The 288,358-nt window shown below is 42.2% G+C and overlaps 1 protein-coding gene and 1 non-coding gene across 2 annotated transcripts; one reads left to right on the top strand and one right to left on the bottom strand.

Moving 5' to 3' along the window:
• Positions 1-81,593: 81,593 nt before the first annotated feature.
• Positions 81,594-81,667, bottom strand: trnat-agu (transfer RNA threonine (anticodon AGU)). Its single transcript has one exon. It is a non-coding gene; the product is annotated as a tRNA-Thr (tRNA).
• A 45,949-nt stretch (positions 81,668-127,616) lies between these two features.
• Positions 127,617-130,200, top strand: LOC148142477 (putative G protein-coupled receptor 139). Its single transcript, XM_087976600.1, has 2 exons — positions 127,617-127,677; positions 129,299-130,200. Exons 1-2 carry the CDS (start codon positions 127,623-127,625, stop codon positions 130,198-130,200), a joined length of 957 nt encoding a protein of 318 aa, XP_087832726.1. The 5' UTR covers positions 127,617-127,622.
• The last annotated feature ends 158,158 nt before the right edge of the window (positions 130,201-288,358 follow it).

The raw sequence follows: 288,358 nt of genomic DNA, 5'->3' as shown, positions 1-288,358 counted from the left end.
AGGATAAACGTGTCCCGTTAAAGGCAAAAGTTAAGAAGTGCAACATTTGTGAACAGTGGATGACAGGGGAAATTGTACGACTAGCCAAGAAGAAAAGGGAACCATACTTAAGGTCTAGGCAGCTAAGAACAGAACGGGCCCTGGAGGAATACCGGAAGAGTAGCACAAGTCTTAAACGATGAATCAAGCGGGCTTAAACGGGTTATGAAATAGCTTTAGCGAGCAGAATGGAGGAGAATCTCAAAGCATTTTATTTTAATATGAAAAGCAAGAGGGTAACTAGAGAAAGGATTGATCTACTAAAGGATAATGAAGGAAGGCTGTGTGTCGAACCTGAGCGAATTGGTGAGACTCTGAATGATTACTTTGCATCAGTGTTTACTGAGGAGAGGAACATGATGAATGTTAAGATTAGAGATAAAACTTTGATTCGTCTGGATCACGTTGACATAAGTAGCAAAGATATGTTGCGGAGGCGAGAGGTTATTAAGTTGGACAAATCCCCAGGATCGGATGAGATCTATCCCAGAGTGCTTAGTGAGGTGAGAGAGGAAATAGCTGGGGCCCTGACAGATATCTTTTTGCAATCCTTGAATACAGGTGAGGTGCCGGAGGACTGGAGGGTAGCTTATGTTGTCCCCCTGTACAGCAAGGGTAGTAGGGATATTCCGGGTAATCAAAGACCAGTGAGCCTGACGTCAGTGTTGGGAAAGTTGCTGGAGAATGTACTGAGGGATAGGATCTAATTATATTTAGAAAAGAATGGGTTTATCAGTGATAGGCAACATGGCTTTGTGCGGGGGAGATCGTGCCTGACCAACTTAATTGAGTTCTTCGAGGAAGTGAGCTAGTTGATAAATGAAGGAAGGGCTGTTGATGTCATATACATGGACTTTAGTAAGGCGTTTGATAAGGTTCACCATGGTCGACTAATGGATAAATTGAAGTCATATGGTGTGCAGGGTGTTCCCTCGAGGTAGCTAAAGAACTGTATGAGAAATAGGAGACAGAGAGTAGTAGTTGAAGGGAGTTTCTCGAAATGGAGAAAGGTCACCAGTGGTGTTCCACAGGGGCCACTGTTGGGGCACTGTTGTTTGTAATACATATAAATGATCTGAAAGAGGGCATTGTTGGTATGATCAGCAAGTTCGCAGATCACACGAAGATTAGTGGAGTAGTAGAAAGCATAAGGGACTGTCACAGAATACTGGAGGATATAAATAGACTGGAGAGTTGGGCGGAAAAGTGGCAGATGGATTTCAATCCAGAAAAATGTGAGGTGATGCTAGTAGGCAAGACTAATTCTAGAGCGAATTACGCAATGAACGGAAGAGCCGTGGGAAAAATTGCTGGGCAGAGAGATCTGGGAGTGTAGGTCCATTGTACTCTGAATGTTGCTGTACAGATGGATAGAGTAGTCAAGAAGGCATATGGTTTGCTTGCCTTCATTGGATGGGGTACTAAATACACGAGCTGGCAAGTCATGTTAACATTGTACAAGACATTGGTTCAGCCGCATTTAGAATACTGTGTACAATTCTGGTCGTCACATTACCAAAAGGATAGGGAGACTTTTTAGAGGGTGCAGAGAAGGTTTGCGACGATGTTGCCTGGTATGGAAGGTGCTAGCTATGAAGAAAGTTTGAGTAGGTTAGGTTTATTTTCATTTGGAAAAAGGAGATTGAGGGGAAATCTGGATGAGGTTTACAAAATCATGAAGGGAATAGACAGGGTGGAGAGAGACAAGCTTTTTCCAAGGGTGAAGGATTCAATAACGAGAGGTCACGCTTCCAAGGTGTGAGATGGAAAGTTTAAGGGGGATACACACGGCAAGTACTTCACACAGAGGGGTGGTGGGCGTTTGGATCGCGTTGCCAGCAAAGATGGTACAGGCAGGCACTGTAGATTAATTTAAGATGCGTCTGGACAGATGCATGAGTAGGTGGGGAGCAGAGAGTTACAAATGCTTAGGAATTGACTGACAGGTACATTTGGATAGGCTCAGGCTTGGAGGGCGGAAGGGCCTGTTCCTGGGCTGTACATATTCTTTGTTCTTTTTATTAACATATACTTTCCTTTTCATGTTGTATTTATTAGAAGGTGCGAGGTTGGGAAGTGCTTTTGGCAAAAAGGACCGGAATTTCCTTGGTCAAGCGTCACAAACAGAATTCATGCATTGCATCCATTAATCAGGACAGGAAATGAAATGCCAGCCTTCATTACAAAATGAGTCATATGTAGTAGTGGAGTGTTGTTGAGGCAGTATTTGGGCTATTGTGGACAGACTTTCTGACCTTTATAACGCGGTGATCTCCTTGTCACAGAGGCAGTGCAAAGCTGTTTTATCAGAATAATCTCTGGGATGATGGTAACATGAAGAGAGTGTGCAGGAAATTGATGTTTAATTTGCAGTACCGTGAGAGAATAAGAGTTGACTGCATTGAATCTTGAAGATTATGGACGAACACACATTACATCCAGAGAAAGACATTGATGGCATGAGAAATTGCATTTTGCCCATGATGCATGCTTCATTTTAGTTTGTGTACCTCTGTGAAGCTCCTAAGTTAGTTGGGAGAGAGCTCCAGGCTCTGAATGGACTCTCATTGCCTCAATGTGCAATTGGTGTGTGACACTGCACTGAAAGTCACATTGTTCACAAATCAGTCAGCAGCTGAAATGCCTAAAATGTTTACTGTTCCCAACAGCTTCCGACCTCCACTGGGAATACCGGTCTGCCTTCTCGGAGATGTTCACCCCCCTCCCCGTCAACGAACCATATTAATGTATCTATTGTGTACCATTACCAATGGAGCCAGGAGGAACGACATAGAGCAGTCTATCCGTGCAGCCTCTGTTTCATTGGTTTGTCTCGTTTGGTCATAGATAACATCCTCTTATTTCTGTACAATGGGCTTGAGTGGCTGAATTGCCACCTCCTGATGTCATTGGAGACGCTCAAGAACCTGACTGGGCAAACCGTGTTTCCTGTTTAGCAGCTCATGTGTTTGACTGGGCTCCTTATCTTCCTGTGTAATAGTCAGGAGAGAATGAATGGGCTATCCCTATTCTTATCCAATAACATTGATGGGCAGAATTGCCTCCTCATATTCCTGTGAAGTGAGCTTGAGGACCTGAATGAGCACCTCTCTTTACTCTGGTAACGCACAGTGTCCAGCAGGACTGTTACATGAATGTTACCGACAGTTCAAATGCACAAGGCTGAATGCAGTCTGGGTCTTCCTGCACATGGACACATGCTGCTTCCGGAGCTGAGGGGGTAACATTATTCTAAACATTGCATGATTTTCAGTCAACAACTCCACTTCAGAGATTCTGTTGGAGGGAAGACACCGTGGCGCAAATGAGGATCCTTGTGCTGTGCATCTCCCGCAGAGATGTCCCGAGACTAAGGTGGGACATGTCGAAGAACTACAAACAGCTCCTTTGTGCTGAATCACTTCAACCTGTGGGGAGGTTACGCTTCATTTCCATTATGTTCAATTTTATTCAGGTTATTTGATACCATCCTCAGTTAAATACTGCCTTGTTGTCAGGGCCAGTCACCTGGTTTTTATATATTTTGTTGATGTCAATAGGTCACGGTGTATAGTTGCGGTGTGTTTCCTTCTCACAAAGGGGAGTGACCGTCTGGACGTCACTATTCCACAGAGGACGGGGAGATAGATCAATGAGGTAGTTGGAAGACAGGGATAGATGGATGTTTGACACGGCAGGCACTCCAGGAGTTGGGGCTTAGAGCAGATCAGCCATGATCCCATTGCCTACTCCTGCTTCTCATGTTCTTGCATTCTGTTAATGGAAGGTTCATCGTTGTTATTTCCCTGGCTGTCCTGTGAAGGAATGTTGTAGTCAAAGAGACCAGAGGATTTTGTGAGCTATTTCTGGGTAGAGTATGTGGTCATTATTCACTATGAATCTGCATCAACAACATGACAAATAAATGGAGACAATGGAACTTCTGTATAGAGAGTAACACCAACTCTTTTTCCCAAGAACGTTTTCCGATCAGCACCAAATCATGTTTGACTGTATTCAGGGGCGGAATTGTCTCCTCAGTTTCTGTGCACCATGTACTAGGAGTAAGTGGTCTCCAACTGCTCGTTCGTAGCACATTGAGGGGCTGAATGGATGGGGCGAATTAGGACTGAGGAACAGGTGTGGATCCCTGCCCCACCAGGCACTAAGGTTGTGGCTGATCAAATTGTGGTCTCAGCCCCACGTTCCTATCGGCAGTTCATTATCCTTGAGTCACTTTCCCGTCAAATATTTAACTAACACACCTTTGAATAAATGAAAACACACAGGTACCACAAACCTGTTGGTAGGAGAAATTCCCACTCAAGTGGCCTTTTGAGAAATTCTCCTTCACCCTGTTCCTACCGACGTTAGAGAATCATTGCTTCTTTTTCTAGTCCCACACCTCCAGACGTTACGGCAAATTATCAGTGTTATTAAGTGTGTGATATGGTAAATGATATCCGTCTCAGACTGGGTCATGTTCAGTGTTAGGAGCAAGTCAGACAGGTTTCTTAAATTTGTAAAAATAACTAATCTAAATCCAAAGCAAAGTTAGTCGAATTACGATGGATACATAAATGATATACAGTTTGAACATCGACAATATATACATCAACATTTATTTTTCTATAAATCGGAGACACAGAAACATGCATACGTAGACACATGCACACGCATGTCTGAAGGCAAACCGAAAATAATGGAACTGTGCAGAATATTAATTCGAAAGAGCTTTGTCCAAATAACAGTTAATTTCAGAATAAAAGCAAGATTGAGAGAGTTTCAATTGTTATTCTGCCTCTGAAGTTATTCTGCCTCACAGATGCTGCTAGCATTGGGGTTTCTTCCTGGAACAGTTAGATTTGGCTGAATTCCCTTTGCTGCATGCAGCGGAGAGATTCCAATGAATCCTCAACAGGAACCCTCAAAGTGTGCTAAAGATGGCTGACTGGTTTTCAGCTCTCTTATTTTGCTGTAGAGAAGTACAATTAGAGACGGAGCAATGGCCATTGCTTCTACGACAGTTTGCATTTGCTCCCTCTCTGATCTGAAACATGCAATAATGTGACCCAAACCCCAACATGGACTAGGTAAGGTCTGGTTGAACATTCTCCTGATTGAATTACTCCATCCCTATTAATTGTTCCATTTATAAATGATTTGTAATTTATAATTTGAAGGTATATTTATATGTGTCTGCATAATTTTTGTACAATAAATTCATGTCTTCATAGTACCTGTGTTAAAATGATTGTGTTGTTTTCTAAAATTAAATCCTTAGTTTTATTCTCTCATCCCTCAGCTCCGCCTCAATACACTCTCCTCAGGGTCTTATATGGTTCAATATGATCAGCTCTCATTCTCAGGTCTGAAGTACTCTGACCTTGTAGAGGCTATGAGGGGCATGGATGCGGGATCAGCCAAGGTTAATTTCCGAGGCTGGAGGCGTCCAAACCCGAGGGCAACGATTTAAAGTGAGAGGGGAAAATTAAACAGATTCCTGAGTGGTAACTTTTTCACACAGAGGGTAGTGCGTGTATGGAGCGAGCTGGCAGCGAAAGTGGTGGAGGCTGGTACAATTACAACATTTAAGAGGCAATGGATGGGTATATAAATAAGAAGGGTTTAGCGAGTCATGGGTTAATTTTGGCAAATGGTTTTAGATCAGATGGAATATCTGGTCGGTGCAAATGAGCTGCAATGAAGGGACTGTTTCCGTGCTGTATGACACTATGATTCTATCAGGCCTTCATTGTCGCAAGGAGTAAAGCGAAGCATCTGTGAAAAGTTTCCAAAACATTTGCATTTTTTTTTCTCTTTCAATTTCAGGGTTCTTTACTACATACAATACATTCGATGTAGTCTCAGCATTGTCATGTACAGATGCAGCAAAACATCCCGATGAGTATACCCGATTGCCTTTGCATGAAACAGCATCATTCAATACACTTCCCTAATCTGCTGACTGGGTTTATATGACTCATGGACCGAGACACACACATCACTCCGTACCAATGTGTTCTGTGATGTTCCCTTCATTTAAGTAGGTTCCTATTATTTTATCTGTGCTGAGCACTGCCAAAGTTTGCTCACTAACTTCCCCTGTCGGTATCCCATTGCGGAGTCTCCATATGCTGTTAAATGACTATCTTGGTAAATGAACTAATTGAGCTCCAATTCAATCAGTCCTCTCATCTAAGTCATTGGTATAGATTATACATTGTTGATAACGTCACACGGATCCCTGAGGCACTCCACCAAGTTACAACTTTACAACCTGAATATAAACATTTATCCTGAATGCTTATTCCCTGATAGTTTACCAGGTTTCCCCTGTTCCTGGGCAGTAAGCGAGAAAGGTTGGATGGCCTCATCCTACACTGTGTAATGTACTTAGCCGACTGAATGACTTCAATCTATTCCTGTGTAAACCCTTAGAGGGCAGAATGGTCTCCGTCTGTCTCATTATAACGATGCTGACTGGCTGAATGGGATCTTTCTTTATCTCTGTAGCATTACTGAGTGGTTCAGAGAACAACATATGGGTTAGGGTCAGCAGCTGGCCATTCAGCCCCTCGCGCCTGCTGCACCATTCAGAATGTGCATTGTTGATGTGATTGTAACGAAACATCACCTTCCTGCCAGTCCCCAATAAACATGGATTCTCTTGTTCACCAAAGATCTATGGAACTGAACCTTGCTACTTCGGCATGAGAACAGCACAGATCATACAAACCTAAAGAGAAAGGAACATCCCTGTCTCTGTCAGAAATGGGAATGTCCTTATTCTCAAAATGTGTTCCCCTCAAATGAATCACCACTCCTTTGATATATAAGGAGTGGACAATTAGGAACATATATCGACCATTCAGCCCATAAAGCCTGTCCACATTCTCATTAACGCTCCTAAATCAAATATTTACCAAATTCAGCCTGCACTGACTTCGTTGAAAGACAATTCCAGGCACCACAAGATCACATGAGCAATGAACCCTGGAAATAGAATTAGGCTATTCAGCCCATCTTGCCTGCCATGACATTTGATCGCTGCTAAAATATTTCTCAACCCCATTCTCCTGCTTTCTAAGATTGATCATTGATAACTGCTTAATAAAAACGTATATATCTCTGTATGAAAGACAGTGTGTGCCTGTATGTGGGGTTATGTTCGTGTGTTTGTGTATAAACGTCCATATCTGTGTGCATATCTCTGTTATGTGTTAGTGTCAGTATCTCAGTTTGTGTGTACCTCTGTCTGCATCTCTGTGCAAAGTTGTTTTTGAAGTAAATAGATTGAAATTGGAATCGAAGTCTCGCTCCTCCTCTCTCTCTGTCTGTTCCTCGAGTTCGCAGAGTTCATAGAGTTCCCACAGTGTGGAAACAGGCCCTTCGACCCACCACATCCACACTGACACTTCGAAGAGTAACCGACCCAGACCAGTTCAAATGCTATCCTACGTTTACTCATGACGAATGCCCCTAACCTACACATCCCTGTGCACTAAGGACAATTTAGCATGGCTAGTTCACCTAACATCCGCACCTTTGGACTGCGGGTGGAAACAGGACAATCTGGTGGAAACCCTCGCAGACACGGAGCGAATGTGAAACTCCACACAGACAATCGCCTGAGGGTCGAATCGAGCCCGGGTGCCTGGCGCTGTGAGGCAGCAGTGCTCGCCTCTGAGATTTGTGATTAGATTCATACAATACTACCCTCTGCTGGCCTCCCCACACCACTGCATCAACGGCAGAGTTTTTTTTTGCTCACTCGGAAGATAACAAATCATTCACTGTGAATCTCTCAAATTGCACGGGCGTTTGATTTTTCCAATAATATCTTTGGAAGCATAGAGTAGTTTTGCTCGATACTGAGCAATGTTGTTCCTGTGTCATTGGCGACACTACTGGGCCTTTTTCGGGACTTCTCAATATTTTCACACACAAGTTTTAAGCATTTCAAATCACAGAATGAGAAATCAATTCATGCCATCTCCTGACAAAATGGTTCACTCAGAGATGAGCATTTCCATTCTGAAAGGCCCAAGTATATTTGCAACATTCCATCTACCACCTTTGCGTGTGCGAGCCTGCTCGTGTGTGTGTGTTGATGGTGCTATCAATTTGGATCGTGCTATGAGCTCTCTCACTCTCTCTCCCTCCCGGACTGAATACTCGAGGGTTGTCACTCTCTGCCGCTGTTACTGCAGTAGGGTGGGGAGGCCAGCTGAGGGAGAGATTGTTTCATTTTCAGCACTACAGAGACGGTCAGACCTGCACGTACATATAGATACTCACAGAGTCAAATACAGACACACAGGTACGGGTGGTGGTGGGGAGAGATGGACATCGGGCACTCCACCACCTGGTTTGTCCCTTTCCGTCCTATTCCAGGCTGTTTCTCTTGGAATGCAAGAAATGAAGGGACGGTGTGAAGGTGGGAGTGGGGGTCCCTGCTGTACGTGCTGTTGTGGGTAGGGGGGGGGAGATGTTGAAGTGTGTCCAGAGGGAGTCAGTCCATAGTGTTGTATGCAAGCATTGTTACGAATGAGGGAGACAGTGTGGAGTGGAAAGAGAGAGAGAAGGAAGGTGCTGCTTGCAGCAGTGAGAATGGTGGAGCATTAGCCTTGTTCGTGTGTTGGTGGTATAACAGATATACAGTGAGTGTGAGGGAGCAGAGAGAATACAATAACACTTATCCTGACAAAGCGGGGAAGGTTATTGATGCTGGTCCTGTATTGCTGAACATTTCTTCAGACCGCAGATACTGCACTGAGCTCAGACAGTGCTCAGTGGGTCTGGTGGTGTGCCCCCCTCCACCCCCCGGGAAGAGAATGGTCCCCCTCTGTACTAGCACATCCACCAGGACCTCCGTGCCTCGTTGATAAACCGTGGTGAAATTGCCCCTTATCTGCCATGCTCGGGGTTAACTGTGCAAGGCAGCTCCTAACTGAGAAAGCTCAACCATGTGCCCATTGGCCCTTTAATAGTGGCACCATTTTCAGGGATCACGGAATATCCAAGGGCATCCGGGCGATGGTGAGTACCTCCAGCCATGATGGATGGGAGAATCGGGCTGGTATTGAATGTGAGGTGGGTGGGTAGTTAATGATTTAAGTTCGATAAGATAGCACCAGGAAACTAGCTCAGCCTCGTGCAGACGATCCCTCAATGAAAATGTCACTGAGATAAATTATTGTTTAGTTCAACCCAATGAGTTGAAGACTCTGCAGACCCCAATCCCAGTGACAAGGCTGCAGCTGCTTGACCAATGGTCTCCATCGCACGGAAGGAGCTAAACGTCACTTATGCTTGGGAAATAAGGCAGTGAGGAGGGGGTGGTTGAGGTGTCAGTGGAAGAGCACATTATGGCAAGTCATCATAATTCTATTAGTTGCAAAATAGAGATGGAAAAAGATGAAACAGGTCTCAAACATAAAGTTCTAAATTGTTGAAAATTCATTTTTGGTGATATTAATCAAGAATTTTCCAAAGTCGATTGGGGCAGATACTCGCAGAGAAGGGGGCCAGTTGAGAAGTGGGAAGCCTTCGAAAATGAAATGTCAGGAGTACAGAGACATTATTTTCCTGTTAGGATGAAGGGTAAGGCTGGTACACGTAAGAAATGCTGAAGGATTGAAGTTATTGAGGTTCTGGTCACAGAGAAGAGGGAAAGATATGTCAGGTATAGACAGCAGGAATTGAGATTTTCTTTCTTAATTCATTCATGGGATGAATGCGTCCCTGGCTAGGCAAGCATCTATTACCCAGAGGGCAATTAACAGTCAACCACATTGTTGTTGATCTGGAGTCACATGTAGGCCAGACCAGGTAAGGATGGCAGTTCGTTTCCTTAAAGGGTTTCCGTGAACCAGATGGATTTTCCAACAATCGGAATGGTCATCATTAGCCTCTTAATTCATGATTTAAAGTGAATCACTAGAAGAGACTGAAGGCAACAAGAAAATACTGAAGAAGGAAACTGGGAGCATAAAAGGGGGACATGTGATAGCTTTGGCAAATAAAGTTAAGAAGAATCCAAAGGAATTCTACAAATACATCAAGGACGAAGAGTAATTATGGAGAGAATAGGACAGCCTTAAAGATCAGCAAGGCTGCCCATGTGCAGAACCACAGGAAATGGGGGAGGTACTGAACGAATATTTTGCATCAGTATTTACTGTGCAGGAGGATATGGAAGCGAGGGAACTTGAGGAATAGGTATTGAAATCGAGGAAACCGTCTGTATTACAGAGGAGCTGCTGGGGATCTTAAATCATGCAAAGGAAGAAAAATGCCTTGGTTTTTATTAGATGTTAGCTATACTCTGTGGGAAGCTAGGAAAATGATTGATGGGCCCCTTGCTATCATCAATAGCCACAGGAAAAGCGCCGGAAGACTGGAGGTTGGCTAACGTGGTGCCATTAGTTAAATGATTTAAGAATGGTAATAAGGAAAATCCAGTGAGCCTGACGTTCGTGGTGGGTACGTTGTTGGAGGGGATTACAAGGCATTGGATTTTCACGCATTTTGAAAGGTAACGACTGATTAGGGATAGTCAACATGGCTTTGTGCAAGCAATATTGTGTCTCACTGACTTGACTGAGATTTTTTGAAGAAGCGACTAAGAAGATGAATTGAGGTAGAGAAGTGTACATTGTCGATAGGGACATCAGTAAGGTGTTGAACAACATTGTACATGGTCATCTGTATAACAAGGTTGGTTCATATGAAATACATGGAGAACTAGCCATTTGGATACAAAATTGGCTCAAAGGCTGGAGACCGAGGGTGGTGGTAGAGGGTTGCAATATCCTGGAAACGTTTGCAATGCTCCCCATGCTGAGCAGATAGTCCGGTTTATGGAGTAGTCCACCAGCACGGTCTGCATAGCTCTCAATCTTTGCAGTCACCTTACCCCAGTTTATGATATCTGGGCTGGTTCTGTGAAGAAGATTCAAACTTTGAAGCAATGGACCATTGCAGCTGATCTGGCAATGTCCGCATTCACAATGTGTGCATTCTTAAGATTGGGCCGACTGTTGTCTCACTTATCCAGTTCTTCCAATCGCCCCATCTCCTTATCCACATTTTCACCAAGTTATCAGTGAATTAATTATTAGTTTTTTTTTCTGTATCTTTCCCTGGCTTTGGCTTTTGACTCTCTCCTGTATCGATTGCTGGCATGGTGAAGCTCAGAAACATAGAAATGGTGTGTGTCAGGCTGTTGTTCACTTCTCGATATGTCCCATGTGGTGCTCCATGGACAGGTGTTCCAGGAGCTTTGAGTCACAAGTTTGAAATTTGGTATGCGCCTGCTCGCAGAACGCCTCTGTTTGTCTCTCTCAGTTGATCGTGCGGTCAGGAACACGAGGAAAACCCTTGAGTATAATTGTAAAGGACCAGGCATCTAAATTGTAGCTGAGAGGCTTGTGGCTGACTCCAGTTATTGAAAGGTTAGTGGAGCTGCTGGGGATGGTTTGCTGGAGGTTGTGATGTGAGTTGCCTCAGACATTCAGGGAGACCCGAGGATTTGGTGACCCAAATCTGGATGGAGCACGGGGACTGTAGTTACAGCATCTGGGTCTGTAACATGAACAACAAATGGAGCAATGGCTACAGAGAGGGAAAGCACTGAAACCACGGAGTGAGTATGTGTGCGGAAAGGGATCAGCCGTATCTGTCTGTATCGTAGCCTGGACAAGCGCATACTCTCACTCTCACCGTTACATACAATGATGCACACTCTCCCTATCAGCCCCTCACACACATTCACACTCCCCGCTCTCACGTTCCACACACGCATTCCACTCTGTCACACACGCATGCACACACAGCCTCTCTTTCTCCCTCCCGCGCTCAGACGCACACTCCACCTCACTCTCTCTCATGTACACACAGTGTCTCTCTTTTCCCTTCAAACAGACACACGCCTCACTCACTCATATGCATACGTGCTACTCCTACTTTGTAAATCAAATCAGTCTGACTCCAGGTCAAGACACAGACAGATTCCAAACAAGGCCTCACGCTTAGAATACATTGTCTGACCGCAAGTGTTACTTCATTTACATTGATAGTACCTGAAGGTATCTCCAGGCAGTGACTTGAAATAAATTCTGCGATTTGCATATTAATCAATCAAACTCGCACCTCCATTCTAAATGATTAAGTACTTAAGAGCCATCTTAGGTTTGTGGACAATTCAGTTACATGAGTTGTGCAACTCTTTGATCTTTCCCTTATAACTTTGTGTTTAATGTCTTCCTCTCTCTTACACCTGATGAAGGAGCAGCGCAATGAAACCTTGTGTTTACAAATAAACCCATTGGACTCTAACCTGGTGTCATTTGATTTTTGACCTTGCGCAACCCAGTCCAAAACCAGCGGCACCATATTATGTCTTACTGGTTAGCCAATCCTCTCTCAAGCAAGTAAATTGTTCCTAATCTCATGTGTTCTTGGCTTGCATATTAATATTTTAAGATGCACGTTACGCACTCATGTCTGGAAGTCCAGATATAATCCATCTATAGGATCCCCATTATCCATCTTGCTTGTTACCCTTTCTTTAAAGAAAGTTAGTCTAATCATTCAAACATGATTTATCCTTCATAAAACTATGTCGACTGTGCTGGATTGTGGCTTGGCTTTGGAAATCTCCAGTTATTAATTCCTCCATAACGTATTTTAACATTTTGTCTTCATTCCCAATAGTTTTTTCACTACTTTTCATTTCCCAGTGAAGCTGGTTATTCGGAATCCTCCCCTTTCTATAACCTCTACGTTCCCTTTCACAATTCCTTTGTAACAAGCAAAAGGCTGTAAAACATCTGTTGCAGTTGCTGTATAAGAGGCATGAGTGACTAAATGGAATCATTGTGTTCTGGCTTTACACACACGATGGGCTGAAAGTCCTCCTGGTGTTGTGACATTAGTCCTGAAGGCCTGAATGTCCTGCACCTGTTTCTGACCAAGCCGCTCAAGACCTCAATGTCCTCCTCCTGTTGCTCAATGACAGATTTGGGGAGTTATGAAATCTCCCTGCCCAAATGTCACTTTTCAAAGACTGAACTGTGCAGACCAGTTGTGTTGACCACATTTGGTAGCATAGTGGTTAGCATTGCTGCCTCACAGCATCAGAGAATCAGATTCAATTTCAGTCTCCAGATTCCTCCCACAGTCCCAAGATGTGCATGTTAGGTGGTTTGGCCACGTTAAATTACCCATAATGTTCGGGGATATGGAGGCCATGTGTATTAGTTATGGAAAATGCCAGGTTACAAGATTGGATGGGGTGGGTGGTGGAATTGGATGGGATGGTCTTCGGAGGATCAGTGTGGAGTCGATGGGTCAAAATGGCTTGGTTTCACACTGCAGAGATTTTATTATTAACACCTTTATTGCAGAAACCAGTTGAGGGAATAATCTCAGTTAATTCCAATATCCTTTCCTCAGGAAGGAGATTAAACCTGTGCACAGTACTCCAGATGTGATCTCACCAGGATCCGTTACAGCAGCAGCAACACTCTACCAGCCTGCTGTAAGGTTCCCACCCAGGTTAGAGCAGGCTCAGCTGTCTCTTCACCAGCATAATGGGAGAGCTGGAGAAAATCTCACAATGACACTTGAGAGGAACAGGTAAGATGTGGTGAGATTATTTAAATAATAATATATGCTTCGCCAAACATCTCGCCTGAATCTACCATTAACCTCCCCAAAACCCACGTCACTCAGATTCCACAGAATCTGGTGAGGTGGATCTTAGGAACAGCAAGGGGAAGCAACGTTCATGGGAGTTATGTATCAAAGTGAAAGCTGCAATAGAAATGTAAATATGTCATAAAACAGGAATTAGACATACGGGTTTGTGGATACTGCAGTAATAATGGATAGCTTGAAATTATATCTAATCAGTGTTTAATCAAGTGAATGTTAATGTTGAGTGTGTCTGAGCTGGGTTGCTTTAGTAGTATGTTGAGCAACGAGCTGTTGATCAGGCAATTTTAGAGTTGGTGTTGTGTGATCAGAAGAGCAAATCGAAGACTTTGCTGTAAAGGAGCCTTTGGGAATAGTGATCTTAATATATTGAATTTTATATGATGTCTGAATACAAACACTTTTTTTCTTATATTTCGGGTATATACCTGAATCATGGCAAGCCATTAAGATATGAGAAGAAATTTGGTGAATCTGAAAAGTATGTTAAATGAATTAATGAAAGACAGGCAATGTCTGTTATTTACAGAAACACTGTAAGGTCTACTGTATATATATATATATATATATATCCCTCCAAGGTATAATTCGCAAAAGCTGGGCGGCACGGTGGCACAGTGGTTAGCACTGCTGCCTCACAGCGCCTGAGACCCGGGTTCAATTCCCGCCTCAGGCGACTGACTGTGTGGAGTTTGCATGTTCTCCCCGTGTCTGCGTGGGTTTCCTCCGGGTGCTCCGGCTTCCTCCCACAGTCCAAAGATGTGCAGGGTCAGGTGAATTGGCCATGCTAAATTGCCCGTAGTGTTAGGTAAGGGGTAAATGTAGGGGTATGGGTGGGTTTCGCTTCGGCGGGTCGGTGTGGACTTGTTGGGCCGAAGGGCCTGTTTCCACACTGTAATGTAATCTGTAATCTGTAAAACGGGACATAATGATGGTGAATAAAAGAAGTTAAAAATTTCATTAGATCGATGAATGTGCCTGAGAAAAGAGTCATATATTGTGGATTCATTGAAATTTTGGACGCAGCGAAGAAAGACTGATAAACTTATAAGTAAATTAGACAGAGAACAAGAATGCAAACTAACCAGAAACAAAAAGACTGATGAAAAACTGCCATCAATATTTGAAAGGAAAATAAGAGCAAGGTCAAATGTGGGACAGTGAATGTATGGACAGGATAATTTATTGTGGAGAACAGAAAAAAAATGATAAGGAAACTAAACAGTTACTTTATGCCTGACTTCAAGGAGAAAGCTCCAGAAAATCTCCCAGAAATACCTAGTGGCCATGGAACTTGTGTAACTGAAGACTAAAATAATTCATATCAGTGACGAGGTAGCTTTTGAAAACATAACTGTATTGATACGTCTAACAGACCAAAATTCATACCAGAATTTCAGAGAAAGCAGGAATAGACATAATAGTTGCATTGTGAATCACTGTATGTTTTCCGTATTCAGCTTGGAAGGTTATAAATGCATTCCAAGGATTTACAAAGTACCGAATTGGGCGAATGGTGAACTACAGACCAGTTAACATATTGTTCACAGTGGAGAATCTGTCGGAATTTATTATAAAGAATGTGATATTGGGCACTTGGAATGTTATAGCAAACGTCTAGAGAACTATGTTAGATTTTTGAAAGGGAAGGCAACATTTAACAAGTTTTTGCTTGAAGATATTCCTTGTCGATATAAACAATGGAGAACAAGTTGATAGAGTATAGTTGGATATCAGGAGGATTTAAAAAAAAAATCATACGATATGTTAGCCTTAAAACAATAAAGCCAAATTGTATTGGAAAGAACATATGCAAACGGGGGAAGGTAAAATTTGAGTTTCATTTTGTTTGAAGGGAATCAGAATATAGACGATGAAGAGCTCTGTCCGCTCTCTCCACTCATGCTGGCTAACTCGCTGTGATCTGTAGCATTGGTTTCAGTTCGGATCCCAGCTTCTGTAGTAATTCGCTCCGAGTAGAAGTGAAGTTCTGCACCAGTGACACATCGTGTTGGTGAGACTGTACCTGGAGTATTGTGTACAGTTTTGATTTTCTGATCTAAGTAAAACATACTGATCCCATATACTGAATGTACATTCTCGAGATTAACCCCTCGGACGGCAAGATTGTCCGATGAGGGAACTCCGCCTGTATTCTGTAGATTTTCAGAGACTGAGACGTGATCGAAATGTAGCTTTAAAAAACTTCACACACAGGGGTATTCCACAAGGACCTCAAGTAGGAGAGAATAACCAGGGAATAATTAGAGCCCATTAGAAACCAAGAGGATAATCAGTGTGCGAAACTGGAGAACATTGATAGATTGTGACATAAGAGATTTACATCTGTTTTACGCAGGAGAAGGAAGAGGCATAGTTCAAGAAGATCGACTGGGAAACCCGTGGGCAGATTGATATGAAATACGAGCAAGGATTGATAGTTTTGGCTGGTATAAAATTGGACAAGTCCACAGGTCTGGCTGTGTTGTATCACAAACTGCTGTCGGAGCAAGGCCCTGACCCGAATGTTTAAGTAAATTCTGGTCACAGGGCAGGGGCCAGAGGAACGCAGAACACCTTTTACAGGAACGGTTGGTGCAGGTAGACCAGGGAACTATAGATCAGTGGGTATCAGATCAGTGTCAGTAAAACTATTGGGGAAAATAGGGTGGGAGAAAATGGATCTTCATTTCGAGAGGGATAGTCATCAGAGGGGAGTCATGCCGAACGAATTTTATTGATCTTTTTTCGAGAAGGTTGATCGTATGTTTTTTTTTTCAGCAAGGCCTTTGACAAAGCCCCACATGGGAGACTGATAAAGAAAGGAAAATCTCATGGTATCAAGGGTAACTTGGTAAGTGACATTCAGAATGTCTTTATGACAGGACAAAGAGGGTGATTCTGGAAACTGTGTGAATCGACATCAGTGTCCAGTGGTGTAGTATACGTGTCAATGGTGTGACCCTTATTATTTGTGATACTCATAAATAATGTAGATATAAAAGTGGAGGGCGTGGGGAAGTGTGGTACGTGAGTTTGCATTTATCACAAAGATTGCACGGGTGGTTGGCAGTGAGCGGGTAGGTCTTATGTTACAGAAAAATACAGATGGAATGGCCAGATAAGCAGATCAATGGCAGATGGAATGTAACCCAGATAAATATGAGGTGGTGCAATTTGGAAGAATGAACTAGATAGGGGAGTACTCAATGAATGGCAGCACACTAGGCAGTTCAGAGCGTGCTTCTCCACACATCCTTAATTGGGACTGGACAGGGTAATAGTGGAGTTAACAAGGCGTTTGGAATAGTAAATATAACCTTTACACATCGAGACATGGATTACAATACTAATACAGGACATTGGTTAGGCCAAGATGTAATACTGTGTGGTGTTCTGGGAGCCACATTACAGGAAGGATGTGACTGTACTGGAGGGGATGCAGAGGAGATTCACCAAGATGTTCTCTGGGATGGAGCATATCAGCTTTGGAGAGAGGCTGGGTAAGCTCGGGTTATTTAAATTGGAGCACAGAATTCTGAGCGGAATGTGATTCAGAAGGATACGATTATGAGGAGCATGGACCGGGTGGATAGACAGTAGCTGTTCCTTTTCGTCAGTGGGCCAAGAACAAGGGAGCACACTTTTAAAGCGAAGGGTTTGAGATGTAGAGAGGATTTGCTGATTGCTTTTCACCCAGAACGTGTTGGCGTCTGGAATGTACTTCCTGAGAGGGGAGTTATCGTGGTAACTTCATAACTGCTAAAAACCTACTTAGGAGAGCTCATAAAGTGTCATAACATTCCCGGCTACAGGCCTGGTGTAGGAGAGTGGAACTAATGTAGATTGTGCTGTATTTCTGACGGTGCAGAGGCTATGCTCCTGTGATTATATGGTGTGGACATGAATTGCTGTGTTTCTGAAGACAACATTAATAAGAGTTATAAGGTGAACAATCAATGGAAAAGATAAGAGAAAACAAGTGCAGCTTCGTTACACTCTGAACCCAGAGAATAGAGAATGAGAGCAGGGAAATGGCAGAACTATTAAGCAACTACTTCTGTTCTGTCTTCACAGAAGGAAACAAATGAAACAAATTAAATCTTCCCAGCAAGACTGGGAAGACTAACTCTCGTCAGAAAAAAAGAATGAAATTAATAAAAAATGTTTTGGGAGAAATTATTGGATTGAAAGTATGGTTTAATTTAGAATACAGGTAAAAGGTGAGAAGGTAAAATCCTATATCGAGGTTGCAGATGGCAATAGGATGAGAGAGGAGTTGGGTAAAGATGGCTGGAAGTGAAGACTTTATAGTCGAACTGTTAATGAACAGTGGAAGGCTTTCAAAGCAATCTTTCAACGTTCTCAGCAACAGCATATAAGAGTGAAATTGAAGGACTGTAGGAAAAGTGTAATCTGCCGGGAATGTCTCAAGAAATAAGGGAGGCTATCAAATTAAAATAAATGGCATAAATAATGGCAAGGTCCAGTGGGAAAATAGAAGATTGGGAAAACTTTAAATGTCAAAATAAAGCAACAAAAAAAGGTATCAAGACCCATCAGATAGGTTATGGGAGTAAACTACCTCAGAATATAAAGACAGATGGCAAGATATTCTATAAATATACTAAACGAAATGAATTGCTAAGGTAAGCAATGGTCCTTTAGAGAAGGGGTATCCAGTAAAGGGATATGAGGAAATGGATGAGGAGTTGAAGAGTTATTTAGTCCGTCTACATAATGAAGGACACTAATAACATATCAGCAATTGTCAGAGAGGAAGGTAAGTGAGTACTTGGAAACAACCATTCCCAAAACAGAGATAGTGTTGGGCAAGCTAATGGAGCCAAAGGTAGATAAGACTCCTGGCCCTGATAGAATGTATCCCAAGGTACTAACAGAGGTGATGAGAGAAATAGCAACTGCACTTGTGGACGTTTTTCTGAATTCACTGGTCTCTGATGCAATTCCAGCAAATTGGAAAACAGGAGTTCACACACCATTGTTTAAAAAAGGAGGTAGACAAAAAGTGGGGAATCATAGACCCGTTAGCATAACAGCTGTAGGTGAATATATTTCAATCTGTAATCAAGGAATAAATGGCAATGCATCTTGATAGAAATTGTCCCGTTGGGCAGACACAGTGATGGTTCATGAAAGGCAGGCCACGTGTAACTAACCTACTGGAATTCTATGAAGATATTACAACTGCAGGGACCCAGTAGGTGTGGTGTACTGAGATTTCCAAAAGACATTCGATACAGTGACGCCAAAAAGGCTGCTGCGTAAGGTGTGCCATTACGAGTAATGTATTAGCATGGATAGAGTCTTGGTTAACGAACATGAAGCAATGAGTGGGAATACATGATTGTTTTTCTGGTTGCTGATCAGTGAATAGTGGAGTGCCTCAGGGATCGGTGCTGGGACCGCAATTCTTCGCAGCTTGCATAAATGATTTGGAATAGCAGGGCACGTGTAGTGTCTCAAAGATTACAGATGATACTAAAATGAGTGGCAGAGTAAAGTGTGCAGAGGAGTGTTAAACTTTACAAAGGGACATAAGTAGTTGAAGTTAGTGGGCCAAGATCTGGTAGATGGAGCTCAATTATAATAAATGTGAAATCGTCCATTTTGGTAGGAAAAATAGGAAAGAGAACTCTTACTTGAATTGTTTTTTAAAAAGCAGCATGCTTTTGTGCAGATGGACCTGGGCGTCCTTGTGCATTAATTACAGAAGTTGGTCTGCTGGGGCAACAGGACATTAACAAGGCAAATTGAATTTTGTCCTTCATTGCGAAAGGGATTGAGTGTAAAAGCAAGGAGATTATGTTGCAGCTGTACAGGGTGCTGGGGAGACCATACCTGTAGTACATGTAGTTTTGGTCTCCCTACGTGAGAAAGGAAAACCTGACACTACAATGGATGCAGAGGAGGCTCGCTAGGTTGGTTCCAGAGGTGAGGGGGATGGTTATGAGAAGAGACTGAATAGATTGGAATTATACATTGATTGGAATTTGAAAGAATGAGGGAGGAAAGAATAGAAACATATATATTTGCGAAGGGAGTAGATAAGATAGAAATATAAAGGAAGTTTCCAGAAGCAAGTGTAACAAGGACAACAGGGCAACGCTTCAACATTAGATGGAGCAGATTTAGGACTGATTGAGAAGGAACGTCTTGACCAAGAAGATTGTGAATCTGTGGAATTCTTCGCCCAGTGAAATAGTTGAGGATTTGTCAACGAATATGTTTGAACTCAGATAATTTTTGAACAGTAAAGGAATTAAGGATTATGATTAGGCGGTTAAGTGGAGCTGAGGCCATGAAATGATCAGCCATTATCTTATTGAATGGTGGCGGAGGCTTGAAGGGCCAGGTGGCCAACTCCTGCTCCTAGTTTGGATGTTCTTCTGTAATGCGTAAACATGAAATGGGAATCATATTTGAGAAATTGACTGGTCAATACATACAGAGAAAAAATGGATGCCATGCATTAAGATTTCCTGAAAGATGTTGATAAAAAAAAACTATGACCTAGTGAGCAAACTCAAATGTTACAGGATTGGGACTAAAATATGAACATGGTTTTAGATGAGGAGAATTGACACGAAGCACTGAACAGCTTTGAAGTGGAAGGATCATGTCAAGCATTTAGTTGAGGGAATCAAATGCAATATTTCTCAGTCTGCTGACAGCATTAAACGATGTTGGATTGTTAGTGGGTGAGGAGGATATAAAAAGCTACAAGGTGACTGAGACAAGTGTGGTTCCAGATAGCTAACCATGTGGAGATGGTACTGTGTTGTGGGAATGTCACTGGATTACCAGTCGAGACGAGACTAATGCTCTGGTAGCTGATGGAAGTTAAAAACAATTAATAAAATATCGAGATCTAAAATCTGGTGTCAGTAACCATGACGCTGAAATCAATTCCTGAAGAAGGGCCTGTGCCCGAAACGTCGAATCTCCTGTTCCCTGGATGCTGTCTGACCTGCTGTGCTGTTCCAGCAAGAAAGTTTCAACGCTGAAATCAATGTCAATTGCAAACTCCAATTTGCTTCACCAATGTACTTTCAAGAAGTGAATTCTGGTCTGGTGAATTCCATGCATTCCTGGTCTGGCCTAAACGTGACTCTAGACACACACACGTGATAAACTTTTAATAGTTCAAAGTTTGTGCGAAGATTTGTAGCTCGGGTGCTCGTTGTTGTGGTTCTGTTCGCCGAGCTGGAAGTTTTTGTTCAAACGTTTCGTCCCCTGGCGAGGCGACATCATCAGTGCTTGGGATCCTCCTGCGAAGCGCTTCTTTGATGTTTCCTCCGGTGTTTATAGTGGTCTGTCCCTGCCGCTTCTGGTTGTCAGTTTCAGCTGTCCACTGTAGTGGTTGGTATATTGGGTCCAGGTCGATGTGTTTGTTGATGGAGTTTGTGGATGAATGCCATGCCTCGAGGAATTCTCTGGCTGTTCTCTGTCTGGCTTGCCCTATGATAGTAGTGTTGTCCCAGTCGAATTCATGTTGCTTGTTGTCTGTGTGTGTGGCTACTAAGGATAGCTGGTCGTGTCGTTTCGTGGCTAGTTGATGTTCATGTATGCGGATTGTTAGCTGTCTTCCTGTTTGTCCTATATAGTGTTTAGTGCAGTCCTTGCATGGTATTTTGTACACTACATTCGTCTTGCTCATGTTGGGTATCGGGTCCTTCGTTCTGGTGAGTTGTTGTCTGAGCGTGGCTGTTGGTTTGTGTGCCTATAGGACACTATATAGGACAAACAGGAAGACAGCTAACAATCCGCATACATGAACATAAACTAGCCACGAAACGACACGACCAGCTATCCTTAGTAGCCACACACACAGACAACAAGCAACATGAATTCGACTAGGACAACACTACTATCATAGGGCAAGCCAGACAGAGAACAGCCAGGGAATTCCTAGAGGCATGACATTCATCCACAAACTCCATAAACAAACACATCGACCTGGACCCAATATACCAACCACGACAGCGGACAGCTGAAACTGACAACCGGAAGCGGCAGGGACAGACCACTATAAACACCGAAGGAAACATCAAAGAAGCGCTTCGCAGGAGGCTCCCAAGCACTGATGATGTCGCCTCGCCAGGGGACGAAACTTTTGCAACAAAAACTTCCAGCTGGGCGAACAGAACCACAACAACTTTTAATAGTCTCTAAAACGGTAAAGCAAGACACTAAATTGTATCAAACTGATCCGAGGTTTGGAAGGATAAAAGTGACAGAACACCCAGCACCAGCCTCGGTATCAGAAAAGGGAACTGGAAACACAGTCTTGTTGACCCTGCAGAGACCTCCTCCCTAACATCTAGAGCTTGTGACAGCTGTATGCCAGTAGCCTCCTGATCGGTTTAGTGACGACAAATCCTTATTTATATTCAGTGCCTTATGTTCCACAGCTTATGTGGGAGAGAAATCCCCAGAGCCACCAGTCACTGACTGCAGACATTTATTCTCATCTCAATGCAGAGTGGCCTGCCTAATCTAATAGTGTGGCGCCTTGTTTTAGATGTCCAAGCCAGGGGAATTATCAACCATGCTTCCAATCAGTTTCACCCTGTCAGAGTTTTATATGTTTCACTGAGATCTCCATTCATTTTTCTAAATCCCATGGAATACAGTCCCAGTCGCCCCAAACGCTGCTCTCACAACAAGCCTGTCATTCCAGAGATCAGTCGGGTCATCATTCACTGCTCTCCCTCAATGTCAGGTTTGTCCTTTATTAGGTTAGGAGAGTAAAACTACACACAATACTGCACAATGTTCAAGATGGCTCTCACCAAGGCCCTGTACAGCTGCAGTAAGACACCCTTACTCCTGTAAATCAAGCCCCTAGAAATGAAGGTTAACACACCATTTATCTTCCTGCCTGCTTTCTGCTCCTGCAATATTGCTATCAGTGACTGGCGTGCAAGGAGATCTATATCCTTTTCAAAATTACACTTCCCCACTTGGGTCTGTGTACACTGGTCAGCGTGCCAATGCCATTCCCAGTATTGACTTCTGGCTTCAGAACTCACTGTCCTGCACTGATCTTGTCTATTCATCCTATCCATGCCTCTCATGAGGAAATAAAGATCACCTCTCAGCCTCCAATGCAAAAGGAACAAAATCCCAGCCTTGTATCTCAAAACCTCCGGTCTCCATCACACCATTTTAAATACTTTTGCCCCCGTCCCAGTTTATAACATCCTTCCTATAGCAGGGCGACAAGATTTGTATTCAGTTCACCAAATGTGGCCTTACTATTCTCTTGTAGAACCACGACATGATGCTCCAATTCCTGCAATCAATGCTCTGACCGATGGAAGTCAGCTTGCATTCTGCCTTATTCACTGCCCTATCAACACGCGACTCCACTTTCACAGAACTATATACCTGGTCCTTGGATCTCTATTTGGCAACACTCCCTATCATGCTACCATTTAGTAAAATAAATACTGCACTCGTTTGCCTAACAAAGTGCAATATCTCACATTTATCTGCATGAAGCTCCATCAGCCAATCCTCAACTCACTTTCCAAGCAGATCAATATATCTTTATTCTCTAAGACAGCCTTCTTCACTGTCCACCGTAACTCCAATTGTGGGGATTTCTTCTCCAAATTAATATCCATGGTTCCAATATTCTCATCCAAATCATTTACAAAAACAATGAGCAACAGCCTGGTCATTGTGGCACAACGCTGGACTCAGGCCTCCAATTGGAACAGCAAATCTCTCCCAACTCCCCCTTTCTCCTACAGTCAAGCCAGTTTTGCATCTAATTGGATAGCTCTCCCTGATCTCATGTGATCTATCCTTATTAACCAGGCTACCATGTGGAACCTTGTTGGGCCTCACTCAGGTGCACGTAAACAACGTATGCTGCTTTACCTTCATCTATCTTCCCAATCACCTCTTCACATACTGCAATCTTGTTTGTGAGATATGGATTCCTAGACATAAAGCTGTGCTGAATATCCGTAATCAGTCCTTGCCTTTCCAAATGCATGTAAATCCTGCCTCGCAGAATCTCCTACAAATACGTAGCCACCCTTGACATCAAACTCACTGGTCTGTAGTTCCCTGGGTTTTCTTTGCAGCCAAATTACAAATAATGTAACAACATTAGTTGTCTTCCTGCCCCCCAGGACCTCAATCGTGGCTGTGAATGATACACATAAGAAAGTCAAGAGAAATGCAGATTTCGTAAACCAGAAACTAAGACAGAAATATGCTGGAAAAGCTTTGCAGGTCTGGCAGCATCTGTGCAGAGAAATCCGAGTTAATATGTTACAACACAACGGAACCCACGCCCTACGCGCCCCCTCCCCCCCTCCCCCCCCCCACCCCCACCACACACCACAACCACCCCGGGCTAATTTAAACTTGCAACACAGAAAAGTTTTAACCCGTGCTGTAATCTGTAAAAATTCGGAAGGCCAATAACCATCCCAAAGGTCACTATTTAAAGTAAAAATTGACAACTTTTTTTTAAAGGCTGACAGAGAATAATAAATTAACAACTATTTGCAACTCCTTTCTGTGACCTATCTTTTACTTTCCCTTCTACAATACTGGTCCTATCACCTTCCCACGCCCCCCCCCCCCCCGGCCCAATTAAGATATACTAAAACATTCAAATTTCAGAACCAGCCAGCTGTCGAATCATCTCTGTGTATTTTCCTCTGTCTTCGCTTCTTCTCCTTAGAGTTTCTGCTTCACAGGTCATTGATAAATAAAGGTTCATCTCGGAGAGCTATTCTCTGGGCAGTCTGCAGATGTTGGTGGCGTCGCAGTTCTCCGCTAACTGGTCAAATGTTTTTTCAGCTTTCTACCCCAAAGCATTGGGTATTTTTTTTATGTATTGCCAAATGCCAAATTTAAACTCGATTGTAGTTTAGCTTCTTGGACATAATTTAAACGGATTGATCAAATTTGATTTTATTTTTTGTCTCATAGCAACCCAGGTACTGCCAGCTGCTGAACCAAATGTTACTTTGTAAATTTTCCAGAACTCACTGTGCTTGTAAATCCTTCAACTCTCTTAAAGGTACAGTACCCTTCACACGTTCATAGCACCTTCTCTCTCAAAAAAGAACCATCATAATGAAAACACGTCTCATTTGTTTTTCTATTCTTCAAACATTACCATAACATACAGAAAACTGAAATCTAAGTTCACCTTAACTCCTACCCATTTACCTATATTTAACATTGGATAAATACAAATCTCATCTAAACTTGATCAATTAAATCGGTGAGAACGCATCTGCGATTACATTCTTACTACAAGCTGCATGTACGATTTTTAAATTAAAAGTCTGTAACATAATACTCCAATGAAATAGTCCATAAAGCGTTCAAGAATGTAAGCAGATTGGGCTCCGTATACACAACCGTCTCCAACACGCTGTTTGTGAATACACATTAAAATGTTATAAGGCTAGTACCAAACTAAATAGTTCTTTCTCAATCGTGGAATATTTTCTCAGGTGGATGTTGAGTTTCTTTGAAAAGTACGATCCCATCTCATTGTCCTGTAGCAGTGCAGCTTCAACTCCTATGTCACTCACGTCGACGGCAACTTTGAAAGGTTTTAAAGCATTTGGTGTCGCTGAAACTGGTTTGGCGGTCAATATTTCTTTTTAATCGTCGAATGCCTCCTGGCATTGTTCTGTCAACCAAAACTTTGTGCTCTTCTTCAGTAAGTCGGATAATGGTGCCACTACACTGCTGAAGTTTGGAACAGACTTCCGATAGAATCCGCTGACTCCTAAGGAGCGAAGCACCTTTTTCTTCGAGGTTGGTTTTGGAGATTCCTAAGTTGCTTCCGTCTTTCCCATAAATTAATACATTCTGGGGTAACTGATCAGAAAGACTACAAATTCATTCATCTCTTACTATTACCGACTGGTTAGTTCATGTACCTCTCAAAATTATAACTTCTTGCCTTTCTACCACTGTTATTTCTGAGTAAACTTTACTCACAGAGGCGAATTCTTGATAGAGATCTGGTACTAACCCCATACCCAGCCCCTGCCGAGGCTGTGCACTTTCCTGCAGCTCTTCGGTTCTTGTTGGGGTTTCGTTTAAAACTTTCACTGATGCCACTGGCTCAGCTTCTTTTACCACATCTTTTCCCACAGTCCCTTTCTTAACAATCAGCACTGTGACCATACATATCCCTCCTTATGGCAGTGAAAACACCGTTTCCCAGTGCCCTTCTGAAACCACCGGCACTGTAATTTTCTGTGTCCCACTCCATTACAGTGAAAGCACCTGAGGCCTTTCATCTCCTTTCCACCCTCATGGGCAGCTTCATTGATCTGTGGTAAGCTCATATGTTCTACTCTATCTTTTATAGTGTAGCATCTCCCCTTCTCCCAAATTCTATCCCTCACAGGATGACATTCTGGCTGGAAAATTGTCTTATGCAGCAACATGTATTCATCTGCTAATTCTCCTGCCCTTCTCAATTTCTGAACTTTCTTTTTCTCCACGTGAATTATTATCATCTCTGGAAGTGAGGTTTTAAACTCCTCCAGCAGAATAATCTGGACATGCATGTTTTTTTTTATAATTAAACGTCTTTAACATAAGACTCCAACGAAATAGTCTCATATTCTCAACTTTAAAACATTCTAAGAATATAAGCGGATTGTGTTCCGCGTACCAATCGTCTCAGAAATATTGTTCATGAAATGCACATTTAAATGTTGTCAGGTCAGTACCAAATTCAATGGTCCATTTTTGATTGTGGAACATTTCCACTGCAAGATGTTTATCTTTTTTCGAAAAGTAACCAGCTGGCAGTTCAATTCCATCTTCACCTTCCTGTAGGAGTACAGCTCCAACTCCAATATCAATTGCATCGATGGCGACTTTAATATTTTTGAAACGTTCGGTGTTGCTAAAACTTGTTTGGTCGTGAATATCGATTTCAAATGGTTGAATGCCTTCTGGCATGGTTCTGTCCACCGAAACGTTGTGGTCTTCTTCAGAACATCTGTTAACGCTGCCAGTACACTGTTAAAGTTTGTAACAAACTTCCGACAGAATTCACTGAGTCCTAAATATTCAAAGCACCTCTTTCTTTGAGGTTGGTCAAGGAAATGTATCGACAGCCATCGTTATGTGTTCCGAGAGAAGGAGGTGATCCTTCCATGACGGATGTTATGTCCAAGATCATCACCTCCGTTTTCATAAATTCCATTTTATTTGCTTTATCTCCAATTTTGCTTCTCGTAGTCATTCAATGAGCTCTGCCAACTGTACCAAGTGATCTTTCCAGAACTCATTAAAGATCACGTCATTGTCCAAATAGACTGCACAGCTTGTTAAACTAACCGAAGAGCTTGTCATGAGTCTTTGGAATGTGGCAGCAGCGTTCTTCATTCCGAAGGGCATCACTTTAAACTAATGTAGCAAGTTTGGTGTTACAATGGGAGAAATTTATTTTGCCGTCTCTACTACAGGTACATCGAGTAACCACGCATTAAGTCCAATTTTGGTAGTGTAACCCCAGCTTGTCCGAAATTCTCGATACAGACCTCCAACCTCGGAATTGGATATGAGTCCGATTTTGTAATGGCGTTGACCTTCCGACAATCCATATAGTATCGTTGCGTCTCGTCGGTTTTGGGCACTAAGACGATCGGCAAACTCCACCTTCTCTGGCTTGCTTCAATGGTGTTCTCATCGACCATGGCCTCCACCTTCATTTGTACCTGCCTGGCTTTCAAAACATTAAGTCGATATGGGTATAATTTAATAGGAACAGTATTCCCTTCATCTACTTCATGTGCAATAGCATTAGTCCTCTTCATCTGATTTTTACTTCGTTCCTTATGTTCGAAGTCTTTCAACACTGCTCTACGCTCCTGAGACAGGTAACTTGGTAATCTATCCCACTCCTCAAGGACTTCCTCATTTTCAATCTATTCTGAGGTATTTCAAAATCCATATCATCTGGATTTGATTCCTCATTTTGCGGGCAGTAACTAGCACCTGTTTCTCCAGTTCTGTTTCTCTGCTATAAGTTTTCAACGTCTTCACATGACATACTTGATAGCTCCTTTTCATTGATAGCATCTTTACTAAATAATTCACGTGACTCAACTTTTTCTCAATTTGATAGGGGCCACTAAACGTGGCTTTGAAGATATCTGCTATCATTAGAAACAGTACTATCAATTTATCCTCTGAGGAAACGTCCAAGTCTCAGAAGTTTTAATCGTCCACCTGCTTCAATCAACACCGTGCCCTCTTTAGCTGCTTACAACTAACTCTACTACTCGATTTAATCTCTCCATCCCGTCCGAAACATAATCGGATTCTGAGATCTCTGACTTTGGTCCGACCAATTATTCTTTCATTTCAAAGGATCTCTCACTTTTTAATCGAATATTAACTCAAACGGAGTGAACTGAGTAGATTAGTTTGTGACATCTAGAATGGCAAACAATACGAATTGGATGCTTTTATCCCAATCATTCGACTAATCCTGACCATATCCTCTTGACATGATAACACTGGATTTAAAGTGCTGTATACCTAAGCTATCCACGGCCTCCTTAAACAGCCTCATATTAAAATTTGACCCTTGGTTCGTCTGAATCTCCCTGGGCAGCCGATACCGTGTGATGAAAGCTGCTAACTCTTCTGCTACCGATTTTGCACATAATACTCTGTAATGGAATTGCTTCCGGAAATCTGGTAGTCACACCCATTACAGTTAACAAGGACTAGTTCCCAGTTTTACTTATTTGGAGGGGACTTACACAATAAATTCTCACCCACGTGAGAGATTCTTCAAATGTGGTCATTGGCAATAGAGCTGCTGGTTTCATTACCGCCTGTGGCTTACCTATTATTTGGCATGCATGACACCTATGGTTTGGGTTTACCACATCGTTGTGCATTCCTGGCCAACAAATATGTTTTGTACCTTAGCCTGAGTCTTTCACAACGCTCAATGTTGGTTCATGTTTTACGCATAAGATTACAAAGATAACGAACCATGGGGAATTGGGGCAAACACACAGACATGGCCAGTTGTTTTGGTCAGAGGATCTTCCAGTGATAGGGACTGCTATCGGGAGTATGCATGGAGTGGGAAGGGTGTAGTTACTGAAGAAGTTTCCACTGACATAGACAGTGTTAGGAATCAGAGAATCTGACAAGATAGCGAAGATTCTATAGATTAGAGGAGATTACAAACTAAGGATTATAGGAATTGGAGGAGATTACAACCAGAGGGAGGTCTGTAGAGTTGGGAAACGTTACGAGGACGGTCAGTGTCAGGATGGGTGGAAGTTACAGTAATATAGTGTTGCGATGGTGACCGAGGAAGTGACAGTCCAAAAGAATGTTTCTTCTATCTCGATCAGTTTACACAGACATGTGAAATGTTCTATGAGTTGCAGGCAGTACCAGAAATTCGGAATGTAATGTAACTTTTTTTTTCATTTCTCTATTCCGTTTGTACGGATTGTGCCGACGTACTCTGTATCTCAGATGAAACTGTGTGTTGATGATATTGTTGCATTGTACCTGATACTGTAACTGAAGAGTGCAAATCAGATGATGCTGCAAGTGTCGAATACATTTGGGTCCATGTGGAAATAAAGCTAATTCATTGATTCATTTATTCGAAAGTTTCAGTAGCAAGAAGAATTCTAACGACAGGAAAAAATATGACAATCATATGGTACTTTGTGATTACTGCAGAAGCTTACATAGGCAACACGTGTACAACAGACTCTACAGATTTAAGGAGAATAGTGGTATCCAGGCAAGTTTCTAAAGATAAGGATGGTCGGCTGAGGGAAGATGCAATGATACAGAGAGTTGCAAAGATTGGCACAGTTCACAAAGTTCACAAGGATTATAGGAACAGGAGGAGGATTCATTCAGGGTATGCTATAGGGACGAGAGGAGGTTATATCGACAGTGTGTATTCAATGGATTGGAGGTGATTTCAGCAGTTGTGAGAGTGGTGGATGATGTAGTCGGTTACAGAGATAAGGACGGTTGTGAAGACTGGATGAAGTTAGAAATACTGAGGGATGCAGAATTTGAAAGGACTGTTCGGACTGGCCAAGGATATAGGGAGAGAGATCTGTCCGCACTACAAGAGTTGACAGTAATCAATTGGATATTACCCATTCACTGATGGTTTCAGTGACTGCAGGAGGTGACAGCCTTAGGAAGGCTAGTAATTATGGTAGGCTGTCACAGAGACAGAGAAGATTTCAAAGATTGGGCAAGTTTACAGGTCAAGGGAAGGTTCAACTGGTTTTATAATTTCACATAAAGGGAGTATTGACTTGAAATGCTGTAGGAGCTGGAGGGATTTAATCAGCCACGGAGATTTACAAGTATAGTAGAAGTTTAAAGGGAGTGAGATGCAATCTGACAGGACAGGGGAATGCCTCAGGGAAAGGAGAAGTTCACAGAAATATCATGGACTGTAGAGTCAGGAGGATTGTACTCAGATCGGGGAAATTGCTAATGGCTGGGGCATGTTACAGAGATAATTTGGGCTGAAGGTACTTGGCAAGATGACCGAGATAAGGATTTGGTAGTTTATTGGGTATAGTGAGCATGGTCTTGTCAGTTTCGAAGTCATTACGGAGAGAGATAAGGATTGTGCAGAAGATAATTGTCTAAATTTAGGTAAGGCCAATTATCATTAGGTATCACGAGACATTCTAACCGTCTTTCGACAGGATGTGACAAATATAGTCTGGGAAGAACTATTTGCAGTTGAGTCAAAAATCGGGAAGAGGTAGTAATGTAAAGTAATACAGTGGGAATTCAGGGACAGTTTGTTCATCAAAAGTGAATGACAAAGGCAGTAATTCCAGTCAATACTGATCATTACTGGTGAGTTTGATAAATAAATTACAGTACAATAAAAACAGCTGAAGGAGACGACAGGGGCGTTCTTAAAAATGAGGAGCAGACAATGGCCATGAACTATCCTTGGCAGGTTCTGTTAAGGAAAAGACAAAAGGTTTTTTACAAGATAGTTAGAGTAATATGATTACCAGGGAAAGAACGGGGCCTTTTAGAAACCAAAGCGATAATCTGTGCATGCAGCCGGATGAAGGAGGTGAGGTCTTAAAATAATATTTCTCATCAGTATTCACACCGGAGAAAGACATTGTAGCCAGAGATTTCAGTTCGAACGTTGAGGTTCCAGAACATGTTAAGATGAATAAGGTTGTGGTATTAAATGTTTCGTGGGCATAAAGGTGAAGAAATCCTAGTGCCCAAGAGAATTTATTCCAGGCTGCTATGGGAGGGAAGCGAGGAGATTGCAGGAGCACTGGCGTATGTATTTAATACTTTGCTGCACACAGGTGAAGTGCTCCAAATGAAGGCTGCTCCAAAAGGGAAGAGCCTATGGAATCCAAGATAAGTTGACAATTTGGATCCAAAATTGGTGGACGGTTCATTTTGTGATTAGAAGACTTTGCCCAGTGGTATTTGACGGTGACATGCGGCGGTACAACATCAGTTTGTTATCTACATTAATAGTTTGGATGTCAAACTAGGGGGTATCAGTAGCAGGTTTGCAGATGACATGAAATGTCAGGGTACTGTCCACAGTGAGGTGGATAGTTTCTGTATACAGTCTGATGTTGATCCGTTGAAAAACAGTGCAGAGTAATGGAAAATGTAGTATGCTCCTGCTCAGTATGATATAATACCTTTTGGGAGGTATGATAAACAGAGCACATACCTGATGAACGATGGATCCTTAGGGAGTATTGAGGAACACACGGACTTCAATGAACAAGTCCATAGATCCCTGAAGTTGTCATCACCGTTAGACAGGGTGGGGAAGGCACCTGAACCGGAAGCGGGAAGTGATTTCATCTCCAGCTGGGGAAATTCTGGAACTACCCGAGAGGATTTAAACTAATCTGGCAGAGATGTTGGAACCTGAACAGTTGTAAGGACAGTAAGAAGTTTGAAGCTGTTGCAGACGTTGAAGTGAGTAATTTCAATGAACAATGCAGACAAATATAAAGCAAGCAACGAGGGAAAACTGATGAATTAAACTGATTTCGTTTACCTGCACGGGGCCTGACAGCTAAGGCAGATGAACTCAGGGTATGGATGGGAACCTGGGACTGGGACTTCACAGGTATTACAGAAACACAACTGAGGGAGAGACAGGACTGTCAGTTCATTATTCCAAGGTACAGATGCTTCATGAGGGATGGAATGGAAAGAAAGAGAGGGGTGGTGTTGGTTTTGATCGGGGAAACCACTGTTATGAAACGGATCAATCCCCAGCCAGTTGCTAATTGGAAGTCCAACCCAGAAACGATTTAACCCGTTTGGTAATCTTGGAAAACTCGAGAAACAAGGAACTATTCCCCCAAATCACTATTTAAAGTAAAAATTGACATTTAAAAGAAAATCTTGCAGAGTAATTGAGTAATAACTATTTACTGTTCCTTTTTCTTCCTTTCCCCGTCTACATCGCCCCACAAAACTCAAATTAAGATTTACCAAAAACTTCAGATTTCAAAACCAGTCAGCTGTCGAATCTTCACTTTACAGCTTCCTCTGTCTTCAGGTTTACAGGTCATTGACAGAAAGAGGTACATTCAAGACAACCATTATACGGGCCGCCTGCACATGCTTGTGGCTTGGCAGTTCTCTCCTCAACTGTTCATTGTTCTTCGATTACATACCCCAAGCTATCGGATCGTTTCAGTGGTGTTAATATTGTCAAAATGCTAACTTCAAACTTGATTGGAGTTTTGTATCTTGAGGGTACAATTTAAACGGATTGACTGATTCGATGTTTTTTGTCTCAGCATACTAGGCACTGCCAACTGTATGGCGAAATGTTACATTGTAAATTTTCTCGTACTCGGTGTGTTTGCTAAGTCCTTCAACTCATTTAGAACTTCACAACACACTCCCCGAAAAAAAAACAAAAGGAGCAATCATAATGAAAATGCGGCTTCACATTTTTGTCTATTTTTCAAACATATTGCCATGACATGCAGATTACTTCAATCTAATTCACCTGAACTTCTTCGTAATAGTTCCGCTGGTGGTTGTTAAGTTTCTTCAAAACGTAACCCAATGACATTTCAACGCCATACTCATCTTACTATAGCAGTATAACTTCTGCTCCTTTGTCAATAGCATCTATAAAAGTTTTTGTGAAGTTTGCTGTAGTTTGGTTTTCAAATACTTGGATATCTCCAGGCATTGCCATGTCCAACAAAACTTTGAGCTCTTCTTCAGTCACTTGATGTGGACTGGAGGTTTTTACGTATATTGATGGGCTGTAATTTTGTCCGCATTGCTTCAGATACTGAAGGATGACCTTGTCAAGTGTTATGAAATCATGATGGGCATTGACAGGATGAGTAGCTAAGGGCTTTTCCCCAGGGTGGGGGTGTCCAAACACAGAGAGGATAGGTTTAAGGTGAGAGGGAAGAAATTCAAAAGAGATGTAAGGGGCAGCTGTTCCACACAGAGTTTGGCGTGTATATGTAGTGAGCTGTCAAAGGATGTCGTATTTGGACTACAATTACGACATTTAAATGACAATTGGATTGGGACATGCAAAGGAATGGTCAGGAGGGTTATTTGCAAAAAGAAGAAAAATAGAACTAGTTCAGTTTGGCAAACCCGGTGAGCATGGATGGTTTGGGCTAGAGGGTCTATTTGCATATTGCATGATGCTGTGAGTCTTTGACTGTATAACTCCTCTTTCATCAATAAATTTGCTTCCTCATTTCCCCTTCCCTCATCTCATCCTAGTTTCAAACTTCCAGTCCCCTTGACTTGTCCGGACTTGTCCGACCTGCCTAGCTCCTTTTCCACCTATCCACTCCACCCTCTCCTCCCTGACCTATCACCTTCATATCCTCCCCCACTCACCCATTGTATTCTATGCTACTCTCTCCCCACCCCCACCCTACCCTAGCTTATCTCTCCACGCTTCAGGCTCTATGCCTTTATTCCTGATGAAGGGCTTTTGCCCGAAACGTCGATTTTGCTCAAGCTCCTTGGATGCTGCCTGAACCGCTGTGCTCTTCCAGCACCATTGATCCAGAATGCTATCACACTTGACTAGTTACATTCCAAACAGCAGAACCAAACTCTCATTTGAGGGCTTAAGGATCCCAACACTCACAGACAAAGAGTCCTGTCACATCCAGTCATAAATGGTGATGGACGGTTGAACAACTCACAGGAGAAATGCCCCACAAATACTCCCATGCTAAATAAAGGAAAATCCCAATATATCAGTACAATAGACAAGGATGTAGCAACTGCACCATCCTCAGCCAGTAGTGTTCAGTCGATGATCAACTTCACCCTCGTCATGATGCCCACAGAATCACAGATGCCAGCCTTCAACCAATCGATTCGCTGCACGTGAGACGAAGAAACAGTTTGTCACAATAGATACGTCAAAGCAATTGGGCCCGACATCATTCCTGCAATAAGAATGAAGACTTGTCTGCGCAACAAGTTGTGTCTGCACGTGTCAATTTTACTCTCGCCTCAACTCTAACATCTCTCCAACAATGTGGAAAATGACTCAACTATGTCCCGTCCCCTATAAGGATGAATACAACCTGATTAATTACTTCCCCCTCAGTCTCATCACCACAGTCAAATTTGTGGGTATTCTTTTTGACAGAGCTGTCAAGCAGCACAGAAATAACATGCTCAGGGTAATTTCCGACAGGTCTCCATGAGGAGGTGATATTGTTGTGGAAGTATCAATGGGTGACTAAGACAGATCAGGCTAATGCACTGGCAACTGGTGGACGTTTAAAACAATTAATAAAACATTGCAATCTAAAATCAATAACAGTGACGTCAAAGCCAACGTCGATTTGTAATCACCATATTATTTCCCCAACGTACTTTCACTGAGGAAATCACCGTTCGTTCCTGGTCTGGCCTAAAGGTGACTCCAGACCCACCAAGCACGTGAAAAGAATCTTCAATGGTCTCTGAAACGGTCAAGCAAGTCTCTCAATTGTATCGAACGGCTCCATGGTTTTAAAGGATAAATCTGGGCAGAACACTCGGCACCAGCCTCCGTTTAAAAAAAAAAGGAGTGGGCACCAGAGTCTTGTCGACCCTGCGGAAACGTCCTTCCAAACATCTGAGAGCTTGTGAAAACATTTCCAGAGATTTCCTGTAGACTGCGCATAAACATCATGAATGGAGTAGATCATCCAATACAATGAACCTTCCCCATTCTAGTTCATTACCGAACGTCTCCTCAATCCACTTTCGCACAGACTGTACACATTTCTTAATGTGATTGACCTTGGGAAATATAAAATAGGAACAACACTAATCTCTTTTGTCTGTCAGGTTTTGGACCCAACCCATTATAAGTATGTCTGATCCGATATCTCCATAGTGAACACCTGCTCTCTCCCTATCCATTTAGAGTCTCAAAATGCCTTGGCTTCCACAACCTTGTGCTGCACAGAATTCCACAGTGTCACCAGTCTCTCAGCGCTGGCATTTATTCTTAACTCAATGCAGGTGGATCTGTTGGTATCTTATTCTGTGACCCCTTGTTTAAGACGTCCCAGCCACAGGAATTATCATCCCTGCTTCAAATCTTTCTCGACCTGTCTCCATGCAATACAGGCCCAAACTCTGCTTCCACATCAAGCCTGTCATAGCAGAGATTAGTGTTGCCATCATTTACTATACATCCTCAATGTCAGGTTTGTCCTTTATTCGGTCAGGAGAACACAACTGCACATAATGCTGCAAAATGCTCGAGATGGGGTCTCACCAAGGTCTGTGCAGCGATAGTAAGACACCATTATTCCTCTACACAAATCCCTTGATATGCAAGTCAACGCACCGTTTATCTTCCTAACTGCTTTCTGCTCCTGAAATATTGCTTTCAGTGACTGGTGTTCAGGGAGATCAAGATCCTTTTCAGTGTAACAGCTATCCAGTTGTTGGGTGCCTGTAGACGAGTCAGCATGCTATTGCCATTCCTATTATTGACTCCTGGCTTCAGATTTCGCCGCCCTCCATGGACCTCGGAGGACTGCGCAGAAGGAAACAACAAAAAGCCCCCTTTTCGAGTAACGCTTTTGTCTATTCACTTTTAAAATTGTAGGTTGCTATTCTATACTCCCAACAACGTGCAGAACGTCAAATCTACTCACATCGGTCTTCATCTGCCACGTGCTTGCACATTCATTTCACTTGTCTCAATCACCTTGGAGATTTATCACCTTCTCCTCACCCACTCAAAATCAGACATTGTTTAGTGCCCTCTGCCGTGTTGGAAATATTGCATTTGATTCCCTCATCCAAATGCTTGATATGTATTGGGAATAGCTGGGGTACAAGTACAGATTCTTGTGACACCCCACGTGCCTTCCACTAAAAGAAAAACATTGCTTCCTTCCCACTCACTCTTTCCTGTCAGTTGTCCCATCCTAAAAGAATCTACAATTAGTAGGCTCAATTCCATAAGATTTGATTTTGTGCACTCAGATTGACACTTTACTGATATTCTTTCAGAAAACCCAAATGCGTTGTATCGATTCATTCTTCATACTTTATCTTCCAGTCAGTTTTTCAAGCATGATTCCTATTTCATAAATCTATATTGCTTTCACTCCCAATAATTTCTTCAAAACCATCTCTTTATAAATTTCATTCTATTATTTTTTCTCACCAGACTTAACATTCCTATTATTACTTGAGAAAATTTTCTTTAAATAGTGTTTTCTGCTGTGAAAATAGAACTGAAATCATTACGTCGAAGTTCTGCCATTTCTCGGTTCTCCATTCTCTCGTTTTAGACCATAAGGAGACTGCTCTTGTTTACCTTTAGCTTTCGCACTGGAATACTTTTAGAAGCTATAACAGTTCAGTCAAAATAACCTTGTTAATATACTTTTCAGTAACCCTGGAAGCCCTGTCTAAAGTTGTTCAATGATTGGCATTTCACAACCATACAATCACAGCACCATAGACTCTGTACCAAACAGAAATACAGCACGGTCTACCTAAATCCCACCTTCTTACACGTGGTCCGTCGCTGGGAATTTTCTGACACTTCAAGGGCTCGTCCAAGTACGTTTTAACGTTCGTATGGGTACCTGTGAAACTCCTCTCTCAGTAAGCATATTCCAGACCCCCAATACACTCTCCGTGAAAAGCTTAGCATCTTCTGTCAATCTTCTCAGGATCTTCCCAGTCTATTTTCTCGAATACTGTACTTGCATCCTCCTTCTCCGAAGTAAAACTGTTGTGAATCTCTCATGTAACAAGTTGGCAATCTTCATCAGCTTCACACAAATGTTCTTCCCTTGGTTTCTAATGTAACGCTTCTGTTCCGCTTGATGTCCTTGTGAAATATCTTGTGATTCTCCTTAAAATTGGCCGCTCACATTTCCCAATTTCTCTGTGATATTGTCTGTGTGAATTATCTAACTTTCACTGAAATCACCCGTCATTTTTCAAGCACTTGGCAATATAGGCCGAGTTACCTGGATTTCCAGAACGTACAGGAAGAAATTACTTTGATTCCCCAATGCAATCATTATGCGTATTACCATCTTATCTGGAATGCTAATATGACGTACTTCTGGTTCGTCATATATACCAATGTTCAATCAGACATGTTTGTATTACAATCTCGTCATTAATTTGAAGAACTTTATTAACAAAGGTATGATGGTGAGACAGTATTTCTGGGAGGTTTCCTGGCTGTTCCTCCATAACGGTCGGCACAAAGGAACGGATTAGGTTCTCGATTCTCTCCTACAAATAAAATCCTGTTTGCACTCTCACCATTCCACAATCGACCTTGCTTGCTTTTTCTTTGAATTATCGGTAGAAGGTTTTCGCCAATATTTGTGATTCCAGTTACTTTACACTCCTGTTCTCTTTCTTCTTGCCTTCCTTGCTTCTTGGTTCTCCATGGTTGGGTCCTCATTTTCCCTGAATCAATGGCGTCTCACAATATTTTCAATTTATCGCAGCTGTTTACTCTGATCTAATGTCATCTTACGTTTTGTTGACCATTATTGAGTCTCCTTTCCCTTTTGATGTTTTCATCTTGAAGGGATAAATGTGAATTGCACATTTGAAAGTGTTTCTTTACGTATCAGATAGTGTCTGTCTTCCAATTCACTTTTCCAATTCACTGAAGCAAACTTGCCCTCACATCTTCTTGACATGCATGATTCAGGTTATTGGACAAAATTTCCAATACAGAAATCATCAATCGTCTTGTATTCAGATATTATTGTGAAAAAAAAATGTATGATCAAACTTCCCAAAAACTCCTTCACCACAAGGTTTGCAATGACGTCTTCTAATCACACAATATCAACTCCAATAAAGCTTGATCTCTCGCTTTATGGTCAACTCACTAATAAACCAAGGCATCTCATACACACTCATGAAATCCATTTTTCTGAGCATTAGCATTCATTTGGATTGTGCTGGTTTAGATGTGTCCAGAGTTTTCCTGTAACTTATATTGTTACTGCAGTACTCATAAACTTCTATATCCAATTTCCTGTTTTCGATCATGCCCGACATTTCTATCACAGTTTTCACTTTGATATATAACTTCTATCAATGCTAGTCTGTTCTTGAATTTTCTAAGCTCTATTTTACCAGGTTCAGTCGAGTTTGGGCGACGTGGGTTCTGCGGTGATGCACGGTGGATTTAACCAGACCTATTTTGACTTCTTTTAAGATCACCCCTCTGCATTTTCTCATGTTCCTCTCAACTGTCATTATGATATTTATACCAGATCTCCTTTTTTTTGGAGTACAGAAGGACAATGATATTTTAGCAATGCTGTGTATTCCGCCATACAACTAAAACTGCTCTAAACTGAGTGAGAACTTTCTAGCAGGCTGGGAAAGTATTGCTGCTGCCGTACAGTATCTTCGTGAGATCACATCTAGATTCGTGTGTACAGATTTAGTTTCCACAGTGAAAAGGGCACGTCAGACTTTGGTAGCTGTGTTGGCGCTCTCAACTGATTCCTACAGTGAAGTTATTAATTTATCCGGAAAAGATGATCAGGTTGATCCCAAGCCCATTGGAGTTTACAAGATTGAAAAATGATCTTATTTTTACATTGAACACTGGAAGGTATCAGAGACAGACGTGAATTGCACAGTAAATGAAGGAATCCATTACACTTCTCCAACCGGTTACATATGAACAACAGAAGGATGTTGAGGCCTTCGACCCTGTTCAACCAGTACAGGAGAATGCTGTCCTGATGAGACCAATCAGTCTCTCGAACCTGTAACACAGGATCCAGAGTCGGCCATGCAACACCAGTATCATGATACACAGCAAGAGGATCAGTCCATTCAGCCTCCTTAAATCTGTAAAGCAGAAAGTGGAAGATGTCACAGGGTGACTGGAGGGTAACACATAGGGTTAACATGAGGCCATTGAGTTGCATCAAGCTTGTTGCACTGGAATTGGAAAAATGATGCAAATTATATGAGACTCCTTCTGTGAAAGAAGGAAGACGTTCACCTCACGTGTCTCTTGTATGGGAACAGGATGAAGCCAAATACTCCCTCAGTCCTATTTCAGAGATGCAGGGAAGGCGATTCACTGTCTCCAGCTTGTTATGTAGAAATATGAGGACGGTCTTCAGTCGCTCAAACTATTATATATCAACAGGAAGATTCCATAAGCCCTTCAGAGTCTTCGGCATCAACAAGAGGAGAACCATTACGACGATTATGTGGAAATACCAGAAAAACATTAGCCAACCGCTTTTGTACACGAGGATGCGAATGAGTCCATTTACCCACTACCGTCTCATGAACAGCAGCGAGAGCAGGCGACTTCACGCGTTGTGCATATTATATAGCATTGCAAGGAATGGTGAGATTATAGAAAGACAAGAAATTTGAATTAAAGAATATAAACTAGCGAGAAACTGTTAAAATTTAAGAAAGATTGTTAAAATCAATTATTCAGTAATTGGTAACTGGCAATTTCAAATGACAAACCACGATCCATCAGAATCAACATGATTTGACAAAGAATTAATCGTATTTCAATTACTCTGTAAATCTCTTTGAAGATGTGAAATGTAAGCTGGATAATGGGGATCCTTCAGATGTAATATTTCGACTTCCACAAGGCATTGAATAAATTATGCACAAACGTTTTTCTCTGTAAAATACGATTGCATATGATTAGAAGTAAGTTATTAGCTTGGAAACCGAATTGGAGAATAAACAAAATGCAGTGAGATGAAATAAATGTATCATTTCCATTTTGGAAAAATGCAACTTCTCGAGTACCATAGGGCTCGGTCCCCATGCCCCAACTGTTTGCAATCTAAACTGTTACTTATTTGAGGGGATAGACATTCTATAACCAAATTATCAGATGACACAAACTCATGTGTGAAATTTAAATGAAGATGTAATAAATTTGTAAATGGATATGAAGGGAATGGGCCAACATTTGGCAGTAGAAAATGAACAACGAAAAGTATGAGTGTATCTATTTTGGTCAGTGTAACAGAAAGAGAACGTCTTATCCAAACAGAGAGAAACTTCAGGATACTAAGATGCAGAATTATTGGGTGTCCTCACACATGTCACGGAAAGTTCAGATGCAGGTGCAGCAGGTAATGAGAAAGGTCAGTGTCATTTTAGCATTTATTTCTAAAACAATCGATTGTAAAGAGGAGATGTTGCTGCAAAAAATGCAATGTATTTGTGAGATCAAATTGAGTATTGTGTGCAGTCCTGACTGCTGGAAGGATGTATTTGCATTTGAGACAGTTCAGAAGAGGTTCACCAAATTGATTCCAGAGTTGTGGAGTTTGTCCTCTGAAGAGATATTGTGTATTTCAGTCCTACACTCTCTGGAAGTTAGAAGAATGAGAGGAGATCTCATTGACGTATGTCGGTTGCTAAAGGTGATTGACAGTGTAGATGTGGAGTGGATATTTCCTCATGTTGACTAACCTAGAACAGGAGATGACAGTTTTAGGATAAGGTGGAACAGACTTTGAACAGGGTTGAGGAGATCTTACTTCTCTCAATTCGTTGTAAATCTGTACGATTTTATTCCCCAGAGTGCAGGGAATGCTGGATCGTGTGTAAGTGAAGTGAATGGAGAGTCGGCAGGAAAGTGCATTTGAGGCCGAGATGACAGAACCATAATTGTGTTAAATGGCGAGGCAGGTTCGAAAAGCTGAGTTGCTGTCTATTGCTCGGCATTCTTACTCAGCCCTTCGAATGTTTTACACAAGAATGGGGGTGGATTGGTTATCAAATAGGCAGCAGGCACCCAGGATAAATCAGATTTAATCTGTTTGACAGACCATAACCATTGGAGCCGTGTAGTGACCGGTGCTCGGTCTTCAGTCATTTACAATCTGCATCAACAATCAGGAGGTTGGAACAGATGTACTGTAACTAAGTTTGGCGATTAAACTAAGATAAACAGGAAATTAAATTATCAAGGGAATTTGGAGATTATGCAAATGGATATCGATAAGTGAAGTCAGTCTGTAATAGTTTAGTAGTTGAATTTAACGTAATATATAACATGTCATTTTGATTTCAGTGAGACTGGTAGGCAATATGTTACTGAAATGTAGAGACAATACTGGACTTAGTGATACAGTGCGCACTGGAGGTTTCACTCCGAACCATTCAGAAATCGGACGTGGTGCTCCACCTCCTTAATAGTTTGCTCCCTGATATTCCAAGTGCCCTATTGGTCTGATAAACGATATACTTCATCCGTCATCAAATGGTGACACTGATGTCGACATACGACGAGATGATCGATATGTCACCGCCCTCCTGCCTGGAAAGTCCGGCTCAAAGAAGTTGAATGGAAGTGTGACCCTAACAACCCGTGGAAGCACGGTCCATCCCCTGGTGTGAAGCTGCAAGTCGTTTTGAAGGAGGTGACACTGCACTGTGACGGATTCATTGTTACATCAGTGCCCCCTCACACTCAACTCCTGAGTTAAGTGCAGCTTGAGAAACTCTTCTTGGAGAACAATGGGTGGATACGGCCAAACTCCTTTCCCCAAACGCACTCACTCCGTGGTTTCAGATCAACTCCACACTGGAGCCTCTGCTCTTTTGTTGGTAATGCTATGCACCCAGTTGCTAGAACTACAGTCCCCATGCTTCATTCAGAGTTGGGTCACTAATCCTCATCACTCCCGGGATATCTGAGGCAGCTCACAGCACAACCTGCAGCAAACCAACCTCTGCACCTTAACTTAAATTTCAAGGACATGCGTCAGTCAGAAGCCTCTCAGTGACAAGTTAGATTCCTGCCTTTCCAAAAATACGTGAGGGGCTTCCTCATGTAACTGACCACACGATCATCTGAGAAGGACAAACATAGATGCTCGATTGACAGGCACTGGCCAGATTTCAAAGATGTGAGAAAAAGCTGCTGAAACTCCCCAGTCCAACATGGAGAACCACATGGGACACACCAGAAGTGAACGCCAGCCCGACAAACCCAGTGTTTCAGTGTTTCTGAGTTTCATAATTCCAGCACTCCATACACTAGGGAGCTAAATGTGACCCACACCCGGGTTGTACAGGAGAGCGTGAGGTATACATTTTGCACATTGGTTCTGAGCTTCATGATGTTGTACCCTGGAATCCAGGGATATGAGCAAGAAAGTCGGGTAAAGGTACAGAAGGACAGACATTTATATTATCATTGGATTAGTACTTGATCGGCAAGTTGCAGAAATCAGCGTCTGCAGTCATTGTTTTTACCAAGTTGCAGAAATGTGGGTCGTCTTAAAGAAATAGGACTGGATTGAGGAATCAAATTTTGATTAGTCCAATATCAGGGATGAGAACATAAAATAAATGTGGCAACAAATCAACTGAAATGGACAGTGATATCAGATAATCAATCTACCTCAGCGAATCAGATACCACAAACCAAATGAGATGTCAGTGCAGTATGGAGCAATGTGCAGACCAGTCGAATGTCCTGCTCAATGCACCGCAACAATCTGTGCAGACCGTGCAGAACACACTAGTCCATTAGCTGCCTGTCCAGCATGGGGATCCTTGCAGCGAATAGCAGTGGATTGATCTGTAAAACAGGAGCTGTTGCCCTCCTGGAAAGTACAGCTGTGTGCAACGCCCCTGTGCATTGCTTGCTAACACTGTGTTCGATCACTGTCGAACAGATGGAATCGTGCAGCCCTTGCTGGAAATGACAGGATGTGCAGTTCCCATTCATTCGGAGCTCCATATCTCAATTGAGCCATGGGACATGGAACATCTCGTCAAGAGAAAGAAGAGAACTAACGTATGTTTGAGGGGGCAAGGATCAGACACGGCTTTAAAGGGTTTCAAGGAAGTCAGGAAGGAACTGAATAATGGACTAAGCGGGAGCTGGAAAGAGGCGTGAAAATATGGGTAGGACTAAGCAAAATCAGAGCGCATTCTACACTAATGTGGGGAACAAGAGGGTGGCCAGAGTGAGGGTAAGGCTGATCAGGGTCGGTGGAGGGTACTTTCACCTGGTATTGGAGGAGCGAGAGTAAGTCTTTAATGAATACTTTGCTTCGGTATTCTGTACTGAGAGAACCCTTGATGTTTCTGAGGACAGCGTGAAACAGACTGATATTCTGGAACAGGTTGATGTGAGGAAGGAGAATTTTCCGAAAATTTTGAAAAACGCACAGATAGATAAATCTTTTGGGTCGGACTCAAGGTTAGTATGAGAGGCTAGGAAAGAGATTGCTTTGGTATTGATCTTTTCGCATTCACTGTCCACTTGAGTAGTGCTTTGTGATTTGAGGGTGGAAATGTTACTTCTTGTTCAAGAAAGGGAATAGGGTTAATCCTGGTAATTACAGACCAGTGGTTAGCAACTTATTGGAGAGGATTCCAAGATGCAGGACTCATTATTACCATTGTTTGGTTAGGTAGACTCAGCATGGCTTTTTGTGGGGCGGTTCATGCCTCACAAGCCTATTTGAAATCATTGACGATGTGACAAAACACGTTGTTGAAGGTAGAACATTGGATGTGTTGTAAATGGATTTTACCAAGGCCTTGATAATTTTCCGCATGGTTGGTTTATTCAGAAAGTAAGGAGACATGGAATGCAGGCTGATCTGGATATCTCGATCCATAATTGGCAGTCCCATAGAACACAGAAGATGAAAAGTATTCACCCTGGAGCTCAGTGAGCAGTGGTGTTCTGCAGAGATCAGTTCTGGGATATCTGCTCTTTGTGATCTTTATGAATGACTTCAATGTGTAATTGGAAGAGTGGATTAGGAATGTTGCTGATCACACGAAGATTGTTCGAGTTGTGGACAGTGTGTAGTCTTATTGTAGGTTTCACCGAGACATTGACAGGATGCAGAACAGCTGATAATTGGCAGATGAAGTGCAATCTGGAAAAGTGTGAATAATACACTTCGGGAGTTCAAATATGAATTTGAATACAACATACAGGGTTAAAGGCACAATTTTTGGTAATGTGAAAGAACAGTGTAATTTGGGGTCTATGTCAATATGCATCAAAGTTGCCACCCAGTTTGTTAGACTTGTTAAGAAGGCATATGGTGCGCTGGCTTGCATTAGCCAGGGACCTGACTTTATGAGCCGCGAGGTTGTGATGCAGCTGTACAAAGCCCGCATTAAGACATTGCTATGAATTTGGATGCGTGCCCTGTAGCTTAAAGAGAGAGTGAATGGTATTCTGGACAGAGTGTTCACAAGCACCTTTGTTATGACTATCTCACAGTCTCAGAGTTTCCAGAAAAACGAAAAATATGTAACATCTCGCTATGAAATAGATAGCTAGGTTTTGGTTGCTATTTTGACAATAATTCGAATTTAACTAAGCAGTTTAAATTATGTCACAGGATACTAAAATTCAATCGATTTTGTATTCATTGTTTGCCAAAATTGAACAAATTGGAGGATCGATATTGGGATGATAAAGAGGCAGTCAGTTTGAATGTTACACAGAGGGTAAACGGCCATCGAGAGAGACTGACATTTAAAACACTCTCTATCAAGGGTACTTTTTTTGTATGAAGCATTTTTACCGGAGACAACCAAGGGAGATGCTCAGCCGAAGAAGTAGGGTATTGAAGACGGCAACCGCTGTCTGGTTCAGACATTAAGTTTATGTATTCTTAATATAAGTTTTGGTTGGAATACTACGTTGTTATAAAGTTGGAAGCGGTTCACAAACAGTTTAGATAATGGTGGGCATGAGCTATGAACAGTTGCTGTTTAATGATCACTTTTAGACAAAGGAATAAATTGTTTTCTTTTGTTTTTTAAAATAGTTGATTTCGTTAATTCTCTTTCACTTGTATATTAATAGCTTACAAGGCAGTTAAAGCTTGCGAACTTTAATTAGCAGAAGGCTTCATTGACGTGTCATAAAACCACACTTGAAATATTATGTTCAATTCTGGTCGACTTATTACACGAAATGTGTGAAGCTCTCGCGAGGGTGCAGAGGACAGCAGAGATACTGACACAGACCACACAGAGCGACTAAAATATTGAGAAAGTCATCACGCAGAAAAGTAAGTACTGCCAGATTTCCGATGTCTGTATTTTGGTCAGTGTGTCAGTGTGTGTACTGTGTGTGTATTGATGACTGTGTATCTTTGTGCGCATGTGCATCGGTGTATCAGTATTTGTCTTTGTATGGCTGCATTAGTATCTGTGTGACTCTATAATATTCATCTTTGTGTGCATCTTTGTGAGTGTATTCGTCTCTGTGTGTCTCTGTGTGTCTCTGTGTGTATCGCTGTGCATGGCACCTTCACCACGAGCACTGACACACGCTGAAAGAGGCAGGAATATTTATTGTACTGAGGCCCCTCAGAGTGCTATATGATCATGTAGAGTAATGTATGTGTTTGCTCTGTAATGTCGAAGCAATTTATGTTTGAAGATTATTCGTAACAGAATGTGCACATTAAAGTGTATTTCCATTGGAATCGTATCCAAGCATCTCCGACAGAACCATTTGTAAGGTTATGTGATGAATTTATTGTATGTTCTTTAATTTTAAATCATTTGTAATGCAATCCTACAAACTATAAGTGAGAATGGATTTAAAAGCTCTGAAACTGGCCCATTGATGATGGCAAAATTTCAAGAACAACATTACTCCGTATCAGCCAAAACTGTTCTGTGCTTCCAAAGACAGTATTTGAAAAAAAAACTAAATAGCCGTGCATCGTGAGAGTTTCACAGTATTTGATGTCATCACAGAGTAAGAAAAAAACATATCTGCCACTTTTGTGGTTGCTTGGAGAAGTCATTGTATGTGTATAAAATTCACAGGGACAGGCAGATGACGTGGGGGCGGCGGGAGTTGATGCCAATTCCAATTGATTTATTGGAAAAACCACAGAGACAGCATTTCACAGAGATACAGATAGAGATGCACACAAATATAACTGCACATATTAAACAGCTGCCACATACACATGTGGATATGCTAACTTACATGCAAACACATTGAAATTTCTTTAGGACAGAAATAGGTTTTCCATTCATACGGTAAACGATGGTCAGTTGGAGAAGGCACGAAAATACGGCTGAGAAGCATTTCAAACGTGATCAATTTGCACAGCAGATCCACTGGGTTAAATGTCCCAATTCTGCTAAAATTACTATTTCCTGAAGTGAGTCATTTTAGAAGGACGAATTTAAATGCAGATTGTAGGTTCAAAGGCAGGATTCTTGGCAATGTTGAAAAACAAAGGGATCTTGAAGTCAATGTCCATAGACCCTTCAAAGTTGCTACCTAATTTGAACATTGTTCCGAACGCATATGGTGTGTTAGCTTTCATTAACAGGACGTTGCTGCTCTATTGAGCCCTGGTTCAATCACACTTAGAATATTGTGTCCAGTTCTGGTCGCCCGATTATAGAAAGAATATGCAAGCTTCAGTGTGAGTGCAGTCGTGATTTACCAGGATGCTGCCTGTACTGGGAGGGGGAGGGGCATGACTGTTGAAGAAAGTTTGTGGGATCTAGGGCTTTTTTTTCATTCGAGTGATGAATGATGAGAGATGACTTGACAGCGGTGTGCAGGATGACGAGATGCATAGATAGGGTGCAAAGCCAGAAATGTATTTCCCAAGGTGGGAATATCGATCACAAAGGGACCAGAATATTAGGGTGATTGGAGGAAGGTTGAAGGGAGAGATCCGACGTGTTTGTAATGAGGTGCCAGCAGGTGTCGTGGAATCAATACATTAGGGACATTTACGCAACTCTTGGATAGTCACATGGATGATGGTAAAATGAAGGTATGTAGTGTAGTTTAATTTTAGAGTAGGATAAAAGGTCGGCGCAGCATTGAGGGCTGAAACGCTGTACTGTACTGTACTCTTTTATGTTCTATGTTCCAATTTCTTATATTCTTGCGAGCTTATGCTATCTGGAATTCCGCTAAACTCAGTGGAGGCAGAATTTGGTGTGTATTTCATTGAAGAGATTTAATGGACTTGTGGACAGTTATCAAGGGCTGAATGGTCAATATCTGTTCCTCGTTGTTGCATCCCTGTGTCTGAAAACACAGGAGATTGTCGAGAGAGAAACACATTTGAGAATAAGGGCATTCACACTTCAAACTGAAGAAGGGATGTTCGTTTCTCTTTCGTGTTGTGTGAGCTGTGGAGTTCTCATCCCCAAAGAGCAGTGAAGAATGGGTTACTGAAAACAATCAAGGTTCAGGTCCATAGATCTTTGATGATCAAAAGAATCCATGCCAACTGGAAACAAACAGGAAAATGTTATGCAGCAATATTCACATCAACATTGCATATTCAAAATGGTGCAGAGGGCTCGAGGGGCGAAATGACCAACTGCTGCTCGCAATCCATGTGGTGTACTCTCACTCAATCCCTTGATGCTGTCAAGAGTGTTGCGCCGGAAATGCACAGCAGGAAATTCGTCGTTTTGGGCAAAAGCCCTTAATCATAAGCATTATTTTCTTATTAAGGGCTTTTGCTCGAAACATCGATTTTCCTGCTTCTCGAATGCTGTCTGACTTGTTGTGCCTTTCGGGTGCCACACACTTGATTCTAATCTCCATCATCTGCAGCATTCACTTTCTCCTCTCGATGCTGTTACTGAAGGAAAGGAAGTTCCCATTCAGCCAGTCAGCATCGATGCAATAAGACAGGAGGATAACATTCTGTTCCCCTATTTTTTTTACAAAGGGTTAGGGTGAAGTCATTCAGCCTTATGAGTACATTACACAGAACAGGAGGAGGTCATTGAACATTTCTAGCCTGCTGCACAGGAACAGGGGAGCACTGGATACTGTCAGACAATCGACATTAGGGTTAGATGTTTCTTTTTAGGTTGGAAAGATTTACATTGGTGGAGTGGCACAGAGTTAATTATTTAGGGCGGCACGGTGGCACAGTGGTTAGCACTGCTGCCTCACAGCGCCAGAGACCCGGGTTCAATGTCCGCCTCAGGCGACTGACTGTGTGGGGTTTGCATGTTCTCCCCGTGTCCGCGTGGGCTTCCTGCGGGTGCTCCGGTTTCCTCCCACAGTCCAAAGATGTGTAGGTCAGGTGAATTGGCCATGCTAAATTGCCCGTTGTGTTAGGTAAGGGGTAAATGTAGGGGTATGGGTGGGGTGCGCTTTGGCGGATCGGTGTGGACTTGTTGGGCCGAAGGGCCTGTTTCCACACTGTAAGATTAGCAACTATTTAGAATCTGTCAATGTTTTAGATGCGTGTACTGATTGGATTGAGCTCAATTAGCTCAGCAAACAAAATAGTAATTTAATCAGATGTCAATTGGTGGTAGAGAGTCTGTAAGGGGCTAGAGACAGTTGGGTTATGTACAAACCTTCAGCAGAAACAGTGTAGACTGGAATAACGAAATTCGTGCTGTGACAGAGTGTAAGACAACAGTAAACCACTTAAATGGAGAGAGATCACAAACTTTAGTGGGAGAAAGCATTTGTGCGGCCTGGTACATAAATCACACAAGGTTAGTATGCAGATGCACCAAGTGATTAGGACCGTATATGGAATGATTGTACTTCATACAAATGCTATCAGAATGATTTACTGCATCTGTACAGAGCATTTCTGAGGCCGCATCTGATGTATTGTATGTAATTATGATTCCCTAAACTGAAAATAAATATGTACCCAATTGTTTTCGAAGCTTTGCAAATATATTTCACTTTACTTGCTCATGGAAGAAGACCATGTTCTGTCATAAACCACGGAAACATACCCTTCCGTCGAACTTGCCCATGCTGACCAGATGTCCTGAATTAATCAAGTCTCATTTGGCAGCATTTGGCCCATTTCCGTCTAAACCTTTCCTATTAATGTATTTATCCAAATGGCTGTTAGATGCTGTTATGGTCGCAGTTTCCAACAGAACTTATGGCAATTAATTTCATGCACTCCATGAAACGGTTACCACTTTTGTCCTTTTCAATATTTCACCTCTCAACTTAAACCTATGTGCTCCAGTTTTGGAGTCCGCCTAAGTAGGAAAATGACGTTGGTGATTTACCATTTCTATGCCCGTCTTGGTTTAATACACATTTAGAAGGCCAAAACACTTCAGAATCGAGAATGAGAGGTGCGTAGCTGATGGACATTTCCCCTGGTATGGTACACTAGAGCTAAGGATTCAAATTTAAGAAAATAATGTATACATTTTAACACAGTTACTATGACAACATGAATTTATTGGACAAAAAACATGAGAACACATTTGAACATATCTTCAAATTTGTTTAGCCACCAAGAGAGTATAATTATAAATTAAAAGTTGCTTCAACATGGAGCAGGGAACAAGGATGGAGTCATACATTCCAGATAATTTTCAATGAGGCCTCACGTAGTCCAGTTTGGTGGTCAGATAACATTATTGTCAATTTCAGTCAGAGACTGTCAAAACGTAATCTATTGGAGAAGCCACGGCTTATTGCTCACTCTCTTTCCTTGTTCCTTCTCACAGTAAAATGTGAGAGGTGAAAATATGCCATTCATCTTTAACAAAAGTGAAAGATTCCTGTTGGTGATTCATTGGAACCTTTCCACTGCCTGAAGCAAAATACAACTTTTCCAGGAAGTAATCCCATTGCCCACAGCTTGGTTGAGCAGAATAAACAGACAGGGAGAATAGCATTTGGGGCAATCTAATTTCGCCTCTTTTCTGGAATTTAACTGTTGCATGGACAAACACTTTCGAGTTAATATTCTGCAGGTTTTTCTTTTCTGTTTGTCTTCAGGTATGTGTATGTATGTGTTTGTGTACACCTGTGTGCGTGACTCTGTGTATGTCACGGTGTGTGCCGGTGTATGTGTATGTCTGTGTGTGCGAACGAAGTGCATCTCTGCATGCATTGAAATAGAAGAATTGATGCACATATTTGCCCAAATTGATTCTCATGTATCATTGATTCATAGCTTGAGTTACGTTGTTTTCGTTTAAGATGAGTTATTTTTGCAAATTTAAGATATATATCTGAATTGTCCCGAACAAAGGATCTGACATACTCTGAGACCTATATCATTGGCCATATCACTAACCTGGTAACATTTAAAATTAGTCATGACCAATGAAGTAGCAGGACCAGTAAATGAAAGAGAGACTATTTTATTAACTGGGCCTGACCACCCAAAGCATTCTTAAGCTGACAGCCCAGACTGTGTATTTGCAATGCGTATTAGTAATGCACAGTGAAAACAACTGGGGTAAACTAGTTAGGTTGACTATCAGGTTGGAAAACAGACAAAAAAAATGTTATTTACAGAATTGCGGAATGAAACACAAAGAACAGAATATAGGATACACACAGCACTCAGAATATCTCGAAACTAGACATAATTATGCTGTCCCGAACATACACAACCCCTTAAACACTGAGCAAAAATGATTCAAAGGTTTATATTTCGAAGTTAGAAGGACAGAAGGAGAGAGAGTCTCGCAGCTAGTTTGCACACAGCCCGCTGTACCACTGACTCAACTAAGAGTTCAGCTTTTTGGACTGACCACTCCACTTTCATTATCCAGGTCACTTCTAAAACATAAGCTTTGGCCTAAAGTCTCGTGTTTACGTATAAAGAAAATGGCCCCTTGATGCACTTTTCTCTCTGTACACAGCCGATTCTGAGTTGGGAGTGTTTAACAGCTTCTCTGAACAAAAAGAAAACAGGATACAGTATCCTTGAGGAAATGGACAGCTTTCAGAAAAAAAGACCAGCTTACTGATACCTCTCCCCTTAAAAAATGAACCATCAATGTCCAAAGATGGCTGATTTTAAAACGCCTCAAAAACAATGGTTTATCAATCTAAAACACGAATGTACAGTACATTATTGACTCACATGGAAACGCGCAAACACATTCAATTTCAGGCCGTGGCACACTCGCCACTGAACGCCTCTGTATCTCATTGGTGTCTTGGCGATGCATCAGCAATCACGTGTTCGCAACTTACCTCATACACAATTGTCACATTGAATAGCTGCAACAACAATCTCCATCTAAACAGTCTGGCGTTTTTGTTTTTAAATTTCTCCACAAGTGTCAGTGGTTATGACCAGTGTATACAATTGTCTGGGATACTTTGCTAATAATTTAAACACTGAAATGATTCAATATGAAGTCCAAGCTCACAATCACTTTCGCCACTGTAGAATATTTCTGTTGATGAACATGCAACTGCCTTGAAAAATACCTGATGTTTCTTTCTACGCTAGCCATCCTCTTGCAGGATCACTGCACCAACACAGACATCATTGGTATTGATATACAATTTGAAAGAATTTGAGTATTTGCTGTGACTAATACCGGGGCAGTAGTTAACACAGTTCTGGGCTGACAAATGCCTTTTAACAGCTCCCTGTTCAATGAAACTCCTTGCCTTTCTTTCATAAGAGTTGGTTTAGTCGTTCAGCTACACTGCTAAACTCCTGCGTCAACCTTTAGTAAATTGCACTCAATCCCAGGAACCTTAGTACCGTTCACTTCGTCGACGGTGTGGGAAATTCCCTAGCTACTTTCTCTTTCGCATTTCTTGGGGCCATTTTTTTCTGTTTCGGATAACATGGCCCGGGAAGCTGACTCTTAGCTAGATTTAGCACCAACCTGCTCTCCAAAATTGATCAAACAAGACTGATGAATGTTGTGAATGTTCCTTCCATGAATGATTAAAAATTACCAGGTCAACAATAAGGACCACACAGTTGGCAGTCACCTTATTAGTCAGTCTCTGCAATATGGTTGGTGCGTTTGTCATACCAAATCGCCTGGCTTTGAACAGTACAGTTCAATAGGTGTAATGAAATCCGAAACTGTTTTGCTTTCTCCATCAGAGATAATTGCTAATAGCCTCTAACCAAGTCCAACTCAGAAATGCATTATTGGCCCAATTTCTCGACACAGGTGACCAGCCACAGAAGTCGAAATACATCAGTGTAATCGCTTATATTTACATCATACACAACTAGATATCTAACCCCCAGTTTATTTCTGCATGTCTCCACATGTGACGGTCATAAAGTTTTCAGGTCGTTTCGATTTTCTTGCTGAACGTAACTTAATAATTTATCTCAAATTTGACAACTTCTCCGTTGTCCAAATTGATTTGACTAATGTCCAATACAGAATACTCTGAACATGGTTCTTTCCTTCCCTGTCAAAATGCTTTTGAGCATGTAGTCATGACACACTTTGTGACAGTTCTCTCTGTCTAGAATCCCTATCAAGTAATTCACCTCACTCAATTTCCTCTCTATTTGAGAAGCGTCACGAAAACTTGCTTTTCAATGTTCACCTGTTACAAACTAACATCCGATTAGCTGACATGTATAGCATGTCAGGCAAAATCCAACTAAATTCTTGCTTAGTCCAGGACAGTAAAAATGTCCTTGTATTATGGTCTGTGTTTTCCTCACTTGTCAATTACCTCCAAGTAGTAGCACATGTGTTTCTCCTAGCACATCCGTTCTATGCCTACTGGCAAACCAATTTGATGTTCCTGTGCCCATTCTCTTCTGTTCCAATATGTGACGGTTTCCATTTCCTCATTAAGACACGACTTGTTACGTAATAACAGAACCAGGGAAGCAAATATACTCCTTGTTCAAATGCTTTTGTTATAAGCGCTTTAAGATCTCATCTTCCTGCTGCAACTCAATAGACTCAGCAGAGGTAAAGGAACTTGCATTTTTACTTATTTTCTCCTGTTCTGTCGCACTTGCCTAATCAAACAAAGTCTCTGAGAAAGCTGATTCAGCTTACTTATCTGTGCCTTTTGATTTCTCCTACTTCAGCTTGTGATTCTGCGATCCGGTTACTACACAATGAGGGAATACTCCTGAATAAATGTTCTGAATTTCTTCAGTTGCTTGCACCTCCGCTGCCATTTCAACTCCAGCAGGCAGCACAACTACCGGTGAATCTAATATATCATTCGCGAGGCGAAACTGTATTCCTCAAGCTGAGAGTTTGTCAAGGACCCCTACCATAAATTCTACATTCTTCTCTTGACATTGTAGCCTCACTTTGCGTAACTGAGCACTTGTACTCTCACCATGAATTCCTGTTACCAATAGCTTTTCCATCAATACTTTTTCAGGAATACAAATCCTGTCATCCTCCAGCGTTGCAGACTGAGATGATCTTCTATCGCCTCATATCATAACTTCTTTGCCTGCTACTCCTGACCTATGTGAATGAGCTTTACGTCTGTTTGTTTTTTTTTAAAACAGATCTGGGACTTTCTCCCTAATCTACCCATGATTCCGCTTTCTATCTTCCATTGGAATTTCTGTCATCATGCCAACAAAACATGCAGTGTTATCTTCTTTTCCTACATCGACCGTTCGATATTATCAGTCCCTTGCATACCTCTTCAGACAGAATCCCGGTATTCTCGAATCCGCAAATGCAGTTCTGCCTCATGTAATTGTGTCTACATTCGGGGATATGAATAAAAAAAACAAGTCGAAAGTGACTGAAGAGAACAGGCTAATTGTGTATCGAGATAAATATTTAACGCATTGCTTATGTATGCATATTTTTAACTACAAAAACAATAAAAAGAATGAAGGAAACAACGCAGAGCCGAATGTACGACACACTAAATGCCGCATTCACACCGCAGGTTTCAACTCATAACTTGTCCATTCAAGGAATCCACCGCCTCATACTTGTCACTCAATAAGACAATACCCCAGCTGATGACTGCGGTGATATGTAAACTTGCTTGCACATTGAGGATTACTCTGTCTTCGACATTGTTCCAGTGTTGTAGTCAGCATATTTGAGCCAGGGGCAAGTCCACACTCGCTGTAAACGGTCAGAAGCTATTACTAATTTTACAATGCATTTGCATAGATACTTCAGAGTATAATTGAGCTCATTTCCGAATTGTTGCTGTGTTACAGTGCAATGGAAAATGTTGGCACATATGCTGATGAGCTGTATCATGGCAGATACACGTTCTGTTATCATTCGGTGATCTGAATCAGAGGGATACAACTCAATGCTTTCAATTCGCACATACATATCATAAACAAGCCGAGTAGCCAATGAAAGCATGAAAGATTCAGATATACTAAAGAGTAAAATAAGGTATCTCCTTCCCTTTACCATTTCTCGGTCTTTGTCATTTTCTCCAGTGGTGCAGTCCTGGTGCCCATGTCATTCTGTAGCAGTCACTAAGTTGCGAATGTAGTGAGCAGCAGAACAAGAGCGGACGGGAGCAATGAAACATGATAAATGCGGGCTATGATGTGTAACCAACAAGTTTGTGTTTCAACCTGCATTTCCAGGGAATAATACCAATCATAAATCGAGCTTCTTGTGTAAAGCTTCGGGGAAGAGGTTCCAAACAACCCAGTACGCTCACTGTTGTTAGAACCAAAATCATTGCTTACTTTTTTTCAGTGCAGAGCTTTGTTTTAAGCTTTTCACAGCAAATGGCCAGAAAAATTAAATCAGAGGGGCAAACCACAGTGAGCCAGTGAAACAACGGTGGCTGCAAACAAAGTGGCCATGAGAGAACAAACAGGTGTGATGAGCAGGGATGAATCTCGGAAATAAATTGCAGCTATCCACCACAATATAACTCCCGTGAGAACGACCAGGCGATTGTAAAGGATGATTTTGAAGAAAGAACAGTTGCTGCGGGGAAAGGAAGACAACTGAAATGTAGTGAACTGAAGGAGACTGAAAAATAATCTCAGAGCTTTCTTATCAGATACAAAGACAACAACGCAATTAACATGTCTAGACGAAATTCTGCACCTTCAATGAGGAAAGTAAAACTTTTTTCTGTATTTCGGTTCAATTTCCTTTGATGGAAATGGGAAAGCACTTCTCACTGATTTACTTAATACCGGAAATGAGGAAGAATAGCACGAGATGTATTTGAATAGCCGAAGTCAGGTGCAGAGAAGTCAGGAAGAGATTAAATGTTTTATAAATCAATAGTATCAACAGTATCAAAGCACACTTTAAGCGGGACAGGAAAAGGATTAAACTGAGGTTAATCGAACGAGAGAAAATATACTTGGATCGTAAGCAGAGTCAAAGTCGCAAATAACATTTCTAGAATGACTTTAAAATCGTTCTTCGCCATTCCTATTAAGGACGATGATATTTTTCTTTCTATTTCTGTCCAATTTGCTTTGATAAAAAAAACTATCATTTATTTACTCAGTGCCGTAATTTAATTTTTAAAAATGCACGGGATCCACTTGAATTGCTGAAGTAAAATGCAGTGAAGTATGCAACTGGCAAAATGTTTTGTCAATCAGATTATCGAATGGTACAAGTTCGGATTGGTGAGATTTTTAACTTTGAAACAAACATTGGGTTTCTCGAGAGAGCAACGGTAATGAAACGCAAGTGAAGACAGCTTGACTGAGTTAGGTAGTTTGAAATACTTGAAGCAAAAATGGAAATATTCTATTAATAGTACATGCATTGAATAGTATAATATGTAGTATTTTATCACTCGCCCACAACTGCATCAGGTCAGTTAACAATGAGGCACATTGCAGGAGTCAGACTTGGTCCATCCTGAACATCACCCTCGCCTGCCTGAACATATCCGTTTCTATCTCGGGTGCAATCGCCAGGCGGATGAGTATAAGAAAACCCACAGACTCTCATCGCTACATAACTGACAAATTTTCCCTGCCAATAACCGTCAAGCAGTCCACACCATTCACGCAATTCTTCAGCCTATACCGCATCTGCGTGGATGAGGATACATTCCACTATCAAGCATCATAGATGTCCACCCATTTTGGTAAACATGTTGTTTTGCCCTGTCATCCAGAGAGCACTCGAGCGCACCTCCTGCGTTCCCCATTGCACTGCTCTCAAAACCCGTTTGCACACAGTAAAGATAATTTCAACCTTGTGCTCACCGGACAGCTGACCAGTCTCTATATTCAACCGATCATCCTTAAACCCTTCTGACAACTCTAATTAGACCACAACACCAAGAACACCTTGCTCTCGTCACCTTTCCTGAGTACGTCAAGTATCGTTCTATTCCTCAAATGTTTGGGGAAATTGCCCTATAAATACTCCTGAACCCAAAGGTACCTTCCCATACGACTGAAAGGCATGCAAAACGTAATGCTGCACCACCACTCAGTCACCTCCATCCCTGGCCACAAACAACCTTTCCAGGTGAAACTGATGTTCACCTGCCCCTTCTGCAAACTAGTTTACTGTATCCAGTGGTCCCGATGACGTCTACTCGTCATCGATGAGAGCAAGTGTCAATCGAGTCCACGTTTCACTCAGCATCTCAGCCTGGCCTGCTGGAGCCGACCTGACCTCCTAGTCGTTGTCTGTTGTAACTCCCCTTCCTACTCATTTTCCAACATGACCATCCTTAGCCTCTTTCTTTGCCACAGCGAATCTGACTGCAGGTTGTGGGAAATGGCACCTCGCCCTCTGCTTGTAGACAATGTAGCCCGGACACGCAGCATTGAGTTCTTGAACTTCAAATAGCTTCCTTTCCTATCCCCCAGCACCATTCTCAGCCCCTCCCCTGTCCCTACCTTCCATTCCTCTAATCAAGCATTTCCTCCAGAAATAAACAAATGTGTTGTTCCAATCAACCAACCAGGCCGTGCCCTCTATTTTATTTCACCTGTCCTGAACACAACACACTGCCATCCTCAACCACTACCCCGCTTAATCTGCGGATCCATTTACACCCAGCCCAACGACTGAAGGAAGGTGACACCCGAAACGTTGATATCTTCACCTTCTGATGCTACCTGACTTCCTTTGTTTTCCAAGCCTCCTGCTTGTCTGCCTTGGATTTCAGCATCTGCAGTTTGTTTGTCTCTTCTGATGTCGCACTTAGGCCGACAGATTTCCTCCACGAAATGAAACAGGGGAGAAAATTTGCCAATTTTCGAGTTTATTTAATCATTAAATTCAAATGTATCTATTACGAATGGATTAGAATCGGTGTCCCTACAGAGACGCTGAGATTACGATATCTGTGGTGCTCCCACAATTCCGCCACATTTGCTTATATTTCAAAGAAATCAAAGCTCAGTGGCCTGATGGCTAAGCTGGGAGCACTGCTACCTCACAATACCAGAACACCACGTTCAGTTGCAGCCTCGGGCGACAGCCTGTCTGGAGTTTGCACGTTCTTCCTACGTGTGAGTGTTTTTCCTCCCACATTCCGAAGACGTGCATGTCAGGTGAATTGGCCAAGCGCAATTGTCCATAGTGTTCAGGGATGTGTAATTCAGGTGCATTCCTGAGGTGAAATGCAGATTAATCGGGCCGGTGGTTAGATCTGAATGGGATACTCTTCGAAGGATCAATGTGGACTTGTTTCCACACTGTAGGGATCCATTTAAAAAAATAAGAAAAAGAAGAATTCTCCCTGTGTATGCGGGTTTCCTCTGGGAGTTCTGTTTTCTCCTTAATCCAACGATATGCTGGAAAGGTGAATTGGAAATGATAAATTGCTCATAGTTTAAGGGTATGTAGGTTAGTTCAAAAGACAGGAGTAAAGCTAGAGTAACAGACTAGGGAACTGGTTACTCTTCGGAGGGTCGGTGTGGAAGTTTTGGCTAAATGGCCTGTTTCCACACTGTCGGCAATCTGTGGAGCATTAAAGTGCAGCAATGCTTCTTTAACTAAACTAACAGTAAATGATTCAAGAGCCGTAAAAATCATTAATCCTTATGGCCTTTGATGTGAGTGACACGTAAGCGAAGGGTGCAAACCACGTTTATTAATTCGACACGGCGGACGTTTATAGAATTAAAGTGCTTTCCAGCCCATCAGACTTGGGCTATTTCCGGTTTCTTTGGGAAAGGCCTTTTTATGTTCAGTTTCAAATCCTGTGTTATGAAAAATTGATTCGACATTGGACACAAATGCGGTTTAGATTTTGGAATGGTAGCAGGTTTATGGAAGACACTGTCATACTGAAAGGAACATAGTTGTAGAAAATAAGGCCAAGTTGCAATATCACTCAATAAGACAGGATTCTGTCAAGAAAAAAACAAAAAAAACCAGCTTCTCCCATGAATTACTGTGCATGGTCTGTTAGTTTCACAGCTTCTTCCATCAATCTCAATACCTTTTCATCTCTTTCTATCCCTGTAATTTACTCTCCATCCCTCGCTGTCACTCTCTGTCAAACACTCCCAATTGCCATTTTGCGCCTGCATCTCAACTCTGCAAAACAGCCTCCTCTCAAACCAGCAGTTGCTTCCTCCTATGTCTTTATTCACTCTGTCTGTGTGATCTCTTCATCCTTTGATCTCTCCTAATCTGTTAAAGATCATGCTCGCTCCACCCAGATCCATACCTGTACTGACGTCTTCCTGATCAATTTCAGTGCCTGCATGTGCTCGACGTTATTTTCTTTCTAACTTACATTAATCTCTCATCGTTTTTTCATCTTACTGGAAATCTTACGTCAATCTGTTTTAGGCTTAGTTATGCACAATATTATACAACATCAGACAGATAGCCAATATTGTTAAACCCTAATACACATAAGCCTCTGATTAGGGTGAGACCATTTCCAGCTTCCTCTGCGTAACTTTGGGACGGGAAAACACAGATTTCTTCCTGGAAGTATATATATTAAACGATTTTTCTTGTCACAGTGTCTCAGTGGTTAACACAGCAGCTTCACTGTGCCAGGCACGTCTGTTTAATTTCATCCTCAGGCGACCACGCGAACATAGAACATAGAAGAATACAGCGCAGTACAGGCCCTTTGGCCCTCGATGTTGCGCCGATCCAAGCCCACCTAACCTATACTAACCCACTATCCTCCATATACCTATCCAATGCCCGCTTAAATGCCCATAAAGAGGGAGAGTCCACCACTGCTACTGGCAGGGCATTCCATGAACTTACGACTCGCTGAGTGAAGAACCTACCCCTAACTTCAGTCCTATATCTACCCCCCCTTAATTTAAAGCTATGCCCCCTTGTAATACCCGACTCCATACGCGGGAAAAGGTGCATTCTCCCTGTGTCTGCATGGATTTCCTTTGTGAGCTCCGATTTCCTCTCACAGTGCAAGGATGTGCACAGAACGTGGGTTACACTTGGTCAATCGCCCATAATATCCAGGGATGTGCAGTGTCAGCCATGTGCAATCTGTGTTACAGATTTTGGGTAGCGAGGTTGGATATTTTTGAAGGATTGGTGTGGATTCTGTAGACCGAATGGCCTGCTTCCACACGAAACGTATTTGATCATTCTTATTCTGATCGCCAGGCTCACAAGGAAAAAGTAGAAAGAATTGATGACTCCCCGCTCCCTGACACTTGACCAGAAGCCATTTCTAAACACAAACACTCAAGGAAAATCACATTTCGTTAACCCTTTGAAGATACAACCAAAAATACATAAGTTGATCATTTTTCCCTTAGAGCCTCCTTTGCTATTCGATAATTTCATAACTCACACACGTTTATCCTCATCGCGACCTTCCTGAATATTTTTGAATATCTCTGCTTTTCTTTCACTTAATTGGTTATCAACAAACTCGCTCTGCCTTCATGATTTCTTCTCATAAAAAAGAATCATTTATTATTTGATGCCCAGAATTGTGAAGACTCACAACCACCCCCGAGAGAACAAGAACTAGCACATTTTTGAAAGCAGTATGCCCCTTTTGTTAAACTAGGACTGAATGCTAGAAACTAACAAAGCAAACTCGTTGCTGATACAACACAATCTAAAGCAATGTAACATTGTGGACAGAGTAACTCACTTTGCTCAATTGTTATGGACAACAAGGAGTTGTGAAATAAATCAATTAGACCTGCGGAGAAGAACATACAAAGCTCACAGCGATGTTCAAGATCAGCAATTAAAAAGGAGCATACCGTGGACCAGAACAGCTGCTAGATTGGAATAGTGAGTGCGTTCTAACTCACCAATTATTGCATGTTCTATTTCTTGAATAAGCAGCTGTTTTAATTAGACTAGAAGTGATAGTTTAGCAAGATCATCTAAACTGATCAATTCAAGTGGGACCTGGAATGCTATTGAAATACATCCTCACTAACATGGCTGTGCATCTCATCAGTGATATTCGCTGCACATACTTGACCAAAAACATTACATCAGCTGCAATGATACTGTTTTAAAAAACATGTTATAACTGATCAAGAAATAAAAACACAAATTGATAACAAAACTTCCCGACCAAAACACTCATAGCGGAGTTCGTTAAGGAGTGATCCCTCAACAATGATGAGTAACTTCATGGTACCAACTTATCTCAATGACGTTTCTGATGAAGAGTCACTGGACTCGATACGTTGCCTCTGCTTTGTCTACACAGATGGTGCCAGAGTTGCCGAGTTTCTCTAACAGATTTTGTTTAATTTTTTATATTTTACAGACAGTACACATCTTTTGTACTTCTTTTAACAATGTTACTGTTGTAGTTGCCAGATGTAGAAAAGTCACTCACAGAGTGAGACCGATTCCATTGTCTTCTTGTATTTTCTCATTCTGATTTTCAACCTTTCCTCTGATGCATATTTGATTAAATTGAAACTTCAGAATCTAGTCTAGTGATAGCTGTGGGAAGTATAACGAACTGGACAAGCCCCGATCAAAACTTATCAAGAAGATACCCTCGATCTTGACCTGTATTGATTTAAAGGCATGCAAAAAGTGTCGTGTTTCAGATGTGTATGTTTTCTTCAAGCTACTTGGCTTTAAGCAAAATACACATTATTCTTTTAAAAAAGTTAACATATAACAAAGAATGTAAAATTGGCATCACTTCCAATCCATTAAAAGGTTGACCAAACGTATATTTTCTTCAACTACAAATCCTCAACTGTTAAAATGCAGCAGCATCACCAAAAACCATGAATTCTGATGAAGTGTAACTGGACACGCAACTTTAACTCTGGTTACTCTCCAGAGATGCTGCCAAACCTGCTGTGTTTTCCAGCATTTGTTGTTTTTGTTCCCATAAGCACAGATTCTTCTTTTTAACCGGTTATCTTCAGTCATGGAGAAAGGATAAGATGCAAAAAAAGAAAAACTCTACAACAGCAGAGAGAGTACGCCGGTTTTTTTTTCAGCAAAACGGACAGATCTGTGGCTATCTGCTTCAATCTTTCACCAATATCTCCGTCGTCGTCCCCCCGTCCCCCCCACCCGCCCCAACTTGAACTGCTGGGACAACTAAATACCTGTGTCCCCGTGAGCCTGAGTCCACCCACATGTGCTGCTTTTGTTTAATTCAACAAAACACAACAATTCCAGGAGCTCAATGCTGTTTAGCCACTGTTTCTGAAGCAGACAATGCAACAACATTTTGACAAAATAATTTTCGCAAGAGAACCAGTACATACTGATTAGATGAGATCCCCGACCGCATGGAAACAGGACCTTCGGTCCAACTTGTCCACACCAATCTTCCAAATAATAACCCACACAGAACCGTTCCTGTACCATACAATTACACCTGACTAACGCACCTAACACGGTGATCAATTTAGCAAGGCCAAGTCAGCTGACCACCACACCTTTGGATTGTCGGAGGAACTGAAATACTCACCGAAACCCCAGCAGAGACGGAGAGAATGTGCTATCTCCACAAAGATAGTTGCCCGAGGATGGAATCCAACTATCAGCAAAGCATAATCAACAAAACTTACTAGTTGGAATGTTTCCTCAATAATGCTCAAGAAGTCTGATGGCATCCCTGGCAAAGTAGCTGTCGTCTTTGGAAACACTTAAAATTCCTCTTCCTTGAACGCCAGCGCACAAGTCGCAGCCGTGTATAAGTTAGAGAATAATCAATATTGTTCACACAGCGTCTTCCAAACTCATACTCTTTATTGTCTATAACAGCAACGACAGTAGACATTTCAGAACATTATCATCATGATCCGCACTAAGCCTTACATCAATCACATTTGCCGAAACAAATCTGATCCATAACCATCACTGAATGGGGCGATGCTATGGCTTTGACAGGTGCATTTTATGCTGTCTTTTTTCTGAAAGAAGTGGAAGTTGAGACAGAGTTGGCGAGATCACGACTAGAAACCTACAAAATCAAAACGTTTATGAAGCCTTGTATTTATTTTGATGCGATAGAAGAAGCCAGATTTATGACGTAACCCACAAAATCACAGTTTTAGTTCCAAATGTCTGTAGCTGTTGTGGTTGTGCAAGCGACAAATCTCTCTCTATTTCTCCCTTTCACTGTCTCGCTCCCTCTGTCTGTCTCTCCCCCCACCCATATCTCTCTCTGTCTTACTGTTTGTTCCACTTAAATGTTGAGTTCCTCTTCCTGCTGCTACAATTGCAAGTGAGGCAATCAATGCAACTGAATTAAGTTTTTTTCCACGTGTGAGGCTTATGACGTATTTCTATGTTTGAATAGCTATTGGTAATTGTTTTGTAGGGATTAAAACAAGGTCAGCCATGTTAACTTCGTAGAGGATGATTTAATATGATTCATACAGAGATTATTGGCTGGCAGGTCCAATTAAAGTGTCGAGATTCTTTCCTCTCTGAGAGCTGGCTCTGAGGAAGACGAACTTATGTCAAGTGTTGCGCACTTATCATGAGGATTGTCTGAGTAATAGGATGCTGGCCTCTATGGAGTAATTTCAGTGGGCGGAAAAGAGAAAAAGAAGTGTGATTGAACCATTGACAAGCAACTGTACACCTTGAGTTGGATTAAACATTTCAGGCATCCTGCCAATATTTGGAAAACTGAATACATTAGGTCCAGAAGTTTAAAAATTGTCCAAGCATGTCTAAAAATAGGTTCGTGTTTCTGCCACAGTTTTGCTAGTTTGAAAGTCATCCTGAGTTTGGAAGACGCTCTGTCATTTTAAATCTTACCTTTCTATATCTGCTCTCAATGGCTCTCAGATATACATTGTCAAACAGTAACATATTTTAAGATGAATACAAGTTTGTCCATTCCACATGGGAAGCACAATGGCTGCTTTTCCAACAGAATGAGTGGCTGTGGGGGTGGGGGAGATCTGAACGCATTTGATGTGATCGTTGTGAATGTAAATTCACGCAGTAACATCTCCCATGAAAATTTTCGCCTTGTCTTCTCGATCTCATTACTGGTTAGAAACTTAATACACTTGCTGAATAAACTTTTGCAAACAGACGACATTACACATGGGTAGGGGTCATAGAAACATCTGTTAGCAATTCTGTTCGACACTTTGCTCAATTTTCTATTCCTCATGCGACTGACTTAACGCTGAGTGAGAGGTTTCTTCCTGCAGTGCCTTCCTAGGCCATTCATGGTGAGTGCTGTTGCATTGCTCATGTACACAGGTGGACCCAAACCACCGCAGCTAACGCCAGCTGCACTGCTCCAGCAAACAGCTCACTCAGAAACAGATTTGCACGCAACGATTCTCGTCGTTTCAGCTCCAGCTCGACTTAGAACAAAGGTAATGGCCTCGATTCCTCCAGATATTCGGACAGACTCTTACCAAACAGCAGTGAACTGCTAAACCCACATTATAAATAGGCACTGTTAATCACAGTCCTCATTAAACCAGAGGATTATAAGTTGGAACTCTTCAGAGCTGCTTCCAGCATTTTATAAAGCGAAATGTCCAGTTTCCTATGTAATCCTGTCTTTTTGCTTTTCCGCGGCCCATTCTTTCCAGGTTTGCTTAAACGGTGCACACTGCCATTCTAGCTAAACAGTCCTTGTATATGCCTGGGTGAATAAACAACACACCGCCCCATGACCCCAATGATCTCAGTCCCTGCCCAGTTGTGATGCCTCCAGTGTGGATTGATTCCTCCACTGCAAGAAATGGTGTCCATGATAAGAACCTCCTCCACTCCACTCCGTCTCCCTCTTGCACCATCTCCTTGGCCATACCTTTGCCCGATATACCTTTCTGTTTCTACACTAATGGGCAGGTGGCACTGCACATCATTCTAAGATCACCCCATTTGAGATCACACTGTTGAGTTTGCTTCACAACACGCTGCTATCTGCCCCCACGTCCTCACCCCTATTTTGCACACCGTGTTAGTGCCAATGTGCCCGACGACTATTGAATATTCGCCCTCCGCTCACCCCTCAATCTGTCAGAATAACATGCAACCACTCTGAGAGATCCTTTCATCAAACGACGAGAAAACCGCACATCCTTTTGCACTGTGGTAGGAAAGTTATGAAACTCATTCTCCTCCCCTTATAATTGGTTCACGACTGACTTTCCCACACAGTTTTTCCATTTCCCCGTGGAGAGGAGCCAAGAGGTTTCAAGCAAATGTCTGTTGCTACCGCCTTCATCCCGAAACCCCACTCGTCACCCATAAAAATATAATTGGTTTCTCTGTTTCTCTGGTGAATGTCCATTGTGGGATAGTGTTCCTGCCGAATCCCCTCACTCTGTCAAGAGGACAACTATCTTCCTTGCTACCCTTGAATTCCTATCCTTCTGTGTGTCCCCATAGCCTCATCCCCAAAACCCAAGCCGGAGCAAGCAGGAGCTGAGGAGAGTCCGAGTGATGCTTGTGAAAGAGGCCACGTATACGAGAGGAATAAATTAGCAGCACATAGCTGAGGGACCTGCAGTGGTGAAACCCTCACTTAAACATGACTGGAAGAAATAACAACAAACTAACACACAGAGTTAAAATATTCATTATTTAACATACGACAGTTTGGACAATGACAAAGATCGCGAGCAGAGCTATGGATGATCATGGATTAACATCTAATGTACCTGAAAATATAACACAGTAATGGGATCAGAGAAACACTTCGGTTTTCGTGCCTTCCACTTTTCTGTAAAATGAGATGATAAAATAAATGTGTTGAGAGACATTCAGAAGAAACATATACATCTCTTCGCTTGAGTTTCAACCATCCAAATGTTAAAAAACCTTCCAAAATCCAGCACTGACAGTTCAGGATGGGAATTTACAAAATGGTTTGAGGAGTCAAGTATTTTAATGATAAGGTTATGTTGGCGAGAGGGTTTTTAGAGATTTGATAGATGCATGCAATTTAACATGTCTTTTCACCAGCCAATTTTGTTTTCCAAAGATCATTTGGAAGCAGAAGCTTGAAATGCAGGAAAGAGAAAATTAGGAATGAATATAATCCACATTCTGTAACAATTGGATTCAATGGCTGGGTAACTACCCGGCATTCCACGCCTTGAGACTGTACTCATCACAGGAGAGGAAGGGGCAGTCGCATGCTGGCTTCACCTCCGTGGTAAATGGGAGAGATGCACTTTTCCAGACGTTAAGGCTGTAGAGCCTGGAGGGAGGGATTCAGGCCGAGAGCGTTTAAAAACGCTTCCAGCGAAAATCGAGCAGCTTGAAAAATAAATAGGGGTAAATATTTTGCAGTTCCAAGGTAAACAGCTACCATTCTGGCTCAGGTTCTGGACGCATGGGTGGTCGGAACGGTGACGTCCTAGTACGGGTTTGTAACTGACTGTCCCTTCAGAGGTGGGAATGTTGGTTGAGGGCTTGACAACATTCAGCATCATTTTCAACTGCTCAGATACTGAAGTCGCGCATATGCATATGTTCAGGTTGTACGTTTGTTAGCTGAGCTGGTAGATGTGTTCTAATTGAGAACAACTTTTCAGCCGGAATCTCAACATGCGCTAAAAAAAACTTCCCAAAAATCGTTTATTAATTCGTAACAACACCTAGATATCATACAAACTCTGCACAAGTGGCAAGTAACAGTCATATCACATATATGCCTGGCGATGCCCATCTTCATCAAGATACAATCTGAGTTTCCCGTTTTGACATTCAACACCAAATTTATTCTTGAATCCTCCATGAACAACATTCTGGGGTGTACTATTGAATAGAAACCTTCCAGATAGATTCCATATATCCTGTCATGGTCCTATCTGCAGCTCAACAACTCTCAGACATGTGGATCCGACTCCCACCCCACTGCCAAACTAGTTGAAACCCATCCGAATCGCACGAGCAAATCTCCCACCCATGACATTTTTACCCCTACAGTTCAGATGCAACCCGTCCTTCATGTACAAGTCCCACCTTCCCCAGAAGATATCCCAATGGTCCAGGTATCTGAAGCCGTCCCTCCTGCACCAGCCTCGTAGCCACGTGTTAAGTTCCATTCGCTGACTGTTCCTCATCTCACTATCTCGTGGCAGGAGTAGGAAACCTAAGAACACTACTCTCCTCCTCCTGCTCTTTGGCTTCCAACCTAACTCTCTGTAGTCACTTTTAAGATCCTCAGTCCCTTTCCTGTCGATATCATTGGTGCCAATATGTACCATGATTTCTGGATGCTCACCCTCCAACTTCAGAATCTTGCAAACTCGATTGGTGACATCCCAGACCGTGGCACCATGGAGTGAACATACCTTCCAGGATTCCCTTTCCTGACCACAATATCTCCTGTCAATCCGCCAAATTATTGAATTCCCTACCTCCAGCGCTTTTCTATTCCCCCGCTTCCCTTCTGAGCCACAGTGCCAGAGACCTGACAACTATGGCTTTCCTCTGGCTTTTCCCACCAGCAGTATACAAAACGATGTACTTATTTCTGAGGGGATTGAGCACAGGTGATCCCTGCTTTGTCCGTCGGTTCCCTTTACTCCCCCGGACAGTAACCCAGCTGTCCTTATCCTGTGTCTGGGGAGTGACCACCTCCCTGAACATCTTCTCAATTCCCCCCTCAGTCTCCCGGATGATCCGTAGTTCATCCACCTCCAGCTCCAGTTCCCTAATTCGGTTTTCAAGGAGCGAAAGTTGGCTGCATCTCCCGCAGATGTAGTCGACGGGAACATGTGGAGAGTCTCTCACCTGCCACATTCTGCAGGAGGAACATGCAACTCCCCTGACATCCATATCCCGCTAGTATGAAAATCTGCACAGATCTAAATAAAGGAAGAGAAGAGGAAAAAAAAACAGAAACCTGAAAACTTACCTCGTTTACAGAATCTTCGTAAGGTTCGAGGAGGTAGGTAGGAGGGCGGCCTGACGGTGAAAGACCTCGGGTTTAGATGTCACACACTTAAATACTCCCCAGAATTCCTTCGCTCCTCCCTCACACCTCTCGGCAAATTGAGGCCCCGATGCCTGAACTCAGGTTGTTAAAATGTTAGACTCACCTTCCCAAAGTCCTTCGCTGTCCCGACGCCTGGTCTATGGTTTTTAAACCAGTAGATTGAACTTCCCAAAAGTCCTTCGCTCCTCTGTCATACCTCTCGGCAAATGGAGGCCCCGGCGCCTGATCTAAGGTTTTAAACCGTTAAACTCACCTTCACAAAATTCCTTCACTCCTCCCTCGCACATCTCGGCAAATGGAGACCCGACGCCCGAACTAAAGTTTTTAAACCGTTAGACTCACCTTCACAGAAGTCTTTCGCTCCTCCCTCGCACCTCTCGGCAAATGGAGGTCGCAACTCCTGAACTAAGGTTTCTAAAACCTTAGTTCAGGAGTGTGGATGAGCAGAGGGATCTTGGTGTCCATGTACACAGATCTCTGAAAGTTGCCACCCAGGTAAATAGTGCGGTGAGGAAGGCATATGGCGTACTGGCTTTTATTGGTAGAGGAATTGAGTTCCGGAGTCCTGAGGTCATGATGCAGTTGTATAAGACTCTGGTACGGCCGCATCTGGAATATTGTGTGCAGTTTTGGTCGCCATACTATAGGAAGGATGTGGAGGCATTGGAACGGGTGCAGAGGAGGTTTACCAGGATGTTGCCTGGTATGGAAGGAAAATCGTATGAGGAAAGACTGAGGCACTTGGGGCTGTTTTCACTAGAGAAAAGAAGGTTTAGGGGTGACTTGATTGAGGTGTACAAGATGATTAGGGGGTTAGATAGGGTCGACAGTATGAACCTTTTCCCGCGTATTGAGTCGGGTATTACAAGGGGGCATAGCTTTAAATTAAGGGGGGGTAGATATAGGACTGATGTTAGGGGTAGGTTCTTCACTCAGCGAGTCGTTAGTTCATGGAATGCCCTGCCAGTAACAGTGGTGGACTCTCCCTCTTTATGGGCATTTAAGAGGGCATTGGATAGGTATATGGAGGATAGTGGGTTAGTGTAGTTTAGGTGGGCTTGGATCGGCGCAACATCGAGGGCCCAAGGGCCTGTACTGCGCTGTATTCTTCTATGTTCTATGTTCTATAAAAGATCAGGATCACCGGCCCAGCAGTCCTTCACTCCTGCCTCACACCTCTGGTCAAATGGAGGCCCCGACGCCTGATCTAAGGAATTTTAACCGTTAAACTCACCTTCCCAGAAGTCCTTCGCTCCTCCCTCGCACCTCTTGGCAAATACCGAGATTGAAAGAAATGAAGTTGAGTGAGTCAAATCAAGCATGATATACTGATCCACGATCCAACTGATCAATAAATTCAGCAGGCCATGAAGGCTATATATTTATCTGGTATGTCTGTGGGAAAAGATTTCAAATGACAGTGTGATTATAAAACGCCAACACACACACACACGCACACACACACATGCAAATACAGACACACACATGCAAACGCACACATGCAAACACACACACACTCACACACTGTACATTGTGAGTGTTGCAGCACAATGACTGCAGAAATTATTTCACATAATCCAATTAACATTCTTTAAAAGATCTGAAGAGAAGCCATACCTTTGTTGTGTTTAAGGGCAAGGATTCAACAGATCATCGGACTTGGAGATACATAAGGAGATCAGCAACATGAAAAATTATGTATTGTGGGAAGTATTACAGCTGCTCAGAGCAGTTGGAAGCTCAGTTACACAGACATTCTGAGGATAGACTGTTGACGTGCTCCATGTGTGGAAAGGGATTTGCTCTGTCATTCAGCCTCACGTGACATCTGTGGGTTTAAACTGACAAGAGACATTTCCTCTGGTTGTGGGGAAAAATCTTTAAGATTTTCACAGATCTGAAATTTAGAGGTCTGTATTCAACATCACGTTATTTCCATGGGCGATAACTCGTTCAACTGTTCCATGAGTGGGCAAATTTTCGCAAGGGGATACAGCCTAATGTCGCACATATGTCTTCGTCACTGGGAGAGAAGCTTTTCCGCTCCGTTTGGGCAGTGATAACCTCCACATTCCACTCTAATGTCAACCAGTCGAATTGAAACTGGAGCGTGTACATCCTTCTGCTCTGTGCTTGAGAAGAGGTGCATTAAATCAGTAAAGTTTCAGACGCACAAACTTGATAAACACTGGATGGAAACCATACACCTCCACTGAGTGTTGGAAGAGATTCACGTGATCATCTGTACTCAGTGAGCGCAGACTTTTCACATTAGTGACAAACACTTGCCTCTTGTGTGGAAAGGCATTCACTTGGATCTCCAGTCTCAACAGATATGGGCTTGTTCATCCCATTGTGAGAAAAAAGTAAATGCTCTGACTGTGAGAAGAGCTTCAGGAGTAACAATGCTTTGATGATACAACAGTGAAAGCTTTGTGGGTAGAGGCCGTTCACCTACACTATGTGTAGCAATGGATTCAATAATTCATCCGCACATGTGACACACCAGTAAGGAGGTATTCGGTTAGCTCAGTTGGCTGGGTTGCTTATTTGTAAAGTAATCAGATGTGGACAGCATGGGTCCCGTTCCCATCAACGGGTTGAGAATACCATAAGCAACTTTCATCTCAACCTCTTCCGTTGCCTGGAGTCTAGGAGCCCACTGGTTAAATCACCACCAGTAACTTCTGTCTCTAATGAAGAGAGCAGCTCCTCTGGTCTGCATATCGACGGTGGCACACGCATTCCAGTGAGGTCAAATGTGATTGTATCTTGCTGTTACTGCATCCAGAAATGAACTGTGTTCATTCTATCAGCTGGCGTTTACTTCATTGGATGTGAATAGCCTCTTTAATTGAACTGGGTTTTAATTGCTCAAGTATCAGTCACATCAAATATACAGTTTTCCCCAATTTCTCTCCAATGAGAGGAATCTGGTGGATATGCATTTGCACTCTGTTCTTTGGCATTTTCTTCGTTGTTCAAGCTTGATGTGTATTGAAAAATTATTTGATACATTCAGAATTACTGACTGTGTTTCACTGCAATGGAAGTCCTTGAGATGTGTAATCACTGCTTGAGGAGATGCAGCAGGTAAATTGTGTCGCTACACAGTGGGAAGTCAGTCTCACAGTGAGAGCACGTGAATGGTTTCTCATCAATGTGAACACGTTGATGGGAGTTCAGTTCCCATTCTCTGGACATTTAAACGGTTTCTTTTCACTTGTAACCCATTGGTGTATTAGCAGAATGGAAGATTTAAGTGCATCCTTTCCCAGAAATGCTACATTTAAATGCCCCCTTGCCAATGTTAATTCGCTGGTATCACTGCAAGTGTGTTAATGGAGTGTGAACTCGCTTGTATTTCAGCAGGTTGCTGAAATCAAGTAATTTTTTCCCCGGCACAACAGACAAATGGTCTCTTGTCTGTGTGAAACTGTTGATGTCTCAGCTGACCGAATGCTCGACTGAATCCTTCCCCACACTGAGAGCAGGTGTACAGTCTCTCTTCAGTGAGTTCCCAGTGACGGGCTGACCCCATTTCCACTGTGAGAATAGATTAGATTACATTACATTACAGTGTGGAAACAGGCCCTTCGGCCCAACGAGTCCACACCGACTCGCCGAAGTGCAACCCACCCATACCCCTACATTTACTCCTTACCTAACACTACGGGCAATTTAGCATGGCCAATTCACCTGACCTGCACATCTTTTGTGACTGTGGGAGGAAACCGGAGCACCCGGAGGAAACCCACGCAGACACGGGGAGAACGTGCAAACTCCACACAGTCAGTCGCCTGAGGCGGGAATTGAACCCGGGTCTCCGGCGCTGTGAGGCAGCAGTGCTAACCAATGTGCCACCGTGCCGCCCATCAATAATACACATCAATACTTGGATGATTTCTCATCAGTATGAACACATTGGTGATACCTCAGTTTTGGAGAACTTTTTTTGAAAGCATTTCCCACATTCTGAACAATTAAACAGTCTCTCCTCAGTGTGAATGCATGAGTGCAGCAGCAGGTTAGATAACTGCACAAATCGCTTCCCACACTCAGAACAGGTGAAATGCTTTTCCCCAGTATAGCCGGATGAATTGTCATGGTAGGCGAATAATTGAATACTTTCCACAGTCAGCACATTTCCAAAGGTTCTCTTCAGCGTCCCTCCATTTATATCTTGGCAGTCCAGATGATTGGCTGAAGCCCCGCCCATAGACAGCACACGTGAATGGTTCCACTCGACCCGCAATGATGTTTTCTCCTTCATTTTCAAAGGCCAACGAGTTCGGGCTACTTTAAACTGAACAACTTCATCAGATACCGATGTGATGTGTCGTTTCAATTTCCATTGATAATCCTCATCTTTAATAATTCTGAAATTAAAACAGAAATAGCTTAGTAAGAGCTCGCTTTTTAAAAAAACACCAAAGCATTTAATTGTCATTCTTCTTTCGGATGTGTATATTCAAGACAGTTTCAGCATGTAGTTCTCATTCCTAATTTGACTGGACACTGTGATGATGAGCAGCCTTCTGGAACCCTTGTTGTCCATGGGCTATCAGTACATCCACATTGTAAGGGAAGAAAATCCAGAATGTTGATGAAGTGACAGGGGAAGAATGGCAAAATATTTCCAGGTCAGTATGGTAACTGGTTTATTGGGTTGCCCTACCCACCTGTCGTCCTTTACCTTTGAGATGGACGTGATTGTGAATGTGAAAGGTACGGTTTAAGGAGGCGCGGTGAATTTCTGCACTTGATCTTGTGGATGGTACAACCTGCATGTCTGAGTGTTTGGCGATGGAGGAAGTGGATCTGTGTCGATGTTGTTTCATTCATGCGGTGCTGATAAATTTGGCTGTTCTGTTCTGGGTGATGTTGGGCGATGCATTACTGTTGGAACAGCACTGAGCAGTCCTCAAGGAGCTTCTGACTGAAATGTATCTTCCGACTTGGATGCTGCCTTATCTGCTGTGCTTCTCCTGCAACATGCTTTTCAATACTGCACTTATTCAGGCAAGTAAGGAGTATTCAGCTTTGTTTCTTATTTCTGCCTTGTAAAGGAATAAACGACAGGTGGGGAAATAACCCAAAGAAGGAGAAGAACAGTTGGACAATGGAGTGGATAACGATCTGGCTTGGAGAGTGAAAATCGGTTAATGAAGATTTTTAGTTGCTATTCGTAGGTGGTGTGTAATGGCAGGCAATCTGATAGATAGGCTTCAAGGAATAAAGAATTGCATTACTTGCTAAAGAATCCCGGATTCTGATTGATCTTGTGGCCACAAAAGACTGGTTCAATTAATTTCCCATAGAGACTGGGACTTTCACAGCAAGGAGAGAGGCATTTTGGCCCTTCTTGCCAATGTCAGGCATCAAGCGCCTATCCACTGTCACCCCATTTTCCAGAACTTGTTCTGTAGCTTTATGCGCTGTGGTGCTTCAAGTGATCATTGATTGCTTTTTGAAATTCCACCAGCTCCAGCAAAATGCCACCACCCCACAGATATTCTTCTTACCTCTCTTCTCTGCCTTCCGCATGTAACCTTCCATCTGGGACACACTGGTGCATTCTGCCTTCACTCCCAACACCTCCCCACCTGGCACTGTGGAATCTTCCCCTGCAATTGCTGAAGATGTGAAACATGCAGTCATGAAATATCAGAAATAGGAGCAGGTGTAAGCCCTCCAGCACTTAGAGCCTGCTCCGCCATTCAATACGCTCATGGCTGATCATTTCGTGCGCTCAGATCCATTTACCCGTCCTCTCACTGTATTCCTTATTTCCTTTATTGTTCAAAAATAAGATCATCGCCATAAAAAACGTTTACTGAAGTGGTTTCAAGTGGCAAAGAATTCTAATTATGAAAGTGAAGACTACACATGTTGGAGATTAGAGGTAAGAGTGTGATGCTACAAATCGCGTAGCAGGTGAGACAGCATCTGATGAGCAGGAAAATTGATCTTTCTTGCAAAAATCCTTCATCAGGAATCGAGGATTCCAAAGAGTAACACTCCTTTTGTTAAAAAGTTGCTTATCAATTCTGTGCTGAACCTGCTCCGTCTAATCTTGAGGTTATGCCCTCTTTTCCAAATTTCACCCGCCAGTGGAAACATCCTTTCTACTTCTATCTTACATATTCCCTTCAAAATTGTACATATTTCTATAAGGTCTCTCCTAATTCTTCTGAATTTCAATGAATATAATCCCAATCTACTCAATCTCTCCTCATAACCCTATCCCCTCAACTCCGGCATTATCCCAGTCTCCCCCATCTGCACACCTTCCAGTGCCAGTCCATCCTTTCTCCACTCATGAGACCAAACCTGCTCACAGTACTCTAGGAATGTCCTCAACAGCACCCTGTAGAGCGGCAACATAACCTCTCTTCTTTTAACCTCACCCCCTTTAGTAATGAAAGACAATATTCCATTTGCCTACCTAATTACTTGTTGCACCTGCAGACCCGACCTTTGTGATTCATGCACAAGGACACCCACGTCCCCGTGTACAGCAGCATTCTTCAACATTTTAGTCGACAAGTAATAACCCTTTCTCCTGTAACCTCTAACAAAATGGATGACTTCACATTTCATCTGCTGAACCTTTGCCCACTTAGTCAATGTAACTACTTTCCTCTACAAAGTTTCACATTCCTCTGCACACTGTCCTCTGCCATTCATTTTCGTGTCATCTGTAAATTCGGACGTGCTACACATTGTCCCCAACAACATATTATCTATAAAAATTGCAAATAATTGTAGTTCCAAAACCCATCACTGAGTCACACATTTATCGCCACTTTTTGCTTCCTGTTAGTTAACCATTCCTCTGCCCATGCTTATACTCGACCACTAACACCATGCATCCTTACCTTATGCATCAGCCTCTTGTGCGCACCTTGTCGAAGGTCTCTTGTAAATCCAGGTGCACCACATTCACTGAGTCCACGTTGTCCACCATATTAGTCATGTCTTCATAGAATACCAATATATTTGTAAATCATGACCTGCCCTTCATGAATCAGTGCTGTGTCTGTTCAATCTCTATCGCAGTGACCTCTTATTCCTTCCTTGATAGTAGACTCAAGCACCTTCTCTCCTACAGAAGTTTAGCTTGCGGGTCTATAAGCCCCTCTCTTGTCTTCCTTCCTTTTTTTTAAACAGTGGCGCCAGATTTACTGTTTTCCAATCTGCTCGAATTGCCCCAGAGTCCAGCGAATTTGCAAGATTACCGCCAGTACACCTGTTATTTCCCCCGCCAAATCTTTTAGCACCTTGGGATGCATTCCATCAGGGAAAGGAGACTGTATCATTAGCTGCATTAGTTTGCCCAACACGAGCTTTTACGAAATAAGGATTGTTTCCAGGTCCTCACCGACATCCATCTCTTTTCAGTTACTGGCATGTATTAGTGTCTTCCACAGTGAAGAACAATCCAAATTAACTTTTCAATGCCTCAGTCATTTCATCACATCCCATAACTAAACGCCTAAAGGACAAATGTTCACTTTAACCACTCTTTTTCTTTTTCTTTTTTGTCTAAACTTCAGCTAAACGTCCCTATAATCTGTGCGAGTTTTTGTTTTATCATGTTCTTTCTTACGGTTATTTACAGCACTGTTGTGGCATTCTGTTGACCGAGAAAGCTTTCCGAATCTTCCAGTGCCATGCTGATTTTAACCACTTTGTGTGCCTTCTCCTTGAATTTGATGGTCTCCCTTATTTCTTGAGACAACCGTGCCAGATTACATCTTTTCTTACTGTCCTTCCTTTACATTGGAATATAATTTTGCTCATCATTTTGAAAAATATAATTGAAAGCTCTGCTCATCAGCTGACCCACTTTTTTTTTCTTTTGAGTCTACTTAAGCCAGGCTCTCCTCGTTCTATTGTAGAGCCCCTCGTACAGACACAGGAATCTGGCATTGGTTTTTAACTTCACACTCGCCATCTGCATTCTCAATACAACCATACTGTGATCACTCCTTCCAAGCAGATCCTTAACGATCAGGTTTTTGATTATTCCTGTCTCACTACAGAGGACCAGATCGACAATAGCTTGCTACCTCGCCGTTTCATTGACATATTGTTCAGGAAAACCATCACGATTAAATCCAACAACGTCCTCCTCAAGGCAACACAGACTGAGCTAGTTCGACCAATCTACATGTTGATTAAAATCCCCAAAGTTAATAACCGGCCCATTTTGACCAGCATTACTTATTTCTTTGTGTATTCACCTCCCCAATGTAATCGTTTATTTGGTGGTCAACAGACTACGCCTATCAGTGAAAATTTCTCTTTGAATTTATAATTTCCAACAAAATGGATTCAAACTCATTCTGTATCGAACCTATACCATCTCACAGTACCACGTTGGAGTTGTCCTTGAATATCAGACTCTCCTGTCTGTCCTTCCAAAATGTCTGAAAACCCCGGATATTTAACTCCCAGTCATGACCACCCTGTAGCCATGTCTCCGTAATGGCTACTAAAACATATTAATTCATAATGATTTGTATCATTAACTCGTCAACCTTGTTCCAATTGCTACAATCATTTGGTAAACTTGCTTCATGATAGCTTTCTTAGCTTCATGATTTCCAACATCTCTCATAACATCTCCTGAATAATCCTTCCTTTTAACATCTTATTTCTCCTCAACTGTCCATTTACGTCCTCCCTCCTCAGTATCCAAATGCCCAAACATACCTTCCAGGTGAAGAAACACTTTGCCTGCACTTCGCACAAAACTGTCTTCTACATTCACTTCTCCCTATGTTGTCTCCACTATCTTGGGAAATGAAGTGTGGACTAAGTGACTGCTATTCAGAAAATCCAAGTTCCATCTTCAAGAAAGACCCTAAACTACCACTTCCCAGCCACATTAGTGGACCAGTCCGTTCCTTGGCCAACATCTCTGTCTCAGGCTTACTGCAGTGTTCCGGAGATGTTCAGTCCATGCGTGAAGAACAACATCTCATTTTCCATTTGGGGATGCTGCAGCTCTCCAGACTCCATCAATTTCAATACTTTTAGGTCCTGAACTCATCCATCTCCTTGCCCTCCACCTCACACATCACTCCTTGCCATCACATATGCAGCCATTACACACTAACTATGTTTAGTCACTAACAGTCTCCATAAAAAAGCTACTCACCCTCTCAACTTAATCATTATCCATTAGTTTACCCAATTCTTCTTCTCTCTCTTTGAGTTCTACACTAACCTACCGTTTACTTCTTACTCCAACCGCACCAGCCTATCTTTGCAGATAGGTCAACATTTCTTAGGGTACCATCAGTTCTGAGGAAGAGTCACTGGACCGGAAATTCTAACTCTTATTTCTCTTCTCAGATGCTGCCAAACCTGCTTTGCTGTTCCAGCACCTTCTGCTTTTCAACCTGTTCCTTGGCGCAGATCTCTGTCTCAGGCCATCTGGCACTGTGAATGATCGAGGAACAAAGGTCGTGCGTGTGCCCTTTTGGTAGCCTGAGATCGTCCTTGCTCAATGATCCTCTGTACTGAAGAGAGTACTCTGTTCCTTTTGAAAACTTCTCTTGTCGATTCTTCCTATTGCAATGTGAGCCATAGGCATCAACTTCTTAGGTATATTAATACAGCAATCATTTGTATGGGATTTGTCATGCAGTTCTATTTTGAATGCGATCAACAACAGAAAGAGAGAGAGAGAAAAATAACTCATGCCAAATCTGAACAGACAAGAGTTTCTGCAGAAGGTGGAACTCAGTGACATATTTTTCAGATAGATAACACTAAAACCCTTTCTCACTGTGACAATGTGCCATTGGTTATCAAAGCTAAAGGATTTATAGGCGCAAAGACTGAAACAGTTTATTCCACTTATAATATCTGAATGATCTCCCTCCAGTGTGATAGTACAGTTGTGTCAGTAAATGGGATAACTGAGTGAATCACCTTACATATGCAGCCGGGGAACAGTCCTTGTGTAGTAATATATGGGTACAGAATGCAGGGACGAGGGATTGAGAGTTTTTTGAGCCGTTTCACATCGCGACTGAGACGGTATTGGAGGTTTTGACAGGCTAAAATTGGGATTATGCGAGATGGGAATGGGGTTGTGTCTCACGTTGTTTTGTGAGACTAGAGAGGAAATTACATGTGTTCTGACCAATATTTTACATTCCTTTTTGGACTCCTGGGAGTGGTTAGAGGATTTCTGGACTACTAACGTGGTTCCAGTCTTCAATAAGGCTGGCGAAGATAATGCAGCAAATTACAGAGCAGTGAGTCGAACATCACATGTAGGGAAACTTTTGGAGAAGCCTCTTAACGAGAGAATTAGTTGCAACTTCTTCAGAGAAAGTTTGACCAGCGAGAGTCAGCATGGTTTTGTCAGAGGAATTCATGCCTGACAGATCAGGTTATTTTTTTAGGAAGTGATCAGATCTGTAAACGAGGATAGTGAAATTGATTTAGCTTATGAGGATTTTAGAAAGCCTTTGACAAGTTCCCACAACGGAGACTGGTAACAGGGTTATTAGAAAGGGATACAGCGTCACGTGGTAAGTTGGATCCAAACTTATTTGAGTGGTTGGAGACAAAGGAAGGTTGGAGACGTGGAACTGGTATTCAGTGGTGTACCACAACGATCAATGTTGTGTCCCTTAATGTTTGTGATTGCACATAAACAGTACAGCAGCACGGTGGGCGGCACGGTGGCACAGTGGTTAGCACTGCTGCCTCACAACGCCAGGGACCCTGGTTCAATTCCGGCCTCAGGCGACTGACTGTGTGGAGTTTGCACGTTCTCCCCGTGTCTGTGTGGGTTTCCACTGGGTGCTCCCATTTCCTCCAACAGTCCAAAGATGTGCAGGTCAGGTGAATTGGCCATGCTAAATTGCCCATAGTGTTAGGTAAGGGGTAAATGTAGGGATATGGGTGGGTTGCCCTTCGGCGGGGCGGTGTGGACTTGTTGGGCCGAAGGGCCTGTTTCCACACTGTAAGTAATCTAATCTAAAAAGAAATAATGTTGGGGAAATGGTAAGAAATTTTGAGGAGGATATGAAGATTGGCAAAGTTGTTTACAGTGAGGAAGAAGGTCTTAGGTTTCAGGATTTAGAGGTGAATTTGTCAAATGGGCAGATAGGGGGAGCTGAAAATAACAATAAAAACATCAGGCGATGCATTTTGTAAGTAACACGTCATGGGAGTACTCAAAGAACGGTAGGGCACTGGGAAACCCAAAGGAACAGAGTGACTTTGCATGTGTGTCCACAGATTTGTGAAGGCAGCAGAATATAGTAGTTAAGAAGACAAGCACGACTTTATAAGTCAAGACAAAGATTATGAGAGAAGGAAAATAGGTGTCACATGTAGAAAAGTTCGTGAAGAAAGCATTTGGCACGCTTGCCTTCATTCGTCAGAACATTGATTATTGAAGTTCACGTCATGTTTTGGCTGTACAGAACATTAATGAGCCACATTTAGAATACTGCTGACAATTCCGATCACCTTCAACAGGAAATATATTGTAAAACTTGAAAGAGTACAGAAATGATTTCCAAGGGTATTACAGTGTCGAGAGGGCTTGAGTTGTCAGGAGAGAATGTTTGAGCAGGGGCTTTTCCCAGCAGTGTTCCAGGCTGGTGTGTAAACTTCTAGACGTTTATAAAATCATGATTGGGGTTGGATCGGTGACTGGCCTAAGCCATGGTTTTACCCAGGATGGTGGAATTCAAAACGAGAGGGCACAAGTTTAAAGCGTTTCACGCGGACACATTAAACAACGGACAAAGTGTGATAGAGAGATATTTGGATTTCCAACAGACATCATCTCAGATTAGTCTTCGATTTAAAAAAAAATGGGCATATATTGATAAAATAGTTTGAAAGGTAAACCATGAAGAGAACGTTAAGGATATAAAAATTGAGTGATGTCGAGATGAGCAAGTTTGTGAGTAAAATATTAACCAATGCAGTATGAAGTGGAGAATGAGATGTTCTAAGGAACATTCAATAACGACCCTTTTATTAAAATTAGATATTGCAGGACTCTGAAATACCGAGGGACCTGGCTGTCCTGTTTTGTGAATTACATTTACATGGTCTGCCGGGGTAGCAACTGATTAGTAACGCAATAAGTCTTTTTATTCATTTGTTCAGCAATGACTGGGCCAACATTTATTTCCCCACTCCTATCAGCACTTGAGACGGTGAGAGCCTAATCGAAACACTGCATTTCATGATGTCTTGTTTTGGAGAAACGACGTTTTGCAATTATCAAATTGCAGCTTTCCCTTTTCCTGTTCACAGTTTAATGTTCAAATATTCAGTTGATATCAAAGAATGCAGAGTTTCTCCAGCAATTATGCTTGTGTTTTAGATTTCCTGCATCCACAGTTTATCTTTATTTAGTAATTTGGATGGTCTGAGTTTTATGAGGAATGGAATGTTGCAAGTTGTCAAACATGTGACAGAAGATTCAAACTGAATGCTGGCAAGTTCATCATCAATTTTCCGAAGCAGATCAGCTGAGGTGGGAATAGTCAAAAAGTGTGGTGCTGGTCAAGCAGCATTCGGGGAGCAGGAAATTCGATGTTTCGCGTACAAGATGTTCATCAGGAATGCTTGAATCGTCGATTTCCCGCTCCTCAGATGTTACCTGACAGGCTGTGATTTCCAAGTGCTACATTTATTGACTTTGATCTCCAGCATCTAAAGTTATCACTTTCTGCTGAGGTGCGGTACAGTCAGGTACTGTTCCTGAGATGTAATAACGTGGTCGTGATGACAGAGTGAATTTGTAGTTGAAAACGCATCTGTGAATCAATATTATTCTCCCGATCCCACTCTGCCAAGGACAGGCTGTTTCGATGGAGCTTGTTGTTACAGCCAGTCAATTTGACAGTTGTGCATTTGGCAGGTCGCGAAAACGTGAATTCCCAACGCGTTGTCTAGACTCGAATACAATACTGTGACGTTCGGTCCTGGGTCTGCCACGGCCTAAATTTGAAGGTGGTTTTGCTTGTTTGCATGTGCATAGTCGGTGTAGTGTATATTTGTGTCTGAGAGTGTAACCAGTTTTATTTTCTGATGGATTTTAAAAATGAAGCGATCAACAGAATATTGATTTTAATTTTTCTTCAATAATGTAAATCTGAACCAAAGACATGAATTGTTGAAGAAACTCAGCAGGCCTGACAGAATCTGTGGCGAAAAACTGAGTTAAAGTTTTAGATCGACAGAAACCCGTTACTTATACATTTCTACATTATAATGCTAGGAAAATTATCAGTTTTATCTATTGAATCAGGATTTTTATCAAAATATCTCAATGACAGACAACCGTCACCTTTACAAATTCAAAAGGACTTTATTGACGATAATGCAGTTTCCGTTGCTCTCAGCTGGTGAAAGGCTGTGCTTAAATGATTGCCTTCTTTCGTTTCCTTTCTCTCCGTTTGCAGCAATTTCGAATGGAGAATTGGTCATTTGAGTGTCGAACTCAGCATGTGTCTCCATACGTCTCTCTTTGTCTCTGTGCATCCATCTCACCCTCTTCCTGTTACACATTCTCCGACACTCTGCCTGTCCATACAGCTCTTTACCTATTTCGGCTCTGAACAGTCTGACATTTCGAGACAATTTGAGTGTGCAGCTGCTGAGAGGCTTTTTGCCCACTGACTGGAGTACGTTGAACTGGGCTCACATTCTCCGGATAATGTGTCTGTCACTTCAAACCAGGCAAGGCGACCGTTCTTCCTCAAACAATTATGACTGTTTCGAATTCAAATAGAATTCCCAATCCACCAGGAAAAAAAGCAATTACACTACAAATAAAGAAGCACAACGATGCATATATTTTTGGTTTAAATGTATGAACGGTGACATCAGAGAATGTGAGTGACCACCTGGTGGTATCTCTGACATTACCACAAAATTCCCCGACAAATCTGCAGCGTCTCCTGCCTCATCTCGTTATTCCGACCTAACTGGGAATGCAGGAGCGGGAATAAAAGAGAAGGAGAAGCAGAAGTGCTTGTGGAATAATGGAATGAAACTACAGACATAAGTGATATTTCGGAATATATAAAAAAGCATGACATTCACTGCTGGAACTTAACCTGCATCACCAAATCTTAACAGGGTGAAAGTCCAAGACGCTGAGTTACTTTCGCAAAGACTTGAAACACCAAGCCCAAATATGAACGCAACAAGTAGGCACCGCTGGGAGTTGAACCCAGGATCTCCTGTTTACTAGACAATCGCTTTAACCAACTAAGCCACGGCGCCACGGTAAAACAACCCTTGCTCATCCATATGTGGAGTTGCTTAACCACTTCCTCACAGTACTTGGACTTGTGTTTTCGGATCAATGTTGCTCTCAGAGAATTGCAATCAATCCTCGAATTTTCAAACACAAACAGTTCACAGCTGAAAATTCTCTACTGAATAGGCACATAAAAACATAATCTCTTCTTGCATTCATTTAAAACTGGTATTTTCACCTGGTTAAAGTGACAGGAGAAAGAGGAGGTGCTCATTCTATCGGAGCCCATGAACCACGTTAATACAGACAGAGGGGACATCACATCAAGAGGAACAAGGTCATTGTGGTGAATTGACTAGGAGTAATGTGTGAGTAAGTATAATCATTGGGCAGTAAAAGCTGACGCAATGGCACCGACATTGAGTTTTGCACCATCTGTTTCGCGCTCACTTCCTGCATTATGCCTCCCAGGCATCATTGTCTATCACTTTATTTCACTGTCTTCGTCCATGTCTCAACTTATTCCAGACGATTGCAGATGTCTGACAGGAACCTTTAAATTTTCGAAGCGAATTCCTGGAGTATAGTCAATGGGAAAGGATTCAATGCATATCCAGAATTACCACAGTGATGGAGGGGATGAATTATTTTCCTCAAGCTTTCAACTCCTCAGCACAGACATGATACCGCTCGAGGGGAATTTCCAGGATTTACATTCAGCGACACTGAAGGATAAGCGAGATACTTCCAACTCAGAAAGGTGATATGATTGGAGGGGGATTAGTGGTGGTCGTTTCCTGTGTATCTGCTGCCTTTGTCGTTATATACGGATGGAAGCAATTACTGACCGATTCTGGCAGGATCTGGGTGTGTGCTCTGCATGCAAGCAAGAATTTGTTTTCATTCTAATAATTCACAAAAAGAGAAATAAATCTTCATTACGTGAGTGGGAATTATATCCAGGTCTGTGCGATGCAAACTCGGACAACTGAATAGGGACTTCCTGTGATGCTGACTGTAAAACTTACAACCTGACTTGTAGACACTCTTGTGTCTGTCGTTGACTCCATAACAAACTTCAGCTGCAAAGTTGCTCACTCCAAGTTTCGAAAAAGTTCATATTATCGCACTGGATTTCAATGTGAAAAAAGCGGAACTTTGATAATCTGATGTTGTTCAGCAGATGTACTGCAGGAAGGCACAGAACATGCTGGTGGTCACAGGGCCTCATTTTGACGCGCTGGTCTCCGGTGAGCGGGCAGCACCAATAAGGTTGTCGTGACACTCGTCTGATTCCAGATCCCGGGCTAGAAATGACCAGAGTTTTCTCGCTGAACTTGTTCAGGGTCTTGAAAGGAAGAGGCCATGACTCAGATTATGAAAGTACATTTCACTGGAGTTGGTCATGTAATCGCGTAGTGACTGTGAATACAGCAATGGAAACGTCCAACAGACATGCAGGCAACACCGAAGGAGGCACGTGAAGACGAATGTGTGCAATTTGAGAGTAAAAGGCACTGCTTCACAAAATGTGACGTATTTAATTAAAGCAGTGACGTTAGTTATCTTTACTGGTTCTTCACCTTGGTAATCTTGTATCCCCCTGATATAAATGTCTCCATTACATATGGAAAAGATGAGAGGAAGTCGACGGTGGATCGGCTCTGTTGTGTAATGGATAACACGTCTGAATTTGAATCGGTCTATTGTAGTTTTGAATTCTACTAAGCTCAATTGCAACATGCTGCTATGTTGAAGTCAGTTATAACTGGTTTTATAAATACATTAAGGACAAAGAGGAGTCTTCGAAGATTACTGGGACACCATAAAAATCAATAAGCCACTCTCTGTTTGGTGCTGCTCGAAATGGGGGAGATATGAAACCTGTGCTTTGTATGGACGCTTACTGTGGGGAAGGACATAGTACATAGAACATAGAAGAATATAGCGCAGAACAGGCCCTTCGGCCCTCAATGTTGTGCTGACCTTTGAACTAATCTCAGCTCATTCCCTTGCAAAATACTATCATCACCCATGTGCTTCTCCAAGGATTGTTTAAATCTCCATAATCTCAGCTGAGTTAACTTCACTGGCAGGCAGAGAATCCCGCGCTCTTACCACTGTCTCAGTAAAGAACCTGCCTCTGACATCTGTCTCAAATCTAACTCATCACAATTTAGAGTTAAGTACTTTCGTACAAGATGACGTTATCATCCTAGGAAAATGACGTTCATGTCGACCCATGTAATCCTCTGATCATCTTGTATGTCTCTATCAAATCCCGTCTGAGCCTTTTTCTTTCCGATGAGAACAGACCCAAGTTGCTCAGCGTTTACTCATTAGTCCTTCCCTCCAGACCAGGCATCATGCTGGCTCACTGGTTAGTACTGATGCCTCATAGCGCCAGGGACCCGGTTACAATTCCAGACTCGGGCAACTGTCTGTGTGGCGTTTGCACCTTCTCCCTGTGTCTGCGTGGGTTTGCTCCGGTTTCCTCCCACAGTCCCAAAATATGCAGTTCAGATGAATTGGCAATGCGCAATTGCCCGCATTGCCAGGTGTATGAGCAGGGGAAAATATAGGAGAATGGGTCTGGGTGGGTTTATGTTGGGAGGGTCGATGTGGACTTGTTGGGCCGAAAGGTCTGTTTCCACACTGTCGGCAATCTAATCTAAATCTCCTCTGCACTCTTTTCCAATGCTTTCACATTCTTCCCGACATACATCCGCACGAGCGTTTTGAATATTTGCAGCATGATTTTGTGGCTCCGGAACTCAATCCCTCTGCAAATGAAATCTTACACACCGTATGCCTTCTTAACAGCACTCTCAACCTGGGTGGCAACTTTGAAGGATCGATGCACATGGACTACAAGATCCCTCTTCACATCCACACTACCAACAATCTTTCCATTGACCCAATACTCTGCCTTCCTGTTATTCTTCCCAAAGTGCGTCACCTCAGATTTAGCTGCATTGAAGTCCATTTGCCAGCTCTCAACCCAATTCTGCAGTCTATCCAAGACGCCCTGCAACCTGTAACATATTTCCAAACTGTCTACTACTCCACCGACTTCAGTGTCATCTGCAAATTGACTCATACATACACCTATGATGCGTCTAAGTTATTTATAAAAATAACAAACAGCAGTGGTACCAGAACAGATTCCTGAGACACACCACGAGTAACTGGACTCCAGGTTGTATATTTTCCATCAATCACCACTCGCTGCCTTCTTTCATGAAGCCAGTTTCTAATCCAAATGGCGAAATCACCCTAAATCCCATGCCTCTGCATTTTCTCAAATAGCCTATCACATGGAACCTTAACAGAGGATTTACTGAAATCCATGTATACCACGTCAACTGCTCTACCCTCATCTACATGCTTTGTCACATTATCAAACAAAACTCAATGAGGTTTGTGAGACAATACCTGCCCTTGACGAAACCATGTTGACTATCTGAAATCAAATTATTGCTTTCCAGATTATTAGACATCTTGCCTTTTATAATCTTTTCCAAAACCTTTCATACATCAGAAATGTGGCTCACTGATATATAATTACCTGGGTCATCTCTGCTGTCCTTCTGGAACAAGGCACAACGTTTGCGATCCTCTAGTCCTCTGATACTAAACCTGTAGACAATGACGACTCAAATATAAAAGCCAAATGCTCTGCTATCTCCTCCCTAGGTTCCCAGAAAATCCTCGGACAAATCCCAACCAGCACAGGGGACTGGTCTACTTTCACTCCTTCTGAAATTGATAACACCTCTTCATAACTAGCATCGATCCTTTCTATTCTAATATCGCTAATCTCATTCTACCCCCCGACATTATTCTCCTTTACCTGAGTGGAAAACGATGAGAAATGTTCGTTTAGTACTTCTCCCATCTCCACAGGGTCCCCACTCAACACCCCACTTCTGTCTTTGACTGGCCCTATTCCTACCTTCGTCATCATTATAATCCTCACATACCTACAGAAGGCTTTAGGTTTCTCCTTTATTCTATTTGCTGATGACTGCTCGTGTCCTTTCTTTGCTCTTGTGAACATTCTCTTTAAATCCTTCCCAGCTAATCGGTAACACTCCATCGCATCATCTTAATCACCTGGTCTCTCAACACATAAGCCTTAATCTTCTTCTTAACAAGAGATGCAATTTCTGTAATAAACCATGGTTCGCTTACCTTTTCAATTCTTCCTTTCCTGACCAAGACATACCTATCGAGGAAATGCAATATCTGTTCCTTAAACCAGCTCCACATTTCCATTGCCTGCATCCATAGCATTTTGCTATCCCAATCTATGCATCTTAACTTTGCCTAATCACATTATAATTGCCCTTGCCCCATCGATAACGTTTCACCTGTGGCATGAAAGATGTAGTCTGTGGGGAAATAGATGTTGTTATCTTGAAAACAAAAACCGTGTTACAGAGGAGAAAGTGCAGGATGTATTGGACCGGATAAAAGTGAATAAATCACCGTGACGTGATCAGGTTACACTACAGAACTCTGTGAAAAGTGAGGCAAGTGATTTCTGGGTCACGTGCTGAAAATTGTGTCATCGAAAATCACAGGTGAGGTGCCATAAGACTAGGCTGGCTAACATGATACCACTAATTAAGAAAGGAGGTAAGGAAAGGCTAGGCAACTATAGACCTGTGAGTCTGACGTCGGCGGTTGGTAAGTTGTGGAGGAAATCCTGAGAGACATGATTTAATGTATTTTGAAAGGCAAGCTTGATTATGGATAGTCAGCAATGGCGTGCTGTGTGGGAAATTATGTCTCGTTAAATTAAATTAATTATTTTTTGAAGAAGATAATTGACAAAGATAATTGATGAGGGCAGAGTGGTTAACGGGATCTATGTGTCCTTCAGTAAGGGAGGTCGACAATATTCCACATGGGAGACTGGTTAGCAAGTTGAGGAGATCCAACCATTTGGATTCAGAACCGGCTCGAAGGTAGAAGACAGATGGTGGTGGTGGAGGGTTGCTTTTCAGACTGGAGGCCTGTGACCAGTGGAGTGCCACAATGATCAGTGCTGTGTCCTCAACCTTTTGTCATTGATATAAATGATTTGGACGCGAACATAACAGGTACAGTTAGTAAGTTTGCAGATGACACTAAAATTGGGGGTGCAGTGGACAGCGAAGAGGGTTACCTCAGATTATAGCAGGATCTGACCAGATGTACCAATGGGCTGAGAAGTGGTAGATGGAGTTTAATTCAGATAAATGCATGGTCCTGTATTTTGGGAAAGCAAATCTTAGTAGGACTTATACACTTAATGGTAAGGTCCAAGGGAGTGTTGCTGATCAAAGAGACCTAGCTACTTGAAAGTGGAGTGACAGATAGATAGGATAGTGAAAAAGGCGTTTGGAATGCGTTCCTTTATTGAGTACATTGACTGCAGGAGTCGGGAGGTTATGTTGCGGCTGTACAAGACATTGGTTAGGCCACTGTTGGAACATTGCGTGCAATTCTGGTCTCCTTGCTATCGGAAAGATGTTGTGAAATTTGAAAGGGATCAGAAAAGATTTACAAGGATGTTGCCACGGTTGGAGGATTTGAGCAATAGGGAGAGGTTGAAAAGGCTGGGGCTGGTTTCCCTGGAGCGTCGGAGGCTGAGGGGTGACCTTCTAGATGTGGTCAAAATTATGAGTGGCATGGATAGGATAAATAGACAAAGCCTTTTCCCTGAGATCGGGGAGTCCAGAAGTAGAGGGCAAAGGTTTAGAGTGAGAGGGCACAGATATAAAAGAGACCTAAGGAGCAATCTTTTCACGCAGAGGGTGGTACGTCTATGGAATGAGCTGCCAGAGGATGTGGTCGAGGCTGGTACAATTGCAACATTTACGAGGCATTTGGATGTGTATATGAATAGGAAGGATTTGGAGGGATATGGGCTGGGTGCTGGCAGGTGGGACTAGATTGGGTTGGGATATCCGGTCGCCAGGGACAGTTTGGACCGAAGGGTCTGTTTCCATATTGTACATCTCTATAACTCGATTGCTCTATGTTGTGCCCAGACCCGACGATGCAAACACTCTTCTCCTCGTCGTCAAACATTCTGAACTTTCGGATAGTTATTGTCTTATTGTCGTCAGCAAAACTGCAGTTGCCTGTTCCCGAGGTCACATATTTTCCAATTCACATGGCTAACACAAATCCAATTAGCCTCAGCGATTACTGCAATGGTAATCAGATCTGGCTGTATGTGTGTGTGTGTTTATGTATATATATATATATATATATATATATATATATATATATATATATATATATATATATATATATATACACACATATGTGTGTGTATATATATATATATGTTTTCACACATAGAAACACATACAGTATGCAGCGATTTCATTTCTATATTAAACAAGAATGTATATTTTTCAGAGGATAGTATATCAGCTGCAGATAAACAATGACTAACGAAAACATATCATTGGAATGCTGACAACTTTAATCCTCTCCTGCAACTTCCACCACAAACTCTCAGAGGCAGTGACAAAAAAAAACGATGATGTCGTTGTTGCACATGAAGCATGGGAAGGCAGTTCAGTAGTCCCTGCCCATTGGAATCACTGAGATTTTTCTGTTAACTTTTCAGGATATTCTGCAGTAATTGGTTGTGTCAGCTTTGTTTTGCTTGACACTGCGCCGACAACATGGAAAACCCTCCTGCTGAACAAACCAAACACCCAGGAAACTGGCCTCGCCTCAGAATTTGTCGTAGTATGAGTGACAAAGAACTACTAAATTCCAGTATATTTTAAAAACTCAATTTATTCTTTACCTCTAAAAGTTAACATTTAGCAAAACGATTTACAACTTTAAGCCCAGTTTCTCTTAACTAATTGTTATCGGCCTTCAACTGGACAGCTACATACTTTCCCAATAACCATGAATTTAAACTACATCAACTTAATTTCAAAACCACACAACGGCTTTCAGTGACAGTTTCCATCTCCCTTTGACTGTAGGTTTCCCTGGGTCATCTTCGATATTTTCGTGCAAGGATGTTTCGTTTGAAAAGGGAACTTCGAACGGGAATAATTTGCGGACAGTTTACTCTATCGATGACATTTAGTCTCACTCTGTCTAACTGTCAAAATGTACGATTCTTTAATGTCCAAGCATTATATATATATATATATAAAACATTGTTATCCGTTCAATCTTATCTGTAGTTTTTCTGTTAAATCATTAATAACGGATCTATAACCAAATTCTTATGAGCCATAACATGTACAATGTCTACATTAAGAGTCTGCAGCAAAAGACTACAACGGATAAAACTCATATTCTTCTCTTTTATTCGTTTTGATCTGACATATCGTTTGTCAGATAAACATTAAACTGTTGGAAGGCCAGTACGAAACTCAATAATTCTTTTTTTCGATGGTAGAGTATTTTCTCTGGTGGGGTGTGGAGTTTAGTGTGCAATAAACAACTGGCGTTTAATTCCATCATGATCTTCGAACAGCTGTACAGCTCCAACGCGTAAGTCGTTGGTGTCCAAATTGCATGACCGAAACAAGAACCTCGCCTCTGCTTTCGTGAATGTTGATTTCTTTCAGTTTATTACTAGTTTTGCTTCTCTTAATCGTTCAAAGAGCTCTGACAACTGCAGCATGTGATCTCCCCATGACTCACTAACGATCACTACATCATCTGGATGGACTGCACAATTTATTAACGCAGCCATAAGCCATAAGGTAATGAGCCTTTGGAATGTGGCTGGTGCATTTTTCATTCCAAAGTTCATCAGTTTGAATTGATATAACCTATTTGGGGTCACAAACGCTGAAACCTCTTTGTATTTCTCTGAATAAGGTATCTGCCCATCACTACGCAGTAGTTCTCACTTCCTAATTTAACTGGCTTATCTAAATTTCTCGATAAAGTCTGACTCGGTTTGCTGATATTTTCATTGAGCTCCCATTCACCTCCTTCCACACTTACGTGGCTTTGAACGGATTAATCCTTTAGGGGTGTTGTTTCATCAGAACAGCATTCCCTACTTCCACGCCATGCACAATGGCATTAGTCCTCCCCGTGTTATTCCTGCAACTGTCGTCATACTGCTGCGATCTTTCAACTGCGTTTTTTTCTCCTGAGACAGTTAGCTCAATGACGCATCACAGTACTCAGGGACTTCCTCATTGTTTAATTTGCGCTCCATCAAAATCCCCATCATCTGAATTTGCTTTCTCATTCTGTGGGGCAGTAATTAACTCTCTTTTTTTCAGTGCCCTCTCTCTGTTGTAACAAGGTTTCAACATATTCATATTACATGCCCGTCACGGTTTTCTCCTATCCGCATCAGACCATTAGACGATAAGAAATAAGAGTGGAAGTCAGGTCATTTGGACAATCGAGTTTTCTCCATCATTCAATCATGGCTGATGGGCATTTCAACGCCACCTACTCGTACCCCTTAATTCCCTGTGAGATTGAGAATTTATCAATCTCTGTATTGAAGACATTTAATGCCATCGCCTCCGCTGTGCTCCGTGGTAGTGAATTCCACAGGCCCGCCATTCTCTGGCTGACGAAATGTTTCCTCATTTCCTTTAAAAGTTGACACCCTCTAAGTCTAACGCTGGGCCCACGAGCCCTAGTATCCTCACTCGACAGAATCAATTTCTGAGCGTCCACCTTTTCCAAGCCATTTTGTAAGTTTCTATTAGATCTCCCCTCAATCGTCTGAACTCGAACGAATACAATCCCAGTATCCTCAACGATTCATCGTTTGTTAGACATACCATTCCAGCAATCATCTGTGTGAATCTACGCTGGAGAAGCTCTCCTGCCAGTATGTCATTCCTGAGGTTGGGTCCACAACAGGACTCAGTATTCTAAATGGGGCTTAACCAAAGCTTTATAACGTCTTCGCAGCAACTCACTGCTTTTACATTCCAACCCTCTCGAGAGATATGACAAGAATGCATTTGTTTTCTTAACCACGTACTCAACCTGCAAGTCACTCCGCAATGAATCGTGTACTAGCACTCCAAGATCCCCTTGTGCCTTGGCTTTATGAATTTCTCACCGTTCATAAAAGTCTTTGCCTGTGTTCTTTTTTCCAAAGTGCAAGACCTCGCATTCTCTCCCATTAAATTCCATCAGTTATCTCTTGTACCATACTCCTAAAGTGTCCAAGCCTTTCTGTAGCCTCCCCAACCCCTCAGAACTACCTGCCTGTTCACCTAACTTTGTATCATCGACGAACTTCGCCAGTGTGCCACCAGCCTTTTAATCCAGATCATTTATATATAAAGTGAAGCTGGGACCCCAACACTGAATCCAGTATCTTTATGTGACAGTTATTCCCGACTCAAATTTTCTTCTTAATTTTATAGGGATCACTAAAGCTGGCTATTGAGTGAATGTTACAACTGGTTATACGTCGTCCCCACGGGAAAACGTCCGAATTTCAGAGATTTTATCTGCCCCCGTACCTTCCTACACTGTGCCACTTCAGGTGCTGTTTAACTAACTCACCTACCCGATTTTATCCCTGCACACCTCCGATACATAATCCAAGTGCGCGATCTCCTACTTTGGCCCTATGAATTTCTCCGTAATTATTTTCAAAGGGCCTCTCACTCCATGTCCGAATATTACGTCAAAGGGCATAAACTTCGGAGATTTGTTTTGGGGTATGCCCAATGGCAAACAATGCAAATAGGATACTTTTATCTCAAACATTCGGGTAGCCCTGGCAGTACCCTCTTAACACGGTATTCAGCGTCTGATGCCTCCTTTCTAAAGCTCACTGGGATTCAGGATGGAACGCACTTGTTTTAAAGTGCTGTATTCCTAAGCCATCCACCACTTCATCAGATAGCCGAGTAGTAAAATTTGTCCTTAGTTTGATTGAATATTCCTGGGTGGCCCATACCATGTGAAGAAAGCTATTGATTCCACGACCTTTATTTTTTTTCTTCTTCTCTGTAATGGAATTGCCTCCGCAAATCTGTTTGCCATTTCCATTATGGTTAACAAGCACTGCTTCTCGCTTCTAATTTGGGGAGGGAATGTGCAGAGTTAGTTATCACCTGCATGAAAGCTTCTTCCAATGTGTTAATTAGCAATAAAGTTGCTGTTTTTATTACTGCTGTGGCTTACGTAGCTATTGGAACATATGACATGTATGGCAAACGTTGTTTACATCCTAATTGCATTCGAGGCCAATACGAATGCCTCCGTACCTCAGCCTGAATCGTATTTCCACACAGTTGACTTCGTACTGGTAGTTCATGTATTACCTATAATACTTCCTTTATCGTTATTTGCAACACAAGCTTGTGCATTTCGGCCCAGTTCTCCCCAACGCTCTTCTGCATGGTGTCCATCAGGAATAAACTCTGACTTATTTTCTGAGTATACGACGACATATATATCTGTTATTGTCTCGTCTTTCAGTTGTAAGTCCATTAGCTTCCATTTAGTCACTTCTGCCTGACCCCCTGTAAGTTCCAGTTTTACTGAACAATTACATCAAACAGTGTGCCCGCTAATTGAAGCTCAATTTCTTCGTCTTTCTCTTCACATTCTGTTTCGTGCAGTGACCTATGATAGCGGGATCGTTTTACTACACAGTCTGAAAACATGCCAGGTTACTTACCTTTTAACTCTTCAATTCCCTGGTCTCCCTTGGTGTCTCCACCTTGGATACTGATCAATAGATCCCAAGAAAAAAACTGTATTCCTGGAACTCACATTCGATCACTACTCCAACTTGTCTTGAGTTTGCTTTCCAATCTGATCTTACAATATACTCTAAATTTCTGCCCAACTATCCCACAAATTTCCGTTCTCTCGGATAACATGTCAGAACGTGTGCAAAAACATTCACCTCCAGATCCTGTATCTCTGAAAATGGTAACATAGTTCCCTTCTCTCTGTGTTCTTTCTGAGTAAACTTTACCCACAGCGATGAATTATTTTCAAAATTAGGGACTCACTCCATACCCAGCCCGTACATAAGCTGTGCACTAACCAGTGGCGCCTCGATTTTACTTCAGGTTTCTTTTACTATATTCACGAATGCCAATGGCTTAGCCTCTTCCATCACATCTTTTCCCACAGTGGCTTAGGTTAATGACCAGTACAGTGACTTCATGTGTCCTCCTTTCTCACAGTGGAAACACCTGCCGGATATCACTTCCTGTTCCTCCTCTTGGGATTCTTTGTTAACCTGTTGTAGACTAGTGCCAACGTGCTCTTAACTTTGTTTTGTAGAGTGAGATCTGTACTTCTCCAAATTTCTGTCCTCACAAGATGAATTCCTTGTCAAAAGCTGAACGTTGCCTTGTGCACCAGTGCATATTCACCTGTCATCTCTCCTGTATTCTCGCTTATTGGCTATTGTTCATCCACACAAATTCTTGTCATCTCTGGAAGTGACTTCTTCAAAACTCCTCCAGAAGATTAATCTCTCTGATAGCCACGTCGGCCTTGGCTATTTTAACTATGGCACCCATCTATCAAAATTACGATTTTTAATTCTATCGAACTCAACATAGATCTGATCTTGTTCCTTCTTTACTTTTCTAAAGGGCTGTTGATACGTCTCTGGTACGAACTCATAAGTAATCAAAACCAGACTGCTTGACATCTTCATAATCACTTGACCCCTCAAGTGACAGCACTATAAATACCTCATTCGCTCTGCCTACCAACCTAGTTTGAACGAACATTTCCCACAATTTCAACACTCCAAATGCCGCGTCAATTGTTCAAATGAAATAAAGAAAGCTTCTAAATCATTCTCATCAAAATGTGGAAGCGTTGTAACATATTTGTGTGTATCACAATCTTCTCTCTTCAGATCCACATGGTTAACTTGACTTTTCTGGATATGGTGCAAATTCTGAAGATTAAATTCTCTCTCGTTTTCTCTTTATTTTCTCGCTCTTCCTTTATCCCTGTCTTCGATGTCTCCTTGTTCTGCTCAGCATCTTCTCTTTATTGCTTTTTACTCTATTTTCCTTCTCTCACTCTTTCTGTCTCTTCTCATTGCTTTCTATCTCTTATCTCTCTCTCTTTGTGTCTCTCTTTCGTAATCTTTATCTTCTAACTCCATTTTCCGAACATGTAATTTAAGTGTTTTTTCTAACTCTGCTGCACTTGTTTGCTTCTCTGATACACCCACCTGCTTGATAAACTTCCTCGCACTTTCAGTTTTACATTTGTCCTTGGTTAAACCACATTCTAACCTCTTTGCTAATTTAAAATTTGTGCCGTATTTTTGTCTTTCTGAACTTTAACAACAAATTTGGGAATAGTCTTCAAATCCCAGAACGATGTTTGCAATATTAAGAGCCATTTATCTCACTTTCCATTTAACCGAACACAACTAACCGAAATTAAACTCTCACCTTCATTTTGTTTTCAAGATGTTTGCCACTAATTGGCACGTGTTTACATTTTTTGGACCTTTCCAACCAACCATCAACTCAAACCTCTCCAAATCCAAATTGGATTTGTCTAAAACCGTCGAGATCATGGACTCCAGCCCCAAACTGTTTCGACACGGCGGTGAGCACTTCTGCTAAATAAAAAAATCACCCAAAAAATCTCATCTCACTTCATAATCTGGTAAAGTAGCAGTGACAGAAAACTCCTAATTTCCACTGTTAAAAAACAATTTGTTTCTTAACTCTAAAATTCATCATTAGACAACAAACAATTTTAATTCTAAACCACATTCTCTTAACATTATCTGCCTTGAAACCCAAAATAGTATACTGATGCAAATAACGCCCTAATTAAAGCCACGCCAAGCCACTATTACATTTCAGATAACATACGTAATAAAATCATTAGAACTAAAGAGAAATCTACATTGGTAAATAAGAAAATACCTGAGGCATAACACAGGAACAGAAGGGAGTGAGAATAGATGAGATCAAGAACAGAACAGCATAATAGAATAAGAGAATTGGAAACGACAAATGGAGATTACGATTCCAAACAAAAGACATAGAAGAGGAAAGAAATGAAGAAAATAAGTGTCCAGGAGTAATCCGATAAGAGAGTAAGATCATCAGAAGGTATGAGAAAAAGAACTGAAGAGAATTAGAGCACAACAGAATAAGAGAAGAAAACAAGAGAAATCAAAATCTAAGGAATATAAGATAATGTCGAGGAACACACTGAGATAAATGCAACTAAACTAAATTGGATTGACGTTTGTAAGTCGGAAGTGTTCGCAGTTGTGCAAAGTGTGATAATAGATGAAACCGCTGTGCCAGATGGGATTTATTCGAGGATTGTCTGGGAGCCAGCGAGGAGAATACAGAGCCTTAATTTTGATCTTTGTCAAAGGAATCGTGCGAGATGACTGGAGGGTTGCAAATGTTATTCCATTGTTCAATAAGTGGATTAGAGGCAACCCTGGTAAGTGCGCATTTCTTGGCTTATGGGTAAAGTATTGGAAAAGGATAGAAGAGACAGGATTTATTACCATCTGCAGAGGAATAAGTTGATTCAGTATTATCAATACAGTATCTAAAGTGTAGCCATGCGTCAGAAACCTTATTGAGTTCGTGAGATGGTGACCAAACGCGTGGATGAGATTGAAACGATTGATGTGGTGTATATTGATTTCATTAAGGCGTTTCATAAGGTTCCAGACGGTCAGCGATTGCACAAAATACGGAGGCATGAGATTGAGGGTGATTTAGCGGTTATGGATCAGGATTTGGCTGGCTGGAAGATGACTGGTGGCAGGTGGTGCTGGTTGGAGAGAAATGTTCACGGCGGAGATCAATTATTAGTAATGTCGAGCAATGATCTGTTTTGGGGGTCACTGCTGTTTTTCTTTTTTTGCAAAGAGGAAGACGCAGAAGGGAATGTCATTGATTTTGTGGATGACACCAAAGTCGGTGGAGTTGGGAATAGTGCTGAAGAATGTTAAAGGTTACAGAGGGGCACAGATACGCTGCAGAGCTGGGCTAAGAGGTGGCAAATGGAATTTAATGCGGAAAAGTGTGAAAAGTAGAAGGAGCAACAGGAATAAAGAGTATTCGGATAATGCTAAGATTATTCGTAGTGCAGATGAACAGAGAGAGATGGGTATCAGTGTACCTGAAAGTTGCCATTCAGGTTGTTAGTTTTGATAAGAAGGCATGCGGTGTGTCAGATTTTGTTACTAACGAAAGTCCTTAAATTTAAATGCCCTTAAATTTGAGGAATCTAAAACTGCTGCAGAGAGTGCGTTCCACGCTCCTACTACCCTCTGAGAAATGAAACTATCTCTCATCGGTGCCCTACATCTACCACCCCTCAATTTAAACCTATTTCCTCTCGTGTCAGTCATCAGCATCAGAGAAAAAAAAAGCTCTCACTGTCTACACTACGTAATCCTCAGATTATCTTGCATGTCTCTATTAAGTCACCGACAACGTTCTTCTCTCGAACGAAACTGCCTCAAATCCCTCAGCCTTTCCTCACGAGACCTTCGCGCTGCACCAGGCAAAATCCTTGCACATCTCCTCTGAACCCTGTCCTTCCTATAATGCAATAATCAGTAGGGTAGGTAATACTCCACTTGTTTCGTTCGACATGGGGATGAAAATAAAAAGTGTACGATAGATGGACTTCAGACATGGACGACTTGAGCAGGGCAACATCGAGTTTCGAAGGGTCTATACTGTGCTGTAATGTTCTATGTTCTGAGTTCTAATAAGAAACTCAGAGATTAAGAAAATATTTCTCTGATGGAATAACAGAATAAGAGCATGAGTACAAAGGAGAATGAGCCCAAAAGACAATGACATCATAACATATCAACGAGTAAGACATGAGGGAATGAGAACTTAATAAAACTATGATAAATAATATAAGAACAGAAGTGAATTAGAACAGGACAGATTAACATAGTAAGATAATGACAACATTAAGCATTATGCGAATCAGAACATAAGTGAACATGAAAATAAGAGCATTACAGAACAGGAATCTAAGATAATAAGAGCGTCAGAGACAACATGATAAGAGCATATGACACACAGAAGGAGTAGAATAAGTACCCGAGACATTGTATGAATATTAAACTCAGAACAGAAGAGAATATAAACACAAAACAAAGGAGAAAAACAACATAAGTGAATACGAACATAAGAGAGGAGGAACATATGAATTTAACAGAACAAGAACACAAGGATGTAAGAACATGGGAGAACAAGAACAGAAGTGCATATAAAAAAGAGTGACAGAATTCGAGATCAAAAGAATAAGAACATAAGTAATGAGTAATAAATATGTGAAGAGGGATATAACGGAAGAAGAGAATATGAGAATGTAAGAGATGGAGAACATAAGAAAATATGACCAGAACGAAACGAAGAAAAAAGAGTTACGAACAGCCTAAGGGAATATGTACAGATGCAAATACGAAAACAAAACACAAGTGAGTAAGCAAATAAGAGCGTGAGACGGAGAGAACAACAGTGAACAAAAACATAAGGGAACAAAAACATTAGACTATAAGTCAATATATGAATAAGAACATAAGGGAATGGGAAGGTAAGACAATGATAATGTTAGAAAATTTGAGCAGTTATATATGAGAAGAAGAACAAAAGGGAAGAAGGTGATAAAGTAAGAAGAATCTATGCGAATAATAAGATAAAAGAATGACAATATACGAGTATAAGAAAATAAAAATAAGAACATTTATGAATATGCAAATATGAATATAGAATAAAACAAATGAGAGTTAAATCGAAAAAACAACATAAGTGAGCACAAAAATAGGAACATAACAGTATAGGATCACAGTGGAATAATTAAACAGGAGAACAGAAACGGAAGAGCATTAGAGAATAAGCACATGAATCAGAGAATTACATAAATGGAAAATACGAAAATAAGTGAATTGGAACATAAATATAGAGGACATACAAAGTACAATAGAGTTGAAAATGTAAGTGTATAAGGACGTACGATGTTACGAGAATAAGACCATCAGAAAACAAAAACAAAGTGCTTTTATGAACAAAAAAAGAAGTTCTAAGATATAATAATAAGAACGGAAAAGAAATCAAGCGATGTGAATAAGAACATAAGAGAGCAGCAACATAGGAAAATAAAAGAAAAAGAGCATAAGAAAAACTCACAAGATCATAAGAGAATAAAAATATCAAAATTAGAGAACAGCAGAATAAGAATTTAAGTGAATAAGTAAATATTATTATTTATGATTAGGAAAAGAAGAACATAAGAGACTAAAATTGGGAGATTAAAATAGAATTCAATGTAATTGAATAAGAACGTGAGTGAGCAGAACGGAGGAACGTCAAGCAGTGAGAACATAAGAGAGAATAACACGGATAATCGTATGAACGTAAGAATTTGAAACAGACAAATTAAGAATATGTTTAATGGCATATGAACATAAAACAATGAAAGCAAAAGATTCGTGTAGAATAAGAATAGTAGAAAAAGAGAAGAAGAGAATTTTAACGTAGGAGGAAACGAATTGACGAGAATAGGAATACGTGAGAATACAACAGAAGGCAATAATAAGTAACAACATAAAATTTAAGTGAATAAGGAATTTAGAGATGAAGACAATAACACTACAAGTGAATAACAGAAGAAGAGAATGAGGACATAAAAGAATGACAACACATGAGAATAAAATAATAAGACAATAAATTAGGAAGAAAATAAGGGAATGAAAAAAACGACAACAAAAGAGAATAAGTACATTAACATTGGAGAATAAGAAAACAACAAAATAAAAACGTTAGTTAATAAAGAAGGAGAATAAGTACAGAAGCAAATCAGATAATAAGTAAATATGCAAATAAAACATAAGGGAATAGGAAGGTAAAATAATAATATCATAGGTGAAATATAACACAGCAGAATAAGACCATAAGAACATGTGCAAATATTCAGGTAAGAACGTAAGAGAATGAAAATTCAAAAACATAAAAGAGAAAAACAACATATCTAAAGACCAACATAACATATCAGGAATATATGAACATTTTAGAAAAACGAACACAAGAGGATAAGCGCACAGGATAACAAGAACATCAAAGCACAAGCGATTCCGAACATGAATACTCAAATTCAAGACCAAAACAATAAGAATAACACTGACTGATAAAATAATACAATAAGGATATAAGGGTAGAACAGAAAACAGAATATCAGAGAGGAAGAACACAGAAATAGCGATTAAGAAAATAAGTGTCTAGGTGAATAAGAGCAATAAAAGAACACGAAGATAAGACAGGATAAACATTAGTGATTAACAAGCATAAGATCATACGGGAATAAGAAAATAAGAACAAAATAGCATTTGCGAACACTAAAATGAGAAACGAGAGAAAAACAGCACAAGACAAGAATAGAAAAATACAGACGTTAGAGCGGACATAAGACAGTAGGAACATTTGAACAGAATAGAGTAAAACACAAGAAAATAAAAACACGCAAAGACAAGAACAGACGAGCATAAGAGAACAAGAACATCTCTAAAATATTTCATGAGCAAAGTAATAAAAACATAAGTGATTGGTAAAATACGCCCATAAAATCATGAGGAAGAATGATGGGGAAAGTAAGAGACAAACAACATAAAGACATAAGAGAATACGAATAGGACTGAATAAGAATATAATATAATGTGAACATAAGTTAAACAGAAAATAAGAAAATAGTTGAATAAGAACACAGGTGAGTGTGACCGCAAGAACAAAAGTGAATTAGAATACACGAAGGCAGCACAACATAAGTGAATATCCGAATACAGACATAAGGGAATGTGAAGGTTAGATAAAAAGAACATAGGTGAATTCGAACATACATCAATATACGAATTAGAACATAGAGAATAGCATGGTGAGTAAATAAGAACCAAAGTGAATGACGAGTTAAAAACATACGAGAATAAGGGAATAAGAACATAATAACATTTATGATCATGGACATAAACGCTAAAGATATAAACATTTTAGAACTGAAGTGAAAAATAATATAAGTGAATAAGAACATAACCGAGTAGAAACATAGAAACATAAGAGACTAGTGGGCGGCACGGTGGCGCAGTGGTTCGCACTGCTGCCTCGCAGCGCGAGAGACCCGGGTTCAATTCCTGCCTCAGGTGACTGACTGTGTGGAGTTTGCACGTTCTCCCCTTGTCTCCGTCGGATTCCTCCGGGTGCTCCGGTTTCCTCCCACAGTCCAAAGATGTGCAGGCCAGGTGAATTGGCTATGCTAAATTGCCCGTAGTGTTGGGGTTGGGTGGGTTGCGCTTCGGCGGGTTGGTGTGGACTTGTTGGGCCGAAGGGCCTGTTTCCACACTGTAATCTAATCTAATCAAATAAGAACATTGGAGAAGAAGACCGTGAATAACAGAATCAGAACATAGACACATGAATGAATAAGATCATGACAGTTAGGAAGTAAGCAAATAATACAATAAGAGCATAAGATTAAAAGCATGAGAACATGAGAGAATAAAAACAAAACAGAGGAAAGGTATAGCAGTAAGAGAACGAGACAATAAGAACATGAGAACTGAATATCATAACAATATAAGACAATAACAACCCAACAGAATGAAACATGAAAAAGAGAATAATAGAACAAGATCCATGAGAATGCAACATAAGCCATGGTGCACTGATATACGTGTTTTTGGCGATAAAGGGCAGAGGCAACAACAAAGGCTGAGTCAAAACCGGAAACAATCACCAACCAGGAGTGTTCTCTCGCAGTTGGGGAGCTCTTTAGTGTTCCAGGGCATTCGGCCTTGAATCTTCGGTTGTCCATCTTACAAGACTAAATGTGAGCTAGGCAAAAATGCAAAGTAGCCGAGCAGAGGCTGCCAGCCAAGTTTGGTACTCATGGGGATGGCGTCAAGCGTAAACTTGGGTTCATGTCACACTACAGGTGACCTCACTACACTGAGATTTCCCTCACAAACATGCACGCAAGTGCAAGCACAAGCGCACACGTGCACGTAAACACATCGGGGCGTGCGCACAAACACACATACACACACACACACACACACACAGCCACAGACCTGGACACTCACACAAACTCTCTCTCACACAAAAGCTCTTCCACATGCGCGCACACATATATCCCCACACTCAAACCCACGCACACACCCTTTCAATAACGTTTTCCCCATTGCACGCACATACACACACGCTCTCATGGACACTCACGTGCCCGCATACACACTCACATGCACACACTCACTTGGTCTCCCCTGCACTCACACATATATAACGTTTTTTTGTATGAATTTGTACTTGCTGCACAACATTTTATTTTGTGCGAAAACTGCATTATTCATTTAAGATTCTGAAAATCCCATTTTAGAAATGCAATCAGTCTGAATGAACATTGGGTCACAGACTTTAACCTTACACCTTCAATGCACTATCTGATCTGAAATGCCATCTATTTTTAAAATTATGTTGATCATATAACTTTAAAAAAATCTGGGATTTACATATGAATGACCTGAAAATAATATGATCATTCCAAATGATACTAGACTAAAGCTAATTTTGTTTAATATTTAATTCCATGTCACTGCAATCTTGTTGCGTTAAATTCTGTGTCTTAATGACGAAGCAGCGTTTCGAAAGATCATGCTTCCAGGGAAATCTGTTCACCTCCAAACTGGTGTTGTGTAATACTAACTTGACCCAATGTGAAAATAATAGAATAACCACATACAGAATAAGCGAATAAGAGAATAAGAATTTTCGAGATTATGAATAAGAGAATATTAAAGGGTAAGAAAAGAGTAAGAACAGAATGCACAATGACCAATAAGGGATTGAGAACATCAGATAATAAGTGCATGTGGTAATAATTTAATAAGAATATAAGAGCTTAAGAAAGTGAGAATATAAATGGAAAAGAGATTAAGAAAAATACGAGAATAAAAATAGAAAAGAATTATCTCTAAAGATAATGAGCACTCCAGAGAAAAAGCACATAATTGAATGAGAAAATAAGGACATAAAGGAAGTAGAACGTAAGTGAATATGCGAATATTAACATAAGGGTACATTAATTTAAAATAAGAAACACATTCGAGTTTAAAATGTAGGAGGAGAATAGCATAGGAGAGTAATAGGATTAGACCTTCAGATAAATGAGACGTCAGAGCATTTATGAATAACAAAATAAATGCAGAAATTAAAATCATAAGAATTAAAGAGAAATCAACATAAGTGAAGAACTACGTATGTGAGGAGGAACAGAATAACATAAGAGAGCATGCTCATAAAATGTGATGGGGATGTGATGGCTTAATTGTATAATCAGTGTCTGTAAATCCAGCGAACCATGACAAAATGTGGAATTTGATTTCAACAAATATTTGGAATCAAAAATCTAATGACTGCTCTATATACATTGCCTCTGCTCGAAATAAAAGCTCCAACTGTCTCACTAATGCCCTTTAGTGAAGGAACTTGTCAATACTTAACTGGTCTGGCCTACATGTGACTCCAGCTCAGTAACAAAGTGCCTGACAATCAGCTACTTGCTGGGCTATTAGGGATGGGCAATAAATGCTGCCACACCAGCGATGCCCACATCCTCATAAAGAATACAGAGAAAAATAATAAGACAAAAACAACATAATATCATATTAGAACAAAGCATTAAATATGAGTTCGAGAGGACAAGATAATAAGAACATAAGTTAAGAAGACCATAAGACGATTTATGATCATGAAAAGAAGAATATAAGGAAACAGTGTTTGGGAGATGATTTGTAGCCCGGGTGCTCATTGTTGTGGTTCTATTCGCCGAGCTGGGGATTTGTGTTGCAGACGTTTCGTCCCCTGTCTAGATGAGATGCTCAGTGCTTGGGAGCCTCCTGTGAAGCGCTTCTGTGTTGTCATCGCTATATCAGCCGGACGAAACATCACAGAAGCGCTTCACAGGAGGCTCCCAAGCACTGAGGATGTCACCTCGACAGGGGATGAAACAACTGAAACTCAAATTCCCAGCTCGGTGAACAGAATCGCAATAATAAGGAAACAGAATCAAAACACTGCAGATACATGAACAAAGATGATAAAGAATATATGTGAAGCGGATTATAGAAACAGAAGGTAGTAAGAACATAAGATAATAAGAGCTTGAAAAACACAGTTTATCTTTTAGACTAAAACCCTAAGAACGTAAGAGGATCAGAACAGAAGAGAATGTGAGTACATGATTAGTGGAAGAAATGAATAAAACACAGAGAAAATAAGAGAACAAGAATAGACGAAAATAGGAACGTTGGAGAATAAGAGAATTAGACCATGAGAAATGAAGATCACAAAAACATAATAGAACAAGACACAACTAAGAATCTAAGATAAGAAAATAAAATCATAATAGTCTACGAATGTGCGAGATAAAGAGAACAAGGCTCGAAGACTGTAACAGAATAAGACAATGAGAATATTAGGGAATGCGTACATAAGTGAATAGGATAATAAAAATATAACTGAATAAGGACATAAGGGATTAAGAACATGATAACAAAAGAATTAAGATTGTATATAACAGTCAAAGAATATTAACAGAATAGATTAAGAATGTAACATCATGGAAACATAAGAGCGTAGGCACAGAAGTGATTCAGAACATCAGAGAATATGACGGTAAGACAACAAAAACATAAAAGAATCGCATCCTTAGTGAATATGCGATTGAGGATATAAATGAAAGCAAAGATGATATAATAAGGACATAAGAGACTAACACAATAAGACCGTAAGAACAGATGAGAATAAGATAATTTAGGCATAAGATGTTTGATGAATATTAACATCAGAACATAAGATTAGAAAAGAAAAGAATAAGTAAAAAACAACTTAAATGAATATGACTGAAAGATCGTCGGAGCAAATGAATATAATAGAATAGGAACAAAAGAGAATAAGAACGTAGAACAAGAAAATAAGAGCTTCAGAGAGTAAAAATAAACATGAATAAAAGAATTCAAGAACAAAATAATTAGAACACAAGTGAGCAATAGCATGAAGGAACAAGGCCATAATGGATGAAGAGAATTTGAGAATATAAGAAAGAAAGAACGTGAGAACATACGAAAATAAAAACAGAACTAAATAAAAACAAACGATAACGACAACGTGACAGAATAAGTACAAAGAAAATACGGTCATAAAACATCATTGATTAAGAACACAAGAGCGTGAGGACAGGAAACAAATGCGAATGAGAACATCAGAACACAAGCGAATCAGAACATATATATGAATATGCGAATGAGAAAATAAGAAAATGCAAATATATGTTAATAGAAACTTAGGAGATTCAGAACGTTGTGAATGAGACTATAATAGAATTGGAAGGCAAGGTCATAAGAAGGTAACAGAATTTGAGCACAAGTGATTAGGTGAACAAGAAGGCACGAAAATGGATTGGTAAGATAATACGAACCTGAGAAAATAACATCATAAAAGCATACGAACATATGAGAATAGGGGAATAAGAAGATAGAAGCATTTATGGATCTGAAAATAAGAACACAGCAGAGTGAAACATAAGATTCAAAGAGAAAAACCGCACAAGTTAATAAGAACATAACGGGTAAGAACATAGGAACGTAAGTGACTAAGAACACAAGAGAATAAGAACATATTGGATCAGGAAGATAAGAGCATTAAAGAATGAGAACACGAATAATAAAATTGAAAAACAAAAGAATAAAAACATAAGTAAATAAAAATGAAGAGAATAAGAGTGCAAGCCAAAGAGAACGAGAGAATAAAAACATGAGAAATATGTATCATAAGAACATAAGACAATGATAATCTAAAAAATAAGACATCAGTAAGTGAATAACCGAATAAGAGTAAATGAGAATACAACATGATCCAATGGGAAGATAATAGAATAAGACAAAAAGAAAATTCGAGAGTAAGAACATAAGATTACTCGAGAGTAAGACCAGCCAATGGTAAGTACAGAAGAGAATATGATAATAAGAATATAAGACATTAAAATGATCATATCATGAGAGAAAAAGAGAATAAGATAATGAGAACCTAAGAGAATAAATACATTAGATAATGTTACAATAAGAATATGAGTGAGAAATAACATTTAGGAATGAGACAATAGGAACAACAAAGAATAAGGACATGCGAATATAAGAAAATAAAAAGAGCACAGAATAAAAACATAAGATAGTCAGGTCATAATTACATAACAGAATACGAAAACAAGAGCGAATAAGAAGCAGAACAAAGTGAATATGCGAATAAAAACACAAAGAAACAAGATGTTAAATAATAAGCACATTGGAGATTGAAAAAGCTAAATGCATAAGAACATAGGAGAGTAAGACAAGAAAATCATAAGAGGAAAAAACAAAGAGCATTTACGAATAAGGAAAGAAACACATAAAATAAGGTCATAAGAAATAAATAGTTTCCAATGCAAGTGAAAAAGACCATAAAGAGAGCAGGGCCACAGGATTATAAGAGAGAAAGAACATACGAGAAAAACAACTTAAGAGCAACATAGAATAAAAGGTTTAAATATGAGAATTAGAGAATGAAAGAATAAGAACTTAAGTGAATAGGTAACTAAGAACATTCATGATTTGAAAGATGAACGTAAGAGAATAAAATCATAAAATCATAAGGGAAATCAATTGAGGTGAATAAGAACGTAACTGTGGCAGATCATATGAGCATAAGGTTGTAAGGACAGAACTGAACAAGGACATGGGAGCATGAAATTGAGAGACGAGATACAGACAACAAGTAAAACCAATATATTTTACAAAATGCCTTGCAAGAACTGTAATTAACATTAGATTAGATGCCCTACATTGTGGAAACAGGCCCTTCGGCCCAACAAGTCCACACCGATCCTCTGAAGATTAACAGACCCACTCATTTCCCTCTGGCTAATGCATCTAACCTATGCGCAATTTTAGCATTGTCAATTCACCTGACCTGCACATCTTCGGACTGTGGGAGGAAACGGGAGGACTGGAAGGAAACGCAGGCAGAAGTGGGGAGAAGATGCAAACTCCACACAGACAGTCGCAAGGCCCGGGAATCGAACCTGGGACTCTGGTAATATGAGGCAGCAATGCTAACCACTGAGCTACTGTGTTGCCCCAAGCTACATTGGACAAGCAGGCAGAAATCTAGCCACCAGGAAACATGAACATCAACTCACCACAAAACTAAATTGTCCACTCTCAAAAATATCCTTACACACGGATGAGGAAGGACACCTCTTCGTCTGGGACAACACATACATCCTAGTACAAGCCAAACATAGGCATGCATGGGAATTACTGGAAGCATGCCTTTCCAACCGGAATTCTGTCAACAATCACATAGACTTGGATCCCAATTACCATGCCCGGAGGAAAAAAAAAAGAAATAATTTCACCATAGGAACTGACGTCACTTCAGGAAATTCCATTACCAATTCGAGGAAACTCAAACATCGAAAAAGAAAATGGGCTACGCCACCAGTAATTCTTTCGAAGATTCACTGAAGTCGTAACCTGGTATGATGATGAAACGTCTGATAACGAACCTTCCAGATCAGCGAGCAAACCTATACCCAACCAAACAGAATAATTAAGTAAGTACATAACAGAATTAGAAAATAGACCACAATAAAATAACAGCATAAGAGAGTAAGAATATAAGGGAATCCGAAACGAACACTAACATGTAATAAAAGAATAAGAACATTCATGAATGAACAGTAATGAGCAAGCGAAAAAGAATGTCAAAGGATAAGAGCATAATAAAAAAAGGATAAGAAGAGAAATAAGAAGATAAGGGAAAATAATTGGAGGGAATAAGAACTGAAGAAGATAAGTAATTAGGAAAAGGAGAGTAAGAGAATAAGAACAATACAGAATAAAAGCAAGAGAAGAACGTAAGACTTTAAGAGAATAATAACATAAAAGAAGTCAAACATAATAGAACTTACCATCGTTGAAGAGCCTCTCGGAAAGAGAGATAGCAGCAAAATCGATTTTCAGACAGCAATGGAGGGTGAAGTGATGTCATGTAAAATCAGTGTATTATGCTAAAGCTATGAAATGAAGAGGGAGCAGGCGAAATTAGACGACGAAAACAAGTTGAATGGCGAAATATCTGAGGAACACTGGAGGACTTTAAAAGAGATACATTACAATGTTCATCGATAGCACATTCCGGTCTAAACGAAAGATAACAGCGGTACGAAGAGTCAGCCTTGGCCAATCAACGAAATAATGGAAGGGATCCAATGAAATGCCCAGGTTTACAAAGAAGCCAAGATTTCTGCGAAACAGGAAGATTGCGAATTAAAAAAAAAACATTAAGCAAGCAACAAAGAAAGGAAAGCTAGATTTTAAATGTAAAGCAAACACAGAATATAAACAGATGCAGGAAAACTGCGATTTTTATAAATATTTGAACCAGAAAATGGTTACTGAAGTGGATGTAACTGCCTTGCAGGATGAGAAAGGTGAAATGATACTGGTTCATGATGAAACGGCTGAGGCACTGAATAACTACTTTATGTCCGTCTTCACAGTGGAAGATATGCCTAACTTGCCAAGGAACAACTTTGAGGACACGATAGACCGTGAGGACCTTAATTCAATTTTTCTCATTAAAGGTTTTATTCTTGAACAATCTAGAGATTCTAAATGTAGTTATGTCGCCTGATCCTGATGGAATACATCCCAGGGTGCTCAAAGAAATGGTAAAAGTTACACTCGATGCGTTAATGATAATTTACCAGAATTCACTGGACTGCGGGCAGGACATGTCATACTGGAAGACGGCGAATATCACGCCAATGTCTGTAAAAACGGTGAAGGCGAAAAAGAAGTAACTACATGCCAGTTAGCTTAATATCTGTAGTCGGGTAAATGCTGGAGGAAATCATGAATGAAGAAAGAGTGAGACATCTAGTGTAATGGGTTCCATTCAGACAGACGCAGTATGGATTCAGGAAGAGAGCCTTGTGTTTGTTATATTTTCTGGAATTCATTGAGGATGAAGCAAGCACGATGGATGGAGGGGAACAGGTGGATGATATGTCCTTGGATTTCCAGACGGCCGTCAATAATGTCGAGAGTGCGGTGCTGCATGTCAGGCTGCATCTGAGAAATAGGACAGTCGACGTTTCGGTCATAAGCCCTTCACAATTTCACATAAACATATGAAATACATAGATATCGTAGAGGAAGTCAAGTTATTTCCGTCGATGGATGAGACTCGGACTAAGATGTCCTCAAGATTAGCAGGAGCAGTTTTAGGACAGAGATGAGGAGGAATCGCTTTCCTCAGAGAGGTATGAACCGAAGGAATCGTCTGCTTCCATGAGGTGGCAGAGGCACCTTCACTAAAAATATTCATGGTTGGGTAATTATGGGTATGAGGAGCACAGACGATGGATAAATCAGCCGTGATCTTAACGAATGTCGGAGCAGGCTCGACGGACTAAAAGGCCCACTCTTGGTCTATTACTATGAATCTATGAAACTAATAAACTATGAATTAAACGAGAAGAGAATAAGAGAACAAGAACGTAAGAGTACAACAACGCAACCGTATAAGAAAATGAGATCATAAGAGACTAAGAAAATAAGAGAATGGAAATGAATAGGAGATTGCGAACATCAGAAAATAAGAGCAGAAAATAATGACCATTTAAGAGAATAAGAACATAAGATAACAACAGATTAGAATAAACGAATGAGTATGTCAAAGATAACCAACATCAGAGAATGTGAAGGGAGATTAATCAGAGCATGAGAAAATAAAATTGTAAGATTATAAGAAAATAATAAAATATAAACATTCGACACGAGAACAGTTTAGGAACTGAAGATATTAAGACCATCATGACATCAGTGATCGATAAGAGAATAAAAACATAAGAGTAAGAGAACAGAACAGAGTAAGAACTTAGGAGAATAAGTACATAAGACCAATGGAGAACAACAACATGAGAGGTGAAGAACTTAAGAAAAAATAGAATAAGAACACAAGACAAAAAGACATATGAGGTTACGACCTGAGACAAAAATGGACACAAGGTAATAAGAACATACGAGAATAAGAATATTATGAATAAGAACATAAGTGAATGTGAACTAAAGAAAAAAAAATAAGAAAATGAGTGAATCGGGACATCAGAAAGAAAAAGCATAAGAGAATAATTCTAATGCGAACTAATGTAAACCCCTCTTCTATACTATCTCATCGTAATGTTTATTCTCATCCAAGGGCTGCTTAAATGCTCCCAATGTGGCTGAGTCCAAGCCTTTACCACTCTCTGAATAAGGAATCTGCCTCTGACATCTATCTTAAATCTGTCACCAATCAAATTGCAGCTGGGACCGCTCTTACAAGACGACGTCATCATCCCAGGAAAACGACTCTCATTGTCCACCTTATCTAATCCTCTGATCTTCTTGAACGTCTCCTCATTGACACGTGCTCTCCAACGAGAACAGACCAATGTCCCTCAACTTTTCCTCATAAGGCCTTGGCTCCAGACCAGCAGAATACTCGTAAATCTCCTCTTCACCATTTCCAGTGCTTCCACATCCTTCCTGTAATGGGGCGACCAGAACTACACGAAATATCCCATGTGAGATCGCACTCGTGTTTTGAACATTTGCAGCATGACATCATGGCTCCGGAACTCAATTCCACTTCCAATACAAACTAACAAACCATATGCCCTCTTAACAGCACTATCGATCTGTGTGGCAACTTTGTGGGATCGATGCACATGGATACCAAGTTCCCCCTGCACGTCCACACTACCAAGAGCCTTTCCATACACCAAGTATTCGGCCTTCCTGTTATTCTTCCCAAAGTATATCACCTCACATTTATCTGCATTGAACTCCACTTGCCAACTCTCGCCCAATTCTGCTATTTATCAAAATTTCCCTGCAACCTACAAAATCCTTCCACACTGTCCATTACTCCTTCGAATTTAGCGTCATCTACAAACTTACTAAGCCATTCACATACGCTGGCGTCCAAGTCATTTGTAAAAATGACAAACGGTATTGTCCCAAAACACTTGGTTGTGACACACCACGAGTAACTGGACTTCATTTCTTGTTATAGAAAGCGAATTTCGAATCTAAATTACTAAATCACTCTCAATACCATACCTCTGCGTGTTCTTCAAAAGCTTAGGTTGTGGAACCTTTTCAAAGGCTTTACTGTTGTCCATGTACACCACGCCAAGTTCCCTACCCTCATCCACATGCTTGGTCACTTCCTCAAAACATTCAGTGCTGTCTGCCTGTGACGAAACCATGTTGACTATCTCCAATCAAATTGTTACTTGCTCGATGATTATAAATCCTACCACTTATAATCCTTTTCAAATCGTTTCTTCCAACCGACGTAAAGCTCATTGGTCTATCATTACCTGGGTAATCTGGAATGCCCTTCCTACACAAGGGCACAGCTTTTGCAAACCTCCAGTCCTCTGTTGCTAAACCTTCAGACAATGACGACTCAAAACTCAAGGCCAACGTTTCCACCATCTTCTCCCTCGTTTGCCGGAAAATCCTTGTATAAATCCCATCTGGCCAGTGGACCTATGTCCTTTCACAGCTTCTACAATCGATAACGCCTCATACTTACTAACCTCGATGCTTTCTCGTCTAATAGCCCGTATCTCAGTATTCTCAGTGCACTGTTAAGTACTTTTAAAATGTTATGACACTTCCTGCCTTGTCACCCTTGTAGGTGATTACATTATTTTGTTGCCACCCAATTGGAGAAAATATGTTTTGTTCACATTTCTTCTAAAATGCTGCCCTTTACGTTCAGTTTAATCTGGCTGATCATTGATCCCTCCAATAATGGATGATAAAATGCACTATCTTATGCACTATTTCCCTCAATCGATCTCTTTTGAGGAAAACCAGCTCAATCGATTCAATCTCTCTTTGTCACTGAAACTTGCCCCCGAAGGAAGGAAATAAGCCATGAAAAGAGCTTGATGATCCCGCATAGTGAACTCAGTTTGAGTAATTAACACTAAATTGAAGTTGTTAAATTAACAACAGAACGATGATGGCTCTTTCCACAGCGAGAAACAGATGGAGACTGCTGACTTTATCCAGATGATCAATACATGTCAGATGAAGGGCAAATTTCGCGAAGTAAATAATTTCATGGAAAAATCAGGCAATATGTCTTACCGATCCTGCCAAGTAAATGAACTGTCTACTATTAACGGTCCTTGTCCCACTTTGTCTGTGGGTGAACAACTACTGATTAACTATCCCAATTTCATTTGCCAGCACCTGGCCTATTGCACTCTATGCATTGTCAGCGCTGAGCGTGTTCGCTCAGTCGCTAACGGCTCTGCGTCACACCGCGTGCGCTTCCAGCCTCGGTTGACTATCTATGTGGAGATTGCAGATTCTCCCCATGTCTGCGTTGGTTTCCTTTGGCTTCTCTGCTTTCCTCCCACAGAGTAGGAGAATGGATCTGGATGTATTATTTGATGGAAGGTTGGTATGAACATTTTGGGCCAAATGGCCTGTTTCCACAAAGTAAAGATTCTATGAAAAAGTGCATGTCTATTTCTATTGAGCAAAATTAGAGAAACACCAACACATTTCACTTCACACAGTCACGGTTGAACATTTCAATTCAGAAGCCAAATGCATTTTCAATCTATTGCACCGAAAATCAAACGAAACAAAATTAAACGTGGTAAGATAAAACACATTGAGTGCATTGCAGACAAATTTTCCTTAAAAACAAACATTTGGTGCTGCTCAGAAAAAAAGTTCAATTCCAACTATTCCTGTTGTTTTCATCAGGCCAAGTGTAGGAGTAACCAAAATATGGGGTACACCAACAGCATAGAACGGTGGTAATGATTGTTAGGAAATGACGGCTGACGAGCAGAAAATGTCCATTTTGATTACTAATGATAGTTGCGTTTTTTTTGGAGACCATTAATGAAAGGCAATGCCTGAATAAGTTAAATTCTGAATCCTCACACTTCCCTGACAGATGAACGGGAGACTTTGACTCTGCGAAGTAGCAAATTGTTAACGTGCATTACCTCGAGCTACCTTTCATGACTCCATTCTGTGAGTTCGTGTCCTCTTCTCTGTGGCCTGTTCACATAATAGTCTTCTAAATCTATAATCTTGATAATTCAGGGGCATTTTGACGTTCAGTGTCAATCGAGTGACTGCAGAAAATACTAAAAATAAGTGAAATGATGAATTCTACGTTGGACAAGTATTTGTGAAACATCACAGTCTCAACCAAGAGGGCGGTTCCTTAACAATTCCATATCTAATTAATGGTTGCAATCACTTAGCAGCAAGTCTACTAGTAGCAAGATTCATGTAATATATCTTCAAAACATGTTGAATTCGAAGATGCATTTTCACTATTACTATCTTCTGATCCCTCATTTATTGAATGTGTCTGCATCAAAGTTGGAAATATTTCATTTACATCCTGTGAAATCACCTTGGGGATACAAAGACTCAATCTTAATTTTTGATAATGAAGATGCAACTAGCTTCAAGAGGTAAAATCACGCAATTGATAAATCATATTCGCCACTGAGATTAACGGTTCAGTTACCGTAATTAGTATTATGGGAAAAAAAAATGAGAAGGTGCGTTTTGCCAGGAATAATCATGCCCACACAAGCATAAAATGTGCCATTAGCAATATGTCAACAGGAGTATGGTTTTCGTCCTCTCGAGTACTTTCCGGTATTTAAATGAACTCATAGAATCCTGACAGTGCAGAACGAGGCCATTTGCGTAATTCAGTCTGTAATGACTCTCCGAAGAGCATCTCACCCATATCCATTCCTCTCATTCAATTCCCCAAAATTTTCGTTTATGATGACTATCCTGTAACTCTTTTGCCTGTGGGAAGAACCCAGAGTACCAAGTAGAACTACACAGACCAGAGTTATTGCAAACTCCACAGGAACTCCCAAAGTTGAAAGAGGGCTCAAGTTCCTGACAGTGAAAGGCAGCACAGCAAACCACTCAGCCACCCCACTGTTAACTTTGGGAATAAATACGCATATCTGTCTTTGTAACTAACTCTGAATAACTTTGTTTGGGAAACAAACGCTTTCTTGCTCAGCTTGTATTTTTTCCAGTCTCCATCACCTATATGTAAACATTCAGTAATTAAATTGCAAATTGAACAGTGTGTCTCTCTCTTGCATATATGAATGTAACCTTTGATTTGAACAATAGATTAGGAGATTTGCTGTTGGAGTGTATACTGTGAACAGGAAAAATATGAAGTCATCATAGTTCAACTAGACAACAGTGCGTTTCAGTCAGGAGAGAGAATTGAATGATTTAGTTGAACCTGAGGGAAATATGAGAGGTACAACGCTGTGGAGACGGAGAGGTACATATATTAGTTAGGTAAATGAGGAGCTAGAGGTTCAGACGGAATAAGAATGAAAACAAACGAGCAACAAATGAGACAATGCTGGAATTCACTGCTTGTTGCGGTTTTTGAATCAGAGACCCTCAGAAGACGTAAAATTGAATTATATGTGCAACTATAATGCCAAGAAATGGATGGCGATGCGTGAATTCGCGTAAAATAGAATCAGAACGGGTCGAGCTTTCTTCCATAATTAGTAGTGCAGACAGCACCTACGGAAGTTTTTTTTTCTGAGCTGTAGACCTCTATGTTTGTATATTCCATGGCAGAAGATCAAAAAATTGCCTCGAAATATACATATGTACAATGGAGGTGTTTCAGAAATTATACAGCGAAAGTAGGTTTAACTGCAATTGCAGCTGGTTTAGCTGCATCAGTGGACAGAAAGCAGAGGTAATCACACATCGTCATGTGCATTGCTTAAAATGACTAAGATAAATGGTGTGATATTGTTACTTTTATGTCTATTATCTCTTACACCGAAATACTTTGAAAATATATTGTCTTAAGAGCTCTTCAGGCTGTTCATACTATATAAGTGCACCAACATCTTCGAATAAAGTTCACCATACATGTTACAGCTGGCGATAAGTTGCAGAGAGCGATCAGCATGAACGATAAAGAGGTCAGTTCAAATGTCTAGTAACTTCAGAGAATAAATTGTTCTTGAATCTGTTCTTCCGTGTATGCAAACGTATTTATAGTCTGTCCGATGGAAGAGGATGGTAGAGAGGACGAAAAGAGGTGGGCAGTGTCGTTGATAATATCGGTTGCTTTCTGGAGGCAGTGAGAAGTGTAGATGGAGTCAATGAATGGAAGGTTGATCTGCAATATGAAATGGTGTAGATTCACAATTCTCTGGAGTTTCTTTCATCTTGGGAAAAGCAGTTGCGTTGCCACGCTATAATGCATCCCAATCGGATGTTTACTGTGCTATTTTTATAAAACGTCGAATGGAAACTGTATGGACATGCCGAATTTCCTTTGGCTACTGAAGAAGAAGTGTTGCTTTTCTTTCTCGACTGTAACGCTAAAGTGGATGGACTAGGACAGTTTGATGTTCATTGTCCCTGCCTGAAACCTGACGCTGTCGACCATCACCACTTCAGCATATTTGATGTGTGTTCGCGTACTCCAGCTGCCACCTAACCAAAGTCATGTACCACTACAGAATATCGTGGTTGTTCTTAAAAGTGATCTGAGGATTCCACTGAGCTGTCTTCTTAAAAGCACCTCTTTTGATGCAGATGCACTCACATATTTAGTCGGGGGCTCTAAAACAAAGAATCTTCAAGGATAACTAACTGAAGCAAAAAAATGCAAAATTACTAGAGAAAATTAGCAGGTGTAACAATATCTTTGTACACAAATAAAGAGAATACTTTGAGGCGAGGTAAGATTTCCATAACTGGCAACCGCTAAGCAAACGTGAATGTTGTTCTGAAGACCTTTTTGAGTGGTTTGGTTGGGATGATTAACCTACTGCGTGGGGATGGAGTCCAGAAGGAGGGAGAGAAAATGGCAGGCAGCCAAAGAGCCTATTTCGAGCGAGCCATAAAACAAAACCAGCTAGATATGCGGTAATGTGAAAAAGAAATGAAGAATTGAAAATGTATTTATTTACTGAAGGCAAGCTACATGCGGAAATGTTCTGACCATGTAATGCTAAGTAATAGGCTGGCAAAAATGTATTCACACTCAGACTTCGGTGAACTGGATATTGAGTTCTAAGGGCTGTTCGTTGTATTGTAATTATTGTACCTTGGAAAACAGCTGCTTGCAGAGTGACCCTCACAAGACGCTGTCTCAATTTTGCTTTCATTGGACAATTCCATTGAGGATATTGTACAATTTTAATATCACTTTGAAATGTCAGCCTTGTAAAACACCTCAATTTTGTGTTGAGTTTTATGTGATAGAATTATTGGCTTTCATGCGATCAACCGTTAAAGTTGAAAGTCCCAAGGTCATTTCCATCTGAAAAGATACCATCGATTAGAATTCTAATTGTACTGGAATTTTGTGCTGCAAATATTACATTGTCATTAGCTGTGTATCAACTGAAAATGAGGCAACTACTGTTCTTACTGATGCTCAAACACAAAACTTGCATTTTGCCCTTCCAACTGAAGCAAGAAGATCACGACTTAAATCATCTTGTGAAATTCGCAATAAGTGAAAGGAGCATTCTCTCTCACAGAACAGCACATAATGGCATGTTGGTTATAATGTATTTTAGCATTATGATAAAATCTGATTAAATAGAAGAGTAAAATCGCACAGGAGAGAAGAATCCCTTCTGCCTATCAAGTCTGTTCAGCCAAATATATAATACACAGTCAGGAGGCTGGATGAACACAACAAGCCAGGTAGGATCAGGACGTGCATAATTCGACGTTTCGCGTGTGAACCTTCAAGTCTGCGAGTGTTGGGAAGCTGCAGATCATGGAGGTAGAGGGGGCAGCGTTTTGAAATGGGGACATGTGAAGACAAGTAGAGGGTATGACCTTGTTGGTCAACGGGAGGAATGAATCCGTTTGGTGGCAGGAAGAAATGGAAGGTGTGGCGAAGGTGGAGGGAGTCGGGGATGGGAATAAGGTTATCTTAAATTGGATATCTTAGTTTTGGACCCTCAAGGCATTAAGCTACCCAGGTGGAAGATGTCATTCCTCCAACTTAAAGTGGTCACGTTGAGGCAATGGAGGAGACCAAGGATGGTCATGTGGGAAACGGAGTAGTAATGGGAATTAAAATGGACGGTGTCTAGGAGGTTCTGAAGACGTTTGTGTTCCTGGATACAATTCTCACTCAACTGATTCCGATGTTACGTTCAGTTTCCCCGATGTAGAGATGCGCCTGATGCAGTAAACTAGGTTGGAAGAAAGGCAGGGGAATCTCTGTCCCGACGGGAAATACTTTTTGGGGGTACTGGACGGAGGTGAGAGGAGTGGTGTATGAACAGATTTTGCATCTTTTCCGGTTGCAGGGAAAGATTTGTTGGGGTTCACGGGGGTTGGTTTGAAGAATGGCACAAACCAAGAACTGTTGAAGGGAACAGTCCACGCAGAAGGCAAAAGAGGCGTGTGGAGGGAAAGATGTCTTTCGTGATGAGGTCTAGCTGGAGTTGGCGGAAGTGTTCCGTGATGATGCATTCCATGCGGAAACTGATGGAGTGGGATATGAGGGCAAGGTGGGAACTGATTTATTGCATTGGGAGGGGGACGTTAGAGCATTTGAACAGGAAAACAGATGGTGCAGTGGAGCGCTATCTGAATTACAGAGGGAGGAAAAGCACTTTGGTCTGTCGGGGAAATTAAATTGACTCGACTTAACTATTAACTGGAGCAAACAAAATGAGCTTTAATAATTTTAACCTCTGCATTGCAGAGGGACCACATGCACTTGACAAAAATGCCTTGCGCAAGAGCCCTGAGCATAATTCATATATTCGTCATATACTGTTTCTTAACACGCTCTCAAGGACAAAGACTGTGAAGACTATATTTGTTACTCTTTTCATTCCCTTGTTGTGGACATACTGTTCTTTTATTTTTCTCTTGTTTAATGTTTACAAAGTTCTGCAGAGACAAGCTATCCTTCGATTGAGACTTCAGCAAAGTGTCAGAAAGTTTAAATTTCGTAAAGCATTGTCTTTCAAATTTTAGCGGAACTGGATTTCAGAGTAATTGTTAATTTTGTTAATTTTCTATTACATTTTCCCCCTCTTGACATTTTATGACAACCAATACAACAAAACATAGAGTCAGATTTAAAAAAAAATCTACAGAGCCAGATAGCTAAAAGCCAGCGATCTTAACAGCTGTCTGTATTGTAAGGAGCATTTTAGACGCCACATTAAACTCTTTACTCTCTAGTTTTTCCTCCAAAAGTCTTTCACCACTATACAGTCTCCAGGTTCTAGATCGTGCAGCTTCCCTTCTGTTGGTTGGGGTAGTGCTGCTTTCACTTGATTCTGCATTTCGAACAAAAGTGTAGAGAGTTTCATACAGTAAAACAACATCTCATCCTCACAGTGGCCTGTTATCTGTCTTACCTTTGGTCTCGGGCCAATTCCTGTGTTAAGCGACCTACCGATCAAAATTTCCAAAAGTGTAAGATTAGCCCTTCCTCTCCTCCTAGATCTCATATACATCAGCACAATTGGAAGTGCCTTTGTCCATGCCACCCCTAATTCCTCACAACATTTTGTCAATTTATTTTTTCAGGTCGCACTTTCTTTTTTCACTGCCTCACCGCTCGCTGGGTGGTAGACACAGTGTTGTCTCATGTTTATTCCCAAATAATCACTGATCTTGCTGTAAGGCATTATTGACAATTGGTGTCCCATTGTCACTACTAAGCCTTTCAGGGATGCCCGTGTATCTACCAAAAACGATAACTGGGGTACCTTCCACACATATTATAGAGGTAGACATTGACGTATACTTATCATTATTGTACTGAACATATAGTCCACGCTCTCAAATCTCACCGCTCAATATGGGGCTGGGGCATGTTTCAGTGCCCGTAAGGTTGGTAGGAGAGATTAACATTAGCGTGTCTTCATTTCCAAGCATAAGCGAAAGAGGCTTAACTTTACCTTGTGGACTGCCCACTTCCACATCAGCCTTCCCCGTCAGACACCCTGCTGTCCAGCCTCCAGGGCCAATTGAGGCTGTCTGCGTGGGCACTGTCACGCCAAGTGACCATTGCTCCAAAAACAAAGCACCCGCCAGATCGACCTCTGCCAGCGCCTCTTCTGCACTCTTTTTCAGCAGCACCTCCCTCCAACGGCTGGGCGACCATCGGCATCATAATAAGCTGAGCTTTATGTGTTTGTTGTTCAATCTTTAGTTTCCACTTATCCTTCTCTTCGGAAAGCAATTTTTCAGCATGTAACACATGTTGTTCTATCAAATTCAGCTTTCCCGTTTCCCAGGTAATACATGTGCCCTAATCCTTTTTCGGTCTTTCGCCCTTCATTCCTTTGATGAAGCTGTTCCGCAGGTGTGATTCATACAGTGTGATTTCTGCAGCCGTTATGTCTTCAGGTGGTCTCAGTCCACGATGGCGTTATGGACTTCAGTGAGGCCAATAAGGTACTGGGCCACTGTCTCACCTTCTCGTTGTTTACACATTGTTATTTTGGCCATTTCCATTTGCACTGGGAATGCCTCCCTACAGGCGGTTGCCAGCGCTGCAACAAAAGCTTTGAAGTGTCCATTCTCTCCCGCTTGTGGGTCCGTTGATCTGGTATGGACGTTTACGGCTGGCCATGTATCCTTGAGTTTGGTGACATTAACGCCCAGTTTTCGTCCCAGGAGTCGTCTCGTCTCACGTGACGTGAAACAGAACTCGGTACAGACCTTTGTCACTTCTTCAGCGAACGTATTACCTCCAACCTCGAGTGGATCAGGCAACTGCCCATTGGCACTTTCCAAATCCTTCATGGTCCATGGTCTGTGGAAAAGAACTGTGCACCCTTCTGGGCTGCAACTTCAACCGTTTGGGCTTGCAGGACGACCTGGTTGGATGATCGTACGCAAAACCGCTCATCGTCTGACTCATCATCCATCCTGGGGACATTGCGAGCAGACCCTGGATGACTTTCTATCTTGGACTGGCCGTTGTCATTTGGGGCTTCTTGCTTCAGTTTGTTGCAGGTACGATTTGCTATCAATGGTTTAGCAGACCCTGAGGTGGAGTCTGCTGGCTGGAACCTTTGCCAGGCGGATCTCGTAAGGGGGCTGCAGGTCTTGTAGGGCAGTCATCAAGGTCAGGAACTTGAACAGATTTAAGAGACTGTACAGCATCGTTAGGTTATTTCCTGGGCATATCTGCGTGTGCAGGAGTGTTTGTACGCGTATTTGATCTATCCTTTACTTGAGGCTTCCTTTCCCTGATATTAGCCTCAGCCTTCTACATGTTATAAGTACTCAAATTCACAGATTCTATTTTTCCCTTCCTTTTCTCCTTAATTCTCTCTCCTCCACCCTCGAACTCAATTTCCAACTGCCTTTTACTAAAATATCCCCCCTCCGGAAAACCACATTCCTTGATCATTAATTCTAACTGCTTTAGAGACTCTGGGCCATAATTACTTATCACGTAATAATCGTTTGGTTGGCCATTCAAATTCCTCTGAGTACCCTCTTTTTGTTTGCTCTTGCCGGAGCCCATTTTCAGTGTTACTGAAAAAGCGTTCAGCTCTCTCAATTTCACTTACGGTACCGTTATCTTTTTCCTTTTGACTTGCTTTTTACCTCCGATGGTCTCCTCTCGCATTGGGCGGGTCCCCCTCAACTCCTTGGTTTTCATAAACAACGAAACTACGTACCTGGTACGTTTTTGGAGACCCCAACTCAGTTAGTGTTCGTTCCAGTTCGAAAACCACCCTTAAAGTTGTTGTCTCTCAAACACTCTCGAGACGGCAATCCTATTTCTTTAGTTTTGCTCGAATACAGCGTGAGAGTTTACTGAACCGTTTTCCTGATTCATTTATTCGCTTAGAATGAGTCTCTGTGTAGGATTACAGAAGCCACGACTCTTACCCCGACCCGATTCAGTACAGACCCCGGCGCCGGGACGATCCACAGATTCCCAGACCTCTCACGCAGTGGGGCCAATTTAGCGATCGAGATGAAGTAAAAGACCTTCAAGGCGCTGCCGCCTGCACTTCCTGGGAATCTTCAGGATCTTAATCCGTGATGGGGTGCTGGGCGAACCCCAAGTTTACTGTTTTTGAAATTAAATTGACTCGACTCAACTATCACATGAGCTTTAATAATTTTAACTTCTGCATTGCAGAGGGACCACATGCACTTGACAAAAATGCCTTGCTCAAGGGCCCTGAGCATAATTCATATACTCGTCTTACACTATTTCTTATCACGCTCTCAAAGACAAAGACTGTGAAGATTTTAGTTGTTATTCTTTTCATTCCCTTGTTGTGGACATACTGTTCTTATATTTTTCCCTTGTTGAATGTTTACAAAGTTCCGCAGAAACAAGATATCCCTCGACTGCAGACCTCAGCGAAGTGTCAGAAACTTTTAAGTTTAGTAAAGCATCATTTTTCAAATGTTAGAGTATCTGGATATCAGAGTAAATGTTAATTTTGTTAATTTTCCATTACAGGTCGAAATAGGTGGACATCTGGGATGCTCGCGAATGTAATGCCGCCTCGTCCAAGCAAATGCAGGGGAGGTGCAGGAATTGGTAGAATTCTGACATGATCATTCTTGGCCTCCCAACGAACCACACCGCAAATTGAAGGAACCAATCCTCATCTTCCGATTGGGCAGCCAACATCTTGGAGCAGACAACATCGAAATATCCAATCTCAAATAACCACCTTTCCCATACGTGGACTCCCTTCCCAGCGCCGCCTCCCATTCACTCCTCCCTGCCACCAACCAGATTCATTCCTCCACTTGACAAAACAGTTCGTACCCTCCACATGACTTTACCTATCCCCACTTCACCACCGTATCCCTGCAACCACCATTATCTGCAGCCCCCCTGTACCTACTCGTAGTCCTGAAGATGCGTTAGACCTGGAAAATCGACTTCTCCACATCGTGATGCTGCATGGCTGATTGTCTGTTTTTGATTCCAGCATAAGAAGTCTATTTTGATCTTCTCTGCCGCATATATAAGGCAACCAAAAGGAAGCCTACGTTTTCTGTAGGAGCCCTGCAGCTCAGAATGATACAACATTTTCCATAGCCAAAGTAGTACTCTGGAAATTCTCTGAGGTTTCCCACCTCACAATTCTTTGAGAGTAGGAGTTCGGATGTCACATTAATATTGAACAGAGTATCGCTGAGACATCTCCTGCAATACTGTGTTCAGTTCTGCTCGCCCTGTTATTGAACTCGAGAAAGTTCAAATGAGGTTGACAAAGATGCTGCTCTGTGGAAGGTTTGGGTTACATTGAAAAGCTGGATAGAATTGGGTATTTCTTACTGGAATATAAGAAGTGGACATATGAGCTTATAGAGACTTAAAAAATCAAGAGGTGTGTGGATAGAATTAGTGTTGTGTTTTTTGCATTGACTTTCAAGATTCGGGACACATTTTATTGTGAAAGGCTGATGATATAAGAAAATGTGAGGCAATAGTTTCAACAGAGGATGGTTTCAATGTTAAAGGAACATCCGACAGATGCGGCTATACCAGTTCCGATTGGAAATAACAAGTATAAAAGCATGAGAAGGGCTAAAGCATAAAGACCATTAGTAAACTATTGCAAGGGGTCGGTGAAATGTTACACTAATCGAGATGATGCATTCAAGGGACTGTGGAATGTGGCTACACCAATTAGCGGAGTCAGGCTGAAGCTAAAAGATAATTGAGACGGGATAAGATAGCAACAATCAGTGAAGGTAGACTCGCCTGCTGAAGATCAACGTTGGAAGGACGTAATTGTAAATATTTAATCAGCAGTTAGCAGGGTCAGCATGTCAAGTTGCTGGAGACCATTGTGGCAAAATGTGACAGCAGTTACTGAATTAGTAGCTAGCAGGGTTAGCCTGAGATTAAAGACCATGTAGGTAAATTTGAGAGCAAATATCTATCATGGCAGATTAGAATAAGATTAAGTTAAATGCAGTAAAGATTAAAGTCGCAGAAATAGAGAGGTGGGCGGCACGGTGGCACAGTGGTTAGCACTGCTGCCTCATAGTGCTAGAAGCCTGGGTTCAATTCTCGCCACAAGCGACTGAGTGGAGTTTGCACATTTTCCCCGTGTCTGCTTGGTTTTCTTCTGGGTGCTCCGGTTTCCTCCCACAATCCAAAAATAGGTGGGTTAGGTGAATTGGCCATGCTAAATTGTCCGTAGTTTTGGGTGACGGGTTAGATGTAGGGGAATGGGTCTGGGTGTGTTGCGGGTCGTTGTGGGCTTGTTGGGCTGACGGATCTGTTTCCACACTGTAAATAATCTAATCTAATTTTGTAATCTAAAAAGTATTAACAGGAACTAAGCCTGTATATGTCTACTGAGATAACCCGAACTAACACCGTTGGACACGCTGATAAGCTAGAAGGAAACATGATAACAAAAATGCCTCAAGATCAACGGACCCCGAGGTTCGTGGAAAATCAAGCGTTAGCTTGTTGGTTGTCACAGCTTTTGTTTGCAAATAAATTATCTTCTTGAAAACACTGTTCGTCTCCTGGTAGTTCTCAACAATTCTCTACGACATTACCTTTACAAAAACAGTTAGATATGTACATGAATAGGAATGTTTTGTGGGAATCTGGTTTGGGACAGACAAGTCGGACGAGTTTAGTTTACAATTATTTTCGTCAAGCACGAGTTGCACAAAACTGTCTGTTTCCAAGCTGTTTGATTCTGCGAGTCAAGAACTCTATAGCTAACCTTCCAGATAGTGCATCCCAGACGTCCAGCACACGGGTGGTAAGATCTCTTGTTTTCAAATCTTCTGACAATCTCCTGGGTTATTAAACCTGACTTGATCCTTCAACAAATGACAACATTTGCTTTCTATCCATCAAGACTATCTCCCTCGGAATCGTTTGGACTTCCGTCACTAAGCCCCTCAAATGTTCAGAATTAAAGAGAACAACTTAAGATTACGCAGCCTCTCTTCATGGCTGAAACATCCCATCCCTGTAACAGCCTGTTGAATCTGCATTACACCCTTTTTAGTACAACCACGTCTTGTTCTATGAAGCTCTGTCATGTTCTGCCAACCTATTTCACAACTGATGAAGGCCCGCATCCTTATAAAATAACTTGTTGATTTGTCCTGCCAATTTCAGAGATCCCTATGTCTATATTTGTTGATATCATTGAAGGTGTTAGCAGAACTGCAGGCGTGAAACGACTTTCAATTGGAGGAACAGCTCCATTTAATATCTTCCACAGGTACGCTCTTAGAAATAAAATTTTGGACATGTGGACTTCCGCATGATGGCCTCGGTACTGCCATTTTGACAAACATGTGAGACCATATCTTTTTGGATATATTTTGGTGTTGACGTCCGATGATTTCCACAGAGTGTCCATGAATTAAGTGTATGATCGTTTCTTTGTGTGGAATTACTTCCAGGGCCAGCGAAAACATGGTCATAGATGTGATTTGTGACATAGCGATGAGCCCAAATGTGATTCTACAGTGCTACAAAATATATACTTTTCACCTCTAACTCCAGTTACACACGTTTTAAAATTTCAATCAGAATTTCGTGTCCAGATTTTCCAAAATTTACTGTCAATTCTCAGAAATTCCGAATCTAGATTGAAATCATTATGCTTATAACAGTCAAAATCTGAATTTGCTTCAGGGTGTGTGTGGATTCTGTATCATTTCAAGGGTCAGTGTTTTTGTTAGGACCTATATCATTTTACTTGTTTCTATTAAATTAGTGTTGGGCCCTGGTTTCAGAATCTGGATCACTGTAAAGGTTTATGCAAGTTGAAAAATTTCTATCAGTTTCAGGGTCTGTCTTAGTGTCAGTGTTTTATTGATTTCAATTATTTTTGGACTCTGCATAAGTTTATCCCGGGCTGTATTCGTTTCACGGTCCGTATGAAAATTACATTCTGTATTAGATTCAGGGATTGCATTTAATTACACTTCGAAAAGAAGGAACTTATGTCAGTATGGCTTTGTGCAGGGAAGCTGGTGTCTTAAACATTTGGTTCAGCTTATGCGGAAGAGGCACGAGTGTTTGGTAAGTGTACAGCTACAGATATTATCCACATAAACTTTCCTAAAATTTGTGACGCTGTTTCTCATGATTGGGCGGTGTAGAATGTTAAGTCAAACAGGATCCATGGAACGTTTGTATGATTAAAACAAAATTAACTTAATCATCGAAGAAAGATAAGAATATTGGTGGATTTTTGCATAATGGCGAACCCTACCAAATGCTCGAGCGAAATATAGATATATTGGATGGAACACTGTCAAATGGTGGTTAATCCGTTAATATATTAAGTGATGGATCTTGAGGTGGAGTCGAAGAAGTGTGCATAAATTAAACACAGGACCATTAGAAGTATTGAAATACAGAAGGATGTTGGGCTCCAGAAGTGTAAATACTTCAGAGTGGTAACGTAACTGGACAAGGTGGTAAAGGAAACATGTTTGCCTTCATTGGCGGTTGCATAGAGTATAAATGTTGGAAAGCTGGCAGCCGGATGAAACTTGCATTCGGCTACATTTGTCTTGCGGGCTTCTGGTCCCGGTACGAGGAAGGATATGGACCTTGGAAAGTTTACTAAGGTGGTGTCAGGGATTCTGTAGGATTGAACTCTATCACATTTCAGGAGATTTGGGACAATCCAAGATTGTTTTCGCTAGAACATTGGAAGTTGAGGGCCAATCTGAGAGAAGTACGTAATATTATGCAAGACATTGATCGAATGGGTAGTCAAAACCGTTCCCCAGGATGGAAGTATCAAACGGTAAGGGTCATAGATTTGAGGTAAAGGCCCAGGGTGAAGATGCTAAAGGAGATGCGTGAGGTAGTGTATTTTTCACGCAGATGTTAGCTGCCTCAAATGCACGACCAGAGTGCTTGAGAGAATCAAATGAGGTAACAACAGTTAAGTGAGAACTGGATACAAACCTGAAGAGGCAGGAAATAGGGGAATGTTGATCATATGATTCAAGACTAGATTTTATTACAATGGCAGCATGGTTGACACAGGCAAGTTGGGTCTGTTGGTCTTCAATATTCTGTTAGAATCAGGGCCTTTATCAGAATCAATGCAAGCATCACTTTAACGTTTATTATTCGTTTCAGGGCTTTCATGTGTCCCAGACCTGTGCGAGTTACAGGGTCTGTGTTAGGTTCATGATTTTGCATTGGATTTTGGCATATATTTGTTCTGGATCTGTCTTAATTTCATGGGTTTAATCATTTTCTGCGTCTCTACTACTTTCTGAACACGTATTAGTTTTAAAAGACTCGCAATATTTTTCACAAACTATAAAATTCCAGCACCTGCCATGGGATGAGTCAGTATTCTATTCTGTGTTTGCATTACTTTCACAGCTGCAACTTTTAAGAATCATTATCATACTTCTTTTTACCGATTTGCAAAGCAATTTGGAGGTAAGACAAAGCAAACAAATGAAGGAATATACGAGCTGGGTGTATGAAGGTAAATAATTCATTTTGGTTAATAACCTCTCTGTTCGGCAAAGTATTGGAGACGATTTTGAGAGGATTTATGATTACTTGGAAAACCATATTTGGTTCGAGATCGCCAGTTTGAATTTGGGAGGTGCACGTCATGCCTCAAAAGCCTGACTGAATACTTTGATAATGTAAAAAAAATCGATTATGGTGGAACTGTGGATGTGGCGAACATGAATTTTAGCAAGTCATTTGCGAAGTTTCCACATGGTATGCTTATTTAGACAGTAATGAGGCATGAGCTTCAGTGAAGTCAGGCAGCATGGATACAGATTGGCTCGCCCAAAGATGGCAGAGGTTGGTGTGGATGGAATACGTTCAGACTAAGACTCGGTGACCAGCGGTGTTCCGCAGAGAGAAATTCTGGAACTTCTGCTCTTTGTGATTTTTAGGAAACATTTGGATAAGGAAGTGGAAGGGTGGGTTAGTAAATTTCCTGTTGACACGAAGTTTTGTGGAGTTGTGTGAAGTTGTGTACAGTGTGAAGTTTTACTCTCGGTTGCAGCGGGTCATTAGCAGAATGCTGATAACAGGCAGAAGATTTTCAACCTGAAAAATTGCGAAGTGTTTCACTTTGGATGTTCTAATTTGAATGCAAAGACAGGATTAAAGACAGAATGCTTGCGGTGAGGAGGGGCAGAGGGATCTTAGGGCCTGAGCCCACAGGTGCCTTAAATTACCACTCAAGTCAACATTATTGTTGAGAAGGCATATGATGTTTTGGCTTTTATGAGCGGTGGGCTTGTGTTGAAGAGCTGCAAGTTAATGCTGCAGCTCTATGGCGCCCCGGTGAGACTATGCTTGGACTATTGTTTTCAATTCTGTCCGCCTTAATACAGGTAAAATGTGGAAACTTGAGTAAGAAAGTGCAGAGAAGTTTTACGAGTTTGTTCTGGGACTGGAGGACAGGTCTTCTGGAGAAAGTTAAAGGATCTAGGGCTGTTTTCATTGGAATGAAGAAGGATATGTAATGTCTTCATAGAGGTATACAAGATGATGAGACACATTGACAGAGGGGATAGACAGAGACCTGACTATGGTGGAAATATCTACTGAAAGGGGATATAAATTTAAGGTGATTGGAGGAAGATTTATGGGAGATGTCGGAGGTCAACTTTTTGTTTCACAGAGAGTGGTGGCTGCGTGGAATGCACTGTCAGCAGTGGTAGTAGGATTAGATACATTTAGGGCATTTAAGCAACTCTTGGATAGGTACATAGAAGATAGTACAATGAAACATACTAATTTAGTCTAAACTCAGACGAGGATTAAAGCTGGCCACAACATTGTGGGGCTGAAGACCATTACTATTGTCTACCCTTTTAAGTTCGACCACAGACATTAGTGACTCTGTGTGCTATCTAGAGATTGACTTGATGGACATGTTCAGTGAATCATTACAGTTGGGAGGAGACATCTTAGAAAATGCATTATTAAAACGAAACAATCAGAACTTTTATTCGCCAATGCTCAGTGCTTTATATGTTTTCATCTGAAGGTTGAAGGTTCAACGAGTTAACATTTTGTTTATAATAACAAATCAAACAAGCCAGGGTTGTGAATATATATGCAATAAATGTAGAATGAAAAGTAAAGTGCCTATCTCAGAAATTACCCTGTAGAAAATGGGCATTGCGTGGGGGTGCAGAAATGTACACCATGAAGTGGGTGTGGCCATGTTCAATAAGATTGCTTGCATTCAACACCAGAGAGCTAAAATAGAGTTGATGGGAAACATATAGATGAAAAAATCGAAACAATCCATACAACAGCCAAAAAGACCTCATGATCCACAATGTCAGGATGGGAAAACATACACCAAACCAACTCTGCAGCCTTGCACATCTTTGCATTCCAAGTGTCCATCTAAATATATGCTTCTCAATTGAATTTCTCAAACTTTGCAAACGTTATAGAAAAAGGGATTTCACTGTACTTTCGTCATAGGTTTGCTTACATTGTTCAGTATAACAATAATAGTTATAAAAATAACATTTGGAATCTTTTGAGACACCAAGTGTCCCAGCGGTCATGCTTGTCTGCTAATTAAATGCTCGTGACTGTCATTCTTCAGAGTGTTGGAGGACGCAATTCAAACCAGAAAGCATTGGAAATACCGAGCAGTTCTGAAATTGCATTAGGTTGGAAAGGGAATTACTGTTTTGCTTTGGATATGCTTCCTCTTCCTAAACTTGATAGTAATGATTTGCGGACTCCAGCATATTTTTCCGTCAGTTCAATACAGAGAGATTGTCACGAGGGTGCAGGCGACTTCACTCAGAAAGTGCATCAGTCAATGGACAACATAAGAAAAATATACTACACCATATTGGCTACCATTGGTGTTCCAAGTAAGTGATTGTAAACTTTTCCAATGTTATAGATCTGAGGGTTCTTTTCTCCCAGTTAGTTGTACAATTGGTTTACAGTACACATTCATGCCAACAGCGAATGTTCAGTTCCATGAAACTTGCCATGTTGGTCCTTATTCTCAAGTTCTCCCCTTGACTGAAGTGTGGTATTATTAGGCTGAAGCAACCACTTGTGATCTTTGAATGCAATGGCGTAAGGTCTTTAGAGATTTTGGTGATGTTCATTACTTACGTGTGAGGGATCTCCATGCAGATTTCACTCTTTCACCACGGTATTTGACATGTTTCTCCTGTTATGAATTATTATTTAAAATTTTAAGTTCAAATGCAATTTCTGTAATTCAGAAGACTTGATTGGCTTCTGAGTATTCATTCCATTGGGTGATCAATAGTTCGACATGTATTTGCAGATCAGAGCGGTCGAGTAATTCGTAGAAAATGTCTACACTTTCCGATTTCGGGTATTTATAATCTCACCAATTGGTTAATTCTGTTTCATGTTATGAATGGTGGATCATTTTGCAGAATGGTCTACTCTCTGTTCGTCCGTTTAGATTTCTGCTCAGCTAAGCTTATCCCTTCATAAATCAACGTGCAATAACCTAGAGCACAAAGAGGAGCGATGCCCAATGGAAATTTGATGTCAAAACAAAAGGACACCAGCAACACCAACATAAAATAATCTCATGGACACACTGAACAGGTCTGGCTGCATCTGTATTAAGGTTAATCATGTTTAAGCAAGTAAATCAACGTGGAAATTGGATTTATGCTGATTACTTGGTGCAGGTTTGGGAAATTGAAAGAATTAAATAGAAAAGTGAAAAAAGAGAGAAAGAGAAGCATTACTGATAAGAGGAGCGGGAATAAAATGGTTTATACGTGAGCCGAGAATCAGACGTATAGTCACAGAGACCTAGCGCATATAAAAAGGTTATTTGTCCCATCATATCAGTGCCACCCAAAAACAACATTCTCACTCCTCTAATTCCATTTTCTTGCCATTAGCCAAGAGACCACGAGCAAATATATTTAAACATTTGAAAATAGCCCACTGTGCTGCCAAAAGAAAAAAGCCATTGAAAAGCAGACATAATGTTGTGGACATGGGAAATCAACATGAAGTAGATGCAACAAAACCACGCAAAACATAAAACGTCAGAAAACACGGCTCGTCTTGCAGAATCTGTACAGACAAATCACAGTTAATGTTTCTTATTCAGTAACACTGTCTCAGAACTAATCGAAGGAGAGTGTGTGCTACTTCTCCTAACCTAGCATGACTTCACACCCTCAGACCAATCCAGCGCCCCAAAGTGGATTTTTCCCACATAAGTTGCAGTGCTTGCCTATCAACCTCCTCCCTCATCTTCCATCTATCTATATTACAGCCTTGACTACTCAATATTCGGTTTTACAATTTAAGAATATGAATTCAGACCTGCATGCACAGAGTATCTATCTCCTTCTCGCCTATCAGTAGAAATCCCCTCACATTTCTTCACTGCCTCTTTCGGCAAAATCTCCATGCAATGTATGAATTGAATGCATACAGTTTAGAAACAGACCATTTCAATACCAATTCATTTTTTTTTTGCAGTAAACCTGGTGGCAATTGCTATCCTATCCCGGGGAAGGTGCGGCCTCTCAGCCTGCACCACTCGCTACTTGGTAGCCATGGCAGCAGCTGATCTAATGGTCATCATTGCAGAAGTAGTGCTGAGGCAATTCAGGTATTATTATTTCCCATTATGTTTTCTCGACATCACTCCAGTGTGCAGTGTGACCTATTTCTTGGCTCTTGCAACTGCCGATTGTTCCGTCTGGTATACCGTGACTTTTACGTTTGATCGATTTGTCCTCATTTGTTGCCAGAATCTGAAAACAAAATATTGCACCAGCAAAACTGCAGGCTTGGTTTTAGCGACAACCAGCCTTCTGCTTTGTTCCAAAAACGTTCCATTCTACTTTGCATATGAACCTGGAATGATCATTGACAACGTACCATGGTATTGTCACACGAAACCAAGCTATTACTCTGATCCTGCATGGTTGGGATTTGACTGGCTCGATACAGTTTTAACGCCATTGCTCCCGTTCACTTTAATTCTCCTGCTTAACGCTCTGACAGTCCGATACATTTTAATGTCTAGTCGAGTGCGCAAGTGTTTGAAGGGTCACAGCAAGGGAAGAGACATCGAAATGGAAAGCCGAAAGAAATCAGCAATTTTACTGTTTACTATTTCGGGAAGCTTTGTACTTCTATGGCTAAACCGTGTTATATATTTCATATGCTACAGAATTACAGGAACTGATCCCTTGAATTACAACAGTTCATCGTATGTCTTTGGAGAAATTGGATTGATGCTGAGAAATTTAAGTTGCTGCACAAATACAGTAATTTATGGAGTGACCCAGGCTAAGTTCAGGGAACAGCTCAAGATTGCAGTGAAGTATCTGTATACAACAATAATTCAATTTCTCACTAAACAGCACAATTGAAATTACTGGAAACGTGGTTCATAATTACGACGTGCTTCGTAGTGCAGCAATACCGTAGAAAGTTGAATGGTGGAAAGGTATGAGTGACGAGATTTCTACATCCTAAACTTATACACTTGAGTGTGAACAATATGTCTATCCTCAACACTCAGCAACGCCGTCGAGGTTTTTCGTATATGTTGCCCTTCCTTTGCACTCAGCTTGCAACAGCCTCAGGGGACTGAAGAATATAATTCTTTTACCTTCAGTCTGTTTCACACTTTCTCCTCCCTGTGCTCTGATATCGTCGACTTGAAAGCCTTTGTTACTACACCAAATCTTTGCAACGCTCAAAGTCTTGCAATATTTTTAAAAAGTGTAATATTGCCAGCCCTCATCCGACATTTCAGATCTTGCAAAACTCTCCATCTCTGTATAGCTGACGTTTCGAAAATGGAATCCACATTTATGTCCTCCAGCACTGACAACCTCCCCTCCAATATCCCCGACAGTTTCCTGTTTCATTTAACATCTTCAAGTAATGCAAATCTTTCAGTTTCTAAGCCGTGCCCATCTCTTAACAATATATGTCGCAGTAACAATGAGAAATTCCTGCAAAAAATGGCTTTCAGGGACATTGCAACATCAAAAGACACGCACAGACTCTATCACCAGATAAAATATTGCCACTATCTGCAGATTCTCCAGGCTTCGTTATCATCTCTAGACCTTGTGGTGGCCCACAAATTCTGTCGTCTCATCGACTGTCAATATCCTTCACTATCTGTCTTACTCTTTCAGAACCTGTATCCTTTCCAATCAATCTCATCTCTTCCAGCTCACTTTCGCCTCCATTTCTGTAAAACCACGATAGATTTCTCTGTATCTCTCTACATTTCTGAAAGCTCATTGTGCCTCGAAAACACTCGCTGTTTGTTTGTTGCATGCTCCAGTCGCTACACTCAGTTTGCTGACTGTCATATTTTACGGCTCTGTAACCCCGAGTCTCTCTGTGTCATACATTGCAATCAACCAACCTTCCTTTTTTTCATCTTCTAAAACAGTGCCCATTCTCATTTCATATGAAAACTTACATGGACACAACAATGTTCCCATTCAATGTAATCGTCTCCTAAGTTTCTCCAACCTTCCTAGTCTTTTTAATCTCCGCCGACAATGCAACCCACCTTCTATCTTTGATATAACTCATCCCTTCAACATCACATTTCTTTCAACTTTGCCGGATCCTTAATGTTCCTGAGTTAACTCGACACCGTTATTTTTTGAGTCCTTTAATGCTTAATATATTCACAATTGGTGGACATGTGAGCGCAGGTACCTAAGAAGTTCCTTCCGAAAAGTATCAGCGAGTCACAGATCCACAAAACACAGAAACAGCACTTTGAATGCTTCTCAACAAAGCTACATGACGAAGGAGCAGCGCTTCCTTTGTACTTCCAAAAAGACACGTTGAACAAAAAACCTGATGTCATGTGATCTTTAACTTTGTACAATCCAGTCCCACACAAGCATCTCTAAAATTGCATAATCAGTTTGTGACTTTAAACAATAGACAGTTCTACAGGAGGATCATGGAATTCAAATTCGAGAATGTGAAATCTTGGATCAATCAAATGAAGTAACTTGAATTCAATCACCTACTCCTCAGTTTCTCTCATGCAGTTGCTCATTAAAGCGAAATAATCAGTGATGCAGATGAGATTGCCTCCCATGATTGTTTTGCATTTGAAGAAAGAAATATAACTGAGCACTCCATGCCCAGATTATCTTGATTATCAGATCAACTTGGCAGGAATTTCAGGACATGAGCATTGATAAAGAAACATTACTTCCTACTTTCCCCAGTTATTTGATCAGAATCACACGTGCCAATGTAATCCATATCATTCTGTACCTACATCAGAATTTCCTCAATACTTCATTACTGTATCACTTTCTGGTATCCAGAATTAAGAATTAGTAAGTATTGGACATGGTTAAGAAGCGTTTACAGAAAATGAAGCAAGGTTTATACAATTCGAACTTCTGCAATAGATGGGGAAATCTCAAGTTGTCTCCTTGAAAAATAGAAGGGTCACAGGAGAGATCGAACTGAAATATTCAGAACTGTGAGAGGAGTGCAAAAAATGTAGAGATTGTTCACGAAACCTGAAATGATTATCGAATCATCGAGTCATACTGCACAGACACAGAATGTTTGATCCAGCCCTTCCATGCCCAACCATAATTCCAATCTCAGTTAGATGCCACTGACTGTGGTTGGCCCTCACCCCTCCACACGTTTGTTATTGGTGTCCTTATCTAAAATACTTTAAACATTGTAACTCTACCATATCCATCACTTCATCTGAAAGTTCAATCCACATACTAACTACTCTCTGCAAAAAAGGCTTTGTTTCAGTTTTAATTCTTTCTCCTCTCCATTAAAAAAATCGGAATACTTTCGAATTGCCCCGCCTGAGGGAATATAAAAACTGTTGATAATCACATTATCTATGCATATCATTATTTTATAAGCCTTAATAACATCACCTGTCAAGTTCCTACGCTCCACATAATGCATCTTGTGACAGTTTTAGGAAGAAAATTCATGGGGCAAAGATGTAAATAAATATTGATACGTAATCACATTTGAATAAGGCGGAATTTCACGTTGTCAGTGTTTTGCACAGGGAAATCTTGGATCTGAAATAATGTACGAGTCAACAGAAACTCTGAAGAAGCAATTGAACAAATCTTTGAAAGCAATGACGTGCAGTATTACGGGTGACAGCAGATTAAAAGAATGTTCTCACATGGTGAATTCTTAAAATCAGGTTTGGAAATGTTGAAGGAATTATCTCAGTCTGGTTGGACAATTCATTGACATGCGGGAAACCGGAACTGAACAAGAGGTATTCTTTTTCGGATTGTCAACGTTTAGTCAGTGGAATTCCACACGGTTCCGTGATCTAAACTATTTGCAATATGTATTAATCAATTGGAAGAATTAAGTAAATGCACCGTAGTCAAATTTTCAGATTGAAAAAAATAGTTGTAAAATTAAGTTGCAAGGTAATAAAGTTTGCACAGTGATTTCGATTGGTTATGTAAATTGCATAAAGTTGACAAAGGGACTATACTTTGAAAAAATGTTGTCCATGGTGGAAAAATAAAAGGAGCAAAATCATGATGATTTAATTGTGGAAATACTGCAGGAATTTGCAACACATCTGGACGTCGGGTCACTCGCGCATGAAACAATGAAAACTAACACGTGTAAAGCAAGCAATCAGTAAGGCGAAACGAATATTGATTCTTATACGAAACTGGTTGTATAATTAGAATGCAAAGTGCGAGGGAGACCACCCGTGGAGAATTGTGATAGGATTCTTGGCAAAGACCAGGTGAATAACAAGAACATTTTCCTACGTGTGGATGACCTAAAAATTCCAAGGAGTAATTTTTAATGAAAACAGAGGCAATTTTATTTCACAAACACATGGACGTGGACTGACCTACTAGAGGAAGGAGTGAGTCCAGGTACATTTATAAAGTTTACTCACATTGGATAAGTAAAGGAAAGGGAAATTTTCAGAGGGATTCGCATCAAACTCAGTGAAGTAAAACTGCTGTGGTTTTGGGAACAAAAGTGGTCGTTCACAAATGAATCATAAAAGGCAAAACATAGAACGTCATAACGCCCTTCGGCACTCGATGTTCCGCCGACCTGAGATACAAATGCGAAGCTCATCGAATCGACACTATTTTCTTATCATCCTGTGTTTATCCAATCATCATTTAAATGCTCGTAAATTTAATGATTCTCTTGCTGTTACAGGCAGAGTGTTGCATTCAGTTAAATCTCTGCGTAAAGAAAATACCTCTGACATCTATCATGCCTCTGTCCCTCTCATTTTTAAGCTTTGTCCCTTCGTGCTAGACATCACCAACCGAGGAAAAATGGCTATCTACTGTCTACCTTATCTAATGCTCTGATCATCTGGTATGTCTCTATTAAGTCACCTTTAAACTTCTTCTCTGTAACGAAAACAGCCTCTAATCCCGTAGACTTTGCTCATAAGACCTTACCTGGTAAATTTCCTCGGCACACTTTTCAATGTTTCCACGTCCATCCTATAATGCAGTGAGCAGAACTGGACGCAACATTTACGTACGACAGCATCAGAGCTTTGTATAGCTGAAACATGACCTTATGGTTCAATACTCAATCTATCGACCAATTAAAGTTACAAATCTTATGCCTTCGTAATATACCTATCACGCTGCATGGCAACTTTCAGGTATCTACGTACATGGACACCTAAACATCACTGCTCAACCACACGACCCTGAAACTTACTATAAGCAGAGGTCCCTGTCTTCCTGTAACTCCTTCTGAAGTGAATCACCTCGCAATTTTCCGCATTAAACTGCATCTGCATTCTTTGCCCAAATCTGCAGCTTATCTATGTGTTTCTGTAACTCTATTATATCCTTCAGCACTATCCACAACTCAACGGACCTTAATGTCATCCACAAATTTACTCGTCCATCCTTTCATGCCCTCATCCAGATCTTTTATAAGAATGTCAAACGTCAGTGGCCGCAAAACAGAGCCTTGTGGTACGCCACCAGTAACTGATCTCCACGATGAACGTTTCCCATCAACCACCACCCTCTGTCTTCTGTCAACCAATCACTGATCCAAACCGCTACATAACCCTCAGTCCCACGCCACCGTACTTTCTGCAATAGAGTTCCCTGGGAGCCTTAGCGAAGTGTTTACGAAAATCCAAATGCACCACAACAACTGCTTTAATCAACTTCTGAAAGAACTGAAGAAGATTTGGAGAAACGACCTAACTTTCACAAAACATTGTTGACTGTCCCCAATCCAATTACCTGTTTAGAGATTATTATAAGTCTTGTTTCTTACAATCCTTTTCAACACTTCAGCCACAACTGAAGTAAGGGTCGCTGGTCAAAAGTTAACTGGGTTGTCTCATTTCACCTTATTGAACAAGGTGACAGCATTTCCTCTCTCCAGTCTTCTGGTATTACTCCTCTAGACAATGACGGAATAAAAAGCAACACCAAACTTTCCGTAATCTCCACCCTAGCTGCCCATAGAGTAGCAGGTTAAATCCCATCCAGCTCAGCGGATGTATCTATCCTTACACGTTCCACAATTGCTGACATCACCTCCTTGTCAAGCTCAATCCCGTCTTGTATAATAGCCTAAATCTCAATATTCTCCTCCACAACATAAGATTTTTCCAGTGGCAAAACTGACGATGCACATTCAGTCAGTGTCTTTTCTACTTCCGCATACTCCACGCACAACTTCCCACTACTGTCCTTGACTAACCCTAAATTTTCTCTTGTCATTCTCTTAGTTCTGACATACTTTAGGTTTTTTCTTTGCTCCTACTTATCAAAGACTTTCCATGGACCCTTCTGGCCCTTCCTAGCTCTCTCTTTACGTCTTTGTTGGCGAACATGTAATTCTCAACTGCACTCAGTGAGCCTTCACATGTCCTCTTTACGTCAGCTCCATTCATCCTTTTGACAAGAGATTCAACTTATTTCATAAAACACGTCTCCATCAGTCGATCACCTCCTCCCTGCCTGACATGTACATAATTATCAAGGGCACGCAGAAGCTGTTCCATGAACAACCCACACATTTCAATTATGCCCATCCCAGAAGTTGCCTTATCCAGTCTGTGCATTCGATGTCACACCCATAATTACCTTTCCTCTCGCTGTAACTCTTGTCCTGCGTATCTACTAACCCCTTTCCGGTGCTAAAGCAAACGTAAAAGAATTGTGTAGGAGAAAGTCATGATTGCAAATTGGTGGAGATCAGAGTCTCGAAACTGAGACTGCCGATGTTGGACATCAGTGTAGCGAAAATGAGGACTGTAAATGCTGGAGATTAGAGTCAAGAAAGTTAAGTAACATATTACATCAACTAGTGTTGTAGTGTTTGGACTCAAAACTACTTCTCAAAAAGCATAGAATTTAAACACAGCACGACAGAGCGGTCAGCAACAGTGGGACGTGCCACTTTTGTCCCCTGACTTCCAGGGTGAACACTTCAACTCTCCCTCCCACTCGACCCAGGACATGGAGGCCTGGGAGCACCTCCATCGCCTAATCCTTCACTCTCAGCGCCAGGAGGAGAACACATCATCTTCAACTTTGGGACCCTGAAATCACACGGAATTAAGAATCTCACCAGTTTGCTCATTTCCCCTCCCCTAACTTATCCGGGTTCAAGCCTACAATTGGGTCACACCCACGCGGCCTGTCCTTGTCCTTCCCATCTATCCACTGCACGATCGTTGCCTGTCCATCGCATTCTCCCCACCTTCACTCATCTATTGAGCTACCATCCTTCCAGTGTTACCCCATCCATTTATCTCGCAGCTCCACTCAGTGCACGAGCATCATTCATGATGAAGGGATCATACCCTAAGTGTCGATTCTCCTGCTCCTCTGATACCGACTGACCTGCTGTGATTTTCCAGCACTGCACTCTCGATTCTCGTCGGTCTGAACCTGTTGTAGCTTATCGGTCTATTTTCCACTATCCTCACAAACGACAAAAAGCACCTCACTAGTGAATACAGAAGGAAAGTATGGATTGAGATCTTCGCCTATCTCCTGCGACTAAAGGCACAGATTTCCATGCAGAGAGACAGAGGTGGGATAAAGGATTTGGCGAGTTGCATTACTGGTTCGAGAAAATATCACAGCTGTGCTGAAGGACAGCATTGTGGATGACTAGAGCAGTGAGGGATTTTGGGTAGAGCCCCGAAATAGGAATGGTGAAGACAGAATGTTAGGGTTGCATATGCCTCGTAACAGCGAGCATGAAATGTGGGAACACAAATGTTGACAGATAATGGAAAGATGCAGGGGCAATAGAGTGATGGTGATGGGACTTTCATACTTTTCCCAAAATTAACTGGGATTCATATAGTGGTCGAGATCTCAATGAAGCAGAATTTGTAAGGAGCATCCAGGAGGGTTTGATAGAGCCGTGTATACGACGTCATACTCGTGAAGGGGACATTATGCACCCGATTTTGTGGAATGAACACGGCAGGCTGTTGAAGATTCAGTAGCTGAATACTTTGGCAATAGTAATCACAATTCCCTAAGTATCAGAATTCTCATCGAAACAGACAGCAATGGTCAGAAATGAAGAATGCTAAATTGGGGGAAGGCCAAATATCTAAATGATTCAGCAGGAGCTTGAGCATTTGGATTTGAAGCAGCTCTTTGAAGTTAAATCCGCATTTCATATGTGGGGTGGCTTTTAAAGAGATGTTGGAGCGCGGGAAAGACATGCCCCAGCGAAAATTAGGGATACAAAAGGCGACATTAGCGAACGATGAATAGCAGTTGAAATTGTGAGACCATCTAACAGGAAAAAGGAAGCATTCATATGGTTAAGGCGACACATGCAGATTTCGAAGAATATTGGGAAAATAGGACCAATCAGAAAAGATCAGTTGAAGGATCAGTAATGAGTTATGAAATTTCTTTAGTAAACAGAATTAAGGGAAATCATTAAGTTTTTTATTCGTACATGGGAACGAAGAGAGTAATAGAGAGTAATGGAAAATAATAGAGAAAGGGGTTGACCTCTCAACGACAAAGGAGGGAAGATAAGTGTGGAGTGAGAGAAAAAGGGTGCGACACTTAATAAATACTTTGAGTCGCTCTTCACAAACGAGAGGGACATGACATCTGTTGAGTTCGGAATTGATGGTTGATTACTCATATTCAAGATGATATAAGTAGGGAGGAAGTGTTGCCTATTTTCAAAAGTCTCCAAGTCAGCATGGGATGCCGAGGGAAACCAGAGAGGAAATACTTGGGCCTTCAACTAATGCCTTTGCAGAATCCTTGAAGACGGGTGTGTTTCCGGCGGACAGAAGTTTTGTTAATGTTGCATCCTTCTTCAATAATGGTAAAATGATTAATAATTTATTCAGTTAATTATAAAGACGAGAATCTAATGTGAATGAAAGCGAAGCTAGTGAAGAAGGAACTCGGGGTAGAATCTATATGCGTTTGCCAAGAAAGTAGGCTTATCAGTGTTAGGCAGCATGTTTTGTGCAGGGAAGGTTACTTCTTAATAACTTTATTGGATTATTTGAGGAAGTGGAAAGGTTGATTGGCGAGGGACGTGCTGTAGTTGTCATATACATGGATATTAGGAAGGTGTTTGAAAATGTTTCCCATGGTAGGCTCGTGGAAAAAGTCACCTTGCGTCGGGTTCAGTGTGTACTAGCTAGATGAATAGAGAACTGGCTATGCAACAGTAAACAGAGAGTATTTGTGGAACGGAGTTTGTCAAAATGGAGGATGGTGACCAGTGGTATTCGACAGGGATCAGTTCTGGGACCACTGTTGTTTGTGATATGCATAGATTATCTAGAGGAAGGCGTAGGTGGCCTGATTAGCAAGTGTGTAGATGACAGTAAGATTGGTAGATGAGCAGATCTTGAAGTGGATAGCCAGAGAATGCAGCAGATCATAGATATATTGGAGAGTTGGGCATACAACAGGCAGATGGAGTTCAATCCGACCATATAGGAGGTGATGCATTTTAGAAGACCAAAGTTTAGCGCTAACAATAGAGTAAATGGGAAATTCCTAGATAAAATTGATGAACACATAGAGATTTGGTTGTTTAGGTGCATTGTACCCTAAAGGTGGCTATGCAGGTTTAATAGTATTCAAGGAGGCAGACAGCGAGCTTTCCTTCATCAGACGGGGTATTGCGTACACGATATGACTGGTCATGCTACAGTTCTAGAGGACTTTGAAATACTGCGTATTCCAAATTGGCCAAACTTAGAATACAGTTCACAGTTCTGGACACGACATTACCGTAAGGATGTCAATGCTTTGGCAAGGGTGCAGAGGAGGTTCACCAGGATGTTGCCTGATATGGAGGGCGCTAGCAATGAAAGAGATTGAGTAGATTAGAATTGTTTTCATTCGGAAGGCGGAGGTGGAGGAGAATTGGTTTGAGTTGGCATAAACATGAGTGGTATAGACAGAGTGGAAAGTAAGAAGCTTTCTTTCCAAGACTTGGGGAATCAATTACTATAGGTCAAGAGTTCAAGGCGAGGGGAATATATTTGAGGGAAATATGCCGGGAAAGTTTTTTTTAAGCAGAGAACGGTGGGTGTCTGGAATGTTTTAGCAGCAGAGATGGTAGAGGCGGCCAAGATATCGTCATTGAAGACGAAACAAGACAGATATATGAATGGGCAGGGCGCGAAAGGACACATCGTCTTGCAGAATAGGCAACATACTTAGGTAAGTAATAATTTATCAATAATTTGGATCGCGACAAGCATGGAGGGCCAAATGAATTGTTACTGTGCTGCAATTTTCTTTGTTCATTTTTCGTTAATCTTTGTTGTGCACTGTTACTGATAGACACGATTCTCACTCAGGACAAACTTCTCTTTTTCTGACAAATCTGGAACTCCTTGCAGTATTCCCTAATCTTACCATCCAAGGTTTATTTTTCATGTCTCCATCTTGCTTTCCTCAGTCCATTCTTCAGTTACTTCCGGGATATCTTGTAACCCTCTCGAGACCTCCCTGGTCGTTGCTTCCAAAATCTTAAGTAAACTTCCTTTATCCTCTTGACTGCATGTTACAGATCTCTTGTCATTAATGGTTCCTTAACCCTACCATTTCTTCCTTTACTCACTTGACAAACCTATCCAACACTCGTTGCCAGCAGTCCATAAACAAACTCTACATTTCGGTCGTGCCTTTCTATTAAAATGCCTGTTCTCATTTTGTGAATGACAGTTCCTATCTCATAGCATTGTAAACCCCTCCCCAAATTAAAAGTAAGTCTCTCATCGTCTGCACCAATCAGTCTCCATGACTATAGTAAAGATCAGAGACTTTGTTCATTATCGCTGAAATACGACTCAATCAGAGATCTAACCCCTGACCTGCTCGTTTCCAAGCACCAATTCAAATAAGACATCCCTCCCGATGGCATAACTACATTAGGAGTCAAGTATCTTTCCTGATGCACTGAACAAAGTCATTTACATTCAAAATAGTTGCACGAAGGAGGTTGTAATGATTAGACAATAGACAATCGACAATAGGTGCAGGAGTAGGCCATTCAGCCCTTCGAGCCTGCACCGCCATTCAATATATTCACGGCTGATCATTCCTAATCAGTATCCTGTTCCTGCCTTATCTCCATAACCCCGGATTCCACTATCTTTTAGAGCTCGATCCAACTCTTTCTTAAATAAATCCAGAGACTGGGCCTCCACTGCCCTCTGGGGCAGAGCATTCCACACAGCCACCACTCTCTGTGTGAACAAGTTTCTCCTGAGCTCTGTCCTAAATGATCTACCCCGTATTTTTAAGCTGTGTCCTCTGGTTCGGCATTCACCCATCAGCGGAAATATGTTTCCTACTGCCAAAGTGTCCAATCCTTTCATAATCTTATACGTTTCAATCAGATCCCCTCTCAATCTTCGAAACTCAAGGGTATACAAGCCCAGTCGCTTCAGTCTTTCAGTGTAAGATAATCCTGTCATTCCAGGAATTGACCTCGTGAAACTACGCTGCACTCCCTCAATACCCAGAATGTCTTTTCTCAAATTTGGAGACCAGATCTGCACACAGTACTCCAGGTGTGGTCTCACCAGGGCCCTGTACAGCTGCAGAAGCACCTCTTTGCTTCTATACTCAATTCCTCTTGTTATGAAGGCCAGCATGCTATTAGTCTTCTTCACTACCTGCTGTACCAGCATGCTTGCCTTCATTGGCTGGTGTACAAGAACACCCAGATCTCTCTGTATTGCCCCTTTACATAAATTGATTCCATTGAGGTAGTAGTCTGCCTTTCTGTTCTTGCTACCAAAGTGGATAACCATACATTTATCCACATTAAACTGCATCTGCCATGCATCTGCCCACTCACCTAACTTGTCCAGGTCACCCTGTAAACTCCTAACATCCTCATCACATTTCACCCTGCCACCCAGCTTTCCTATTAGCCAAACAATTTTCAATCCAATCTCAAACTTTGCCCCCAATACCATGCGCCCTAATTTTACTCACTAACCTCCTGTGTGGGACTTTATCAAAAGCTTTCTGAAAGTCCAGGTACACTACATCTACTGGATCTCCCTCGTCCAACTTCAGAGTTACATCCTCAATAAAATCAAGAACATTAGTCAAGCATGATTTCCCCTTCATAAATCCATGCTGACTCTGTCCTATCCTGTTACTACTATCCAGATGTGCAGTAATTTCATGCTTTATAATCGACTCCAGCATCTTTACCACCACTGACGTCAGACTAACTAGTCTATAATTTCCTGCTTTCTCTCGCCCACCTTTCTTAAAAAGTGGTATAACATCAGCCACCCTCCAATCTTCAGAAACCGACCCTGAATCTATTGAACTCTGGAAAATAATCACCAACGCATTCACGATTTCCCGAGCCACCTCCTTCAATACCTTGGGATGCAGACCATCAGGCCCCAGAGACTTATCAACCTTCAGATCTAACAGTCTCTCCAACACCAAATCCTGGCAAACATAAATTCCCTTAAGTTCAGGTCTTCAGCCACTGTTACCTCAGTGAGATTGCTTGTGTCTTCCCCAGTGAACACAGATCTGAAGTACCCATCTAATTCCTCTGCCATTTCTTTGTTGCAAGTAATATATCCCCCTGTTTCTGTCTTCAAGGGCCCAATTTTTGTCCTAACCATTTTTTTGCCTTGCACATAGCTAAAACAGCTTTTACTATCCTCCTTAATATTCTTGGCCAGTTTACCTTCGTACCTCATTTTTCCTCTGCGTATTTCCTTCTTGGTAATCCTCTGTTGCTCTTTAAAAGCTTTCCAGTCCTCAGTTTTCCCACTTATCTTGGCTATGTTTTACTTTTTCTCTTTTAACTTTATATGTTTCTTTACTTCCCTCGTCAGCCATGGCCGCCCATGCCTCCTCCTGGGATCTTTCTTCCTTTTAGGAAGGAACTGATCCTGCAACTTCTGCATGATACACAGAAATATCCGCCATTGTTCCTCCATGCATTGGTCTCTGACCAATGCTGGTTCGTAACACAATACCAGATTCAGAATTGCCTTCTCCCTGGTCGGCTCCAGCACCAGCTGCTCTAAGAATCCATCTCTGAGGCACTGCACAAAGTCTCTTTCTTGAGGCCCAATACCATCCTGATTCTCCCAGTCTCCCTGCATGTTAAAATCCCCCATAACAACTGTAGTGACATCTTTGCGACCGGCCAATTTCAGTTCCTGATTTAACTTACATCCGACATCCAGACTACTGTTTGGGGGCCTGTAGATGACTCCCAAGAGGTCCCAAGATTATGAGGGAGGTTGACGTCACCCACGACAACAATCATTACATTTCAGCACCTTTTCAAGCTCTGCCTCCCAATCTGCTCCTCCGAGTCTCTGTTGTTATTGAGAGCGGGCGGGGGTGGGCGTGCTGTTCTATAGAAAACCCCTAATCTCATGACTGCTCCTTTCCCGTGTCTGCCTTCCAAACATACTGACTCAGTCGACAAACCCTCCTCGATGAACTCACTTTATGTTGCTGTGATGTTATACTTATTTAGCAAAGCCACTCTCTCACCTCATTCATCTTTCTCTCTATTCCTTTTGAAATAGCTAAACCCCGGCACATCCAACAAACATCCTGTCCTTGTGATATCCAAATCTCTGGAATGGCCACAACGTTGCAGTTCTCACTACTGATCCATACTCGAAGTTCTTCACCCTTATTTCTGGCAGTTTTTTTGCCTCAAAATGTGCACAATTCAACCTATCACACTGACTTGAACTTTAACGTCTCAACTATTTGTCTTTTCTGCGTGATTGCTCCGGCTCCGATGCCCCTGCCAAAGTATTTGACCCCTTGCCAAGGCCTCTGGCAGATCCCCCACCAAGGATATTGTTACCGTTCCAGTTGAGTTGAAAGGTGTCTTCCTTTTACAGATCCCACCTTCCCCCTATATATCCCAATGATATCGAAACATATCAAAAGTTGTCCCTCCTACACCATCACTGTAGCCACGTGTTCAGCTGCACCCACTCTCTGTTCCTTGTGTCACTAGCTATTGGCACCGGGAGCAATCCTGGAATCGCTTCTCTGCTCGTTCTAACTCCTACCTTACAACCTGACTGCCACAATTTTCACTTCAGATCCTCATGCTTTTTTTCTACCTACATCGTTGTACCACGACTTCTGCGTGCTCACCCTACCCTTTAACATTCCTGGAGACTTGATCTGAGACATTCCTGACCCGAGCACCGAGGAGGTAACATGCCATTGGGAGTTTCCTTCAGGACTACAGAATTTCCAGTCACGATCGCTGTCCCTTCATCCCTTCCTCCTGAAACGCACAGTAAGGCTCAGTGCCAGTGAACACACCACTCTAACTTGTCCCCGCTCGGTCGAAACCCTCAACACTGTCCAAGATCATATGTTTGTTTATGAGGGAACGGACACAGGGGATCCCAGCATTGTCTGCTGGTTCCGTTTCAATCTTTTCACTGTCACCCCACCCCCACCCTCCTCTCACTTATCTCTCCACCTTCAGGATCTCTGCCTGTATTCCTGATGAAGGGCTTTTCTCTGAAACGCCGATTTTCCTGCTCCTCGGATGCTGCCTGAACTGCTGTGCTTTTCCAGCACCACTAATCCAGAATCTGGTTTCCAGCATCTGCAGTCATTGTTTTTACCTAGTTGATTTTTAACCCTACTGCGAACACTCTTGCAAGGATGCCTGCCTTGAAGAGGTTTTCCTCCTCTCTCTACTAGAATCTCAGGGAGTCCCTCTCCCACTGCAACTGCCAGGTCATTTCCTCTGCCCTGAAGCTCTTCAACCATGTCCTGAAACAAACTCGAACCCCAGGGCATGAATGTGGATTTCTACAGTTTCCTCATTTCCCCTTCCCCCACCTCACGCTTGTTCCAAACTTCCAGCTCAGCACTGTCCCCATGACTTGTCCTGACTTGCCCTACCTGCCTATCTTCTTTTCCACCTATCCACTCCACCCTCCCTCCCCGACCAATCACCTTCATCCCCTCCCCACTCACCCTTGGTACTCTATGCTACTTTCTCCCCACCCCCACGCTCCTCTCACTTATCTGTCCAGGCTTCAGACACTGCCTGCATTCCTGATGAAGGGGTTTTGCCCGAAACGTCGATTTTCCTGCTCCTCGGATGCTGCCTGAACTGCTGTGCTTTTCCAGCACCATTAATCCAGAATGTGATTTCCAGCATCTGCAGTCATTGATTTTACCAGGGGTATATGTAGAGTCCGGCTGTAAGTTTCTTGGCTGACCTGGTAGATCTATTCTCAAACGTATCAGCACCATGCTATGTTAAATCACCAGTTAGCCTGTGATGAAACGCTGGTGTTCTGTCACGAACATTTTCTTGCCCAGACCGTTCTTCTTCATAGTTTTAGAGTGGGTTGTTGGCATTATTCATTATTTCTCCGAGCATCCTGCGGCAATTCTGTTCTGCTGTGTTTCTGGCTGGTTGGGTGTTGACAGCTGGTGTGTTTTTGAAACATCGTGGTTGTTCCTTTTTCCTGAGGCATTCGTGTGGGAAGTAATGTTTTAGCGGGTAGAGATCAGTCATATGACATTGGTTTCCCGTCGTCGGGCTGATCTGAACACATTGCATGCATAGGAATTATCCTCAACATAGAAAGTATTATAGAGCCAATTTGAGTTTGCCATTCTAGTAATGATGCGGCTATAAAGTGTCCATCTACACGAAATAGCGTGCTTGCCTTGAACAGTCGAGAGATAGATTACAACAGGAGGGTTGATATCTTTGAAGAAGACTGTACTTTTTTCGTTAGAGAAGTGCGAAGTTCTGATCACCACACTATTAAACAATTCACATCAACCCAATCTGCTATAGGTTCGAGCTCTGAAGCAGTATATGACGAGAAAATGAATGTTTTAATCGTGATTTTTCAGGTATCACTAGAGTGAGGCAGCGTCGCAGAAGACTGTAGAATCGCTAAAGTATCCCCAGGTTTAAGTAGGAAACAAGGGAGGGGGGAATGGAAATTTACATGCCGATTATCCTGACCTAAATTGGTGGTAGAATTTTGCATTCTATTTGGAAAGATTAGATATCCGAATATTTGGAAATATGTGGTACAATGAGACAAAGTTATCATCGTTTAATCAAGTGGAAGTCATGCCTGACAAAACTGTTAGAGTTCTTTGAGGCGTTAACGAGCAGCTTAAAGCAAGGATAGTCAACGGACGTTATCAGTCTCGACTTCCAGTAGGCCTTTGATAAGGGGTGGGGCGAGAGGCTGCGGAGATGGATCAAGGCCCATGGTGAAAGGAACAACGTACTGGTATGGATAGAAGATTGGCTATCTGCAGAAGGCAGAAGGGGGATAAAAAGGATCTCAGGATGGAAGTGCTGATTAGTGGTGTTAAAGAAGAAACAGTTGTGAATCCAAAATTTTTCGCTTCATCCATTCATGATCTAGATGAAGAAACTGAGAGTATTCTTGCCATGTTCGCAGCTGAAGCAAAGGGAGGTGGAGGGAAAGATTGTGTTGATTTGGAGAAAGACTGCAAAAAGATATAGATAGGTTAGGAGAGTATGCAAGTCATTCACAGATGAAATGCAATGTTTCGAAATGTGATGTTATGCACTTTGATAGGAAGAATAGGGACATATACTATTTTCTAAATGGGGAAAAGAATTCAGAAATCTGGCGTGCAAATGGGATTGGAACCTTGTCCAGGTTGCTCTTAAATTGAACTTGAAGTTGGAGTCGATAGTTAGGAGGGCAAATACCATGTTGCCATTTGTCTCGAAAAGATGGAAAAAAAAGATATGTTGATCAGACTTTACAAGGCAATGCAGATTTCTCAGGCTTTCTCATTTCCCCTCCTCCCACCTTATCTCAGTTCCAACCCTCGGACTCAGCACCGCCTTCTTGACCTGCAATCTTCTTCCTGACCTCTCCGCCCCCACCCCCTCTCCGGCCTATCACTCTCACCTTACCCACCTTCCACCTATCCCATTCCCAACGCCCCTCCCCCAAGTCCCTCCTCCCTACCTTTTATCTTAGCCTACTTGGCACACCCTCCTCATTCCTGAAGAAGGGCTTATGTTCGAAACGTCGATTCTCCTGCTCCTTTAATGCTGCCTGACCTGCTGCGCTTTTCCAGCAACACATTTTTCAGCTCTGACCTCAAGCATCTGCAGTCGTCACTTTCTCCAAGGCAATGGACGATCCACATTTAGATATTGTGAATAACCTTGAGCCCTACACTCAGGATAGATGGATTTGTTCCAGATCTGATCCAGTCGAGCTTCACAAGAATGATGTCAGGAGTTAAAGGCTTAATATATGAGGAACATTTGAAGACTCTGCTATTGATGTTGATGGTCTTAGAAGGATGAGGGGGAATCTGATTGAAACTTACAGAATACTGAACGATGTGGTCAGAGTTGACATTGGGAAGATGTTCCCATTGACACAGAAATAAGGACACGAGAGCACAGGCTAAGAGTAAAGGAATGCCCTTTTGAACAGTGATAAGAAGAAACATCTGTCGCCATAAACTGGTGAATCAATCGAGTTCAAAGCCACAGAAGTCTGTGGAGTCCAGGTCATTAAGAAAAATTAAAGCAAAAACAGATTTCGTGATTGCCAAATGGATCAATGGTTCCAGGGAGTCGCCAGAAAATGGGTTTGAAATATCTTTCAGCGTGGATTTAATGGTGGAGAACACTCGATGGACCAAACAATATCGTTCCTGTCCCTATATCTTAAGGCCTTCGGGACAGATGTGATTGCACTTCATGGGTTGCCAAGGACACTCACCATGACGTTGCCGAAGTTAGAGCATGTTCAGCACTGAAAAGAAGTTTGGCTATTTATTTGGAGCAGAGAATGTTGAGGGAATATCTTATTCGGTTGCATTAGATCTTGACAGGAGTGTGCAAAATTTATAGAAAGCAATTTACAATCCTCCCACATTTAGTCGAATAATCAAAATATATATGTATATATCTAATTATAAAATGCATTGGATTGGATTGGAAGAACTGTGTATATATGTGTGTGTGTATATATATATACATATATATATAACATATACAAGTGTGTGTGTGCGCGCACAGACACACATACATAAGTCTTGAAATGTCGTAATTGTGGATTAGGTTATGCCTTATCGCATTGTTCGCAGTACAGACTCAATAGCTGAAAAGCCTCCTCAGGATTATATGATACTTTGACTTTACGATTGAATATTCCATATATCCGATAAATAGCCATCATAAAACTCCCACGATCGAATGCAATCTGTAGATTTGAAGAAGCCTCTTTGCTAAGAAAACGTAGCACTGTTTTATCGCAGAAAACGTACGAATATTCAAACTTACAACTTTGGAAATCAGGGCAAGAAAACAGAGTTATTGCGTGTTGTGCCTTTTTGCAACACCTTGCTAAAGACAGCTGTGGGGTCTGTCCCATTTCGTATATTGGAGGCTGCTTTGTAAATTGTTAATCAGGAGGGGATTGTTCGATCATGGTGAAAGGCAAGGACGTGAAACTGAGGTATGCCATTTCGGCCAAAATCGTAGGGAATGGGAGAGCAGGCTCAACAGCCTGAACCGCTAACAGCTGTTCTCACTTGTTAAATGTGTATTTCGTCGAAATTCATAATGCTGGTCCAGGACCAGGACATTTTAGAAAATTAGGGAAGCTGGATTTAAACATGAGGAGAAAATAATTCTGACGTTGACTGGGCGGAGAGATTAAGTAGCTGGAGCTGAAGACAAATATTGAATGCTACGCCCAGTATCCATGATAACTGACTCGGTGGTGTTTGCTACGTGAAATGCGAGTCCGTGTTCAAACGTACAACAGAGACAGAAATAAAAGTGACGTACCAAGGGAGGAAACAACATGCAATAAATGTTTACTGTGAAAATCAAATGGATCCCAGTATGTGTTCCTTTTAGCAACTGTGAGGCAATTAACAACTGTGATTAGTTACTTCGACGTTTTTAGATTAGATTAGATTACAGTGTGGAAACAGGCCCTTCGGCCCAACAAGTCCACACCGACCCGCCGAAGCGCAACCCACCCATACCCCTACATTTACCCCATACCTAACACTACGGACAATTTAGCATGGCCAATTCACCTGACCTGCACATCTTTGGACTGTGGGAGGAAACCGGAGCACCCGAAGGAAACCCACACAGACACGGGGAGAACGTGCAAACTCCACACAGTCAGTCGCCTGAGGCAGGAATTGAACCCGGGTCTCTGGCGCTGTTCGGCAGCAGTGCTAACCACTGTACCACCGTGCCGCCCTCTCTGCACGTTTGGAACGAACCTTCGTATGGAATATTCAATCGTAAAGTCAAAGTATAATATAATCCTGAGGAGGCTTTTCAGCTATTGATGTCTCTGAGCTTAACCACTCCGCTACAACAACATAGTTATATAGTACGTTCAGTCTTTGAACATGTAATGTTATCCAAGCACATTATCCAATTCAACAATTCGGTATTTCAGATTATCATCCAACCGTGTCCAAATTTGAAGAGAATCATGCCACTTGTTTCAACTGCAAAGGCAGTCTCGACCATTAGACAAAGCAGATAACGACTTAAAAATTAGCTGTATCTGCTACTTTGATGATATATTGGAGAACACGATGAAAACAAGGATAAAGCTTGCTCATTATGCAAGTGAAATATACTATTTGTAAAATGAATTGTAATGAGTTGTCCATTTCTGACCAAAATTATACCAAAAATTTCAGAGAAATAGCCTTCATAAATCAACACTGCAGAAAGTTACCAAAACTCGAACTGATTGTTTTAATGCATCTCCAATTTTATATCCGAATGTACACCTTGGCATCTGCCCTTTCACAGGGAGGCAAAGAAGACAATGACAGGAATTGAAACACTGACCTAATCACAGCTCATACCTCCAAACCCGTTGGCCTTCCACCATTTTGCAAGAATCCTCGTAAACATTCCCACTCGTTGCACGTGATGATCAGGGACGGAGATAGCGGAAGTGCTGAATTTCATCGATTTCTTGCGGGAAGAGTCCTTGGAACCAGGTGGAAAATTGAGGTGTGGAATGTTTATGGATGTTGCTTATAAGCACTTTCAGTACAGATTCAATAAATTAACAAACAGAGATTTTTAACTAAGGTAGAAACTCACAGAAGTAAAGATACATTTCCAATAGAAATCGATAAATGATTGTTTCAGGCGAATGAGCAAGCCTCAAGTTAGCAGGCAGTGACCAATAATGTCTGGCACAGATCTGCAATCTGGGCTCATTTGCGCCAATCGGTTAATAACGGCATGTACAATGAAGTAGACAGGTTCATATCTAAATTTACCGATGACAGAAAGTTACACAACCCCATGGGCAGTTTAAAAGAATTCACACACTTAACACAGGAGTAAACATAGTGAATGGGCACAAGCGATCTAGATATTTGATATAGATATTAATGAAAGCAAGTGAGAGTTTATGAAGTTTGGATTGAAACATAATAGATCAGGGTACTTTCTTAAGGTAAGATGGATGTATACGGTATGACCAAGTAAGGAACGAAATGTTAAGTCCCTCGGGTCGCCATTTATAAAGAAGGGAAACAATTTAGCTTTCACCATATTAATGGACATAAACTGACCAGGACTTCAACCTACAGTGGTGTTGTTTCGGATAGTTCCAGTGTTCGGTCATTCTACAGGATTATTCTTCGAAAGTTTACTGCTCACTTTTACGTTATTATAAATATATTGTCCTTCAGCCTCTGAAGGGATACGTTGATGATTGCCAAACTTGTCATTATTTTCCAAGGTATTCAAGGTTGATGATTATTGGTTAAGGTCCTTTCAGCCAAATTATTGCAAGTCTGCACTTTGTCTTCCGATCAAACGTTCTCCATCTTGTTAAGATTTCGTGTTTACAATAGAGTCGAAAGACATAGATTACCTGTTGTTAATTCCGTAAAATCTTCTGCATTGAAATCAATTGTCCTGTGGAGTTAAGACATCCTATTTATCAAGCAAGAGTCAGTGCAGGTTTGTTTATATAATCTCAAAAACGCATGGGTACCTGCTTGAGTCGTTAATTAACAACTTGCCTTTGTTTCTTTACAGTTTATTCCAGACAGATTTATCACTGTTTGTCAACGTTCATCTTTTGTTGAATCAGTCTACGAACAGTTATTACATTTCTGACGTGTATAATGTCATTATCTCATGCAATGGCTGAACAGCGTGGTCCTATAGTTCTAAACTCCTCTGTTTGAACAAAGGACTTTACCCTCCAATTTACGTTTAGAATATTCCACAGGTGAAATGAAATTTATACCAAACTATTGTCTCGATTAGGAAACTGATCAAGTTGGCTCAAATGAAAGCATCCAGCATCGAGAGTAAATTGGAATGTTAAACTCAAATTGCCTTCGCTGTACGAAGCAGGGGATGGGGGCCTAAAATTGTTTGTATGCATGAAGGATCCATGTAGGTGCAGATTAGAACATGGTCGCGGTGTGTTCAAAATAGGTTTATGGATTTTTTTTTGGTTGTTTGACGTTGAGGTTGAAGGTCTTGAGTGAAGCATAAGTGACTAGGTTCAGGCTAACGTAGATGCATATTTTGATTTTTACTTCCCGTCGTGCGATTATTAAAGTTGGCGTTGTGCATAGACCTTTCTCTCTCCTGCTCTCTCTCTCTCAGCTGATATAACAAACTCGAAGTCTTTTTCCACTGAAAAATTCATTCTTCTGACTATTCCTTTCAAACAATTCGGTTATGCTGAATTTGGCTTTGCGTAGTTACCTGCTGCTGTATTGTAGTAGTAGATCAAATATGAATTATTTTCTATAATATCGAGATAGGTTTCCAATTATGCCAATTTCCTTGTTTTGTATCACAACTACTATGTTAGACTCAAGTGTGTTGAGCCTAAAGCTTAATCTAATCACTTGCAGAACGCGACAACGTCTGTTAACCTTGGAATAAAGAAATGTATCCGTTCATTCTAGTTCAGAGACGGTTTACCAGGATGATCCAAGCTACAGAGGACTTATCTAATTGTAAAAAGTTAAACAGATTAGGAGAGTAGTCAGTGGAGTTTCAACGAATAACAGATGATTTCATTTGAATCGGTGCAATTCTGAAGAAGCATTCGGGTAAACACTATGAGGACATCTCCCATCAGTACAGAATCTAAGATCAGAAAAGTTAGTCTCAGATTGACAGGGCACCCATTTCAGACTATGGATCAAGAGGATTTTTTTTTCTCAGAGAGTCGTCAACTGCTGGGCACTGAGAGCTGTGGGGACAGATTACTTGGGAATATTTAAGACTAAGAGAGAAAATGTTTTGATCAGTCAGGGAATCATGGGTTCCAGGAAAGAAAAGAAAGCAGACATGGTGAATGTCGGTTTGATCATGATCATATTTAATGACAGAACGGGCTCCTGGAGGCAGATTTCCTTGTATGGTCTTTTCCAGTCATCAACCCTATTTCCTGTCCTGTTTCGTTTATTGAGAATTCCCACTGCTCAATGATACACATCAGATTAGAAATTATAATGTAGACTATAGGAACACCGAGGACATAAAGTAGCATCCGTTTCAAAAAAACACATGCAGTCTATCAGAAGGCAAACTTGCTTTCAGAATTGGAAATATTGCAGGCTAACGGAGAGATGGAATTGGAAGTCGGGTTAGATCGATTGGTGTCTTGATCCTGCTCCCGACTTGGATAAAATCATGAGATGTCTGATAAACGTCTTTTCAAACATTTGTCAGTCGCAAATATCGCCCTCAATAAATCCAATGTTACTTTCTCACTGCTCCTTGAACAAGCCACCTTAAAGGTTACCACCGTTGAGAAGACTTCCTCTTTGATTTTGTTGAGTGACTGTTTTTTAATTCACAAATCAACTATTGTATGCCGTTCTGGAATCCACATCATAGGAGGGTTTAGATTTTACTGAGGCGTGTACAGAGGAGATTTGCCTGGAAAGTTAAAGTGTATCGTTGACTGAGATGTAGAATTTCATTTATGAAAAGGGAGGTAATTGGGAAATGAAATTATTATGAGACAACGAATTATGAGGACTATAGACAGGTTCAGCAATCCATATTCCACATTCATAAGGAAATTGCCTGGCCATAGCATTGTAGAATCATAGAGACGCACAGCACGGAAATAGGCCGTTTGGTCCAAATTGTCCACGCTGAACAGATGTCCCAAAACAATGCAATCCCATTGCCAGCACTGGCCCATATCTCTCCAAACCCTTCCTATTCATATACCCATCCAGATTCCTATTAAATTTTACAATTGTACTAGCTTCTACCACTTTCTCTGGCAGCTCATTCCATACACGCACCACCGCCTGTGTAAACATCTTGCCCATTATATCTCTTTTAAATCTTTCCAGTCTGAATCTAAACCTATGCCCACTAGTTTTGTACTCGCCCACCCCAAAGAAGAGACTTTGTCAACTTATCCTACCCATGTCGCCCATGATTTTATGAAGTACTATAAGGTCAGCCCTCAGCCTCCGAAAACAGTTCCAGCTTATTCAACCTCTTCCGATATCTCAAATCCTCGGACACAGGAAAAACGCTTGAAAATCTTCTCTGAAGTTTCACAACATCTTCTGCACTTATAGAACATAGAACATAGAACATAGAACATAGAACAATACAGCACAGAACAGGCCCTTCGGCCCACGATGTTGTGCCGAACATTTGTCCGAGCTTAAGCACCCATCCATGTACCTATCCAATTGCCGCTTAAAGGTCACCAAAGATTCTGACTCTACCACTCCCAAGGCAGCGCATTCCATGCACCCACCACTCTCTGGGTTATCTTATGACTGTGACTAATTTACACTCTGATAAACGAGAAAAGATCAAGATAAATGATAAAAGTGCAAACTTATAAGAGCTTATGCAAGTATGGATTTGAAACAGGACATTGGAAGCTAATGATGATGATGTGACATGCTCATAGTAATCCAAACAGAAGGTACACAGCCTGCTCACGACGAATAAATCAGGCGACAACTGTACTTCCTCAAAACCAATACAACATGACTGTAGTGCTAAAATAAACATTGTATTGCTCTTCCAGTAAAATAATATTTTTTATCAATTAATTCCAAATGTTTCAATTTATGCAATTGAAATTTATTTTGTTTCTATAATCTAAATAGCGCCACAGCATGGCGACATTTTGCAGCTTTCAGTATACCAACGTGCAAGTGACAATATTAAATAAATCTTCATACATATATAGATATCAATGACATCTTTCAATCAGTGCTGGAATTCAATGAGAAAGAAGTAAAGTTGTTTCAATGATAAAGAAAGCATTTGTGTTCAGCTGGAATTGCCACACTAAATACAAATAATCGTACAAAAGTTAATGCACACTTTCACTGCAATGTGGAACCAACTTCCTCGTGAGCTGTGATCACATGGTTGAAGATGAGTGATGTTGACAACTTGACAAGTCATCAATGTAGTTGCTGACGGAATGCTCATTTCTCGTCAGCAATATGATGTGCCAAAATCACTATTATCCCCGACAATAATTCTCGTACAGTGGCCACTTTCAGCATTGAAACTGTTGATCTTATATTCCTTTGCGTTACAGAAGTAGATCTCATTTCTCGAATTTCAGTTCAGATATGAATTTGGTCCCGTGAAAAAAATTATATTCATTGAAAAGAAAAGCAACATTTTGCTACAGTTATCCTGTTTGCATCAAGGCCTGCATTTTATTTTTAGAATTTAAAAAAAATGAGCTAATTATCTCCGGGACACTGCCATTATGCATAATTATGACTCATAAATTTACGTATCAGAATGGAAAAAGAGTTCCTGATAAAAAATGAGCAAGTCACTGTTGCTGTTTGCCATTTATTACCCTGTCATTGTGGTGATCTGGAATCCAGGTGTAGCATTCAGTTTTGCTAAAGGGAATAATTGTGATATATATCAGTGTTAAAAGTTACCGTAGGGATTTTAAGTAAACGGCATTTAATCTTGTGGTTCACTGCAGTGTATTATTTCTTGTCTCCATTTTCAGAACGTCTTGCTGGAAAGACGAATCTTATTCTCGTTGAACAGCATTTATTTTCGAATTCAAGAATTTTTGTTCTCACTTCCACAAACAAAATTTGACACTGATTCAATCTATTAAAAGTTCCATTACTGCTTTACAACATCTTTTATTCTTCACTCTGTCCGAATTATGTACTTCTTCTGCACAGTTAACGAACGTTTTCATGCCGTTAACATTCTTTTCATTCTGAAGAATGGTCACCGGACACAAAGCGTTAACTCTGCTTTCACTCCACAGACGTTCCGATGCTGGGTCGGTAACGGAATTATGGATTTCACGGGGGCAGCGATGGTTGCTGAGGTTTACAGGGTTTAGGTCTAAGAAGGGTAGGGTTGTAAAGGAATAGGGGAATACATTGCTAATTGGAGAGTGCATCACAAACGCAGAAAATGAGTTTGTAAAGGAGGGTTTGTCTACTGAGTCAATAAGGTTAGAACTCAGTAACAGGAAAGTAGCAGTCATTTTATTGGACGTTTTCTATAAACGCCCCCCCAACCCCCAACTCCCCCACCGCCCCACACTGCAGCAGAAACATGAAAGTATAGATTGAGCAGTAGATCTTGCAAAGGTGCATCTGTAACAGAGTTATTGTTTTGGTTGAGTCCAATTCCCCAATATTGATTAGAAACTCCTTGGTGCAAATTGTCTGGATGGAGCCGTTTGTGTGACATGTGTCCCGGAAGGATTGCTGACTCAGTATGTAAATCGGCCGACTGGGGGTAGGGGTGTGTGGGTGCATATTAGACTTGCTGCTAGGCAACGCGTCAGGCTAGGTGTCAGACATCTCGATGGAAGAATATTTCAGTGACAGTAACAACAGCCTCACATTTACCATAAAACATGGAGGGGGATAGGAGCAGGGAGTATTGGAAAGTACTTACTTGGAGGAGTGCAAACTAGACGGCTATTAGACAGATGCTGATACTTATAGCCACTTGTAGATTATAACTCGAGAACAATTGTTCTACAGGAAATGTACACAATCATTGTGGAGGCTGTTGTGGAGTACTTGCTGCCAGTGCTGAATATCTTTTCCCCACTGTGGCAGGCAAGGGATGGTAAGGTGATTGAACGTTGGACGACGAGAGTAGAGGAGCTTCTCATCGAAAGGTAGAGGGAAGTTTACTTAAGTTTGGGAAAGCAAGGATGTGGAACTGCCTCAGAGGATAACATTTTAGCGAAGAAAGTACTCGAAGATGAACTGAGGACAGTTGGCGATGACATGAAAAAGTCTTGGCTGGAAGGATTAGGGGAAGCTCAAAGGCGTTCTGCACGTACGTGAGGAATAAGAGATTATCCAGACAGACGGGAGGAACGATCATGGATAGTGAAGTGAACTTGTGCTGGAGTCTGAAGAGGTAGGGAAGGCTTGAAGTGTGGTTTTTGCTTCAGTATTCACTAGAGAGAGGGATATTATTGATAGTGAAAGCACCATGGACCTCGATGGTAGATTTAAACAAAGATATTTCCGAAATTGAAGTTCTGTACATTCTGGGAACCGTCACAATAGATATGTCGCCAGGGCGAGAACAGATATGCCCAAGGTTACTGCAGAATACGAGGAATGAGATTGCTACCCCTCTAACCATGACCTTTGCATCCTCACTCTCGACGAGACTAGTACCTGCTGAGTGGAGGGAGATGAATGTTGCTCTGCTGTTCAAGAAATTAAATAGGTAGCTCCCGGCGAATTACAGAGCAGTCAGTTTCATATCTGTGGTAAACAAGTTACTGGAAAGGATTCTGCGAAATATCGTAGATGTATTTTGGAATTACATAATTGGATAATTTAGTCAACATGGCTTTGCCATGGGAAGGACAAGTCTCACAAGCACTATTGAGTTTTTTGAGAATGTGACTTGTCAAGTTGATGAAGGGCGAGCAGAGGAAATTCTGTATATAGTTATCAGTAAGGCACTTGAAAAGGTTCACTGCAGTCGGCTTATTCAGAATGTTATGAAGTATGGGATTCAGGGAAATTTGGCTGACTGAGTGAAGAATTTGCTGGCCACAACAAGGCAACGTTTGGTCGTAGATGGAAACCATTCCTCCTTTGGTTGGGTGGCCATTTGAGCGCCGCATGGAACGGTTATTAAGCCTCTGATCTCTGTGGTTTGATTAGAGAAAAGACTTGGATGAAGTGGAAGGGTGGTTGAGCAAATATGCTGATAACACGAAGGTTGGCGGTGTTGCACATCGTGTCGAGAGCTGCTGCAAGCAACAACAAATCATTGACAGGCTGCAGAGCTGTGATGAGAAGTGACAGATGGAGTTCACCCTGGAGAAATGACAATCGATTCATTTTGCAATCTTGAATTTGAAGACTGAATAAAGATATAAGACAGAATTCTTCGCAATGTGGAGGAACAACTGGATATTGTGATCCACGTACATTGATCCGTCAACGTTGCTACACAAGTTGATAGCATTGTTAAGAATATGTACGGTGTTTTAGCTCTCATTAACGGGAGATTAATATCATGAGCCACGATGTATTGTTGCAACTCTGGAAAGTGTTGGTTCGACAACAATTGGAATAAAGTATGCAATCTGGTCGCTTTGTTATAAGGATGGATGGGGGTTGCTTACGGATGTGGCAGAGGACATTTATCCGGATTCTGCCAGTTATGGAGGGGCTGCCTTATGAAGCGAGGTTGAGTGACCTCAGGCTTTTCACACTGGAGCGAAGGAAGAAAGGAACTGATTTGATAGATGTGTGCAAGATAGTGAGAGACATGGATAAAGTAGATAGCCAGAAACCTTTCCCCATGGCAGAAATGGCTCTCACGAGGGTCATAATTTTAAGGTGGCTGGAGGATGGTGTGGGGAGATGTCAGAGATGGATTCTTTGAGCAGAGAGTCCTGGGTGCTAGAATGATCTGCAAGCGGTGGCAGTCGAGTAAGTGACATTAGGGACAATTAAGCAGCATCTGGGCAAGCACATGGACGGCAGTAAATTGAGGGGTGTTTATGTTATCTTGATATTGAATTAAGGGAAATGCTCGGTACAACATCGTGTTCTGAAGGGCCTATGCTATACTCTACTGTTCTGTGTTGCCTGTTCTGTGCTGCAAGAACTGCTGACCTTTTCCAAACAATTCCTTACTTTCTTACATTCTTTTTATTTTGTTGAACATATACATCTGGATCAGCACCCACCAATCTACATATCCTAGTCAACTGCGTCGTTTGCACGTTTCCTTCGAAAGAAATTATTGAACTGAACTCACATGGTAACGGCGTATAAGTTTTTTATGTTTTTTTCTGCAGATTAAGCTCAACACTTTTATCATAGTCGATTAATGTTTGCAGACTATATATTTCCTCCGGCATTTATAGTGGCCTGTCCCTGCCGCTTCCGGTTGTCAGTTTCAGCTATTCGCTGTAGTGGCCGGAATATTGGGTCCAGGTCGATCCGCATCCACGAACATCAACTAGCCACGAAACGACACGAAAAGCTCTCCCTAGTCGCCACACACGCAGACGACAAGCAACATGAATTTGAATGGGACAACACTACCATTATAGGGCAAGCCAAACAAAGAACAACCAGGGAATTCCGAGAAGCATGGCACTCATCCACAAACTCCATCAACAAACACATCGACTTGGACCCAATATACCAGCCACTACTGCGGACAGCTGAAACTGACAACCGGAAGCGGCAGGGACAGGCCACTATAAATGCCGGAGGAAACACCACAGAAGCGCTTCACAGAAGGCTCCCAAGCACTGAGGATGTCACCGAGACAGAGGACGAAACGTTTGCATCAAAAACTTCCACCTCGGCGAACAGAACCAAAGCAATAAGCACAGTAATCAGATCTGTTCTTGAATACTTTCTGTTTCCCCCCGAATGGGAGTGTGCAACGTTTTTGTTTTCAATCGGTTTGGTCTCCTCTGTACCCTTCCTCCACGACACTTGACTGAGGTTCCTCTGCAGTAACGTTTGCTGTGCAATTTTGTTCTTCCTCCTTCTACTCTCCGAGAATGTTCTGCACTCGCCCCTTATTCTTTACCCTTTTGTTTATCTGATAAGGACACAGATCACCAAAGTCCTTTGTTTTTAATTTTCATTATCAGGGCAATTAGCAAGAAATAATAACATAAGTTGTATGTATTTTACTGCATGACAAGACAATTCGTTTGCCTGGCCAATTAATTGGAACTGGGAAGTTTTTTTTTCAGCAATATTCCAGTTCTGTCCAACAAAAGAACAATTTCTTCTCTTCGCTGTTTTTAAAAGTCACAGTGTGATATCATCGTGACTCGATTTAGCGTACTTTCAGTATCTGGAATATGAGAATGGCTATGACATTTTATTTTTATTGAAGGAAACAACGCCTACTATCATTGAGAGGGTATTATATGGCAGGACCTCGATGGGTAATTTCTCTGACTGAGAATAAGAATCAGAGAGTTAAAATCCATCCTTTTTTCCGACTTCCATGTTCCCAAATCCTTCCATTTGGACTCAAATGACCTGACAGCTATATAATCCGTTAGCCAAAATCCTCTCCAGAAAGTGCAATACAAAAAGTTTCAGTTCTCTTCGCTTGCATGCAAGACATTTACACGCGCGTTTCTAAAGAAAACTAAATGTTTGTCTCGATTAGGATATCGTTGTTTTGTCAATTGACCTCTTTTTGAATAGATTCTACATTTGTTATTGGTGCATTAACTGTATTCACACTCCTATTTTCTCACGAATATACCAATTGTAACAAGCATGCATGTGTTGTCACAAATCTGTAAACCTTAATCAGTTCCTACAACCCTGGTCAATTTGCTGAAAGCCAGCAAAGCTTCTTTTGATACACTCACTCTCTTTGTCAGTCACTGTATGTCGCTGTCAAACACCCGTGCACACAAATCACCTCCCACATCACTTTTTAACCATCTGGCTCAGCGTCCCCATTTCAATCTGATTATCTCTTTTGCACCGAACATTGTAGTTATTATAATAATTTCTCGAGGAACATTTGGTCCCGCCAGCTGTATCACTGGCTGATTGGTGTCCATGTCAGTGACGGATCTCCTGGTCATCATCACTGATGAAATACACAACCGAATCACTGGTATTTATTAGAGTTCAGTTGCATAGCGTTCACACCTATCTGCAGTCTGCGGACTGCTTTAATATGTGGATCATAGACTGCTTTGTCTGGTTAACAATTGCTTTCAGCTTTGATCGATTTGTGTCCATTGGATGCAAAAATTTGAAATTTATTTATGGCACCGATGAAACAGCTCCACGGATCATCGGAATAGTCTCCACACTGAGCATATCTTCTCGTATTTCATATTTGAGTCTCTGTCCATAATTGACGATGTTTCCTGATTCTGCTTTGTCACATTAATATTTTACAAGCCACCAGCATGGGCTGCATATCGCTTAGTTCTCGTAATTTTTACTTCTTGCCTGCCATTTGTGGTGATTTTACTGCTCCCTGCACTTACCGTCAGTCATATTATAGTGGGTATTCGAGCTCGCAGAAGCCTCCGAAATCAGAGAAATTGAGACATTCAGAGCGACGCAGAGATGGACAAACGCAGAAAATCCTTTGTTTCACAGTATTAGGCACGTTATATTCTATGACCGTAGTTTACGTCCAGATTGCAAATGTTGCTCATTTCACCGGTTTCAGTGACTCAACATTTACTTTTGAAGAAAATACACGCATGCTTCAGTTTCGGTGTTCGTGCGTTAATACATTCATTGATGCGGGAACACAGTCGGTTGAGAGAGTTGTGAAAGAGCGGAATATTGCATCGGTTCCCTATGATTCGGAAATTAAGCAGTCCCTGATTTCAGTGTAGAAACTCATTATATTACTTAGATTAGATTACTTACAGTGTGGAAACAGGCCCTTCGGCCCAACAAGTCCACACCGACCCGCCGAAGCGCAACCCACCCATACCCCTACATCCACCCCTTTAACCTAACACTACGGGCAATTTAGCATGGCCAATTCACCTGACCCGCACATCTTTGGACTGTGGGAGGAAACCAGAGCACCCGGAGGAAACCCACGCAGACACGGGGAGAATATGCAAACTCCACACAGTCAGTCGCCTGAGTCGGGAATTGAACCCGGGTCTACAGGCGCTGTGAGGCAGCAGTGCTAACCACTGGGCCACCGTGCCGCCCACTATATCTATATTATTTTCTTATTACTTCATACTCCTACTGGATTCATTCATGACCTCAAAGTTAACATCTATAGTGGTTTGTTTGGAAACAGTAGCACTCTGCAAGTTGTGTAATGTATTAAGAAAGTTGTAGATATCTACATCACAATTTTGCAACTTGCTCCCACTTGCTTTCCAGCCCATTTCCTGGAGCTGAGTGTATGTTGATGAGGACACAAACGTCTTAAGTTTTAGTTTCTGTGAAAAATAAAAACTCTGAACTCTTATCTGTAATTGAATACCAATGTCAACTATTTCTGAGGAAATTCATTTTTCTCCACCATCGTGGATATTGATAATATGTTGTTCTAATACACTCTGATGTAAACAGATGTGTTTTACTCCAACGTTTCTCTCCACTCACTGTGAACCAACCTGCAGTCAGTTTACATGTTTGCAAATGTGGTATCAGCGAAAGTAAGAATACAATGAATAAATAAAATACAAAGATCATCTTCTGTTACTATTGCTAAATTACGATGTCACCCCCATGGATCATAAAATAGTTTCAAAAATAAGAAATTCCAAACATTACAAACGATTAGCAATGAGGTTTAATAAGTTATCTTCTTAATGTTGATTCACTGACCACCTCAATCTTTAACTGTGATTTGATTGTGATTCACAAGTCGTCAAACTGTTAAAATAGCAATTGGTTCATAAATTTTGAATCGCAATCAAATGTTACTTTTTTCACAAAACGGACTTAATATTTAACATTCTCTTCCTGTATTTACTGAAAGCTCTGTGTAACTGAACAGTTCAATATATTCTGTTAGGAACTACATTATTGTCAGTTATTGTCTGAACTGATGGCTCAGCCGATGGCAGGCCATCAAGATTGGTTGTGTTTTCTGTTCTCGCTCTGCATTGTATTTATCTCTGTCAATCAACCGTGTGTTCTCCCACTCCCTCGTTCAGACTGTCCCATCCTACGTTTTCCCGTTCTGTAACCATCTTTAACCGTTTCTTTGTGAGCAACAATAAAAAGGGATCGTTGATGTAATGTGTTTCAGAATTGAAAACAACTTTGGTGAGAGCACTCTCATTGTCATGATTGTCCCTTTAACTTTTATGCTTTCCATAAACAGTGTGTCGAAGTTCTTGCTGAGCAGCATCGAAGACCATATTAACAGGACTTAGTGATTGCATTGTTAAAATTTCAACTAGCCTTATTAAGATTTGTACGTAACATAATTGACAAATTTGGTGAACATCACGAACACTCAAGAAACTAATGGAAATGTTAACCTGATGGAATCAGGTCCAGATCTGTTCCGAGAAAGGTCTATGTTGTGTGCAGCTGTGGAAATGTTCACGTTCGGATACACAGGGTTCAATCTCACTCTCTCCTCCTTAATTGACCGTAGTTTCCAATTTATGCAATCCAATTTCGATAACATTGGCATTTCCATTGGAAAGCAGAAACGCACTTTGGGATATTGGTCAGTTATTGCAGGGCACAAAAGCAAATTTCTTAGAGAGGTTGCAGCACGAACATCTTTTGTGTAAAGATAAGGACATAAGGAGGAGATTTTTGTGCTGAACTAAAGACTAAACTCAAAGTTGCGAGTGTCCTTTCAGTTCACAAGCTGCCCTCTCATGATAGAGAAAATAGTTTGGTAGTTTAACCTTAGAGTCACCACGCCTCAGGTGTGGAAACAGCCTGAAAAGAATAGTGCGTCATAGTAACCGCAGCCGATGCAGGAATTAAAACCACGCTATGTGCATCTGTCTGCATTGTAAATTAGACATCCAGCGAAATGACCGAACTGAATCCAGACCATGGAGAGTTGATGCAACTCTTTAAGTCATTGGTGAGACCATATCAGGATTATGCGTAGAGTTTCACTTCCCCTTTCTTGAGGAATGATATAATGCAGCTCCATTGGAGACAATTCAAAATATGATCACTTTATTGGTTATCAAGGCAATGATTGTCTTATGAGGAGACCATGAGCAGGCTGGATCAATAGTTCTGAGAGTTCTGGACAATGAGCGAAAGTACATTGAGTAATATGTAATGAGGTACATTACATATTAAATGAAATTGGTGAAGTAAATGTAGAGTGATTTTTTTTTTGTCGTGTGTGGTGCTTGATAAACTTTCTATCATCCAATACCATGGGTCCTCATAAATGACCAGACAACACACGGGCATTTATTGACAACAGCATCTCTTTTAACTCGAGTTGAAGAATGAAATCTCTAAATAACATCAAGCACTCTTTAGGTTTTCTCAATAACCATGCAAAAATATATGTACTTGATCGTGATGAACATCATTTGCAATTATTGTTCCTGGTTATTCCATTTGTCTCATATTATTGGAGTCAACTCATTCCAGAATACACAAGAGTGTCGAAAGACAACAGCGAATTTCTAACAGAGCACATTCATTTAATTATATGTTCTAAACTCGTTTTGAATTCGCTGTTTGGATCTTGAACATTGTTTTAAACATGACGTTTAACGCCTTAAGATAATCAGTGTTTTTTTGCCCATTATGTTACCTTTATCCCTGTCATCAACAATTTCTCATTGCGTTACTTTCAATATTTTCGCTGACAGTATGCATGCTTGCACCCCCTCCCCCATACACAAACAATAAAATATCACTTCGACACTTGGCATTAATATTGATTGTGAGAATACCGTTACAAGTGCTTTTGGCTAGCCAACCATTCAGATGGGGCGAGGTGACATAAGCTAATCGCCTACGACTATTTAATTCCAACTTATACCCTGATTTCCATATTGAAGTCGTGATGTATTTCTCGGAATAACCAGGGCCGAACTTTAAAGTGTGTCACTGGATGTAGCACGTTGTCTTCGACGTTAGGTCCATGACTCCTATTGCTACCATGATCGTCATCCACAGAGAAACATTCTCCGAAGGCAATTAGATATTTCCTACAGATTCTTTGCAAGAGGAATACAAGCACTCCCTATTTCTGAACTAGTTTATCCTAGTGGCTGACCAAGTGGCAAGTAGCACGTTGACATGCGTCGAAACTGTGGACATATTTTGGGCAGTTTCTTTGGTGAGTATACTCAAAATATTGTCTGATGATCTTTGCTGGTTTCATTGGAAAACGATATGCTGAACCACCAACCTTTAAACATACATGATGAGGCTCTGGCTCGGAGGTGGAAATCGTACATCTTGAATGAATTTGTCACTTGAATGCGAACGATGGAACAAACTAAATCCCAAAAGATTTTATCGATTACACCTTTCATAAAACATATTGACTCGGAGTTATCCTTTTAGGTCTGAATGCCTCTGACAACGGTAAAATATAAATTATTATTCTGCTGCCTGTGTGGGGGGCTCTAACTATGCATGTATACGAGGAGACATGTTTGTTCGTGTCACATATTCCCTTTTCATAAACATGCTTGTTGAAGATCTACGAACGTGAATATTCCGAGGAGTAGTCACGATATTCATCACCTTTACAATGGCCAGTTCAGATATGTCTTCCATAGATGTTACATTTCCGAAGCACAGTTCGACGACAAAGAAATGGTTGTATATGATGTCTCTCTCTGTTCGTGCCCTTGCGTGCAGGTGTCGGCCCTCATTGATATTCTCTTTCGAACTCGGATGAACACAGAATAAATCCTACCCTGGAGTGATACCTGGCTTGATGAACCAGAGCCTTTGTACTTGCATTTTGGCACTAAGGTGGTCAGTCATTGACAAGAGGGTTCGAATGCTCTTTTTAGAAAAGGCAAACGATTATTGCACTCGAACGTAGCTAAGATTCACAAGCAAGACGAAATTGTCCACAGGTTAGTTCACGGCGAAACACATTTGAGTGAGTCCTATATCAAATGCATGATCGTAAGAGAAGATGAGGACGACTGACTCTCTTACCACGGTACAGCAAGAAGTTGGCGGGCTATTTTTCTGGCCTGAATCTACATTAGTTCTATTACGTTCATTGAATACGGTTTTCCTTTGTTCCAAAACGTTTCTGTAAGATTAGCACTGTGACATTACCTGGACATCATCACTTCCCAGTGCAGTGAGAGAGTTGAGTTTAATAGCAAAATGGGTTCCTTCTCTTCCGTTCAATATTCCTTTCAATTGGCTATTGAGTGGTGTCCAAACTTGTGATCCTCGAGGTATGTCGCGAGAGATCTATCATCACAAGCAATCCGAGAACAAAGAACAATACTTTTCAAGTTTTCTCATTTGCCTGAATAAAGGCAATGCGCAGAAAGGCCTGAATAATTTCAAAATTGATAATTAAGCACTCGTTGACCATTGGTTCTGGAGGTATTATTTCATCGTCAATAGTAAAACTGTCTTGTTCAGAAAGTTAACTGTGGAAAATCGAAATGAATCTTTTCTTTCTTCACAGTTCAACAGTATGCGAGGATTGAGGACATTTGCAAAAAGGAAAACTTGTTTGATCTTCCAAAGTACTGAACATTAAAAAAACTAGCACAAATGTTCACATTCCATATATGAAGCTGGGCAGTTTCTGTTGCTAAACTATTTGATCAAAGGTCAACAAATGGAGAGTAGGTGAAGTTTAACGCAGCTAGATTGCTTTCTACTCTGTGTCGCTTCATGCAACAAAGAGTCTACATGTTCTCAGTAGTGGAGGATTTTAAGTTACGAGGAGAGAGTGCATAGCCTGGCACCTCTCTGATTGCAGCATAGAAGGTCGAGGGATGACTTCACAGAGGTTTATAAAATTATAAGAGTTATAGATAAAATGAACAACAACGATCTTTTAACTTGGATAGGAGTGTCCAAGACTGGTAAGATGTAACGGGAAATAAAGGGCAACCTTTTCACAGAGGATGGGTTGCATAATAAATACACTGCCAGAGCAAGTGGTACATACAGGTACTGTTACAAGATTTGTCAGCCATTTGGACAGGCGCATGAAGGGTTTAGAGAGACACAAGTTGCATGCAAGGTGGAACAATTCATTTTCGAAAATCGGTTTCGCATAGACTAGTTGGACTGAAGGAGGCGACAGAACTCAGGGAAATAAATATTACTTGTTTTGAAAATCGTTCCAATTTCAGGAGTCGAAGTGCTCTAGGTCAGAGAAAACAGAAATGGTGGATAAATCTCCAGACCCTGACCGAGTGTATCCCAAATATGGTGGGAAGTCAGGGAGGAACCATGCAGAAATAATTGCGTAATCTATAAATATGTGTGAGGTTCCAAATGACGGACAGTGCCTATATTATACCTTTGGTGAAGAAAGGAATTCAGGGAGAAGACTGGCAACTATAGAAGTGTGAGTGTGACTTCCGTGATGGGAAGGTTGGTGGAGGTTATTCTGAAAGATAGCATTTACAGAGGAAAGGAACGAATCAGAATCGTCAGCATGGTTTTGTGATATGGCATCTGTGTCTTACAAATTTGTTCGAGTGTTTGATGAAGTAATCAAGAGGATTGACGATGCCACAACAATAGGCATTGCTCATCTAGTCTTAAGTAAAGCCTTTGAAAACTTTCTGAATGGTAGACAAATGTGTAAAGTTCAATCCCATCGTGTTCAGAATGAGTTCTGCTAATTGGACACAAAATTCACTTAATAACAAGAGAAAGGGTATAGTGCTGATGGGGTTATTTATGATCTGGAAGCCTGTGACGAGCGGTGCTCCAAACTGATCAGTGCTGGCTATTTTGTTTGTCATTTATATGCAGTAAGTGATTTGTTAAAGAATAGCGAAGGTAGGGACAATCATTTAGCAGACAGCACCAACACTGGCAGTATGTATATGGAATGAGACGCCACTGGAAGTGTTGATGTGTGTACATCAACAACATTTAAAAGGCATTTGGGGAAATGGATGGGTAGAAAATGATTAGCAGGATATGGGGCAGTAGCTGGGAAATCGGATTAATATGGACAAGTATTTTGACCGAAATGAACCAATTTCGATAAAAGGGCCTCTGTCTGTGCTGTAAACGTCTATGACTCTCCATGGTGGCATCGCAGAGAGGAAAGAAGGTTACCTAAGTTTAAATGATACATTGATCAGTTCGGTCTATGGGCTGAGGAGTGGCAGATAGTGTTGGATAAATGTAAGGTATTTTACTTTGATAAAATCAAGGGATGCAGGACTTGTACAATTAAAATTACTGCCTTGAAGAGTGCTGCAAAATACATAGATTAAAGGTTCTGTGATTTAGTTCTTTGAAGTTGTGTTTCATGTAGATAGGGTGATTAATGATGCTGTTACTGCGCTTACCTTCATTGCTCAAACCGTTATGTGTAGGAGTTGGAACGTCATGGTGAGATCGTACAGGATATTGGTGAGGCATCTTCTCATGTACTCTATCCAGTTCTGGTTACCCTATTATGGGAAAACTATTATTCAGCTGGAGAGAATTCAGAAGAGATATCCCAGAGTGGTGCAAGGAATACATGGATTCAGTTAGAAGGAAATGCTAGATCGGCTGCGGTTTTTTTCACAGGAGTGATGAAGATTGAGGTTTACCCAAAAGATGTCTATACAATCCTGCGGGGTATAGATATCTGGATATAAGTTTGCAGACGTTTCGTCTCTATACTATAACATTTTCAGTGACCTTTGGACGAAGAATTGCTGGTGATTCCTGCTTTCTCATTATGTGTTTGGGATTCTTTGGGTTGGTGATGTCATTTACCGTGGCAATATCATTTCCTGCGGTGAAGTCATTTCCTGTTACTTTTCTCAGAGGGTCGTAAATCGGGACCAAGTCAATGTACTTGTTGACAGAGTTCCGGTTGGAATGCCATACTTCTAGGAATTCTGGTGCATGTCTCTGATTGTCTTAGGATGGATGAGTTGTCCCAGTCAAAATGTTGTCCTTCCTCATTAGTATGTCAGGATATTAGTGAGAAAGGTTTATGTTGTTTTGTGACGATATATGAAAATCAACTAGCTTAAGATGTTGCACAGTATGGTCACGAATCATCTGCAAATGAACCTTCCAGCTCAGCGAACAAACCTAGATGCTGAAATTCAACCTGAACTACAAATCTTCTCAAAACTCGCTGGGGTACAGATATAGTTAACTACATCTGTCCTTGCCCTCGGGTGGGGAATTTTAAAACCTGTGGGCCTATTCTTAAGGTGAGAGGAGGAAGATTTAAAAAAAAGAGATGACGATCTTTTTTTACACAGAGAGTCCACAGGAAGTAATGAATGACGGTACAGTTGCAATATTTATAAGACATTTGGATAAGTGCATGAATAAGAAATGTTTAGAGGGATATGGGCCAAGTTCATGGAGGCAGAACTATATTAGGTTTTCAACTTGCTCAGCACGGACTTGTTGGGAAATACAATCTGTTTCATTGTTGTCTGACTCGATGACTCTATGATTGAAATTTACAGAATACTGATAAGCTTGGATACAGTTCATTTGAAGAAAATGTTTCAACTGATATGGGGTACTTGAACACATTGGCACAACCTCAGGGTAAAGGGATAATGATTGTGAACTAAGATGAAGATGAATTTCTTCAGCCAGAGGGTGGTGCTTCTGTGGAACTCATTGTTATATTGTGTTATATAATTCCTCTGCTAATTCAACAAACATCCTAAAGACGATTCACCTCAAGATTTAATGTGTTAAAATTCGACAGGCAAAGAACTATCCCAAAAGTCACTATTTGAAGTAAAATTAACAACTTTATTCTTTATGTCTAACAGAGCATATTAAACAATGACAATTTACAATTCCTTTCTCTTAGAACTATCTTCTACGTCGCACTCGACAATACGAGTACAATAAAAAATATCTCGATTACCGGTTCACAGAAAAACGATCACATTCGGAAACCAGTCAAGTTTGCCAAATTTCCTCTGTAGATCTTCTCTCCAGGTTGGGCTCAATATTCTGCTGCACAAAACTATTAACAGATACCGCGCAGAGACCTGTTCTGCAGGCAGCATGTACTTGTTGGAGTTTTCACAGTTCTTTCTCAACTGTTCAAAATTGTCTAGTTTTGTACTCCAGAACGTCGGATCATTTTATTGGTTTAATATTATCAAAATACTACATTCAATTGATTATAGTTTGGTACCTTGGGCACAATTTAAACTGATTGGCCAAATTTGAATTTGATTTTGTCTCATAGCAGCTCAGCCACTGCTACATTTTCGACCAAAGGTTAATTGTTACCTTCTAAAACTTCGTGTGGTGTCAGTTCTGCTATCTTTTCAATCCTCTTAATAGCGTAGTATTTCTACACCTTTCTAACAACTCCCACTTTAAGGGAAAGTAATCCATCGTAATGAAAGTATGGCTTCTTTATTTCTCTATTCCTAAAACACAATATTATGACATTTAACGCCATATTATCGTCTTCCTACTTAAGTACAACAATGGATAGATATCAATATTATCTATGGTTTATCAGTTCAATCCTGGATAACGTATCTGCAATTACATTCACAAGACCCCAACATAAACGATATGTAAATAATAGTCTTTAACTTGAGATTCTAGAATATGGCCACATATTTTTGTGTTTATAGAGTTCCAGAACGTAAGAGCAGTGTACTCCGTGTAGAAAACCGACTCTGTTCGTAAGTTGTTCGTAAGATACACATTAAAATCTCGGCAGGCCAGTACCATCACTCAATATTTCATTTGCGATCGTGGAGTATTTAGTGGATGTTAAGTTTCATCTAAAATAAACCAACTGCCAGTACAAACACATCATCGTCTTCCTGTGGAAGTACAGCTCCAACTCCTTTGTCACGAACATCGATGGCAACTTGATAACGTTTTGAAATGTTTGATGTCGCTCAAACTGGTCCATTTATTCATGTTGCTTTCAAATGTTCGAATGCCTTCTGACATTGTTCTGTCCTCCCAAGCATTGTGTTCTTCTTCAGAAATTCTATTAACCATGCCACTTCACTGATGAGTTTTGGGAAGAAAATCTTCCAATAGAATCCGTTTAGTCCTAAGAATCGAAGCTCCTTGTCCATCGAGTTTAGTCGTGCAAATCCTTCGACGGCTTTTGTTGTTGCTTTCCATTGGATCAACATTCCAAGACCCATCCTTTGGCCGATGAAAGACACCTCTCTTTTTGTGATTTCAGTTTTGTTTAAGTTTATTACGTGTTTTCTTCTACATAGTAGTTCACACAGCTCTGCCTGTAATACCATGTGTTGTTTCCAGGGCTTAGTAATGATCACTACATCGTCCAAACAGAGTGTACAGTCGATTAACCCCGCCACACCTGTGTTCCTGTGATTTTGAAATATGGCGGGTGCGTCCTTCATTCCAAAGGGCAATACTTTAAAGTGACATAGCCCATTTGGGGTGACAAACACGGATTTTCATTGCGCCGTCTCCACAAAGGATACCTGCCTTTAACCACATAGTAATTCAACCTTGGTGATGTAACTGGTTTATGAAATGTATTGATACAGTCCTCGGATTTGGATATGAGTCCGATTTTATAATGGCGTTGATCTTCCGATAGTACACGCAAAATCGTTGAGCACCATCCAGTTTGGGAATTAAGATGATCAGTGAACTCCATTCGCTCTGGCTCGGTTCGATGAAATCCTTGTCAAGCATGGACTCCACCTCTTTCTGGACCTGTCTGGATTTTAAAGGATTAAGCCTATAAGGGTGTTCAAAGTTTGGGAGAAGATTTGTAGCTCGGGTGCTCGTGCACTGAAGGTTGCTGCACAGGTGGATAGAATAGTCAAGAAGTCATGTAATATGCTTGCCTTCATCGGACGGGGTATTAATAAAATAGCTAGCAGGTCTTGGTAAAAGTGGACAAGATTTCGTTCGGCCGGATTTAGAATACTGTGTAATGTTGTGGTCGCCACATTACCAAAAAGATGTTGATGCTTTCGAGAGGGTGCAGATAAGATTTACGAGGATGTTGCCTGGTATGGAAGATGCTGACAATGAAGACACCTTGAGTAGGTGAGGATTGTTTTCATTCGATTATAGGAGATTAAGGGAGGAACCTGATTGAGGTCTACAAAATCATGAAGGGTATATAGAGATAAACTTTTCCCCATGGTGAAGGTTTCAATAACGAGAGGTCACGCATTCCAGCTGAGAGGTGAAATGTTTAAAGGGGATACACGCAGTCGGTGCTTTACACCGAGGTTGGGAGGTGACTGGAAAGTGTCGCCAGCAGAGGTAGTAGAGGCACGCATAGTAGATTCATTTAATTTGCATCTAGCCAGACGCATGAGTAGATGGGGAGCAGAGGGATACAGATGGTTAGGAATTGGGCGACTGTTTTCGACAATGGATTATGATCGGCTCAGGCTTTTACAGTGGAAGGGGCTGTTCGTGGGCTATCCATTTTCTTTGTTCTTTCTTCTTTGATCTTAGATTCGACTCGATGTGTCAAATGGCCTAGTTCTGCTCCACTTTCGTACGCTGTATATTTTACGGTAATGGAAATGTCTACCCAAGAATGCACTGAACATAGAGTTTGACAACTAGTTTACTGAACAATCAATAGGAATGCGGGATAGGTTTGATGACCTAAATGGTTGATGTCTTTTCGTAATTGTTGTACACTTATTTCTCACAAGAGGAGGTGACTTGCTGTGCGGTTGATCCACTTTAAAATTAAGAGAGTCCCCATTTACGATGGAGACAACGTTGTGTCCGTCTCCTTCATGTGGTGTTGTCTGTGGTGTTTTCATCCCAGGGCACAGACAACAATGGGTCATTGAAGATATTCAAGTCTGACCATGACTGACCATTTATGGACAGGAGAGTCAATATTTATTGGGTATAAACAGCAAATGGGTGTTCATTCACAAACAGACCAGCCATGGTCTTTCCAAAATGATCAGTTTCTCGTGGGGCCGAATGGCAACTGCAGCATCTACTCCATGCGGTGTTCTCTCACTGCACCACTCGAGGCTATTACAGAGGGAGATGAGGATCCTATTCAGCCAGTCAGGGTCGTGACAATGAGACGGTGGAGACCATTAGTCCTCTGTAAGGGTTTACATAGAAATGGAATGAAATATTCTGTCACAGTGTCAGGGAATTATACAGTAGTAAAACTGATCCTTCAGTCCAACTCGGCCATGCCAAGCATACATCCTAAACAAATCTCGTCCCACTTGCCAGCATTTGATTCATATCCATCCAAAACCCTTCCGTTTCATTTATCCACTCAAATGCCTTTTAAACACTGTAATTTTACTAAGCCTGTAATATTTCCTCTGGCAGCTCACTCCATACATGCTCCACGCTCTGGATGAAAAAGTAGCCGGTTGGAAACTTTGTTAATCCTGGCCGTCTCACCCTAAACATATGCCCTTTAGTTCTGCACAACCTCACCAAAAGGAAAAAAAAAAGACCTTGCCCGTTCACTCTACCAATGTCCCTCATGATTTTCTAAACCTGTATAAGGTAACCCCACAGTGACATTTTTTTTTTTAATTTTAATGTTCAGTGACCGCGGAAGCTTTCCACAGAGTAGACACGGCCCAAAATGGAATTAATGATGAAAATTATCTGTATTGGTTGCGTTGTTAAAGGGACGCATGTTAATCAGGCGAGCGGGAAATCTCTTCAGAAGGAGTACACATGAGGCGTTCTTGCTCCAGGCGTTGGATTGGAAGGGTTTGGCGAAGAAGGAGGCCCAGGATATGCATGTCGTTGGTGGAGTGTGCGGGCAGTTGAAGTGTTCAGCTACATAACTGTGGGGCTGGTTGGTGCAGGTCTCCCAGACATATCCGAAATCGGCACTGCCTTCTTGACCTGTCCAACACCTTTCCCGTCTATCCATTCCATCTTCCTATCCGACTATCACCTTCTGCCCCACCTTCACCTATCTATCGGATTCCCAATTACCTTCCCCTGAACCAACACCCCTCCCATTTTTATCTCATCCCTCCGGACTGGAAGCCTCATTCCTGATTGACGGTTTACGCAAGAAATTTCAATTCTCCTGCTCCTCGGATGCTCCCTTCCCTGCTGTCGTTTTCCAGCACCACTCTATTGACTTTAATGTGATATTTCCTCTGCTCCTCAATATATGTCCGGGGTAAATTGAACACCTGACTGAGAAAGCAAACTAGATTGATTGCTGCAGCTTAAAGACAGCGTTTTGACCGTGCAGCATTCAAATCAAATGTTATGCTACATTATGTGCTTATCTTTTAAACTATCAGGGATTCGTATCACTGATATTACGACTTCTACCTGGTGATCTGACAACAAATGTCCTAATGGAGTATTGTTGTGCTCAAAAACATCGTGACGGTCAGCTACACAGCATAGGAGGAGGTCATGCAGCCTGTCCAAGCTGTTACACAGGAGCAGGGGATCCCAGTTTAGCTAGTGGAAAGTAAACAACAGAGATAATTACTTATTTTCATGTTGGCAAGCCGTACCTACTGGAATTCCTCAGGGATCAATGTGAGGCCAGAAGAAATTTTCAATATCGATTAATCGTTTTGATGAAGGAGTTGAATGGAATGGAGCTCCGTTTGCTCATACACCAGCATAACCATTCGATAAGATTTAAATTGGAATCAGAGCAGCTGCAGTGTTGGACAGACAGGGGAGGGGACTAACAATGCCATCGGCAAGAAAAGAACAGTACAATGTGGGCGATGGGAACTTTGTGTTTTGGGTAAAAAATAAAGCAACTGTAAATTATTCAAATAAAGAAATAATGCAGAACATGGCGGTACAGTGGGATTTATGTGTCCTGCTATATGAATCACATGAAGCAGGTCTGAAGATGCATCAAGTCATTTGGAAGGAAAAAGGAATTCTGCTGTTTCTTGCTCTGGGCATTGGGGACGATGTCAGGGATGTCATTCAACTGGACATTGTTGAGATCAGATCCGATGCACTGTGTAGGTATGTATCCCTAAACTGAAAAAGATAATTGTTTTCAAAACAATTAAACGATGTTTCTCTTTGCTCGCTCTTGAAGTGAAAGCATTATGTTATGAATAGTTAAAAGTTTAGCACTGAGAACGAGAGATGTTCTTACTGACATACAAACTAGTGAATACCTAATGGGTAGTTAATCTTGAATGGGGGATTTAAAATGCAGAAGTAGTTTAAGTAAAAGACACATTCACTTCAATATACATATTGTCAAGATATTAAACGTTTTTTTTAAACTTAATTGGAAAATATAAACGTGTCTTCAAATCAAGTGAGGTCTCTTGTTACGAAGGAAATGGCTCTGTGTATGGCAAGACCAATGATGCATCTACAAAGAGCAGGGGATGTGATGGGGTGCAGTTCAGGCACTGTTCAAGGAGACGTCTCGTGGCCCAGTTTGAGGTCGGATAACATTATTGTGTGATTCAACTCGGAGAGGAGGAAATTCTAACTTCCTGAGAAGGAACGACCTATTGCTCCCTCTCTCTCTCCGTGTTCCTCCACAGCAAGGTGAACAAGCTGAAGATTCCTCTGTCATCTTTCCATCTTACAACCTGATGAGGATTCATTGGAATCTCCCATTGCCTGAAGCAAAAGGAACTCATCCACATCCATCTGTTCCAGGGTCGAATACTGTTGCTACTGCTATAAGAGTAAGAATAACTTCATAAGGTGAATATATTTTGCGAATATCCCTCATTTTTACATTCGTCATGAGTTCACCTCGTATTCATCCGAAGTTCTTATAAGTAAACAATTCACAGATATTTTCTTTCTCAGTTTATTATCTTGAATGTGCGTTTGTCAGTATTTTTAGAAAGGGAAACATTGCTGTCCGTATTTACAGTATCCAAACTGTTTGTCATTCCTCTTTCCATCAATGATCGATTAATCCTGTTTTGGCCATATGCTTAATTTTAGCAGATTAAAATATCTGCTTGATTTATTCCCAACACTGAAGCTGATTCAGTGTGAGCCCTGTTTTATTTGTCACACAACGAACTTCCTTACATTTAGCATTTGCTGTGCCCTCTTGTGGAGACGGACGAGAAAAGGAAATCGTGACTGAAAGCCAGGGAACGATGGACTGGTGTGCCTGATATCAATGGTGGGCATGATGTTGATGGGAATTCTGAGGGATAGGATGTACATTTACTTCGAAATGCAATGACCGATTATAGATCTGGTATTACACATTGAAAATCGAGCCTTGCTGGCTTGATTCAGTTATTTTCAAGAGGTAATGAAGAAGCTTCATCAAGTCAGTGTGGTAGACGTTATTCATATTGACTTCAACAAGGCATTCAACGAGATTGTGGACGGCAGATAAGTTAGTACGGTTAGGTCATAAATAGATCCAAGATGAGCTCGCCAATTGATCACAAAATTGGATTGTAGATAGGAGACAGAGTGTGTGGGTCGAGGATTTCTTTTTAACAGGAGGCCTGTAAACAGCAGTTTGCTGCAATGATTAGTGTTGAATCCGCTGATTTTCATCATGTACAAAAATGATTTGGATGTGAATATTTCCATGATTATCATGTTTGCTTATCAACAAAATAAGTAATGTCGTGGACAGTGAAGAAGATCACACTTGGAATTTTATGTTCAATTCTGTTTGCCTCATCATAGGAAGGATATGGAAGGTTTCAAGAGGGAGAAGAGGAGATTTACCAGGATGCTGTCTGGATTGGAAAACATGCCTTATGAAGAAAGTTTGAGGGATTTCTGACTGTTCGCACTGGAGAGAAGAAAAATGAGATGTGACTTGATAAAGGTGCACAAGATCTTAGGAAGAATACGTAGAATGTGTCGAGAGAGACTTTTACCCCATGGCGAGATGTCAAACACAGAGCGGAACTGTAATTGGAGGAAGATTTACTGGCGATGTCAGAGGCAGATATTTTACTCAGAGAGTGGTGAGTGCGTCGAAACCGCTGCCAGCAGTGGTCATAGAGTCATAAATATGAGAGGGACACAAGCGATTCTTAGAAAGGCACATGGATGATAGTAAATTGGAGGGGAAATAGGTTAATTTGATCTCCGAGTAGGATAAATGACTAGCATGCTATGGAGGGCTGAATGGCCTGTGCTGTACTGTACTGTTCTATGTTCTATTATCTCAGAGTTCAATGGGACATCGATAAGGTGGGCCAAAAGGCCAAGTAGTTGCAGACGAAATTTGATTTAGATAAACATGAGGTTATGTAATTTTTGTGAGGTGAAGCAGGGCATGACTTATAAAATTAATGGTGAAGCCCTGAAAAGTGTTGAAAAAAAGCTGTCGGCTCGTCGTTCCTTAAAGGTAGAATTGCACGTAGACAGGATGGTGAAGAAGGCGGTGGAGTTGGATGAACTTCGGATCATTCGGGAGGCAGAGGGGGTCATAGATCAGAGTTATAGGGAAGTAGTAACTCCAAAGATGGCAGATAGATGGGTTACAGTGAGGGGGACTGGGAGGAAGCAGCCAGTGCAGGGACCTCCTGCGGCCATTCCCCTCAAGAACAAGTATACCGTTTTGGATACTTGTGGGGGTGATGACTTACCAGGGGTAAGTAACGGGGCTCAGGTCTCTGGCACGGAGCCTGTCCCCGTTACTCAGAAGGGAAGGGTGAAGAAGAGCAGAGCAGTAGTAATTGGGGACTCGATAGTTCGTGGCACAGATAGGCGGTTTTGTGGGAACGAGAGAGACTCACGTTTGGTATGTTGCCTCCCAGGTGCACGGGTACGTGATGTCTCTGATCGTGTTTTCCGGGTCCTGGAGGGGGAGGGGGAGCAACCCGAAGTCGTGGTCCACATTGGCACCAACGACATAGGTAGGAGGAGTGCTGAGGATGTTAGGCAGGCTTTCAGGGAGCTAGGTTGGAAGCTCGGAGTTAGAACAAACAGAGTTGTTGTCTCTGGTTTGTTACCCGTGCCACGTGATAGAGATTCGAGGAATAGGGAGAGAGAACACTTAAATGCGTGGCTTCAGGGATGGTGCAGGAGGGAGGGGTTCCAGTTTTTGGATAACTGGGGTTCTTTCTGGGGACGGTGGGACCTCTATAAACAGGATGGTCTACACCTGAACCTGAGGGGAACCAGTATCCTTGGGGGGAGGTTTGCTAGTGCTCTTGGGGGGGGTTTAAACTAACTCGGCAGGGGCATGGGAACCCAGATTGTAGCTTCAGGGTGCAGGGCCTGGAGTGTAGGGAGGTGAGGAACATGGCATCAATTTCCAAGGAGGGTGCCTGTAAACAGGGAAGTGGCTTGAAGTGTGTATACTTCAATGCAAGAAGTATACGAAATAAGGTAGGTGAACTTGCAGCGTGGATTGGTACCTGGGACTTCGATGTTATGGCTATTACGGAGACATGGCTAGAACAGGGACAGGATTGGCTGTTGCAGGTTCCGGGATTTAAATGTTTTAGTAGGGTCAGAGGTGGGGGTAAAAGAGGGGGAGTTGTGGCATTGCTTGTCAAAGATAGTATTACAGCGGTGGAAAGGACGATGGATGAGGACTTGCCATCTGAGGTAGTTTGGGCTGAGGTTAGGAATAGGAAAGGTGAGGTCACCCTGTTAGGAGTCTTTTACAGGCCTCCTAATAGTCCTAGAATCATTGAAGAAAGGATTGGGAAGGTGATTCAGGAGATGAGTGACAGTAATAGGGTGGTGGTTCTGGGGGACTTTAACTTTCCTGATATTGATTGGGAAAGCTATAGCTCAAGTTCGTTAGATGGGTCAGTGTTTGTTCAATGTGTGCAGGAGAGTTTCCTGACACAATATGTAGACAGGCCAACAAGAGGTGAGGCCATACTGGATTTGGTTCTGGGTAACGAACCAGGCCAGGTGTTAGAATTAAAGGTAGGTGAGCACTTTGGGGATAGTGACTATAATTCGGTGATTTTTACACTCGTGATGGAGAGGGATAAGTGTGTACTACAGGGCAAGAGTTATAGTTGGGGTAAGGGAAATTATGATGCGGTGAGGCATGACTTAGGATGTGTGGCTTGGAAAAGTAGACTCCAAGGCAAGAGTGTAAAGGATATGTGGAACTTGTTCAAGGGGCAACTATTGAGTGTCCTTGATAATTATGTACCTGTCAGACAGGAAGGAAAGGGTCGTGCGAGGGAGCCGTGGTTTAACAAGGAATTGGAATCCCTTGTTAAGTGGAAGAGGGCGGCCTATCTCAAGATGAGACGTGAAGGTTCAATTGGGGCGATTGAGAGTTATAGGGTAGCCAGGAAGGACCTGAAGAGAAAGCTAAAAGCAGCAAGGAGGGGACATGAAAGGTCCTTAGTCGATAGGATTAGGGAAAACCCTAAGGCTTTCTATAGGTATGTTAGGAATAAAAGAATGACTAGGGTAGGAATAGGTCCAGTCAAGGATAGTAGTGGGAAGTTGCGTGTGGAGGCGGAAGAGATTGGGGAGACACTGAATGAATACTTTTCTTCAGTATTTACTCAGGAACAGGGCATTGTTGTAGATGAGAATACTGAGTCACAAATAAGTAGAATGGATGGCTTCGAGGTATGTAGAGAAGAGGTGTTGGAAATCCTGGAAAAGGTGAAAATTGATAAGTCCCCTGGGCCTGATGGCATTTATCCTAGGATTCTCTGGGAAGCAAGGGAGGAGATTGCAGAGCCATTGGCCTTGATTTTTATGTCCTCTTTGTCTACAGGAGTAGTCCCAGAAGACTGGAGGATAGCAAATGTGGTTCCCTTGTTCAAAAAGGGGAGTAGGGATAGCCCTAGTAACTATAGGCCGGTGAGTCTCACTTCTGTTGTGGGCAAAGTCTTAGAGAGAATTGTAAGGGATAGGATTTATGCACATCTGGATAGGAATAATGTGATCAAGGATAGTCAGCATGGTTTTGTGAAGGGCAAGTCGTGCCTCACAAACCTTATTGAATTCTTTGAAAAGGTGACGAAGGAGGTTGATGAGGGGAAAGCGGTAGATGTGGTATATATGGATTTTAGTAAGGCGTTTGATAAGGTTCCCCATGGTAGGCTACTGCAGAAAATACGGAGATATGGCATTGAGGGTGAGTTGGAGGTTTGGATTAGGAATTGGCTGGATGGAAGAAGACAGAGGGTAGTAGTTGATGGCAAAGTTTCTTCATGGAGTGCCGTCACTAGCGGTGTTCCGCAAGGATCTGTTTTGGGACCATTGCTGTTTGTCATTTTTATAAATGACCTGGAAGAGGGGTTAGAAGGTTGGGTGAGCAAGTTTGCGGATGATACGAAAGTCGGAGGAGTTGTTGACAGTGAGGAAGCATGTGGCAGGTTACAGCAGGATATAGAGAAGCTGCAGAGCTGGGCAGAAAGGTGGCAGATGGAATTCAATGTAGCTAAGTGCGAGGTGATTCACTTTGGGAAGAATAACAAAAAGATGGGGTACTGGGCTAATGGTCGGATACTTGGTAGTGTGGATGAACAGAGGGATCTTGGTGTCCATGTACACAGATCTCTGAAAGTTGCCACCCAGGTAAATAGTGCGGTGAGGAAGGCATATGGCGTACTGGCTTTTATTGGTAGAGGAATTGAGTTCCGGAGTCCTGAGGTCATGATGCAGTTGTATAAGACTCTGGTACGGCCGCATCTGGAATATTGTGTGCAGTTTTGGTCGCCATACTATAGGAAGGATGTGGAGGCACTGGAACGGGTGCAGAGGAGGTTTACCAGGATGTTGCCTGGTATGGAGGGAAAATCGTATGAGGAAAGACTGAGGCACTTGGGGCTGTTTTCACTAGAGAAAAGAAGGTTTAGGGGTGACTTGATTGAGGTGTACAAGATGATTAGGGGGTTAGATAGGGTAGACAGTATGAACCTTTTCCCGCGTATGGAGTCGGGTATTACAAGGGGGCATAGCTTTAAATTAAGGGGGGGTAGATATAGGACTGATGTTAGGGGTAGGTTCTTCACTCAGCGAGTCGTTAGTTCATGGAATGCCCTGCCAGTAACAGTGGTGGACTCTCCCTCTTTATGGGCATTTAAGAGGGCATTGGATAGGTATATGGAGGATAGTGGGTTAGTGTAGTTTAGGTGGGCTTGGATCGGCGCAACATCGAGGGCCCAAGGGCCTGTACTGCGCTGTATTCTTCTATGTTCTATGTAAGGCGTTTGTTGTGCTCGCCTTTTTGGTGAGAGCATTGAGTATTGAAGTTGGGGGGTCGTGTTGCGGTTGGACAGGTTGGTGAGGTCACATTTAGAATACTGTGTTTAACTCGGTTCACACTGCAATAGGAAGAATGCTGTTAAACGTGAGATGCTGCAGAAAAGATTTACAAGATTGTTGCCGGGACTGGAAGGTTTGAAATAAAGGGAGAGGCTGGACAGACTGAGGCATTTTTACCCTGGACCGTCGGAGTCTGAGCGATAACATTATAGAGGTTGATAATAATCAATAGCTGCATGGATAGTATTAATATTCAACGTCCTTGTCTCAGAGTAGGGGAGTCAACAAACAGTGGGCAATATGTTATGGTGAGTGGTGAAAGATTTTACAGCTACAGACGCCTTGTTCACGCAGGGGGCGGTTCGTTTCTGGAGCTGGCTACCAGAGGAAGTAGTGGGGGATGATACAATTGCATTAAAAGGCATTATCTGTTTTTTTTCCAAAGATTTGTAGCTCAGGATGAGTTTCGGTATGTAGGTATGCTCGCTGAGGTGGAAGGTCCATTTTCAGACATTTCGTCACCATACTAGATAACATCTTCATTGAGCGTCCGGAAGAATCACGTCTAATGTTCCCTGCTTTATATTTATATGTTTGGGTTTCTTTGGGCTCGTGATGACATTTCCTATAATGATGTCATTTCCTATGGTGATGTCATTTCCTGTTCTTTTTCTCAGGGTTGGTAAACGTGGTCTAATCAATATTTGTTGATAGAGTTCCAGTTGGAATGTCATGCTTCGAGGAATTTTACTGCATGTCTCTGTTTGGCTTGTCCGAGGATGGATGTGTTGTCCCAGTCCAATCGGCGCCCTTCCTTTTCTGTATATGAGGATACCAGTGAGAAAGGGTCCTGTAGTTTTGTGGCTAGTTGATGTTCATGTATCTTGCTGGCTAGGTTTCTCCCTGTTTGTCCAATGTAGTGTGTGTTACAGTTCCTGCACATTAATTTTTTTCATTACATTAGTTTTACTTGTTGTCTGTATACGGTCTTTCAAATTCGTTAGCTGCTGTTTTAGTGTGTTGGTGCTATGTGGGCTACTATGATGTCAAGTGGTCTGAGTAGTCTGGCAGTCAGCTTGTTTCGGTTTTTGCTGAGAAATTGGCGAACTGGTTTCATTGGGATCCCATTCTTTTTGAACACACTGTATCAATGACTTTCCTCTGCTCTGCGTCGTTCCTCTGTATTGCAGTGGGCGGTGGCTCGTTAAAATTATGTTCTGATGCAGCTTCGTTTGTGGATGTTGGGGTGATTGCTTCTGTAGTTCAATATTTGGTCCATGTGTACTGCTTTCCTGTAGACGCTGGTTTGAAGTTACAAATTGGCTATTCGCTGTACTGTGATATCTAGGAATGGAAGTTTGTTGTTGTTTTCCTCTTTTTTTGGTGAAGTTTATGCCAGTAAGTATATCTTTGATTGTCTTCAAGGTTTCCTCCGTTTTTTCGTTTAGTCACAACAAAGGTGTCATCCACGTAGCAGACCAAATGTTTTGGTTGGATGATTGGCAGAGCTGTTTGTTCGAGTCTCTGTATTACTATCTCTGCTAATAACCCTGATATCGGAGATTGCATGGTTGTTGCATTAGCTTGTCTGTGAGTTTTGTTGCTGAAGGTGAAGTGGGTCGTAAGGAATAGGTCCACTAGCTTGACGATACTGTCTTTCCTGTAGAAGTTGGTGGTGACTGGTATATGTGTCTTTGGGACTACTAATAGTGTCGTCAGTGTTTCCTTCTCCATGTTGATGTTGATTGATGTGAACAGGGCCGATACATCAAAAGAGATCATTATTTCAACCTCTTCTATCTTTATTTCTTTGATCATCGTCAGGAACGATGTTCAGTCGATGGAATGGATTGAGTCTTATATTAAGCGTTTTAGTATTTGGTGTAGCTCCTTGGCCAATGTGTAAGTAGGTGTGCCAGGTAACGAGACTATGGGACTGAGGCGCGCTGCTGATTTGTGATTTTTATGTAATCCATAGATGCGTGGTGTGTTGAATCTGTCTGGTCTCACTTTTTTGAAGTCGGTCTTATTTATTTCTCCAGATTTCTGAAGTTTATTGTGTAGAGCTGTGATTCGGTTCTCTATTTGTGGGGTCGGGTCTCCCGCCACTTGTTGGTAAGTGATGGTATCTGCAAGTAGTGTGTTCACTTTTTCAAAGTAGTCTCTTTGATTTAAAATGACTGTGAAGCGTCATTTGTCTGCTGGTAGAATGCAAATGTTTTCATCTTTTCTTAGTATTTCTAGTGCTTTCCTTTCTTGTGTATTCAGTGTGATTCCTTCCTTTCTCCTGCTTAATGTTGGTGTGACTACCTGTCTGCTCGTGTGGGGGGTTTCTTCTGTTATTTGGTTGTGTTTCAGTGCTGTTCCTGATGCTGCTAAAAAAAAACTTTCTTGTGCACTTCCTGGAAGTTGCAATTTAATCCTTTTACTTAGACGGCTTTCTTAGTGTCAGTTAAGGTTCGATCAAATACGATTTTTTTAACCATGCTTCTGTATTGTCAGTGTTGTTATTTTGTATAAGTTTGTCTAGTGTTTTCTGCAGGACCAGTTCAGTCATTTTCTGTGTTTGTCGCAGTCTAATATCTGTAGATTGTTGTACTGTGTCTGTCCATTCATGGTCTGTTCCATGAGTGAGTAAAGATTTTTGATGCAAAGTTTCCGGTTTTATTTGTAGATCTGTTGTGGGCATCGTTAATCATTTCTCTAAGCATTCTGCGGCCATTGTGCTCTGCTGTTCTTTTGGCTAGCGGGGTGTTAAGAGGAGGTTTTTTTTTAAGACATTTCGGTGGTACCTGTTTTCTTTTAGTCATTCATGCACGAAGAACAGCTGTTCGTGGTTTGAACTCTGCCAGACGGCATTTGTTTCTCATTTTAGAGCCGGTTTTAGCGTATTTGACACCGTGAAATACAAACACTACATGAGACAACTCGGCAGAAAACTTGCCACCAGAAGGCATGAACATCGACGAGTCACAAAATGACATGACCTCTCTCACTGGTATCCTGACATACAGATAAGGAAGGACACCACTTCATCTGGGACAATATGTCTATCCTAGGACAAGCCAGAAAGAGACACGCACGAGAAATCCTAGAAGCATGGCATTCCAACCGGAAAACTACAACCAAACACATTGACTTGGACCCCGTTTGACACCCCTGAGAAAAAAACAGAAATGACATCACCATAGGAAATGATATCACCACAGGAAATTATCTCACCAACCCAAAGAAACCCAAACATATAAAAAGAAAACATGAAACATCAGCAGTGCTTAGTCCTCACTCTCACTGAAGTTGTTACCTCGTACGGTGACAAAACATCTGAAAATGAACCATCCGTCATTGCGAGCAAACCTCCATCCATTGAAAAGACTTCTTGATTGGGATATGAATAGGAAGGGTGTGAGGTTTGTGCGCCAGAAACTTGCAAATGGGACTGGAAATGGTTAGTATTTCTGGTCGGCCTGGATAAGTGGAACTAAAGGGTCTCTTTCCATGCCGTTTTAATTTGTGAAAGGGATGAGGAAACATTCTAAAATGGTCTTTTAAATAGTGATTATCCTCATTGGAAGTTTGTGCTGCCTTTCTGTTTACATGTTTTTCAAAACTGAGTTAGTTAAACATTTGATAGAGACGTCAGTCACGGTTAATCTGATACAGACAGGAGGGTGGGGCTGAGAAAAAGACCATATCAGCCACAATCCTAGTGCCTCGGCTAAATGTCTTGTGCCCCACTCCTGTTCCTCAGTCCCATGTTCCTGGGCTCCATTCAGTCCCTCAAACCTGCTCGACAGTAGCAGCTGGAGTCTGGATTAGAGTGGTTCTGGAAAAACACAGTAGGTCAGGCAGAATCCAAGGAGCAGGAAAATCGACGTTTCGGGCCAAAACCCTACATCAGGAACTCAAAACCTACCGTCATCAGGAACAGCTGGAGGCCACTTTCCGCTATAATCTGGTGACTGGAAAAAGAGAAGACCCATTCAGCCCCTCAAGACAGTCGTATAGACTTTGTGTAGTTTGAAAAATATAATTGTTAAAACAACCCCCTCATCTCTCTTTATAGGTCTTCCTCTTTGTAACATGTGCTTCATTTGTTTTGATGCTGTAGATCCAGATTCATTGTGAATACAGCTCCTATACATCCCCCAGAGATGGCTCACAAAGTCCTCTTGTCTCACTGACTGCAACAATCAATAACAGAACTTCCAGGAAAATTGCATCCACTACATTTCCATTAACAGAATGCGAGATCATCAGAGCCTGGACATTTCGTTCACCCTCCAAGCATGCATTGACTTTCAATAAGATCATGGCAGACCTTCTCTAGTTCTCAAATCATCTTTAATGTTCAATTCGTCACAACCGCCAACTCTGCTTCAGGTGAAAATCTGTATGTCTCCTCTATAAATACTTTCAGTGATCTTGCTCCCTGGTTCTCTGGAAAACAGAATTTCTGTCATTCCCTACCATCTGCTTGAAGAAAGCATTCCCTGTTCCTAAAGCATTACCTCATAACCTGAAAAAGTTAGGTAACACAGGTTTCAGGTCAGAAGCATTGGCCCTATTGTAAATGTGACTGAGGATGACATCAAGGAATTCTGATAAACATTGCTTTGAAGGATAATCGATTGTGATCCCTCGACTATTTGCAGTCATTTACAGCTCAAGGGAAGATGTTTATTATCAGTGGACAAAAATCATCTAAGCCATAGAGTCCTATAGAGATGGACAGCATGGAAACAGACCCTTCGGTTCAACCTGTCCATGCCGACGAGATATCCCAACCCAATCTAGTCCCACCTGCCAGCACTCGGTCCATATCCCTCCAAACCCTTCCTATTCATATACCCATCCAAATGCCTCTTAAATGTTGCAATTGTACCAGCCTCCACCACTTCCGCTGGCAACTCACTCCATATCCGTAACACCCTCTGTGTTAAAATGTTGCCCCTTATGTCTCCTTTATATAGTTCCCTGCCCACCCTACACTTTTGCCCTCTAGTACTGGAATTCCCCACTACAGGGAAAAGACTTTGCCTATTTACCCTATCCATGCCCTTCATAATTTTGTAATCCTCTATAAGATCACCCCTCAGCCTCCGACACTCCAGGGAAAACAGCCACAGCCTATTCAGCCTCTCCCTGTACCTCTTAAAGCCTCGAAACCTGGCAACATTCTTGCAAATGTTTTCTGAACTCTTTCAAGTTTCACAACATCGTTCCGATAGAAAAAAATCCAGAATTGCACGCAATATGCCAACAGTAGCCTCATTAATGTCCTACACAGCCGCAACATAACCTCCCAAAAGCTGTACTCAATACTCTGATCAATAAAAGAAAGCATACGAAATGCCTTCTTCACTATCCTATCTACCTGCCGTGGGACATCTCTGAAGGAGATCCTCAGCGTTGCTTCCTGAGCCCAGACACCTCTCGATGGTCATTATAGAATTCTGACAGTGCATGGAAGGAGGCCATTCAGCACATTGAGTCCACACTGAGCAGAAGTGAGTATACTAATTTAAGTTTCTACAATGTTCCGAGCAGTTTGTCGCCCCTCAGCTCCTGAAGCAGTCTGTGTCCATGTGCAACAAGACCTGGCCAACATTCACTATCATGTTGTTCACATTTGAGTAATACTCATGTAACAGCTCATCCAGACACCACATTTCCACCATAAACTGTGAAGCTCATTCAGGATCTTAATCTGGGTTCACAATAATATCGGTAATTCATTAATCCCAACAAAACTGTCGGACAAGGAGGGGGACCGCCCATTTAGACCCCCTGCTAATTACACAAGGAGGCACAGAATCTGGTCACTCCCACGCTTCACTTACATGGGCTAAGAAAGAAACCATTTCACACCTGGCATCACTTACAAAGAAACAGGATGACGAATGCAGCTTGTCAAGTCACTAATACACAAGCAGGAAGGTCTCAGAGATGCTCACACACAAATGCAGCAGAGGCTGCACAGGTGGACTGTTCCACATTGTTCCATATGGCTTCATTATTCATAGTACATTTGCGTTACTTTAACACGGTTTTCTGGCAGTAGGAATGAAGCCTTTTTTTTAAAAAAAAAACGAGTCATGGGCTGCCTGGAAGAGTTGTGGATGAAAAATGAGAAACAATCTGGACAAATATTTGGAAGTTACGAATATTCAGGCGGACAGAGTTAGAGCTGGCAAATGAGAGGAATTAGAGAGACATTTCGAGAACTGATTCAGACACAGTGACCAAACAGTCTCCTTCTGTAATTTAAAGTGCTGGACGCTATCTTGTGCAGATGCTAATAAAAGCCAGTATCCAAGTATTTCCCAATGTAAATGCGAGCAAACAGCTGAACATACTTGGCGCAGTAAAACCATGTAAAATTCAAGAATTACAGTTCAGGCTAATGATGAAGTCTAATTTGTACACAGATCATAAATATTTCAAAAGTTTTATCCCAATGACCAAAGCAAATATTTCAGTGTTTTAACAACACGCTTTTTAAATACGGAGTTTTCACGCACACTAAAAAAGTGTATCTTTTCTTTCACTTACCGCATTTCACATTAAATAACACTCATTGAAAAAGTCGCAAGTTTCCAACGTGAGTGTCCAAACTGGGTCAGGACTGGCTCTCAAACATTCCTTCACTAGAAATCATTTGGAGTCCATCTTGGCCGGGCGGGGTGGATGGACATAGTGAGCAGGCTATTACTGTTTTCAGTGTAGATGCTAATGCTGTCCAAATTAGATAGCAGTGACAGCCCAGAAACTGTCTTCAGTCAGAGGGAGCAGATGTATGGAAATGGACTGCGGGAATCACACTGTACAGTTTACTTGTGTTAATGACATCTGGCCTGCCTCAGGGACTCCATCCATCTGCTGCCTCGACCAGAAACTCTATGAAGGCGTTAACAGTTTGACAGTCTTCTGTAGCATCTTGCGTCCCACAGTAAATCCTATGAAACCATATCCAATAAATGTCACTTTCACATTCTCCAGTATCAAAATAAAACGTGATATCTGTGTTCACGGCCAGAGATTAATAGATGGGTCATCCAACAGAGCGAGTCTGAAGAAAACAGCAGCAAATGCCAAGCGAAGAATCACTTTAAAACTGAACTTGGTGGATATTGCCTGGTATATGTCACCACACACGCATTGTACTGACACGCAACTGAATATTACAATGTGCACCATAACTGGAAGCCATGGCTGAACGCCCCTCCCCAACTTCCTGACCTCACAAACGCTACTCCCTCACACATTCACCAATTGATGCGAATCCACAAGCTGAGCGAAACAGTCTGTGATTTTCAAATCAATTTGTCCACAATATAATGTCCTTTCCAACTGACTGACTGACTGCTTTCCAATTCGAAACTATATACGGTGCGGCCTTCCAAAACGAGTACAATTCCCAATATCCTCAGCATCATGGAATAGAAAACATGGGGAAGGCGCCAATGTATTCCTGATGAAGAGCTTATGGCTGAAACATGGACTCTCCTGCTCTTCGAATGCTGTCTGATCTGCTGTGCTTTTCCAGCGCCACACTTTTCGACTCTGACTCTGCAGCATCCGCAGTTCTCACTTTTTTACTTTACTGATGGCTGTCGTCTCTGCAACCTGGGCGAAGAAATAATCCCACAAACTCATGGCATGTGGAGGTGACTGCTCATTTCTAGGAAGGTGCATTTGATAAGTACATTTTTGAAAAAAAAAGATACTGAAATTCAAAAAATATTCAGTCCCAGAGTAAAAGTTTTGGATCATGGTTTTGGCAGCCTGGTAAAAAAAAAAGTGAATGAAGGAAGAACTCCGAGGAACAGATTATTCCAGGTGTTTTATTCCAGGCTGGATGCGCTTAACATAATGCTGGGTGGATTATCGGACAGGCAGAGGTAATAAGGGAACGAGGTAACATGTGCAGGTATGACACATTTGCCATCACAGAGACGTGGGTGAGGGAGGTCAGGATGGGCAAGTCAGTATTCTGTGGTACGTTAGCTATAGGCAGAGCGGGAGAGGGTGTAAAAGAGGAGGTGGTGTTGCATTATTAGTTATGGAAAAGTTAATGCAGTAAGGTGGGGCGATATCTTGGAAGGATCTTCAAATGAAGCAGTGTGATTCTGTTTAAGATCAAAACGATGACAGACGTACTTCTGGTGACATATTATGAACACCCAGACAGAAGAAAATACAGGAATACATATATAATCAATTCACTGAGGTGTGTAGAAACAGTAATATCATTGCTATATTCAGGCATTTCAATTACCAACGTTTATTGGAACAGTGATGAATTTTGAGGAGGAGTCTGAAATTTATACCAGAGAGTTTCTTATATTAACATGTGGACGACAGAACAATGGACAGTGGAATGATGGGGCCTCGTTTTGGAGAAGGAAGCCATTCAGGAGTTCCAGGCACGTTATGAGAGCATTATAGGACCAGTGACCTTGACTTAAACATTCTAAGTTTGTTCAGCCAAAATAAAAGTGTGAGAATTATAAGGTTTTGCATTGTGGAGACAGACTTTTTTAAAATCAAAATTAAGACAGGATCTGACCAAAATACAGTTACTTCTAGGTAAAGCTGCAGCAGAACGGCGTGGGGCGTTATTACATGATCAAAATGGAAGTGATGAGATTGTTGGCCAAACATGTTACACCGAAGATGAAATTTCGGAAACAAGTCCAGAGTCACTTGGATGTCTACAAATATTCATAACGGAATAAAAGGGGCAGGAGAAGCCTAAAAGTGGTATAAATTGAGCAGGTCAGTGGAGGTGCTGTAAGAGTGTAGAAATTGCGGGACTACACTGAAGAAAGTGAGAAGACCAAACAGGGGCGTGTTCAAACAACAACAGATTAGGATAACAGGAATCCAAAGATATTAAGGGCAAGAGGATAACTTTGGAAAGAATGGGGAGTATGAGAGACCAAGGAGGCAGTCTGTACACGGAGCCAGAGAATATGTTGAACACATACTTCATATCGGCCTTCAGTCTGGAGAAGCAGTTACTGGATTCAGGGAGCGTGACCGTGTGAACCTTGAGCATAATGATACAGAAGCTGAGGAAGAATTGGAATTTTGTGTGGGATAAAGAGTGGGCAATCGCCACGATCTGGATGAACTGTATGTTAGGCTGATGTTGGAGATGACGGAAGAGATGACAGGCTCTGATTTTTTTTTCCTTTTTGTTTTCCCTCTGCCCACAGAGAGGTGTGCAAGGACAGGGCAACATCTAATATAGGTTCACCTTTCACACAGAGTTCCAAAAAAGACCACATAGGATTAAAGACCACCAAGTCTCACATTAGTGGGAGGGAAACATTGCAGAAAGTTCTGAAGGCTGTTCCGGCTGTACCATTACATATCTTCAACTTTGAGCGAGGCAGATTATTAAACAAGAGTAATGGGGGAAAATGCAGGAAATTGGAATGGAAGATTATCAGATAAAAAATAACCGAATTGAAAGGAAAAGCAGACTCAGTGAGCTGATGGCATATTTTTGCTCCTCTGTCTTTGTCTTCTGCTAATTGTATGCAATAACCCCATATTCACTGGGACATCAAACTCTCCCTTTGGACTGAGGCACAGTTTGGAATGATCGACGAAATCAAGAAAGTTATGAATGCAGAACTCATGGACAGAAAGCACCGCCATAGTCGTACCAGACCATAGGGGTTACTCTCATTAGAGAGAAGTGTCATTTCTTTGCGATTCAACCTAAGGGCCACCAGACGCCAGGCAAGGGGCGAGGACGAGAAGGAAAGTCCTTCATGTTAACCTCAACCAGGTGATGGGAAATAGAACTCACACTATTGGCATCACACTATTCTGTAAAACAATGTTCGAACCAACTGAGCTAAACTGATTCCCATCCATTCTCTCGGAAGGATGTTGTTAAACTGGAAAGAGTGCAGAAGAAATTTACAAGAATATTGTCTGCACTCAAATGTCTGAGTTATCTGGAGAGGTTGGACAAGCGAGAGCATATTTTTCTTTAGAATTTAGGAGACTGGTTGGGGGTGGGGGAGAGTCTTACAGAAGTGTACAAGATCAGGGGAGGCATGAATAGGGTGAAACCACTCAGTCCTTTTCCCACAGTTTGGTAAGCGAGGACTCGAGGGCATCTGTTTCAGATCAGAGGGGACAGACTAAAAGGGAACAAGAGAGTCATTTCCTCTTTATTCACAGATGGTGTTACGCATGTGTAATGTTCTGCCAGCAGAAGAGAATCATGTTATTACTGATGTCATTACCAAGGTGTGCTCAGAACTCTGGCTGCTCCCCATCCTCCCCTGAAGACTCGATCTAAGTCATCCCTGACCCTGGCACCCGGGAGGAAACATATCCTCCGAGTGTCTCGCTTGTTACAACAGAATCTCCTGTCTGTTCCTCTTACCATTGAGAGTCCGAACACTATCGTTCTTCTATTCTGCCCCATTCTCTGTTGAGCTGCAGAGCTAGGCCCACTGTCAAAGAACTGGCCACTGTGGCTTTCCCCAGTCGTTTATCCAGCCTAACAGTGCCGAAAGTATACTTATTATTAACAGAACAGCCAGGGTGATCCCTGCACGGTCTGTCTTTTCCCTTCCCTCCCATGACGTCACACACTTGCCTTTATCCTGTTATGTAAGAGTGATTGTCACCCGATAGCCATTGACTATCAGCCCCTCAGCTTCCCGAATGATGTGATCTTCATCCAGCTCCAGTTCTCTAACGCAGTCTACTCGATGATTGATGTAGTGAGCAGTGTCAAAACAGGAGAAGTATAAATAAATAGGAAGTTGTGCAGCGACTGCAGAACAAAAATATGGGACGGTGTAGAGGTGCAAGACATTAGAGTTAGGAGTGAAAATATTTACCGAGATTATGAGGGATGTAGTAGCTTGAGAGCTTTATAACTATAGGGATGGGTGTAGGTATTAGATCTGCTTACAGAGATATGGAGAATTAAAGCGCTGGCAGAGGCTAAAACAAAATGCATGTGTGAAGATGCTGGAGAAATCTACAGAGTTAGGAGGGCCGTATGTGCGAGAGGGGATTACAGTGATAAGGAGGAGTCTACTAAGTAGCTGGTGGAAGTTACAGAGATAAGGAAGGGAGTTGGTGCTTGTGAGTTGTGCGAGATAGGGAATTATGTAATTGCTGGTGCAGGTTATTAAATAGGAACGGCTCTCATTATCGATGAGTGTTGCAAAGATAAAGAGGAGTAAAGGGGCTAGAGGATGCTTCACCGACAGGATTATACCTCCAGAGAATTGTACACAGAATGGGAGGGTGATTCCTCCATACAGAGATAAGAAGGAACGTAGGAGCTGGAGGAGATTTCTAAGTTATTGAGCGATACATTCCGCACGAGGTTCTAGCGATAGGGAGGAATACAACAGCAGTTAGAGGTTCCAGTGAGAAGGAATGTTTTCGGGTCACCATCAAGTTCCAGAGATAGAGAGGGATGCCAGTTTTGGACGAGGTTACAGAAAAGGGAAGAAGTGTAGAAATTGAGACTTGTGTGGAGGCTGCATGAGCTTATATGAACATAGAGGTATGTACCTGCTTGACGAGATTGCACAGAGGACAATGTTTGCCGGGGGCTGCAGAAGAATACAGAGATCAGAAGTTATGTATGGCATCCTGGAGGTTATGGAGATCGGTAGTAGTGTAGGAGCTGAAGGTCACAGAGAGCGTGTGGGATATATATGCTGTTGGTGGTTACAGTGAAAGGAAGAGCTGTAGTAGGTGATGGAGGAGTAGGATAGGGCTTCAGAGTGTCACAGAAATAGGGAAGTGTGCCTGGGATGGAGGATGCTACGAAGTTAGTGAAGGCTATCAGAGCAGGAAGCGTTTCAGGAATAGTATAGATTGCAGATGCTGGAGGGTATTACAGAGATGAGGAAGGGAGCAGTGTCTGGAGGTGGTTACTGAGATATGAAAGTGTGTCGATTATGGAGGAGGAGACAGAAATGGAAGGAAGTATTTTCCGCACGATATTAAAGAGACTGGGGTGAGAGTGAGTTTCGGGAAAGTTCACAGCGGAGATGAAGGCTGAAATAGCTCTGAAGTTTGCAGAGAAAAGGAGGGTGTAGTAGCTTGAGAGGTTACAGAGGTCGGTAGCGTTAAAGGGTGAGGAGGGAATTACAGAGATAGGGTTGGGAGTTGTCGCTGGAGGAGGTTAAAAGAATAGGGTTGTGTGTAATAGGTGGTGCAGGTTACATTGATAGAGAGGGGTGTCGATGGAGGAGACGACAGAGATAGCGAGAAGTGCAGTATCTGGTGCAGGATACAAAGATAGGGAACAGTGTAGCAGCTGGAGGAGCCTACAGAGATAGGAAGGGCTGTCTTAGCTGGAGGTGGTTACAGAGACAGCGAGGGGTAGAGCAGCTGAAGGAGATTTGAGATGGAGAGAAGTGTAGCGGCGGGAGAACGTTACGGAGTTAGAGCAAGGTGTAGGGGCTGGAGGAGGCAGCAAAGATCGGGAGAAGTGAAGAAGCTGGAGGAGGTTTCAGAGAAAGGTGAGTGTAGATACTGGAGCAAATTACATTCGTCGGTATTTTGATGACGTTTTTGGAGATGTGGAGCGTCACTTAGATATAGATGGACGTAGCGGCTTGAGATAATGACATGGACAGATATAGATGGACAGGTGGACAGCTTCAAAACGGAATTGTACGGTGACATCGTGAAGAAAAAAATGTCAATTTCTCTGGAATACGGACTTCGACATTTTTTCTGCAGTCCTGCATTGGCAGGAACATAAAACGTGACACTGTGTAGTGTTTAATTGCAAGAGCCATAGTGTCAGTGTCAAACAGCACAGCAGACGCCCTTCGATTGACAGTAACAATTTTTTTCAAACAGCTCCGTCGGTCCTGCAAACTGCTCCTCCCTAACATCTGGGAGCTGTGGTCAGTGTTGGCAGTTATACAGCCTACTCAAGCAACAATGTGACACAATGAATCCTCGTCGTGTCAGATGAAACACTGAAAAAGAAACCGCTTGCTGTCTCCACCCCTTCAGACCCATGGCGTCAGACCAAACACTGATACGGGAGCCTCCTGCTGTTCCCCTCCCTCTTCCTCATGTTGTCACATGAATCACTAACATAGAAACCTCGTGCAGACTCCCCTCCCTCAACCTCATTGCATCAGATCAAACACCGACACGGAAACATCCTGCGAACTCCTCTTACTCAACCTCATGATGTCAGATGAAATATTGATACGGACCCCTCCTGCTGACTCCCCACCTCAGCTGATAGATCACTGACCCTTCGCATTGAACAAAGCTTGGAGGGAGTAATAAGAGGCAAAACTGGAGACTTTCTATTGGATGCATCAATTCAAAACGACCAGTAAAAAGCGGTCAGCAGCAGCATTGCCGATCGAGATGGTCGGGTACAAAACGTCATAGCTGCGAGACTGGATCTGCACCAGGTGGGGAGGGAACAACTAAAAGAGAAACATTACTGATCTGATCTTCACACATCTACCGGCTGCAGACACATTGATCTGTGACTATATTGTCAACAGTGAATAACGCATACAGTATTTTTCGAGACAAATGTCCACTTTTCCTTTTTCAGTACCCTCTATATGTGTGTGTGTGTGTGTGTGTGAGAGAGAGAGAGAGAGAGAGAGAGAGAGAGAGAGAGAGAGAGAGAGAGAGAGAGAGAGAGAGAGAGAGACCATCACTGTGTTGAATGGGACAGAATTCGAATAGAGCTGGTAACTCAGCACTGGACAGTAGAGCTGAGTCAGACATTTCCAACGGCAGCAAAATTGTAGTCCAACAGAATTGTCATTACCATTTCCTGCCTTAGGCTCCACCTTACCCTGACCATCAAGCCAGGGGTAAACAATGTGGAATACAGGAGGGCTTGTTAAGAGCAGAACCAGGTACACCTCAAAATGAGGTGAAGTTACCAAACAGGGTCACTTACTCACCGAACACTATAAGCTGCAAGTAATTGACACAGCTAACCAATGAATCCGACTGACTTTCTGAAATTCTGTGACATACAGTCTGGGCGAGTAGTGGTAGATTATCAAACAACTTACTAGAGAAGGATGGACCTCAAATATCAATGGTAGAAGAGCCCAGGAACACAATGGAAAATATAAGGCTGAAACATTCACAGCAATGTTCAGGCAGAAGTGTCAATGCAATGTTCTGTTTTAGTCTCCTCAATGTGTCAGTCTTCAGCTATTATGCTTCATGTTGTATGATATCCAAAAGCGGCTGGAGAATGCGAGGGCGTGGGCCTTGATAACATTCCATTCAAGCTGTTCCTACTGGGCTACAGCACCTGCATCTACTTGACAATGTGGAAACTGTCCGGGTGTGTCCTGTACGCACACAGACAAAATATCAGGTAATCAATGGCTGCCACATTGGTCTCATTCCTATCATTAATAAAGTGATGAACAATGACATCTACAGCGGGATCAAGCAGCACTTCCTCAGCACCAACCTGCTCAGTGATGATCAGTTTGGGCTCTGCCAGAGCCACTTTGGTTTAATGATGGACAACAAGAAAACACACAACTGAACTCGAGTGGTGATCGAGAGTGACTGTACTTAACATCATCATGACTGCATGTGACCAAGTACTGGATCAAATATTAATAGCAAAACTGGAGCAAATGGAAATCAGGTAATCCTCTGCTCTTGTTGAAGATATACCTGGTCTCTACACCGTAAAGTCACAATTGCTGAACTTTGCCAATGATGGGACAATGTTCAACACCATTCGTGATTACTGAGATATGCGCACTCTGCATACGTGTGCTTCAAAGTTACAAGTAACACTTTCATGACGCAAATACCTGACAAGGATCACCTCTAACAATATATAGTTGGACCAAAATCTACAACATTCAATGCCACGATCACCACCCAACTCACAAACTACCAATAACCTAGGGATTACCGTCAAACAGAACTGGACTGCCCATACAGATTCATGACCCATTCCTGTGAATGGCTGATGTCTGAAACGTCGACTTTCCTGTGCCTCGGATGCTGCCTGACATGCGGTGTTTTTTCAACGCCACATCTTTCAACCCATACAAATTCATTGGAGACAAAAGTATTTCAGGGACTGTGAATCCTGCAGAAATAACTAACCTCATGAATTCTGAATGTCTGTCCACCATCTATAAGATGCATTTTGAACATGTATAGAACAAAAAAAAAATCCACTGACACTCAGCTGTGTCAAATTTAGCAAGGCTCGTTACGAAGGACTACTAAAACTTGGACTTTAAGAAGAACAAGTGCCACAAACACATGGGAATATCACCATGTTGACATTCCATTCCAAGCCACCTTTCTTCCTGATTTAGGAATATATTGATATTCCTACACTGACACTTTTCCAAGTTCCCTTTCTAATGGCATTTTACATCCACCTACAGCACATGGACTGGAGTAGTTAAATAAGGCAGCTCAACAAAACATTCTCAAGGACAATAAGTTATAAAGAATGTGAACTGGGTCAATCAGATTCGTAAATCAATTAGAATGAAATATAACATCTGATCATGCCCAATACAAAACGCTGATGGGTTTTGTGAGTGCAAGCAGTTTGGGTCTAGTCCATAGCTTGTTTGTTGTGAACAGCTGATGGAATGCTGTGGTTCTGTTCGCCGAGCTGGAAGTTTTAGTTGCAAACGTTTCGTCCCCTGTCTAGGCGACATCATCCGTGCTTGGGAGCCTCCTGCGAAGCGCTTCTTTGATGTTTCCTCCGGTGTTTATAGTGGTCTGTCCCTGCCGCTTCCGGTTGTCAGTTTCAGCTGTCCGCTGTAGTGGTTGGTATATTGAGTCCAGGTCGATGTGTTTGTTGATGGAGTTTGTCATACCTAGAGGCATGGCATTCATCGATAAAATCCATCAACAAACACATCGACCTGGACCCAATATATCAACCACTACAGCGGACAGCTGAAACTGACAACCGGAAGCGGCAGGGACAGACCACTATAAACACCGGAGGAAACATCAAAGAAGCACTTCGCAGGAGGCTCCCAAGCACTGATTATGTCGCCTAGCCAGGGGACAAAACGTTTGCAACAAAAACTTCCAGCTCGGCAGCAGTACCACAGCAACGAGTACCCAAGCTACAAATCTTCGCACAAACTTTGAGCTGATGGAATATACTGTTGGAAACAGTCTTTCAGAATCACGGTCTACATACCTAGCATCACACCGACACTGACATTCACATTACCACTTTTCTGAGCTGGAGATAGACAAAAGCAATTGAAATTGTACTCATAACTAAATGCGACATGCTTACACACACAGCAATAATGATGTCATGAAAATTATTAGATGTGAATATTCGGAGGGAGAGAGTGAGGGTTGCAAATTCTGGATATCAGAGTTAAAACTGCTGGTGCTGAAATAGCAGAGCCGGTCAGGCAGAATCTGACGAGCAGAAGAATCGATTATTAACACACAATATTACTTCATGTAAAAAGAATTGTATATTTTCAAAGACCTTTCACTTAATAATAACTTGTCCTTGGATGGGGTAAGGAGACTTATCATTTCAATTCTCCTTACTGTGATTTGAGCCCTACTTTCATCGTATTGTTTTTGTAAATGTGAACTGAATAAATGGGTGGATTTTATGCTTTTTGGACAATCGAAATGTGGGTGTTATCAAAGGATGTTGGACCTTCAGTAAAGATACTTTGCTGCTCCTGGCTCGATCAATGCTGAAAACGTTTCCGTCGAAATTTCCAGCTGGATTTACACACATGGATGTTGGGCCGGGATCGTGCTGACAATCAATGTAGCTGCCCAATTTTGTTTGATACTGACGTTGTGGAGCTGACATGCACTGGATATGGGAGATGAGGGTTCCGATGTAAGGCGCCATGTGTTGCAGGAGTCCATCACCTTTAAAACACCGTAATTCGGGATCGGGTCCAAGGTACAGAATTACAAAGTTTAGGTGACACACCAGAAGAGAGAAACTTGGATGACGTTCTTGTTGTCCATTGATTTTGAAACATGTTGAACTGCGTTTCGATCAACACAGAGCTCTGTGCTCTGGCATTGACCAGTCTGCCCCATACATTCCCAGTTGTTCAGGTATATCTGTAACTGGTCTGTTTTGAAGGATTGTGTGAATAACTGGTCAGTTCCCGTTTGGAAGGTCTGTGGACAGATTTTGGGGCTGACCAGTATTTTGAACGTAGTGATGAGGCCAAGTAGCACTGAGTCTGAATCTGCCAGCTGCAGCTGCACCTTTCAATTTAATATATTGGTAAGTGTGGTCACTGCACAGTCCTTATGGGGAGGAAGGTCCAAGACCCACCACCAACATATGTAGAAACCCGTGTGATGAATGGGACAGACTGTAGGCAGATCGAGTAACTAACGAAGAGGGGGCCCTATGGTGCAGAGGGCCATCGCCCGCTGCAGAATCATACTCAGAATAACTCAAACAGTCTACAAGCTATCGGCCCAGCATACCTCCCACACCATAGTAACCATCAAGCGAGGGATCCACCCTGAATCAATGAAGGGTGCAGAAGTAACAGGTGGGACTCGCACCATCCAGATCTTGACGTGAGTGGACAAATAGGAGGAGTTCTTATTGTCTTCAGCTATAAAAAATACGAATTGCATGCGAAACAGCATCAGCAATAAGTGATGAACAGGGCTCAGTGATCGTTCAAACAGTGTTTGAGATTGAACTCTGTAGTTCTGCTGCATGTGGACATAAATGATAGTGGAAAATGAAAGAGACTGTTGGAGGTAGAGGCTCCTCTCCAACAATGAAATCCCAAGTTATGCGATAGCGCAGCACATCATGGGAAAAAAAGAAATAGAACTGCTGCATTTGTAACAATCTTTAGCCAGAAGGGCTGAGCAGATGATTCATTCCGGCCTCTTCCTGTCGACCCCAGCAGCAGAAACCCCAATTTTCAGACAATGAGATTCACTCCACACAATGTCAAAGAAAAAGGACTGGAGACACTGGAAGCTGTGATTTAACTCCAGAGATTCACAAATCTTCAACCAGGCTGTTCCATTCCAGGCGGAAAACTGGCATCTCCAAACAATGTGATAAATGGCCCAAGTTTGTCCTGTAAACAAAAAGCAGACCACTTGCATTGCAGCCAGTCACTGAGCCATGGGTGTACGGTCTACCATGTAAATGTAAAGAAAGGTGCCAGCAATTATGTGATAAATCAGCAATAACGTGTTCAGTGGCATTCCGTTCGTGCTCCATTCGGCTCACTCAAACCCTGACACTATTTAAACATTAGTTCAAAAGGATGAAATTCCAAAGGAGCAGTGAATGCTACCCGTAACATCGTGACATCATATACCAGTGTGTGACAATATAAATCTGAGGAAAATTACACTTAGTTGGAAACGGGGAAAGTCATCCCCTGTTTGGAATTATTAACAGCAAAAAATTAATATTTTCAGTGTCTCTCATTCAAACTCCAGGACAGCTCTGCAGGCATTCCTCAGGAAAGAGGCTGTTCGAGTCTCAAACATTTCCAGCTGCTGCAATGACCCTCTCTCCATCCGAAAGTCAGAAGTGGGAATGTTCATTGATTACACCATTCCACAGATACTGAAATTGTCCATGTGTCACAAGTCCTGGAAAATATCCAGCTTTAATCTCATAGATGACAAATAGTATTCAGAGAATACAATTGAGAGACAAATTCATAAATAACGAATCAAACTGTCCTTCCTTGATATTCAATTTGGTGCTTATTCGCATCCTGGGTTATATCACTGAAGTTTCTTTCAAGAGCGTGTCAGAGGCTCTGAATTCTGCAATGTGTAACTCACCTGCTGATACCCGAAAGTCTGTCCTCAAAGCCGATGAGGATTACATCCCAGGAATAACACAGGACAAAACCTGTCCATTCGATTGCTTTCACTTCCACAAACATCGATTCTCTCCACCACTGATGCTCAGTACTTCAAGTACTGCAGTGACTTCAAGATGAACTGTACTTAGGCTTATTATACAGCACCGTATAAACCCTCGGTCTACAAGGACAAAGGCAGCAGGTCCAAGGGAAAATCACCCTTCTGCATGTTCCCACTTTCTTAGGGTCAGATGTGATGAAGTTGGCTCATGATGTAACTATTCCCATATCCTCAGATTACGAAATCACTCCAGGTGCAACAAGACTTGGCCAAAAGCCAGGCTTGGGGTGGCAAATTGGAAGTAACATTTGAGCAAAACAAATATTAGATAATAATTATTCTAAATCATGTGACCATCGCCATTTGATATCCAACCACAGTCACTTCGCTGAATCGATTAGCATGAACATTCTCAGGTTAATCCAAGATCACATAGCTGATCTGGTTAGAATATCAGATCGGAAGTTAGGAAGCCTGCAGTGAGTAACTTTTCTTCTGTCTTAGGAAAGCCTGCCCACTATCTCTGAGTCTCAAGTCAGGAATATGATTGAAGGCTTTCCATTTACCTGAATGAGGGCAGCTCCAGTAATAATCCAACATCTTGACACAGTTTGAGAATTAGCAGCCCAGTTAATCGTCTCGAATCCACAATCACTCCCTCTGTCCACCATCCACACTCAGAATCTGCTGTGAATACCATGGTACTCTTTCAACAGTATCTGCCATTCATTGTCACTGCTATCTGGAAAGAAAAGCATTTTGGGAAATTAGATCATATTTCAGTTGATCCTCACCTAAATATTGAAGGGACAAAGCCAGACTAAGAGCTGGAGTATTAGTATGATCCAGTCTCATTTTATTAAGCTGAGAACAAACGTCATCCAGCTGAACAGGAAACAATAACAATTATATAAATCTGAATCAGAGCTGTGGCAGGTATTCTGATCGGAGATTAATGTGGCTCTGCGAAAGCGTGTCCCTTCAAGGCAAAAGTGTCAGGTTGCAAAATCCAGACATTCCTCGAAGTCTACAATCATTCAGGCACAAAATGTACGCTAATAGCTGTCAGTGGTATGAGGAGGGGTGAGATCCGAAAATAAATTATGAAGGCAACAGTATTTGTGAAAGTATACTGGCCAGAGATATCAAGCGATATTTAGCAGTTTCTTTTCATTACAGTAAATCAAAATACGTAAAGGAAGGAACGTCAAAGGCAAACGATGGAAATCATATTTCGATGCAGTAGGTTTGTAGAGTTTCTGAATTTGAATTGAAGCTTAAAGTAACATAGTAATGTAGACTATAGTGATGAATCTGGCAGACATGCCAGAGAAGCCCATCAGACACTTTTCGATGTTACGGCATTTAGGAATTTAGGATCTCATCATCGGGACAGGATGGGACGACAACATATGGGAACCTGTGGGGACAAGAAGTATTACTAACTGAGTCAAAAAAGGAAAGAGGCACATCTGAGAGTTTTTAACTCAAGACATTTGGAGGCCTCGATAAACATGAAAATCAAGGGGAAAGAAAGATTATGAAAAGGAATTAGCAGAGCTAAAAGTCACCATTAAATTTCTTTGGAGAAAAGAAAATCCCAAACTTGTTTATCAAGTTTAAAAGGATAGCTAGGTAAAGAGTAGGTCACTCAAGGACAAAGGACGGAATTAATGCGTGGAGCTGGAGGAAGTGGGTGACGTCCTTAATGAATACATTGTATCGGTATTCAAAAAGGAGATGGATATGTTGGATAGTAAGTCTAGTGAAGAATATATTGATATTTTATAGCATTTCAATGTTTATAAGTGGTGGACGTGCAGTGTGATTTGAAAAGCAATTGGATTGGCAAGTCCCCAGGACATGTGGGGATCCATCCCAGATTACTGAGTGAAGAGAAGGAGCGAAATGCTGTGCTCTTGTGCACATTCTTTTTATGTTGTTCCGTCGCAGGAGAGCTCCCAGAGAACTGGAGAACAGCTGATGGTTATTTCCTATGTTGAAAAGTGCAACACGGACAATTCAAGAAATTTCAGCTCGGTGATACTTATGACACGTCGTAGGGAAATTAATGGCGATTCTGAGAGTTGGGAATGACTTACATAATGAAAACTATGGACTTGTTAACGAAATGCAACACGGCTTTGTGTGGGGAAGATATTGTCTCACAAACTTGATTGAATATTTTGCAAAAGTGGCAGATGTGATTGATAATGGCATGGGGAATCTTGGTGGTCATACAGAACTTTGATATGGTTCCTTACAGCAGGGTAATTCAGAACTTGAAGTCAAATGGGGTCAGCGGTCAGTCGGTAAGATGGATACAGAACTGTTGGTCATAGAAGAAAGAGGAGTAGTGGAAGGGTGTTTTTGTGACTCGAAACCTGTGAATAGATTGGGCAAGTTGAGGATGGTGAGGTTGATTGGCACAGAATGCAGCAGGTTATATGTTGGCTCTAGACTTTGGTGGAGAGAAAGTATATTTAATTTAATCTGGGCAATTGCGAGGCGACACAATTTAAATGGACTGCTGTAGAGAGAAGTATCCAGTAAATGGAAGAACTCTACGTTGCTTCAACATCCGAAGGCATCTAAGCATACAGTTCCTCAGTTCGCTGGAAGTACCAACAGATAAGTAGTGTGGTCAAGAATGCCTATCACATGCTTGCGTACATCAATGAGAGCTAGAATATACAGTTTAGCATGTCACAGAGCAGCTGGATAGAACTTTGTTTAGTGCACATTTAGAATATTGATTTCTGTACTGGTTGCCAGATCAGCAAAATGTTGTCGAGGTGTTGGAGAGGGTTTGTAATACTTACACGAGGATTTTGTCTGGTTTATTGCATATTAGTTCTGAGGAGAAATTGGACAAATTTGATTTGTTTTCAATAGGATATCAGTGGCGAATGAACTATTTGACAGAGAATAAACAAAATTTTAAATGCATGGATAGTTGGAGAATTTCTCCCAAGGTGGATATATTAATTACTCGGTGTCATAGGTTTTACCTAAAAGGAGGAAAGTCTGAAGGGAATATGAGAAGCACGATTTTCTTTTCTGTTCCAGAACATGAAAGTGCATGGAATGAGATCATCGAAGAAGAAACAAAAACAACGTTTCAGAAATATCTTTACAGATGTATGAGTAGGCAGGGAATAAAATGATATCGTAAATTTTATACCTTTCGACAGGCAGCATGTGTCCGTGCGGGATTGCTGGGCTGAAGGGCCTGTTTCTGTGCTGTACTGTTCGTTAAGGCAAGATATCAGCATGATGAAGGCCAATTGCTGACTGATTGATTACAAGTATCGACAGCCACATTGCTTTAGATCTCTCCTCATCCTTTTGCAGTTTTGTATCCTCCTTCTCACTGTGGGGTGTACTCAGTGTGGACAATTTGACATGAAAGGCAGAGCTGATAACTGGTGACTTTATCTCCTTGCTCGCTCGTGCAGACTTCTATGTTGGAAACAGACGTCTCTGGGAACACCACAAAGACAGAGGCTGCATGCACTCCGCACCAAACAAAGCGAGTATATGTCAAATAATAATCTCACCATGACATCGCAGCACATATCCAAAACACTGAAAGCATGCTTCTGCACATCAGTGCTGCACTGACAAGTCTCACTGCAATGCTGCTGCAAGGACACTGTGCTGTGGGACACTAACCCAGCACGAGGACTGCACCTCTGGCTGCTCCCTGTGTGTTCACACTTGCTCACTTTGAGCTGATCTGAATGCTGACAGAATTCTTATTTTGCTTGATCCTGCTTTTAGCTGTGTTTACCATCAGCCAGCCAACCAGGTGGACACTACTGCCATGTTTTCTTTTTGTTTAGCACAGACAGAAAAAAAAAAAAACAGGATACTTGATGTCATTCTTCACTGTCTGTCAAGGTACCCAGTGAGTGAGGGGGAGTCAGAGATACCAATCTGGGAGATTGGAAACAGTCAGATGGCGTTCGTAGTTGCTTGGTCAGGATCCTTCCCCTGTTCGGGGGTGGCTCCTTCTGTAATGTTGGGTGGCTCCTTCTCTAATGTGAGAATTACCAGGAGTATTAGGGGGATAGAAGTTGTTGATACAGCTATTAGTGCTGGTGCAGTGGAAGGAAAGGTGGCGAGGTGTCCTAAGTGAGGGAATAGGCAGCACAGACACCAGTAGGAGTTGGAGAGAGGGCAGAGAAGAGGTTAGACGGAGACCAAGAGAGCTGCTGCATTCAGAGACAAGTGGAAGAACATGAGCTATAATGGCAGGTGGGTGCAGTTTGGGAGATAGATTGAAGGCGAGGTCACAAATTGCAGATGGTGGCACTTACCCTGGTGGAGTGGAGAAGGTCACTGACTGCCATCCGGCACTACTGGGCATTCACTCACGAGGCTGGCACGTCATTGATCCAGCGTTCAATCGCAGACAAAACTGATAGGGTTTGATATCATGCCCTCCACTGTCAGTCCTGACGAAGACAATGCTCCTCTTCTGCACCAGGCCATCCACCAGAACCTCAAAGTGGGACGCCAAATTTAACCCCTCTGTCATGTCCAGGGTAATTTCAGATTGACAATCTAAGAGTGCTATGACGTTTTAACGGTGCTACCTATTACAGGGAAATCAATTCATTTTCGATTATCCAGGCACTGACAGTTGTCATGAAAAAGAGAACAATCATTGCGCTTGTGTCAGATGAGAGGAAGACCACGCGGGCTGAGAAGGTAGGCAATGTTGTAGATTGCTGATGATGTAATGACAAAATTATAATTGTGGAGAGAAACCCTCCATGAAACTCAAATAAAAGGAGAATTGATCAAATCATAAAATGATTTAGGCCTCTGTCTGTCTGTAACAAAATAGGGAGATGTGAAATATTGGGAGTTACAAACTTATGTAGGGGGTAGTTAGAAAAAAGATTCACATCTTTAATAGGTGCTAACATAACGCTCCACGCTGTTAAAAGATGCCTGAGAAATTTCCTCCGCCTGATACTGGCCATCCTTATCCAATACTTACTGGATACAGGGATGGTACCCAAGGACTGAGGAATGGTTAACACCGTGACAATATTTAATGTCGAGCATGGGACTGACTGAATATGTCGAGGCTGGAACTCTGAGGCGCAGGAAAAACGGTCACTGAGGAAGTTCCAGGGACTCCAGAATATTCGACCTGGATTTGTTCAAGGAAGATGGTGCATAATTAATCTGACTCTGTCGGTTCACAGTAGACATGTCACTCGGTGTGTCGTACTTGGATTTGACAAAAGATCACATGACAGACTGTCTAAAAAGAGAAATGATCGGTTTCAGGTCAAGGGAGCAACAGCCCAGAGAGGTGAATGACAAGACATTTCACGACATCAACAATAAAGAGGAATGTACAATAAACGAGAGTACATTCAGTGTCAGCAGATCCCTGAAAGTAGTTGGAGGCATCAATCATCTCGTTAAGGCAGCAAATGGTATTATTTCCTTGATCAGCCAAACATACGATTCTGGTCTGCTTCCTACCAAAATGATGTTGTGAAAATTGAAAGGGTTCAGAAAAGATATGCAAGATAGTTTAGAGAGTTGGAGTATTCGTGGCTTAAGGAAGGTTGAATAGGCTGCGAATGTGTTCCGTGGATCGTTGGGGACTGAGCGGTGACCTTAGAGAGGTTTTTAAAATCATGAGGGGCTCAGATAGAGTAAAGAGACAAAGGGCATATTTTTTCACACAGAGGTGATGCGTGTATGGAATAAGTTGCCAAGGTAAGTCGTGTAGACTGGTACAATGACACAATTTCAACATCCACATCGCAATGTGAATAGGAAAGTTTTGGACGGTTATTGATCCAATGCTGACATGCGGGATGAGATTAGGCTGAGACATGTGGTCGGTGTGGAGGAGTTGGACTAAAGAGTCCCCTTTCGTGCTGTTCATCTCCATGACGCAATGACGTTATGAGAGCCGGAACGTATGCTGGGACGGATAAATAATGAGGTCAGTAACAGCTTGTGTACTGTGTGCAGTTCTGTCCACCCCATCATATGGAAATATGGAATTGGACTGCAGAGTGTGCAGACGAGGGTCGTTACACTGTGAATGTGAAAGTTCATTTCTGTGGAAAGATTGGAACGGAGAATGCTGAGAGCAGACTTGATTCAGGTGCACATATTATCAGTGACCTGGTAGAGAGTTATAGAACATCATGGTCCTTTGTAGAGAGCAGTTACCAGCAATTGATATTTAATGATTAAATGCGAGAGAAAGTTTGAGGAAAGATGTTATTTCATCCAAGGTATGGTAGGGATTTGGAAGTCACACATGGAAGCGGAGTAGAGGCAGAAACTCTCAAAATTTTATTTTAAAAGTACTGCCGAGATCTGTACCTGAAGTCCTATCGTCTCCAGGATTTCAGAACAACGGCTTTGCAAAAAAAAGTAGCGTTTTTTTTACCAACGCAGACAAAGTGCAGAGTGATCTCATTTATGTTGCGTTATTTTATGAAGTTTTCAAAGGTTACCAATACCTGATGCCATCAATATGCAGGGGTGAGGGGAGAGGGCATAAAGTAGCCATGTGTAAAGTTATTTGTAAAGCAATAACACTTATCCCATACTTTTATACACAATGCTACTTTAGCGTGTTCGCCTATTAATCTTTCATGTCTAAATGGTGAAAACTCTTGAATCCCCAGTTCTCAGTATTGGTCACACTGCATGGACATCTCCAGAATAACAGCTACATCTAAACTGGTTCGTAATATTTAAAGTTATCATTTCGTTTTCTTTTTGAAAAGTTAGAAAGCAATTCAGGGATGACACCTGGAGACCAGGATGGCTGTAGGGCACAAAAGACGTTACAGAGATAGGAAGGTGTGTGAACGCTGGGTACATTCCAGGGACATATATTGTTCTAGGGGCTGCAAGAGATTATAAAGACAAGGATAGTTATAGTTTTTGTTTGAAGTAAAAAACGGAACTGGACCAGCCAGATCAATATTTTGCGTACACGAGGATTATGGAGAGAAATCCTCCATGAAATCTGACGAAAATTATACTTTGCCAATTTATGACATGACTTAGCTGTTTGCTTGTCTCCACTAGAAAGGGGCATGACAATCATGTACATGAGGCCAATAAATTTAGCCGACGCTGTGAAAAGGGAAGCGAAATATCCATCTGCACAGCTTATGGTCAATGTTGTGCCTTCCATTCTTAGCAGCCGATACGACTATTTCTTTGCATTTTCAGTTGTAGCATCTCAGGAAGTGATTACTTATTCTGATCTGCCGCTCTGTTGAGTTGACCGTTGGTTAAGTAATGACATCTGGGAGTTTTTGTTGTGGCGAGTAATTTCTGTTGTAATTGTTTCAGTTCAGAATCACATCGAAACCTAATTACAGAATAGGAAATTACATTCAGAACTGAACAAGCCACAACTCTTTATACTTACCCACACCTATTCTGGAAAGCGTGTCTCACAATGAGAACAGAATGATCCCAAATTCCGTCTCTTGTCTGAATGTCACCGATATTGAAACTGAGCTCCAATGTTCGATCATAAAGACTAAACACTTTCTCATCAGCCTGTGCAGAATCAGCCCCTGGTACCTATTACAGTTCCACAGTCAGAACAGACGGATTCAAGACTCAACAATGTGCCTTCGCATTTGCAGCTCTTTAGCATTTTTCTTGAAACTGACAGCCAAAAGGTGAATTTCAGATTCGTCCCTCTGTGACTTCAAATTGCCAATCTCTATAACATGTTTTTATATTCGATAACTCTTCCTTCCTCTGTACATTCTATAACCTCTACAAACATTCATGCATTTACAGCATCCTCCAAACCTGCAGAGCGCCCGTTTCAAATACCCCTTGATCCTGTGGGAGAATCTCACAGGTGTACAGGCAGATTGTTTTTTTTGGAAGCGGTTAGAGCTAGCAAGGCACGTCTGGGTGGAGGATGTTGAGACAGTGGCCTTGCAGAAAACAGAAAGGAAAGCTTACATTGGTGCTGCAGGAAATTAATAGGAGGAGGTTCTGCTGAAAAGGATGTGACTTTTCTTGCAGAATCTAACAGAGGGTTGAAGCAGCTGCTGGAGGTTTCAGAGACTGGGAGATTTGAAGGGGCACATGAATGTTCGAGATACCTGGAAGAGATTACAAAGTTAGGGATTGCTGGAAATGTTTCCACAGATCAGGAAGGATTATGTACATGGGGTTTGCAGAGATGGGGATCTGTATCGGGACAGCAGGTGCTTACAGAATCGGGAGAGCTGTCTGGACAAGCTACTGTGTTCTGCAACCTTTCCTATGCTGGAGACATATTAGAACCGCTGATTTCGACATCCATGCATGGCAGTGATCAGCACAAATTCTCAAATGCGATAACAATTCCAGTTCGAGTATAGAGATTGACGCGAAGGTGTGGTCTGCACAACTCTCTACAATTATTAATCATGTACAGATTGCGAAAATCATTTGGACGGTATACTAGCTTCTATTCAGCGCTCGTTGCTCAACAACTATCTCACCTTGTTTCTGAAAACTGGGCTGTTTCTGTGAGTTTGAAAAGTATGGCGCCAGAAAAGCACAGCGGGTCAGGCAGCATCCAAGGACGAGTCGAATCAATATTTCGAATATTATCCCTTCATCAGGAATATGTGTTGTGGGGGAATGATTGTGCTTGAAAGATAAAGATGAACAGGAGTTTGGGTGTGGTTCTGGGGAAAGGGAGCTGGGTAGTCAGTAGTAGACGCTAGCGCGGGGAGATGGTGATAGGTCAGAGAGCATCATTGTGCAGATAGTTGGTATTAAAATAGACAGATATGTCATTTCAAGAGCACACTGCCGAGTTATAGGATTGGATCTGGGTTGAGGTCGGGGGAGAGCAAATTCGACGTTGACGCTATGTTGTTGTAGGCTACCATGGTGTAAGATGAGGCCCACTTCATTCAACATGCATGTGAGGCATATAGAGAGATTGAGAACGTGGGTGTGCCTGTGTGTGTGTGCCTGTGATTGTGCGTGCGTGCTTGATAGAGTGTGTTTGTGTGCACGATGGAGTACTGGCCTATGTGGAGGTGTGCACATGGGTGCGACCCTTGGGGCTGACTGTGTCTTTGCATGAGAGAGAGTGCGGGTCGGAAAGAGCGTCTGTATGTCTGTGTGTGATCGTGTATGTAAGACAGTGAGTTTATGTGTGCTTCCGTGAGTGTGTGTATGAGAGAGAATATAGTGTGGTATGGCCACATGTTTGCGACATGAACTCAAGGTCCCGGTTTAGGCTTGGATTTGTCGGTGCAGGAATTCCAGGAATGGCATGACCTTGGCGGAGGGGGTGTTGAAGTGGTCGGCCACAGGGTGGCTGGATTCTTTCATGCGAGTGTCTCAGAGATGTTCCCTGAACTGTTCTGCGAGCTGGAATCCTGTCTCCCCAGTGAACAGGCAAAGTTAAAAATCACATGACACAATGTTATAGTCCAACTGATTGAGTTGCAAGCACAAGCTTTCAGAGCGATGCTTCAAGTGGAGTAGGATCATTAAACATAGAATTTATAGGAAAATATATTAATGTCATTCACGGATGCAACATATTGAAACAACCTACATTGTTGTTACATCTTTCACCTTTCAACAAGTTTTGCAGGTGTCCATTTATTAATATGTAATTTCCAAATATTCATTAAACTCACATTCCAGAGTTAACTTAAGGTTTAGCGTGAAAAGGTGACATTTTAGCTCAGACAACGCATTAAAGGTTTGATGTTAGAGTCTGTAGGTATTCCAGACTTTAGCCAGTCTGGTTCTGATTACAAGCAAGGAATTTACAAAATGTTGCTTGGATTACCAAAATTATTTCGTTGCCTACAGATTGTGTGTTTCATGAACAAAATCGAAAGAACCTGCAATGCAGTTCTGCAAATGCAAACTTACCCCTGGACATGTGTATGTGTGTGTGTGTGTGTGTCTGTGTGTCTGTGTCTTGTGCATCTGTGTGTGTGTGCTTGTGTACGTTCGCGTGTGAAGTATGGCAAAAGAGTGAGAGCATGAGTTTGTGTGTAAGTGTGTGTGTGTGTGCATGTGTGTTTGTGTTGGTGTGCGACAATGCACACATCCATGTGGGAGTGGAGTGTGTGTGAGTATGTAAGAGAGTGTGTTTCCGGGTGCTTGTGTGAGTGTGTATATTTGAAGGAGAATGTACAGTGCAGTGGGGTCACCTGTAGTGAGACATGAACACAAGGTCCCGATTGAAGCCGATCTCATGCCTACTGAACTTATCTATCAGCCTCTGCTTGGTGAATCTGCATTGTTGCCTGTCTCGAAGTCCGCCTTTGAGGATGATCACCCGAAGAACCGAGGCCGAATGTCCATAATTGTTGAAGTGTTCACCAACTGGGAGTGAACAGCTCTAGTTCTTTGCAGCCTGCAACACCTTATCCATGAGCATGAGCACCTCGTCAACACTTTCCTACGCCTTCACCCATCACCTTTAAACAACAGCTAAACTTTCACCATACGATTGTCTGTAATTCCCCAACACTCAAGACAAAGTCGGACACACAACCCTGCCATAGCAGCCAATGAAAGACGTGTAGGAGTGTCGAGATGGATCCGAATATTATACGTGGGGCGCCACCCATCATGGATCCAGCAGGTACTCATTTGACTCGGACAACGTTTGTCTATCCAGATCCAATCCTCCAACTTTGCACTGCATTCTTGAGCTTTCTGACCTGCCATTTTCCTTCCTATCTATCCGGTCCATCCTCCCCGCCAACCTACCGTTCAACCTCACCCCGCCCCCACGATATTTCTAATGAATGACGTATTCCCAATACGTTGACTTTCCTGCACATTGGACGTTGCCTGACCGTGTGTGCTTTTCTAGCGCCATTTCCCAATTCTGATTCTCCAGCATCTGCAGCTATCACCTTCTGCTGTTTATGAGAGGTGGTTGGCGAATGTGACATATCTAACCACCTTAGCTGATGTGGTAATGTCTTTTTTTCACATTCTCATTCTCACAATTGGAACTCCAAAAATTGCCTTCTCCACGTCGTACAATTCCAGTATCTATCCCAAATGTCAGCTACTTGTTTTCCATTAAGTAATTGTTCAGTTTTAACATTCTGTATTTTTCTCTTGACCTCGGTATGGCTCACTCTGGAACATCGGGTTCCACTTTTAAGAATCTCAGATGTTGTCTAAATGCATGGCTCACGCTTTCTCTCGCTTCCCAGCGTCGTGTGCGGTCGTGAATGTTAAATAGCTGGTTTCAGAAGCTTTGAGGCACATCTTTGTGCCGTGTTCCAATCCTGTCCACTGAAATTCTGTTGACGTCACTTGCTCTGCTGATCATGTGCTCTGTCACGTGAGGCATCACTCGATGATTGTTTATTTAGGTGAGGATTAGATCCTGTAGTCGAGTGGTGTTTGACTTAATTCTGGTATTTGAAAGTTTGTAGAGATACTGGGGATGGTTTCCTGGAGTTTGGGGTTTCAGGTGATTATAGTTACAACATCCGTGTCAGTGATATGACCAACAAATGGAGCAGTGGCTGCAGAGAGTGAAACCACTGTTGACCGGAATGAGGAGAGATATGATTTTTCATCAATGTTGTAACAAGACTGAATAACGTGTTCTTTAACCTATTCATTTTCTTCTGTTTGCAACAAACCAATTCTCGTTCTATCCCAGTACGTCACATTCATTGGGAATATGATTTCTCTCCGAGTTCGTGGGTATTATGTTCCTGGAGGCTCACGGGTCTCCAGATTTTCGTGGTCACCAAGCTGGAACATTTAACTGACGCCCTCCTGTTCCTGTGTACCAGGTTAATGAACTGAATGTCCTCCTCTTGCTCCTGAGCAATAGCATCGAATAGCTGTATCGTCTCCTGATGTTCATCAGGAATGGTACTGAGGGACTCTATTGCTCGTCACATTACCTATAGCCTTTATTGCCTTTCTCTGGTTTTTATACATCATCAAAATTAGAGTGATTCATTAGAGTTTTTTCTCATTATTGCACAAGTAAATAAGCTTGTTTCACAGATTTAATAAGCTGGATAACATTTTCCTGTCCCTTTGTAACGGGGTTCAGAATCTGAATGACGTCATCCTGTTCCTCTGTTACAGTCTGCAAAGACTGACTTGCCTCCTCATGTCCCAGTTACAAATTCGAGAGTCTGAATGGTCTCATCCTATCCCACTGTGACATACTCGAGACACTGAATGGTTTCCTCTTGTCCCTCTGTAACAGTCTTGCGACGCTGAATGGTCTATTTATTTTACTGTGCAACTGACTACAGATGCTGAATGCCCTGCTCCTGATGAACTGAAACAGTCATGAGAGAGAAAATGAAGCGGAAACCCGTGTATTATGAACCGCCATTAAATTGTATCAGATGGAGACCCCTTCCTTCCCAGATACAAAAACGCAAACAGCAAAATGTATTGTAGGTGGCCTCACAGTGAGTCCTCGTAGAGCTTTGGGAACACTTCTTTATGTGTTGAATGGCTCCCTTTCCAAAATGTGACAACATCCAACTTTCTGCCTTTTCAAGTCCCAATTGGCAGTAGTGGGCTGAATGGCCTCCTCGCACCACTCGAGAGCAGGCATATAGGTATAGAATGTTTCCTCATGTTCCGGAGTAAAAGCCTCAATGCTCTGAACGATGTTTCAAAGCTGTGAAAGGATTTAATAATGCAGCACTTAAAATAGGAACAGCATTACACAAAGTCAACGAGGGTCAAATATTGTGATCTTTTTTGCTTAGAAATTTTACTTCTAGCCATTTTATGTAGTCAGTCTCATTTTGCAGAATGGGACATATACAACTTTGCATTGTTGTCTCTGTAATCCCACATACTAGAATGAAAAATTAAAAAGTTTGAATGATATATGTTTCAATTCTCAGAAATTCTCATCCAATCCCTCCAAACGAAGTAAGTATTCCCTTTTATTCTGATATGAACAGCCATGTAAGGAAGGGGTTAATTGAACCTGATTGTTCGGAGCTTGTGATTACCGTCAGTCTCCATGGATTTTAATTATCCAAGTGGAAGGTTCCAACTTTTATTTATAAATGATTTCTGTTCAATGTTGTATCACATGATAAGAGCGGAACATTTCATACAGCACTAACAGGGAACAACAGCTCCAGAGAGATGTGAAGGATAGATCAGAAGCTGACAGCACTTGACTGGAAAGATATAACAATGGATCAGAATCTCAGAACAATCGACTGGAATGTTACAACATTGGACAAGGGTGTATACGAGGCTGTGTGGTATCTTTCAACATATTATCATCAATGGTCATTAACATCAAGGATCAAAATTTCACTTTTGATTATTCAGTATTTTTATTATCCTATTCTGGCTATAGTTGGTGTCCCTGGTAAGTCTCATTGTCCAGTTATTATTTCGATAAACCACGTTTAACTGTTTTGCAGTTCGCTTCATTTAGATTAGATTAGAATATATTAAGTTTTACAAGATCTTTCTGATAGGAAGGAGACCAGAATTGCACGCAATGTTCCAGCAGTGCCCTAACCAATATTGTGTACAGCCGCAACATGACCTCCCAACTCCTGTACTCAATACTCTGACCAATAAAGGAAAGCATACCAAACGCCTTCTTCACTATCCTATCTACCTGCGACTCCACTTTCAAGGAACTATGAACCTGCACTCCAATGTCTCTTAGTACAGCAACACTCCCTTGTACCTTCCCATTAAGTGTATAAGCTGGAAATATGTTGCTGGAAAAGCGCAGCAGGTCAGGCAGCATCCAGGGGACAGGAGAATCGACGTTTCGGGCATAAGCCCTTCTTCAGGAATTAAGTGTATAAGTCCTGCTAAGATGTGATTTCCCAAAATGCAGCACCTCGTACTTATCTGAATTAAACTCCATCTGCCACTTCTCAGCCCATTGGCCCATCTGGTCCTGATCCTGTTGTAATCTGAGGGAACATTTTTCGCTGTCCACTACACTGCTAATTATTCTGTCATCTGCAAACTTACTAACTGTACCTCTAATGCTCGTATCCAAATCATTTATGTAAATGACAAAAAGTAGAGAACTCAGCACCGATCCTTGTGGCCCTACACTGGTCACAGGCCTGCAGTTTGAAAGGCAACTCTCCATCACCACATTCTGTCATCTATCTTTGAGCCAATTCTAACATATAAACGTTTTGTCCTAATATCTCCTCTGTTTACATGAAAAGAACAGGGCATTTTCATAAAGCTTTCCATCTCAGTGCTAAACCAGCGCGTTCGGAGCTCCCCCCGGTTTACGATCCCTCTGAAAAAAAGCAAGGGCACAGTATTCTTGTCAAAGCGAAAAGCTTTAAGAAAATAGCTTCGTGACAAGATATTTCAGTTACCTGCCTTTTTTTGCGTCGTTGACAAATTGAATTAGAAAACCATTGTGCGACTTATTGAAAATGTTGATACAAGATGAATATATTTGAGGACATGGTACTGATCATTGAGACCCTTGAATCAGCGTTAGCCATGAAATCCTTTAAACCTGGAAGCATATAATTCGGCCCATCGAGGTCATACTGACCACCTGAAAATAATTCAGTCACCCCGTAACCCTGAATTTCCCATGACAAATGCACCTACCCGGCACATCCCTACACACTATGGATCTGATGTGCAAACCTTTGTATTGTGGTTGGAAACCAGGGCACCCAGTAGACCATACAGCCACAGATATAATAGAAACTCCACCCAGAGAGTCACACGAATCCGGAACCCCATGATGTCAGGCAGCTATGTTCATGATTGAGCCAATATAAAACTACTCGTTAGTTACTGGTAAATTGATAAAGATTATTAATCTCTCATTTTTCACTGTTACCGGCAGAATAACTCGTTCACCCAGTACTCAGATGTGACAGCTTTGAATGGCTGAACGTTACATTTACTGTGTAAGATGCGTGACAGTTTAAAACATCTACTCCAATTGCTGAGTCTCTGGCTTGAAATTCTGAATGATCTTTTTAGATTGCATGCAGTATGGAAACAGGCCCTTCGGCCCTACAAGTCCACACCGACCCATACCATTCCCCTCCATTTACCACTTATCTAACACTACGGGCGAATTTAACATGGCCAATTCACCTAACCTGCACATTTTTGGATTGTGGGAGGAAACCGGAGCACGCGGAGGAAACCCACGTAGACACAGGGAGAACGTGCAAACTCCACACAGCCAGTCGCCCGTGTGGAGTTCAATTGTCTGGCGGGTCTCTGGCGCTGTGAGGCAGCATGCTAACCACTGTGCCACCGTGCCGCCCACAGGTTCAGGTTTCCAACACTTGATGTCTTGAATAGACTGCTTCAGTATAGTTGCCGTTCTGAATGGTTTGGACATTTTAGAATTATCAGTGAACAGCTTACATCCAATTTTATGATGGCAGGAAGGTTGCAGGTGTTGATGACTCACAGTGTCTTATGGGTGTCCAGTTTCGATTTGTTTGCTCCACTTGAATTACGTCCTACTTCTCAGGAGGTAGTGTCACAAAACACAGTGGACGGTATCTTCAATAATCAGGTGGATACTTTATATTCGCCAGGATTGTGTGCTCCGTCTCTTGCAGATACTGTTGGGGTCGAATAAATCTGCGAAAAGAGGTTTGGTGAGAATGCTTCCCTCTTGTTGGTTCACTCATTACTTCCTGAAGTCTGTCTACTGTGTACCTGAGACTCCGCCCTGCATTCGGCCTGTGGTGGGTTTGTGCATACAATCTTGTCGATTGAAATCCAAGTCCGATACGCAGAGACTGCTCTCTGTGCATGTCACCCTCAGTGCTTTCTTCGACATAGTTTCATCCTCGGGGAGAATTTATTCATCACTGAGGTGTTGTATGTGTGGTAGTAGATATCCATCATCAAGCGATTTTCTTCACTGCTTTTGACCACTTAATATGAAATTTCTTGAGCTTTACAATCATTGTTGACGAATTCCAGGGTAATTCATTTCTTGTCTGAATACCACAGTGCCACCAACACTGATAGGTCTCTCCTGCAGGTGGGACAGTATGGTGATGGGGCTTAATGAACCAAACAGGTCTGATTTTGTGAGCATGACTGTGTCAGATTGTTTCCTGAATAGTCAAAATACAGATTAATGGCAACAATGGAGCAGATGATAATGGGTTAGAAAATGGAATGAAAGCCAATCAATTAGAATATGTCTTTTATTCTCGAGAACATTGAGGAATTGAATGGACACATTGAGGGAAAATAATATGATTTAATTAAAATGGCTGCAGGATGACGGATATTGAGAAGTGAAAATCCAGACGAGTTTGGTTTTAATTTGCTTTGTTCTATGATAAAGGAATTGCACCCATAAATTCGGAAAAAAAAATCTGAGAACAAATCATCAAGGTATTGCCATGGGAAATTCGCTCACTGATATTCCCCAAAATATTCTTTAGACAACATTCTCCGTAAGATTCTACAACCAACATTCTCCAGAACATTGTGTGACTGCCGTTTTCCTGAACATTCTGTAACCAACATTCTGTGCAACATTCGATAATTGACCTTCATAAAAATATTCTGAAACCGAAGTTCTCAAGGAGCATTGTATAACTGGCATTCCATGTAAATTACATAAGTGAATGACAGGGAGCATTTCATAACCCACATTCTATAAACTATTCTGTAACAGACGTTCCCCAGATAATTCTGCAACTAACGTTTCCTGGAACATCCGACAGTGATATTGTCCAGAAAATTGCGTAACTGATATTTCCCGGAATATTGTGTAACATAAATTCTGTGCAGCATTCTACACATGACATTATTTCAAATTGGCCTGGTATTAGTTAACTTAACTAAAGATATAATTCAGAGGGGTGAGACCCCGTTCCAGGGAGAAGGAGACGCAGTTTCTAAAACGTCTCAGACAATTAAAGGAATGAGGATGTTTTCCCTGCGTTTGTATTTCTTCTCTACAAATGTCGACCAGAATTTTGACTAAAAGACAGAAACTTCCAAACTCTCGTTGTCGTCAAGGAACTGGAAGAAACGGTAACGTATTGCCCTCCATATTAGAAACTGAAAATAAGTGACCGGTATCTGCTCTCGAGGGATCCAGTTTGTGGGAATGTTCAAGAAATCTACTGTCAATACTAGTGTTTGCCTGTGAGTTTGCCTAGGGAGTGTGCCCGGCGTTTTACATCACTTTTTTGTAGTCAATCAGATTTTTCCGATTGTAATTTTAGCATCAATTATTCTAATAACCTCTGAAGCCATGACGTGCTCAATCATACTGGTAACTTCGAATCTAGATGATGCATAATTTTCTTTACTTTCCTTCCTCCCAGTAAACGTAGTGACGATCTTCATCTTCTGTTACAAAGACTGTGGATTGTCGACATGTGTCCGTCGTTATCTCGGGGCCATGGCAGTGGCGGATCTACTGGTCATTATCCTCGACCTGATATTGAGGCACATCCCAATTGTTTATTATGAGCATTTCAATTTCTTCTGGTATATCCCAGTGTGTAATGTCCACGCTGTCTTGCTTTATGCAGCCACTGACTGTTCTGTCTGGTTCAGCGTCACTTTCACATTCGATCGATTTGTGGCAATTTGTTGACAGAATCTGAAAAGTAAGTATTGCAGTGAGAAAACGGCAACGGTGGTTCTTGGAACAGTGACTTTGTTCAGTTTTTTAAAGAACATTTTCTGGTATTTTACGTACACAGGTCAATATTGGCTTCAGAACTCCCCCTGGTTTTGTGTGATGACAACTAGTGTTAAATATTCTCGTGTCTGGGTCTCAATTGATTTCCTACACAACATTATAACCCCGACACTCCCATTTCTCCTGATTTTGCTGCTCGATGTTTTCACCGTCAGACACATTTCAGTGACCAGCAGAGCCCGCAGGAGACTCCGGGCTCAGACAAAAGGAGACGGTCAGTCTGACACAGAAATGCAAAATCGAAAAAAATCCATCATCTTGCTGTTTGTGATATCGCTCAATTTCATCATATTATGGTCAGTAATAATGGTGTATACTCTGTGCAACAGGATGTTTTGGTTGGGTTACGACTCTGTGAATCTCGATAACTCTGTGAAGGAATTGGGCTTCATGATGCAACTGCTCAGTTGCTGCACAAACACGATGATTTATGCAGTGACCCAGACTATATTTAGACAGGAGCTGAAGAGTATACTGAAATATCCCTTTTCACAAATGCATAAATCATTTAGATTAATTAATTTCGCAAAAAATCCATGATATTCTATTTCAGTTCAAACCCTGAACAATCAAGATGTCAGACGCTTTGTGACAAACCGAGGGAATTGATGATTTGTCCGACATAAGCCAACAGTGAATTATAAGAACATATATGAATATTTCTGTCAACTCAGAGGCCAGTGAGCAAGTTCTGACTGTATCTCTAACTTGAACTCGTAATTAATAAAATGCCCAATTGAGTGTGCCTCGCAGCAGAGAGAACTATATTTCTTGTTTGTCGGTTCGTTGAAGAAGCTGAGCTGGACAAACTCGGCCCCAGGTCCTGGTCCTCAGGAGAGAGTTGAGCTCAGGAAATGTGCTTTAGTCATTGTGTCCTTTCTTTCACCTCTGGGTCACCCACTCCGACAGAGCTTTGTAGATATTATCTCTATCCCTGGCTTCTTCTCACTCCATATTCCCCTTTCATTCTCACATGATCTCTGTCTCTATTATTTTTCTATCTTCCCATTTTTGTCATCTACTGATTATATGCCAGAGCCAACATCGATCGGGCCAAACTGCTGTGTCTATGAAGATATCATCTCAAGAATGAAGCAACTGTGAGACCTGAAGATTTACAGGCAGTGATGCTTTCTTCAAGGAACATCTGCCGCTTGTGATGTGGGGGAACACAGGAGGAAGTGACAGAGAGAGACACTGTTACTCTGGCTCAAAACAACAGCGTCCCCACTGTTAGGGGTGCAGGCACAGCATACACTGATATACGTTAACACTAAGTTACCGAATTTTCAGAAGATTTATAAATCCGGTTGAGTTTCCGAATTTACGTTTGCTCATTGAGCTAGAAGGATGGTATCAGGTTTTCATCACCAGAATAGGTAACGTTATCAGTGAGCCTGCAATGAAGCTGTCGTGTTATGCCCCATTTTCTATTCGTGCGTTTAGGTTTCCTTGGATTGCTGAATGTCATTTCCTGTGTTGGTGCTAACGTTACATATTTTTGTTCTCAGATGTTTGTGGATAGCATCAAAATCTATGTGTTTATTGATACAGTCCCAGTTGGAATGCTATAATTCCAGGAATTCTCGTGAGTGTCCCTGTTTGGCTTGCACAAGGATGAATTTGTTGACCCAGTCAAAGCGGTGTCATCCTTGTTTGTATATAATGATAGTAGTGATCGTGGGTCATGTCTTATCGTGCTGAGGTGGTATTCGTGGTATCCTGCCAGCTAGGTTTCTGCTTATTTGTCCAATGTAGTGCTTTATTACAGACCTTGCAATGAGTTTTTAAGTGCATTCCGCTTTGCTGTATAGGGTCTTTTATGTTCAGTAGGTGGGTTTGTGGGCAACAATGATATCAAGTGCTCTCCGTAGTCTGGCAGTAGTTTCTGAGGTGACTTTCTTGCAGGGGAGAGTAGCTAGGGTTTCTGGGCGCTATCTATAGAAATATATACATATAGACAGAGAGAGAGATTGAAGTAAGTGGATACAATTGACAACCCTGTGAGATATAGAGCACAGGACAGAAAAAGAGACAAAGAAAGGGAGAGAGGGAGAAATAACAAAATACAGAAAGCGGGAAGGACTTTGAGGCAGAGACACAAAGGCAAATAAACTGGGAGAAAAGAGAGCAACAGGCGGTATTTTGCGCAATTTTGGCCCCATTCTTGCAGGAAGGATGTACTGGCACTGGAGTGTAATCAGATGAGATTCACGAGGATGGTCGCAGAAATGAACAGCTTAAAAAGGGTGGAATGGTTGATTGCTCTGGGTTGATTGTAGGTGGAGGAGGGTCAAGATTAGTTTGGCGTTGAAAATGCACAGCAGGCCAGACAGCATCAGAGGAGGATGAAAATCGACGTCTTGGGTAAAACCTCTTCATCGGGAATGAGGCAGGAATCCTCGGGGTGGAGACAAAATAGGGAGGGTTGTGGGACAGGGAAGAAGGCGGCTGAGAGCGCAATAGGTGGATGGAGGTAGGGTCAAGTTGATAGGTCAGAGAGGAAGATGGAGCGGATAGCTGAGAAGGAAGATTGACAGGTGGGACAGGTTATGAGGACCGTCCTGATCTGGAGGGTGGGAACTGGGTTGAGATGTGGGGGAGGATAAATTAGGAATCTGGTGATTTCCACATTGATGCAGTAGGGTTGAAGCGTCCGAGTCAGAAGGCGTTTTTTCCCTTCGGGCGTCAGGTGGTGAGGGAATGGCGATGGAGTAGGCCCAAGACCAGCAGGTCCTCGGCAGAGTGGGAGGGCGAGTTGACAAGTTCGGCCAAGGGGCGTTGGTTGACTGTTTGGCAGGGATCCCAGAGCTATTCCCTAAAGCGCTCTGGGAGATGGCATCCACTTTGCCCAATGAAGAGGAGACCGCATCAGGAGCAACAGATACAATACATGACACATGTGAACGTGCAGGTGAAACTTTGATGGATGTGGAACGCTCTTTGGGGGGCCTTGGGCAGAGATGAGGAGGGGAGCTTTGGGCACAGGCTTTGCTATTTCTGCGGTGGCAGGAGGGGTTGCCATGAAGGGAGAGTGGGTTATTAGGTTGCGTGGACCTGACCAGATGGTCACGGAGGGAACGGTCTTGGAGGAAATCTAATAGGGGTAGGGAAGGAAATATGCGGAAATTGGACAGGGTTGGAGAGGGAAATATGCTAGTTCAGGTGGAGAATGAGGATCTAATTGAAAGGCAAATGATACTAAATAGCTTCGGTGGAGTAGATGTTGTGAAAATGTTTCCACTGTTCGAGGAGACGATGACACGAGGGCATAGTTGCCCTCAGCCAGTGATGTGATGCCCCCACGGAATTCATTGACATAGAAGGGCATGAAGACCTGGTCACTGAGTTAACGTAAGGTTTAGTTAGATAGGTTTTGTGTATCAAAGGGATCAAGGGTTACACAAGAAAGCAAGAGAATGGGGATGAAAGAAATGTATTTGCCATGATATCAGTGCAGATGCAATGGTCTGAATGATCTCGTTTCTGCCCTGATACATTGAGATTCCAGTATCTCTCCCTCCCTCTCTCATTGACACAAGTAAACGCAACTGTTTCATAAACTCCTGGCTCTGTCACAGAAGCGCTTTTCTCTCCAAAATCCCAGTTCATCCAGTTTGTTCCCAGCTCCCTCTAACTGGAACACAACTCTGCTAGGTAAGGAGCAAACCAAGAGGTTTTTTCTGAGATCAAAGAAGGAAAGATCGAGGTGGAAGGGAGAGCAGCTTCTGAAATGCAAGGCCAATGGTTGCTATCTGACCCTCTATTGACCCCTCACACTGTTTCAATCTCGCTCACAGACGCGCGCGCGTGCGCACACACACACACACATCTCAGAACTGAAATCCACACAGAGACAAAGCTGCAGATTCAAATCGGGAGAAAGTAAGGACTGCATATGCTCGCTATCAAAGTCAAAAATTGTGCCGCTGTGAAAGCACAGCAGGTCTGGCAGCATTCACGTCGGAAGAGAATACACGTTTTTTCGGATAATCCATCATCAGGAATGTGTTTTGTGGGCCGTTGGGGTGGGGGACTGAGAGATCAATGGGAGGTGTAGGGGGCTGGCGTCAAGATAACTGAGAATTCTAGAGATAGATGAAGGTGCGGAGAACGTGATGCGTCGGAGAGGAGGATGAAGTGGATAGATGGGAATGTCAATGGTCAGATCAAGAGGGAGGTGCAGAGTTGGAGGCTTAAGATTGGGTAAAGTGGCGGAGGGGAAATGAGGAAACTGGTGAAATCCGCATTCAACCTGTGTGGTTGCACAGAGCCGAGGTGTCAGATGTGGCGTTCTTCTTCCAGGCATCAGGCGATTAGGGTTTGTTGATGGAAAAGGTCCGGGACCGGCATGGATACATGGAGATGGATGGGGAGTTGAGGTGCTCAGCTACGGGCTGTGGGATTTGTTGTTACGGGTGTCCCGGAGATATTCTGTGAAATAATCCACCAGTTAGTATTCTGTCTCCCCGATGTAGAGGAGACCACATCGATTGCAACAGATACAATAGACAATGAGGGGAATTAGGGGAAAAACGTGTAAATTTCTGTCAAATATGCATGGATTATTTAGGGCCTTCGATGGAGGTGAGGGGGAGGTTTGGGCGCAGATTTTGGAATTCATGCGGTGGCAGTGGAATGAGTAGGGAATGGGATGTGGGCTGGTGGGGGACGTAGAAATGACAAAGGACTCGCAATGATCTTCCCAAAACGCTGATTGGAATGGAGACGGAAATATACCACAGGTGGTGGGGTCTGTTTTCTGGTGGCGGAAGTGGTGTAGGATGATGCAATATATCTGGAGTTTGGTCGGATAGACGATAAGAACGCGGGTGGTTCTCTCCTTGTTGCATTTGGATGGGTACAGTTCAAGGGCGGACATGTGGGAAATGGAGGATGTCCTCTGGATGTCATAGTCGACCACGTGGGAATGAAAATTGCGGCCTTTGAACAATGAATCCATCTGGGAATTTTATATCGTGGAATTGGTCATACTGTGATATTGCCTAACCGGCTGTGCTATTTCTGCACCAACTATCAACTGTGAAGTTTCAACCTAACTCCAAGAAAATTGAACTCAAAGAGGGCAACATACTCTTGCGCAGATTTATCACACAAGGGAAAACCATAACTTCACACAGGAAACACGATATTTATGTGGGACTGAACTTAACCAATGAAGTCTGTGAATTTGCTTTCAATGTGTTTCTGAGAACAAACATCAATCCAATTCACAGATAGACAATATGAAATTACACTGATTTGTTGTATGAGTGTTCATTTGCCTCTTCTCTGAAAAAAGAAGAGCAAGGGACATAGCAGCACTGACCTACTTTCTCATCACAATTCAGCAGGATAAGTTGGGAATTATCAGATTGACGCAATGTGTATTAAAGATGTTTAAAGTCAGGGCAGTGTCAGTTATATTATACAGTGTTCGTCTGTATGCATTTGTGTTTCTGTATGCATTTGTCTTTGAAGGTATGCACTTGTCTACGTTTATTTATCTTTGCTTGTGTGTGTCATTGCGTTTGTATGAAAATGGATCTGTCAGTGTGTAGGTTTTTGTTAGTTTAGTTGCGTGTGTCAGTATATCTGAATGTGTGTTATCTTGCCTGTATGAGTGTGTGCTAACGGTCTGCGTGTGTGTGTATGTTTCTGTGTTTTGGGAATGTGTCGGTGTGTGTGTGCGTATGTGTGTCAGATTGTGTCTGTGTGTCTTCATGTGTGTCTGTGTGTGTTTGAGTTTCTGATGGTATGTCTACGCATCAGTGTGTCTATCTCTGTCAGAATAAATCTGCATTTTTATAATTGCGCGTGCATGAGCTAGTGTATATGAATCTATGTATTAGTCTGTGATGTTATGTCTCTGTGCATCTTTGTGCCTGCTTGTATTTGTGTCTCTGTATCTCTGTGTATGTCTACTTCTCTCGAACAGCTTGCAGATGTGTGTGTGTGCGTTTGGACAGACAGAAAAATTGAGAAAGATGCAGAAAGAGAAAGACAAATAGACTGGTCCAGACCTGCAGGGTGCAGACAGAGACGGAGAGATCCAAGGAGACAGACAGAACGAGAATACCATGCGGGATAAGCAGAAAAAGAGAGATAAATATGAATAAAAGCCCACGAGATGGATTCAATGACAAATACAGTGAAACAGGGAGAAATCCCGTTGTCAACAAGAAAAAAAGGGCAGAGAGATAGCTGAGGGGAAATACACCGAGTGACGGAGTGAGAGAATGACGGTGAGAGAGGCAGAGCAAGAGAAATCCCAGGGAGAGTAGAAGAGTTAGAGACGTACCATCTGAAGCGAGAGGGAGAGAGACGGAGGTGGATGCTGATGTAATAAAGCTCAGGTAACAACAGCACGATCCGACAGACCAGAGACAGAAGGAAAGATGTGGAGAGAAGTGAAAAGTGCATTTCAGACATCGGGAAGACTGATTGATGGAACAGTTCCGGTGAACCCCTGGGACGAGACAGAGTCGAGGGAGGGATCTGAGAGGTGGAGAGAGACTGAACGGGATGGGGAGGCGGTGTGAAGGATTTTGGGGTATCGGAGACTTATTGAAAGCTTTGGAAAGACAGACATCCGCGAGTATTTAGGCAGAGAGAGATAGGGAGATAGTGAAATTTGTGGGATCACATTGCACAATAGGCCCTTCTCTTCCCTTCGTGTCCCCATCCACTCAGCGACGAGTACACACCTTGTGGCAAAAATCCCAGAGAACTCCTCAGTCGCACAATTCTTTGTCGAACTGAGTTTGGAATTGTGTAATTGAATGACAAGGAGACGGCATAGCTTATTAGAATTATCGAGGTCTCTCTCTGTCTGTCTCGAATTTCAGCTCTTGCCAGAGGATTCCTCACGATAGAATGATTTGTTCTTTCTGTCTCTGCGTCATTTTGAGATTCAGCTTACCAAACAAACATCCTCGGTAGTGGGAATGGAACGACTCAGGAAGATATAGAAATTGATTAAAATAACTAAAGTATCAAAAGCACAACAAGATTCCCTCGCACCTTACTTTCAAACTCTGACTCATTTGCCCCTCAGCTACACCATAGCAAGACGTCACTGCTGGGCTTGAACCTCCGTAATATTTGCCCAACACATCCAATGTAACTAAACCCAGAGACATCGGGAGCAGGAGGTGTCTCAATCTGTCTCAGGATTGGGCTAGCGTTTCTGTTGCAGGGAAACAGAACTACAGATACCGACTGTCGAGGCCGTGACTCAGTTCCTCCTTGATAAATTCCAACGGCTTTGTGTCTTCCTCCCCCTCAGAGCCCTTTATCCCCACTTCCAGAATCTGCGTTTCTCCCTGTGCCAGTGTCGAAGCTTTCATCTCTGAGAAATCCTCCGAGCGTGTGTGAGACAGTGCGACAGAAATTGATCAAATCATACTCAAGAAGTTTGTATTAAAAAATAAAAACAATCAAACACGATATCTTCACTGAATGATTTCCAAAGTCTCTCCGGTTTTTCAGCTTTTTTCCCTTGACTTGAACCTCAGACAACAGGAACACGTTTCATGTGGAACTGGAGGCAAATGCTGCCCTTGTTTTTCTTTGTTCTGAGAGAGTGTACATTAAGATAGCGATGAGGCAGCCACTTCTCAGAGCACATGACTCTTCCTCCGTCTCTGTCTAACTCACTCTGCCTCACTCATTTCGTCTTCAACTTTCCGCCTCCAACTGGTTCTCAGACACGCCAGGGGGGTATAAAAAAACAAGAACAAGGACAGCAATTCGCTTTCCCCGTCCCTCTCCCTTAAAACGTCCAGAAAACCCGTGCCGCTCCATCCAGTGTTGGTACTAATTCGATATGAAATAAAACAAATGAAAAGGAAAGCTACCTGACATGAACAGGCCCTTCAAACCCACAATTCTGCGCCGATCCAATTCTTCTATCGAAGCATGTCACCTAATTTCCAGTGATATGTATCCCTTTGACACCTGCCCAGTCATCTGCCTGTCTGCACACATCATAAAAGACGTTATCGTGCGCGGCTCTACCACCTCCAATGGCAAGTCTTTCGAGGCACATATCACGCTCTATGAAAACAACTTTCCACGCACATCTTCCTGAAACAGTTCCTCTCTCAGCTTGACATCGTGAGCCCTAGTAATTGAATCCCCACACTTACAAAATGCTTCTTGGTATCTCGCCTGTTTATACCTCTCATGATTGTTTGGCCTCAACGATTTTTCTCCCTCCCGACCCCAGCAACCTTCGACTTACTGATCAAAATAATCCTTACCTCATCAACTTCTCTTCTTAGTTATTGCCCTCCATATCAGGCAACATCCTGTTGAATCTCCTCTGCACCTTCTCCAACGCATCCACTCCTTTTCCTAATGCGTTAACCAGAACTGTACACAATATTCCAAATGTGGTTCAACCTAAACTTACTGAAATTTTCCCATGACCTTATACTGAGTGCCCCATCTGATGAAGGAACGCATTCAGTTACTGGACCACTCGATCAACCTGCACTTCTACCTTCAGTGTGTAATGGATTTCTCTGTACGTCAATGTTGCCCAGTGCCTTTTTCGTTTACCACATAATTCCCTCAAGAATTAGTTCTTCCAAAATGGAACATTCACATTTGTATGGTTTGAACTTCATCTGCTATTACTCTGCACAATTCTCCAATCTATCTGTGTTCTTATACATTCTCTGTCAGCCCCCCACCCCCGCCCCATCGCTGACATGTACTCCACCAATCTAAGTGTCATCTGAAAACTTGCTAATCAGAATACTTACACCTTCCTCCAGATCGTTTATGGATATCAAACAAACGACAGTGGTTTCGGCACGAATTCTTGTGGAAGATCATTGGTCAGAGGTCTTCATATTAAGAAACTCCCTTCCACTACTACTCTCCGTCTCCTGTTGACGGGATAGTTCTCTATTCATCTCGTTTGTACAGTCTGGGCGCCAGGTGACTTCAATTTCTGCATTGGCGTCATATGGTGAGTCTGCCCAAATGCCTTACTGAAATCATGTACATGTCATCTACAGACCACTCCTCAATAATCAACGTTATCACTTCCTGAAAGTATTCTATTAAATCAGCAAGACCTTCCATCCAAAAAAAAATATCTCTGATAAGACAATTTTCTCCCATATGGTAAATAGATCCTATCAATAAATATCTTCCTCAGCAGCTTGCCGAACACTGTTGTGAAGCTCACCCGTCTATAATTATGTGTGTTATCCTTCCTACCCTTCTTAAACAAAAGGACAGACCTACTAATTATCCAGTCCTCCATAACCCTGCAGAGGAAGTAGTGGAAACTGATACAATTGCAGCATTTGTAAATGATCTGGATGGGGATAAGAATAGGAAATCATTTCGAGATGCTGGTGTTGGACTGCGGTGGTCAAAGTTAAAAAGCACACAACAGCAGGTTATTGTCCAACAGGTCGAGAGGAATACGGGACTCGTGCTGGCAAACGGGACCCCAGATCACGTTGGACATATGCTCGATATGGACGAGTTGGAAAGAAACGTCTGTGACTCAATGACTCTATGACTCTACAACATCACCCGTGTTAAAGGATTCTCCAAATTTATCTGTTAAGGCACCAGCAATTTCTTCTGTTACTTCCCTCATTAACCCCGAATAGATCCCCACGGACCTGTGGACTTGTGCATTTAATGCCTTTTGGAATACCCAACACTTCCTCCCTCCAAATGCACACTTGACCTGGAGTAATGAAACATCGATCCCTAACCTCGACGTCCGTAACGGCCCTCGCCTCTGTGAATACCAGCGCAAAGTCCTCATTAAGAATCTCACCCATTTTCTAAAAATCAACGCATAACTTTCCTCCATTGTCCTTCAGTGGGCCACATCTTTAACTAGATACCCTCTTGCTCTTTATTGACGAATAAATGGCTTTTGGATTTGCCTTAACACTGTTTGAAAAGCATATCTCATGATAACGTTTAACTTTCTTCATCGCCTCATTTCAGATTGATCTTACTTTCCCGATATTCTTCCAAAGCCTCATCTGTCACCGAGACCATACATATGCTTCCTTTTTCCTCTTTGCTAGATTCACAGCTCAACTGTTATCCATGGTTCTCTTATCTTGCCATGTCCAACCCTCAGGTTCGCACAGCACCTCTGTCCTGCACACGCATCAAACTCTTGCACATATGAAATGTATATTTAACCTCAAACAGCTACTTCCAATCCACATTCTCCAGTGTCTGTTGAATTTTGCTATTGTGGGTCTGCCCAAAATTTAGTAGTCTTATTTGGATTACTCTCGTCTTTGGCCATGAGTTATCTAAAACTGAGGAAATTGTTACCCTCTACTGGTACGTTAACAAGCTGGCCGTGCTAATTCGCCAAGACAATCTCCGGTATGACCCGCTCCTGAAACGGGCAACTTTCAGCTTGTTCTGTAAAACGAATCTGGATTCTCGTTTCAACTTCTGCTTCATGCAAAACTCTAACAGTGAGTAAATGCCAGCCCATTAAAACCTCCCGTCACCACTACCCTATTTTCCCTACATCTTTCAATAATCTGTCGACATACTTGTACCTCAATCTCACGTTCACTATTTGGAGGCCTGTAGTACAGCACCAACATTGTTACTGCACCCTTCCTGTTTCTGAAATCTGCTCATATTGCTACACTGGTCGAGTAATCCATTGTGTCCTCCTTCAGCATAGCTGTGATATTTCTCTGACCGCATGCAACTCCTCCACTCGTTTTACCTCCCTCCCTATTGCTGCTGAAAAATCCACATTCTGATATATTTAGTTGCCAATCTTGCCCTTCCCTGAATCAAGTCTCTGTAATAGGAATAACATCGTGCTCCAAGATGCCAATACAAGCTCTAATGTCTAGTACACTTTTGCATCAAAACAAATGTACCTCTGGTCAACTGTCCCTTTGCATTTATCATTTGCACACTGCCAACTCTTCCACTTCGTCATTTCGATTTCATTATCGAACTCCTTCCCCACATTAGTTACAACCTACTTACTGTACATTAACCTCTTCAGCTAATTCACACCCCCTGCGAGAAGAGCATAAAACTCCCATAACAGCGTTAGCAAAAGCATCTCCTATGATATTGGTTCCTGCAGTGCGAGTCTGATTTGTAATAGTCCTCCCTGCCTCGGAACAGGTTTCCTTATACCAAACATCTGAACATCACTCTCCTGCACCATCCCTCAATTCACTCATTCGTCCTGATTTTTCTTTCATTTTTTGCGCTGACTAGCACGTGGCATCATGTTAAAGATGATCATTTCACAAGTACAGGCGCCTCCCGGTCCATCTTTGTGCCCTATCTCTCTCTTTATCTCTCTGTCTGTATTTCTCTCTCTCCCTTTCTCTACCCTGATTATTCTCGATATCCCTGGTCAGTCATTTCCTGCTCTCAAGATTTGATCAATCTCTCTCTCTCTCTCTCTCTCTCTATCTGTCTCGCCCTTCCTCCCTCTCTCACTCTTTCATTCTCCCTCTTTCTATCACCCTCCTCTCTCTGCTCATATGCAATTTCTCTCGCTGTTTAGCTTTCTTCTGCTCTGAAGAAATGATCAGTGTCTCTATCTCCCTGTTCTCATTTATTCCTCTCTCTCATATACACACAAACATACTCTCTTTCTCTGTCTCTCTCCACTGTCATATTCTGTGTCCTTCCATCTATCCTCATTCCATTCTTCATCTCTGCTCAGTTTTCTCTTGTTCTCGGAAATCGATTGATCTCTCTGTCCTCTAATTCCTCGATGTTTCAATTGAAATGTTCTCTCCTGCCCTGCGTTTATCCATTGTTCCTATCTGAAAGATGATATGATATCATTATATAATGGCATGCAGATTTGTTTGTGTGATCAATAAATCTGCATTTTTCCATTGCTTTGAAATTGCTTCCAAAATATTGTGGCATTTTCTCCCACTCCGTATATTATAAGGTACATTCACCAGAAGTTAATTACTGCAGTTCCGACAAAGTGAAAATGCTGTCCAAACTTTAGGTGTTAGCACAACTTAGCTAAGCATGACAAGCATGACAAGTGAAATGCCAAACCACTGCGATGATAAAAGAAGCTGATCTAATAAAAAGCATTTTTAAATTTAGGATTATATTAACATAAACTCACAACATTGTTCTAATGCAGAAAAGCAAAACTCTTGAAACCATTGTTGCTACAACTGTTCTCTGGCACCTTTCGTTGATGTTTATCTCGGCATATTTGTCACTCATCCTACACTGTACTTAAAATTAAATGATCATTTTTATACCTGCTCTACGCTACGATTTCACTAACCTCAACCACGACGCCAGTCAGTGCATTCCATACTTAAATATGCGCTGGACAGAAGAAAAGTAAGTTTGCTTAATTTCTCGATTCTGCTTCATTTCCAAAATACCACAAAGTTGGGTCTTATGGTTACCATTCTGTTACCATGGGGAAACATGTTTTCCTTACTTCCATATCGAATGCCATGATAATTTCATTAAATTCTGACAGATGTTATCTTAGCCTCTCCGATACGAGAATAAACAGTCAGAAATTGTACAGTTTATCAATTCGACTGAACTCTTACTTGCTTTGAAGCATGGCTGCAAATCTCTTCTCTACACTCCCGAATAAATGTTGGATCATGCGTAAGATGTCGCACACGACGATCTGTTTTATACTCAATTTATGGGACGTGAGAATCGCTGACGGGTTCAAGTTTTGTCGCCCAAACGTTTCTGCCCTTGAAACGGTGATGTTGAATTGTTTTGAGTACACAAATATATTTGCTTCACAAGACAAACAGTCCTAATATGGAGACATTTTCATCACATGGTTGTGCACCCATTTGTATGCTGCTCTTTCGTCCAGGATGTCAGTAGTCCTAGATTTGAAGGGTGCTTTAAGATGCATTGATGATTTTTTTTTACGGAATACATTAGTTAATTTCTAATTTATTTCCTATGAATGTTGAAAACATTCTCCTTGCTCTTCTTTCCCTTCATTAAGTATTTAGATTCAGATCAGCATGCATAGTCTTAAGTGACCTAAATGCTCTACTGTTTTTATTGAGATTCGCACATAACCACTCACGTGCAACCATTACAAAATTACCCTTTATTTATAACAGCCACTTCATCAAAATATATCACATGACTGTTCTGCAGATATATTCACCTATCACTAATCTAAACAGGTCAGCAATTTTTCCATGTGTTGGTGAGGACACTGTTCTTCATTTATAAAAACTGTTCAGACGAAAGCAACGAGACATAGTTTGTAGATTTGCGGATGACTACAAAATTGCTGATACAATAACAGTGAAAAACGCAACTGAAGAGTACAACTTGATCAAATGGAGCAATGGACAAATGTGATGTTTAATTCGGAAAAATGGAGGTATTTCAGTTCGGAAAGAGACACCAAGGCAGGGCTTACCGAAATAATGGCAGAATGCGAGGGAACATTTTTCAACACACAGTCCGGATGCACATGCATATTTACTTGAACAAAGCATCACTGGTAGATAGGTTTTTGAAGAAGAAATTTGGCACCACCGTTTTTATTGATTGGAGCATTGAGTACAGACATTGAAATGTCATCTCGCAGTGTGTAAGACATTTGTCAGGCCACGTTCGGAATATTGTATGCAATTTTGTTTACCCTGCCATAAGAGGGATACATTCAAATGGACAGGACAGAAAATAGTATTTCCTACCATGTTATCAGTAGTGGAAGATTTCAGTTGTCAGAAGAGGTAGGATTGTCTGGAACCTTCTCTCTGCAGCTTAGAAGGCTCAGCTGTGACATTATACGGTTTTCGAAATGCATGAGTGGCATAAATAATGTGGAGAGCGAAAGTCTTTTCCACATTGTCGGGATGCCCTTATCTCGAATGACATCAGTTTAAGTTGAGAGGCGAAAGACTTAACAGGGACCTGAAAAGAAAGATGGTGCGCAAGCCGAAAAAACCTGTCAAGTGAAGTAGTACAGCTGGATACATTTGCAACATTTAAAGAAAACAATTGACAGATATGTGGGTAGAAACGTTTTTAGGGAGATATGTACCAAACGGAGGCAAATAGGATTAGTTCAATTTCGGAAAACGAGGTGGAATCGGCACAAAAGGCGAAATGATCACTTTCCTTGCAATATGACTCTGTGATTCTATAACTCTGAATTGTGTTCGGCCCTTCTCAGAGTTCACATTGCTTCTAATGTTTAAGTAATTTGCAAAAATTGGAGTTATCCTCGACACACTAAGTTCTGTATAATTCAATAAGAATGAGAGAAAACAATCCTTGAAATCTCCAATGCTCCATGGAGAACATAACTGGAAAGTTCCTCCAGCACAAAGAACCCGGCAATTTATGACCAGTTTGTTTGCTATCATTCAGTTTTAGTTCAGCATTGATGATATATCCGTTGACTCCAATGTTAAAGAGGCATTGAAATTAAAAATTACTTGAAGAATTTGCAATCTAAAAGGAAATAATATTTGCGCTTTTAGCGTGCTTAAAGATTGATGGGTCGCGACAACCTGATGAAGTTTCTCCCATTGGGAATCAAGGCAGAATATTGCGAGAAGGCAATAAGACACAGGAACCCAATTAGTCCAATCGGCCAAACGAGTCGTGGCTGATAGGTTTTTCAATCCCATTTTCCCACATTATTCCAGTAACTTTTGATCTCCGTAGCAATCAAAAACTTATTTATTTCTGTTTCAAAAATATTGAATGACCTGTTGTCCTTGGCCTTCTGCGATAATTAATTACACAGATTCACCACTCTCTGGCTCCGATGTTTGTTCCCATCTCAGTTCGAAAGGGTCTTCGCTTAACTCTAAGTCTGGTCCCTCGGGTCCTATTCTCCTGCTAATGGCACCATCTTACCAATTTCTAATTTGGTTAGACCGTTTAGTATTCTTTACGTTTCAATCATAAGCTGCTTCACCTTACGAAAATCCATCGAGCACAAGTCCACAGGCTTTTTCTCATATATTCAGCCTTTCATTCCTGGGTTCAATCTCATGAACTTCCTTTCGACCTATGGAATATATCACAAGATAGCATAGAATACGCCCTTCGGCCCTTGTTGTTGTGTCGACCTTTTGTCCTACACTATGAGTGAACTAAACTAAATACCCTTCACTTTACTATCAGGCAAGTTCTATCCAAAACATGCTTAAGTGTCCCTAAAGTATCTGAGACTGCTACCCTTGCAGCGCTACGTGTGTAAAGAAGCTACCTCTGACATCATCCCTTTACTTTCATGGATCACTTGAAAATTATACCCGTCGTGATAGTCATTTTGGCCCTGGGAAAAAAAAGTACCAGGACATATACTCTATGCCTTTCATCATCTTGGTCTTTCTATGTCAAGTCCCCTCCCATCCGTCTTCACTCCACTAACAAAAATCCCAGCTTCCCCATGGTACTCTCCCTTCATAAAAATGTTTTGTCAATAATTCAATAAGGTTTGTCAGGCATGGTCTACCCATTACAAAGCCATGATGACTATCTATTACTCCACTGTGTTTTTCCAAGTAAGTATAAATCCTGTGTCTCAGAATCATCTCTAATATTTTGCTCATCACTAACGTAAGCCTTCGTAAGGCATGCTCTCTAGCACATTAGCACCATGGTAAATCTCCTCTGCACCCTCTCCAAAAATTGCACATTCTTCATACAATGGGGGGACCTGAGCTGAACACAATATTTCAAATGTGGTCTAACCAGCGTTTTACAGAACTGCATTATTACTTTGTGACTGTTAAGCTCAATCCCGCTGCTAATAAAAATCAAAACGGCCAACGCCTTCTTTCTAACCCAATTGACTTGGCTGACAACTCTCAGGGAGTTATGTACGGGTCCCGCTGCTCATCCACATTGCCAGGAAATAAGTAACCAGGTAATCAGCATTCATATTCGACTTTCCAAAATGAAACCTTTCACACCATTCCAGGTTGGACGCAATCTGCCACTGCATCTAATTGCAAACTACAACAACCCTCCACACTATACACAACTCGACCAAACTTTGCTTTATCAGCAAACACACGGACCATCCTTTCTCTTTTCCAAACAAGTCATTTACAAAAATGAATAAAAAAGGGACAATCCAGAACGAATCCTTGCAAAACACCACTGGTCACTGAGCTCCAGGCAAAATACTGTCCATCTATTATTCCATTCTATCTTTTATGGGCTTGCTAATTGTGTATCTAGACATCCAGTTTTCCTGTATCGACTGCCTCCTTAATTTATAAATAAGCCTACCATAGGTAACTCACCAAATGCCTTACTATTAAACATAGATACCACATCCACTGCCCTCCATTCATCAAAATGTTTTGTCAATAATTCAATAAGGTTTGTCAAGCATGATCTACCCATTACAAAGCCATGATGATTATCTATAACTCCACTGTGTTTTTCCAAGTAAGTATCCATGTCTAAGTCTCCTGTGTCTCAGAATCCTCTCCAATATTTTGCCCATCACGAACGTAAGCCTGACTGGTCTATAATTCCCAGGGTTATCCCTATTCCCCTGCTTGAACATTGGAATACTTTTGACAAACCTTCACTTATTTGGTACTAAAATGTGGATAGTGAGGACGCAAATATCATCGCCAAAGGGACATCCATCTCTTCTCTCGCTTCCAGTATTAACCTTACGTGTATCCCCTCTGTCCCAGCAGGCTCATCTCTTCTCAAGTGTTTTATTATTTCAATAACATTGTCCTTATTAAAATGAGTTTGTTCAAGCGTATTAGTCAGTTAAAAAAGAACATAAGATATAAGAGTGGAAGTCAGGCCATTCGGCCCATCGTGTCCAATCCGCCATTTAATCATGTCTGATGGGTTTTTGAATTCCACTCATTCACACTCTCCCCATATCCCTTAATTCATGGTGATATCAAGAATGTATCAATCTCTGCCTTGAAGGTATTTTATGTCTAGGCCTCCACTGCTCCATGGCAATGATTTATACAGGTCAATCTCTCTCTGGCTGAAGAAATGCCTCCTCATTTCCGTTCTAAATTGACCCTCTCTACTTTTACGGCAGTGCTACGGGTCTAAGTCTCCAGGCATTACAGAAACAACTTCCCAGACTCCACCCTTTCTCAGCCATGCATTATCGTGTACGTTTGTATTTGATCTTCCCTCAACTTTTTAATGTCTCATGAATACAATCCTAGGATCCTCAGCTGTTAATCGTATGTTAGGCCTACGACTCCAGGGATCATCCGTGCATTTCTCCACTGGAAACGTTCCAGTGGCAGTGTGTCCTTCCTGAGGTGTGGGCTCAAAATTGGATACAGCATTCAAAATGAGCCCTCACTGAAGCTTTATAAGTTCTCAGATACACATCGCTGCTTTTACATTCTAACCCTCTTGAAACAAATGACAACATTACATTCGCTTTATTAATCACGGACTCAACCTGCAAATTAACATTAAGAGAATCTTGGAATAGCACTCCCAGACTGCAATGACACTGTCATTGCAGTTGGGCTTTATGAATTTTCTCACCATTTAGAAAATCGTACATGCCTGTATTCATTTTGTTTCCCAAAGTATCAGACCTCGCATTTGCTCACGTTGAATTTCATCAAGCATTTCCTGGACCACTCTCCTAATCTGTCTAAGTTTTTCGGCAGCCTTCCCACCTTCAGAGTACCACCTGCCTGTCCATCTAAATTCGTATCATCTTCAAACTTCGCCAGCATATCCCCAGCCCTTTCATCCAGATCGTATCTGCAGCATTTGAACAGCTCCGGCCCAACACAGAATCCTGCAGCGTGCCACTTTTCACCGGCTGCCAGTCCGAAATAGAGTATTTCATCCCAACTCTCGACCTTCATCCTGACAGCCAATCCTCCATCTATGCCAATAGCTCACTTCGAACTCCATTGGCCCTCACCTTACTTAACAGCCTCCTGTTAAGAGCCCTTTGGAAGTCCAAATAGATAGCATCCACTGGGTTTCCCTCGTCTAACTGACTTGTTACCTCTTCAAAGAATTCAAAACGAAACCACATTCTCAAATCTTACAGTCACTCTTTATCACAATCAAGCTGGCTCAGGATTTTTTTTCCATTGAAGGCGAAAGTTACACTCACTTGGGAGAGAAACATATGATTTGCAGCATTTGGAATAATTCATTTGAAATGTCCAAACTCCAGCGCAATCACACTGGGGAGAGACCATTGAGATGTGGGAATTCAGGAAAGTTATTTCCTTACTCATGCAAGCAAGAAACCCACCACCGCAGACATATGGGGACAGACCCTTCACTTGTTCTGATTGTGGGAAGCGGGCTGTTTCAGAAATACAAACTCCAAACACAACAGCCAGTTCACATCAGAACAAGACAATTCACATGCTCCATGTGTCGAAAGAGATTCGAAAAAGCGAATGCTCTACTTGCAGATACCAAAAGTTACCAACAAGTGGCGATAGATTGAACCCCACAACTGGAGAACCGAATCACCGCCCTACTCAAAAAAACTTCTGAAATCTGGAGAAATAAATAAGACCTATTTTCATAAAAAGGAAACCAGATGGAGCCAACACATCACACGTTTACGGATTACCAAAATTCATAAACCAGAAAAACCCTCAGAAACATAGTCATGGTACCTGGAGCACAGACTTATAGATTGAAGAATGAGCTACACAAAAGACTAAACCATTTAGTAAAAGGGTCACGGCACTCCATCCCCACCTTGAAGACCATCAAAGACACTAAGATAGAAGAGGATGAAATAATGGTCTCCTTTGATGTGACAGCGCTGTGTACATCAATCAACATGAAACTGGCCGAGGAAACATTGACGACTCTATTAGAAGACCCAAAGACACACACAGCAAATTCCACCAACTTCATCGACAATGACAGTGTCATCAACCTTACCACACACTTCAGCTTCAATAACAACGCCTACAGGCAAATAAAGGGAACACTCATGGGATCTCCGACATCAGGGTTCTGAGCAGAGTCGGTAATGCAGAGACTTCAACAAACAGCTCTGCCAACCATCCAACCAAAACTTTGGGTCCGTTACGTGGATGACATGGTTGTAATCACTAAATGAAAGAAATTAGAGAAAACCTTCAAGACCATCAATAATATCCTTACTGGCATAAAATGCACTAAAGAGGAGGAAAACATCAACAAACTGCCATTCCTAAATGTCACAATAAAGCGAACAGACAATGGGGAACTTCAAACCAGCGTCGACAGAAAAACAATACATACAGACTAAATATTGAAATACAGAAGCAATCATCCCAAAATCCACAAACGAAGCTGCATCGAAACATTATTTCATCTGAGTCAACATCCACTGCAGCACAGAGTCACTATGCAGATCAGAGGAAAATCGCTGATATCGTGTATTGTAAAAGAATGGGTAACCATGAACACAGTCCGCCGATTTCTCAAACAAACAGACAAAACACGTCCAGAGGCCCTAGCCAGTCTCCCCTATATCAACGATATCTCAGAAATGACTGCCAGACTACTCAGACCCCTGAGCATCATGATAGCAAACAAACCCACCAAGACACTAAAGTAGCAACTAATGAAGTTGAAAGATCCGAGACAGACAAAAGCAAAACTGATGTCACTTACGAGATACCGTGGAAAGATTGTAACAAACACGACATTGGACAAACAGGGAGAAAACTAGCCACCAGGATACATGAACACCAACAGGCCATAAAAAGATATGACCCTCTCTCTTTGGTATCCTTACATACGGATAAGGAAGGACACACATGGATTGGGTCGACACATCCATCCTCGGACAAAACAAACAAAGACACACTCGAAAACTTCTAGAAGCATGGCATTTCAACTGCAATTCTATCAACAAAGACATCGAGTTAGACCCCATATACCACCCCCGAGAAAAAAGAATAGGAAGTGAATTAAGCGCAGGAAATGCCGTCACCAATCCAAACAAACCCAAACATATCATTAGATAGCAGGACTTAATAGCAGCGGATCGCCTGAGGCCCACTGAAGATGTTACCTCGTAGGGTGATGAGACTTCTGGAACTGAACCGTCCAGCTTAGCAAGCAAAACTATACCGAGATTTACTCAGTCTTCCCACCCACCTAGGCACCAGTACGTTTACAAGTAACTACAGTTACAGGTTTAAGATTTCTCCTGCTCACCCCAATGAACGTACATTGTTCTTTGGATGATTGCACCGATGTTCTTAAATCATGCTGTATTGAAAGTATTCGTATTGTAGAACATAAATGAAATTGCTTATCTGGAGAAATCGGTTTTGGAGCAGCGTTGCAATTACCCAAGTTCGCACCGGGTAGAAACAGTCTAACTGCGCAGTGTATTAACAGGGATTTTCTGTCTCTTCAATATTAAATGAACAACTATTTTTCACTTTTTCTTTGCAAGGATAGGATTTTGATGCAATTGACATTTATTTCCAAAATAAACTAACGAAGAACTGTTTCTGGTGACTCTATAAATATCTCTATTCTGGTTATCTTTTCCAGCTTAAAATAAAACAGACGCATTCTGCTATATACAACTGAAAGGAACATACTTTAACATTTTCGTGCCACAATGATTACATGCAATGCTGACATTAAATAAGCGCCATGTCAATTACTTGCTTGTCAGATCAAGATTGATGCCCTGGGACACTATTAATTGATCCTGTTCTACTCCCCAACGGTTGAATTATCGAAGGCGCATTTGCTATTTTATTAGGAAGATTAATTTTGCTGTTATCCATACAGTCGATTGCTCGTCCATATGTATTTTCTACTGTCAGCCATGTTTTACTATATTCCATTGCTTTCCTTTTATTTTCGCATTTTACTCTCTCGTCTTATCCATACCATTCCTCTATCACCGCTATTGACACTCAGCCATGCATAAAAAAGCCAAACCTGACTTGGGGATTTTTTTTCGCAATGTGCAAGTAACATTTGACTTCCACGTATTCTTTCCGCATTCCGCCATTTCTTCAACTGTCCTTTAACGACGCTTATGAGTGTTGACAATCCAAGACATAGAAAAAATACTGACGCGAGATATAGTCTTAATCCATGCTTGTATTTGGGCACTAAGACTCTACTTCAACACTTAAACACAAAATCCTTGTTCTGGAAACACCTAATTAGCATTGCTGTCTTAAATATTATAGTTTGTCATTTTAATGCTGGATTAACACTTAACCTTCCTGAAAATTCATGTCCAATCTGAAATCAAGTGTGGAATTGGTGCTGAAATTCAGCGGAAATTGGTCTTAATCAGTATCTGAACGTTAGAACATAAACTTCTAAATTGCTTTACCACTGTGTGTAGGATAGTCAAGGGAAATGTTCACCCATTGAGAATAACTTCCAAAATCATAATGCTGATGACTATGTTATGATTCTCTAAGGACATTGTTTGTGCCCCTACTGTACTTTCTGGGTGCAGTCACGAGATATTATTTCTGTGCAATAAGGGCATACACATACATAACAAAATGACGGATCATAAGTATTTTTGTAAATATTTCTTCTCGATCATGAACAATGACGATACCCCTTGTGGATACTTGGTTAAATTAATTCATCTTGTCGTATCATTTATAATAATTGCTTAAGTCTGTGGGTAACTTAGTGACATCTTCATTGTCTCTACAAATATACTGAACCTTCCTCTGATAATAAACATTCCCGTGGGAACGTCGGAAAATCGGCGAAGTAGCTTCAATTTATTTTGTTGCTTTGTCACTATCACAGTCACCTCGTAGCATATTGACTAAAGGTAGACTTCAGAAGTCAGATGACAGCAGAATTGGCCATCCAGTCAGGCACCTCATGCAACAATTGATGGTAATTAGAAAATTACATTGTGGAAGCAGATAATTTGAATTATCAGGTCCACACTACCTCCTGGGAAAGTTTTTACCCAGACACACCCCTCTAATAATCCTACATTTTCCACAACCTATACATATAATTGACTGCACAATTAGACAATTTCGAATGGCGAAACCACACACTTTTGGAATGTTGGAGTCGACCAAACACGTACAGAGAGAATGTTAAAATAAAAAGGTTCCCAGACTGTCCCTGGCTTTGGACCTGTACAAAGATCACTGACACTGTGAGACAGCGGTGGGAACCACTAAGCTACCACGTTGGCGACTTGGCTGCACTGAATAACCAACTAGTGTAAGTCATACCCGCATGAATGTATTGCTGTTTCTTTGAGATTCTCGCTCTATGATTACAAATATGGTGGGCGCTATCTTTCGTCAAAATTCTTAATAGCTTTTAGCTCCTGGTAAGATGATTCCTCTTTTAACTGTTGAGACTTTCTTGATCAGGGTAACATCTACTTGTAACAACTTATTTTGCCTATTGCACGTACTTGATCTATGATTCGATATCCACAGTATCAATGCTATTAACTGGTACTGTTGTCATGATGTGGGTGTGCTGTATCTTTAAGAAAGTTAAAAGCTAACAAACCCCCCTGACTGCACCAAATGTTCTGAATAAAAAAAGAAATAATATACCATGTGCTCCAGCAAGTGGCGTAGCTAGGGTTGCTGGTTCCTGAAAACGACAAAACCGATCAGAACTAGGCCCATCTGTTTAACATATTCTCCGAAAATGCCAAACTCCAAACCTGTTTGACTTCAGTATTTTGACAATCTTAAAAGGCAATTACACGGTCCAATGATTTGTGGGTGTATGAACAGGGAAAATTGAACTGTTCAGATGAGAACTGCCAAACTACCAGCATGTAAAACGTTTGCCTGCAAAAGCACTCTCTCTGAAGGATACCTTAATCGATAAGTAACCTCTGAAGCACAAATCCCTCGGAACAATAAAAGAAGATTCGACATTTGGCTGGTCTTTGAAAAGTTAAATTGTGATAAATCTTAATGGGAAGGTTTTATCAGACGAGTATTGTAGAAGGAAAGGTAAATCGAATGTGAGGGAAAGAGTTCTAAATGTTTGTTTGTTAATTATTCTGTATTATACTTTCGGAAATAACGTTGTTTACTTTAATTATTGGCCTACCGAGTTTTCACAGATTACTGAACAGAATAAATATTTTCTTTATTGCTGGGTTAAATTAAGCAGGAGGGTTTAGCAGTTATTGCAGTGTTACAGAAGCAAATTTGGTGTTGGCTAATTCTTGCAAGGCTGGTTCCATTTCTTACTTATCGCTGTCTAAAGCTTATCTTAGTTCTAATTGTCTTTAGAGTTATTTGGTAAACAATTACTTGCTGGTTGACCAGCATCATTCTCTCTCAGCCAGGCAAGACATTAATTGTACATTCCTGTATCAGATATTAAATTTACGGATAACTTTGATTTGTCTAACGTTAGTCCTGCTCTTTTTCGTGTGTTCTGTTTCGTTGCACTTGGGTACTGCAGGATTAGTGTGGCCAGTGCTTACATGTTGGGTCAAATCCCTTGCTTATTGTAAAAGACCGTCGTCCCCAACATGACCATCGCGTGCTATGTCATTTGGGTACTTTTAATGTCATGGCTGAATGGATTACACTTAGTCGGGATACATGGCCATTAAATCATGATATTGTGCCTTGGTTTATGATCAGTCTAACATCCATCACCATTAGTTAGATATTTGAAGCATGCTAAATTGTCCTTTGGGGCATGTACAATACTTTAAAATGAGAAAATGCCCTCCACCCGACTACATGGTAATCCCTGGACAATTAAATATTTCCAGTGATGAGCTAAAATCAGACATCACATTCATAGTTTTCTGTAATAATGCCATACATGCATCCAGTGCTTCTGTTATTCCAAACGGTTGTCGTCGTGTTGCGCTGTCCTATTTTGGGGTCGATGATGACAATAGTAACAAGTCTTGAGGCTTAGTCATTTAATCATATTTTGGCAATACATACAATTTTAACGATTTTCAAGTGCTACCAATATTACTAATTAGGAATCCCTTTAACATCTACGTATACGCATATATCACCTGTAATAATGGCCTCACATGGTCCAGTCCACTGGGGCAACAATCCGTTTTGTCCCGTAAGAGTCGAGCCATAAGGTGGTCTTCTGGGTTTTGTTTATCCCTCATCAAATAACTTTCTTCCATTTCTAATCCCTGTCCATATCTTCCGTTTCCAATCCATGCAGTTACATATCAGATTTTTGCACAATCTGGTAAACTCTGCCTGTGACGTTACAAACATCTCCCGTTCATCAACTCAAATGGGGTTATATCTTTCCCCCAGAATACATCTAAGTTGCGGTCAGCACCCTTGTCCAGGCAACTTCTGTTTCCATCAGTGCATTTGCAAAACTATTCTTGAGCATCAAATTCAAACGCTCTGCTATACGTGAACTCAGAGGCTGAGTTGGTAAATTGAAGTTTTGCTTAAACCTGAGAATGGCACACATGCATTTTTATTCCTTTCTGTATAAACTGTGTCCCGTGTTTCAGTGATCATGTGAGTGCATGACACGTCACAGTATTTTTCTATCTCCTCATATTCGTGCTATGGCTTCTGCTGAGCAGTCCATCCATAGGAATGTTTCTCACCACTTCGGAAATTTCTCTTGGAGAACTTGGTGATACACTTTCCCTGTGAATGTGGGAGTGAACAATATATTTATTATGGATATGATCCCAAGGGCTTCGGTGTTGGGGCTGATACTCACCACTTATTTTGGGAGACCCTCCTGGCTCACATGGAGCAAATATCGTACATCTCTGGCAGAACTTCACAATGCCCCTTCCCATTCCAAGGCACCATCAGTAACTAGTTACCTGATGTTGCATTTTGTCCCTTATAGTATATGCAGATCAATGATATGTCCTCAGTAGTGTTTTAAAACTCGACGAGCAATGTAATTCGAATCTGCATTCTCCAAACACACGTCTTCCATTTCATGTTGTTAATTTTTCGAATCCCAGCAGCTCCTTCTGTAAAACGCCAACTTTAATCCTATTTTTATGATTTCATTGAATTATTGTATGTTACCAACCACAGGTCGAAACATATTTTGTCGTTTGGCAATTTAGCTATCACTCTCCTCCAAATGGCTCTGCTCCGTGTCGAATACCTCTGTCAGGCAATGTACTCTAAGGGCAATTAAAAATGTTTCATCAACATGATGCGTTCAGACATATCTCGTCAGGACTTCTTGATTTTTTTTCTCCAACTGGTCTATCGGAGTTGAATGATAGCCAGTCTATTTTCTGAACTTGTTTTTTTACCAAGAGTGAGCTTATGCTCTGTTAATGTATTGTAAAAAATACTACTTAATAGCTAACTAATCTAGTAAAGTATATAGTATTCCAATAGAGTTACCCCAAGCCAATTATTTTCTTTATTATTTTTCATATTATATTTGAACGCTATTTACAGATTAGGTTAGATTACTTACAGTGTGGAAACAGGCCCTTCGGCCCAACAAGTCCACACTGACCCACCGAAGCGTAAACCACCCATTCCCGTACATTTATCCCTTTACCTAACAATACGGGCAATTTAGCATGGCCAATTCAACTGACCTGCACATCTTTGTGACTGTGGGAGGAAACCGGAGCACCCGGAGGAAACCCACGCAGACACGGGGAGAACGTGCAAACTCCACACAGTCAGTCGCCTGAGTCGGGAATTGAACCCGGGTCTCTGGCGCTGTGAGGCAGCACTGTGCCACTGTGCCACCCACAATTGTATGAGTAAACTCTGCTTAATATCGAGACGTTTGACCAATTGAATTGCATCTGAGCCACCGTTCCGCCATTGGAAACTGTCATTGGAGAGGGTTACATTCGAACACGAGGAATGTTTTAATTAAAAAATATGAATGATTTACTGCAATAAATTGATAAATGAACTACACAATAAGTAAAACCGAGAAGACGGTAGTGAATAGCTAATTTGTGTGTTTCGATATTCTTTGTTGAAGGGGAAATGCACGGAAAAACACATTTCAAACACTGAGGTTTTCGATACATAACTGGGAATTCTGATTCTCTGCAAACCGTGGATAGCGATAATTGGTGAAATGTTACCATGAAGAAGAGTTTGCATCATCCAAAATTTCACTCTTTTGATTTGGAATGTTGTGATAGATTAGCAATTTTAAAACATAGTAAATAAATGGACTCAAGGTAAAACGGCGGGCATTGGAACAATAGGAGATCAGCTAACCGATTGACTTGACTCAAAAATGTACTAAAATTATTGTCAGAAATTGACTTCAAAGCCAGTATGCTCTGCGGCTGTCTCAGTTGGTATTTGTTATTATTGTTATCGTCGTCATCTGAAAATTATTGTCTTAAAGACGCTTTGAATGGAATATGCTTACACAGCTATTTCAGGCTTAAAATGCCTTAACATTGCACATATCTGCAGAAATAAGGTCAACCTGGTCTCTGTTAGTAATTGCCTACCTCGTGTTCTAATTATACATCCCTTCTATCAGGACTCCACAAGATTGGAAATTATCCTTCCTATATCTACCCTAACAGTCCTAATAAACTTTTATTTGTGTCAAAGAGATTTTCTCTCAGTCTTTGACATTTGCGTGAAAGCAGTCACATTTTCCTCAGTCTCTCCTCATTGTACAATCACACCGTATAACGAATCAGTGTTTCAAATATATACTGCACAGCTCTCTTGTCAGTGCATTCTTTCATACATTTGCAAATGTACAGTGTACACAATGAAGCTGATGTAGTCTCACGTTGACCTCTGTGCAGTCATATCAGAAAAATCTTTACACATGTTCTGAACTCTCTTGCTGAAGGTTCTGACGATTGATTGCCTTCCTAAAAATTTCCTGCATGTTCGTATACATTCACTTGTCTTTGAGGCGTTAAAGTGGCCTTATGCTTACCAACATATTGCATTATCCAACAATTTGCTGATGTTCAATCAAACTGGACGTCTTCATTTTTTAATACATTTTAATCCATTTACTTCCATGTCTCCTCATTTTGTTCTATTATGTTTCCCTCAGGTTTCGTCACAAATTTCTCACAGCTCATATGTCTAATATGCTCCAATATACATGTGCTCTACTTTAGGTTCCTACCCTTCCATTTGGAATGTGAGAACTTCTGTCGGCCTCAATAACGAGAACCTTCAAAAGTTTCGATAGTACCAGATTAATACACTTTATTAGTATTATTATTATGATTACTATTATTATTATTATTATTATTATTATTATTATTTCTCTTGTTACATCTTCACAAATTCGATGAAAGGTTTCGTTAAAAGTTACTTATGTTTGCACAAATGATTGCTGACTGGAAGCACGTCCTGTGAAAACTGATTTACACCTCTATTTAAGATGGCCTTTCAAATATATTCGAACATCTTCCTTGCTTGTGAAATCGGTGGGAATGTTCTGCAGAATACCTTTTCCTCTCTCATTCTATCTTTCATACTTGTTTAATTGTTGTAAGTATAGTTAGAGGCATTACAAGTAATTGCATTTTAATTATAAGGGTTTCCAGAACTTTTCAGTTCATGTTTTGAAATCGACAAAAGAAAACAGACAGTCTGTTTTATTGCGAGGTGCAAAGAGTAAGAGGAAACCCTGAACTAGTATCAGTCAACTCAGAACCATCAGGCGAAGAGAATGTGGAAACAAGATGCAAAAGTGTGTTTCGTAGTTTAAGGGTCCTGTCAATGGTATGTGAATTTTGGGAAAAAAAAATTAAAAAGCAGTCATTAATATTGATTGCTGTCTGACAAACACTTCTGGTGAAAACGTTCTATTTCGACATAATTTGGTGAAATACTTAAAGTACTCTCTTCATCAATGTACCATTTATAACAATTGCAGAATTAATAAAGTCACGAACCCGTATGTGCACGATCAATTACTTTGTTAACAGAATACCATGAAAACATTTTATAACATTGATCCAAAGATTCAGATAGTCTTCCAGCTTGCAAACCTTCGTTCCCACTCCCCCATTCCAAATGGTTTCAAAAATATTAAGCTCGTCCCATTGGCTTCAATTTGTTACATAAACCTTTCCCATTCATGCACCTTTTAAGATGTCAGATAAATTACTAAATTAAACTTCCATCTCATACTTCTTCTGCAGATTATTGAGCATACAAACCATCTTCTGTGTGAGATGCTGTCCCTCAGGTCACTTTTTCAATGTTTTCCTTCTCCTCCTGAAAATATAACTTCTAACCATAGTCTCTTGACCTCCTATAACCCTCACCTTAAGCTCTTCAACCTGCAGCATTCCCAACGCCCCTCCCCCGAGTCCCTCCTCCCTATCTCTTGTCTTAGCCTGCTTGGCACACCCTCCTCATTCCTGAAGAAGGGCTTATGCCAAAAACGTCGATTCTCCTGCTCCTTTCATGCTGCCTGACCTGTTGCACTTTTCCGGCAACACATTTTTCAGCTCTGATCTCCAGCATCTGCATTCCTCACTTTCTCATCGTCTCTAACACCCAAGCGAAAAGACCTTTGCTATTCACCTTGTCTATGCCTCTCAAGCCTTCATAAAATTCTGTGAGGTGGTTCTCAATCTTCTACCCTCCAGTGGAAAATGTCCCAGTCTATTCATTCTCTCCTTATAACACAAACACTCCAGTAGCTGCAACATGATAGCAAAACTTTTCCGAAATCTCTCCAATTTATTATTATCCTTGCTGCAGTATGGGCGGCATGGGGGCACAGTGGATGGGCGACACGGTGACACAGTGGATGGGCGGCACGGAGGCACAGTGGTTAGCACTGTTGCCTCACAGCGCCAGAGACCCGCGTTCAATTCCCGCCACAGGCGACTGACTGTGTGGAGTTTGCACGGTCTCCCCGTGTCTGCGTGGGTTTCCTCCGGGTGCTCCGGTTTCCTCCCACAGTGCAAAGATGTGCAGGTCAGGTGAATTTACCATGCTAAATTGCCCGTAGTGTTAGGTAAGGGGTAAATGTAGGGGTATGGGTGGGTTGCACTTCGGCGGGTCGTTGTGGACTTGTTGGGCCGAAGGGCCTGTTTCCACAATGTAATGAAATCTAATCTAAAAACCAGATCTGTATACGTTATTCCAAAAGCAGCCTTACAGACACCCTGTGCAATCTCAACATAACATATCAAATCCAATTATCAATCGTCTGAGCAATAGCTCAAGCATGTGAAATGCCTTTTTAACATTCCTGCCGACTCATAACCCAACTTTCAAAGAACTGCGTACATGAACTGCTTGGTCCCTCTGATTGACAAAACTACCTCGGGCGCTACAGTTAACTTACAAGTCATGTCCTGGCTCGTTTTACAAAAAAAAATCAAATTGAATTTTAAATTTATCCAAATTAAACTCATTCTGCCGCCCCTCAGCACAATTGGTCAAAGTTTACAAGAAAACCTTTTAAAGAGAGGTAAATTTCTTCATTATCCATTATACTATCTGTTTTGGTGTAATGCACAAACTGTATTAAACATGCTGCCTGAATTCATATCCAAATCGTTTATAATATTCAAAAGCTACATTGAACCCAATACAAATCCCTGTGGAACATCGCTGGTAACAGGTCGTCAGTTCGAAAAACAACTGGTCACTACCACCCTCTGTCTCCTACCAGAAATGTAGTTTTGCATACAATTGACAACGCTTGTCTGAATGCTGTGTGATCGATTTTTGCACATTAATCTAACACGCAGACACTTGTCAAACGCTTTACCGAAGTCTATGTGGACAATGTCTACGTTTCTGCATTCATTGGCTTCTTGGTCACATCGCAAACAACCGCAATCAAGCTTGCCAAACACGGGTTCCCACGGACAAACCATGCTGACTATGTCTAGTCAGTCCTTGCTGTTCCAGTGCATGTAAACCTGGTCTCTCAGAATCCCTTCCAATAACTTACCAATACTGATGGCAAATTCACCAGTCACTACTTCACAGGCTTCTCGTTGGAAACGTTCTTCAATAAATTCTTAACATTTACCAGCTTCCAATCCTCCATCTCCTCACGTGTGTCTATGCATGATACAAATATATGTGTTCGTGGCCTCAAACTTTGTTCTGTAACTTCCCAGTAAGTATTGGGATGTGTATGGGCATGGATATAATTAGCTTCAGAGGGATGATGTGGACTCGGTGGGACAAATGAACGTCGATTCTCCTGCTCCTCGCACTCTGCTTGACCTACTGTGTTATTCTAGCACCACACTCTTGACCCTCGACTGGAGAAATGGAGTGCTTACGCATTCTAGGTATTATCTGATGAATGCCTCTACACCCCTCGTACACGTCGAAATATTCACTTGATCGAAAAATTCCACCTCAATTATGTCTTCATTTTTATTGAACAGAGCATCAATAGCTTTATTCATCCTTTTACCCCACACTTACTGGCTTGCATTCTCCCTAATAGGAACAACATCCCTATGAACATCCATTATCTCATTTTTGAAATCCTTCCACTAGCCAGTCGTCCCTTCACAAATTAATGTATGATGTGACAGCAGTCTGATAATATAACAGTACGTAGAGTCATATCTCAGTCTAAAGCATAATATAATTTTCTGAATAGTCACACATTTCCTGCAGCACAACGGCATTCAATTTGCACCTTGATAGCAGATTGGACATTCACCAGTTCCCCTTCAAATAACACAGCAGATAGGACCTGACATCAGCCGCTGTTCGTCAATATTGCCTGAATTCATAAAATGAAAACACCAAATTGATTTCGATCACAGAATATAGAGAGACTTACAAGTGGAAAATATGCACCATCTGATAAGAACTAAATACGCTGGTTTCGCGCTATAAAATCAATTTTAACAGAGAGTTGAATTAATTTTGAAATTGAATAAGTAATGCAACTTTAAAATCGTATTAGTATTACGAATGTGCAAAATGTGAATTTGCAACGGATAAGAAATTAAACAAGTGAAAATATGACATTCTTCCAGAGATTGAGAAAAGATATATGACCTTGTAATAAATAAAAAATAGAAACGAAAGTGATAATGCGAACGTATTGAGATAGCTTAAGAATGTTTTCTGCGATAGAAAAGTAACAACACTGCTCTACCTGTCAGTCTGAATGCGACAATGATGGGAGGTACTCTTTGTGTTTCTATCAGAAGATAGAAAATGTTTCTGAAAGAAAATGTTACCTCATATACCTCACGTCAGGCTCCAGGGAGATAATTGGTTGTTTTGAGATAGTGCATTAACAGTTTACAATGGATTAGCACAGCGTCTGCTAAGATGATTTTGAACGTCGTGGAGGACATAAATGTTTTGTTAACTGCCTGGGTCCTGTTGTAAAAAAATGCGATAAAGAGAACATCCAGATTCATCCCAGTTAATTTCATTATCATTGGCAGACCAGACTGCCTGGAAATTGGACACAGAACTGAGCAGAGTCGAATGCCTCGCCATGCTGAGAAATGGACATTTTCTGTGGAAAACTCATTTCTCTTCTCCTGCAAGCTGTTATAATTCTTTTCCATTCGTTTACGAAGAAAGTGCATTACGCATCCAAGAAGAAAAGAACACATAACAATGTAAATTTCAGCACAAGAGCAGGCCACTCACCCCTTGAAGAGTGCGTGAATCTAGAGACTCCACCTATACCTGTAGCTCATTTTCGAAGCGCCTGTATCCCTCTACTCACTTTCCTTTCACTAATCTGTCTGATACATCTTAAATGATTTTATCGTGCCCACATCTGCCACCTTTACTGGCAATGCATTCCAAGCACCCATCGCCCTGCACATAAAGAACTTCTCACGCTTATCTCCCCGAAACGTTTCCGCTCTCCCCTAGTAAGTTACAACCCCAATCGGGGAGAAAAAAAATTGCTATCGATCGTTGCTATGCAACTCATGCTCTAAATTAAAAACAATAACAGAAATTGCTGGGAGATGCTCATCATGTCTGGCATCGGCTGTGGATAAAATCAGAGCAACAGTTCGCGTCCAGTATGCCTTCCTCAGAAGTTTATTCCAGGCCTCAGATGTTGCAGCTTTTTTTAAAACTCTGCCGAAAATTGAAGAGTAATTGCAAATAACAAATAATCTATCAACATGCAGCTTATTCAATCAAAGGGAAATCGCAAACCAGATAATGTAATAGACACAAAATGGCTGAGGTTTTGAAAATGTACGAACAAAAGTATTGAAGGCTCGTGTTGGAGGTATCTAAGCTCGTCTAAATTTCCTCCAACTCAAGCATAATAACATAGGACATAAGAGGAAATTCAGTCTCTCAAGTTGGTCTACCATTTCGTAGCATCATTGCTGAACTGGTGTTATGAAAGTTATTCTGGCAGTTACGTAGTTAATTTCTTGTTGTAATGCAGGCCCCGGATCATATTACAGGGCTCCAGTAAGAGAAGATGGTAGTGCATTGTGATCGTCTCGTTAAATCACTGGAAGATGAGCTAATGCTGAAGACGATGGTGTTGTAGGTTAAGTGCAATGTAGGGAACCAGTGTGGCAGGCGCAGATAAGTTTCGAAAGACAAAGCAACCCAGCATGATTTGCTCTGCTAACGTTTTCCAATTGGCGCGGGAACAACAACTCCATAAACTGCAGAAGAACAACCGGTATGTGGGCACTAAGTGGATACATTTTGCTGGCTGACATAGCTTTGCTTTTTAAGACTTGAGTTTAATTTGATGACGAATTTTCTGCGTTTCCCGGTTATTTTTCTGGAATTTTGAGTGGTTCTGCCACAATAAATTTGACATGCCAGATGGGATCGGGAAAAGAGCATTTCCTCTGAAAAGAGGCTGCAGCCGCAGGGCACTTCCCAGTAGAACCAACAGCTATCCTGAGACAGACGGAATAAAATGGCTGGGCACCCACAAAAGAAAGGGTAAGCGTTTTGCTGCTAATTTGGACAATATTCTATCAAGTACGGTAGTTTCTCGGGAACGCAGAAAGCTACTGGCGGGTCTCTCCGATCCAAAGAACCAGAAGGGGGCGGGGTGGTGAAGAAATCTTTCAGGAGACGCAGAAAACAGTTCAGGAAAACTACACAAGGGGTATGCAGTTAGAGACGAAAGTGATTGAGACAAATCTCCACGTGGTGTGTTTACGTTTCTGTGAAGCTTTAAGAAAATAAAGTTTTAAGTTTTACGAAAATAAAGAAAAGCAAGACAAAACGAAAATGAAAATAAAGGGGTGTGAGCGATCAGGAACCTATAAGGCATGTTTTAATGGTAGTAATAGTGATTTAGATGAAATTCAAAATCGGCAGATTGGCAGATTAAAAGTTAAATAATAGAGATTATCAGAGTGTTAAAGTGTTACTGGACTGTTGAATGTTTAAGACCAGGTCTGTATGGTAACTGAACAGTGCTTTTAGAAATGAACAAAGGAACTATTTATGCAAGGTTCTGAAATAGAGAGAGAGAAAAATAATGGCTCAGTGCTGAGCTACTGACTGATTGCAGGACGTTTATGTGTGTGTGTGTGAGAGAGAGAGAGAGAAAGAGAGAGAGAGAAGCTCTGACTTGCAGAAAGGCTTTGTTTATGCATGTGCATGTGTGAGAGAGACAAGCTCTGGCTTGCAGAAAGGCTGTGTATATGTGTGTGTCTGTGTGTGTGCGTGTGTGTGAGAGAGAAAGAAGTTCTGGCTTGCACAAAGGTTTAGCTTGTGTCTGTCCGTGTGTGAGAGAGACAGACTCGACAGTTTAACCGTTGTGATCTGATTTGCATGCACAATTGTTTGTTGGTGGTCAAACATTTCTGTTTTGTTCCCCAGAGCTCGAGATCCAGGAGTGCTTTGATTTCAATTTGCCCTGTAGGAATTTAAGATATACATTTTTTTTCTGGAGAAAGTTTCAAGGAACCATCGTGTATTCTGTGGCTGGAGTCCGAGAATAGTACTGGCAGAACGAATGAGGATAGATTTTTATGTGCATTAGTTGAAACTAAGGAAGTTTAAGGACTGATTGGTTGGTAAGGGACAATTGCAAATTGAGGAATTCGGGAAAACATATACGAACTGACGAGGCACAATTGGACTTCTAAGTCATAAGGGTGTGATTTGTGAAAACAGAGATAATAGTTTAGCGAGATTGAAATCTATGTCACGATGAAAAAAGGGACTGCAGTTGGAATATTGACGGAGGAATTTCCAGTATTAAGAAGCGATATCATATAAATTTCTGAAAAAGTGGAAAGAAAAACTAAGGATTTATTAACATAATGAATGGAAGAAGGTACCTTTGATATGAATATGTGTGATGAAATGCAAGGTTTAATTGACAATTATAGACGTAAGGATAAATCAAAGAAGAGAATGTTGAAGAGAGAATAGGAGGTGGAAATTTTAAATGTAATTCGAGTTGAAGAAGTGGATTTGCAGAACGTTTTTCAGGCATCACTTGCGACTGATGGGGTTGCCAGAGAGCAGAGAAAGCAGTTTCTCTTTACAAAGGGTGGCCATGAAACCATCTCCGCGTACCCAATGAAGAATAAAGGGCCTTCATTCCTGGGGGCCCAGCAGGGGATAACATCTATATATCCCAGTTCGGAAGACTTGGAACTTCACCCTCGCTCCAACGCCCCCCTCCCCCCAATCCACACACACACACCCATTTAGATGGAGAGAATGTAACACACTGTCCTGCAGTAAGGGGGACATTATAGTTAGAGGGGAAATTTAATTGGGAAGAAGCTGTGCCAGAATAGAATATGTTAAGAATAAAACGGAGGCAGAGCAGGCGAAGAAGCAAGCACAATTAGGTGCTTTTGACATGGAAAAAGAGAGACTTAGAGGTGAAATTCGGGAGCAACACAAATTAGAGAACGGAGGGATTGTGAGGTAATTTAAAGCTTTGCATGGATGTTGGGCAGAAACAGGCGGACGGTGATACTGACAGTAATGGGGGGAACAGAGCAGGCAGTAATGTGTTCAGGAAAATGGGCACAAGGCGAGGAAGCGAAAAAAGAATGGCAAGATACGAAGTAGGTTCTGAAGTGGAATCTGATGAGGAAATACAATGTAGCAGTTTTAACAAGAGAAAGAAGCTGTCACAGGGAAAGATACTGTCATTGCTTATAAAATCCATTCCTTGGGAACCCAGGATCTAGAAAGGCTGAGAAACGTGTTGCCCAATTTTCATGACAGAGCAGGAAAGTGGATTAGAGACATTCAGGATGAAACTATAGGGCGGTTGTTGGCTATGAGGGATTGAAGTCACCGTTAATAAAGGTGTTGGGACTCACGAATTAATAGAGATAATGAATTGAGCGTGGCTGAAGCATGGGGTGAACAACCCGATAATTGATGGTGCTGCACTTGATCGAGTAAGATAGAATGCGTGGCTGGCACTTCGAGATTGTTATCTGCACAAGATTGATCCCTCAGCTTTGAGAGAAATCCACTGGGAGACACTGAAAACCCAGCAGCCTACCTGGAAAAGCAGTTGAAAAAGTGGCATCTTGAAATGGATCAAGTGACGGAAGGTAGTCAACTGCTGACCACAATGTTCCAGACTGTTATTGTTGAGGCCATGACCTCTCAATTCAAATCTAAGTTAGAGAAGGCAGCGGTCTGACGTAGATGAACCGCCAAGACTTCAGAGATAATGTAGTCCATGCAGTCGAGAGATACTGGAAAGACAATAAGAAGCTGGCTGAGTAACAGGAGGAAGTGCAAAGAACTTTTTCACTACTGCAGCTCAAGGAATCTAAAAAGAATGAAAGAGAGAAACGCAAGGAGATGTTGCCAGTGACAGATCGGTTGATCGACGGTAATGTAATGAATTACATGCTGTGTTGGGAGAGCACCCTAACGCCACATGGCAAGGGCAAGGAAACTACATGCCGATAAGAAATGTTTTTGGAGGGACATTTTCCAGAAGTACAATACAAAGGGCAAAATAAAATTAAGCGACAGCGTTGGCGGAACTAAAGTTTCCAAGGACAGGGACAAGGAGGTGGGGGCGCTAAAGGATATGGTGAGAAGTCAGATTGAGAGAGGATCAGGACTAGTGTGCTCGGGGTATTATCAACCAGGCCATTTAAGGAGAGATGTGTTCATATTGGCCCTGGGCCTCCTGCACCCGGCGTGCACCTCTGAGTCACAGACGTGCAGCTGACCCGCAACAATCCCTGCAGGCCAGATGGGACCTGTAAGTCCAAATAGGATGTATTAAGTGGACCCAGAGAACCCCTGTGTGAAGGGGCTACATCCTATGTTAAATATACCGCCCAGGTTTACATGTCACGTAAATTTGCTAAGACTGTAGCGTTTTCGGGTAAGCCGCTTCACAATTCCAGTAAGTTTGCAAGTGGACAGTAAAACAGTTGCCTTGTATTTATTCGTGTCCAATGGGACATCAATTAATTTGCTGGGCCAGGACGCTTTCTTGAAGTTAAAATTAAAATTGGAATGTACTCAAAAGGTATTTAATGTCGACAAAGCAAATTCTCAGTTATCGTTGTTGGGAGAAAGAAAGGCCAAAAATATGAGATAGGTGACCTGGGTAGTTATATTTGGGAAACTTAGGAAAATTGGAGGAAACATGCTTTTGCTTTACTGCCTTTGGCTGCACCACCGAAGTCTGAGCTGCATTGTGCAGTGTTTTGTTTTCACGAGAGGCAGAGTAAAGTACTTGAAGAGCATTGGCACTGTGAGGTTGCCTCCACACAGCATTTACAATGTAAAGCTAGAGTGATAGGGAAGCAGGGAGCAACATATCGGTAAGAAAAATGATTTTCTAGAGAAATGGCCCGTTTGCCAGGTGCTTGGGCCAATGTGACATGGTTAACAAATGAGCAACATCAGTCCAAAGATTTGGCATCCATGGTTCAGCATGTAGAAATGATTAGCAGATGACTACGCCAGGAGTCTGGAAATCTGGCGATGATAACTTTGTTCGAATTGTGCTTTGTATAGGTATGGTGGGGAACACCAATGATGTAGTTTACCAACGGTGTTTGCAAATGATAGCTGGAGGAACTGGCCATCTGTTTGATTATTGGTTGGATGCACTGCCAGTTCGGTAATGGTCACAACATGATACGGATGTGGGGAGAATGAAATCAGCGAATCCATTGGAAATTAGGTTAAAGTTGGGGGCACATTTATGTAGATGTTCGCAGTATCCTTTGAACCAAGAGGCAGAGGAGGAATTGACAGGAACAATACGGGGACTACTGGACGCAGGAGTGCTTCGGGCATCATATAGTCCTAGTAATACTCAATTGCGACCTGTTCCAAAAGCAGATAAGTCTGTGATGTTGGTTTGCTCACTGAACTGGGAGGTTCATGTCAAGAAGTATCATGAACTCGACAAGGTAACGTCTTCACTTGGCCTCAGTCAAAACAGTGTACATGATTCTTACTTACTATTTATATGTTTGGGTTTCTTTGGGTTGGTGATATTATTTCCTGAGGTGATGTCATTTCCTGTGGTGATATCATTTCCTGTTCTTTTTCCAAGTGGGTGGTAGATGGGGTCTAACTCGATGTGTTTGTTGATAGAGTTCGGGATGGAATGACATGCTTCTAGGAATTCTCGTGTGTGTCTCTGTTTGGCATTTTCGAAGATGGATGTGTTGTCCCAGTCGACGTGGTGTCTTTCCTTATCTGTATGAAAGGATACTAGTGAGAGAGGGTCAAGTCGTTTTATGGCTAGTTGGTATTCATGTATCATGGTGGATAGTTTTCTGCGAGTTTGTCCAATGTAGTGCCTGTTGCAGTTCTTGTAAATGACATTCGTTTTGCTTGTTGGCGACACAGGTCCATTCAGTTTCATGAGCTGCTGCTTTCGTGTGTTGGTGGGTGTGTGGGCTACCATGATGCCAAGAGGTCTGAGCAGTCTGGCAGTCATTTCCGAGATGTCTTTGATATAGCGGAGTATAGCTCGGGTTTCTGGACGTGTACCGTCTGCTTATTTGAGTTTGTTGCTGGGAAATCGGCGGACTGTGGTCATTGGGTACACATTCGTTTTCAATACACGGTGCAGGTGATTTCCCTCTGGTCTGCGTAGTTCCTCTGTGCCGCAGTGTGTGTTGGCTCGTTGAAGTGATATTCTGATGAGCTTCGTTTGTGGATGTTGGGATAATTGCTTCTGTAGTTTAATATTTGGTCCGTATGTCTTATTCTCCTGTAGACGCTGGCAGACGTTCCTAATAAGGAGTAAAGAAGACACAGGAAGATCTGAAGACAAGAACTTTGAACCGGGCATCCTGTGCAAGGAAATTCCTCGATAAACTTCATCTTTGCGTTCGTGGGTTTAACCTTCCATGACTGATGAAATGTCAAAATTATGTCAGTTCTGATTTTGCCAATTCCGTTTTATTTTAGTTCATCACCAGTTTTGCTTCTCAAACTCGTTCAAAGAGCTCTTCCAAGTGCATCATGTAATCTTCCTAGAATTAATAAAAATCACTGCTTCGTCCAAATAGGCTATACCGTTTGTAACCGAACAACAACTCTATTCTTGAGTATTTGGAATGTGGCGGGCGTGATTTCCATTCCAAAGACATCACCTTAAGCTGATATAGCCCATTGGTGTTACAAATGCAGAACTTTCTTTCGCCATCTCTTATTCGGGGTCTGCTCTCCTGCTTAATTTAAAATCAGCAACATAGAAAAGATTAGTCCCGTGCAGTAATCTGTAAAACTTCGAGTGGGCAAGAACTATGTAAAGTAAATCTTAACAACTTTATTTCTTAAAATACAGCAGAGAATAATTATCTAACCACTACCTACAATTTAGTTCTCTAATTTATCCTTCAACTTCTCTTTAAAATACTTGTCCGATAAAACTCCCAATTAAGATTAACTAAACAATACTTCTTATCTCAAAACCAAGCAGCTGTATGTTCTTGTCTTCGGATTTTGCGATGCCTTCTTCTCCCCTTGTTAGGGATTTCTGTATCACACGTTACTGATGGAAAATGTACTTTGAAAAGAGATGTTTTCAAGCAGCTTTTTACATGCCAGGAGTTAGCAGGTCTTCTCTCAAGTTTTCAATTCCCAGCCCCGTCTTATACCCGAGATGTGGGAAAAAGATCTATCAACCTGCCTCCCCATACTTGCCCACACAGAAGGGAAAATCAAGCCTGGCCAAACCAGACAAGAAATACCCAGAATACCTTAGCATTGACCAAACAGTCTGACAGGATAACCAGATATGATCATAGTCACTCACAGACCAGAGAATACGGTCATAACAAACTAACAATAAGCTTCATGGATTCGGTCAACACAGCTTAGCCAAAACTGAAAGAGCAGTCTCGTACCCCAGTGATACCAAAGCCACACAAAGCCACACGCAGGTCAGATGGTGGGTCACCCAAATGCCTCGCTCACAAGAGAGAAACAATGGAATCGCATTATTGTTTCAAAATAGAATATCTCACCAATCCTTGAAGAGAGCTGGAATCTACTGATCCCATCAAGAACTGTTTGATGTTGCCAGAAATTTACATTTCAGCAATGAGAACATTCTTCTGTTAGATGTTTTGCAATTATCACCATTGTAATTGGATTGCTTATTTTTCAAATACGTTGTAATTTCCCCATTTTCCACAACCTCATTGCGCAACATTATTTTTAAAGCTGGCTAAATGTTTAACTCGAGGAAGAGAGTTAAGGTGACGTCGAGAGACGCCACACCTTTCCACTTTCCGCAAAGACCGTTCCCTCCTTGATGACCTGGTCTGGTCCACGCACCCAACAACCTATCATCTCTTCCTGGCAAGTTCCCCTGCCAACGCAGGAATTGCAAAACTTGCGCCAACACCTCCCCTCACTTCCATCCCAGGCCCCAAAGGAACCTTCCACATCCATCAAATTGCTACCTGCACATCTGCCAATGTCATTTCTTTTATCAGTTGCTCCCGACGTGGACTCCTTTACATTGGGGAGACGGGACGCCTTTTCACAGAGCGCTTTAGGGAACATCTCCGCGACACCCGCTCCAATCAACCCCACCGCTCCTTGTCCCAACGTGTCAACTCCCCCTCCCACTCTGCCGTAGACATGCAATTCACGGGCCTCCTCAGCCGCCACTCCCCCTGCCCGATGCCTGGTGGAAGAATGCATGAACTTCCACCTCGGTACACTTAAACCCCAGGGTATCAATGTGGACTTCACCAGTTTACTCATTTCCCCAACCACTTCCACACCCCAGCTCTTACCGTTCAGCTCAGCACCATCCTCATGAACTGTCCTACCAGCAATCTTTCTTCTTAACTATCCTCTCGACTTTCCTTTCTGACCTATCTCCTTCAACCCCATCCACCTATTGTACACAGGCCTACTTTCTCCCCAGCGCCACGCCCCCTCGCATTTATCTCTTCCCCACGGAGGCTCCCTGCCTTCATTCCCGATGAAGTTATTTTGCCTGAAACGTCGATGTTCCTCATACTCGAATGCTGCCTGACATGTTGTGCTTTCCCACCACCACCACTCTCATCTAGACTCTGATCTCCAGCATCTGCAGTCTTTACTTAGACCTACACAGCCTGCCTATGCTGTTTCAGCTTGGTCAATTTCTCTTCCGCAATATCTCTGTGATTTGTCATCTCTGGTTTATTGGGCTTATTTCTCCAAAACAAAATTGGCGTGGACGTAGCCCCTTTCCTCTCAACAGGTTAAGCGAAAAAGACATTTTAAAATTATCCCAATTCACACTTGGCGGCTAGACCTGCCACAGCGGGTCAGACCGAGTGAAAGGTTGGACGACTCAGGATGTTAGCCACAATTATAATCCAACCAATGCAGCAGCTCAGCGTTCAGCAACTACGGACTTGGCCTAAGGAGGCAGTCGGGTAAGGACCTAAACTGATCAACTAAATTTTAAGTAATTTGGCAGACGCGTGATCCAACTTGAACCAGGGCTTGTGCCAAAACGTTGATCCAGCCAGGGGAAACACGGTCAGCCAACGGAAGTCTGGCAAGATTGAATGAAATTGACAGGGGACCGACCTGTTCACTGTTTTCTATTCTATGGTTTCTGAGTGTTTGTTTTGTGTGTGCCTATTTGCTTTGCGGTTACTGAGTGCTTGACTTGTGAATTTCATGTGTCTCGTCTGAGTGTGTTCACCATCCATAAACTGTTTGTCTACACTGTGGTCAGCGAGGACATGCTCGATTACTTAACGTGTCAATCTCTTGCAGCTTGTGTGTTCAATAAGCCCTCTCTCTGTTCATTCTTCCTCGAAAGACAAAGTACAGCACTTAGCACTCAACCAAGGACGTCCAGTACGCCATGGGACACGGATATCCACCCTCTGCCGGAAGGTGTCAGCTGCAGAAGCTGGGTAACCCCAACCACGTGGTGAGACCGCACTGTGCCGAAGATGAGCAAGATGATGTAAAGAAGCCATGGTAACTGCGTGAATTTCCAGACAAAGTTTGGAGATGCTCTTGTTACACCTAGTTCACCGGTAGACACCATGCTAAAAGAGACAGGTGACAGCCGGTATGTATCCCCTGAACAGGAAGCATTTACACCAGCTCCCAAGGGCATTGGCCATGTGGAGGAGCCTTTAAATTGGATACGATTGATTACTGGGCCATGGCCATTTCGGGATGGCACAGGAAGCCCTCCTGGGACACGCTTTACATCCTTCAGTGCCTTGAACATTTTTGGGACATTGCTAAACAGCATCAGCCCCAGAAGGAAAAAGACGGTCGCAATAACCCCCTGATGGTGGAGATCCCAATAAAATTCGACAAGGCCCCACGCCGTTTCTCGGAAACTTACCCTACCACCTGAACCGCCTGACCCACTGTCAATGAAGTTGCTGCATTTCTCACCACGCAATCTCATGAGAAGCTTCCAGCAAGAAACAGCAGCCGCCATTAAGTCCGAACCATCACCACTGCCCAACACAAATGGTAGCCCCAGAATCACAAGAAGCGTGGCTGCTTCCCAGAGAAACCAGGGCACCGGCTGTGGCTCTACTCCCCTCGATTAGACCTGGACGCATGCAATGGTCCAGCCCATGCTGTAAGATGCCACAGACCTGTTGAAGCACTCACTCCCAGTCTACAATTGGCTATTCTAAATTTTCATAATCGAAAACTGTTTGCCCAAAATGTGCAGACCCGATAGCAGCTCGTGTACGGGGCCCACTGGGCGACCATTCGCCCTACTATTGACTTTCCCAACCAACCCTGGGACACCACTGCTGTCCGGGAGAAATGGCTGGACAGCACCGTGAAGGATGCAATAAATGCCAGCGCAAGACAGCAAGTCGACTTTGGTGCTGTAACCCGGTGTCTGCAGAGAGCAGACTAGCCCTTGCCCGATTGCATTGCCTGCTTTCGTTACGTCTGGGACTCCTTGACGGGCATTCATTGCAGAAAATGAAAAGATGTCTGTGCAGACCCTAGTGAACTGCATGCTTCCTCCATATGCTCACGTATATAAACTACATATTCTCACTTGGCATACGATGGCCTGGGGGTCTCTTTGACCATAGTCAGTAACTTTGACATTGCTGGGCTGTTCACCATGCCAAACCAAACGAGGGCATTCTCCGAAGCGCACAACTGGACTGCCGGAAATACACTACAAGATCGGTACAGATATCTAATCGATTTCAGAAAGGACAACGTCAAAACTGTGGCAAATCGGGACAGTGGTCAGAATAATGCTGGTCAGAACCCAGTGAGGGACGCTCAGGCCCCTCCATCCTCCCCCACTCCCTGGAGGGCGACAGCAGCCCACAACTCCACAGTGGCAAACTTAGCAGACTGCCTAAACCATGCACGAGCCCTTCCCCAATGCCGCATAAAGCAACTAGGGCTGTCGTGAGGGGTGTTTTGCAATTGGTCTCAATACGCTTCTCCAACTCCCTGTCCAAAAATCCGATGGTGGCTGTGGAGGTTTGGGGGCGGATCATCTCTTTTCCGGTGGACTCTGGGCCACCTACTGGCTTGAATCCCCCTCTGTAGAATTTTTTCCGAGATACATGACCGTCCACACCGTAGGACTTTCTGGAGTGCCCATGATGGGGCCATCTCCCAAATCATTAACTTCAGTATTGGACCTTCCACTGTCCCTGATGCTGCCATTAAATTCACCTCTTCCCCAGCCACCATTCTGTGCCAGCAAACCTTATATAAATTTGTTTGCCAGCATCATTTAGACCTCATCATGATACTTTTACGCCAGCGACCCCTCCACTTTATGCCCCTCAGTTAGGCCCCCGTTGCCCTGTTAGAGGTTGTGCAACTTGGGCAGATTGTGTTTTGTGTGCACTATACTCCTGCAACATTCCAGCCCACTTTTACCACGCAAACTCTGGGTGCTACACTCCTCCGAAGACTCCCTGTTGCTAGCTAAACCTCCAGCGTCACTGTAGGCACACCACCCCGACCAGGAAGGCCAGGTGAGGTCCTCCCCACTACACCCTGCCACACTCAAGCAGAGAGACATCCTACTGTCTATACGGCAATACAAACTGACGCCAGCAGCAGTACAAGGGATCAAGCCGGTGAGTGACATCCTCGTACAACAGGTTGTCCTAGTTCCTACAATAGGTGCCTGTAATGCACCCACCCAACACATTCCAATACCCAAGCAGCTAGGAAAGTGGCGTTTTGTCCAGGGTCTGAGGGCTTGAATCCAATTGTTATTCATGGCTCCCCAGTGGTCTCGGACAGTAACGTCATACTCACCAGCACCCCTGCTACCGCCACTCATTTATTTTTGTAATTGATCTCTGATCAGGTTTTGTCTCCATCACATTTTCACCTGACAGTCAGTACCTTTTCGTTTTTAGATACGATGGCTGCCAGTGCACATGGACCTTGATCCCCAGTGTTCCACAAAGAGCCCCACCGTCTATGCCTCTGCAGTACACCGTGCCCTCTTCACTCTACTCATACCGTGAAACAGCACCCTCCTCGAATATGTGGACGATATTCACCTGCGCTAAAACATGCATGCAGGACTCTGTAGCGTTGCTCTGCTGTCTAGCAATAGATGAACACAGGGTTTCAATGGAAAGAAAATGCAACTCTGCCAGTATAAAGTACAATATTTGGGATACAAACTCTTACATGGCCTCAGTGCAGTATCGAGAGAGAAAATGGCAGCCACTGGTCAGTTTCCCCTCCAGCCACAAGAACGTGGCTGCAGGCTTTCCTGGGAATGGCGAATTACTGCAGGCACTGTATCCCTGACCTCCTTGCCATTGACGAACCACTACGGCAGTCAGCGAAAATGCACTAAATGAAATTGTGGACCAGGCATTCACCGAAATAAAGCAGTGACTTGTCTCTGAGGTTGCAAACTACACTCAGCCCTTCTACCTCCAAGTCAATGAGTCCGACGGATTTACAAATAGCTCTTTAACGCTGGTTCAAAAGCTGAAGATCTCCAGCGCCCTGTTTCCTTTAACTCTGGACACGTACTGCCTGTTTGAAGAGGAATGCTGGCATGTTTGCGAGCTGTGCCAACAGCCACGTTAACTGTAGAAAAAAAACCCACCCCTCATCGTGCTGGATCACCCATGCACTGTTGGTTTCCCATTTGGTATCCCTGCTGTTCGATTCATCAGCAACCCCACATTTCACTGCCACCCGGAGAACTGGCTATGAGCTCGCTTTACTGTCCAAAGCTAACCTTTCTCTTCAGGGTGTTCTTGCCTTGAACCCTGCCACACTACTTCCACTCAAACAGAACGCAACCGCGGACGACCATGACTGTTTAGACACCATGCAACAGGCCGTCACCCCGCGCCCTGGCCTCTCGGAAACTACTTTAGACAATGTTGACCTCATGCCCTTTGCGATGGGTCCTCCTTCAGGCACTCGGACACCGCACACTGGCAGTGTATGCCGTCTGCACCTCTTTCACTATCCTAGAATAAGCTGCAATGTTACAACTGCACAACCTGCAGAGCTGTTCATGCTTACTTGGGTTTGCATCATATCAAAAGGTCACACAGCCAACGTTTACATTGACTCCATTATGCCTGTCGTATTTTTCACGACTTTGCCACACTCCGGAAACAGAGAGGGTTAATCACTTCAGCAGGGAGACCACTGCAACACGCTGCGTAAATCTCCAACCTCCTTGAAACATTCCTGTTACCTTCTGACCCAGCGATTTCAGAATGCGCTGTCTATATCTCTGCCACTGTCCCTGTCCTCCTCGGGAATGCCTCAGCACATGCAGCAGCCCGGAAAGCCACACTGCACCCCACCACTTACGTCCTACAGGCCCCCAGCATAGGTAAGGCTCCAGGATTCTCTGACCCCAAGGAAGCAGTCCGAGCTGACTACCAAGCAGCTGTAACCCAAAAAAGGATTGTTCGGCCGATTAGAGCTGCTGTTACACCTTAATGACCATATCATTTGTCGAAGAGCCCATCTGCATATACTTGTCCTAGCAGCCCACGGCGGTGACCACACGGACAAGAGGGGCACGTCACACGCTCTCACGCAATCCTGTATGCATTGTGATGTGCTGCCGATGCCTCAGCCTTGCTGTTACAGTGCCTCGTTTGCCTGCACAACAATTCTAAAAAGCCTGTTGCCAGGTATGACCGGCTGCCACTTCATGAGGGACCTTTTAGCCACTTGCAGATTGACTTTGATCACATGCCCCAAAAACAGGGTTACAAATACATCCTTGTCATCATCGACATGTTCTCTAAACCGGTGGAGGCGTTTCCCACAAGAAAGAATGATGCAGACACAATGGTAAAATTTTCCTGAGGGATGTCGTCCCCAGATTCGGGATCGCTGGTAACATACAGCCAGATAGGGGGAACATTTCACTGTAAGATCATGACTGATATTAGGGATGCCATGGCGCGACCACACCCCCTACCAACCCCGGTCATCAAGCATGTTCGGATAGATGAAGGCCACCCTTAAAACCACGATGATCAAGATCACCCAGGAGTGACCTGGCAAGACGTCGTCTTGCCACTAGCTCTTTACACTATACATAGCCAGGCAAACCGCACGACTGGGCTCACCAGTACCAGACCCCCAAAATTCTCCATGGAGAACGGAGAGATGGAAAGCTCCATATCTGGCCCTGCTGATGACCCAGACAGATATAAAAGTTGAAGGATGGCCCGAATGGACACATGTCACCCGGATAAAAGAAAATTCCCCTTCCAATGGACAGGGACCAGACTGGAGAAGACACTACTCGGAACGCCAAAGACAGATACAGCTGCGCAGCGCAGCCATCAACATCATTTCCCTCAGTCTGACCTGTCTCACTGTCACGCTATGCCTTGCCAGTAAACAGGGAAAAAGGCGAGACATCTAATAATCCGCTGTGACTTACAGGCCAACACTTTCCTGAGAATGGCCCATGGGTATGCTCAGCGATTTAACCGGACTCGACGTTGGGTCTGCACGAGGATCCCCGTCCACTCTCACGGGGCATTCAGTTACCTTATATCTCCTTCAATATCTCCAACATGGTGGAGTGTGGCTGGAACCAAACAGGTCCTCTAAGGTTACCACAATCAAAATACCACCAACAATGGGCATCTATGGGGACAACAGCCCAGCCCGCTGGAGATCTGCGGGGTGCCACCTGGACAAATTTACAGGATGGTTTTACCCGACCTACAACGTCTCTGATGAATCCCCAGCCCTAACCATTGCTAACACCACCGAACAGTGGACACCTACAGGGTCCATCCATTTAAAAAACGCACATCCTTCTGGATGGGAGGCTGGCTGGATTCGGTGCACTCATCCCTGCCTCTAACTCTCTCAGAACGACAATCTGAAGGCAGACGGCAGCATATTAAACCTACAGGTCCTCTACAGGATCACTCAGAATACAACCATTCTCTCCATCTGGAGAGGATCCGAGACCCAGCATCTCTGGAGTTACAATGGAACCTGTTTTATCTGTGGCCACAAACCTACCCCTTACTGTTGCTGTCCTGGGCTGGCAGCAGGTTTGTCATGTGCGTGGTACCATTCATCTATCACTCCCAGTCCCCTACCGTCTTAAAGCCCGTGACCTGTCGCAAACGAGCCCTCGCTGCCCTTGATGCAGCGCTCTAACTGAAGGCACATCCCATGCAACCGTGCGGTTTCACATGGAAGCCCACAAACTCACCACCACAACAGAGCAGGTGGCGAACCTCACAGCTGAAGTGCTTAGCCAGTTAAATGCGAAAGATATTCCAATTCGCAATGTGGCCCTGCAAAGCTAGATGGCCATAGACTCCCTGCTCGCTGCATAACGCGGCACAAGCACCCTCGTTCGTGCTGGCTGCTGCACTTACATCCCTCGAGGGCATCACGGACCTGGCACAGCCTATCCAGCAGATGGCTTCTCTCCAGCATGATCAGGAATACCACTGGGACTTATGGGACTGGGCAGTCTCCTGGATGGACTCATGGGGTACAGCCCTGCTGCAGGAACTGATTGCCATCCTTGCTATCATTGCCAGAGTATGGCAATACTGTGCCATAAAAGCGCTCTGTGAAAATTGACCATGGCCATCCGACTCTGCTGTTCACGCCTGTGTGCCAGACTACTGCCCTCTGGCCCGCTGACCATTCAGATAAAATAGATCATATGGGGGATCAACCCTGCCCCAAGGTAACGTCTGCTGAGTTATTCTCAGACACTGAGGGTGATCTGTCTGATATCGAACAACGCCCCCACCCTCCACGCAACAATTCCCCCTGGAGCTGGCTACGTTGCCCCTTTCTCATCCCACCCTCAAAAAAGGATGAATTGTGGGAAAACATCCTCTACCCTGCCAACCCATAGCATGGCCACATAGAACAGAGAAAATCAAGCATGTCCCAACCATGAAATAAATACCCAGAATGCCTCTGCATTGACAAAGCAGGATGACACGGCAAACCAGACATGTCCATAGTCGCTGTCAGACCAGGCAATACACTTCCAAAGAGAAAGTAACAATGAGCTTCTTGCGATCGATCAATACAGCTGTCCCAAAGCCGAAGGGCAGTTTCATAACCCAATGTTACCAAAGCCGCACAAAAGACCGGTCAGATGGAGAGGCACCAGATTACCTCGCTCAGAGGAGAGAAGCAATGGAAACACCTCCTTGCTTTAAAAGGAATATTCTCCCCTACCCTCGAATACCGCAGAGATCTGATCCCATTTTGTACTGATTGATGCTTCCAGAATGCTGCGTTGTATCTATATTCAAGATATTCTTCTGATAACTGTTTTGCGACTACCACCATCTTAACTGGATTCCTTGATTATCAAGACCATTGTATTTTTCTATTTTAATTAGCATCATTGAACATGATCCCGACATATAAAAAAAAAGCTGGCTTGATTCTCAGTTCGGGAAAGGGAGCGTCGTCAACATGGACCGACTGTCTATGCTGTTTCAGCTCAGTCATTCTCTCTTCCACGGTATCGCTGTGTTAATAAACGTTTTTTTAATTTTTCTTCGTTCTGTGTTTTGTGATCTCTGATTTATTGGGCTAATTTCACCGACAATTATGTTTAACTGCCTTCCAAAGTCGATCGAACATGTGCAATAAATGCTGTAGATGCTCCTTCAATAATTGACTGAAAATCATCAATATACGCCACACAGTTGGGTAATCTGCAAATGACCTTATTAGCCAGTCTCTCAAATGTGGCTGGAGAGTTTCTCATAACAAATTGCATGACTCTGAACTGATAAAGTCCATTTGGTGTTCTGATAGTCAAAGTGACTTTGGTCTCTCTGATAGACGTATTTGCCAGTATCTTCTGAGCAAGTCCAACTTAGAAATGTAAGTTGCTTGTCACAAGTTTTCGATACAATCCTCCAACCGTGGAGTTAGATAGGCATCAGACTTTGTAACGGTGTTTACTTTGCGATACCCCAAAGATAGCACCCAGATATCACCTGGCTTTGCCACCATGACTATTTGTGAGCTCAAATCACTGTAACTCACTTCTATTATGCATCTTGTAGCATGTGCTCTATCTCCTTCTGAACATGTGCCAACTTTAGAGTGTTATGTCGATAAGGATGTTGCTTAATCGGAAAAGCATCTCGGAAAGGAACAACATGCACAATTAGGTTAATACTTCCCAGTTTATTTCTGCATATCTCCTCATGTGATAGTAATTACTTTTCAAGGTCATTTTGTTCTTTTTGTGGAAGTTAACTCAATAATTTATCTTCATTTTTGTCAACTTCCTCATTTCACAATTTGATTAGAGGAATGACCAATTCAGTATCCTTCCATATCAAAATACCTGGTGAGCATATTCACATGGCACACTGTGTGACAGCTCGTCCTGTGTGGAATCCTTATCAAGTAATTCACCTCACTTTAATATCTTCTCAATTTGATAAGTTCCATTAAATTTTGTTATTAAAGACTACCTGGTTACTGGACATAGCACGAATCCCTTCGCCCCAATTGCAAAATAGCAAATGTGTGATTTCATATTCGCTTCTTGTTTCATTCTGTGCTGTTATACTTTTACGTGCTGTCCACTCAACTCTCCAACTCTATTTAATCGCTCTCTAAAGTATGACACATAGTCAAAATGGGTGGTCTCTTAATTCTGACTTACTCATTTCTCCTTAATCGATTTTAATGGTTCTCTTACATAATGCATAAAAATTAATTTAAATTCACTGAATTTAGTCCGTTCATTCGGTGCATCTCTTATCGCAAACAGTACAATCCGAACTCCCTTATCCAAATCATCTCGACAATCCTGAACATTAACATGGTCTTCAGGTGTAGGGGTATGATTCTCGCTTCGGCACGTGTGTCACATTAACCTGCAAGAGGTTACAGGTGAAAATCCCAGACGATCCCTCCTTTCTTGTCGTGACTTTGGTAAAAATGCCAGACTTGGAAGTGGCATCGAGGTGATGACGCCGACAGATGCCTGCATACCTGGTACGTAATGGCAGTGGAAGTGGCTGTTGGCGGAGCTTTTGCTAAAGTATGATTGAGATGTCGGTCAATCACCTCCTCCTACAAGCCCTCTCCACCGCAGGGAGTGGAGTGTATAATTTACCCCTTCAACTCTATTTTGATTTGATCCCTGCCGTCCCCCTCACTATTTGATCATGCAGCATTGTTCTCTGAGAAGCACACTGCTTGTCACGGACCACTCAGATATTTCCTTTCTTCCTGGTAGTGGATATTGAATGAAGGTTTGTGCACTTGTTGTTTTTCACTGTGTCTCACGCACGCACACACACAAAATGGTCGCTGAGGAAAATGTAAGCACGAGCGCAGTTAGGCGGAAGTGTGTGGGTTTAAAAAAAAAAGGCAAAAAGTATACGCAGGAGATTTAGAGTCTCAAAAAAAAACACAGTCTGCAGTGTTTGATGCCATTTCTCTCACGCTGCCTGTGATTCTGAACGGTACGCAGCAGATTTGAATTGCTTTATTAACAAGTTAACCACAACATCCTTGCAGAGTTTGGATGTGAAGTTTGCTCCTTGATCTGACGGGATCTCTTTTGGCTGTCCAGATCTGGTTAAAAACGAAGTAATTCTTCTAACCTCCTTTTGCTGCGATGTTGCATAATGGAATTGCCTCTGGAAATCGAGTCTAAACATCCAATATTGTTAATACAGACTTGTTCTCACTTTTTCTTCGAGGTACGGAACCTGCACAATCAAACAAGACTTTTGTGAAAGATTCCTCAAATGCTGGAAACGATATTAACCGTGCCGGTTTTATTATTGACTGTCGATTTCCGATTACCTGACATGTATGACACGTCTGGCAAAATTCAACGACATCCTTACGTAGTCCAGGCCAGTAAAAATATCTTTGTATTTTCCACAACAGTAAATGACCTCCAAATGATAGCTCATGCGCCAGTTGCAGCATTTCTTCCCTATGACTAAAGGCAACGTTATTTGATAAATATCTGCCCATTTCTCATCTGCTTGAATGTGTGATTGTCTCGATTTCCTCGTTGATACATCATATTGAAGTAACAACACAGAGGAAAGCATTCACTCTCCGTCTCTACACAAGCCTTTTAATATAAATGTTTTAACTTCGCATCTTTCTGCTGTAATTCAATCAGCTTAGCAGGGCTAAAGATACTTGCTTTTTTCTCTATTTGCTCTTTCTCTGTTCCAATTGTTTGTTCAAAAATTTCTCGGTAAAGCTATGTCAGCTTCCTTATTTGTGATTTTATAACCGCCTGCATCAGCTTGTGCGTCTGTGATCTTGTGACCACACAATCAGCGAAAATTCATGGATAAACATTTTCCATATCTTCAGTTTCTTGCGCCTCCACTGGCTTTTCAACTAGAGTAGGCAGCACGGCTACCGGTTCATCAGCTATATCATTTGCACGTACAAGTTGTATTCATGTATTTGAGAGTTTTTCCAGTACTGCCACCACAAATTCTTCACACTCTCTGGACTCTGTAGCCTCACTTTATATAACTGTGCACTTTTTTGTCTCACCATGTATTCATGTTACCAGCACCTTTTCTGGAATGAGTCACTCAGGAGAACATATCTCCTCATCTTTCAACATTACAGACTGGAGTATCCTGTGTTCCTTAATAGTGTAACCTCCTTACCTGTGACTCCGAGTCTATGTGAATAAACGTTAAGTTTGAAGGTGTATTTAAAAGTGGATCTATCACTTCTTCCTTAATCGACCTCTGATCGTCTTGTATACTCTGAGGCAGTTGTCGAACTTCCCTTGTGCCTCTTGTTACTTGATTTGTCTGGTTTTCCTACATCAGGATTTCTCCTAGCCCACCAATGCTGCGGTTTCGTGTGGCCCACTTTATAACAATGCAAACACCGGAGCTTTTTAACTTCTTTGTCTCCCTCAAGACATTTTTTACACTGTAGTAGGTTATTATTATGATCTTCACTGAGACCTACATTACCCTTTCCACGTGAGAATGTCTCTTTGCCCCAATTACTATCTTTCATTGGCTGAAGATGATTCTGTTTGCCAAACCGAGTTTTATGGACCAGCTCATAATCTTCAGCTGCTAATCTTTCTGTTTTGAATCTCTACTCTTCTAAATGAGTTCGCACTCCTTCAAACAGTAAATATTTTTAATTCCTCCAAAATAATTACCTCTCTCAGGGCATCATAGATTTTTAAAACTCTTATCCATCTATCGAATCTACTATGTCTGATCCTTTCAAATGCAATATATGTTTGACTTGGGCCCATCCTTAGATTCCTGAAACGTTCATCTGATAGTTCTGCGATTTCTTCACTAGCCCCACATGCAAGTTTCGTTTGGATCAATAAAACTCACATTGCGCCATCCACTACATTTGTTTAGCCACCTTTTCAATTGAGATGAAAAAGGCGTCCACATCCTTCTCATCAAATTTAGACCACGTTTGAACATACTTAACCACTTTCTTAATAGACTTTGGACGACCAGTTGTTTGCTCATCCTCACCCATTTCATCAGTAAGCCTCCCCTTCGCCTTAATCTCCAGTCTTTTAAACTGACTTTCCTTTTTAATTGTCAGTTTTTGAAGTTCAAAAGCTCTCTCGTTTTCTTTCTCTGTTCTCTCTTCTCCCTCCGTTCTGCTGAGTCTCTCTTTTTCGTTCTGTTCTGCTGCTCTCTCTTTTATCCTTGCTTCTACTTTTAATCGGAACTCAAATTGTTTTATTTTTGCTCCCCTTTCCTTATCGCTCACGTCTGACTCAACCTGCGTCATTTACAATTGAATTCTTGCCAATTCTCTAGATTCTGATGGTTTCTACAGCAAATTTAATGCTGTGCTACTGCTATAATTATTCATCCTTTCCTCACAACCGTAGACACTTTCAATTGCAGCTTCTCTGCTAATTCTTGCAACTTGTTGCTATTCACCGCATCCACATACAGACAACTTTTGTCGACTAAAAGAGCCATTACTTTCCCAAACACTGTCTACCCAACTGAACCAAAACCTGAAATAATGACACTCGCATCGGCCACGCGCTGCTTTAAATGCCGGAGGAGTCCTAGGAGGTGTCATGGACTCGGCCAGACTATTCTTTGCAATTTATCTCGGTGAAAATTACCTTGACTAAGTTAGCTTGGTTGACTACTAGATATTAAAACAGAAAAAATGTATTCCCGAAATTACACAACCAAACACAAAGAACAGAATGAAGGACTCCCACGGAACTCAGTTTATTCAAAGTAGACTTTTTCGTGCTGTTCTGAATATACACAACGGTCCCAATAATAAAGCTCCATTGCATGGGTTGAGGACGGTAATGATAAAGATAAACTGCACCAGAAAAAGGAGCAAGTGAAGGGGTTAATCAAGGAATGGCGGAACGAGTGGAAGATGTTCCAGGAGGCAGTGGAAAAAAAAACAGAAACACAAAAAGGAGAAATTGGAAGAAGAACTCAGTTTACAGCGGACAGTACACGGGCAAAAACAGCATGAGGAGTTTCTCAACAATAAACAGAGTGTTGAAGGGTGTCAAAGGGAAAGTGACCCATGGAAGTGGCAAAAGGAAGTAGAACAGTGCGTTCAGAGGAGGACCATAAGGCAACCAGCAGAAGACTGATGGGATGACTTGGAGATGGAATCAGGATCAAGATCAGAAGGAAACTCCCTGGATTAGCATGATAGCAGGGAGAAAAAGCTCCCACATGTAAAAAGAATGATGTTTTAGCTCATACGAAAGTTGGGAGGGAGTCGGACAGTCACGATATATTCCCTGGGGACCCAGGATCTGGACGGGCTGAGAAATCCATTGCCCAGTATACATGAATGTGGAGGGAACTGGATTAAAACCTTTGAAGATGGTTAAAGTATTTGGAAAATTTTCACTTGTGTGTGCGAGAGAGCGAGAGACAGACAGAGAGACTGACTAAGCTTTGATTTCCTGCAGCTTGCCGAATGGTTAAACCATTGTGCTCCAGTTTGACTGCATATGTGTTTGTTGGTGATTGAATTTTTGTGATTTTTTTTTTCTTGGAGCTCGAGATCCAGGAGTGATGTGAATTTAATTTGCACTTTGGGAATTTAAGGTGATATTTTGTAAAGTTTTTTTTTAAGTAGCCATGAATGTTTATGAAACAAAGGTTGTGTAAATTAAAATGATATAAATGAAATATTAACCCACAATTTATTCTTACAGACCGTGACTGCTCTACTGTTAATTTCCAACTGGTTACAGTTTATGTTTACATAAAAGCCAACCTTATTTACATTTGAATCAGTTCAATATGGAGGGTGATGACATATCAATTTGACACCGGTATGAACCTGCTCTCAAAACCCTCATTATTTGAAGCCATTGCCAAATTTCAATTTGACCCCTTTTTGATCTCATTGGCTTAATCAAAGATATGAATAAAGGCAGTAAACACAGTAGCCTTGTAAACCCTGGCCTCAGCAGGTGCCTGCTTTTTAAAATAATAATCCAGATGTACATTGAGAATAATCACCTCAGCCTTAAACATTTGCTTATTTAGTGGAGAAATTACATGAACTTTATGCAATTTAGTTTATTTAAAAACAGGGAACTGAAAGTATAACGATAGATCCCAAATATCCCAAACGAACAACGTTTTTTTTTTCAGAAAATGATACTGGCAGATTTTTTTTGTTTGTTTGTTTAGGACTCGTATGTCTCAATTCAATCTAAAGACTGCTGCAGCTCATTGGTGATTATGGAGTGCCAGTTGTAGTTTTATTCTGCATAAATTTTCCTCCCTCACTGAGAAGTGAAGTGTTGGTTGAACATTCAGTTATGAAAATCACAAACAAAACTTCATATCTTATTTTAATATCTGTTTGGATTCGGCCATTATTTGTGCATGAGAAGTATTTTGTTACCATGCGAGTGGACAGTTCGTTTTGTTGCAGCTGCATTCACTTCACAGTTTTTATAACGTTGTAAATGTACAATGACGGGTCAAAACCGCTTAAGGTACCTTATCTGGGATTTAAATTAAGGGACTGGACCCAAGTAACTATAATGGTTTTTATAAATGATTTTCCACTCTGTATTAATCACTTCTAAAATGTATTATTTACTGCCTCAGTTTCCACCTCTGAGTTACACCGATTTGTTATATTAGTTATTATTTTTAAAGGCCCAATTGTGTTAGCCCTGTATCACAAAACCGGAATCCGTTGTCAGGTTTGATTGGTTTTATACATTTTCATATTTCCATTGATCTGTCTCATTGCCTCGTGGTTATTTTGAAGCATGGCTGCATTGAGTAATTATTAATTAAAGAAAGGAAAGTTAAAGCGGATATGAAACAAAAATATATCTTCCTGATCAGTTGAAGGAATTCTGCATGTGATCTGGTAATAGAGGCTTGTCCACCTGATCGAACTCCCCAAAGCTGGGAGAAGCTAAAGGCTGAGTCTGAAAGGCCAGATTAAAAAGAAAGGGAAAAGAAGAAACAGTGTAAGGCCACTAGGGCTCAGGAATGTGAATAAGGGTGAAAGCAACAATGCTGTTTTTTTTTTTAAAAAACAATCCTTAAAATTCCGAGCCTATGTCAGGCACACCTATCCTATTTGAGGATGGTGATGCCACTGATGGGGATTTTATTCCAGGATACCCACTGAGCCCCTAACAATTTCTGATTCTCCCCAGAAAACCGCCTCATTACAATCTTTCCTTATTTTGAAAATGAAACGTCCAGGCTTCAAAGCTGATATATTAGGGATGAGTGGCCTGAACCATCTGAAACCAGGGTCCATCCCGAGAATCAGAGTAATGTGAATCAGCATGCTCCGACCACAAGAACAAACTAGCCCAATTTGCTCAGTATGTTCAAAGGATGATACAGATGTACAGGCAGTAAAATTCTCAGAGTGGCCTGAATACGCATGGCGTGTGTTATCCGGTTGAAATAAGTGGCCATCTGCCTGACAGAAGAGTTATACAGCCCTTGAGTCAAAAATAATCGAAAAGCTGACTCATGCTTGTTAAACCTTATGTTTTTGCTCTGTATTCCTTCTAGTGTCACTGACATGATTCGAAAAACAATATAAAGCAGTCCAGGATTTTACAGTCGCAAATGAGGTAAATGGTAGTTTGCTATTGGATTGGCCTGAACCAGACGGAAACACGGTCGAATTGGCAGGTGAAATCGTATATGTCAAACGCCGTCGTTCTTGCCAGTCCTGGCAGGGTGGAGTCGGACCAAGATACCCCCGGGGAGGACCCGACTCAAATTCCCGCCCAGCAGTCATTGCTGAGCAACCCATTCCCGAGGAGACGCTGAAATGCGGACAGCCAGGCCCCGGTGCTCCACTTTTGGGTCGCGGTTCACGACAGCATATTACATCCTGTAACAATGCGGGATATACGCTCAGTATCATGCTAGAAAGAGAACATCAAACCCCATAGGACACAGACCCCAGTCCCCAAAGGACCTTTCAAACATTTGTTGATTGACTATGTGAACATTTTAAAGATAGTGAGAGGGAAAAGATGCAGGTTGGTGGTGATTGATAGATTTAGTGAATAGGTAGTGGCAACATCCTCTGAAGGCGCAGGTTCTGGAAGCGTTGTGACATTTTAATCAAGTGAACTAAGGTCAATGAGATAGGAATGCCACAATGTAATTTTGGATTGCAGAATAAAGCGCTGCCTTGTAATCGACCCATTTTACCTCACCTGTCCAACCAATTCACCCTAATGCCCATATTGGTATATGTTGTAACAGGCATCTCCCCAATATGATCAAAGTGAACACATCCCAAAATGTAATTACAGTATTCCTCGCTCTGCCTTCAAAGTCAACGGTACATTACCAATACAGGCCCTGGCCCTCCATCACCACTTTGGATTTGAATGCTTCACGCGGCGTAGTAACGTCCTGATTGGCCAATGTGTGGGAAAGTGCACCTGGAAATGGGCCTAGTGACTGTTGCAGGTGTCCTACCTGCAGATACTGCGTTGAATTCCCAGCTTATCTCGTCAGCCGATACTTCGTTGTTGTGTGGCATGGAAGAAGGATTGATGCCAACACTTCCCCTGCAATTCAGAGGCACCAGCACGCGAGTTATGCTACTAAAGAAAATTGTTATTCCACTGAAGGATTAGTTTGACACACCACTTTAACAGATACTGCTTTGAAACAGGAAAGATTATGTACCTGACTAAGAGATCGGCATTGACAGTATAGGGCAGCCAAGATACATCCCTCATGAATTCAAGCCCAGAAACCAGATTGCTGCGGGCTGGGAAGTACTTTTCCTTTTGATTGGTTTTAGGAAAAATGCTGAATGGATTAATTGTATTTACTATTACCAGAAGAGATATACTAACTACACCAATGATGCCCTCTCAGAATTAGTTGAGCAGTTGAATGCAACCAGCAGAATGGCTTGGAAAAATAGGCAGACCTTGGTCTGTCTGTTGGCTGAGAAAGGTGGCCCCTGTGTAATGTTTGTGGAACATCTCTGGAACATCATACCTAATAACATTAGTCCTGAAGGGTCGTTTCCTAAGGCAATGGATAAGCTGAGAAATCTGAGCAGAGAGGTTAAGGAGAATGCAGGATCTCATCATAGTTCTTTGACTGGTTAGACAGCGTCTTCAGTGTAATGGGGTTCCCCAAGATTGGAATCGTTGCTGCTATCGTGTTAATTTTCCTTGCCGTTGTGCTATGCTGTATGTTACTTCTCATCGTGAGCAGTTCTTCGAGGTGCATATCTGTTCTCAGTCGTCTCCCATCTCAGAAAAAAAGTTTCAGCGCTCTATTATTATGACCCGATATCCACTGAAGTGTAGACGTCATGTGGCGCCACGACATTTTAAATTTTGTTTTTTTTTTTTTAATTAAACTTAGTCTGTAAGGTTTTCTGGTTATTTTATCAATTTCTAGACAATGGGGGACGGGTTTATGGATCGGATACTCCAGGGATAGAGGGAGAACCCTCTGAGAACTGAAGTTCTATTTTTTTCTGCCCAATTTTCAGCCAGGAGCTACGTGTTTTGAGTTCTGAAGTTCGGCTCTCATTGTATCTATTCTTTGTGCGAGGCCAATAGGTTTCAAATGATGAAATATACAGTAAATATGAATATGTAGCTAAAATGTAATACATGTTGTGATGTCGCATTAATTAAAAATAAACCGGATGGCAGGCTCGAGTCAACTTTGCATGACTGCGGACGGTCAACTGACAAGAAATGAAGAAAGTTGTACACAATGGAACGTGATGGTTTGCAGAAATCCATAAGACAATTGAGGCAGAGTCTGATTGTTGAAGTGAATGCAATGCAGACTTAGTGTGAGTGGTTATGCTTATGTAAAGGGGATGAGGTGTGGCTTTGAGAACAACATAAACATTAGAGTGTCCTTGCTGTTTGCGGGCTTTCGGGGTTGACTGCACAGATGGGCACAGCTTCTGTTTGCAAATAAAGGCTTGTCATCGTGAAGAAATCTCCGCGTCTCCTGGAGGTTCCTATTAACTTCTACCAACAACAACACTTTCCTCCTGGTCTGACACATTCACTCACTCTCTCACCCACGGTCGTTACCTCCTTCCTGGTCTCACTCGTTTGATCATTCTCTCCCACCCAGGCTTGCTCAATTTCCCCTTCTGGAATCCCTTGTTCATTCCCCACTTCTCTTCTGGTCTCAAACATTTACCAAACACGGCACGGTCGCTCCCTCCCTCATGGACTCCCTTGTTCACTCACTCTGTTTCAACCAGGCCCGCTCGCTCCCTCCTCCTTGGTCATGCTCATTCGCTCGCTTCGGGTCTCGCTCATTCACTCACACCTTCCCTCCCGGTCTCACACTTTCTCAGCAACGCAGATTGTCTATCACACCCTCTGCCCATTTCTCTCGTTCACTACCTCCCTCTCTCCTGGCCTCATTCGTTCTATCCAATCTAGGTTCGCTTGCTGTCTCCCTTCTAATATCACTTGTTAGCTCACTGTCACCCACCGGGGCTCTCCTGGTCTCTCCCAGTTTCGCTCACACTCACTCTCCCTCCTGATCTCACTTGCTCGCTCGCTCTCTTCCACCCAGGGTTGGTCGCACACACATGATCTGACTCGCTGGTTCGCTCTCACCCACCCAATTTCGCTCTCTCCCTCCCTGTCTCACTTGTTTGCTCATTCTCTCTCGTACAGGCTCGTTCCATCCCTCAATCTCCAAAACACACGTTCACCCACTGTCTCCCAAACTGGCTCGCCACACTGTCTCCCTCCTGGTCTGAATTGTTCAATCGCTTTTTCCTACCAAGACTCGCTTTTTCCTACCAAGTCTCACTTGTTCCCTCCCACACAGTCTCAGTGCCTCGCTGGTTCTCTCACACAGGCTCACTCGCTCTCATCCTCTTGGTCTCGCTTGGTGTCCTCTTGGTGTCGCATTCTGCCACACAGGCCCACTCCCTCCCTCCCCATCTCAACCGTTCACTTGCTCTCTCCCAAACAGTTCTGCACCATCCCTCCGTCATGGTGTGACTTGTTTGCTTCCTCACTGTCGCCAAGGCACATCGCTCCCTCCTACCTGCTCCCGTATGTTTGATTGTTCTCTCCCACGCAGTCTCATTCACTCTTTTCCTCTCAGTCTCTCTCGTTACGTCGATCCCTCCCTCCCTGTCTCAGTCGTCCTCTCCCACCCAGGCTCATTCACACTCCCCCTCTTGGCAACTCCCATTTACTCGCTGCGTACCTCACAGTCTCAGTCCTTTGCTTGCTCTCTCCCAGCCACGCATGCTTGCTCGCTTCCTCCCGTTCTCCGTCGTTCACTCTTCTCTTCCACTCAGACTCACTCGCTCACTCTGTTCCCATCTCACTCATTCGCTAACTCTCAGCCAAAGAATTTCACTTGCACTTTACCTCCTGATCTGATTTGTTCAGTCGCTCACTCCAACCCTGTCTCACTTCACCATTCATTCTCTCTCACCAGGCTTGTTTGTTCTCTCCCTCCCGGTCTGTCTCATTCAATCCCTCCATCCCGGTCTCACCCATTTGCATGCTCTCTCTCACTAAGTGTTACGCACTCCCTCCCTCCCAGTCTCACTTGTTCTCTCGTAGCCTCCCACTCAGGCTCACTCGCTGTTTTGCTTCTGGTCTCTTCCATATGCTCGCTCCCTTCCTCCAAGTCTGACTGATTCACTCACGTTCTTCCACCCATGAATGTTCACTCCCTTCCTTCCAGTCCCGCTCGTCCACACGCTTGCTCCCACCTCGGCGCGTTTTCTCCCTCGCTCACCGTCTCATTCATTCACTTGATCGCTCCAAAACAGATTCTCTCGTTTCCTCCCTCTTAGTCTGACTCGTTTGCGCACTCAATCCCACTTAGACACACGCGCTCCCTCTCTCCTATTATCACTTCTTCGCTCGTTCTCTCACACACAGGCTGAATCGCCCTCTCCCCGCAAGTCCCTCTCATTCCCTTGCACACTTCCACCCAGTCTCACTCGTTGGCTCGTTCTCTTCCACCCAGTCTCGCTTGGTCTCCCTCTCTCCCAATCTCCCTCTTTTGCTCGCGCTCTACGATGTAGGCTCAATCATGCTTTCCCTCCGGATCTCAAATGTTTACTCACTCTCTCCCACCCTGGCACACTTGCTGCCTTCTGGCCTCACTAGTTCGCTCACTCTCTCCCATCTACGCTCACTCATCTTCCTCCCTCCCAGTCTCGCTCGTTTTCTCACTCCCAACCTCCGGGTCAGACTTGCTCGCTCGCTCTCTCCCACGAAGCCTTGCTGCCACCCTCCTCTGGGGACTCGGTCATTCTTTTGCATCCTCCCTCCCGGTCTCAATCTTTCGCTCGCCCTCTTTCTCCCAGGCCTGCTCACTACCTCCCTGCCGGTCTCGCTCTGTCAATCATCATCTCACACCCAGACTCATTCACTTTCTCGCTCCCCATCTCACTGGTTCTCTCACTCTCTTCCTGCCAGGCGTATTTGGTCCCTCCCTCCCCAATCACTCGTTTGCTTGTTCTCTCCCAGGCAGGATTGGTCCTTCCCTCCGCCCGAGTCTCACTTGTTTGCTCAGTCTCTCCCACCCAGGTACGTTCGCTCCCTGCCTCCCCATCTGTCTTGTTCACTCGCTGTCTCCCAAATAGGGTCTCTCCCTCCCCCCTCAAGATCACAATTTTCACTCTCTCTCTTCCATCCAGACTTGCTTCCTCCCTCCCTCCTGGTCTTGATGATTACTTGTTGCACACCCCACTTCGCTCACTCACTCTATCCTGATCTCGTTCGTCCGCTCACGCTCTTCTACACAGCCTCGCTTGCTTCCTCCATCCTATTCAAGTCCATTCCATTGCGCTCTCCCACTCAGGCTCTCTTCCTCCCTTCCTTCCAGTCTCACTTATTCGCTCGCTCTGTTCCATCCAGTTGCACTCGTTCCATTCCTCCCTGACCCGCTCGTTCTCTCGCTATCTCCCACCCAGTCTTGCTCGTTTCCTTCCTCTTGGTTTCAATCTTTCGCTCGATTACTCCTACCAAGGCTTGCTCCCTCCCTCCTGCTGGAACTCATTCGTTCGCTCGGTCCACCACCCCCAGGCTCACTGGCTTTCACCCAAACAGCCTCGCTCGCTCCCTGCCAATCTCGCTTAGTCTCTCCCGACCGCCCGTTCCCAGTTGTTTTCCCACTCTCTCCTAAACAGGCTCACTGCCTTCCTTTCACCCGGTCTTGACGTTCGCCTGCTCCACACCCCCAGCTTCACTCGATTCCTCCATCCTGATCTCATTGTTCACTCACTCTCTTCCGCCAAGCCTCAGTTGTTCCTCCATCCTGGTCAAATCCATTCCCTCGGTCTCTCCCACCAAGTATCGCGTCCTCCCTTCCTTCCAGACTCACTTGTTCGTTCACTCCATTCCACCCAGCTTTGCATGCTTCCTACCTTCTTTTCTCGCTTGTTCTCTCACGGTCTCCCAGCCAGTTTTGCTTGTTTCCTCACTCGCGGTCTCACTTTTTTGCTCAATTCCCCTACCCAGGCTCACTCCCGCCCTCCCTCTTGATATAAATAGTTCGCCCTTTCTACCAGCCCCAGGCTCGCTGTCTCTCACCGACACCACGCTCACACCCTCCCTGCCAATCTTGCTCGTTTTCTAACTCACTCCAAGTGTCAGTTTTTCACTCGCGCTCTCCCACCCATGTTCGCTGCCTTCCTTCCTCCCAGGATCACTCATTCAATCGGCCTCTCCAACCCAGCCACTTTCCCTCAATTTTTCCAGGTCTCATTTTTCACCCACTTTCTTCCATCAGGCTCACTCCATCCCATCCTGCTGATCTCACTCGTTTGCTCGCTCTTTCCCACTCTGTCTCGGTAGCTATTCCCTTCCTGGTTTCACTCTTGCGCTCACTTTCTCCCACCCAGTCTCTCTTACCTCCCTCCCTACATGTTCGCTTTCTCCCACCAACCCGTTCTCAGTCGCTCAATCGCTCACTTCCACCCAGATCACTCCCTTCCTTTCTCTTCATCTCGCATGCTCTTTTGCTCTCTTCCTGTCAGGCTCGAGCTTTCTCTCACTCCACATCACCCTTGCATGTTAGCACTCTACAACACTTTCTTGCTCGCTCCGCCCTTACCGGGCTCACTTGTTTGCTCAGTGTCTCACATCCTGACTAGCTACCTCCTCACTCCTGGTCCCGTTCATTCACTCGCTCTCTCCCTCACCAGCTGGCTCACTCTGTCCCATCCAAGCTCATTCGCTTCCTCACTCCCCACATTGCTCGTTCCCTCACCCACTCCCACCCAGGCCTTTTCTGTCCCTCCCTCACCGTCTCACTCATTAGCTTTCTCTCTCCCAGATAGGCTTGCTCCCTCCATCCCATTCCGGTCTCACGAGTTTGCTCTCTCTCTTCCACCCAGACTCGCTTCCTCCCTCGCACTCGGGCTTGATGTTTGCTTGTTTGTACGCGCTCTCCCACACTATCTCTTTGCTCCCTCAATTCTGGATTCCTTGTTTGCTAGCTGTCTCACGTCCAGTTTCGATACCTCCCTCCCTCCTCGTACCGTTCATTCACTCGCACTCTTCCTCCACCAGGTTCGCTATCTCTTCATTACCCACTCTAGCTCGCTCCCTGCGGATCTCTCTCATTCACACCCGGTCTCACTCGTTCACTCACTGTTTCTCCAGGGATGGATTATTCCCAGCCCTCAAGTCTCACTCATTCACTCGCTTAGTTGTTCGCTTTCTGCCACCAAGGATCCCTCGCTTCCTCCCTCCTGGTCTCCATCCTTCATTCGCTCTTTCCAACCTAGGCTCACTTGCTGCCTCTATTCCAGTCTCGCTCGGTTGTTCGCTCTCTCCTATTTAGTCTCGCGCGTTCCCACCCACTTGATCTCACTCTTTCGCTCGCTCTCCCTCATCCAGTTCGCTGGCTACCTCCCTCCAGACCTTGCTCAGTCACTCGCTCCCCAGTCACTCCCAAACTGCTCGCACACTTCCCAACCGTCATACTCACTCCTCTGTACACCCCCTCGCCATCTCGGCCAATCTCCCACACACTCCCATACCGTAACAATCACAGTCCCTGCCCATTCCCGCACCGTCATGCTCACTCCCCAGCACCATCCTTGAACATCACGATCACTCCTCCGCACACTCCCCACAGTCACGCTCCCTTCCCCACACACTCACCTACCGTCACGATCACTCTCATGCACAGTCCCTACCATGAACACTGTCCTCTGAACACCTCCAACGTTAATCCCCTCGAAGTTGCCTTGGAACACATCCCTGCTCTTTTCCCTGAATATCAAACAATCCGTCCCATGTGTTACAGTATGTTGTCCCACTCCCAACCTTTAGCCACAGCCAAAATCTATAGTGCCGCCCCCACCCCCATTTCACCTTCGTGGTGTCTTTTGCGCTCAAACCAACCGTGTCCTCTAACAATGGCTATTGACACAAGCCTGATATTGTTAATTAGCATTCGTCTGAAGCACCCCATTAATCTCTGTTTGTGTAGTATCGGCCTGAACATCCGCACACTTCCTCTGCTCCACTAGCAACGGCAGGTGAGACAGGATTCTTGAAAGAGAGAAGATTGGGAGGGAGGAAGTTCATGACGGAAAGTGAGTAAAAGAAATTGGGGAAGGGATGGAGAGTGAAATAGAACATACACATCGGAGAAGAAGAAGAGGGAGACAGATGGAAAGTGTGGCCGTGGGATGGTGATATCTATGGGGGATGATACAGGGAGACAGATGAACTGTGCAGAGGCCAGATCGAATTCGGGGACTCAGCGTTGAAAGCAAGGACAGAGTGATTTAAACCCAACTCAGGTCCCAGTACCCTCCACATCCCTGAGGATTAGGACTTGGGGCAGAGTCTGTCTCTCTCCAGCTCAGCTTCCTCAATTCAAAGACAAACAACCAGACCGTTCACTCTGCTGCTCGTGACTTTCGAATGCACAATTTTAATGTTTCCAAATTAAAGTGATCGATACAGGCAATGGGATGGTACCTTTTCTCATTGACCCCTGAATTGTGAGAAGCAATAAAATGTGTTTCCGAAACCCCTTCTGGGATAAGCTTGGACAAACCAGCACTACCGTTGGTGTGTTGCCATAGCGACAGGCAGCTTCAACGCTGAAACATTGAACTGAAATAAGAAAATCCCAGATGCATTGATTAATGCATGAAATTGATTGACTAATGGATTTTGGTGCAGGGATATTTCAGCACATTCTTCAGCTGCTGTCTAAACTTAGTCTGGGTCACTGCATAAATAGCGGTGTTTGTGCTGCAACTGAGGAGCTGCAGCATGAAGCCCAATTCTCGCACAAAGGGATGTACATAAACAGACTGATACCCAATATAATACAGCCGATTCCACACAGAAAACACCATCAACATTGACCATAACACGATGAAATTAGCCGAGATGACAAACAGTAAAATGATAGATTTTTTTCGATTTCTCATTTCTGTGTCAGAATGAGCGGCCACATTGGTGTGAGCCCGGAGTCTCCTGCTGGTCACTAAAATGTGTCTGATGGTGAACACATTGAGCAGCAGAATCACGAGAAATGGGAGAGCTGGGGTTAGAATGTGGTGGAGGAACTCGATTGTGGCCCAGACATGGGAGAAGTAAACAGTGAGTGTTACATCACAAAACCAGGGGGCGTTGGACAGCCCATACCGTGCTGTAAGCATAAAATACCAGAAAATGTTCTTTAAACAGCTCAGCGCAGTCACTGCTCCAAGGACCACAACCGCCTTTTTCTCACTGCAATATTTACTTTTCAGCTTCTGGCAACAAATGGCCACAAACCGATCAAAGGTAAAAGTGACGGTGAACCAGACAGAACAGTCAGTGGCTGCATAAAGCAGGACAGCGTGGATATTACACACAGGTATGTCCATCACAAAAGAAAACCGTTGCCAATAAACAATGGGAATGTGTCTCAGTATCAGGTCGAGGATAATGACCAGTAGATCTGCCACTGACATGGCCCCCAGGTAACGTCTGACGCATGGAGACAATCCACAATCTTTATAAAGCAGAACGTAGATCGTCACTACGTTAACTGTGAGGAAGAAAAACAAGCAAATTGTACATTAGTCTGGAGACGAAGTGACGAGTTTGACTGAGGACCCAGTGAGATTTTCAGATGTGTCACTGTATTCAGGGATTTATTCAAATAATTAGAACGAAAATAATAAATGGCTGGTCTGAATTAATCAACGAATTGTATCATAAAACGCAAACAACACAGAGACACATCCATAAGAACAGACGGTGTTGAGAACATTCACACTCGATCACTCGAGAGCAGACACAGTTCACTTCTTTCCAGTTCCCAATACCGAGGGTGAAAACGTTACTATCCTGAAGGATTTCCTCCCTGTTCTTTGAAAACAAACGTGGTTTAGAACTTTCTGTCTTTTCTTTTAAATTGTGGTCCATCCTGGGTCGTGAAGACATGTAAATGCAGGGAAAATGTATTCAGCCCTTTAATTGCTTAAGGGGACTTTAGAACAGTTTCTCCCTCTCCGGGGAAAGGGATCTCATCTCTCGGGTCTTATCTTTTTCACAATTCACTAACGTCAGGCCGTTCACAAATAACATCAGGGAAAGAATATTCTGGGTAATTTCGGGTATCGAATGTTCCCGGGAATGTTGGGAAAATAATTTTCAAGGAAATGTCGGGTACAAAATGTTCCAGGAAATGTGGGGAATATATTATTCCGGGCACAGTCAGGAAAGAGTGTTCCAGGCAATGTCGGGTACAGAATTTGATAGAGTCGTAAAGACCCACATCACAATGACCCTTCTGCCACTAACGTTGCTGAGACGCACTCAGGCAGACGCTGGGAATCCTTCCCCCAAATCAACTGAACTGGCACTTCGTTTGCAAAATGAATAAGACAAAGGTAACGTAACTTAAGATCATATTTAATGTCTAAGCAGATGACAACTCTTATTCAGCTATTCCTCCCCCCCCCCCCTCCCCCCATCTCTTATCCAGTTCTGTCTAGCACTCCCAGCTGTAAAATGTCCTGGTATTCAGTTCCCAATATTGGTGACCCTATGTCTTTCGGATGCCATTAAATCATGCCCATTTACCTCAGTATATACAGTAATTTCCACAATCTGTTTTGAGAACATAAAACACATTCATGTATCGTGCCTTTCATTCAGCTTTTTAACCCAATATTCCCTGATCCACTGTGATCTTTATTCCACATATTGATCCTGTTAGGAAAAACTATGATACCTTTATTCTCACAGAATCAATCTTGATTGTTAAAGCTTCGAGAAGCCCAAACACCATCCTTGGTTATGTGCAATCCCACGGGCAGGGCGGACTCACCAGTGGTGATGGCACTGTAGGATGCAGTCAGGAAATGAGTTCCCCTGGAATTCCCCAACATTGATTCTAGAACCCGGGAAATCTCATGGGAACAGGTCAGATTTGGACAAGAAAATCTCCTGATGGTCGACATCTACTGCCGTCAACATCACCCCTCGGATATAACTCAGATGCCCTCGATGTTGAAAAAAAGAATTGGAGGAAGTACTGAGGGTGAGAAGGACACAGAACTTACTCTGGGTTTGATTCTTCAATGTCCATCACCAAGAGGGTCTCCACAGGCCCACGAATGACTGAGCAGGGCGAAGCCTCAATCCATAGCAGCCAGAATGCGGGAAGTGACGGTAGAACCATGAAGACGGGAACATGCGCACTAACCCACGTTTCATAGATGTATCTGTCCAGAAAACTATCTGTAGAAGCAATCAGCACACAGTCCTGGTGGAAGGAAAGTCTCAGCTTCAGTTTGAAGATACCGCCCTCTGTGTAATGTGGCACGACTCCTGTGACGTAGGACATATTTCCAGACCACCGAGCAAATGGAAACTGCGCATCCATGAGGCGCTGTGGTCTGTCAATTGCTGTAGCATCAATGGCCTTCCTCCATCATAATGTCAAAAGTGGGTTATTCATTGATTGTTCCAAAATGTTCCACACTTTTCAAAACTGCACCTATACTAAAGCAGGGTATTCAATCCTTCAAGAGTTTTAAACAGGAGCAGAATGAGGTCTTCCAGTCATTTGACGCTGTTACTCAATAATTGGAGTAGATCTTTTAATCTCTCAAATCTGTTACACAGGAAATGGAAGGGAACATTTAGCCGTTCAAAGTTGCTACACAGGAATACAATGAGGACTGGTTACTGAACCAGAAGCAGGGATAAATTGTAGATAAAGAAACGTTTTAATCAGTTTAACACAAATTAACTGCAGTGACACAGTGACGAGTGCTGCGGCCACACTATTTACAATCTATATCAATGATCAGGAGGAGTCGAAAACAATACAGATATTGAGTTTGCTGATGACTCTTAGTTAGGCAGGAAATTATATTGTCAAGACAAAGTTGAGGCGCTGGGAATGGACACAACTAGTAAAATCAACTGATTATTGTTTGGCAGCTGGAATGTAACATATCTCACCTGCCTTTTGATTTCTGGAAGATTGGAAGACAGTATGTTGCTGGAATAGAAAGCGATTACAGGAGTTAGTGATACAGTGTGTACTGCAGGACTCACTCTCACGTATTCAGACAGGAGTGTTTCTCTATCTCCCTAATGGTCTGCTCTCTGATTTTCCCAGTGACAACATTCCTCTCAGTAAACATGGGATGTTTTTATATGGTTGGTTAGCAGTGAGAACTGGTGATGGGGATGGTACATTGAAAAGTCTATCAAGGGGACCACCTTTATCCGAGATGTCATTCTATCGTTCTACTTGGAGACCTGAAGATGATGAGAGTGGCTGCCTGCTTCTGAATGAATTGTCTGTGGCTGCAGTGGGCCAGTTTAGTGTGTCTTAATTAACATATTCCACTGGGCACGTTCACACCGCAGCATTAATGGCGTGAGTTGTCTATCAATACCTCTGACTCACCCGTTTGACATGGGGACTCTGCTGAGCCATGTGCACCATCGGGAATCCCGCTATACGCGAAAAACATCCGGCAATTCAATTTGAGGGAGAAAGCATTGTATTCATCTCACCCACACTTTTATCATCCGTCAACGAATGGTCACATTGATGACAACTTACTAGGAGATGATGGATATGTCACCCACTCATTCCTGGAAAGTTCCTGTTCATAGGAGCTGAATGAAACTGTAACCCTAACAACCACTAGCAACACCATCCTCCCCCATGTTGAAGCTGCAGATCGTGTTGAAGGAGGTGACGACGCTCTGTGAAAAGCTCCTCATTCTAAGAGGGTCACCTTACACTCTACCCCTTGGCTAAGTCTTGCTTGAGAAGTTGTTCCTGAAAAACATGGCGTGGATGCAGCAGATCCATATCCCCACACAAACACTCACTCTGTGGTTTCAGATATTCCCTCTCTGCAGCCTCTGTTCCAATTGTTGTTCATTTTGCAGACCCAGATGCTGTAACTGCCGTGTTCCGGGGAGCGGGGGGAATAATGAGCCTCCCGGCTCTGCTGCAGATAGACAGGAGGCGATCGTTTATTCATCCGAGAGTTTTATTATGGAAGCACGAGGAGGTCATTCAGTCTCTAATACCTATCATACAGGATTATGGGTAAGACATTCACTCTCTTGATGCGGGCAGAATTGTGGACATGACCTCTTTGGAATTCAGTAAGGCGTTCAACAAGGTTTTCCAAGGGATACTTTTAGAAAGGTTAGGCCTCTTGGAAAACAGGGAGAACTCGCCATTTGAATTCAGAACTATCGTGATGGTAGAAAACAGAGTGTGGGGATGGAGGGTTGCCTTTCAGACTGAGACCTGTGACCAGTGGAATGTCACAAGAATCGGTGCTGTGACCAGTACCTTTCGTCATTTATATAAATAACTTGAACGTGAATACATGACGTATATTAGCTAAGATGTTCAAAGTTTGTGAGAAGATTTGTAGCTCGGGTGCTCGTTGCTGTGGATCTGTTCGCCGAGCTGGAAGTTTTTGTTGCAAACGTTTCGTCCCCTGTCTAGGTGACATCCTCAGTGCTTGGGAGCCTCCTGCGAAGCGCTTCTTTGATGTTTCCTCCGGTGTTTATAGTGGTCTGTCCCTGCCGCTTCCGGTTGTCAGTTTCAGCTGTCCGCTGTAGTGGTTGATATATTGGGTCCAGGTCGATGTGTTTGTTGATGGAGTTTGTGGATGAGTGCCATGCTTCTAGGAATTCCCTGGCTGTTCTTTGTTTGGCTTGCCCTATAATAGTAGTGTTGTCCCAGTCAAATTCATGTTACTTGTCGTCTGCGTGTGTGGCTACTCGGGATAGCTAGTCGTGTCGTTTCGTGGCTAGTTGATGTTCGTGGATGCGGATCGTTAGCTGTCTTCCTGTTTGTCCTATATAGTGTTTTGTGCAGTCCTTGCATGGGATTTTGTACACTACATTAGTTTTGCTCATGCTGGGTATCGGGTCCTTCGTTCTCTTGAGTGGTTGTCTGAGTGTGGCTGTTGGTTTGTGTGCTGTTATAAGTCCTAGTTGTCGCAGTAGTCTGGCTGTCATTTCAGAGATGTTCTTGATGTATGGTAGTGTGGCTAGTCCTTTGGGTTGCGGCATGTCCTCGTACCGTTGTCAACTTGGTATGCTTTCCTTATTGATCATAGATTTGAGTGAAGGAATTTGCAGTCATGTCACGACAGTATAGAACATTGGTTAGGGCACTTTTTGGAATATTGCGTGTAGTTCTGGTCTCCATCATATCATAACGGAAGGGTGCAGAAAAGATTTACAAGTATGTTGCCAGGGTTGACGGATTTGAGCGAAAGGGAGAGTCTAAATATGCTGGACTGTTTCCCTGGAGCGTCGGAGGCTGAGGGTTGTCCTAATAGAGGGGTATAAAATCTTGAGTGTCATGGAGAGAATAAATAGAAACGGTCTTGTCCCTTGTGTGATGTAGCCCAGAGCTAGAGGGCATAGGTTTAGGGTGAGAGGGCAAAGATTTAAAATGGACTGTTTTTTGTACATATGCAATGTTTTGCCAGAAGAAGTAGTGAAATTTGCTGTGTTGATAAGATACCTGGATAAGTGTATGAATAGCACGGGTTGGAGGGCTACATGCCAAATGCTGGCAAATGGGAAAAGGTTAGGTTCGGTTATCTGGTCTGCATTGTCCAGTTAGACCGATGGTGTATTTCCGTGCTGTACATCATTAAGACTCTGAAGACTGTTACACTTTCGGCTTCCCAAACCCGCCACACAAATTACAGCGCGACAGACTGTTTGCTCACTTACCTCCAGTAAGAAAGGACACACATACATTGTTCAGATTTTAAGGATGTTTTACATAAACAGGATAATGTATTTCAGTCAATCGAAGCTGTCAGGAATGTGAACAGGGCATTCAGTTCCTCAATTCCATTCAACAGGAGCAGAAGGAGAGCACACAGCAATTATGCAGGAAGAGCTTTTTTCCGAAAATCTGGTACACAGATACAGGAGGCAATCATTCAACTGCTCAAGACGAGTGGACAGGGGCAGGAGGCAGGCATACAACTGCTTGAGACTGGGTCACAGGAAAATCTGGGATCAGTCAGTCATTCAACTGCTCGAAAAAGGATACAGGAACAGGACACAGTCGCTGAACTGCTCGAGACTGGGACACAGGAAGAGAAGGCAAACATTTAACTGCTAGAGACTGGGATAACGCAACAAAATGCAAACATTCAACTGCTCGAGACTGGGGAGAGGGAAATCTGCAGGTGAGGGAGCCTACAGGATCCTGTTAACCAGGATCAGGAGAAGGGGCTCACTCCCTAAAAGTAGGGGACAGTGGGAGAGAAGGTGGTATAGCTTGTAATGAGCAGTAATACTTGAATAAGGTGCAGGAGTCAGTCATTTCACATTGCCGCAAAACTAATCTCGACCATTGCTGATCTGATTATGAACCTTTATTACATTTTACAGTGATTCTGCTCTCGGCAGCCTATGCTGCAAGTGTTGATCATGTTGTAGATCCAGATGCAGTAACTAAAGTTAATATGACTCATCTAGGGTGGGTCACCAAAACGTTTGGTGTTCTTGATCGTCCACAACAGTTTAACATGCAACCCCCGGGAAACCATCCTAAGTATCTCAACTAGCTTTCTAAAACCACAATTATAGCAAACGTCACTCAACTCCATGTGAATCCCAGGTATGATTCAATAATAGTTGAGGGCATTGCTCATGTTACGGAGCACATGCTCAGCAGGCAGTGACTATGACAGACGTTCAATGGATAGGCACAGAACAAGTTGCAAAGACGCATCTCAACGCTGCTGAAACACCACACTCCCACATGAAGCACAGGGTAGGACACCAAAAGTGGAAAGACCCAAACTATACCTTAAACATTGTTTTTCTATTAAGCCTCGTAATGGGAGAAACTGATGCTGTTGAGTGAGCAACACAAAAGTCCAGGGAAAAATACTGGAGAGTTATTTACATCAAAGATCGGCAATTAAACTGGGACGTAAGGTAATTAGTTTAAATACCAACAAATTGTTGCTCCAACAGCAGGACGTGTGGGAGCATCAAGCCGAAGTCTCTCGGGAATGTGTGCAGAAGAATTAAAAACTCACCTCTCCCATCGTGGCTTGCCATTGTTGTTCCAGATGCAGAAAGTGTGGAAGCGTCGAGCAGGATGCTATCGGGAAGGTGAAGAAAAAATTTAAAAACTCACCTCTAATGTCGGGTCCCAGAGACAATAATAATTGGTGTGTTGCCTCCCAGGTGCCAGTGTTC

Source organism: Chiloscyllium plagiosum, unplaced genomic scaffold, assembly GCF_037043375.1.
Source record: "Chiloscyllium plagiosum isolate Xiang-an unplaced genomic scaffold, Cpla_swu_hap1 HiC_scaffold_29, whole genome shotgun sequence".
Lineage (NCBI taxonomy): Eukaryota > Metazoa > Chordata > Chondrichthyes > Orectolobiformes > Hemiscylliidae > Chiloscyllium > Chiloscyllium plagiosum.
The sequence above is the reverse complement of the archived record's forward strand: the minus strand, read 5'-3'. Positions and strand labels throughout refer to the sequence as shown.

Bases quoted from the DNA above. Each gene is read 5' to 3' on its own strand.
- LOC148142477 (XM_087976600.1), top strand. From the start codon at position 127,623: ATGGACAACATAAGAAAAATATACTACACCATATTGGCTACCATTGGT. The intron at 127,678-129,298 runs GTAAGTGATTGT...TTTTTTTTGCAG, and splicing joins GGCTACCATTGGTGTTCCAA to TAAACCTGGTGGCAATTGCT.